The sequence below is a fragment of the Schistocerca nitens genome, chromosome 1 (assembly GCF_023898315.1).
Source record: "Schistocerca nitens isolate TAMUIC-IGC-003100 chromosome 1, iqSchNite1.1, whole genome shotgun sequence".
NCBI lineage: Eukaryota > Metazoa > Arthropoda > Insecta > Orthoptera > Acrididae > Schistocerca > Schistocerca nitens.
The window spans coordinates 1,028,820,592-1,029,095,379 of NC_064614.1; the positions used below are offsets into that span (position 1 = coordinate 1,028,820,592).

A 274,788-nucleotide genomic window follows, 5' to 3' on the forward strand; every position below is an offset into this window, starting at 1 on the left:
AAATGAGGGCTGAACCGGTCTTCCACTGATGAAGAACCAATTGGTCCATCTGCGAGCTCTTCAACTTGGGAGCAGGATGCCTGTGCTGCCACTCCTGGTAAGTACAAGTGCTGCCTTACCAACTGTGTGCCAAGACCACCTCTCAGGCTTTCCTTCATGTCACCTTGACAACCAACAACAGGGGCATGCAGATTTCTGGGGCGGAACTTAAATGCAGGGTCACTCAGTGAGAGCACTGAGAGTCTGACAGACAATGAGGTGCCACACCCCTTTTTATGTTATTTTTTTAAACTTATAATATCGGTAAATGTTATACTTAACATCCAGCTGGTGAAAACATTCAATCAGGTATGTATAGTAATTCAGCTGGACACTTTCAGATGTCTTTTCTACAAAGGTGTGCCACAATGAATTAGAATTATTTCAATGAAATAGACTAACTTTCTGCAGGCTTGGAAGAAGAGAGGGATAAAAATTTCAATCATTAGCATATCAGCAATTCCATAAAAGCTCAGTGGCTTCAATAAATAAACAACTAGAGCATTATCTTTGCTCTTGCTTCTACCTACCAACTGACAATTCACTTAAACTTCAATAACTCAAAAATCCTCCACAAGACCTTTTCATAAGCAAATAAATCTTCTCACGGTGAAATAAGATGCAAATTCCATCTACTATAGTTGAGTCACCATAAGTTGATCCTGGCAGTTGCAGTGGGCTGGGTGCAGTAGTTACGCGGGCCTGCCTTGACCAGTAACGTAATGTGATTTTGTAAATGTCTCTATGGCAACAACTTAGTGTTGTCACATCTCTGTAGACATCTGCTGTTTTTGCCTGTGACTGTTAATGGTTCAGAGTTGAAAGCTGGCAACAGCACTGCAAAATGTGAGGGACCTTCTTACTCTATATCAATTACATATCCACATAGTCATTCACATTAGAAGTGGACAAATAAACAATTTCTTACTTCCACTGATGTATTTTATTACACTGTAAGCTCTACATTAACATCAATGTTAACTGTATGTTGTCCAGACTAGAACTAACAGATTATCATTACATTTTTTTTTTATTTCCAACATTGATGGGCAATTTTTATGTTTGTTACAGACAATTAAAGCCATTATTTCCTTTGGAAATCAGAAGATGATGACAACACATGCCAACAGACTCTTCTTCTGCATGATGGCCTTGACCTGGAACATTACAACATCCACAGCCACGCTGGGCTGTAGTGACGCACCAGCCACCACATCCTCCTATCATGAGTCTACAGAGCTGGCCACAGACAATCCCAGAGCCTGCAACTGTATTTTCCTTGCTGGGAACTGATGTGCGAGTTTGTAAAACACGGGTTCAGCACGACCACTCATAGCCAGCACTGGAAACAAGAGAAACGATTGTAAAACTCTCAGAAATATATGTCTGTTGATTGAATGATGTATCATTAGTGCCCTGGTGCTCCACAGAACTTCCACCACTGTACCTTCACTCACCTATTTTAAACTCATATAGGAGGCTGTCATTGGTGGGCTCCTACAGACTGCAGAAGGAATCCCACTGTTAAACATAAAGAAGAGAGGGGCTAGATGGGGAAAAAATGGAAGTTGTTATGCAAGACATAGGGAATCCAGTATTACAGTCAGTGTTTCACAGAGATTTGGAAGACATGCAATCAAATGAGGCAAAGGAATAGATAACATTTCTTCAGAATTTCTAAAGTCATTGGAAAACTGCCAACTGAACAATTATTCATGTTGATTTGTAGAATCTGTGAGACTAGAAATCTACCATAAGACTTCTGGAAAAGTCTGCAGCTTGTGGTCCAGTAGCTAGTGTTGCTGCCTCTGGATCACATGTCCTGAGCTCGATTTCCAGCGGGGTTGGGGATTTTCTCTGCCCAGGGACTTTGTGTTTGTGTTGTCCTCATCATTTAATCATCATTAGTGGATGTGATGAGATTGGACTGTGTAAAGATTGAGACTTTTTATGGGCGCTGATGACCGCACAATTGATCACCCCACAAGCCAAACATGATCATCACTTTTGGAAAAATACCATTCACACAATTGCAATGACAGAAAGGGAAAAAAGTACAATCAGCTTAACAGCACATCCGTCAAAATTCCAGGCAAGAAAAATACCGTAAATGGGGGGTACTTTGCACCATTGAGGTAACTTTCCACCATTTTTAGAAAACTATTTTCACGACTCTAGTGGTGTCTGACGGAACTAAATCAATTTGTTTTCCCCTTTTGTCAATATATGTCATGCAAATGCATTCTGTCAACAATAATCACTGACAATGAGTATCTTTATGCACCTTCATTGTTAAAGTTAGTGAACACATGCATCTAGTGAGTGAAATAAAAGTGAAGTTAGTTATCTTCCATCACAAACAGCGTGCATAACAAGATGGCCCGCAGAAACCAGAGAGAATCTCTTCTGATCCATAGTGACACACGTCGTTAGTCCCGAGATGAGCCACCTCCTGCAGTTGGCTGCACCCTGTACCCTTCATGGCATCCGGAAGGACCCTTTTCACATCTTGGATGACTCCCTCCAGTATGCACACAGGTGGCACATTGGTTTTCCCATCCTTAGCTGCATATCCCTAAGGGGCTCCATCACCCGCCTAACATTGGAGCTTCCAATGACAAGCAATCCCAGCCTCTGCATTTTTCTGGATCTCTGAGGAAGACCGGCCACTGCCACAACAGGCGAGGCTGCCCTTGCTGGCTCAGAAGTACTTTCAGCAGCTGGCAGTGCCTCAAACCTGTTACGGAGGCTTAAGGGTACAGTCTTGCGGCCAATTCCAACTTTTGCCTTCCGCCCAGGGATTCGCGACCCCGCCACAGTTCGCCAATCACCGTCAGGCAAGTGACGACCAGCAGGGACGTCCGAATCCGTGGGCGCAGTGGCATCAGAGATCCCAGGCTATGCTGCATGTTCCAGAGGCGCCAACGCGCTCTGCTTGGGTGTCCCAATGTCGCCGTGGCCCAGGGCAACAGCCTGGAGCCTGTCGACCACGGCCAACACAGCTTCCAGCTGTTTACAGACGGTGGCCAATTCCCCCTGAATCCGTATACAACAGGCGCAGCCCCTATCCATCCCTAACAATGTTTTTTCCTCTCTTTTATCTCACAAGCCGTTCAAAACAAACAGATGACTGACGACTACGCGAATTTACGCTATACGGGTACTAAAACGCGATGCTACAACTCTCAAATACTATAATACGCCCGACATTTGTGAATTAAACTGTGCAAGTACCCAAAAGCACGCAAAGAAATGTTGAATTAAAATATACAAATAAGTGTGACTTGCTGCTGCTTATCCAAGGGCGGACGGAAAGCTCTTGTTCCCACCTGCCTCAGTATTCTAATTACAGACAAGAGTGATCAAAATTCGTAACTTAAACACAGGATAATATTTCTGAGTGAGCTATGTGTGATCCAAAAGTATACTGCACGGATTTCATCGTATTGTTAATACTGAAGTCACTACAGGTATGAAATACAGTCATCTGGTAATCTCTTAGCTCCTTCCTTATCCGAAACCGAGAAAATACATTTCAGTTCTGGAACTGTCATCTGCTATGTTGATACCGAGTTCATCAACAACAAAATCCACAAAGCCAACCAGGTGCCGCATTTTCTTCTTTTCTTTTACGACGTGCCGTTCTATATCTATATCCCGACAGCGTTTTTTTTAATATATAGTCTCATTTTGTTCGTTTTCGTTCTTTGTATCTGCTCTGTGCGGACGTCCCAATACACGCGTTTCAAATCGTCGTTGATCCATTGACAGAGGGTAGCTAACGAACACGCTGAGTTACCGTACCGGCATCTCATTTTTTTCGTTTTTGTTCGTTGTATCTGCTCGGGGCGGACGTCGCAAGACACCCGTTTCAGTTCGACGCTGATCCATTAACTCAGTTTTTTTATTACAGAGGGCTGCTAACCCTCTGACCGAACACGCTGAGTTACCGTGCCGGCAACGTTCGGCAGGTACATATGAGTGTGTCAGTTAGTGTACGTCTGACAGCTTAACAGTAGTGTTATTTTTAGGGATAAATCCTTTAAATTGGCTCCAGTTCAGTTCTTTTGGGTTCATATTGTAATGGTACAGTGGAAAATGGAAAAATTGTATGGTGTACTCGATGCTGTGAAAATGATTGTCGTGTTTCTACGACACTTACATACATCTGTGGTATAAAACAATGAACATAGTCCAAATAAAGAGTATTTGGTTTTTCATTTTTGCCTTAAAAATTAAATTATCATGTTTTCTTAATTTACGATTATCGATGTTTCATAAAATATCGATGATTAAGAATTTATATTTGAAATAAAAACAGGAATTTTGCGTGCAATATGTAATTACAAACAAGAAGACGTTTATTATTCGTAAAAATAATGATGCATTTTACAATTACGAGATGTTGGTATTTCAAACTGAACGAGAAAAAAAATACAGATGGGAGAATTGAAGCAGCGACCCATAATCTGCAATACATTCTCTATTTATAGCAGTACCGATTCGGCTACGCATTCTGTCTGCTTATTTCTTAACTATATCTTATACATTCCCTCGGAAAACTTCTAAGCCGATTATCTCTGTAGATTTATGAGAAATTTTAAGAACTACCTCTTTCCAGGCACTTATTAACCGCGTTCCATACGCGCGTTTGTTAACGGAACAGGATCAGCCTCAGCCATTTTCATACTGAATATTAACAGCGCGACAGTCAGATCACTTCAGCACAACAGTGCAGAGGCTGTGATTGTACGCGATTTTTTAAATAAAAACTACTTAGCTAAAGCGTGATTAACAGAAACGTTGATGATTGTTAACAGATTTGAAGATCTTAAAGTTTCATTTAACGTACCTTAGTAATAATATATCTAATACATAAGTAGGACCTACTTCCAAGAGCTTTCGTCACCGGTGTACGCGTGCTATGGCCTCTGACCAATCATCGCGTTTGTGTTTGTTTACATCAGGTTTACTGAACGGAGTAGTGATGTTCAAATGTTGGTTTGGTTGCAAACAGTCAAGGTTGCAGTAGCAAACATGCAATGAGTTAAAATTTGGACACCATAGCCACAGTGTTATGTTAGACTGTGCCATAGCTTTGATTTGAACGTGTATATAGTGCAATGCCTCTTACTGTGGAAACTTTATGAACAGAAGTAGTGTTTAATTAAGAGCGTAATATGGAGCTAAGCGAGGAAGACATCAATGTAGAAACGCTGAGAAAACATATTCAGTTACACCTGTATGAAGTATGTTACTTAGTATACAAATTATATACCATCATAGTGAGTCACCGAAGACACATCGATTTCTCTAAAATACGCCACTAAACACTGTAACAATTTTGCACAAAGAAATAATTACACCCGGGTTTGAAAATGAGCACCAAAAATTAACATTCACTAAATTATTCATTTAAAGCATTCTTTTCTTAATTCCGCATTTTAGTAGCCGAAATTCGGAAGAATCCATTTTCGTAAACGTTGGAACAGGCAAATATCGAATCATTTATTCCACACGATGTTAAGGGAGCGAAAAAAAAAAAATGAAGAGATTAAGAGCAATATATTTATATATCTGTGTACGCTGAGTCATGAGTCGGTCACTGAAGTCTGGTTGACAATTCTTGCCATGTTTAAACTTCGGATGTAGGAGCAACAGCTTCTATTTGTCAATTCCGAGAGTACAGGAGTTATCACGTTTACAGGTCGAAATCATACCCAGCGATACGGAGTTTTGTATAAATATGCATCGTGCTGTCGTTTCATGACTCTTATGCGTACGTTTTGCCCAGTATTGCTCATTAGGCAGTACTGAATGGCAAGCTTGGGAATTACAGCAGTCTGTAACAAGCAAACGAGCTTTTGGGCTCGTGATAACCAGTTAATCACAAATAACCAAGACTATCGAATTTAATTTTCCTGCAAAATAAAATACTAATCCACAAAACATGTTTCATTTGAAATGTAGCAATGCTAAGTAGGCGAGAAAAATATTCTTAGGTTTATGGCTCCAAGACGAACCAAAGTGGATTAAGTAGGCACATATGGTACTGAGTTTAATCATTGGTTATGTCTTAAAGAGTTCTGAAGCCTTGAACTAATAAGGAAAGCATAATTTGTGCCTACATTTAATCCCATCTCTAATATGATGTAATATTCTGGGGAAACTCATCAGTATCACTTGGTACTTTTAGAACGGTAAAGCTAACCATTATGTTTATGAATGGAAGCAAAATAAGGAGAAAATTTTGCGAACATGATTTCACAGTACTCAATACTTTTTCCCAGTCTTGTATTTCTGTCGGATAATTCATTGATGTGAATTTAGTTTCAAATGGCAAATAAACTGTCAAGTTCACAAACATAATCCTTGACTGAAGAAAAACCTCCTAGTAAATCACACCAGCACTGTGACAGTGCCTGAAGGGTACACTTCATATGGGTTTGATTTTGACTGATAGATTAATCTGATTTTTATTTGGTCCCATTTGATTAAATTATGTACAGAGTGTGTACTTGTAATATAGATCAGGTCAACTTACTTAATATCTTAAAATATTTACTCTACATTTTACAATATAGAACAACATACTAGGAGTTAGTTACATATATCATGCTACAGTATTTTCAAATGATTACAATACATATGTACAAGTAATAACAGCATTAACCTCATTCTCATCCTATATTGTTTGTACAAACTATGTACTAAATCATGATTTATGGGATGAATAAAAAAGTACGAATACATACTCCTCTACATTATAAAATTCTTTTCCATTAGCTAAGTAATCCTTTAGAAGTGTCTCACATCTTCTTTCACGTGTACCGCCCTGTGCAGTTGGGCTTATGTTTTATCAATTGTACACTTTAATATCAAGGTCGTTTTTCAGCAGCTTTCAGTCTGTGAAGTGTGCTTCTCAGCTAGCCTTTATTTCTTGTATCAGATGAATGAACATCTACATTTATTCTAGTAATGTGTTGCTTTTAATTAATGAAATTATTATTTTGTACACAGGGTGTTAGTACATCGATACAAAAGACAATAGCCTATTTTTAGATTATGGAAGGCAGTTCTGCATGAGTCTGTTTTATTTATTTATTTTTTAAATGGCCCTAAAAGCCTTTTTTGTGCAGTACAAAAATCCATTTTGTTGTATTGCTGTTGAAGTTTTCCCGAATGGAAATTCTTTACTGTAAGTTTGAAACTTTTTTACATACTCTCAAAGAACATAGTAACCAGAAAGGATATAAAGCTCCTTAAAACACTTGTTAGTTGTATTTGGGTCATTCCATGGTCGTGTGTGTGACTAGACAACAAATACACTTGCAAAAGCATCACAGATAGCACAACTTACTTGCTAAAAATTTGAAGTTCTTATGTTACAGTAGTCTGCATCTTGAGTGTCGAATGAGAAGGTATTTTCTAGATAAGTAGAGATTTTATTAAAAATGTGTTCTCTGGCTCTATAAATTTCTTTGAAATAATTTTTTGTTATAAATTAAATTTTCACTTTTAAAACAACAGAATAGAAATATCACTGGAGTGCATAGATCACATTTAAATTTTAGTTTACATGTGTGACTGTTGTGTGTGTTTAACACACGGAGACACAGTACGTTGGTGTGAAATGGGAGAAATTAAAGGGAGTTTACTGTTGAAATGAGTGTTAAAACGAATCATACATTTCAAAATATGCAGTGCAATATATGGGAAAAAATGGGCTGCAAATGTGCACAACTCGCCTGTGTTATAAATACAAATTAGGAGTTTGTGCTTTCTTCGCGATTTCTGATATGTCTCCTCAATACTTGTTTCATTTAGTGGCCAAATCCAACGCTTCACTGAGGTCCTTGTAGTTGGGTAAAACTTGATTAGTTTCTTCCTCATAGTCCTTCACTTCTACAGAATAGTCCTTCTTTCTGCAGGTTCATGCTGCAGTTAGAGAAATAAGTACAAAATTCTCTGGCTTGATGTTACTGTTTTCTTTGCTGAATGAGGCTGCTGCTTCTTATACTTGCTGATAAATTGGACCTGTCACTTATTCCTCTTGTTTAGAGTTTCCAGATATTATAAACATCCTTTCTTCAGTAGATGTAATTACATATTTAACCTTAGGAAAGGGTGAAATTGTTTGCACTTTTTTCCAGCAGCCATCCATAAATGATGATGAAGATTTAATTTCAGCAGTTGCAAAAAGCAGTGTGACATCTTTTAAATTATGTTTTGCATGTTTATAGAATTCATATGGTGAGTTTGCAATCTCTTGACATGCACCAAACACATCTTTTTAAATTTTTTCCTACACCATCAACTTTCAATTTGCCATGAGAAGTGACAGAAAAATTCCAGTCAGCAGAAATATTTAGAGTCGGACTGAAAATATGAAAAATTAGAGTGTGTAGTGATTGTTAACAGAATCTTCCGTCGGTTCTTGGTAGAACAACATTAAATGAAAAGCACGAGTTTGCTTTTGTTCTACAATATTACTTTTATTGTGTTAACTGGTTTTTGCTTTACAAGGCCATTCTCAGACATTTACTGAGTATTGTCACCAAGAAAAGAAGTTACAATGTTTACAAACAACATTGGAAGAAAAGTAACATGTCTAGACTGAAGCAGAAACATACGGTAAGTAACATCTTAGACAGTGTGAAGGGAAAAAAACAGTAAATAAATAACAGTGGAGTAGGCAGGAAAAACTTTAACACAAAATAGGAACAGCATGCCTAAGTAACAGTTTCCATTAATAAACAAAACTAATAAAATAAAATAAAATTAGTACTTGACAAGGCTACATCAGGAGGTATAAAACATGGAGAGTGATACACAAACCAATTAAAAGAAGAAACAGCTATTAATGTAACTGCAGAATATATAAGGAACTTAAGCATTATCAATAAGATAAAAAGAAATAAATAAATGCAGGAAAAGGGAGACGTTTGAGGGAACATACAGTACATGTAATCTTTAAAATGCATTACCATCGCACTCTCAAAGATTGCATTTACTCTATGTTCCTTCAAATGCCTCAATTTTCCTGCATTTATTTATTTCTGTTCATCTTATTGATATTTCTTAAGTTCCTTATGTATTCTGTATTTCCACTGATAACTGTTTCTTCTTTTAATTGGTTTGTGCATCACTCTCCATGTTTTATACCTCCTGATGTAGCCTTGTCAAGTATTAATTTTATTTTATTTTATTAGTTTTGTTTATTAATGGAAACTGTTACGTGGGCATGGTGTTCCTATTTTGTGTTAAAGTTTTTCCTTTCTACTACATTGTTATTTATTTACTGTTCAATTTTTTACTTTTTCGTTGCATTACCACCACACTGTCTAAGATGTTACTTACTGTATGTTTCTGCTTCAGTCTAGATGTGTTACTTTTCTTCCAATGTTGTTTGCTAACATTGTAACTTCTTTGGTGACTATACTCAGTAAATGTCTGAAGATGGCATTGTAAGCTGAAAACCAGTTATCATTGTGAAATGAAATGATCCCTGAAATGTGCAGGAAAGCCAGTTCCTTAATGTCTTGAGGAATGATTTTATGGAGTGTCCTGAGTGAACATTTGCTATGCAACAAACATCACTTATAAGGGCATAATTGTGGATAATACCACAATTAACCAACAACAGCATTGAAAATAGTAGTCTGTTACTGATGACAGTCAGTACTTTGAATTTCATCTTTGCCCACAGTGATCTAGTTTTCCACAAAATCCGCCTGAACAACTGCATCATGATTTACAGATGTCCTCTTTATATCTTCAAAGTGTTGAGACTGTTTTCTTTTCACATAACAATGAAGTTTGAATGCTGACAACGGCACCTATATTTTTTCACAGTTAGATAGAAATCCAGTTTTCATTACAGTTGGGGGATGTCCATCAATGTCTTTCCATTGAGGCTATTGCATTTGATTATGAATTGTTTCTTCCTCACTGATTTTGTACAAAGTTACATTTGCATCTTTCACACCTTTCTGACATGTAATCAAAGTTAACAGGGTCACATACAAGGAGTCTCGTATTCTGCATAGAAATACTCCTGTTTCTTTTCCTATATTTTCCACCAAAAACTGTATATTAGCATGGTATCTACATACACATGTGTTACGGAGCATGGAGGAAACAGGAAATACAAATGTTGGATGAACTCATAATGCTTGAATTTTTTGATCACATGGTCAGGATATTCCTTCACAAACATTGCACAGGCTTCAGCTGAAGACATCATCATTGTGCATTTCTCACCACTTCTTTTTTCCACTTTGACTAGCCTCTGTCCTTTTTACCTGATTCTGCCCTGTCAATGTCATTACGAAGATAAATCTGTATGACATTAGCTTTTATTTCTTCATTCTGAATTTTACCTCCCTTTTTTAATTTTTGAGCTAGATTCAGGTTTGTTGCAAGTTCTGGCACCTCACCGACAAACAGTTTGCCTATGACTGTTTTACGTTTACTGGTGCTCTTTGGGAAACCTCACTTCACCTTAGCAACTGCTTTCCCTACTGATTTGCTACTGCTGTGATGGCCCTTTTGTGAAGATGAAGATGCTTTGCCTGTCTTGTTGAATGATTTTATTTTTTCTCTGGGCCACTTCTGTTTAACTTGATCCCATTCAAGCTTGAGTTTTAATTTGTTTCTATCAGTTAGAAGTGCTTGTTTTTCTTTTGTCCTAAGTAATTTAAACCTTTCACATTCTTTTGATCAATGTTCTGCAAGCTTCATAGGATCCTAAGTTTTTGTATAAACACATACTTCACAGGTTCCTGTTGACGTTTTTCTGTAAACATGTGATCTCTCAGCAGAGGACATTTTTAAACTGAGGAATACTTTAGACACGTAGGAAGCAATGTGAGGCATTTAGGAAAATCCTGACACTTCTGTGGGGCTAAGGTGTTTGGAGGAAAGGTTCGTGACTGTATTTCGAGTCTGTCTTGATTCTGGACTCTGTATGGAGGTTGGGGGGGAGGGGGAGGGGAGACGAGACGTCAGGATGAGGATGAGGTAAATACAGTAGGTCCACGAGGCATGGTTTGTCAGCTATAAGGGAGTGTGGGGCAGGTTTGAAGGTTGTTATAGAGGTGGTGGATAACGATACTCCAAGGTAGGAGTAGGATGTGAACAGGGTGGAGAGTCTTCTGAGGTGCTCCTCCCATGTTCAATTCCTACTCCCGCCTCGGACTACCACCTTTTGCCCCACTCCCAAATTCAGTCATGCAGGACTTGTTCAAGACCTTCTCTCTTTCTCTCAGTCCATACAGTGGAAACACTTTATCGCTACTGACTGTACCAATCAGACTCGACCGAAGACCAATGTTGAACCCTGCCTGACTTAGTTCACACCTCCATCCAACTGTGATCCATCCCCACTGCCCCCACATCACCCTTGATAATTTTCCAGAATTTTTTAACCTCAAACCTTGCCTCACTATCATTCCCTAAATCTGTCCACGTGCAAACTAACCATACATCTGTGGAAAGAATGGCAATCCACCACTGAAAAACTGATGCCAACCTTATAACTCTACTTGCTGACAAACATTCCACCACTATTGTTTTGAACCACAATGATTATCTGGTGGAAGGACTCTGCCAGCTGTCAGATTGATCCACCTACAAATCCTGCCACAGCGACCCCATTCCAGAAATCCAACAGGATCTTCAGTTGCTCCTAAAATCCTTAGGCCCATCCTAGAACCACTCCCCATAGTCTATGTCTCTCCTCACTCCAACCTCTCCCCACACTCCTTCCTCCTACATGCTTCCAAAAGTTCATAACCTGACCACCCCATTGTGGCTGGTTGCTGTGCCCCCACTGAGAGAATATCTTCTGTTGTAGTCCCAACACCTTCAACCTATTGCACGCAACCTTTTTTTTTTTTTTTTTTTTTTTTTTTTTGCCAATGTCTTCCTAGTGGTTTGGTGCGAGGCCGACCACAAATTCCTCTCCAGTGCCAACCTCTTCATCTTAGAGTAGCACTTGCAGCCTACGTTCTCAATTATTTGCTGGATGTATTCCAATCTCTGTCTTCCTCTATAGTTTTTGCCCTCTTCAGACCCCACTAGTAGCATGGAAGTCATTCTCTGATGTCATAACAGATATCCCATCATCCTGTCCCTTCTTCTTGCCAGTGTTTTCTATGTATTACTTTCCTTCCTGATTCCTCGTAGAACCTCCTCATTGCTAACCCTATCAGTCCACCTAATTTTCAACATTCGTCTGTAGCACCACATCTCAAATGCTTCGATTCTCTTCTGTTTCGGTTTTCCCACACATGTTTCACTACCGTACAATGCTGTGCTCCAAACCTACATTCTCAGAAATTTCTCCCTCAAATCAAGTCCTATGTTTGATCCTAGTAGACTTCTCTTGGCCAGGAATGTCCTTTTTGTCAGTGCTAGTTGGCTTTTGATGTCCTCCTTGCTCCGTCGTCATTTGTTATTTTGATGCCTAGGTTGTAGAATTCCTTAACTTCATCTACTTCATCATCATCGATCCTGGTGTCCAGTTTCTCTCTGCTCTCATTTCTGCTGCTTCTCATTGCTTTCGTCTTTCTTCGACTTACTGTTAGTCCATATTCTGTACTCGTTAGACTGTTCATTCTGTTCAGCAGATTATGTAATTCTTCTTCACTTTCACTCAGGATAGCAATGTCATCAGCGAATCGTATCATTGTTATCCTTTCACTGTGAATTTTAATTCCACTCCTGAATCCTTAATTATTTCCATCAATGCTTCTTAGGTGTACAGATTAGATTAGATTAATACTAGTTCCATGGATCATGAATACGATATTTCGTAATGATGTGGAACGAGTCGAATTTTCCAGTACATGACATAATTAGGTTAATTTAACAACATACTTAAGTTAATATAACAACTTTATTTTATTGTGTTTTTTATTTTTCTTTATTTTTTATTTTTTTTATTTTTTATTTATTTTTTAATATTTTTTGTTTTTTTTTTCTTAATTTATATCTAAAAATTCCTCTATGGAGTAGAAGGAGTTGTCATTCAGAAAGTCTTTTAATTTCTTCTTAAATACTTGTTGGTTATCTGTCAGACTTTTGATACTATTTGGTAAGTGACCAAAGACTTTAGTGCCAGTATAATTCACCCCTTTCTGTGCCAAAGTTAGATTTAATCTTGAATAGTGAAGATCATCCTTTCTCCTAGTATTGTAGTTATGCACACTGCTATTACTTTTGAATTGGGTTTGGTTGTTAATAACAAATTTCATAAGAGAGTATATATACTGAGAAGCTACTGTGAATATCCCTAGATCCTTAAATAAATGTCTGCAGGATGATCTTGGGTGGACTCCAGCTATTATTCTGATTACACGCTTTTGTGCAATAAATACTTTATTCCTCAGTGATGAATTACCCCAAAATATGATGCCATATGAAAGCAATGAGTGAAAATAGGCGTAGTAAGCTAATTTACTAAGATGTTTATCACCAAAATTTGCAATGACCCTTATTGCATAAGTAGCTGAACTCAAACGTTTCAGCAGATCATCAATGTGTTTCTTCCAATTTAATCTCTCATCAATGGACACACCTAAAAATTTGCAATATTCTACCTTAGCTATATGCTTCTGATTAAGGTCTATATTTATTAATGGCGTCATACTATTCACTGTACGGAACTGTATGTACTGTGTCTTATCAAAATTCAGTGAGAGTCCGTTTACAAGGAACCACTTAGTAATTTTCTGAAAGACAGTATTGACAATTTCATCAGTTAATTCTTGTTTGTCAGGTGTGATTACTATACTTGTATCATCAGCAAGATTGAACAATGGGGTAAAAGACTACGTCCCTGTCGTACACCATTTTTAATCCAAGCACTTTGTTCTTGGTCATCCACTCTTATTATTATTATTATTATTATTCCCTCTTGGCTGTTTTACATATTGTATATTACCCATGTCTCCCTGTAGCTTATCCCTATTTTTATCAGAATTTCCAACATCTTTCACCATTTTACATTGTCGAACACTTTTTCCAGCTCGACAAATCCTATGAATGTGTCTTGATTTTACTTTAGTCTTGCTTCCATTATCAACTGCAATATCAGAATTGCCTCTATGGTACCTTTACCTTTTCTAAAGCCAAACTGATCGTCATTTAACACATACTCAATTTTCTTTTCCATTCTTCTGTGTATTATTCTTGTCAGCAACTTGGATTCATGAGCTGTTATGCTGATTGTGTGATTTGTCACACTTGTCAGCTCTTGTAGTACTCAGAATTGTGTGGATGATATTTTTCTGAAAGTCAGATGGTATTTCGCCCGACACACACATTCTGCACATCAACGTGAATAGTCATTTTGTTGCTACTCCCCTCAATGATTTTAGAAATTATGATGGAATGTTACCTATTCCTTGTGCCTTATTTTATTTCAAGTCCTCCAAAGCTCTCTTAAATTCTGATTCCTGTCTCTTCTAAATTGACACCTCTTTCTTTCTTCTTCTTCTATCATATCAGTCAAACCTGCCTCATAGAGGTCTTCAATGCATTCTTTCCACCTCTCTGTCCTCGTCTCTGCATTTAACAGGTAGAATTCCAGTTACGCTCTTAATGTTACCATCCTGGCTTTTAATTTCACCGAACATTATTTTGCCTTTCCTATATGTTGAGTTGACAAACTGAGGAGCTACTTGATTGAGACTTGGAAGCTGACATACGGCTGGAAGAGCGGTGTACTGACCACATGCCCTTCCATGTCCACATCCAGTGACGCCAATGGGCTGAAGATGACACAGCAGCTGGTCGGTACCGTTGGGCCATCATGGCCTGTTCCAGAGGAGTTTAGTTTAGTATGTGCTGAGTAAGTCTTTCTGACAATCTTTCCTTTTTTGATTTCTTCACATTTTTCATGTAGCCATTTCATCTTAGCTTCCCTGCACTTCCTGTTATTTCATTCCTCAGCGACTTGTATTTCTGTATTCCTGAATTTCCCTGACCATTTTTGTACTTCCTTCTTCCATCGATCGATTTAAGTATTTCTTCTATTACCCGTGGTTTCTTTGCAGTTACATTCTTTGTACCTAAGTTTTTCTTTCCAGCTTCTGTGCTTGTCCTTTTCAGAGATTCCCATTCCTCTTCAACTGTACTGCCTGCTGAACTATTTCTCATTGCTGTATCTATAGCTTTAGAGTATTTCAAAAGTATCTCGTCATTCCTTAGCACTTCTGTATCTCACTTCTTTGCATATTAATTCTTCCTGACTAATCTCTTAAACTTCAGCCTACTCTTCATCACTGCTGCATTGTGATCAGAGTCTATATCTGCTCCTGGGTAAGCCTTACAATCTAGTACCTGATTTCGGAAGCAATGTCTGACGATGATGTAATATTACTGAAATCTGTCCATATTATGTGGCCTTTTCCATGACTATTAGATTTTCATCTCCGTTTATGTACTGTATTACCCTTTCAGTATCCTCATATACTTCATCTTCGACTTGCGAAGTCGACATGTATACCTGAACTATCATTGTCAATTTTGGTTTAGTGTCAATTCTCATAAGAACAACTCTATCATGGAACTGTTCACATAACACACTCTCTGCACTACCTTCCTACTGATAATGAATCCTCGTCCAGTTATACCATTTTCTGCTGCTGTTGATGTTACCCTGTACTCATCTGACCAGAAATCCTTGTCTTCTTTCCATTTCACTTCACTGACCTCTACTATACCTAGACTGAGCCTTCGCATTCCCATTTTCAGATTTTTTAGCTTCCCTACCACATTCAAGCTTCTGACATTCCATGCCCCAACTCATAGATCATTATCCTTTGGTTGGGTATTAAGTCTTTTTTTTTTTTTTTTTTTTCAGTCACCTTCTCTGTGGCAGTCTCCTCCCGGGGATTCGAATGGGGGATTATTTCAGCATCTTTTGCCAATGGAGAGATCATCATGACACTTTCCCAATTATAGGTGACATGTCCCCCCCCCCCACCCTCCCCTCATGAACCATGGACCTTGCCGTTGGTGGGGAGGCAGCCACAACGGAGGGGTATCTATTGAGAGGCCAGACAAACGTGTGGTTCCTGAAGAGGGGCAGCAGCCTTTTCAGTAGTTGCAGGGGCAACAGTCTGGATGATTGACTGATCTGACCTTGTAACACTAACCAAAACGGCCTTGCTGTGCTGGTACTGCGAACGGCTGAAAGCATGGGGAAACTACAGCTGTAATTTTTCCTGAGGGCATGCAGCTTTGCTGTATGATTAAATGATGATGGCATCCTCTTGGGTAAAATATTCAGGAGGTAAAATAGTCCCCCATTCGGATCTCCGGGCCTGGACTACTCAGGGGGCTGTCGTTATCAGGAGAAAGAAAACTGGCGTTTTACTGATCGGAGCGTGGGATGTCAGATCCCTTAATCGGGCAGGTAGGTTAGAAAATTTAAAAAGGGAAATGGATAGGTTAAAGTTAGATATAGTGGGAATTAGCGAAGTTGGGTGGCAGGAGGAACAAGACTTTTGGTCAGGTGAATACAGGGTTATAAATACAAAATCAAGTAGGGGTAATGCAGGAGTAGGTTTAATAATGAATAAAAGAATAGGAGTGCGGGTAAGCTACTACAAACAGCATAGTGAACGCATTATTGTGGCCAAGATCGACATGAAGCCCACGCCTACTACAGTAGTACAAGTTTGTATGCCAACTAGCACTGTAGATGACGAAGAAATTGAAGAAATGTATGATGAGATAAAAGAAATCATTCAGATAGTGAAGGGAGATGAAAATTTAATAGTCATTGGTGACAGGAATTCGGTAGTAGGAAAAGGAAGAGAAGGAAACGTAGTAGGTGAATATGGAGTGGGGGTAAGAAATGAGGGAGGAAGCCGCCTGGTAGAATTTTGCACAGAGCATAACTTAATCATAGCTAACACTTGATTCAAGAATCATAAAAGAAGATTGTATACATGGAAGAAGCCTGGAGATACTGTCAAGTTTCAGATAGATTATATAATGGTAAGACAGAGATTTAGGAACCAGGTTTTAAATTGTAAGAGGTTTTCAGGGACAGATGTGGACTCTGACCACAATCTATTGGTTATGAACTCTAGATTAAAACTGAAGAAACTGCAAAAAGGTGGGAATTTAAGGAGAGGGGACCTGGATAAACTGACTAAACCAGAGGTTGTACAGAGTTTCACGGAGAGCATAAGGGAACAATTGACAGGAATGGGGAAAGAAATACACTAGAAGAAAAATGGGTAGCTTTGAGGGATGAAGTAGTGAAAGCAGTAGAGGATCAAGTAGGTAAAAACACAAAGGCTAGTAGAAAGCCTTGGGTAACAGAAGATATACAGGGTGTTACGAAAAGGTAGGGCCAAACTTTCAGGAAACATTCCTCACACACAAATAAAGAAAAGATGTTATGTAGACATGTGTCTGGAAATGCTTAATTTCCATGCTAGAGCTCATTTTAGCTTTGTCAGTATGTACTGTACTTCCTCGATTCACCGCCAGTTGGCCCAATTGAAGGAAGGTAATGTTGACTTCGGTGCTTGTGTTGACATGCGACTCATTGCTCTACAGTACTAGCCCCAAGCACATCAGTACGTAGCATCAACAGGTTAGTGTTCATCACGAACATGGTTTTGCGGTCAGTGCAATGTTTACAAATGCGGAGTTGGCAGATGCCCGTTTGATGCATGGATTAGCACGGGGCGATAGCCGTGGCGCGGTACGTTTGTATCGAGACAGATTTCTAGAACGAAGGAGTCCCAACAGGAAGACGTTCGAAGCAATTGATCGGCGTCTTATGGAGCACGGAATGTTCCAGCCTATGACTCGTGACTGGGCAAGACCTAGAACGACGAGGACACCTGCAATGGACGAGGCCATTCTTCGTGCAGTTCATGATAAACCTAATGTCAGTGTCAGAGAAGTTGCTGCTGTACAAGGTAACATTGACCATGTCACTGTATGGAGAGTGCTATGGGAGAACCAGTTGTTTCCGTACCATGTACAGCGTGTGCGGGCACTATCAGCAGCTGATTGGCCTCCACGGGTACACTTCTGCGAATGGTTCATCCAACAATGTGTGAATCCTCATTTCAGTGCAAATGTTCTCTTTATGGATCAGGCTTCATTCCAACGTGATCAAATTGTAAATTTTCACAATCAACATGTGTGGGCTGCCGAGAATCCGCATACAATTGTGCAATCACGTCATCAACACAGATTTTCTGTGAACGTTTGGGCAGGCATTGTTGGTGATGTCTTGATAGGGCCCCCTGTTCTTCCACCTACACTCAATGGAGCACGTTATCATGATTTCATACGGGATACTCTACCTGTGCTGCTGGAACATGTGCCTTTACAAGTACGACACAACATGTGGTTCATGCACGATGGAGCTCCTGCACATTTCAGTCGAAGTGTTCGTACGCTTGTCAACAACAGATTCGGTGACCGATGGATTGGTAGAGGCGGACCAATTCCATGGCCTCCACGCTCTCCTGACCTCAACCCTCTTTGACTTTCATTTATGGGGGCATTTGAAAGCTCTTGTCTACGCAACCCCGGTACCAAATGTAGAGACTCTTCGTGCTCATATTGTGGATGGCTGTGATACAATACGCCATTCTCCAGGGCTGCATCAGTGCATCAGGGATTCCATGCGACGGAGGGTGGATGCATGTATCCTTGCTAACGGAGGACATTTTGAACATTTCCTGTAACAAAGGGTTTGAAGTCACGCTGGTACGTTCTGTTGCTGTGTGTTTTCATTCCATGATTAATGTGATTTGAAGAGAAGTAATAAAATGAGCTCTAACATGGAAAGTAAGTGTTTCCGGACACATGTCCACATAACATATTTTCTTTCTTTGTGTGTGAGGAATGTTTCCTGAAAGTTTGGCCGTACCTTTTTGTAACACCCTGTATGGAATTTAATTGATGAAAGGAGAAAATATAAAAATGCAGTAAATGAAGCAGGCATAAATGAATACAAATGTCTCAAAAATGAGATCGACAGGAAGTGCAAAATGGGTAAGCAGGGATGGCTAGAGGACAAATGTAAAGATGTAAAGGCTTATCTCACTAGGGGTAAGATAGATACTGCCTACAGGAAAATTAGAGAGACCTTTGGAGAAAAGAGAACCACTTGTATGAATATCAAGAGCTCAGATGGAAACCCAGTTCTAAGCAAAGAAGGGAAAGCAGAAAGTTGGATGGAGTATATAGAGGGTCTATACAAGGGCGATGTACTTGAGGACAATATTATGGAAATGGAAGAGGATGTAGATGAAGATAAAATGGGAGATATGATACTGCGTGAAGAGTTTGACAGAGCACTGAAAGACCTGAGTCGAAACAAGGCCCCAGGAGTAGACAACATTCCATTAGAACTACTGACGGCCTTGGGAGAGCCAGTCCTGACAAAATTCTACCATCTGGTGAGCAAGATGTATGAGACACGCGAAATACCCTCAGACTTCAAGAAGAATGTAATAATTCCAATCTCAAAGAAAGCAGGTGTTGACAGATGTGGAATTTACCGAACTATCAGTTTAATAAGTCACAGCTGCAAAATACTAACGCGAATTCTTTACAGACGAATGGAAAATTGGTAGAAGCCGACCTCGGAGAAAATCAGTTTGGATTCTGTAGAAATATTGGAACACGTGAGGCAATATTGACCGTACGACTTATCTTAGAAGAAAGATTAAGGAAAGACAAACCTACATTCCTAGCATTTGTAGATTTAGAGAAAGCTTTTGACAATGTTGACTGGAATACTCTCAAATTCTAAAGGTGGCAGGGGCAAAATACAGGGAGCGAAAGGCTATTTACAATTTGTAGAGAAACCAGGTGGCAATTATAAGAGTCGAGGGGCATGAAAGGGAAGCAGTGTTTGGGAAGGGAGTGAGACAGGGTTGTAGCCTCTCCCCGATGTTATTCAATCTGTGTATTGAACAAGCAGTAAAGGAAACAAAAGAAAAATTTGGAGTAGGTATTAAAATCCGTGGAGAAGAAATAAAAACTTTGAGGTTCACTGATGACATTGTAATTCTGTTAGAGACAGCAAAGGACTTGGAAGATCAGTTGAATGGGATGGACAGTGTCTTGAAAGGAGGATATAACATGAACATCAGCAAAAGCAAAATGAGGATAATGGAATGTAGTCGAATTAAGTCGGGTGATGCTGAGGGAATTAGATTAGGAAATGAGACATTTAAAGTAGTAAAGGAGTTTTGCTATGTGGGGAGCAAAATAACTGATGATGGTCGGAGTAGAGAGGATATAAAATGTAGACTGGCAATGGCAAGGAAAGCGTTTCTGAAGAAGAGAAATTTGTTAACATTGAGTATAGATTTAAGTTTCAGGAAGTCATTTCTGAAAGTATTTGTATGGAGTGTAGCCATGTATGGAAGTGAAACCTGGCTGATAAATAGTTTGGACAAGATGAGAATAGAAGCTTTCAAAATGTGGTGCTACAGAAGAATGCTGAAAATTGGATGGGTAGATCACATAACTAATGAGGAGGTATTGAATAGAATTGGGGAGAAGAGGAGTTTGTGGCTCAACTTGATTAGAAGGAGGGATCGGTTGTTAGGACTTGTTCTGAGGCATCATGGGATCATCAATTTAGTATTGGAGGACAGCGTGGAGGGTAAAAATCATTGAGGGAGACCAAGATATGAATACACTAAGCAGATTCAGATGGATGTAGGTTGCAGTAGGTACTTGGAGATGAAGAAGTGTGCACAGGATAGATTAGCATGGAGAGCTGCATCAAACCAGTCTCAGGACTGAAGACCACAACAACAATAACAACAGGTGAGATGTCCTGTGGATACACATTATGTCTCATTAATTCAGTGGTTTCCATTGCTTCTGCATTCTCTTGCTGGTGACCATTGCTGATTATTCCACAATCTACCATCCTATATAAAAGGTACCATCCATTTCCTCCATCGACTCTCCAAGCTGCTGTTCCTTTAACACATAATACCCTGCTTGTTACTGCTGATGCAACCTCCCTTTGCACTAACATCCCTAATGCCCATGGCCTTACAGCTATTGAACACTACCTGTCCCAACACCCAACAGATTCCAAACCTACAACCTTCTTCCTAATCATCACCTACAATTATTTCTCCTTTTAAGGCATTACCTACAAACATATCCAGGGCACAGCTATGGGCACTTGGATGCCACCATCCTGTGCCATCCTAATCATGACCCATCTAGAGGAATTGTTTCTGAATGCTCAGAATCCAAACCCCTCACCCGGTTCAGATTCATTGATGCTCATCTTCTTGGTCTGCATCAAGGGCGAGGACACCCTATCCACATTCCTCCAGAACTTCAACACCTCCCCCATTCGCTTCACCTGGCCCTACTCAACCCAACAAGCCACCTCCCTTGATCTTGACCTTCACCACAAAGATGGGTACATCAGTATGTCCATCCATATCAAACCTACAAACCACCAGCAGTACCTCCACTTCAACAGCCCCCACTCATTCCATACCAAGAAGTCCCTTCCATACTGCCTAGCCACCCATGGCCGTCACATCTGTAGTGATGAGTGTCTCCTCTCGAAATATGCCGAGGACCTCACTGATGCCTGCACAGACCATAATTAAACTCCCAACCTTGAACAAAAACAGCCTCCTGTGCCTTATTTCTCCAATCATCACCACCTCCTTAAGTCCCACCGTCTGACTACAGAAGAGTGTTCCCCTCATGACTCTGTACCATCCAGGACTTGAGCAACTTAATAATGTTCTCTGCCAGGGTTTCAACTCCTCTCATCGTGCCCTGAAATGAGGAATGTCCTTCCCAGTATCATTCCCATCTCTCCTGCAGTGGTATTCCACCACCCACTGAACCTGCACAATACCCTCATCCATTCCTACACAACTCCTGCTCCCGACCCCTTGCCTCGTGGATCACACCCCTGTAACAGTCCTAGATGCAAGACCTGTCACATACATCCTCTAACTGCCACCTACTCCAGTCCGGTCAGAGGCATCACCTATCCCATCAAAGGCAGGGCTACCTACGAAACCAGCAGTGTGATCTACAAGCTAAGCCACAATGACTTTACTGTATTCTACATGGGAATGACAACCTACAAGCTTTCTATCTGCATGAATGACCGACAAACTGTGGCCAAGAAACAGCTGGAGCACCCCATTGCTTAGCATGCTGCCAAACACTACATTCTTCCTTTCAGTGACTGCTTCACAGCCTGTGCCATGTGGGATCCTTCCCACCAACACCAGGTTTTCTGAATTGCGTAGGTGGGAACTCTCCCTGCAGTATATCCTATATTCCCGTAAACCACCTGGTGTCGGCCTTTGTTCGTCTTTGTCCCTGCTCTCAAACCCCTTCCCTGTTCACATTACACCAACGCACCCACAGTCTTTTTATGTCTCTTCTTTTCCACTAATTCTCCCCCGCCCCTGTCTAACCTCCCGACTGCACCTAGCTGCCCTATCCTCTCTTCACCTCATCCCTGTATGCTCCCACAAGCAGCACTTCACCGTCCCCCATCCGTACCCTGCTGGCCTCAGTAGTCAGAGACTGCAGTCATGTGTGCATGAGTTGCAAATGTGTGAACGTGTATGTGTGTATGTTCTATCTCTGAAGAAGGCCTTGTTGACTAAAAGCTCATTTTCTGACAGTTTTTTTGTTTTACCTATCTGTGAGTCAGCATCTGCGCCATTTTGAGTACCAACTATCTTTCCAAAATATTGTTCATTCCATCCTAGATTTTCCATTGCTGTGACTTTTAGTTATAATAAATGTTTAATTCATGCAGCAATAGAAGGAATTACTTATGCAAATGATGGGAACCCTAAATTTTTCATTTTCAGTATCTGTAGCAATTAGTGCTACTATAGGTAAAGAGGACTAACAAATAAATATTAAAATACTGTAACTTCAAAATCGCACCACTCTGTGAAGGTACTCATAGCTAATTGACCATTATAACGGACCTCATTACTGTTTGCTTCCTCTTCCAGTCCTTTCCAGCAATGTAACTGTTACTGCATAGTGTATTGCAGAGGATACCTGGTACCACTACGTTCATTTCCTTTCCTGTTCCACTTCCAGATATAATGAGGGAAAAATGACTGTCCATATGCTTCTGTTCGAGCCCTAATTTCTCGTATTATATCTTCACGGCCCTTAAGCGAAATGTACATTGGCAGGAGTAGACTTGTTCTGCAGTCAGCTTAAAATGCCGGTTCTCTTAAATTTTCCAAATAGTGTTTCATGAAAAGAATGTTGTCTTTCTTCCACAGATTCCCATTTCAGTTCGCAAAGCACCTCCATAGTATTTGCATGCTGACTGAACCTACCGGTAACAAATCTAGCAGCCTGCCTCAGAATTGCTTCAATGTCTTCCTTTAACCCAACCTGTTTGGGATCCCAAACACACAAGCAGTACTCAAGAATGGGCCACGCGCCAGTGTTCTATGCGCAGTCTTTACAAATGCACTGCACTTCCCAAAAATTCACCCGGTATAGTGAAGTAGACCATTTGCCTTCCTATTACTGTATTTATGAAAGTGAATTTTATGACTTCGATCATACCTCGTAGTCAAAACCACCAATAAAATAAATAGACCTTCTGTGTAGAATTAGAAAAATTCACACTGGACATTAGGTCTACATGACTCAAGAGTTTTGTGTTCATTGTCTTTTATGTTACTAAACTTTTTCCCAAATATTTGTACCAAGTTATATATCCTACGTTTTATGCTGAGAAGTGTTCATGAAAAGAATGTTGTCTTTCTTCCACAGATTCCCATTTCAGTTCGCAAAGCACCTCCATAGTATTTGCATGCTGACTGAACCTACCGGTAACAAATCTAGCAGCCTGCCTCAGAATTGCTTCAATGTCTTCCTCTAACCCAACCTGTTTGGGATCCCAAACACACAAGCAGTACTCAAGAATGGGCCACGCGCCAGTGTTCTATGCGCAGTCTTTACAAATGCACTGCACTTCCCAAAAATTCACCCGGTATAGTGAAGTAGACCATTTGCCTTCCTATTACTGTATTTATGAAAGTGAATTTTATGACTTCGATCATACCTCGTAGTCAAAACCACCAATAAAATAAATAGACCTTCTGTGTAGAATTAGAAAAATTCACACTGGACATTAGGTCTACATGACTCAAGAGTTTTGTGTTCATTGTCTTTTATGTTACTAAACTTTTTCCCAAATATTTGTACCAAGTTATATATCCTACGTTTTATGCTGAGAAGTTGTGGTGTCTACTAATATGAATGTGAAACAAGCACTCACATTAAATAGTAAAGAACATATCAAAATTTGAAATATGTAAAATTATGCACAAGGAGGTATGTGAATTTGCTGCATCATTTTCATAAACTGGAATAAAATTTTTAATACTTTTTATTGTAAGGTAAGGAAGTGTGTGTAGCGCCCATGTTACAACAAAACACACTGGGATACACTGAGAAAACAGGAATGAATAATCCTTCTACCAACAGAAAAAATAATACTCCGGATACTGTATTGCTAATCCAAAGCTACCTTCAAAACACATAAAAAAAGTAAATTGTTGTTAACTGTTGACCGAATGGTTTGAAAAAGAGCAAAGTATTAACCTATGGAAATGTCAGAAGTTTTCATAAGCATTTAATCTTGCTCTAAGCTCAATGTGCATTTCAGCTAACATTTATTTAGCATATTAGTTAGTAAATTGCCAGCCCAGGAGACCAGCAGTTTGTTTCCAATAATTGTCGCTTAACAACACATTGGGTGTTGTCCAAAGATCCATTCTTAGTTGCTATTGATATTGTTTTCTGGTGATAGGCTAAAGTAAATATTTGGCATAAAAAGGGAATTTAATCTCATTCTTAGGTGAAGTTCGCTTCTCTCTTCGGTAAGCGATTGTTGTACTTGAGATTTTTATATCTTCTCAAAGAAATAAGATAGACCATTGTAATTCCTCACAATTTCATGGATGAATGTGTTGCTAAATTGTGCTGTGTGAGTAGCACCACTTGGGCAGTCTCAGCTGTGGCTGGCTTCACTTGTTGATTTAGTCTGTATTGTTGTCTATGTTCTGAGAGCCTGGTTTTAAAAGATCTTTTGGTCTTTTCATCAAGAATGTTTCCACAGATCCAATGGAAGCTATATTGTATTCAATGGCTGCTATATTTTGTGATACATATTCCATGTGCCACCCTGGCCTGCATGATTGTGTGTATTGTTTTTAAATTTTCTGTGGGTTAACTACATCACTTTCTTAAATTTTCTATGGGTTATCTACATCACTTTTGCGTTTCTGCCAGGCTGTAATGGTTGTGTGAGTTCCCAGCTTCTGTTTGACAGCTGTTTCATGTATATTATGACCACTAGAACACAACAGATCTCTTCAAACTTCAGCAAGAAGACAAAGCTGTGTGTCCCCAGGATAAATACGATATGTTTTTCCAGATTTCATTAGTTTAAGGCACTTCCTGCATTATTTTAAACTGGGACTGTTTTATTTAACATATATAAGATGTCCAAAGAAATACACAAAGTGCCAGTTTGATTTTATACATGTTAGTATTTTGAGTAGCATTATCATGTTAGGGACTTTTTCAGCAAACTGTTTCCTTCAGAACTTTTTCAGTACATTTACCTGATTCTACAAGTCATAATGCATGGAAATTGGTACAATTCAGATAAACAGTTAAGAAATTTCCTCTTATGCTCATGCTTCTAAACCTGATGGAAAATTTTAAAACCATTCTATTTTTGGATGACAAAAGCAATTATGTGAAAAATATGGAATGAAATGAAATGTAAATGATGCAGCAAATATGTTCGTGAGGCTTATTACTCAACTGCAGCAAAACATAGCACTTACAGTTTCTGATACAGAAGTCTCAGAAAAGCAAATTTCACTATCACAGTATAATTAAGTAATGAGTGCATTCTAACAATTTGAATTCTTTGGGCTGAAGACAGATTAAAATTTTCTTGATTATATCACACTCTGATTTGCAGGAAGTGAGTGCTACTGGCTTTACTGTGAGTATATTCTTCTTAGATGTGAGAACATAACGGCTTTCATGTGTGTCTAACATTACTTGAATTTTTCAGACAGAGGTGAGAATATGGCATTTCTCAAAGTGCCATCTTTCACACTTCACGGAAGATCAAATTATTGTCATGAGCAGTGTGAAAGTATCATACACACAGATCACACGTCCAGTTGGCTAAAATGCAGTGACTGCAGTATGAATGCTGATGTGATTGACTAAGGTCAACAATGCCCCAAAAAGAGTAGGCCTGGGTCCTGCCGGAAGGACTACATCACAAGAAGATTGTAAGATGGTTTGACTGGCTTTGACGAATAGACAGATATCAGTGGTGGGAATCCATTTTAGGGGTCGTTGTGCAGGGAGCTATTGGGTATGACAACAAGACTGGTTTCTTAATTGTTGATGGGAAGCTGAATGCTTACCATTTTGTAGCAAAAATGGTAAACCCTGTTATATCCTTTGTGACTACAGTACCAAATGTCATATTCCAACAGATTAATGCCAACCTCGCACTACACTTCACACCTCAAACACCTTAAGGAATGTTCTTTTCATGACTGGCCTGTCTGGATCTCTGATTTGTCACGCATAGATGGTATCTGGGATGTGATGGGGAGCTGTGTACTTCCATACCAGCCTTCAGCCAACAGTCTTCATTGACTGACACTGCATGAGATTCCTGAAGATGTCATTTGGAGGATGTTTACTTCTGTGCCATAACAAATACAAGTGTGTTTTCATGTCCATTGGGGTACAGCTCATACTGATTGTTTTGTCAGACTTCTGTTGCAAAAATTGAATGAATTTTTATTAATTTAATACCTCTTATGTAATGAACATCTCCACATAGTATGATAAATATTGGACTGGTACTTCATGGTGTAACACTTTTCATTTCATCTACATTTACATACATGTATACATACATACACACAAACATACATACATACATACTTCACAAGCCACCATATAGTGCTTTTATCACTACTAGTAATTGCCGGCCAGTGTGGCTGTGCGGTTTTAGGCGCTTCAGTTTGGAACCGCGTGACCGCTATGGTTGCAGGATCGAATCCCCCCTCGGGCATGGATGTGTGTGATGTCCTTAGGTTCGTTAGGTTTAACTAGTTCTAAGTTCTAGGGGACTGATGACCTCAGATGTTGAGTCCCATAGTAATTTCTTTTCCTGTTCCATTCACAAACAGTGTGAGGGAAAAACAATCGTCTATAGGCCTTCATACAAGCCCTAATTTCTCTTATCTTTACAATCCTTATGTGGAATGTATGTTGGCATCAATGGATCATTCTGCAGTCATCTTCAAATGCTAGTTCTCTAAATTTTCTCAGTAGTGTTTTGAGAAAAGAACGTCACCTTTGTGCCAGGGATTCCCATTTGAGTTCACAAACATCTCTGTAATACTTGCATGTTGATCAAACCTACCATTAACAAATTTAGCAGCATGTGTCTTAATTGCTTCGATGTCTTCCTTTAATCCAACCTGGTAGGAATCCCAAAGACTTGAGCAGTACTAAAAAATGGGTTGCACTAGTGTTTATATGTGTTCTCCTGTACAGATGAGCTACATCTCCTGTACAGATGAGCTACATTCTCCTAAAATTCTCCCAATAAACTGAAATCGTCCAGCCCTCTTCTCTACAACTGACAATACATACTTGTTTCATTTTAAATCGCTCTGCAGTGTCACACATGGATATTTGATCAACGAGACTATGTCAAGCAGCACACTACTAATGTTGTATTCAAACATTTTGGGATTGTTTTTCCTACTCATCGGCATTAACATACATTGTTCTACAATTAGAGCAAGCTGTCATTCATCATGCTGATCAGAAATATTGTCCATGTCATTGTGTATCCTTCCACAGTCACTCAACAATGACACCTTCCCATACACTATAGTGTCATCAGCAAACATTTGCAGATTGCTTCTCACCCTATCTGCCAGATCATTTATGTATATAGAGAACAAAAGCTGACCAATCATACTTCTCTGGGGCACTGTTGGTGATACCCCTGTCTTTGATGAACACTTGCAGTCGAGGACATTGTACTGGGTTCTATTACTTAAGAAGTCTATGAGCCACTCTCATATTTGGGGATCTAATCAGTATGCTCAAACCTTCATTAACAGCATGGAGTGGAGCACCGTGTCAAATGCTTTCTGGAAATGTAGGAATATGAAATCTGCCTGTTGCCATTCATCTACAGTTTGCAGGATATCGTGTAGATAAGGGAAAGTTAAGTTTCACATAAACGATGCTTTGTGGAGATAAGTTTTTCCATCTCAAGAAAATGTATTCCATGCTATGTTCATATGTTCAAGAGTTTTGCAGAAAATTGATGTTTAGGATGCTGGTCTGTAATTTTGTGGGTCTGTTATTTTACCCTTATGTACAGAAGTCATCTGCAGTTTCTTTCAGTCTGTTACAGCTTCTGCAGGGTGACTGATTCATGATAAATGCAAGCTATGTAAGGAGTCAGTGCCCCAGAGTACTCTATGTAAAAGTGTGCCACGGAGTACTCTTTGTAAAAGTGAGTTGGGATTCCATCCAGACCTAGTGACTTATTTGTTTTGACCTCTTTGAGTTGCTTCTCTACATTAGGTTTGCCTATTATTGTGCAGTGGTCAAACGACATCGTGTTTGCACATGATCTCCTACACGAACAATTTTTTAAAAATGAAATTTAAAATATCAGCCTTCTTTTTTCTGTCTTCTATTGGCATGCAAGACTGGCCAACAAATGACTGAACAGAAGCCTTTGACTGGCTTAGTGATTGTATGTAGGACCAGAATTTTCTGAGATTTTTTGGCAAGATCTTTTTCTAAGGAATGATGGTGGAAGTTGTTGTGTGGTTGGTGCATCAGTCTTTTTACAGACGCATGCATTTCTGCTAATTTTTGCCTGCTACGGTCTGCACCTTCAGTTCTAAATTGAGAGTGCAACATTCTCTGTTTCTGAGCATTTTCTGAATTTTGTTATTAAACGGCTGTGGGTTTTTTCTGTCATAATTCCAAATACTCTGCACATACTTCTCCACAGTGCAATTTACAATCAGTTTAAACTCTGCCCATAATTCTTTTATGTCCATTATACTGGAACTAAATTGTGTCTGTTCATCATCTAAGTGGGATGCTAACAACTTCTTATCTCCCATTTGTAGCAAAAATACTTTACTAGCCTTCTTTATGGATTTATTAACTTTAGTAATCATCACTGCTATGATGATTTGATCAGTAATACTTCTCTCTATACTGACAGGTTCTGTAGACACAATATTTTTATTGACTGCAATGAAAAATCCCCATGCTATGGTGCCTAATCTGTCTTTTATATATATGCTCCACAACTCGCAAAATATTTTGGAGCTTGCTACTTTGGATTTCAGCCAGCTCTTGATTCTGAAAATAGTTAAGAGTCGGATAACTTTCCTGGAGGGCAATAGATTCAGGAACTTTGTTATGAATACTTATTCTATTTACTGTTACAATTTTGATGGTCAAAGAGTCCTTGCTTCATACGTATTATGATTTTATGCGCTGCATGTCGACTGGCGAACACTCGTCAAGAGACATCAAACTATCACCTAGCCTAAAAAACTCCCCTGTGCACTGTATAAGTACTCTGCTATTCAAGTAGCTGTTTCCCTTGTGTAGTCCACCCCTGACCTATCAAGCTGAGTGTTATAATGTCAAGTTGAACACATATATTTCAAAAAAGACGCAACACATGTAAGTCACAGGGAAAGTTTACAAAGCAAGACATGTGAACACGGTAACATTCAAATCAACTCTGAGTCCAAGTCTGGCGGACGCTGTCCGGCTGGCCGCTTAGGTGGCACGGCTGCTGCATGGCTGGCAGACAGCACCGCATGTAGATGCGCGTAATTGCGCGGCGGTACTTTGAATGATCGGCGAGTCACAACACTTTTCCCCCCTTTGAAATTTTTGCACTGGTCTTGGTGGAGGTGGCCTGTAGATTGCTAACGTCCATAGGCGTTGTTTGACTGGCTGTAAAGTCTCGAGGAGGAGGCTTCCCGTATGGACGGAAGTGTCCCCGATGATAACGGGTCGAGATGACAGGAGACGTAGGGGTCGAATCTGCTGGGGCTCTGTGCACCAATCTGCCCGTTGCGGCAAGTCCGGTTGATATAACTGGAGACGTGGGTGATGTGTCGGCGTCCGTAGGAGGAGGAGGCAAGTAGAGTTGCTCCGACAGATGATGGTCATCCAGTTCCTGCATGGGCACGTCTCCTGGTGGCGTCCGTTCTTGTGCTGGCACCGAGATGACGGTGAGAGGGCTGCGTTGTGAGTAATGAGAGATGCCAAGATCCCAAGTGTCAGGTAGAGCCGAAGGTGGTGTAGCGGCATTCGGAACAGGCATTGCCGGCACATGCACTGCAACACCCTTGTCCGTCTGGATTTCATACAGGCGTTGGCCACGGCTTCGTAAGATGCGGCCTGGACTCCATTTTGGCCGCCTGCCATATCCCCGTACTCATACAAGGTCGCCGGCGGTGAACAGGCCAAGCGAAGGCACCCGCGGCCGGGAGGAGGAAGGCCGCAGAAGATAAAGTAGCATGCGGGGCTGTCGGCCATGTAAGAACTCAGTCGGGCTGTGGTCGCCCATGGGGATGAAACTGAAGAAGCCAGAAATTGGAGAAGCGCATCATCATCAGCAGCAGAAGAAGTCAGGAGTTTCCTCATCTGAGCCTTAAATGTGCGGACCAGTCGTTCAGCCTCACCGTTTGATTGTGGATGGAACGGAGGGGCCGTGACATGCATGACGCCTTGACGAGCACAAAAATCCACAAATTTGGAAGAGGCAAATTGCAGACCATTATCAGTAACAAGAGTAGAGGGAAGGAAAGTTAGAGTAGGTGTCAATAATGAGTAGCCAATAAGTACCTAAAAAAGGTCCTGCGAAGTCAGCATGAATGCGCTCCCAGGGCTTCTCAGGCGAAGGCCATGGTGACAAAGATGACTTCGGGGCGGCAGCCTGTGACGCACAAGGGCCGCAGGCAGCAACTATGTGTGCTATTTCAGAGTTGATGCCGGGCTAGTACACATGACGGCGCGCCAGAGATTTTGTGCGAGAGACACCCCAGTGCCCTTGGTGAAGGAGGGGCAAGACCGAAGCACGCAAAGACGCAGGTACCACGACACGCGGCGAAACATTGTCAGTGGAGAGGAGGATAAAAACCATCCCTAGCCGTGAGGCGGTAGCGCAAAGCATAGTAGTTCCGCAATGGATCAGAAGTCTTAGCGGACGGACGATCTGGTCAACTCTTCTGAATACAGCGTAAAACCCGGGAGAGGGTAGGGTCAGAACCCGTAGCAGCTGCCAGCTGGTCCCCGGTGATGGGGAATCCTTCCACAACCTGCTGCTCGGCAACATCCAGGTGGAAACACAAAAGTTCGTCCCTTTCGAATGCCAGATCAGGACCCGTGGGAAGGTGAGACAGTGCATCAGCATTCGCATGTTGAGCCGTCGGCCGGAAATGAATCTCATAATTGAACTGAGGCAAGTAAAGAGCCCAACGCTAGAGGCGGTGTGCAGCCTTGTCGGAAAGTGACGTTGATGGATGAAACAAGGAAACAAGTGGTTTGTGGTCCGTAACAAGATGAAATTTGGATCCACAAAGAAAAACACCAAACTTATGAGAGCATAAATAATGGACAAAGCTTCTTTTTCAATTTGAGAATATTGCCGTTGTGCATCCGTGAGTGTTTTGGAGGCATAAGCAATGGGTTGTTCAGAACCGTCAGAAAAACAGTGTGCAAGTACGGCACCAACCCCATATTGAGAGGCGTCCGTGGCAAGAATGAGATGTTGGCCAGGTCGATAAGTAGCCAGGCAAGGGGCCTGTTTCAGCATAGTCTTCAATTTCTGGAAAGCCGCATCGCATGACGTGGACCAGTGAAAAGACACATTTTTATGCAACAGACGAAGCAATGGCAGAGCCACCGAAACCGCAGACGGTGAAAACCTGTGATAGTATGCTATTTTCCCCAAGAAAGCCTGCAGTTCCTTAACAGACGTAGGGCGAGGAAGGGCATCGATCGCAGCGACAGTTTGCTGAACTGGACGAATACCATCCCGAGAGAGTTGGAACCCCAAGTACATGATAGACGCCTGAAAGAATTGTGATTCCTGAAGATTACACTTAAGACCGGCAGTCTGTAAGACTTGAAAAAGTGTGTGGAGAGTCTGAAGATGTTCTTCAGTGGTGGAGCCAGTGACAACAATGTCGTCCATGTAATTGATACACCCAGGGACAGGGAGCAATAATTGTTCCAAGAATCGCTGAAAGAGAGCAGGGGTGCTGGCAACCCTGAATGGCGATCGTTAGTGTTGATAGAGGCCGAAAGGCATGTTAAGGACCAGAAACTGCCGGGAAGCAGCGTCGAGAGGAAGTTGATGATAAGCTTCCGACAGGTCAATTTTAGAAAAATACTGGCCTCCCGCAAGTTTAGTGAACAATTCTTCAGGTCGGGGCATAGGGTAAGTGTCAATGAGGCATTGAGCATTTACAGTGGCTTTGAAATCGCCACAGAGAGGAATATCACCATTGGGCTTATCAACCACAATGACAGGAGAGGACCACTCACTGGAAGTGACAGGAAGCAAGACCCCTGAAGCAGTGAGACGATCCAGCTCCCGTTTGACCTGATCACAAAGAGCTACAGGAATGGGCCGAGCCCGAAAAAACTTGGGTTTGAGCGTTATATGAGCTTCAAAATTGTTTGCACGGCCTAACTCAGGATAAAAAAACGGATGAAAATGTCGTCGACAAGGAATCCAATTGAGCATAAGGAATGGCGTCAGAGACGATATTGACAGAGTCACCTATGGAGAACCCAAAAACGCGAAAGGCATCGAAACCAAAAAGATTTTCCGCATTACTACGGTCGACCACAAATATCGTAACAGTGCGAATGACGGATTTGTAAGATACCTCAGCATTAAATTGTCCCAAGAGAGAAATCTTCTGTTATTGTACGTCTGTAATTGCCGAGTGACAGGTGATAGGATTGGAGAACCCAACTGAAGATACGTTTGAGAGTTAATGATAGTGGCAGCAGAACCAGTATTCACCTGCATGTGAACATCCTGACCAAGGATTTGGACAATGAGGAATAACTTCCCTGAAAGGGAAGAAGTGCAATTGACAGACAACACAGAAGCAGAATCAGTGTCACGGTCATGAACATCATGTATGCGGTCGGATTTGCAAACGGAAGACACATGACCCTTCTTTTTGCAATTGTGACACACACCCCAACGTTGGGGACAATCCTCGCGTGAATGTTTCGTAAAACACCGCGGACATGAAGGCAGTTGCCGGGGGTTTTGCTGCAGTTTCTGGGAGGGTTGTTTACGGTTAGGCCGAGGCTGCGCGTGGGAGCGTACTGCGGCCACGTAGGCCGGTGGGGACACGACGCACGCATCGTCAACAGCGCACAGAGGTTGTATTTCCCCGACGTCACCCCACGCCTCTATTTGCGCTCCAGCGGCGCGAGAAATTTCAAAAGACTGCGCGATGGATAGGACTTCATCTGGTGTCGGATTTGCCAACTGAAGGGCACGTTGCCTCACTTCTTTGTTGGACGTCGACCGGATAATAGCATCCCGTACCACGGAATCCGCGTAGGATTCTTTTTGAACGTCATTAACAAATTGACACTTTCAACTGAGGCTGTGAAGCTCAGCAGCCCAAGCGTGATAGGACTGATTTGGCTGTTTTTGACAATGATAAAAGGCAACACGAGAGGCTACCACATGCGTTTGCTTATGAAAACATACCGACAGAAGTGAGCACATTTCAGCAAAGGACAAAGACGCAGGATCTTTCAAAGGAGCCAATTGCGACAACAACCGATACATATGAGGTGGAATCCATGAAAGGAACAGAGACTTACATGTTTGTTCGTCTGTGACATGAAATGCCAAGAAGTGCTGTCGAAGACGTTCTTCATAATCAGACCAGCCTTCCGCCGTCTCGTCGTAAGAAGGAAAAGGAGGTATACACAACAACGAGAAACGGCCCGCATTTGATGCAACAATGAAATCGCGAATCGCCGATGTGAGAAGCGTTTGCTGTTCTATTAGACCTTGCAATAGTTGCTCTAAAGTAGCCATGGAAACCTGCGGGTCAACTATGAAAAGGAAAAATCCACTACCTCAACACCAATTGTTATAACGTCAAGTTGAACACACACATTTCAAAAACGGCGCAACACATGTGAGTCACAGGGCAAGTTTACAAAGCAAGACATGTGAACACGGTAACATTCAAATCAACTCTGAGTCCAAGTCTGGCGGACGCTGCCCGACTGGCCGCTTAGGTGGCACGGCTGCTCCATGGCTGGCAGACAGCGCCGCATGTAGAGGATGCGCGTAATTGCGCGGCAGCACTTTGAATGATCGGCGTGTCACTGAGTCCTACAATTCTCCTTCTCATAATGCAGGTCCAGAAATCCACAGTCAAGACTGTCATGGAACCAATGGACTCTCCAATCAACTTCAAACCAAACGACCCTGAGCAACTGTGGGTATTAAGCTAAAAATTGTGAGCTGTGCTTGCAGCCTGTGAATGAGACCAGCAATCTTCACCACTTAGCCAGTCGCCTGTATGAACTGAGAGTGGCCTGAGAACCGTAGCAATAGGCGTCATTGGGCAAATGTTAGTCACAGCTTGTAGACGACCGCCCACTACACCCTCAAAAACTGCAGGCAAGGCCTTGTCCACATCTCCTTTTAGATTACGGAATGAATTGTTACTTTGCAGTGGAGTGTGCACTGATTTGTATCTTCTTTTCAGATTAAAACTGTGTTGCAGACTGGGACTCAGACCTGGAACATTTGTCTTGCCCTAGCAAGTGCTCTAATAACTGCTATCCAAGCACAACCCAGGGCCCATCCTCATAGTTTTACATTTGGCAGTACCTCATCTCTGTCTTGGATAGGTCAGTCAGTAGAGCACTTACCTTCCAGATTCAAGTCTCTATCCAGCACACAGCTTTAACCTGCTAGGCAGTTTCAAATCAGCACACCACCACCACCACCAACAACAACACAGAATTATGGAGCTCAAATTCTAATCTCTTCATAGTGATATAGAAATAATGCGGAAAAAAACAAAGTGAACGTACTTCACCACAAAGATAGTCTACTTTGAAAGATCTTGAGAAGGAAGATTATTGATTTCTATTGTAATTGCAATTTTATTTATTCTGTAGATCATACATTGTGTGCAGAGAAGCACATGATGATACAGGTCAAGTCAGAAATGGAGATGAGATGATACATGGTTAAAGTTATTATGACAGTGATCTTGTAATGATACAAATATTCGTATAATACATGTGTAATGCCAAGAAACAGAAAAGTGTATAGGTGGATATCTTTTGAAAAATTCAGAATTGCACATTATTTCAAAACAGGTTCACATTATTAAGGAAAAGAAACATACAAGCAAATAATATGGAAATTCAAAAGTAACGTATACATTTAAAAATCCATTACTAAAGTAAAATAGAACAAATGTTTATGTTTCAAGATATTCATCTATACCATAACAACACTTTTGCAATAAATATCTGTGGACAGCGGTTTAAAATTTTGAAGTGTCTTTCGTTGTTTTAATGTCATTACGTGGGTTATTGTACAGTCTGTTTCCTGTTTTCAGTTGTCCATTCTGTTTTACTGTTGTGTGTGCAAGTTCAACATGTATATCCTGCTTTTTCCTTGTGTTATACAGATGGATACTCTGGTTAGTTGATGCAAGACTGTTTCAATTTTCTAAGATTTTCCCAACAAATATTATTACTTGTAAGACAGTGGAAGGATGTGAAGTTTCTTAAATAAGGGCTTGCATGAGCTTCTTGCAGCAGATTTTCTATGCCTCCTACAATTCTCTTTTGGCAGATGCATTTCCCCAAAAGATTATGCTATATTGCAGTAAAGATTCTGCTTGGGCGAAGTATGCATTTTTTAGTGTCTCTTTCAATTTGCAACCAGAAAGAATTTTGATAGTATAACAAACGGTATTCAATTTATTTGTAATGTATTTTGCATGTGGGATCCATCTTAGATCCATATTCCAAGAAATTTTGTAGAGCTTACTTTTTCAAGGGTTCTGGTAAACAACTCTATGTCTGATATTAGTGGGCATTTATTTTGCACTGTGTGTAAGTGCATTTGGAACTGTTTTTTTCTGTGCTTATTACTAAATTGATTCCAGAAAACCAGTCTTAATGTGGGTGATATACTTTTTAATCTCATGCAGTAATTTTTCTCTGGCCCTTCCTTTTATTATCACATTTGTGTCATCTATGAATTTCATTTAATTATGGTTTAGACTGGTCGGTTCCAAGTCATTCACAAAGGGTAGGAAGAGAATTGGTCCTAGAATGGAGCCCTATGGTACACCATACTTAATGCTCTGCTTTTCTGAGCAGTAGGACTCTGTCTTGTTCACTTCTTGGATAGCAAGCTGAACTACTTGCTCTCTGTTTTGGAGATGTGATTTGATCCATTCATAGGCTTGGCTCCTAATACCTACAGATTCAAATTTCGTAACCAAGATGTGATTGATGACATCGAATGCTTTAGAGAAGTCTAGAAGCATGGCTGAGATATGCCCTTTGCTGCCTATTTCATCTAAGGTTTCATTTAGGAATGCAAAAATAGCAGTCTCAGTAGATTTAGATTTTTGGAATCCATGTTGTGTATTTGAAAAGTAATTATTATTTTTTTTCTATCAAATTGATTAGTCTCTTATAATAGAGTTTTTGAATTATTTTGGAAAAACCAGATAGTAGCAAAATAGGCCTGTAGTTTGGTACTTCTGTTTCTATCCCTTTTTTGAATAGAGATTTTACTTTTGCTATCTTTAATTTTTCTGGGAACATTCCTTCTGATAGAGAACAGTTACAAATATCGACAAGTGGCCTGGCTATGAGGGGAGCACATTTCTTTAAGATGTAGTCAGGGATATTGTCAGTACCAACAGAGAATTTGGGCTTCAGTTCTTTGATTATAGTAAGTATTTCCTTTTCATTGGTGGGGCATAGAAAAATAGATTTATTATTTATAGTACATCTGGATTGATTTTTGGGAGTACACTGTAAATTTTGATTTATAAGATGTTCAGCTATCTGTGTAAAGTAGGAATTAAATTTATTTGCAATTTTTGTAGATTCACTTATCACAGCTGATTTCTCCATTAGGCATTTAATGTTATGGAAATCTGTCTGTTCTGCTGCAGTTTTCTTCCTTACAATATTCCATATGGCTTTCATCTTATTGATGGAATTTTTTATGTATGTCATTTGCCATTATTTTTGCTTGTTTGACAACATTTTTGAAGATCTTTTTATAGGTTTTGTAATAAGTATCAAATTCTGGTGACGTGAGCTGTTTGGACAATCTGTGTAGTAATCTTTCTTTCTTTGAGGATACCAGAATCCCAGAAGTGATCCATTTATTTTTTTGTTTTCTCTGTGTATATTTTCCTCTGTGTTGAAGGGAAGCACAATTCAAAATAGTAGGAAAAATTACTGATAAAGTTATTATATTTTCCATCTGTGTGTTAGCAGTTATAAATCTCTTTCCAGTTTTATTTGCTCAGGTGATGGAGATAGTGATTTATATTTTCATTACTGCATTTTCTACTGGTGGTTGTTAGGCAGCTCGGTTTCTGTACTCAGTTTTTTTTAGCTGTGTGATACCCTAAGCCTATGTTTAGTGTTTCTATTGTATAGTTCATTTCTACATTTACAAATATCTGATTAATGGCGGTAGATGCAGATTTTGTTACACGAGTTGCTGTTTCTACAGTAGATTTCATGTTAAATGTTTGCAAGAGATCCAGTAATTCATTCTTTTCTTTGGTGTCCTTTGCAAAGTGAATATTAAAATCACTGTTCTGTTTCTTTGTGTTAGCGTGTTAAGTGAATATTCCAAACTCTTTAGGAAAGTATTTATGTCACCAGTTGGTGCTGTGTGTATAGAAATAATGCCTAGTTTAGTGTCCACCATCTCAAACTCCTGATAACACTACATCTTATCCTGTCATTATTTCAACAGGAAATTTTATATTTACAAAGTTTATATTATTTCTTTTGAATATACATCTGCCACCATGTTTAAGAATTTTTCTGCAGAAATAACCACGCAACACATAGTTAGGTAGGGACACAATTTGTACCTTGTCCTCACCAAGCCAATGTTCTGTGAGGCACAATAATGAGGTAGTTTTTAATTCATTTTCTAAGAGGATTTGTATTTCACTTATTTTACTTATTAGTGACGGCTCATTTTGATGAAAAAGAACCAAGTTCATATTTTTCTGTTTTACCTGTCAGTTTGAAATAAGATGTTACTGTGACTTTTCTGTAAGTTGACATGCTGATTTCTCACATTTTTATTTTTTTCCTGGCTTGAAACCATAAAAATCTGTCATTGAGTGACACAGATGTATTTTGCCTTTGGCTCCTTCTTAAGCTGTGCTGTACTGCTGCTCCAGTTGTTGTTGGTTCTGCTACTGCTACTGTTGTTGTTGTTGCTGCTACTGCTTATGATGATGGTGTTTCTGCTGTTTCACTTATTGCTGGTGTTTACTCTTCCACCACTACTGTGCTGTTCTGTGAGCTGCTTGCATTTGGGGTGTTCACTTGTGTTAACAAAATCTCACATTTGTCTTGGAGGGTTGTAGCTTTGCTGACAGCAGATTTCCCATTTGAGTCTTCAGGTAACACACCTGACTGATACAATCAGCTGAAAAAACTAATGTTTGCTGTTCTTTACTTATTTGGGTCTAGATATTCATACAAAGAATCATTTTCAAGCCTGAGCCTTATAAAGAGTAAATTTAAACAACATAAAACTGGACTTATCATACCCACACTTTCCAAGAGATTCAAGGCCATTATGATTTAATTTTGTGGATACTTAATAATTTAATTTTATCAATAAATAGTAGTGTTATTAAAATATCAAGTTTTATTCAATGTACTTGTACTTTAACTAAGACTTAATTTAATTTTATCAATAAATAGTAGTGTTATTAAAATATCAAGTTTTATTCAATGTACTTGTACTTTAACTAAGACTTAATTTAATTTTATCAATAAATAGTAGTGTTATTAAAATATCAAGTTTTATTCAATGTACTTGTACTTTAACTAAGACTTAAAACTTTCAGTTAAGTTTATTAAATTAATTTTAGAGAATATTATGGAGTGAAAAATGTTATGTTGCATGTCGAGAAATATATGTTGAGATGTTGTCGACATATAGAGAAAATGTGCGAAAATAGATAGATGAAACAAGAATATGTGCTTGAGGATGGGAAAGTTGGAAGGGGTCGACATCAGTGAACTTACACCAGGAAGGTCTGCCAAAGTAAATCTAATGCATCAGTACTGACTATTAGTAGCTGCAATGTTTGCTGTAACTGAGAGATAAGGTGACATTCTTTGTGACGAACACTATTGAGAAAATTTAGAGAACCAACATTTGAATCTGGCTTCAGAATGATTCTACTGCTGTCAATGTACATTTTACGTAAGGACCACAAAGATAAGAGAAATTAAGGCATGTATGGAGGCATATAAACAGTCATTTCCCTCGTTCTATTTGCAAATGGAACAGGAAAGGAAATGACTAGTAGTCATACAGGGTACTCTCCACCATGCATTGCAGATCGATGATAGGAGGTTCTTGCTTAAAGAAACTGAAGATCTGCCTGATGATCATGAATCTTCAATGTGAGGGACTACTTTGGACGCGCATCATAGTGAAGAGGATGTGAAACACGATCCGAAAGTGGGAATCCTCCAGCACTGCCTTACACAGGACCACTGATGAGATCTAGATTGTGGTTGCTGTAGCTTTCTCCAATGAGAACTTCTGAAACTGCAGGTCTATTTCTACAGGAGAGGGTGCAGTGCTGTGAGCTGTGATGAATGCAGTGTGGAGCAATGATTAGCATTGCTGGCGGCAATGCTGCAAGTTGCCAGCTCAAATCCACTCGCCAGCAAATATTTATTATTTATTACTTTTTATTTCTAGATGTTTCTCAGAATGTATTATATTTGTAATGGATGCATTTTCTGGAATATTCAGTGTTTGTATAAATAGAAGCATGCTTTTTCCAGGAGGCATTTTGGTTCTGTCTATACATTGATGTCCGTAATAAATGTGCTTTCATTGTTGAGTGTTGTACTTCATTGACAACACTGCTTTCAGATTTGGACTTGTCTGTGGTTGCAATATGTCAATATAAAACAATTGGCTTTTTAATTAAGAATAGTATGGCTTTGAAAAATGCAGCAAGAAATGCAATTTCATAATTAATAACAATATCCGAGAGGTTTATAGAGAACAGGGAAGCAGTTATTGAATACATTTGTTTGGAAAAGCATATGATATATTAAAACTGGATAAAATATTACAGTGTCTGTGAGATAAGGGAGAGGACTGAGAAGAAAGAAAGTTAGTCCGCAGTCTTTACGTAGAGGAGAAAGTCAAGGTACAGAATGGAGATACAGTAAAAAGTGAATGGTCTGCTGCAGTGGATAGTCAGACAAAAATGTTGTGTTTTTCTCTTACCCTTTTGAACATCCACTTAGATGAATTTATATAATAATTTTTTGGTGGGAATAGAGTAGTGCAAATCACTGAGAAAGATTAAAATGCATTAAATTTGTTAATGGTGTAATGACTTTAATTAAACAATAGCAGCATTCATAAATACAACTCTGGGAACAAATAAATAATCACTTTCCACAACTTAACCTTACTCTAGGACAGAAAGAATCAACTATAAAAATATTTTACACCTCTGTAATGAATCGAAGATGCTAGTAGATATTGAAAATTTTAAAAACAAATTGAATTCATTTCTGTTTGAAAGAAGCAGCTTCTACTTCATAAATGAATTTTTGAAAGGCTAACAACTGTATGCAGTTGGCTTAAATTTATTAAATTTTATTTTTGGCTAACACTGAACATCATGATAGAAGATCTGAATAAAACATATCAAGAGTATAGAATGAAAATTAAGAAATCAAAAGTACAACCACTGAGATAAAACAAAGGAAGGCAAATATAATAATAGGCCAGATCAAAACTTAAGAAGCAAATCAAGGCCAATAAGGAAGGAAGACAATGTTTGATCAGAGGCCTAGTATCTTGTGCCCGGGAGACAGAGCTCTACCTAATTCAGAAGACGAGTTGCAGTCAAAGAGCTGAAATTTCATTACCATCAGTCCTGTAAAATCCTCTGGCCTGTCATTAAAAATATCAAACATATTCACATCGATCATAGAAAAACCATTCAAAGAATAAACTTAAAAAAAAAAAGTTGGAAAGTTATTAGACAAGGAACAACAAAACAGTGTTGTAACTTAAATTGAACCCTTGGGGTGGGGGGTGGGGGGGTGGGGGGGGGGGGGAACTGAAGCACAAATGATGACACTGGGATGTCATTGGTCATGAGAACAAAAGATTACTTCCTCATAGCTACAGCAAACATTGCATCTACTAAAAGCCAAATCCTTATGCATTAGATCATTAGATTTACTTTGGCAGATACTGCAGGGCTCCCAACAGACATTGGTCTCAAAAATACAATCCTTAAAGAAAACTTTTCTGACAGAATAAAAATGTTTACCAGACCGGGACCTGAACATGGGACTTTTGTCTTCACTGCCAAGTGCTCTACTGGCTGCGTACACAGGGATGATGCGGACAACCTCTCTGCAATTTTGTGTTCATGACTGAAGGGTCATAATACTCAACTTTGTATGTGACGTCCAATGAGTGAAGAATGTGCCATGGCCCAAAGTGGTGTTGTAGTAACTTTTCAAATACTCTTACTTCTGCAACAGGTGCAAAAATCCACACCAAATCTTCCAGAATGTATCTCACTGACTGGTGCTTGCATTAGAGTGTTCTTGGTCCTTTTTGTTGTCATCCAGCCAGTTGCCTTGCTTCTTCGGTCCTGGTGGTGGGGTGTTTTATGTAATTATTTTGAGTATCATCCAGTTGATACAGGGAATGGTGTATCTGTTTTTTTTTTTTTTTTCACCCTTGTGATCATGAAATAGAAACGACAGTGTGAAGCCTGTAGTGTCTTACTTTGCAGTGTTATATGTGAGTGTCACAGTGGGTTGTATTGTATCCCCATCTCTTGTTTGACCTCAACATACATCTAAAGCATGCCTGCCAACATCTTATTAAAGCATTCTGTGACACCATTCTACTGTGGGTGATATGGTAATTGGAAGTTACCACTGAAACTCTTCTTGGCTGGAAAACGTTTTCAAAATCAGATATCATCACAGTGTGTGCCCTGAGCTTCAAGAATGATGTCTTCTACAAGGAAGCGGCAATTTCTAGAGCTTCAGCAGTTGGCACAACTTAAGTGCAGCGTAGCAGGTAAGGTAGTTAGTGCAGACTGTTATCCATCAATTTCTGTTTGTCAACATTGGGAACCTCTCCAAGAAGTTGATTCTGATCTGGTGGAATGGCGCTTCTACAAGCTGAATTTGTATGAGATATCTTGGAGGTAATTACGACTGGTGCTTCAGTCACTGGCATTCTGTACAGTGGCTTGTATGGTGTGTAACAGGTTGGTGGATACCTGACCAGTGGCACCTGAGTCGGAATCTGATTCTGTGAAGTCTTCACAAACCCCAGATGATCAGATGATGCATCATTCTGGAAATACTTCAAGATAGCTGGCCGTAGGTGAGCTGGGATGATGAACAACCGTTTGGCTCCCGTGGATTGTAGTTACTCTTATACAATGTTCCATTTATTACTTCAGACTGTCCTATGGTCAGTTACTCCTCTTTCAAGGCTTATGTGGTTTTCAGCAGTGACGAATTTTGCCTCTGTTCAGCCACAAATTTATTTAATGCACCAATGATTGAGAGTTCATCCATGCTACTGTATTCCACCAGAGGATTCCTTGAAAGGCATTCGTTGTCCTTGTGTTTGCATCCCCTTTAAAAAAAAAACTGTGATGTCGTACTCCTCGAGCCTCAGTGTCCATCTCACCAGCTGACTTGATAGATAGCCAGCATAGAGAATGGTGGTCCATCACAATAGTGCATGGTTTGCTAAATAAATAGACCCAGAACTTCTTAATGGCCCAAACAATTGCAAGCCACTCTTTCTTGGTTGTTGAGTATTTCATCTTGGACTTGAAGAGTACATTAGAAGCATAAACCAACACCTTTTCAGCAACTTCTCAATCTGCTCTGGAATTGCACTTATCCCATAACAGTTAGCCTTGATGTGATGTTCTGTATCAGCATTTTTGTAATACAGTGTACAACTGGAGATGAATATAGCACACCTTAAGGACAAGGGAAGATCTTTCTTGCAAGTTATTCAAGAAAAATTTGGCATCTTCCTACAGTAGTTACTGCTAAGGAGTTGTCTTGGTACAGAAGTCCTTTATAAATTGCCAGTAATGTGAGCACACTTCAAGAAAATGCATAACATCATGAATGTGTCAAGAAGTCAGAAACTCTATGTCTGCTCTCATTTTCTGTGGATTGTAATAGATTCCAGTGCCATTAATTAGGTGCCCAAAGACTTTTATTTCTTGGGTTACAAAGAGGCACTTCTTAAGATTAAGGTAGAAGCCTGAGGTCTAAACATGCTTTTTCAATGTTGTAAGGTTGCTTAGATGTACTTCAGATGCCTTCCAAAAATGATAGTGTCATCCAGATAGCAAAAACACATTGTCCATTTAGTGTCAAAGCAGGTTGTTTGTCATATGCCCAAAGGTGTTTGGAGAATTAAACACTCAAAATTACATAACTTTGAATTCATAGAGGCCATTAGGTGCTACGAAGGCAGTCTTTACCAGTCAACAATGATTTGCCAGTTGAGAAATAGTTTGCCCCTTAGTCTACAGTGTCATCAGTGCATGATGCTGGTTGGACACATTTTTTGTGGTTTTTTCCCCTGTCATTGTAAGTCTACCCAGAAATGTTATTTGCCATCCTCCTCCTTTACATGGTCCACAGGAAAAAACCAAGGACACTCTGAAGGTTCAGTGATGTCATCCTGCAGCATCATCTCCTCTTCCGCCCTAATTATGCATCATTCAGTTGGTGACCTCTGGCTTAATTGGTGGATGATCCCTAGTGCTGATACAAAGTTTTACTGTGGGTCAGTTGGTCAGTTATTTCTTCACTGTGAATTTGAAAGCATCTGAAAATTGTCGCAGAATGGCTAACTCTCACCAATGTTGTTCCTCAGTCAGGCCAGATTCTATTGGCCTTGTCCAATCCAAGCTTGTACTTCTTCTCAAATGACTCCATCGTTGATGAGAAGTTCAAACTTAATCTTCCTTCCTTCAGTAGCTAAGTCTGTTTGTGTTTGCTTTGTCTTGTTCAGCTCTTCAGCGTCCTATTTCTAACTGTCCACCATTTCTTCTTGGCCTCTTTAGTGTCAGTTACTATTCTGCTTATATTTCTTTTCTTGCTTTCAGTCACTCTCTCTCTAGGTTTCTTTGGCATAAATTTGTACTTTCCATTTTTTTTTGTAGTTTCTCTATTCCTTATCTAATTCCCATCCACTTTATTTTTCTTTTGTCTCTTTCCCTCCTAAGTTTATTGTGTAGTCTCTTTCCTTGATGTCAAGTATTCATCAGAGATAAGTGTAGTAACACTGTTCACGTTACGTCGCACTTCACTTAGCGTAGACCGGGACTGTGTCCTAGGCATGCCCGATCTTAACTGACTGGGCACGGCCCGTGCTGCCGGAGTTGTTGTTGTTGTTCTTGTTGTTACACCGGCAGAGGTCGCATCCGAATTCTCGCGTGCCCTCTGGTGGACGGGACTCTACTTGCGGCAACTACTGCCCGTGACGCGCCGTGCCAATGTGCGCCTCCCGCGATCTTTCTGGTGGCTACTACACTCTTCCTCCTTCGGGGGGTGAAGCCACTGTGATCCACTGCGTGGGAAGGTGGAGCATCGGGCAGGAGCGATGACCTCCACATCCATTGGATGGCCGGAGTCGAGGGGATCTGCCAACCCTCGAGCCGGAACCTTCGAATACGGCTGGAAGTGACCCACACGAAGAGGCCCCCGTCTTCCCACAACCAGAGCTCGGGACAGAACGGGTGACAAGCTGTCGAACTCCGGATCCTGTTCCACCTCGAGAGGGGCAAGACCCAGTGGCGGGGACGAAGGGGAAGCGACGACCACAGGTGAACTAGCCCCCCGAGAAACCGGGCCTGCTAGGGGGGCCGGCTCTCGCTGGGGCATCTCTAATGATGTCGATGCCGGTGCTGGAGCTACTGGAGGCTGCCAAGGCTGAGAACCATCGCAGTGCGGCAGAGTCACAGTGGGGAGAGGAGGTAACGTCCCCTGTGAAACCAATACAGGTGCCGGCAATGGGGAAGCCGGTGTCCGAGAGGTCGGAGGGTGGGTGTCCGAACGTGGACGTAGCTGATTTTGGTGACGACGTACCACCCGATCCCCCGCCTGCAAGGTATAGAGCCGGCGGCCATTTCGGCGCAGGACCACCGCCGGTATCCAACGTGGATTGCGACCAAACCGACAGGCCCAGACCGACATACCCAGTGGAAAGCCAGGTACTCCGTTTTGTGAAGACTGGCGAGGACCAGGCCGGAGGAGGTGCAGCAGAGTCCTAGGTTGACGCCCATGGAGGAACTCTGCGGGGCTGCGTTCGCCCATTGGTGTGGTCCGGTATGCCGTCAAGAAAAACGTCAAGGCTTCCTCTGCAGGAAATTCGTGCACATACTTTTTCATCTGTGTCTTAAATGTGCGCACCATGCGCTCGGCTTCCCCAGTCGATTGTGGATGGAAGGGGGGAGAGCAAACGTGCCGAATACCGAAGCGCCTACAAAAATCCTGGAAGGTCTGCGAAATAAACTGCGGTCCATTGTCTGAGACCAGGGTGATTGGCAGACCTTCCACAGAAAAGATTTTTGCTAGTGCCTGGATTGCAACTTCTGAAGTGGTTGAGGAGCAGCGAACCACATATGGGAATCGGGAATAAGCATCAATGGCCATTGAGAAACGGGCCCGCAAAATCGATGTGAACACGTTCCCATGCTTGGGTTGCTGGTGGCCATGAAGAGAACGCTGCCCTGGGAGATGCTTGTTGGCTCGCACACTGGGAACAGGCGGCCACTAAGTGCTCAATTTCTCTGTCAATACCGGGCCAGTACACATGTCTGCGAGCCAAGGTTTTAGTACGGGAAACACCCCAGTGCCCCGCATGTAATAACGTGAGGACCTCCCTTCGTAAACCTGCAGGAACAACCACGCGAGGAGATGTATCATCGGTAGCCAGAAGGAGAACTCCTTCCAAGACCAAGAGGCGGTCTCGTAGAAGAAAATAATTACGAAGAGGGTCCGAGGCCCGGCCTGGAGGGCGGGAGGACCACCCCTGCTGAATGAGGCGAACTACTTGCCGGAGAACCGGGTCAGCCGCCGTTTCCCTGGCGACTCGAGAACTAGTGATCGGGAAGCCATCAACTGCTTGGCGGGACGCCACATCCAAATGAAAACACATAATCTCCTCTCGATCGAACGTAGGATCCGGGCCCACCGGAAGACGGGAAAGAGCGTCGGCGTTGGCATGCTGTCCCGTAGGGCGAAAATGAATGTCATAATGGTACTTAGAGAGGAACAAGGCCCAGCGCTGTAGTCTGTGGGCCGCCCTATCCGGAATCTGAGAGGCGGGGCCAAATAATGATATTAACGGCTTATGGTCAGTGATTAACTGAAACTTCGTGCCATACAAGAAAGGGTGAAACTTGGTAACAGCGTAGACAATGGCCAAAGCCTCTTTTTCCACCTGGGAGTAATGGGCCTGTGCGGGACTAAGCGTTTTAGACGCAAACGCCAGTGGTTGCTCAGAACAATCTGCGTTGTGATGGGCCAGGACCGCCCCCACCCCATACTGCGAAGCATCTGTAGCCAGGACCAACGGCTTATGGGGATCAAAAGTAGCCAAACAAGGGGCTGAAGTGAGGAGGCCCTTCAACGAGGTGAACGCTCGCTCGCATGCAGGCGACCAATCAAAAGGAACACCCTTGTGCAGAAGGCAGTACAGGGGGTGGGCGATAGTGGAAGCCCTGGGAATGAACCGGTGGTAATAGGCTATCTTGCCTAAAAAAGCTTGTAACTCTTTCAGCGAAGTGGGCCGAGGAAGGTTGACGATACCTTGGACCAAACTTCCTAGTGGCTGGATGCCATGCCGAGATATGGTGTAGCCCACATACTCAATGGACGGTTGGAAGAAGGTTGACTTATGCAGGTTGCAACGCAAGCCCACAGACCTGAATTTGAGAAAGAGGGTGCGAAGGTTGTGCAAGTGTTCCTTCGTGCTGCGGCCTGTGACAATTATGTCATCCAGGTAATTAATACAATGAGGTATTGTCGACGTGACATGCTCAAGATAACGCTGGCATATCGCCGGGGCACTGGATATTCCAAAAGCCAACAGCTGGTATTGGTAAAGGCCAAACGGGGTGTTGACGACCGCCAGCTGTTTGGAGTCCTCATCAAGTGGTATCTGATGATAAGCCTCCGACAGATCGATTTTCAAAAAATATTGGCCTCCCGTCACGGCGGAGAACAATTCATCAGCACGAGGCAAAGGATAGGTGTCCACCACCAATTGGGAATTAATGGTGGCCTTGAAATCGCCACAAAGACGTAAGTTTCCCGAGGGCTTCTTGACAATAACGAGGGGCGAAGCCCACTCACTGGAAGAAACGGGAAGAACGACCCCTAGGGCTGTCAGCCGGTCTAGCTCTTCCTTTACCTGAGGGCGGAGAGCCAAGGGGATCTGTCTCGCGCGTAGAAAACGCGGGCGAGCCGACGCCTTCAATGTTAAGTGAGCTTCAAAATCGGAAACACGCCCCAGGCCCTCCTCAAAAATATCTGGAAAGTCTGAGATCAAAGATTCCAATGAGTGATAGGGAACGTCTTCGGAGACCAACTGTATGGTGTCAGCAATAGAAAAACCGAAAGCTTGAAAGGCATCCAGGCCAAAAAGGTTAGCGGAGCTCGCATCACTGACAACAATAAAAGTAATAGGCCGAGTGACTGATTTGTAAGTCACGTCGGTAGTGAATTGACCCAGTAGGGGAATGAACTGTTTACCATAACCGCGTAGACGCCGGTAAACTGGCGCCAACGGGGGCGATCCAAGGTCGGAATAAGTTTGTGCATTCAACAACGAAACTGCCGCACCCGTATCTACTTGCAGTTGTAACCGGCGCGACCGAACCGACACCTCAATAAAGAGTTTGCGTGCCGATGCGTCGGGAGCCTGGCCCGATGAAACTTCCTGAATGTCAACGTCCATGTCCTCTGTACTTGCTTCCTTCGATTCTTTCGAGGCTGAGCGGCAAACTTTAGCAATGTGACCTTTTTTATTACATTTGCGACAAACGGCCCAACGCCGGGGGCACGCTGACCGATCATGATGTATATAGCACGACGCACAGGACGGCAACAGGGGCCGGCGGCCGGAATTCTGTTTACGCGCCGTGCGGGAGCGGCCGTAACGGCCGGATTGTACCACTCGCACGTCGTCCACCCCGGACACAGTGGACGCGGCCGCGCCGCCCTGAACCTCCGCGACGTCGCACCACGCTTCCAGCTGTTGACCTGCTGCATGAGAGACTTCATACGATTGAGCAATGGACAGGACTTCCTCGAGGGAAGGGTCTTCTAACTGCAGGGCCCGTTGCCGGACCTCCCTATCAGGGGCCGAACGAACAATGACGTCGTGTACCATAACGTGGGCATACGACTCTCGCGACTGCTCCGTGACAAAATGACACTTGCGACTAAGACCGTGCAGGGTAGCGGCCCGCGCCCGGTAAGACTGATGGGGCTGTTTCTTGCATTGATAGAACTCGACCCTAGCCGCCACAACATGCGTGCGGCGGCGATAATACGAAGACAGCAATGAACACAATGCGTCAAAGACAAGGACGAGGGTTCCTGCAATGGCGCTAGCTGCCGCAAAACGTGATAGAGCGAGGGAGAAATCCAAGACAAGAAGAGAGCACGACATACCTCCGCATCGGCAACATGAAACGCCTGGAAATGCTGCCGAAGGCGATGTTCATATGCGTCCCAATCCTCCGCCGTCTCATCATACGGGGGAAAGGAAGGGGGGAACTGCGCCGGAGCAGACGGCGTGGAGAGCAACGCCGGAAGCACTTGTTTCATGGTGGCCATGAGCTCCGTCTGCTGCGCCACCAAAACCCGCACCAAATCCTCCATGCCGTGGAGAAGCTGCGAAACCGGAACAACAATGCAACACGCGAAAGAACGGCCCTACTCGTCGCCAATTGTGTAGTAACACTGTTCACGTTACGTCGCACTTCACTTAGCGTAGACCGGGACTGTGTCCTAGGCATGCCCGATGTTAACTGACTGGGCACGGCCCGTGCTGCCGGAGTTGTTGTTGTTGTTCTTGTTGTTACGCCGGCAGAGGTCGCGTCCGAATTCTCGCGTGCCCTCTGGTGGACGGGACTCTACTTGCGGCAACTACCGCCCATGATGCGCCGTGCCAATGTGCGCCTCCCGCGATCTTTCTGGTGGCTACTACAATAAGGGTATCATCAGGATTGCCCTGGGATGTGTGATAGGACTGCTCTTATTATCTGTATACATAAATGATCTGACAGACAGGGTGTGCAGAAATCTACAGCTGTTTGCTGATGATGTTGTGATGTATAGGAAGGTGTCATTATTGAGTGACTGTAGTGGACACAAGAGGACTTCGACAAAATTTCTGTTTGGAATGATAAGTGTCAGCTTGCTCTAAATGTAGAAAAATGTAAGTTAATGCAGTTGAGTAGGAAAAACAATCCCATAATGTTTGAACACAGCATAAGTAGTGTGCTGCTTGACAAAGTTGCATCAGTTATAAACCCAGGTGTAATGTTGCAAAGCAGTATGAAATGGAACAAGGACATAAGGGGGGTGATAGGGAAGGCGAATAGTCAACTTCAGTTTATTGAGAGAATTTTAGGAAAGTTGCTCTTTATAAAGTTAACAATGTATAAAACACTAGTGTGACCTATTATTGAGTACTGCTCAAGTGTTTTGGATCCACACCAGGTCAAACTGAAGGAAGACATCAAAGTAGTTCAAAGGTATGCTGCTAGATTTATTACTGGTAGGTTCAATCAGCATGCAAGTATTCTGGAGATGCTTTGTTTACTCGAATGGGAATCCGTGGAGGCAAGATGACGTTCTTATTGAGTAAGTTAAGAGAACTGCCATTTGAGGCTGATGGCAGAACAATTCTACTGCTACCAGTGTACATTTTGCACAAGGACCATAAGGATAAGATAAGGAAAATTAGGGTGTGTACAGGGGCACATAGAGAGTCGTTTTTAGTTCACTCCATTTGTGAGTGGAAAGGGTAACGAAATCACAGGTAGTGGTACAAGGTACTCTCCACCATGCACCATATGATGTCTTGATAAATGTATATGTTCTTCTTGTTATTTCATTTCCCTCACTATCATATTATGATCTGAATTTATATCTGATCTTGAATATATGATTTTTGAATTCTGTAGCCAACTTGAAGTGTGACATTAGTTTGTGACAACTTTTATTCAATAATTGTATTTCCTATAACTATGGAAGTGTTTTTGCAAACGTTAATTAAGCACCATAGTTTCTCCCCTATTCTCCCATTATTGATTCATACATTTTGAGTAACACCATACTACTTTTTGAACAACACAGGAAAAGAGAGATTGCTATTTGCCGTAAAGAAGACACGTTAAGCTGCAGACAAGCACAATTTAAAAGATACATAAAACTTTTGACCACACCGAAAGAGAAACCCACACAAGCAAGCACACCTCATGTGCACATGACTGCCAACTCCAGCATCTTGGGCTAGAATGATGATGGTGATGATGATTGGTTTCTGGGGTGCTCAACTGCGTGGTTATCAGTGCCCATACAAAGTCCCAATCTTTACACAGTCCATTCTACCCACTTTCATGAATGATGAGGAAATGGTGAGGGCAACACAAACACCCAGTCCCCAGGCAGACGGTAATTGGATCCGGCACACCATATCCAAAGGCAGCAATGCTAGCCACTGGACCATGAATTGCAGACTCAGGCTTGAATGCCAAACAACTTTTCGGATTTTCTAATTTTTCCTACTTGTAGCAATGTTAAGTCATTTCATGTTATTATTATAAGTCTTATTTTGTTGTCCTACCTCTTTTCTTAAAGTTTTCTTTCTTGCTTGATGAGAATTGTGGTTTGTATATTGTCTTTCTGGAGAGCCAACAGAGGGGATGGTCAAGATTGTTTTACAAGCAACTCCATCATTATGTAGGGGATAATAGTGTGGTATCTTTCTGTTGCTTTTCCCGTAGGCAGAAGGTGCCCAACTTCTATTAGCTATCTAGCATCTGCTGGAGTACAAATGAAGGAGTGAGTAAAAGGGGTGGGGGTACAGTGGGGGGGGGGGGGGTGGAAATTCTCTTCCTCCTTTGCCTTTAGAGCCATTGATCATCTATGCATGTGTTCCCAGGCTGTCAGGTGCGTCAACTGAAACTTTTCTCTATCTCATAAAATTGAGGTTGCTACTTTTCCCTTTTCCCATCTAGGCCTTGGTGTGTAGGTTGGAATTATGAATTTTGTGATAAGGTTTCCTAATTAGTCATGATTCAAGGTAGAGTGGATAGTACTATGTCATTTTATGAAGTCTGGATCATATTATTTGTGTTGTATGTGGAGTGAAGCCCTGATGGTACTGGTTAACTGCAGGTAACATTTCTCTGCAGTTATATATTAATAATGATGCTCACATTGAATCTGTCTTGGTTCAGGTTGTGGCAATTGAGTATTTGTGAAACTGAAAGTTGTGGTGTATCTAAAAAAAAGTTGTACTGTCAGTCTCTAGTGCAGAATGTGATGTGAGTTTGTCTTTTGTGATGATTTTAACATTTTTGGGTCAAATATATTTTCATTAAGAGAGAAACCTTGCTGTTTCATGGTAACTCTCCTATATCATGGATTTATTTGCAATTTCTGTTGGTGTTGAGTTTGTGGTTGGGTGGTTCTGTGATTCAACATCATGTTAAAAGTCCAGAGGTCGGGGATTTGTCACTGATTGGCCCTGAAATTTTCTTTTGGCAATATCTTCTGTAGACAGCAATTGTGAAATTGTAGAACAGTTCAGATTCAACATTAAACTGTGCCTGTCTGAAGTAGCTTGACTAACCCAATCCAGTGGTCAGCAGAAGGCAACCAAATGAAACATTCTTTGTAAACTGCTGCCATGTCCAAACCTACATTTGGATTAAAGATTTTAAGGAGAGAGGATAATAATATGAATATTTAGTGAGCAGAAGGTTGGTCAATATCAAACAGAATATATTAACAGTCTGGTGCATGTCTGCAGTCTATATAAGGGGATGCAACACTAGTAGATCTTCTCTTGTTTTTGCACCAGGGACATTTATTTCCACAGCCAAGCAGTTTTCCTGCGTAGCATGGACATTTTAAGTGCATCTTACATTGCCATGAGTTGAGGAAAGAACAGCCTCCTGCTGGACAGTTATCAAAAAAATGTCATAGTGAACACCGTGTTAAAAGAGTGTGTGTAAGGTCATGTGACAAGATCTGAAACTGTGTTTGTATGATCAACATAGTGTGAAAAACTGTAGCATGACTTGCTTTGAATATATGTCTTATAGACAAAATCACTGTTTGAGAACACACAATCCAGCTGCTTGTTGAGAATAGTTGCAAATCATTTGGAGATATGAATGATGACAAATTGCTGAGCATGCTGCTTCTCCATAAACAATATCTCATCAGGCAAATCTTGATAGATCTTAAATATTTTGCTGTTATTTTTCATGAATTGTGTTGAATAGTGTCACAAATCACCTGCTTCTGTTATGTAACTTACAATTTCTGAAGAGATTAAACACTTTAATAATTTGGCCAGAGATGTGGCAGTCTTTATGGACCATCCAGTGGAAACAAGAAGAAAGTAGTATTTTTTAATTTTCCTTTTACTGGTGTGATGTGATAGCATAAAATTTTTTTTATCTTGTTTACATAAAAGCTTTCAGTGTAAAAATTCTCTCTTCCTGCCTCACAAAAAGTCTTTCATTTTGCTTTATACTCTTTATATTCTGCTGAATGCTGTCTACTTTCCTGCCATTTGAGAACAAACAAATAATTTTAAATGATCTAACTGTAGAATTTATCTTTTTTGTGTAGGCTGGCATAAAAACTCATGTTCGAGAACTTATCAATAAATTAGGTGAGCAGTGTGTGGACTCAAACAGAGAATTAGTTGCTCAAAAAATTTTGAATGCTTTACAAGGGAAAGGTATTCTGGATGATGTCATCAAAGCATTCAGTAGTAAGAAACCTGAAAATTTTGCAGGTGGATCAAGGAAGAAGGAAACCAGAGAACATGATGTTAACGGTAAAATAACACCACAAGAGAATAGAAATCTAAGTTAAAAAAGGGAAAATACAAACTTACATATATTTATCCATTTCTAGGCACATTCGTCCTGGGTGTGAAACAGTATGCACTGCCAACAAGAAAATTTCATGAATCATCATCAAACAGGGAAGTCACAAGCAGCCCTGCAGACAATCCATCTGACAGACTGGGTCAGTTCAGAACACAGTTAGAAATTGAAGTTAGAAGTGGAAAAGCATTCATTGACTTCTTGTTGGAAGAACAGCTGTCCTTGAATGGCAGTGATTCTTGGCTCAACCTTTTCTTTTATTTCCGGGGTCAGAGGCGTTGGGTTAAGCCCACAATATGTGCTTGTGAACCCCAGTTCAGTGGAAATTTCACATTTGAACTTAATGTGCCACACATAGGACAACTCTTGGCAATTTCTGATCCAATCCATATTGTTCTTCAGAAGGTATCATCATCTGGTGAGAGACGTCTTCTGTCTTCTCACTTCATGGATTGGAGAGAGATCCTTGTTTGTTCTCAGTCACAGAAATGTTTCATGGTGGAGTTTCTGGGAGTTGGTGAGTTTTAAAACTTAATTTGCCATTCTATTTTATATAATTATGCTATTGGTGTGTTACTTTGGTTTAGTTGTTTTTCTGTGTTGCACATAGACTTCACACAGCATAAAATTGTCAACTTGCTTGTAGTTATTACTGATGTTCATTATTGAAGTTTACTGTGATTTCCATAGATATATTTCAAGAATGAGTGTCCATTTGAGGAGTTCCTGTTGTTTTCTTGTTAGTTAGAAACAATTGCAGAAAAAATTAACCTATTGGATTGTTATCAATAATATCTTAGTTTATTAGTAGTGAAACTAAACAGCATTGCATATCCTCCTAGCTAGTTAATTGTTTATTGTTAATTATTTATTCTTACTATAATCTTCTGTGATGTTGTTAGACATGTCAGCTTCATCTAAAAAAAATTAAATATTAATTAATTCGTGCATACAGGCATGTTTGCTTACAGGCCTAATTTTACTTGGATTTGTATATTGTGTACAATACTCATTTTTAAAACAAGTAAACTGATTATCCTGAAAATAATACTATGCCATATATTCTTACTTATTTATTAGCCATTACTAACACTGTACATTTTGCATACATCCATTGGACTGACATCAGGAATATGATAAAACTTCTGCCTTTCTATTAAACCATTGTTTTTTTTTTTTTTTTTTTTTTTGGAAAACTGAACCAGCATCCTCCATAATTAGGAAAATATTAAGCTCAGGAAGTTGGAAAGCAGGAATTTTTAAAGAATATAGTTGGATAACAGAGGTGTTTTGCTACAAGAGCTATTCAGTAAAAAAACAAGTTTTTTAAAAGAATTTATTGTTGTTGTTGTGGTCTTCAGTCCTGAGACTGGTTTGATGCAGCTCTCCATGCTACTCTATCCTGTGCAAGCTTCTTCATCTCCCAGTACCTATTGCAACCTACATCCTTCTGAATCTGCTTAGTGTATTCATCTCTTGGTCTCCCTCTACGATTTTTACCCTCCACACTGCCCTTCAATACTAAATTTGAGATCCCTTGATGCCTCAGAACATGTCCTACCAACCGATCCCTTCTTCTGGTCAAGCTTTGCCACAAACTTCTCTTCTCCCCAATCCTATTCAATACTTCCTCATTAGTTATGTGATCTACCCATCTAATCTTCAGCATTCTTCTGTAGCACCACATTTCGAAAGCTTCTATTCTCTTCTTGTCCAAACTATTTATCATCCACGTTTCACTTCCATACATGGCTACACTCCATACAAATACTTTCAGAAATGACTTCCTGACACTTAAATCTATACTCGATGTTAACAAATTTCTCTTCTTCAGAAACGCTTTCCTTGCCATTGCCAGTCTGCATTTTATATCCTCTCTACTCCGACCATCATCAGTTATTTTGCTCCCCAAATAGCAAAACTCCTTTACTACTTTAAGTGTCTCATTTCCTAATCTAATTCCCTCAGCATCACCCGACTTAATTCGACTACGTTCCATTATCCTCGTTTTGCTTTTGTTGATGTTCATCTTACATCCTCCTTTCCAGACACTATCCATTCCATTCAACTGCTCTTCCAAGTCCTTTGTTGTCTCTGACAGAATTACAATGTCATCGGCGAACCTCAAAGTTTTTATTTCTTCTCCACGGATTTTAATACCTACTCCGAATTTTTCTTTTGTTTCCTTTACTGCTTGCTCAATATACAGATTGAATAACATCAGGGAGAGGCTACAACCCTGTCTTACTCCCTTCCCAACCACTGCTTCCCTTTCATGTCCCTCGATTCTTATAACTGCCATCTGGTTTCTGTACAAATTGTAAATAGCCTTTCGCTCCTTGTATTTTACCCCTGCCACCTTCAGAATTTGAAAGAGGGTATTCCAGTTAACGTTGTCAAAAGCTTTCTCTAAGTCTACAAATGCTAGAAACGTAGGTTTGCCTTTTCTTAATCTTTCTTCTAAGATAAGTCGTAAGGTTAGTATTGCCTCACGTGTTCCAACATTTCTACGGAATCCAAACTGATCTTCCCCGAGGTCCGCTTCTACCAGTTTTTCCATTCGTCTGTAAAGAATTCGCGTTAGTATTTTGCAGCTGTGGCTTATTAAACTGATTGTTCGGTAATTTTCACATCTGTCAACACCTGCTTTCTTTGGGATTGGAATTATTATATTCTTCTTGAAGTCTGAGGGTATTTCGCCTGTTTCATACATCTTGCTCACCAGATGGTAGAATTTTGTCAGGACTGGCTCCCCCAAGGCCGTCAGTAGTTCCAATGGAATGTTATCTACTCCGGGGGCCTTGTTTCGACTCATGTCTTTCAGTGCTCTGTCAAACTCTTATTATGAGAATGTAATACAGCCATATTTATTTTTCAATGTAATACCCCTCAAGTTGTAAGCAGTTATGTCAGTGCTGGACAAGCTTCTCAGTTCCACATGCAAAGAACAACTGGGGCATGAGCGTAACTAGTTATGCACTGCTGCCTACGCTTCCTCATCGTCAGCAACTCTTGAGCCCCTGAGAGCTTCTTTCTTTTGATTAAAAATGCACCCAACTTTCATCTACAACTACAATATGAGAAAGAAATGTTTTCCCTTCAGCCTCATACTGTTGCAGAAACTCCCTGCATACATACAGGCAACTTTCTTTAATTTCTGGTGTCAAATGTTTTGGGGCCCACCTCACACACACACTTTCTTGGCCATCAGTAGGTCATGAACCATATAATGGGCTGATCTGACACTAATGTTCATCGTTTCTGCAATGTCACTCACCATAATATGCCTGTTTATATGTATCAGCTCATCAACTCTCACGATGTCATTCACTGTGACTACACAGACAGTGTGTCTTGATTGTGGTGAATCTTCAACAATTGTTACACCCAGTTTGAAGTTAGCTGTCCATCCATACACTTGTGATTGTCTGAAACAACTTGCACCGTATTGCACTACCATCCGATAGGAAATTTTGATTGGTTTTAACCCTTCAGCTAACAGAAACCTAATGATGGTCTGCTGTTCCACATTCCTGCAAACCTGCATGGCTGCCACCATCTTGTTGCATTGATTCCCAGCATCCAGTTCTTGAGGCAGGTGTGCCGAGCCCATAGTTCTAGGATACCACTGAAAAATAACAAAGGAAAACAAACTTTGTTAAAGTTTCGTATTTTTTATACAGCTTTTCCCGTTATTTATTGAATGGACCTTGTATATGTTGCTTTTTTATTAACCCCTGTTATGTGTAAGCAAGTAATCCTTAACTATATACTATGTTTTATTTCACACACATGTTTTAATGACCTTTTCAAATATGTTAATTTCAGATTGTCTTTCTAATCTTTAATTTATTGTAAAATTTTATATTTTGGAATTCATTATCTTCTTGTAATACAGGTTCACAGCCCCAATAAATTATTAAAATGAAGTGATATTCACTTTTAGCTCAAACTGTTTTATTATGCTGTTACAGTTATTTCTTTTGTGCCACTTTCAAGTATAAGGTATGACATCATATTGAGGATTAGAAATAGATAAAAAATATGTTCTTTTCAGGTTGGGGTTGCATCACTCCTGATGATGATGTAGGTAGTACCATCAAGAATGACACAACCCTTAAATATTTTTAATATATTTGTATGCCATAATACGACCTTAAATTTATTCTAAAAATGACACGAAAACCAAAATTGTAATAGTGCAATAAAATGGCTGCAGCTAATTTTCAGGAGCTGGTGCCACACAGCTCATGTTGTTGTGGTCTTCAGTCCAAAGACTGGTTTGTTGGAGCTCTCCGTGCTACTCTATCCTGTGCAAGTCTCTTCCTCTCTGAGTAACTACTGCAATCTAATTCATTCTGAACCTGCATAGTGTATTCATCTCTCGGTCTCCCTCTATGATTTTTACCCTCCATGCTTCCCTCCAATACTAAATTGGTGATCCCTTGATGCCTCAGAATGTGTCTTACCAACTGATCTCTTCTTCTAGTCAAGTTGTGACACAAATTCCTTTTCTCCCCAATTCTATCCAGTACCTCCTCATTAGATACATGATCTACCCCTCTAATCTTCAGCATTCTTCTGTAGCACCAAATTTCAAAAAGCTTTTATTCTCTTCTTGTCTAAACCATTTAGCATCCATGTTTCACTTCCATACATTGCTACACTCCATACAAGTACTTTCAGAAATGACTTCCTGACACTTAAATCTACACTCGATGTTAACAAATTTCTCTTCTTCAGGAACACTTTCCTTGCCATAGCTGGTCTGCATTTTATATTCTCTTTGTTTTGGCCGTCATCAGTTATTTTACTGCCCAAATACCAAAACTCGTCTACCACTTTAAGCATCTCATTTCTGAATCTAATTTCCAGAGCATCGCCTAATTTAAGTTGATTACATTCCAGTATCCTCATTTTGCTTTTGTTGATGTTCATTTTCTATCCTTCCTTCAAGACACTGTCCATTCTGTTCAACTGATCTTTCAAGTCATTTGCTGTCTCTGACAGAATTACATTGTCATCGGCAAACCTCAAGGTTTTTATTTCTTCTCCACAGATTTTAATTCCTACCCCAAATTTTTCTTTTGGTTCCTTTACTGCTTGCTGAATATACAGTTTGAATAACATCAGGTATAGGCTACAACCCTGTCTCTCTCCCTTCTCAACCACTGTTTCTGTTTTGTACCCCTTGCCTCTTATAACTGCCATTTTGGAACTGGAATTATTATATTCTTCTTGAAGCCTCGAGGGTATTTAGCTTGTCACATACATCTTGCTCACCATATGGAGAAGTTTTATCGTGGCTGGCTCTCCCAACGCTATCAGTAGCTCTAACGGAATGTTGCCTACTCCTAAGGCATTGTTTCAACTTAGGTCTTTCAGTGCTCTGTCAAATTCTTCACGCTGTGTCATATCTCCCATCTCATCTTCATCTACATCATCTTCCATTTCCGTAATATTGCTCTCAAGTACATCGCCCATGTGTAGACCCTCTGTATACTCATTCCAACTTTCTGCTTTCCCTTCTTGGCTTAGAACTGGTTTCCCAGCTGAGCTCTTGATATTCATGCAGGCAATTCTCTTTTCTCCAAACATCTCTTTAATTTTCCTGTAGTCTTACCCCTAGTTATATATACTTCTACATTTGTCGTCTAGCCATTCCTGCTTAGCCATTTTGCACTTCCTGTCGGTCTCATTTTTGAGACATTTGTATTTCTTTTTGCCTGCTTAATTTACTGCATTTTTATGTTTTCTCCTTTCGTCAATTAAATTCAATATCTCTGAGGTTACCCAAGGATTCCTTGTCTTTTTACCTGCTTGATCCTCTGCTGCCTTCACTATTTCTATCTGAAACATTCTGGTGCCCTCAGGCCTCTTCCATCTATACAACCTTCTTTTATGATTCTTAAACCAAGTGTTAGCTATGATTAAGTTATGCTCTTTGCACAATTCTCCCGGGCAGATTCCTCTTTCATTTCTTACCCCCATTCCACATTCACCTACTCCTTTTCTCTCTTCCTTTTCCTAGGGTCAAATTCCAGTCCCCCATGACTATTAAATTTTCGTTTCCCTTCACTATCTGAATAAGTTCTTTCATCTCATCATACATTTCTTCAATCTCTTCATCATCTGTGGAGCTAGTTGGTATATAAACTTGTACTATTGTGGTAGGCCTGGGCTACCATATTGCATTCACTATGCTGTTCATAGTAGCTTATTTGCATTTCTATTTTTTATTCATTGTTAAACCTACTCCTGCATTACCCATATTTGATTTTGTATTTATAATCTTCTATTCACCTAACCTCCTGCCTGTTCCTCCTGCCACCAAACTTCACTAATGGCAACTATATCTAACTTAAACCTATCCATTTCCCTTTTTAAATTTTCTAACCTACCTGGCCAATTAAGGGATCTGATATTCCATGCTCCGATCCGTAGAATGCCAGTTCTGTTTCTCCTGATAACAATGTCCTCCTGAGGAGTCCCTGCCTGGGGATCCAAATGGGGGCTATTTTACCTGTGGAATATTTTACCCAAGAGAGCACCATGATCATTTAACCATGCAGTAAAGCTGCATGCCCTCAGGAAAAATTACAGCTGTAGCTCCCTCTTGCTCTCAGCCATTCACAGTACCAGTTCAGCAATACTGTTTTGGTTGATGGGTTCTAAGGCCAATTCAGTCAGTCATCCAGATTGTTGCCCTTTCAACTACTAGATTGTTGCCCTTGCAACTACTGAAAAGGCTGCTGATCCTCTTCAGAAACTACATGTTTGTCTGGTCTCTCAACAGATACCGATCCATTGTGGTTCCATGTACAGTTAATTTTCGGGAGGTGGTGCCCTACAGCTCATATATATTTGAAAAATGTCATATTACTGTACTCAGTTGCTCATAAAATTCTTTATTTTCACAACCAAGTTCACAGAAATACTCACAGTTTGATTTTAGATGAAATCTAAAATCATTGTTGTCATACGACAAAACAGTGAATTAGACACTGTTATCACATCGTAACATAAACTACATCGTCAGTCTGTAAAAAATGTACTAGATAGTGTAGTCATTCATGTTATAACTGTAATTGGTGTTAACATTATGAACAGATCCGTTCCATATCTGAATGTGATCACATCATTAATGCCGATTATAGTTATAACATGAATGAGTACGCTGCGTAGCACAGTTTTTTACAAATTGATGATGTAATTTATACTACATTATGATAACGGAGTTTAATTCATGATTTTATCATTTGACAATAATGTTTTTCTATTTCTCCTAACATGAGGCTATGAATACTTTTATGAACCTGATGGTGCTCAGTTGACCTAAATTGGTTGTGTAAATGAAGTATTTTCCAGCACCTCAAGGTGGTAATATGACATTTTTCAGGCTATAATTTGTGTGAAAATGATGTCATTTATAAAGTATTTTTGAGTTGCTATGCATAAGTACCATGACAAGATTTTCATAATTCTGTGCTTATGAAATGAGATTAATTCTTTTATTTGTGAGGCATCTTTTAAATAAAAATTCTTATGAATGTTGTGTGTAAGCTGATGGAAGGATTGATATAGATTTTACTTTATTTAAGATGAATGATGATTATTTGACTGCCAGAAGATTAAAATAATGATTATTATTTTATTTAGTGGATGACTATGTTATTACCGTGTTATAACTATCATTACAACGAGAGCTTATAGCAAAATTTAATAAATGTTCAATATACCATGAAATGATCATATTTCAACAAACAAACATACTAATCTTGTAATAGTAGATGACCATAGTGAAAAGTAAAACAATGACAGTACATTTAAATAAACCTGCTTGTTAGTCTTAATATGCATAGGCATTGTACTGTACCAGGAGTTGCTAGTATGGAATCATATTATGGTCCAACAGACACTCATGAACAAATTTTTACTCAGGTGCTGTTCATTCACATTATGTCATTGTCATTCACTTATAACACAGATATCTGCTGCTTTCAGGGTCTGGTTTAATTTTATTAAACTGGTTTCAAAATTTTCTGTAAAGATCCATACCTTGAATAATCCAGTAGAATTGGTCTTGGGTGCTGATACATCCTGCAACTAATGTGTGTGCGCTGAGCATGGTGCCTCTGCACAAGTGTGTTTGAGTCCGCAGTTCGTGGTCTAGTGGCTAGCATTGCTGCCTTTGGCTGGGTTGGGAATTTTCTCTGCTCTGATATTGTCCTCATCATTTCATCATCATCATCATTCATAACACTGGATAGATTGGATTGTGTAAAAAATTGGAATGTGTAAGAAATTGAGACTTTTTACGGGTGCTGATGACCATGCTGTTCAGCTCCTCACAAACCATCATCATCATCATCATAAGTATATGTGTTTGAATCAGCTGCCAGTCTTATCAGTGCAGGCCATCTGCTGAAGGCTGCTTGTGAGAAATGTATGTGTGGCAAGGTCTCCACTGTGCTATCTACTGACGACTCGCACATACATATGGGCAGAACAGTGCTAATGGGCTCTTCTTGTGTGTCTTTCCAGTTTGCCTTTCACATCAGTGTACTGTGTCTTGTTACCTGGGTATTCACAGGAGTTTGTTTTCTGTTGCAGTTGAGTGCTTCATGAATAAAGCCATATTTGAGTTACTTTGAACCAGTCTCATGTATTATATAGTTACAGCACAATTGGCGACAAGGATTGAATGGTTTCCGCATGTGCAATCTTTATTTGTGGTTTCATCAGATATATTCATTATGGATGCTGTGACCACCTTGTCGGCTTCTATTAACAGAGGTGATACTGTTCCCTTGGTCCATCCACCCGTGTTCCCTCCACGTGATGACTCAACTGAGGACTGGGATGCTTATGAAAAAGACTCAGACAGTAGTTTTTGGCTTTCAGTGTGACAGACTCGAATTTGTGCAAGGCCTTCTTTCTCTCAAGGTTTCCACCTAAGCTGTATTACTTTGGCGTCAACTTTCCCCTTTACAAAAATTGGCAGCTCTTAGTTTTGATCACATGTGCAGTTTATTGCCCAACTACTATCACAAACGGAAGCATGTCATAGCAGTGTGAGTTGAATTCTACAATGCCACATGAAACCAAACCAGTCATTAAAGGCCTGGGCAGCCAAATTTCACAGCCTTAGCTGTAAGTGTCCATTCATTACTAATGCCCATAATGACTCTCATGCAGACTCTACAGTGCACTATGCAATTATCTACTTAGCTCCAGACAAAGAAATGCACCAGAAGGCTTTACTCAGTGAAAACCCCCCGTTGACTATAGATTTGCAAATAGCACAATCTGTGGAAGTTTCTTGGGCAGTGGGTGGCCAAATTAAAGCATGGGGTAATGCGCCAGTAGTGTCACAAAATATGCCCACTAGGATGACAGATAGCTTGCACGAGGAAACAGCAGTGGTGGAGGTATATACACAGGCCCAGTGCCGAGGTGAGCAAGGCAGGGCAAAGCAGCCATAACTGCAGCCGCCACAGCACCAGCATCAGCTTTCTCTGTTTCCGTCTTGTCCTTTCTGTTTTGTCCAGCACGAATGTTTGGCATGGCTTAAATGCTGGGCCAGAAGAAAGACCACTTCGCCTCCATGTGTCATACACTGACAGATGCTCAGGATATGGAGTGACTCCAGTGCTTGTGACTTCTCCCAAGTTGTGTATTGAGTTAAGTGTTTTTTGCCAAGTGATCTGGCTACTGGTCAACACATGTCTGTAGTGATGTTATTGACTTCTAAAACATAGTGAATTTAGGCTCTCTGCCATTGGCACCAGTCATGCGCAAGCTGGTCAGTTATAACAAACAGAATATTGCACTGCTGGGATTTACAGCATCTGCCTCTTACAAGTCAGTGGTTTGGTTGATTACATTTTTGGTGGTTGCTGATGATGGTGTTGAGAACTTGTTTGGGATGGATGCATTTAGGCATTTGGTTTTTCTATTCTGAAACAGTTCACTTTTTGTCCAATCATATAGCATATTCTCAGTTGGATACACTGCAAGGAATTTTTGGACCTGTTTTTGGAAGATATAATGTGTGATATGAATTTTACTACTCATATTTCTTTGAAATCCACAGCTCGGTCTCATTTTTGTCATGCAGCTCCTATTCCTGTCACCTTGAAAGATCAAGTGAAAGCAGAATTATACAGACTAGTATCTCTAGGGGTGGTGCAACCTGTCATGCCTTGTGAATGGTCGTCACTGCTGGTTGTAGTTTGGAAACCATTGCAGAAACTTCACCTTTGTGGTGACTTCAGTAGCACTGTCAACGTGCAGTCAATTGTGGATATGTATCTCTCCCACACCAGGAGTTACTGTTGGCAAAATTATGTGGTGGCCAGTACTTTTTAAAAATTGATTTGTCTGAAGCATATCTGCGGGTTCCTGTGGATAAAGAGTCTCAGTGAGTTCTGGTTTTGAATACTCCTTTTGGTCTCTATCAATATTTGCACCTTCCTTTTGGTGTGGCTACTGCCCCTGTTATTTTCCAATGATTTTTAGAGTAATTGACAATGCCTGTCCCAGGTTGCATTAATTATCTGCATGATATTGTTGTCACAGGCTCCTCCACAGCTGATCACTTGCAAAATTTGTGCACTTCGTTTTCTGTCTTACAGTCTGACGGCTTACAGTGTAACTTCACAAAATCTCAGTTTTTTTGGCCTTCTGTTGTTTATTTGGGGTTTGAGGTCTCGCAGGATGGGGTTCACCTACTGCTAGACCACATCTCTGCTGTGATGTCTATGCCTCACCCCTTGTCCATGAAGGAGCTTCAGGCCTTCCTAGGGAAGATAGCCTACTTCCATAATTTCCTTGGCCCACCCATTGCATGCCTTGTTATGCAAGAATGCACCGTTTTGCTGGAGCCTGGATTGTGAATGTACTTTTCAAGCATTGAAACCCAAACTACTCTTGGCCCCTTGTTTAGCTATATTCTCCCTGGACCAGCACATAGTTTTGCCAACTGATGCCTCACAGTATGACCTCAGTGTGGTCCTCGCACACATGTATCCCGATGACTCTGAACGACCTCTTACTTTCATCTCTGAATCTCTTGCTCTGGCCCAGCAGCATTACTCTCAGGTGGAAAAAGAGGCTTGTGCCATTGTTTATGCACTCAAGGAATTTCACGTTTTTTTTCGTATGGCTCCAAGTTTCACCTTGTTAGTGACATTAAACCCATGCTTTCCTTGTTTAACCCTCGCACTTCCTTACCTGACAAGGTAGCACATTGCCTCCAATGCTGGGCCCTATTCTTTTCTCGCTACAGTTATTAAATTCATTTTTGACCTATGCCTAAACATGTTGATGTGGACACCTTGTCCCTTCTTTCTGTGGGTTCTGATCCCGGCTTTGATCATGAAGAATTGCTTTGTTTCCATCTCGATAGTGAAATGTAGGCTACAGTCACAGGTTTCCAAATTACGAGCTCACACATAGCAGCTGCCACTGCTACCAACCCAGTTCTCCACCAGGTGATTCGATTTGTTCAACAGGGCTGGCCAGATAAACTGTTGGGTTGGGCTTTCTTTTTTTGACAGTGTTTTGCTTCTCTCCCAAAGTAGTTATACCCGGCACGATATGGTGCTAGGCTCCGTGCCTTCTCCACCAGGGCCATTGGGGCATTTCATACACCCATCTGTTAGCTAGGAGTGATTTCCTCAGGAGGTATAAGTAGGGGGAAGCAATATATTCGATACCTCATCCAGAAACGCACCCTCTCGAAACCTGGACAGCAAGCTACACTGCGATGCAGAGAGCCTCTCTTGCAGAGACTGCCTCTTGAGTTTGCTAAACATCTCCGTAATGCTATCACGCTTACCAAATAACCCTGTGATGAAACGCGCTGCTCTTCTTTGGCTCTTCTCTATCTCCTCCGTCAACCCGATCTGGTACGGATCCCACATTGATGAGCAATACTCAAGTATAGGTTGAACGAGTGTTTTGTAAGCCACCTCCTTTGTTGATGGACTACATTTTCTAAGGACTCTCCCAATGAATCTCAACCTGGTACCCGCCATACCAACAATTAATTTTATATGATCATTCCACTTCAAATCGTTCCGCACGCATACTCCCAGATATTTTACAGAAGTAACTGCTACCAGTGTTTGTTCCACTATCATATAATCATACAATAAAGGATCCTTCTTTCTATGTATTCGCAATACATTACATTTGTCTATGTTAAGTGCCAGTTGCCACTCCCTGCACCAAGTGCCTATCTGCTGCAGATCTTCCTGCATTTCGCTACAATTTTCTAATGCTGCAACTTCTCTGTATACTACAGCATCATCCATGAAAAGCCGCATGGAACTTTTGACACTATCTACTAGGTCATTTATATATATTGTGAAAAGCAATGGTCCCATAACACTCCCCTGTGGCACGCCAGAGGTTACTTTAACGTCTGTAGACGTCTCTCCATTGAGAACAACATGCTGTGTTCTGTTTGCTAAAAACTCTTCAATCCAGCCACACAGCTGGTCTGATATTCCGTAGGCTCTTACTTTGTTTATCAGGCGACAGTGCGGAACTGTATCGAACGCCTTCCAGAATTCTACAACAGATTGACGTCAGAGATATAGGTCTATAGTTTTGCGCATCTGCTTGACGACCCTTCTTGAAGACTGGGACTACCTGTGCTCTTTTCCAATCATTTGGAACCTTCAGTTCCTCTAGAGACTTGCGGTACAAGGCTGTTAGAAGGGAGGGGGGCAAGTTTTTTCGTGTACTCTGTGTAGAAACTAATTGGTATCCCGTCAGGTCCAGTGGACTTTCCTCTGTTGAGTGATTCCAGTTGCTTTTCTATTCCTTGGACACTTATTTCGATGTCAGCCTTTTTTTCATTTGTGCGAGGATTAAGAGAAGGAACTGCAACGCGGTCTTCCTCTGTGAAACAGCTTTGGAAAAAGGTGTTTAGTATTTCAGCTTTACACGTGTCATCCTCTGTTTCAATGCCATCATCATCCCGGAGTGTCTGGATATGCTGTTTCCAGCCACTTACTGATTTAACATAAGACCAGAACTTTGTAGGATTTTCTGTCAAGTCGGTACATAGAATTTTACTTTGCTGTCTTTGACAGAATTACAGTGGCATCAGAAAACCCCAAAGCTTTTATTTCTTCTCTCTCAACTTTAATTCCCTTTTCAGATTTCTCCTTGCTTTCCTTTACTGCTTGCTCAATGTACAGATTGAGTAGCATTGGGGGGTAGGCTACAACCCTGTCTCACTCCCTTCTCCATCACAGCTTCCCTTTTGTGTCCTTTGAATTTTATAACAGCAGTCTGATTTCACACAAGAGGTAAATATGGCCATGTGTTTACTTGTTTTCGCAGTTAGAACACAAGTCGCAATGTCAGTGGCGGAATTTTCATATGTTCTGGATCCTGTTGTTTTTCTGCCATTTGGCTCTTCCATGGAGCCTTTACCCCAGTGACTTTCGCAACAACAGCAGGCATGTATGGATGTGTTGGAACGATTGTTGGTTGCATTGAACAGGCTCAGCTGCTGGTTGTTCATCTGCCACCATTCCCTCCCTGTGGTGAATTGTGGAAGACTGGGATACTTATACGAGAAGTGGCTTTGTGAACATTTTACGGCATTCTGGGTGGTTGGTATGGAAATCTGTAAGGCTTTTTTCTTATCGGGGATACCCTCCTGTATGTATCACTTAGTGTGCCTGTCAGCTCGCCTACAAGAACAATGTTGGTCTTTTTGATGATATGTGTTGTTTCCTCTCCTATCAACACAAGCATACGCACGTGGTCACCGTGCACACTGAATTCTATCCGTGTTGCAAAACAGCCACAGCAGTCATATTGGAATAGGGTTGCTGAGCTTCATGGCCTCAATTGTGTCAGTTCATTGTGGCTAAGTCTCAGGAATCTTATGCAGACACCATGGTCAGAGATGCAATCTTTCATTTGGTCCCAGATAAGGGCATGTATTAACTTGTTTTTTAGTTTTAGGACTCTACATTAGAAGAATTTTTGAATATTGCACAATTGTTCAAGGTTTCCCACACCAAAGGCCTCAATTTGAGGCTTGGAGTAATGTCACCTTTGTTGGCGGGAAGCAATCCCAGCACATGGAGTCTAGCACAGTTGGGGAAGAGGACGTAGCTGCAGTACAAACAAGCTAATTGAACTGATGTGCACAAACATGTCATTGACAGCAGGAACAGTGAAGGCCAGTTCCTTCATGCATCTTTTGTTTTGTACAGCACAATCAGACAGCCTGCTCCAAGTGTTGGGCCTTTTGCCATGTATGTAATAATAATAAAAAAAAAAGAAAATAAAAAAAAAAAAAGAAAATACAGTTACATAGCAGTGATAAGTTGATATTTACAATCCCCTCCTCCAGGAGTCATTGCAAGACTCAATGGTTGTCAGTACTTGTACTGTTCCATTGTTGTGTTTGCTGTTGTCTGCAAGCCAGAACAAACTTTTCATTGAAGTGCAGGTAATGGGTAAGCCATTAAACCTACAGGTCAACAGGTGGGCTGCTGTGTCCCAACTCAACTCACAGGTGTGTGCCAGGCTAGGGTCCCCCCCCATTGGCATGCATTGAGCATCAATTGGTAAGTTGTAACAAGCAGCAGATTCCTATTCTTGGCCAATTCATATCTAACATAAGAAAAGGTCACTGTTAATACACAGGCAATCATAGACACTTACTTCCTTCCTCACCTGGAGGAACTGTTCACAGAATTGACGAGGGGTCAATTCTTTTCGAAAATTGAATTGGCTGAAGCCTACCTACAGATTCAACTGGATGAGGCAATTGCTTTTGGTTAAAATGCCTTTTGGCCTCTGTTAGTATCAGCAGCTAATGTTTGTGGTTGCTAGTCCACCTGCCATCTTCCAACATCTTTTAGAACATGTTATGATGGTTGTCCCTCATTGCCTTAACTATGTGATATTGTTGTGATAGGTGCTACTGCAGAGGATCATCTATGTAACCTCTGTTCTTTGATTACTGTTCTGTAGGCTGTGGGTCTCTAATGATGTCTCACTAAGTTTCACTTTTTCCAGCCTTTCATGATTTATTTCGGTCATGAAATTTTCTGGCAGGACATGTGCCCCTGGAACAACATGTGCCACCATTATGGCTTTGCCCTGTCCATCTAATCTATGAGAACTTCAGGCATTCCTCGTTACATGGCATACTATCCCAAGTTTATTCCCAGAGCAGCTACTATTGCCCACCCCTTTCATCTGTTGCTTTGGAAAAGTGCACCTTTTGTTTCATATGCAGCCTGTCAACATGTTCCTGTGCAGCTTCAATCCACACTGTGGCTTTCAACATTTTAACCTGGTAAGCATCTAGTTCTGGCTGGTCCTGCCCACAGATGCATCCCAGTACAGGTAGGGTGCGGTCCTGGCCCATCGCCATTCAGATGCCTCCAAACAGCATGTCACCTTGCATCGAAAACACTCAACTCTGCTCAACAGCATTATTCTCAGGTGGAAGAAGCTGCTGTTGGTATTGCTTATGCGTAAAAAAAAAAAAAAAATTCATGTGTTCTTGTGTGATGCAAAATTTTGTTTAATTACTGATCATATGCCCCTGTTTAGCCTGTTGGCATCATTACCAGACAAAGCCCCTCATCACTTTCAGCACTGGGCTCTGTTCTTGTCCTGGTACAATTACAAGATCTATTTTCATCCCACTTTGCAACTTGCAAATGGAGGTACTCTGTCCTGGCTCCCCATGGGCCCTGACTCCTCATTTAACCAGGAGGAACTGCTTTGCTTTCAACTATATATGGTGGCAAGGCACACGGTGGATGGCTTCCTCATCACCAGTTCATGTATTGCCACTGCTGTGGTGGTGGATCTGGTGCTCTGGCAAGTCGTACACTTGGTACAATGTGGATAGCCCCTCTGTCCACTGGACCGGTCATGGGACCCATTTTAAAATTCTTCTGCATTGTGCCATCACCTCTTCTGCTTGGATGCCATTATTCCCTTGTGAATGGAAGAGATTATTCCCCATGTTGTGGTTGTAGTGGCTCTGTGGTGGGAGGTCCTCTGGTTATTACATCAGGGTCACAGGCGGTCTTTCACATAAAACTGTTGGTGTGCCACCATGTGTTTCTGACAATGATTCTCAGTTTGTTGACATTCATGCCTGGCACGCCAGTCTGGGCCAGGAAGGCAACCTCATGGGATTCTGGCCATCATTCACTACCAGCACGGTTGCCATGTCTAAACGATATACATCAAAAATCACCTTGTGGCACGCCACCAGAATCGGTTGTGTCTCAAGATGGGAGCAATGTCCCCACCTTGGGAGTTGGGCCTGACATCTCATTCTTTATCAGTTCTGGCTGCTCTGGGGGTAGAGCAGACCTCGTCATGTCTGCATTTCCTGGCAGTTGGCACTTTGTCAGCACTGACAGCTGGTTTGCTTTTTGTGACCAGTGCCAGGCTCTCCAACTATGCTGGGCTGGTGCCACCATCTGTTGCAGAGCCTCTCCTTTCCAGTCAGCTATCGCCACTGCCTGTGCTGGCACCACTCATCATGGACTTTGCCATCCAGATTGCTCTCACCTCCCTGTCACTGGTCCTGTTGTCGCTACCTCTGGATCACGGGGTCCCAGGTTCGATTCCCAGTCAGGTTGGGGATTTTCTCTGCTGAGGAATGGGCTTTTGCACTGTCATCATCATTGTCATCATCATCATCATCATCATTTGTGAGAGTGGCTAGATTGGACTGTGTAAAAATTGGGACTTTGTATGGGTGCTGATGACAGTGCAGTTGAGCACTCACCGCAAACCAAACATCACAAACCAAACATCGCTGGTCCTGTTCACTGGGCACCTCAGGGTCCTCGGGTGCCATCACCGCCATTGGTCTGTACGTGCCAGTCTGGGCAGATTGGGCAACTTGGTTGCTGTCACCAACACTGGCACAGTTGCTGTGGATATCTCTTTTAGTCACACCATCAGGACCTGGTCATTCACCCTGCAAGGATGGAGCAGTATTGAACCCACAAGTCACTATGCATGTTGCCCACAGTGGACATAAGTTGTGCTACTATAGCACTGACTTTCAGATGGCATGCCCACTGTGGAGTCTGTGCAAAATACCATGGCCGGTAGATGTGCTGTTGGCAGGGCGTGTGTGGGAAGAGCAGTAGTAGTGAGTGTTATGGGCAGCTGCTGTAGCAGAAATGCTGAGTGCTGGAGGGGAAGTACCATTCTAAACTGATGCTATTGTTTTTTGTAAATATTAAATGGAGTCTCTCCACACTCACACTTGCATAGTGACCATTCAAAAAGACCTGTCATCTCTGCTTTGGTCAGTATTTGAAAAGAATTCCGCTGAAAATGCAGCAATTTATTTTTGATTGCTTTGTTAATCATTATAACTTCCACAGAGGTGCCTTGTGTCACAAATTTTGAGTAAAGCCTACATATTTCTCTTGCTACCATGTTAAAATTTGCTTCTTTTGCCAAAATGTCACATCATTAATATGTTGTGCAGACACAACTGTGAGAGAATTATGAAACAGGAAAAGTACGGCCAGTAGCTTATGGAAAAGCTCATCCTCGGAACAAAATAAATGTGTAATGTCTTCAGTTATGTTGTTTCCAAAGCCATAGTATTTCTCATTTCACCTTCTATTGATGTCCTTAAAAATTAAATTCTTTCATTAAAATAACACGGAAGATAATGAAGTTTTGCATAATAAACACATGGAAAAATGCTGTCCTCTTTAGTGTGGTATGATTTCCCAAAATCTCTTTGTGATTACTCAAATCATTTATGAAATGAGGAATATTGTAAATATTTTGCTCTGGTTTTATTGCTAGTGTGGTGCAATCACAAGTGAATGTGGTACATTAGATGAATTTTCTCGAGATTAGTGACAGACTGAGACCTCCACCCACATCTAAAGAAAAACTGAATGTTAGTTAAATTTCATAAGCAGCAACATATCATGTAATATACACCAAACACAAAATCATAGTGACCACTACTTTTCATTGCAAACTTTTTGAATTTTTTGCAGAGTCTTGCTTCCATGTAAATATCACAGTAATTATGGCATTACCGAAATGATGGTCACATCATGATGAACCTGCCTTATAAAGCTATAAGTAATTCAAAAATGAATTTTTTTTTACCAAATAGTGTCTGTAAAACCATTTGAGAAAGATTGCAGGGCTTGTGCCTCAATTTCGCCATCACTGACTGACCAGACAAAAGGCAGAAGACAGTGTCAGCTTCCCCTTCTGAATGAATGCACTTGCCCAGTGCTTTGGACAAAAATTAGTCACTGTGCATTGACCACCATATTCTGTATGAAATGTACTTGAGGCAGCCACAAGGGGCAGCCCAGTTATTAATCACCATCACCAGATCTGTCTTGCATGCACAGCACTACACCAATGACCTCTGATATGGATAGTGCCATTATAAGGGTGGCTCCTCAGTTGTTAAAAGTGTATGAGAATTATAAACTATTTTTATTGTATTCTTGTTGATGTCACTCCATTACCCAATAAATTGTATCTGTTTTACAGCCATGTGTGTCCCTGTGGTCCTGTTTAGAACACCTTTCACTCTTTATTTTTTATTCTGCTACCTTCAAAATTTCAAAGAATGTGTTCCAGGTAATACTGTCAAAAGCTAAAGCTATCTTTAAATCTATAAATGCTAAAAACATATGTTTGCCTTTCTTTAGTCTATCTTCTAAGATAACACATAGCATCAGTTTGGCCCCATATGTTCAAACAATTTTGTGGAACATAAACTGATCTTCCCCAAGGTCAGCTTCTACCAGTTTCTCCGCTTTTATGTAAATAATTAGTGTCAATATTTCGCAAACATTACTCTTGAAACTGATAATTTGGTAATGCATGTACCAGAATCTGCTTTATTTGAGATTTAAATTATTGGATTCCTCTTGTAGTCGGAGTGTATTTCACCTCTCATATATCAGTCACACCAGGAGGAATCTGAGGGAATGTTGTATACTCAAGTGGCCTTATTTCAACTTTGGTCTTTCAGTGTTCTGTCAAATTCTCCTCATAGTATCATATCTCCAATCTCATGCTCATGCTCATGTTCATCCTCATCCTCATCCACTTCCCATTCTGTAACGTTGTCTTCAATAAAATTCTTCTGGGCTGTTGACCGCACTGTCATTATGTAAAATTGCCTGATGTTTCGGCCACTGTTGCAAGTGGCTTTCCTCATGGCTTTGTGCTGATCTGACTGCTAAATGAAAGAGACATCAGATCTTAAATAATAGTGGAGGAAGCTGTTTCTGTAACTTGATAAGGTACTTGAGGATAGGAGGAGGGGTATTAGGTGTTCTCTATTGGTCTTCATAGTATTCCTTGTCATTGGTGGATACAGACATGCTTAATTGATATTTACATTATTTCTTGCTGTTGGTGGAAACAGGCGAATTAGAAATGGGTAGCAGCTGTGATGTAGTGCTGTTTACTTGTTGCCGGGTGCGGGCTGTGGCATGCCTGCATTGTGTGTATGCATGCCTGTGTGAGTTGCCTTGTGCGTGCTGTCCACCCTTAGTGTTGTCACTTCTGGCAGCCAGGACACCAGAAGCCTTTACTGTTCTCTCTATTCATGTTGGTGAGTCACTTAGCTATTTCTATCACCTCTCTAATCTTCCTCCTCAATGCAAATGAGTATTTTGCCAGTATGTGGCTATGCAGAATATTCTCTCTTTATTGCACTCATCCTGGTGTTCCACTACCACTGATCTGTTGCACTGACCCAAACATATATATCTTTTATGCTCTACAATTTGTGTGTTGATCGGCCGCCACGTCTTGTCTAGATATGCCAGTCCACATTTGCAACCAGTTTTGTAGACTCCTGTTGTGTTTAGCTTGTCGACTACATCTTTCATTGAATCTAGAATTCATTGAATCTGGTACAGAAGCAAATAACCAGAGCCACTTCCTCATCCCCTCGAACCCAGAATCCCCCACAGAAGAACCACAAAAGTGCCCCACTTGTGACAGGATACTTTCCGGGACTGGACCAGACTCTGAATGTGGCTCTCCAGCAGGGATATGACTTCCTCAAATCCTGCCCTGAAATGAGATCCATCCTACATGAAATCCTCCCCACTCCACCAAGAGTGTCTTTCCGCCGTCCACCTAACCTTCGTAACCTGTTAGTTCATCCCTATGAAATCCCCAAACCACCTTCCCTACCCTCTGGCTCCTATCCTTGTAACTGCCCCCGGTGTAAAACCTGTCCCATGCACCCTCCCACCACCACCTACTCTAGTCCTGTAACCCGGAAGGTGTACACGATCAAAGGCAGAGCCACATGTGAAAGCACCCACGTGATTTACTAACTGACCTGCCTACACTGTGATGCATTCTATGTGGGAATGACCAGCAACAAACTGTCCATTCGCATGAATGGACACAGGCAGACAGTGTTTGTTGGTAATGAGGATCACCCTGTGGCTAAACATGCCTTGGTGCACGGCCAGCACATCTTGGCACAGTGTTACACCGTCCGGGTTATCTGGATACTTCCCACCAACACCAACCTATCTGAACTCCGGAGATGGGAACTTGCTCTTCAATATATCCTCTCTTCCCGTTACCCACCAGGCCTCAATCTCCGCTAATTTCAAGTTGCCGCCACTCATACCTCACCTGTCATTCAACATCATCTTTGCCTCTTCACTTCCACCTCGACTGACATCTCTGCCCAAACTCTTTGTCTTTAAATATGTCTGCTTGTGAGATGTCTGCTTGTGTCTGTATATGTGTGGATGGATATGTGTGTGTGTGCGAGTGTATACCCGTCCTTTTTTCCCCCTAAGGTAAGTCTTTCCGCTCCCGGGATTGGAATGACTCCTTACCCTCTCCCTTAAAACCCACATCCTTTCGTCTTTCCCTCTCCTTCCCTCTTTCCTGATGAGGCAACAGTTTGTTGCGAAAGCTTGAATTTTGTGTGTGTGTTTGTGTTTGTTTGTGTGTCTATCGACCTGCCAGCACTTTCGTTCGGTAAGTCACATCATCTTTGTTTTTAGATATATATTTTACTTTGTTATTCCTCTGAAAGATTGGCTTGAGGCCAGCTTAGTGGAGAGTTTTGCCCACACATTCAGTGACCCATTGTACATAAGGTATTAGAGCAGTGTTCTGTGTGTCCTGCTGCTGCTCTTCCCTATTGCCTCCATACTTTGTCGTCATAGTTTTACCTGTCATATTCTTGCCATAACCATTGGCTCCAAAAATGAATCTGAGATTTTGTACGTGTCATCACTATTCTGTGGGCGCTTCTGGTTAAGGTGTGAAAGGCAGACTACATCTGCTAAGGATGATGGTGGGAGAAGGCGTGGAGGTACCTGCAATGCTGGTGGCCTTTCTGTATACTCTCTGTCCCAGTTTACCATCAGGCTTTTGGTTAACTTCCACTTTAAGGAAAGGCAACAACCCATTCTTTTCAATGTCCATAGTAATTTCTATCTTACTATGCTGTTGATTGAGATGTTGGTGGAACTTCTGTAGTTATTCCTTTCCACGTGATCAGAAGATGAAGGGATCATCAACATATCGGAGCCAGCAGTCAGGGCATGATGGATTGGACTGGAGAGCTGTTTCTTGCAATGCCTCCATGAATATGTTTGCTGCAATAGGGGAGAGAGGGGAAATCATAGCTGCACTGTCCATCTATTCATAAAATTCCACTATTCAACTAAAACAGGTGGTCATTGAACAGTGACGCACTAGTTTGCAGATGTCTGGTGCCATGCGTTCTTGTAAGTTGATCATCATGTCTGACACCGGTGCAATTGTGAATAGAGACTTCATGTCAAAACTACCCATCAGATCTGTAGCTAGGACATATTTTCCTTTTAAAAGTGTCACAAAATGGGTGGAGTCCTTGACATATGAATCAATGTGGCTCACTAGATGATGAAGCTTCAGTGCCAGTTCTTTTGTTGGTTTGTAGGTCCATGAATTATTACTATCCTCTATGGATCTTAAAGGAAAATGCTCTTTGTGGACCTTTGGTACCCCATACTTCCTTGGTGCCTGTAGAGCTTGCGGGATGAGTCTTTTGGCCATGTTGAAGTTCATTTGAGTTTGCTTCAACAGTGCTTGTGTTGATTTGATTATCTTGGCTGTCAGATCATCCTTAAGTTTCCTATAAATCAGTTCTTTAAGAAGATCCTCCATTTGTTTGTTGTAGTCTATTGTGTCCAGTACCACAGTGATGTTGCCCTTGTCTGTGAGTATCACTACTAAGTGAGGGTTCTTCTTCACATCCATGATAGCATGGCATCCCTCCCTGCTGATGTTTCATTTGGGTGGCTTTGCATGAGTCAGTACTTGTACCTTTTCTTGTTGGATGTTTTCCACTTCATCTTGTGATCGTTGATGTACCTAAGTCTCAATAGATTCTATGATATCCTCTTCCAGAACTCATTATGGTGTGATTGCAAAATTCATCTCCTTAGCCGGAATTTGTGTGGCTGCGTCAATTAAGGTGTGGGTGGAGATGTTGACCACTGTCCTTTGCGTGTCCAACATTGATTCTTCTTCTGTCAATGTTGACTGCAATTTGGTGAACTTCCTCTTCTGACAGTCAGAGATATTGTCACTTGATGTTGTGGGTTGTTGAAAGGTTATCCTGCTGACCTCCCAGTCTTCCATCTGCAACTTCCTTGTCAGGAAGAGATGCTGTTCACACAATTTCCTGTTGGTGTTGTCAAGGTTGATATGAATGTACCGGATCTTTTCCCACACTCACTTGTAAACTGATATTCTTAGCCTTGTTTGGTTTTATACGGGGCATCAGCCGTAAGAATTTTGGCACTGTGCTGGTGTTTCTACATCTCTTCAAGAAGACAAGATCATTCAGCAATTTACCTCATTTTAGCTGCAGCGGTTCAATCTGCCTAATGTTTCTGTATACTTCCTTCCCATACTGGTTGATTAAATGTAAGCAAAGGCTTGTGCAGCCTTTGTCACTGTCAATAAAATTCATCTGGGCTGTTGACCACATTGTCAGTATGTGAAATTGTCCAACATTTTGGCAACTATTGCAAGTGGCATTCCTCAGGGCTTTGGACTGAGCTGACTGCTGAAAGAGAGAGATTTTAGATCTTATATAATAGTGGAGAAGCTGTTTACATAATTTGATAGGGTACTCGAGAGTAGGAGGAGAGGTGTCAGGTGTTCTCTATTGGTCTTTATATTATTTGTTAGCATTGGTGGGTAAAGATTTACTTAATTGGTATTTACATTATTTCTTGCAGTTGGTGGAAACAGGCAAATTAGAAACAGCACTGCATCACAGCTAACAACAATTTCTAATTCACCTTTTCCACCAGTGGCAAGAAATAATGTAAACACCAGTCAAGCACATCTTTACCATTAGAAAACAGCATTACATCACTACTAACGTCTGTTTCTAATTTGTCTGTTTCTACCAATGGCAAGAAATAATGTAAACATCAATCAAGCACATCTTTATCCACCAATGAGAAGGAATAATGTGAAGACCAATAGAGAACTCCTAACATCCCTCCTCCTGTCCTCAAGTACCCTATCAAATTATGTAAACAGCTTCCTCCAATACTTTATATGATCTAAAGTCTCTCTCATTCAGCAGTCAGCCCAACACAAAGCCCTGAGAAAAACCACTTGCAGTAGTGGCCAAATCATTGGACAATTTTATTTATTGACAATGACGATGGCTGCGCAAGCCAGTGCTTATATTTAACTAACCTATGAAATTGAATTGCTGTGGCTGAAAAGAGGTAAAGTGCTGAATGATCTTGCCTTCTTGAAGAGATGTAGGAGCACTAACAGAGTGCCAAAATTCTTACAGCTGATGCGCCATATAAACAAAACTAAGAAATTCTGTTTACAAGGGAGTAGGGCTTTGCTGAGGGAAAAGATCCTGCACATTCTTATCAGCCTTGACAACAAAAACAGCAAATTGTGTGAATTGCACTTCTTCCTGACAGGGAAGCTGGAGATAGGAGACTGGGAAAAGGTCAACAGGTTAACCTTTCAACAACCCACATCATCAAGCAACAATATCACTGACCGTCGGATGAGGAAGTTTCCAGCCACTCCTTAATTGATGCAGCCACACAAATTCTGGTCAAGGGGATGAATTTTGCAATCACACCATAATGAGTTCCAAAAGAGGATATCATAGAATCTGTTGAGACTTAGGTACATTACCTATCATAAGATGAAGCAGAGAAGATCCAACAAGAAAGGGTATTGTTGTAACGTCAAGTTTAACACATATATTTCAGAACGACACAACACATATAAGTCACAGAGTAAGTTAACAAGCAAGACATGTGTACACATTAGCATTCAAATAAGCACTGACTCCCAGTCTAGCGGCCGCTGCTCGGATGGCCGCTTAGGTGGCGCAGCTGCTGCATGGCTGGCAGACAGCGCCGCATGTAGAGGACGCGCGTGATTGCGCAGCGGCACTTTGAATGATCGGCAAGTCACAACACTTTTCCCCCTTTGAAATTGTTGCACTGGTCTCGATGGAGGTGTCCTGGAGATGGCTAACATCCTTAGGCGTTGTTTGACTCGCTGTAAAGTCTCGAGGAGGAGGCTTCCTGTTCGGACGGAAGTGTCCCCGATGATAACGGGTCGAGATGACAGGAGACGTAGGGGTCGAATCTGCTGGGGCCCCCTGCACCAATCTGCCCATTGCGGCAAGTCCAGTTGATATGACAGGAGACATGGGCGATGTGTCGGCGCCCATTGGAGGAGGAGGCGAGTTAATTTGCTCTGACAGAGGATGGTCATCTGGTTCCTGCATGGGCACGTCTCCTGGTGGCGTCCGTTCTTGTGCTGGCATCGCGATGACGGTGAGAGGGCTGCATTGTGAGTAATGAGAGATACCAAGATCCCGAGCGTCAGGTAGGGCCAAAAGTGGTGTAGCGGCATTCAGAACAGGCATTGCTGGCACACGAGGCCGAAGCCGGTCCGAATGACGCACTGCAACACCCGTGTCCGTCTGGATTTCATACAGGCGTCTGCCACGGTGTCTTAAGATGCGGCCCGGGCTCCATTTTGGCCTCCTGCCTTATCCCTGTACCCAGACGAGGTCGTCGGCGGTGAACCGGCCAAGCGAAGGCACCCACGGCCGTGAGGTGGGAGGCCGCAGAAGATAAAGTAGCGTGCGGGGCTGTCGGCCATGTAAGAGCGCAGCCGGGCTGTGGTCGCCCATGGGGGTGAAACGGTAAGACGCCAGAAACTGGAGAAGCGCATCATCAGCAGCAGAAGAAGTCAGAAGTTTCCGCATCTGAGCCTTAAATGTGCGGACCAGTCGTTCAGCCTCACCGTTGGATTGTGGATGGAATGGCGGGGCCGTGACATGCATAATGCTGTGACGAGCACAAAAATCCGCAAATTCAGAAGAGGCAAATTGCGGACCATTATCAGTAACGAGAGTAGAGGGGAGGCCTTCCAAAGAAAAAATGCGGGCGAGAGCACTGGTGGTTGCCGCGGTGGTAGGCGACGTGCAACGGACAATGAAAGGAAAGTTAGAGTAGGCGTCAATTACGAGGAGCCAATAAGTACCTAAAAAGGGTCCCGCAAAGTCAGCATGAATGCGCTCCCAGGGCTTCTCAGGCGAAGGCCACGGTGACAAAGATGACTTCGGGGCAGAGGCCTGTGACGCACAAGGGCCGCAGGCGGCGACCATGTGTGCTATTTCAGAGTCGATGCCAGGCCAGTACACATGAAGGCGCGCCAGAGATTTTGTGCAAGACCCACCCCAGTGCCCTTGGTGAAGGAGGGGCAAGACCGAAGCACACAAAGGTGCAGGTACCACGACACACGGCGAAACATTGTCAGTGGAGAGGAGGATAAAAACCATCCCTAGCCGTGAGGCGGTAGCGCAAAGTGTAGTAGTTCCGCAACGGATCAGAAGTCTTAGCGGACGGACGATCTGGCCAACCCTTCTGAATACAGCGTAAAATCCGGGAGAGGGTAGGGTCAGAACTCGTAGCAGCCACCAGCCAGTCCCCAGTGATGGGGAACCCGTCCACAACCCGCTGCTCGGCAACATCCAGGTGGAAACACAAAAGTTCGTCCCTATCGAATGCCTGATCAGGAACCATGGGAAGGCGAGACAGAGCATCAGCATTTGCATGTTGAGCCGTTGGCCGGAAATGAATCTCATAATTGAAACGAGACAAGTAAAGAGCCCAACGCTAGAGGCAGTGTGCAGCCTTGTTGGGAAATGACGTTGATGGATGAAACAAGGAAACAAGTGGTTTGTGATCCGTAACAAGATGCAATTTCGAGCCATATAGAAAAACACCAAACTTATGAGAGCATAAATAATGGCCAAAACTTCTTTTTCAATTTGAGAATACTTTTATTGGGCATCCGTGAGCGTTTTGGAGGCATAAGCAATGGGTTGTTCTGAACCGTCAGAAAAACAGTGCGCAAGGACTGCACCGACCCCGTATTGAGAGGCGTCTGTGGCAAGAACAAGATGTTGGCCAGGTCGATAAGTAGCCAGGCACGGGGCCTGTTTCAGCATAGTATTCAATTTCTGGAAAGCCGCATCGCATGACGAGGACCATTGAAAAGGCAAGTTTTTATGCAACAGGCGATGCAAAGGCTGAGCCACCGAAGCCGCAGATGGTAAAAACTTGTGATAGTATGCTATTTTCCCCAAGAAGGCCTGCAGTTGCTTAACAGATGTAGGTCGAGGAAGGGCATCGATCGCAGCGACAGTTTGCTGAAGCAGACAAATACCATCCCGAGAGAGTTGAAACCCCAAGTACATGATAGATGCCTGAAAAAATTGTGATTTCTGAAGATTACACTTAAGACCGGCAGTCTGTAAGACATGAAAAAGGGTGCGGAGATTTTGAAGATGTTCTTCAGTGGTGGAGCCAGTGACAACAATGTTGTCCATGTAATTGATACAGCCAGGGACAGTGAGCAATAATTGTTGCAAGAATCACTGAAAGAGAGCAGGGGCGCTAGCAACCCCGAATGGCAAGCGTTAGTATTGATAGAGGCCGAAAGGCGTGTTAAGAACCAGAAACTGCCAGGAAGCAGTGTCGAGAGGAAGTTGATGATAAGCTTCTGACAGGTCAATTTTAGAAAAATACTGGCCTCCAGCAAGTTTATTGAACAGTTCTTCAGGACGGGGCATAGGGTAAGTGTCGATGAGGCATTGAGCATTTACAGTGGCTTTGAAATCGCCACAGAGACGAATATCACCATTTGGCTTAGCAACGACAACGACAGGAGAGGACCACTCACTGGAAGTGACAGGAAGCAAGCCCCTGAAGTAGTGAGACGATCCAACTCCCGTTTTGCCCGATCATGAAGGGCCACAGGAATGGGCCGAGCAGGGGGTTTGAGCGTGATATGAGCTTCAAAGTCGTTTGCACGGCCTAACCCAGGAGAAAAAAGGGACGAAAACGTCGTCGACAAGGAATCCAATTGAGCATAAGGAATAGCATCAGAGACAATATTGACAGAGTCATCTATGGAGAACCCAAAAACTCGAAAGGCATCGAAACCAAAAAGATTTTCTGCGTAGCTCTGGTCGACCACAAATATGGGAACAGTGCGAACGATGGATTTGTAAGATACCTCAGCATGAAACTGTCCCAAGAGAGAAATCTTCTGTTTATTGTACGTCCGTAATTGCCGAGTGATAGGTGACAGGAGTGGAGAACCCAACTGAAGATACGTCTGAGAATTAATTACAGTGGCAGCAGAACCGGTATCCACCTGCATGCGAACATCTCGACCAAAGATTTGGACAGTGAGGAATAACTTCCCTGAAAGGGAAGAAGTGCAATTGACAGACAACACAGAATCAGAATCAGCGTCACGTTCATGAACATCATGTATGCGGTCGGATTTGCAAACGGAAGACACATGACCTTTCTTTTTGCAATTGTGACACACAGCCCAACGTTGGGGATAATCCTCGCGTGAATGTTTCGTAAAACACCGCGGACATGAAGGAAGTTGCCGGGGGTTTTGCTGCAGTTTCTTAGCGGGTTGTTTACGGTTAGGCCGAGGCTGCGCGTGGGAGCGCACTGCGGCCACATCGGCTGGCGGGGCGCACCGCACGCGTCGTCAACAGCGCACAGCGGCTGTATTTCCCCGACATCACCCCACGCCTCTATTCGCGCCCCAGCGGCGCGAGAAATTTCAAAAGACTGCGCAATGGAGAGAACTTCATCTAGAGTCGGATTTGCCAACTGAAGGGCACGTTGCCGAACTTCTTTGTCGGGCACTGACCAGATAATAGCATCCCGTACCATGGAATCGGCATAGGATTCTTTGTGAATGTCAGTAACAAATTGACACTTTCGACTGAGGCCGTGAAGTTCAGCAGCCCATGCGCTATAGGATTGATTCGGTTGTTTTTGACAATGATAAAAGGTAACACGAGAGGCTACCATATGCGTTTGCTTTTGAAAATAGACAGACAGAAGTGAGCACATTTCAGCAAAGGACAAAGACGCAGGATCCTTCAAAGGAGCCAATTGCGACAACAACCAATACATTTGAGGTGAAATCCAGGAAAGGAACAGAGATTTACATGGTTGTTCATCCGTGACATGAAATGCCAAGAAGTGCTGTCGAAGATGTTTTTCATAATCAGCCCAGTCTTCTGCCATCTCGTCGTAAGGAGGAAAAGGAGGTACATCCAACGACGAGAAACGCCCCGCATTTGACGCCGCGATGAAATCGCGAATCGCCGATGTGAGAAGCGCTTGCTGTTCTATTAGACCTTGCAATAGTTGTTCTAAAGTAGCCATGGAAACCTGCGGGTCAGCTATGAAAAGGAAAAATCCACTACCTCGTCGCCAATTGTTATAACGTCAAGTTGAACACATATATTTCAAAAACGGCGCAACACATGTGAGTCACAGGGCAAGTTTACAAAGCAAGACATGTGAACACGGTAACATTCAAATCAACTCTGAGTCCAAGTCTGGCGGACGCTGACCGGCTGGCCGCTTAGGTGACGCGGCTGCTGCATGGCTGGCAGACAACGCCGCATGTAGAGGACGCGCGTAATTGCGCGGCGGCACTTTGAATGATCGGCATGTCACAACACTGAGTCCTAGAATTCTCCTTCTCATAATGCAGGTCCAGAAATCTGCAGTCAAGACTGTCGTGGAACCAATGGAGCCTTTGGACTCTCCACTCAACTTCAAACCAAACGACCCTGAGCAACTGTGGGTATGAAGCTACAAATTGTGAGCTGTGCTTGCAGCCTGTGAATGAGATCAGCAATCTTCACAATTTAGCCAGTCACCTGTATGAACTGAGAGTGGCCTGAGAACCGTAGCAATAGGCATCATTGGGCCAATGTTAGTCACAGCTTGGAGATGACCGCCCACTACACCCTCAAAAACTGCAGGCAAGGCCTTGTCCACATCTCCTTTTAGATTACAGAATGAATTGTTACTTTGCAGTGGAGTGTGCACTGATTTGTATCTTCTTGGCAGATTAAAACTGTGTTGCAGACTGGGACTCAGACCTGGAACATTTGTCTTTCCCTAGCAAGTGCTCTAATAACTGAGCTATCCAAGCACAACCCAGGGCCCATCCTCATAGTTTTACATCTGGCAGTACCTCATCTCTGTCTTGGATAGGTCAGTCAGTAGAGCACTAGGGGCTTAGTAGGACCCTTTTTCTTTGAAGCTACTGTCACTGGAGAAGTGTACCTGAAATGTTACGCACATCAATTTTTCCAGGTATACGTGCACTTATGGAGCTGATGATGAGGTCTTCTACCAACAGGATGGGGCGCCACCACACTGCCACCTAGCCCGCATCTCGTGGTCGTGCGGTAGCGTTCTTGCTTCCCACGCCCGGGTTCGTTTCCCGGCGGGGTCAGGGATTTTCTCTGCCTCGTGATGGCTGGGTGTTGTGTGCTGTCCTTAGGTTAGTTAGGTTTAAGTAGTTCTAAGTTCTAGGGGACTGATGACCATAGATGTTAAGTCCCATAGTGCTCAGAGCCATCACACTGCCACCTAGCTGTATGAGCCTTCCTGGATGACAATTTTCCAAGGCATTGGATTGGACGAAGAGGGACAATTGAGTTCCCTCCACGGTTGCCAGGTCTAGCACCTACAGACTTTTACTTGTGGGGAATTGTAAAAGATAACGTCTATCGACGTAAGCCACGCACGCTGGAGGAACTTCACCAAGAGATTACAGCGACATGTGCAGCGGTCTCCATTGTAACATTGACTGACATAGTTGTGGCGACCCCTCATTGTTTTTTTATGTGTATAGTCATCAGTGGTGAACATTCTGAACATTTAAAGTAACCATGTGTAAGCTAAATGTAAAATAAACACATAAGTAATACTTTTTGTTCCTTAAAGTATGTATACATTTTTCTGGCAGACTCTGTATATAAGATCTAAAGTCTCTCTCATTCAGCATTCAGTTTAGTGCAATGCCCTGAGGAAGGCTTTCAAATAGCGGCCAAAACTTCAGAGTATTTTATATATTGACAGTGCAGTCAACAGCCCAGAAGAATTTTATTGACATTGGCAATGGCTGCAGAAGCCTAAGTTTACATTGTCTTCAAGTTCATTTGCTTTTTTATAGTATTTCTTTATGTTCTGTCCATCTTTTAACTTTCTCTTCTTTGCTTGGGGTACTTGCTTTCCATGTGAGTTTCTGATATTCACAGAGCTGCTTCCCATTTTCTCCAAAGGTCTGTTTCATTTTCATATTGGCAGCATATATCTTTCTACATGTGCATGCTTCTACAGCCTCCCACTTGTTTGCTAGCAATTTGTGTGTAGCAATTTCATACTTTCTGTTAATCAGCTGTATTTCCTTTTGTCTGCTCCAGCTGTATTTCCTTTTGTCTGCTCCATTTGGTGCCCTTTTCATATCATCATCTATGTTAAATTCAAAATCTCTTTTTTTACACAAGAATTTCTGCTAAGCCTTGTCTATTTGATCCTGTGCTGTCTTCCCTATTTCATCTCTCAAAGCTACCTGTTTGTCTTCTTTTGTGTTCATTTCCTGTGGTTCCATCAGTTGTTGCTGAATATTCCCTCTGAAACTCTTAACACAACCTCTAGTTCTTTCAGTTTATCTAAGTCCCATCTTCTTAAATTCCTACTTTTTTGCAGTTTTAATCTGAAATCATAACCAATAAATTATGAGCAGAGTGTGTGTATCAACCCTTAAACATGTTTGACAGTTTAAAATATGGTTTCAAAATCTCTGTCTTAACATTATATAGTCAATCTGAAATGTTCGAGATTCTCCAGGTCTTTTCTATGTATACAGCCAAGTGTTGACACTGATTAAATTATACTCTGTGCAAAATTCTACCATGCAGCTTCTGATTTCTTCCTTTCTTCCAGTCCATATTCTCCTACTGTTTTTCACTCTCTCCCTATTCCTACTATTGACTTCTAGTTCCCCATAACAATTAAATTTTTGTCTCACTTAACTTGCTCAATAATTTTATTTCTCGCATTATAAATCCCTTTCATCTCTTTGTCATCTGTGGAACTAGTTGGCATACAAACTTGTGCTACTGTGGTGAGTGTTGGCTTTGTCTCTATCTTGGCTACAATTATGCACTCACTATGCTGTTCATACTTTGACCATACAGTAGAGCTACAAGCCCTCACAAAAAATAATGGATGTAGTTTCCTTTTGCTTTCAGCTGTTCACGGTAACAGCACAGCAAGGCCATGTTGGCTAATGTTAGAATCATCCAGGCTGTTTCTACTGCAACTATTGAAAAGCCTGCTGCCTCACTTCCAGAACCATATCTTTTACTGGTATCTCCACAGATATCAATGCATTGTGATTGGCCTTATGGTACGTCCATCACCATCGTTGATGCATGCAAGCCTCCCATCTTGGTAAGATTCATAAGAATTGCAGGTAACCAAGAGATACCGAATCAAATTACATTGAAAAGGGAGTTATGACACAATTTGACTAAAAGAAGGAATCACTTGATAAGAGACATCTTGAGGCTTCAAGGAACTGCCAGATTGGTAATGGAAGGGGAAGTGTGTGGAACAGAAATTGTAGAGGAGGACAAAGGCTTTACTACAGTAAGCAGGTTCAAATGGATTTAGTTTTCTCTAGTTATGGAGAAATGAAGAAGGTTGAACAGGATAGACTATCATGAAGAGCTGTATCAGACCATTCTTCAGACTGGAAACTACAACAATAACAGTAGGCTGAAGAAAGAGTGAATCAAATATATTAAAGTTTTGCATGCACAGTAATTTTTGTACTTCACCTATTTTACTTACCTGCAGTTTCTATCTAATTATAACAACCAAGACAGTGCAGCTGACGGAGAACATTTTGATTTAATTTGAGATTCTATACTGTCCAATCACATTGTCACCATCTGTCAAAAGCCTGAATAACCACCTTTTTCAGAAAGGATTGCTGTGAGATGTGTAGGAAGAGGTTATTGAGTACTGACTCCAGAGCCGTGCAAAAGCTTTCTCAGTTGAGGATCCATGGCGTGGGCATCCTGACCAAGGTGGTCTTGCAGATTCTTGACTGGATTGAGATTCAGGGAGTTAGGGGAATATGGTAAACCCATCCTGGTGCTCTTGGAACCACACACATGCACTGTGAACTGTGTGTTATGTTGTATTGTCTTGCTGGTGGAAGCCATCTAGCCAAAGAAAACCAAACCACATGTAGGAATGGACATATTGACTTGTTCTGATTGATTGTGCCTTTCATAATGACAAATTCACCCAGGGAATGCATAAAATCATTCCCCAGACCATAACACTCCCTCCTCTGGCCTGGACCCTTCTGATAAGTGTTGCAGGGTGTTTTCAGACATTTCATGTTGTACACAACAACAGCCATCTGTTGATGGAGCACAAAGTGTGATTCATCTGAAAAGGCCACTTGTCACTCAGTGGATGTCCAGTTGTGGTACTCACTTGCAAATTCCAGCCTCCATCACAAATGACAAGCAGTCAGCATGGCTGCATGAACAAGGGGCCTACTGCAGAGGCCCATACACAGCAACATTTGGTGAGCAGTCATTGAGGAGACACTGTTGGTAGCCCCTTGGTTTACCTGGGCAGTCAATTGCTCAACAGTTGTACATTCGTACACACTTCCACAATTCATTCCTGTCATCTACGGCCTATGGTGCACCACATTTGCCTTGGCACCAGTTATGGAAAGTGCCATTTAGAGATGCACAGTATACTTGACCACAGCAGCATGCAAATGGCTTACAGACATAGCAATTTTGGTAATGCTTCCACTGTTGGCCCCAAAGCCAATGATCATGTTGTTTTGAATGTCTGATAAATTGCTCTGTTTCTGCGTTATGATGACTGCATTGTTTTTCGCATCCCCTCAACAAGCTTCATATACCCTCCACTGCTAGTGCTGTGACCTACTGTCTCTGAGATGTTATTGCATGTTGAACATTGGTGGTGAATACATTAATTTGAATGGACCATGTATTTTGATACATACTTGATATTGTTCTAGATCTCGTGCAGAGCAAAATTACAAACTTAGTTTTCCTTTTAGGAGCTGAAAATACTATACCAGTTGGAACAGTGGAAGTTAAAGTGTCACTGGTGCCTGCTTTAAGCCAGCAACTATCACAGAATGTAATTACTGCCCAAAAGAATTTGGAGAAGTCAGTGAGAACAGAAAGGTGCAAAATATTTTTGCTGTATGCTAAAACATGGTGGAAGGATTATTTATCAGTTAGGTCAGAGCATTCCACAAGAACTGTCAAAATATATGCTCAAGATGAAAATTTGGAAACAAAGTAAGAATGGATATGTACTATATTTTGAAGATATTACAGTTAATTAATGTATTCTCATTGTTCCTAATTTCTTTTGTTGTGCTAGAACTTTATACTATTTAGTTTTGAACAGTCCCCCAGCACCATACAAGAATACCCCTTTATGAAATGATTCATCAAATGAGGTGTGCAGCAGTGAAAGTGCTAACACATGACAGCGTATTTTGAATTATAACATGCTGATACATAGCATGCTAGCTAATACATATGGTTAAATTAAAAAACAAGATCATAAATACAATAAGACAAAACAGTTTATATTGTAAACAGTACATCCTAGCAGCACATATGAAACTACTTGTTACCAGCAAGTGGTGCATTTGCAAACTTAACAGATAACATGATCTAACTAATCCATTGTAAATTGAGGGTTAGCACTTTCTTCTTTCATTTGTATGTTGATATTTTTCTTTGAGATGAGACTTCTTAGTATTATAACAAAACAGCAGCCTTACTCATGTCAGCTGGCAAGTTATAGTTTGACTTAATACTGATTGATGACTTTTTTGATTTGGGCTTGGGGTGAGAATGCTCTACACACTTCCTTCCAGTACCTTAGTACTTTCTCCCATATTCATTTCATTTGACCCAACAAGGCACTGTCCTGAATATCAACCTCCACTTCACTGGTGACTCAGTAAAAGCTTGGTTCACACCAAGCATACTACTAATCAACAAAGCCTGCAATCAGCAGTGCCACCTGTTCACGTAAAGAGATGTCTCTCCCATTCATTCTGCTCACCTGTGGACACATCATTTGCAGAGAGAAGCAATTTCTCTACCAGTATGCAGTGCCATATCTCCACATACGCACAACTCTGGTATCTGACTGTGCAAAAGTTGAAAGCCTGCTGGAAGAAATGGACCTAGTTAGCCGTTAGAGGGCATTGTATTGCCACAGTTCTGCATTTGCAGTGTGAGCTCACCACTTGTCATGCCATGTGAATATGCATGCCAATACAAATGCAACCACCCAGTGAACCATCAGTCCTATAATCACATCTGATATTTTTTGCTGTACTATGGACCATTCAATAACAACTGCAGTTGGCACTTGATCTTTCTCTCTGGTCACAAGTCACAATGTCTCTCTCTTTGCTGTTGATCAGTTGACACCGTTGTGGTGAGGATTTCAGCTTTGCATTTCATTTGTTATGTATGTTGCTTTGATTTGTCCTTGTCTGTGTCCTGTTTGCTGTCAGTCTCCTGTGTTTAGCTTGACTACCGCTTGGTGTCATGTTCTCTTCTGCAGTTTGAAGCTTCAGATGTTTCTCTTCTGGCTTCTGATGCATGTGCTGATATCTGGTTACTTGCGGATATAGCACTGGGAAAAAGGAAGTTATTCAATAGCATGGACATTAAATTGGTTTGTCTGTTGGAGCAACAACAGCAGCTAATGCAACAGCAGCAACTTCAGATGTAGGGTTCCTACAAAAGTTGCTACAGCTTCAAACGGACAAGCTTCGAGTGCACGAGGTCACTTTGCTCCAGGCCTCAGTGACCCCCTGCAGGCAATGGCTCCCATTTGTGCTCCATCATTTTCACCTTTCAGTGACACTATGGAGACTGGGACACATATGAGTATTGACTGAAACAACATTTGACAGCATTTCAAGTCATGAATGATTTGTTGCAGTGATTCTTATTTTTGTCTTGGATGTCACTGGACATGTTTTTTGTACTCCACAGATTCGCACCTCTGTCTGATGCTATCATGCTCTTCTTTCAGGAGATAAGCACTTTGTTGACTAATTAGTATTCCCAGAGATAACATGTGCTTGCCTCCGTGCTGGAGTTTCACCAATACCAAAGCAACCCAGACAATCATACCACTCTTGGATCATTGACTTGCGAAGTCTCAGCTGCAAATGTGACTTCACTTGTGTTAATCATGGCTGCAAGGCTTTTTACACAGACTCCATGATTCATGATGTCATGGTTGAGATGACATCCAATTCTGAGGTCCACACAGTGGCGCTGAAACTTGATAACCCATCCTTCGAGGACATCTTGCTCATCACACACTCATTCAAGATTGTGAAGGCTGCTAACGAATGACTCATTGTGATGCCACAAGTTGTGGTGGTTAACATGCCACAGCACAACATTGCAGGTGTAGGACAGTAGGATGACCCTCTGGTTGCAGCAGTGTTGTGGTTCATAGCTGGCCAACATCTCTGTAGTGTCTGAGACTCCCATCACATGTCATTGATGGGTAACAGCATCACTCCCTTCATGCCTGCCATGTTTTTCTGCTCTCTCCTGAGCACAATGTCTGGATTTCTGGGGGTCCACATGCACTGTGGTGAAGAGGGGCATCTCTGCTCATTGTGTCTAATAGGTGCATCTCTGCTCAGTGTGTCAAATTTGTGCAACCCACTCCATGAGTGCAGCAGAACTTTCTACAAGTGCTGCAGTCAGTGGTCCAAACCCCTCTCTGCCCAGGCAACCTATTCACGCAGAAGTCGTTTCTCACACTTTGCATTTCTCACCAGGATGTCTGTTTCTAGGTGAATATATGGGCCACTACTGCTTAGATAAATCAGACAACATGTTCCCAACTGTGGTCACCCATGTTCTCCCTACTCTCACTGCATTTGATGATTTACGGACATGGTTCTGTTCCTCCTTGTGGGTATTTATTTATTCTCATTTATTTATAACATTAACAGTACAGAGTAACTACTACCTTGAAATGTAAGGTGGGTTGAATGCTTCTAAATCTAACAGCAAAGACTTCTCATTGTTACAATATTATTGGTATACAGTTGTTAATGATTTTTTAAATAATATAAAGAACGTAATATTGAAAATTTGTCTAAAGTTACAGCGAATTGAATGCTTAACAATTGTTAAAATGTTTCTATACAATTTGTTTCTGTCTGGTTGATGAAAATATAATTTATATAATGCAAATGTCAAAGAAAAATTTTAAAAAGTAATACAGTGAGTGTGGTGAAAATAAGTTGCAATATGTAGATATACTGTATTTGGATGTGTAATATAATCTAAGTAGCATGTTGGTTGATAATGGCCCATTTCAGATGAGAAGGTCTTGGTGGAACCTCGAGCTATTCTCATCTGAAATGGTTTGTGCTTGTGTATGTTTATTGTGTTTGTGTATATTGATATATCACTGGTAGTGTCGCAACTCAGAACACTACATGATATTCAGCAGCTGTTTGTTTATCCTATTGGTAGTTGTGGTATATTCTATGTGATACCTTAGATAAATGCAGCTGGTATTACATGGATTAGGTAGGGTGTAGTTCCCGAACATTGAAGCCTGTGAAAGCTTCTGTGGCTCATCAGATTATTTGTCGCTGACTACCCACCTTCTACCAACATTGTTGGCTACCAACCACAGTTCCTTTCCAGGAACTGGATGATCTCAGCTCTTAAGTTTTCGTCTGCCTGATTTGAGGTGTGCCTCAGACTTTCACATGCACATCACCCCATGGCTGGATGCCACACCTAGTTTTTGCCAGACCAATTCCAGTGCTTTACAACCTGATATGAAGCAGAAGCTAGATCATTTCCAGGCTGCAGGGTTTATCAAGCCAGTGAAATCTAGCACATGGACCACTTCCCTAGTCATCACCAACAAGCCCAGTGGTTCACAAATTGTGCTGGGATTTTGAGGCTGCAATCAGTGCCCAGTTGCAGGTGGAAACGTATCCTATCCCCTGCCTGGAAAACTGTCTCACTGAGGTTGCTGGAGGGAAATACTACTCCAAGACTCACCTCACTAATGGTTAGCTCCAGTTACCCTTAGATGAGAAAATGCAGTACATCATTATTATTAATATACCTTTTGGTTTGTGTAAGTGCAAGCAGGTCCCATTTGGCATTGAACTGGTCCCCACAATTTTCCAAAGGTTTCTGGACCAGCTGACACAGCATATTCTTGCTTGCATGAATTACTTTGGTGATCTCATTGTCAAGGAACCCTCTCACCAGGAGCATTTGCAGAATCTCTGTATCCTTTACACAACCATGCAGGACACAGGCCAGCATTGTCGTTGAGAGAGGTGCAGGTTTTTTTCAGTCGGAAGTGTACTATTTGGGACACTGGCTCACCAAAGAAGGTATTAGGCCAACTAATCGGAATTTTGCTGCAATAGAATCTTTACCTTGTGTCACAAACTTAGCTGAATTACTGGTGTTTTTGGGCAAAATCAACTATTATTCCAAGTTCGTACCATGTGCGGGCCACATTGTGCAACCCCTCAGTGAGTTACAGGAAAAGGATATGCACTACATGTGGACCACTGTTTGCAACTGGGCTTTTACTCAATTGAAAATCATGCCGAAATCCGCCCCTTGCCTCACGGCAGTCTCTTCTGGTCAGTTTTTAGTTACTGCAGCTGATGCATATGCGTATGTCATTGGGGTGATGCTTGTGCACAGGAATGGGAATGCCTCTGAACAACCTTTTGCATATGCATCACTGATACTGACCCCTTCACAGTGCAGCTATTCCCAGACCAAAAAGGAGGCAATGATGATAGTGTTTGCCATTTAAAAAATTCATGTCTACCTTTGTGGGACACAGTTTGCCATAATTACTGATCACAAGTTGTTGGTGGCATTATTATAGCTTCATGGACTCAACAGCCTAACACCTCCAGCGCTGGGCATTGTTCCTGAGTGCACACTATTATAGTATCCGGAACAAGCCCATGGCATAGAATACCAATGGTGATGCATTGCCGCATCTACCCACTGGTTCAGACCCTGATTTCAGTCAACAGTAGGTCCTCCAATTCCACATCAGTATTAAGCAGTAACAAACACTGGATGGTTTTCTCATTATGGCTGCCCATGTCACTGCCACCATACACCAGGATCCCACCTTGTGGCAGGTCTTGTGTTACCTGATCCATGGCTGGCCATCTTACCTCATCTTCTGGTTGGCAGATGAGTTCAGTTCCTGGAAACATGTTTCTCGCAGAAGCCCAATTGTCGATAATGTCATCCTTTTGGACACTTGAGATGGGTGTGAATCATGTGGTCATCTTGGCTGATGTTCACCAATGGATGTTGAACTTGCTGCTCTGGGGATATTGAGGGATGTCCGACATGAAGGCCCTATTAATGAACGAACTGTGACAGAAGCCTGAAGGATAGGGGATTGACATACTAGGACATGCACTGATACTGTGAAATAGTGCATTGGTAATGGGTAGGCACTAGCCGAAATCTAGATTTGCCTAATAAAACCTGTAAGAAAAGGATGGCTGATTGTTGTACTCTGTGATTTGAAAGTCATCACAGTCATTGTGTGCACCCACATTCCTAATGGAAGGTACCTTGATGAAGGCACTATCTCACTGACATATGTACAGGCCAGGGATTAATGGCTGCATCAAAGCAATGGTCCATGGCTGCATGGCTTGTGCGTGGCATGAGACAATGCCCTCTCAGTCTTTAACCCCGTGGCCTACATTCTCCCCCTCCCACCTCTCCACTCTGCCTCCCTTGGGATTCAATCTGTGGTTTGCGTACTGTAAGACCTTCGGTACACACACCATCAGATTATTTGACTTATCGCTCTAACGAAGTAGGCGAGTGTCAGCAATATGTCTCGTGGTCTTATCGTAGCGTGTTTATCTTCTGCCGTTAGGTCAGACGATAGAAATGCCACTTGCACGCTTAGAGTAGCAGATTGACGGTGACCAACTTTAAACAGAACTTGGTTAATTTTCAAACAAATTTATTAAAATAATAAAAATCATAAACCTTACTTAACTTGATTCTGGATGCTATTTACAATTGACAATCTGAAGTTCCTTTGGTCTTGGTACGTTAATCTTATTCTCACATATCTCTGATACTTGGCAAAGTGTCTATACATTTCTCTTCATGGCTATGTACAGGAATATGATAATTTTATTAGGCGCAGACTGAAACTTGACTACAGACTAATGCAGACTGACTAATCTGAGGTCTGTACACTCATTATAATACCTCGAGCGTTCAGGTATCACTGGGCGAGTGTGATCCACGAGGAGAAAAGGTTCTACGTTAGCAGCAATCTCATTGGCTGCATTGCATATTAATACGCGGATCGGCGGAAGCAGAATTTGGTCCGTCTTTATGGTAGCGCCATCTCGTAGAGCAGAGACGGTCGAGCGCTGCGCCTGCGCTGTTGTGCTTAGCGGGGCGCGCTCTAGTGGGAAAGTTGTGTATGCGCTGCCTACACAGAACTATGTACACAAGAGAATCCATCTCAATTTTGTGCAGGCCCACTTTCAGGATCAATGTTGTTGCTCGTTGTGCACACTTATTCAAAGTACCCATAGTGTTGTAAGCATGGTGTCCACTATGACCAGCTGAGCCTTGGCTCAGGTTTTGACCATTAAAGGGTTGTGGTGCACACTGTTCTCTGATAATGATCTACATTTCATGGCATCTGCCTCCTCAGATTTCTCTGTATTTGCAGCCCTCCATTCCATTCTTCCTAGAATGGTGAAGGGGAATGTCACATATGGACTTTTTTTTTTTCTTTGGTCATCAGTCTTCTGACTGGTTTGATGCGGCCCGCCACGAATTCCTTTCCTGTGCTAACCTCTTCATCTCAGAGTAGCACTTGCAACCTACGTCCTCAATTATTTGCTTGACGTATTCCAATCTCTGTCTTCCTCTACAGTTTTTGCCATCTACAACTCCCTCTAGTACCATGGAAGTCATTCCCTCATGTCTTAGCAGATGTCCTATCATCCTGTCCCTTCTCCTTATCAGTGTTTTCCACATATTCCTTTCCTCTCTGATTCTGCGTAGAACCTTATCAGTCCACCTATTAGGCAGCAAATGAAAAATGTTTGCGATTCCTCTGCGACTACTTTAGCCCTCACCCTGTTTTCAAACACGTATTGAACCACACCGATTAATAATTGTAGCACACTGTGCTCCTCCAAGGGTGGCAACTGTGGACCCTGCTTCATCTTCTGATTCTGCTACCCTCAGAGCCCCACTCGTGTCCCTCCCAGTGTTACACTCGTGGTGTGGCTATGTGAGCCTGAACCTACAGGAGTACTGACGCTTGTATATTGGCAAAGCCCACAGGTGGCAGGTTATGTTTGTTGAAACACAGAGGGTGCCCCTGGCAGCAGCTTACGAGTCTGCACTATTGCACCAGAGATCCCTTCTACATCCACAAGGTGTCTTAGACCCCCAAGCACAGTGACGCCGAACACTCTCCCATTCCACAGCCAATGGCCGAAGGCACTAGGGGTTTGCCCATGCCTGCATTCCATGCTCCATGGCACCATCTGAGGCATTTTGGCCTGGATGTGGCTGTTTCAAATGGAAGGGACCTGATATTTGGCTCTGCAGATGCCCACCAGAGAAATGGATCTAGATGGCTGTTAGAGGGCACAGTCTCGTCGCAGTGCCACATTCGCAGAGTGAGCATGCCACTTATCTTGCCACTTGAGTACATTGATTGGCCAATAGTGTTCATCGTGGCTGAAAGAAATATGGCTGACCAGTGAAAAGTCAGTCAGTTCTGCACTCGCATCTGATATTGTCAATTACTATCATCGCTGTACTATAGATTATACAGTAACAACTTCACTTGGGACTTGGTCTTTCAACACTTGCTCACCAGCTACAAAGGACCACTTTATCACTCAGTGCCATCCCTGAGGAAAATAACTGGACCATATTCTTTGGCTCCTTCCCATAATACCCTAAAATGAGGGATGTTCCCCCTCAGTATTCTTTCCACAACTTCCAAAAGTGGTATACTTCTTCCTTCTAATTTGTGCAATATACTTGTTCATTTCTATGCTCCTATAGCTCCCAACACACTAACCTCTTGAGTCAGTTTTTTGTTTTGATCCAACTGCAAGATCAGCTCCATACATCAACTCACTACCTCCTGTTCTTGTCCTGACACAGACATTTCATACTTCTTAACATGGAGGGCCATCATTTACCAGCTTTGTTGTAGCAGTTTCACAGCATTCTACATTTTTTGCAATGATTGTTATCAAACTATCTACCCAGGTAAAAGGCCACTACCAGATATCCAGGTAGACAATTAGATCACCCTGTTACAGAACATCTTAGTCAACGAAGTGTGGTATTTTTAAATAAGGATTCAAAATCCATAGATTTTGATTACCCCAACTGCCTTGCCTTCACCTCCAAACAGTAGCAACTTTTCTGAATTGCACAAATGGATAAACAGCAACTTACCCTTGTTATGAAAGCCCCCTGGTCTCAATCTCCACTAGCATCTAAGAGTATGTATCCAGTGTGACATAAATTAGAATGACTGCCACAAAAGTGGTAACTTATACAGTCCTAATTCTTCTGATTCTTGAATATTTTTTGACAGTCTGGAACCCCTACAGGAGATAGAGGGAAGTGAAATAAGTTTGGAATGTTTTGTCACAAGTTTATACAGAAAATGTAAGAATGTGATGAGGATGGTCATAAAACCCTAGTGCTACAAGAAATGTATTACGCATCATAGAGGGGTCCACTATTAAAATTCTGACAGAGAAAAATTTCAGGAGGAGTTAGGCAACATTTGATATCTCCTGTATATGTATCAGAAATGAAGATGATGGGACAATAAGAGAAATTAGAGCTTATACAGAGCCTTACAGACAGTTGTGCTTAACATATACCATTAGTGAATGGAATAGAAGGGGACTCGGGGAAAATTAAAGTGATGCCAAATGTAGCTGACACAATTTGCTGGTGTAGTTGTTTATGTAGTTCCTGTTCTTCACCTGCTATCACCCACTCTCCTGTTCCCATTCATTTTGTCCACAAACCAGCCTCACATATTATCTATTACTTTCCTACTTAACTGTTGCTTACTCATTTTAAACTGCCTGTATCTATACTTTTGGTCCTTTGTATTCTCTGCTTTTCCCTTCTACTATTTTCATAATATTTCTACAAGTCTCTAAGCTGTGTTTTGCTTGTCACTGAAAAGAGACTTTGTGTCTTTAGATCAAGATTTGGATCAAAAGAGACTTTATTGTCCTTTCTTTGTCTGTTCACTGCTAAAAGATTCTTCTATTTGGTAGGCAGCATTAATCTGTACATATATGTTGAACTGTACTTGGAGTTACAGAAGAAACATGTTAATTCCCACTTCAGAGACTTCTGTTCGTTGATATTGGGATTAAAGTATCCACAATGAGATACAAGCAGATGATATGAGAGATAAATAAGGGACCATGAGAAGCAATTAAGGGATCATAAGGCGGTAATGAGAGAAGTGTATTGATAATTCTCCTTAGGAGAAACACACACAGGCTGCATAGTAGTTGAAAAGTTTTGTTGTACCATTGAAGTAGAATTGGTGATAATTCCATGTTTTGCAACACAAGGAAATAAATTCTTGTGTGTTGTAGAAAAAAGAAAATTGCATTTGCTGAAAATAAAAACTGTCTATTGCAGGAAACAGCAAGAAAGCTTGCAACAAAGTTCTAAATCTGCTGTTAATAAAAATATGGTAATGTGGTCAACCTCACCTACATCTATATCCTGTCAACCACTGTAAAGTGCACTGCAGAAGGCGCATCTCATTGTACTAGTTATAAGCGATTTTTACTATTCCGTTCATGCGTGGAGGACGGGAAGAATGATTGTTTAAATGTACTGTGCATGCTGTAATCAGTCTTGTCTTGTCATCATGATATCTGTGGGAGTGATACATGTTTCTTGACATGCAGTGATCTGCTCTAGATGAGTGATTGCCTTTTCTTATTTTCATTTATAACATTGAAAGAAAATGACTTCATGGTGTGAATTTTGGTAATTCCATTACACCTTTCAATTGATAAAAAACTTTATTTTGCAAAACAGTTTTCTACTTTCAGGCCAGTATTTACATTCTTGAAGGCCATGGAAGTGGGAAGACCATTTTTGGAAACACCAAGACAAGCAGCATGGTTTGTTTCACTGATACCTTTAGAAAATCCAGCCGCATCAAACACTTTACCCTTCAATGGCCATTGGAATAATCTTCATACGTTTTTATGCTGCAGGAAGGGTGTAAGGAAGTATAATTAATTATATCCACTTGTCTCACACTGATGTTTTCATTTAATTAGTATTTCCCTGGAATCTTGACTAATGGCACCATCTTTCAAAGCACCAATAGTAACCTCTCCTAAAGTTCTTGCAATATTACTTGGAAACATTCTTACATATATCTCAATCAGTTGTTATGTTTCAATATTTGTGTCACCTGATTGTCTAAAAAATTGTCATGGTCATAGTTTGAATTAGGTACAAACATTTTTTTGTTCATTAAAAGGTCTGAGATGGACGTGATTCAAATAATTACACTTTAGTTGGTTACGTGTTCCATTGTTCATATTCAAGTATTCATCTATGGAGTAGAAGAAGTTGTTAACGAGATATGATATTGATTTATTTTTGAGACGACTATTGCTCTCTGCCAGACATTTTATTTAACCTAATAATTTATCAAAAAGTTTTACTGCAGCATATTTTACCCCTTTCTGTGCCAAAGATAGGTTGAGTAGAGTATGGTGTAAGTCTTTCTTTATTCTGGTGTTCTAATCATGAATGTCACTGCTGTTTTTAAATTGGTCCATGTTGTTGAGAACAAATTTAATTACTGAGTAAATGTACTGTGAGGCTGTTGTATGATTCCTAACCTTTTAAATAGATGCCTACAAGATGTGTAACTATTATTCTAACCGCTTTCTTTCGAGCAGTGAATACTTTTTGCCTAAGGGTTGAGTTACCCCAAAATATTATTCTGTATGACATCAGAGAGTGAAAATATGCAAAGTATTTTACCTTACTAATTTCAGTATCCTCAAAATTCACAATTATTCTGATTGCAAAAGTTGCTGAATCTAGTCACTTTAGGAGATCCAAAATATGAATTTTCCAATTAAGATTCTCATCTACATGTACACACAAAAACTTAGTACATTCTACCCTGGCTACTGACATCCGTTGATGTGTTATATTTATGAAGTCAGGCAGCAGCAGCCAGCCGAGACAGACACAGCAACAGGGAAGTAACCGATTTTGTGACTTTTATGAGTTCTTAACCAGGAGAGAATTTTATAATATCATCTATGTGCTTTAATAGTTTAGTTTCGTGAGTTTCTACATATTAATTTAATATTTAATAGCCACAGTTCTCGTGTTTTTGTTTACATCAGAAAGTAAACTGATGTTGTAAAATATTACAAGTTCCTGATCAGGGGCGAATTATTTAGTTTCACCTGAGTGCTTTGGTTGTTAGGTTTTTGAATCTCTGCATAATAATCTAATTTATTAGACACAGTCCCTGCATTTTCATCAGTGTCTACAGCAGATTTCTGCAGCACATGCTGACAGTCAGTTTATCTGGGTAATTTAGCTTTCCACGGTCTTTAGTGTGTATAAGAATTGTGAGTTGTGTGTGTGGATGCGAGGCGAGTTGGTGACAGTTTGCTCTCAGCTCCAGGCTGCGATGACTTTGGTTACACAGCTTGAGGCTGCAGTGGATGGGCACCACTGTTGTGGGCCGGCCGTGGGGATAATCCTCCAATCGGTCCTCACTGGTGGCCAGCCCAGTTACGACTCGCACTGAGATTGGCCTCTCACCTGTCGTCGAGTTAGTCACCCCGGGGTGTAGCAGGTGGTGAAAGACTTCTCAGGGGGCCGCACGTAAGGCCTCCCCAGTTAGTCTGACAAAAAGGCTCTAGGTGCTCTCTGTGGCTGACACCGTCGCTGAGCCAGATGCCATCGCCTGTCCTGTTTTAGAGGAAACCTCTCAGCCTGCAAGATCTGCACAATCACAGAGGGTGGCATTATTGATAGTTGGGTGCTCCAACGTTAAGCGCGTTATGGGGCCCCTTTGGGACATGGCTGCCAAGAAGGGGAAAAAAACCAATGTGCACTCCATGTGCCTACTGGGTGGAGTCATTCCAGATGTGGAACAGGTCCTCCCAAATGCCGTGAAGAGCACAGGGTGCAGCCAGTTGCAGGTGGTGGCTCACGTTGTCACCAATGATGTGTGCCACTTTGGAACAGAAGAGATTCTCTGTGGTTTCAAGTGGCTAACAGAAGTGGTAAAGGCTGCCAGTCTTGCTTGCAAGATGAAAGCAGAGCTGACCATTTGTAGCATAGTCGACAAGATGGATTGCAGACCTCTGGTACAGAGCCGAGTAGAGGGTCTGAATCAGAGGCTCAGAAGGTTCTGTGACCATGTAGGCTGCAGATTCCTTGACTTTGTGCCAAAGAATGGTTGGGTTTTGGGTTCCACTGAATAGGTCTGGTGTCCACTATACACAGGAGGTGACTACACAGATAGCAAGGGTTGTGTGGCATGGACTGGGCAGTTTTTTAGGCTAGAGGGTCTCGGGAAAACACAAAAAGTGCTTCAGTCACAAAGGGTACTGGCCGAACACAGGAAGAATGTAGATACAGGAACCATCAGCACAACAGTTGTAAATTGTTGCAGCTGTGCTGGGAAAGTACCAGAGCTCCAAGTGCTAATATAAAGCACCGATGCTAAAATCATTACAGGCAATGAAAGCTGGCTAAAGCCAGGGATAAGATCAGCCTAAATTTTTGCGTAGGACCTAATGGTCTTGTGAAAGGATAGGCTAAACACGGTTGGCAGTGACGTGTTTGTTGCTGTTAGAAGTAATTTATCTTGTTGCAAAATTGAAGCAGATAGTTCCTGTGAGTTAGTATGGACAGAGGTCATTGTTGGCAACCGGAATAAAATAATAATTGTATCCTTTTACCAACCTCCCAATTCAGATGATAAAATTGCTGAAAGGTTCAAAGAAAACTTAAGTTTGCTTTCAGTCCTGTACCTGACTCATACGATTTTAGTTGGTGGTGACTTTAATTTACCTTCAATATGTTGGTGAAAATACATGTTTAATTCTTGAGGTATGCATGAAACAACATCCGAAATTGTGCTAAATGCATTCTCTGAAAAGTGTTTCGACAGTTAATTCATGGGCCCATGCGAATAGTAAACTGCTGTGAAAACACACTTGACCCCTTAGCAACAAATAATCCTGAGTTAATAACGAGCATCAAAACAGATATAGGGATTAGTGAGCACAGGGTTGTCATAGCGAGACTGAATATTGTAACCCCCAAATCCTCCAAAAATAAATGAAAAATATACCTATCCAAAAAAGCAGATAAAAATTCACTTGACACCTTCCTGAGAGACAATCTCCACTTCTTCCAAGTTAACAGTATAAGAGTAGACCAGATGTTGCTTTAATTTAAGGAAATAGTATTAGCAGCAAATGAGAGATTTATACCAAATAAATTAACAATTGACAGACCTGATCCTCTTTGGTACACAAAACGGGTCAGTACACTGTTGCAGGAGCGGGGGGAGGGGGGGGGGGGACATGCCAAATTTACACACATGCAAAATCCCCAAGATTGGTGATCTTTAACAGAAGCTCAAAATTTAGTGCGAGATGCTTATAGTGTTTTCCACAATGAAACTTTCTCTTGAAACCTGATAGAAAATCCAGAGAGATTCTGGACTTATGTAAAGTATGCTAGTGGCAAGACACACTCAATGCCTTCTCTGCCTGATAGCAATGGAGATAGTGTCGAAGGCAGTGCTGCCAAAGCAGAGTTACTAAACACAGCCTTCCGAAATGCCTTCACAAAAGAGGAGGAAGTAAATATTCCAGAATTCCAGTCAAGAAAAGCTGCAAACATGATCAATGTATAAGTAAATTTCCTCAGAGTAGTGAATCATAAATCACTTAATAAAAGCAAGTCTTTTGATCCAGACTGTATACCAATTAGGTTCCTTTCAGAGCAGGCTGATGCAATAGCTTCATATTTAACAATCATATACAACTATTCACTCAACGAAAGATCCTCAACCAAAGACTTTCCAAAGTTGCACAGGCCACACCAATATTCAAGAAAGGTAGTAGGAGTAATCCACTAAATTACAGGCCCATATCATTAACATCGATATGCAGCAGGATTTTGGAACATTTATTGTGTTCGAACATTATTAATTACCTTGAATAAAATTGTCCATTGACACAAAGTCAACGTGGATTTAGAAAACACCATTCTCGTGAATCACAACTAACTCTTTACTTGCATGAAGTACTGAGTGCTATTGACAAGGGATTTCAGATTGATTCTGTATTTGTTGATTTCTGGAAGGCTTTTGACACACAAGCGACTTGTTGTGAAATTGATTGCTTATGGAATATCGTCTCAGTTATGTGACTGTATCATGACTTCCTGTCAGAGAGTCACATTTTGTAATTATCATGACTTCCTGTCAGAGAGTCACATTTTGTAATAATTGACAGAAACTCATGGGAGTAAAACAGAAGTGATTTCTGGTGTTCCCCAATGTAGTGTTATAGGTCCTTTGCTGTTCCTTATCTATATAAATGATTTGGGAGACAATCTGAGTAGTCCTTGTAGGTTGTTTGCAGATGATGCTGTTGTTTATCTACTAATAAAGTCATCAGAAGAACAAAACAAATTGAAAAATGATTTAGAAAAGATACCTGTATGGAGTGAAAATTGACAGTTGACCCTGAACAGCGAAAAGTGTAAGTTAATCCACATGAGTGTGAAAAGAAATCTGTTAATCTTCAGTTACACAATAAATCCATCAAGTCTTGAGGCCATAAATTCAACTAAATACCTAGGAATTACAATTAAAAATAACTTTATTTGGAAGGAACACAGAAAATGTTGTGGGGAAGGCTAATAAAAGACTGTGTTTTATTGGCAGGAGAAATGGGGAGATAGTGCCACTGAAATGATACAGGATTTGGAGTGGACATCATTAAAACAAAGGTGGTTTTCGCTGTGGCAGAATCTTTTCACGAAATTCCAATCTCCAACTTTTTTCTCCGAATGCAAAAATATTTTGTTGACACTGACCTATGAAGCAAGAAAGATCACCATGATAAAATAAGGGAAATCAGAGCTTGTACGGAAAGATACAGGCGTTCCTGCTTTCTGTGTGCTGTACAAGATTTAAATGATAGAGAATTGTGGAGATGGTTCGATGAACCATCTGCTTAAATGTGATTTTCAGATTATTCATGTAGATGTAGATGATGTAGATGTACTCCTTGCAGCAGAAAATTGGATGTACTGTGTTTTTTCAAAGTTCAGAGCATGCCCATTCACAGAAAATCAATCAATAACTTTTCCAAAGACATTATTTGTATCATTTTCTATTGGAGTTTCTTTAACTGGATTAATAATGATTCTTGTATCAACAGTAACCAGTGTCAGTTTAGCTTCTTGTTTCAGATAAGAAGGGAGGTCATTCACATATATCAAGAACAGAAGGGGCCCCATGATCAAATCCTGTGGAATACCTAATGTAATTGCAAACTTTCTTAAATCACTTAAACCGTATAAAGAAAGTTTTTGCTCCCTGTTCTGCAGATATGACTTAAACCACTCGTATGCTGTACCATTTATACATATAATTGTAATTTCTGAAATATTATGTCATGGTTCACACATCAGATGCTTTGGATAAGTCGCAGAAAATTCCTGTCGGTGACATTTACTATTTAAAGACTCTAATATGTGGACAATGAAATTGTATATTGCTGTCTTAGTGGAATGGCATTTTTAAAATCCAATCTGTAATTTACTAAGTTTGCCATTGCTGTTGAGATGGCTAATGACACATGAGTACATTATTTTCTTGACAATTTTTGAAAATGCTGTAAGCAAGGATACTGGCTGTCAGTTATTTACATCTGTGGTGTACCATTTCTGTGGAGAGGCTTGACAGTGGCATATTTTAACCTGTCGGAGAAAATATCTTCGATTAGTGATGCATTATGTATGTGACTCAGAACATCAGCTGTAATTACTTCACATTGTTTTAATAGCTTGTTAGAGATGTAATGTTTATTTTTCAAATATTTACTGATTTTTCTTGTTTCATAAGGGATTGTAAGGTGAAAACTAATCTGACTAAGATTTCTCAAAACTGACTCTTCCACTCTTCCACTCTTGGCGTTTTCTTTTGAGCTATTGTCACCAATTTTTTCACCTACATTTAAGAAATGGTTGTTAAATACACTAGCTAATTGTGTACTGATGATCAAGACAGTCTTGTTCTCCTTAATAGTAATGCTACCTCCCCCAGTGGTTATTTTTCCTGTCTCCCTTCTAACAACATTCCATAGTGGTTTGATTTTATTGCCCAAGTTGTTACATACATACATATTTCTTGATTTTATGACAGCTTTTCTCAGTATGCTACAATAATTTTTATAGTGTAAAATTACTTCTTGGTCTTTACTAATTCTTGCTGCCTTGTACAGTTTTCTTTTTCTTTCTGAAGACACCTTAATACCTGTAGTAACCCAAGACTTCTTTGGAAATTTTTTGGTGTTACATTTAGGAACTTTTTGGGCAACAATATAAATTTATCAAGAAATATGTTATCATTAACATTTGGCTCATTATATACATCTCCCCAATTAACATTTCTTAAATTTTCTCTGAACTGCTCTATAGATACCATCTTGGAGCAACCTTACACTTTTACTTAATGGCTTCTGAGCTGTACACCCTGTTATGTTTTGTGTGTTAGTCTATTTTGCATCATGGTCTGATAATCCATTTGTCACAGGGAAACCATGTGTTAGTTTTACATCCTGTTGCTACACAAATAAATTATCTATTAGAGTGCTATTGTCTTGAACTATATGTGTAGGGAATTTGATCACTGACTATGTTATATGTCATTATGCTTAGAAAGTTTCATTAAAATCACCACAGATTAATAACTTGTTCTTTTCATCTGACAGGCTGCAAAATAGGGAGTCAAACATTTTTATGGATAGCTCCAAATCTCGTAAGGGGAAGCTGTACACTGTTGTTAATATCAACACTACATTATTTAGCTATAGTTCACATGCATAAACTTAAAAGTGCTGGTCAACATAAAATTGCTTAATTCTACAGTTTTGAATTTATACTCTTGTTTTGTGTAAATGGCAACTCCTCCTTTATCCATGCTAGATCTGTAAGTGTAAGATGCTAAATTATACCCATTTATACTGACACTGTCCATCCCCACAGTTACATGGTGTTCAGACAGACAAGGTGTGTTAATCTCATTCTTATTTTTGAGATCATCTTAACACACTAACAGCTCATCTACTTTATTTTTTATACTCCTCATGTTTTGACGAATTAAGTCAATACCATCCTTATCTTATCCCTATTTACTGCACATGAAGCTCCTTTTATTCTATTTTTCTAGATTTTAACTTTAATGTAAAAAGCCTGTCTGCATGGTCCCATTAACCAGATGGGTCATCCCTTGTGTGACTGTGGTCACCCTTACAGTATCTGCCAATAGAGAAGCTAACTTATCTTTCCCCTTCCTATTTAGGTGCAAGTCATGTGTAGTTCATCCCCACCTAACAATAGCATCAACTGGATTTTGCCACTGCCTTGAGCATCCTGTTCAGCTCAGTGTTACCATGCCTTACAGCAGTGTTTACCCAGGACCGATCATGGCACTGGAAAACTTCCGCAAACCCCAGCATTTGTGTGCCCAATTTCTGCTCCTATTTTGTCCTGGTCACTCCTAATACTATATCTTGGATTCATAGCCGGCTGTTTCCCGCTCCCCCGACTATAACGATTTGATGTTCCCTCTCAAACTCCTTGCATAGCTGATGTAAGTTTTCTGTCCCTGGTTAGGGCTAGCACTTGGTTTCACAAAACTTCTGACCTAGTACCCTGCACCTAATTTCTCCTGAAGGTGCTGGCCTACACCCCTCTCATGACTGCTACCTAGAAGCAGAATTCTTCTTTTCGTATTCTGACTTGTCTTTGCTAATGTTCTGTTCCAACCTACATTCAACTGCATCTGGATGTTATAGACTATTAAATGAAGATGGTGCCACACATTAAAGTATTTCAAAAAGAGAGAACAATTATATTTGGTGATTGATTGATTAACATTTGGTGCTCAGGTATGCTGAAAATCTGCTTCTTCAACAAAACAGATGTTATTAAGCACAAATCATTTAAAAATGATTAACATAACATAATAGTTCCTGACTCTTCTGGAAATGTACAAAGGGAAAAACTTCTGGCTTTGGTTATCTCTTGAACAATACAGTACTCTGGATGTTTGTTGAATAACTCACTGGCAAGAGCAAAAGAATAGTGTTTGTAGATTTGACTGGAAACCACTGTGTACGAACTATGCTCTCTGTCTGCACATATTCAGTCGGTTCTTTGACTGAACTCGAACAGTCAGTTGAGCAGTGGCCAAAATCAGTATCACACTAGACAGACAGTAAGTCCTTGTGTTATCCAGATGTCGACAGTAGGTGACAACAAAGTTAAAATCACAGTTCATATGAAAAAAAAAAAACATGTAGTGCAGGGCTGTCATCATTAGGTACCCCAGAAAGCTTGATGTAGGCATCAGCTTGTTACACCAAGTGAGGCTGTGGCAGTCTGCAACAGACATTAAACCTGCCACGAGCATTCTGTCATGTGGCCTGGTGTTGGCAGATGTAGAGGTGTCCTTTCACACCTCACCTAGTGATGTCATCGGATGTTTGCATAATTATATTGACTGATCCACATAAAAGGCCAGTGGGAATACGAGATCTCTTCCCTCTTGAGGAGCTGCTCCTGAGTCCAGTGCTGCAGGTAGGAGGTGAAGGTGGTTTCAACTCGTGGCTTGCTACGAGTGACAGTGACAGTGGAAGATGCTTCGAGTTGTGGGCACCGGTACGAGTTGGCAGCCTTGCTGAGCAATGACAGAGCCACATATCCAGCCAAGTGTGTATTGGAATGTGCACACCCAGGCAGGTATGCCCACTTTAAATGATGTGCCTGCTGCTTCTTCTTCTCCTCGTACTGACAGAGACTTCAACAGAAGTAACAAGGAACAGTGACAGCAGCCATGCAAGAGTTCCATCAGGGTTCGCTACATGTTGGTGTCACCCACTAAGAGGATAAAAAGGTAAACAAATAAAAATAGGTAGGTGTGGATGTCAACAGTTTTTTCCATCTGTGTTTTAAACATTTGCACAAAACATTTGACCATACTGTTAGAGGCAAAGTGAAATATAGGTGTGGTAATATACTTGATTCCATTCCGGGTGCAAAACCATTAAAAACCAGTGGATGCAAGCTGCAGTGCGCTATTGGTGATGAGATCATGGGGCACCTTCAACAGAAAAAAACGTTCACCAGGGCCCTAGTGGTATTCTCCATCAAGGTCTGTTGCATTTTAGTGACTTGTGGGAAATGAGACTATGCATTTATGAAATCAGCCAAGTGGCCTCTTGGAATAGGCCTGCAAAATCGACATGCTCTTGATCCTATGGCTGGGTGCGCATAGGCCATTGCTGGTAGGCTTTGGGTGGTGCTGTTTGTTGTGTCTGTTATGCTTGATGGTGTTGAACCATGTGTGCAATATCCTCTTTCACCCATGTCCAATATACCTGTCACAAGGGCAGGTCCATCATTCGGAAATGCCTCAGTGGGACTGCTGCACGAGTCACAATATACAGCAGTGTCAAATTTCTGGAATCACCATTCAACACTGATGGTCATATTGATTCACAATGGAACACCTTTGGAAAGATGAAAGACACAGAATTATGAAAAGAAACACCAGAAGTTCTGTGGAGGCTGTCAAAGGAAGGGCCTGTGGCCAGCCAGTTGATATGAATTACCCAGCCTGTCTCAAGAGTACATGTAGTTGTGGCTGCTGCCATCCCTGGAAGTGCTGAGAAACTCTTCCAATAACTGTACCATTTGTGACTCAATGTGAAAGCAAACAGTTTCTCGTGTATCAAATTCCTCATTGGGATCCATGATGATAGTACATCTGCATTCATGTGCTGGCTGATGTATGATAATAAATTGAATAGTGGTAATTGGATAACAAAAGAATCCAGCATTGCAACGTCTGAGATGTCCGCCCATATAGGCAACTTTGACTTGGGGCCAAATACAGGCAGCAGCAGCTTATGGTCTATGATCAGATGAAATTGATTGCCATACAGAAGTATGGGGACCTCCTGGACAGCAAAGATAAGTGCCAATGCTTCCTCCTCTATCTGGGAATGATTTTCTTGTGCCATTCTGAACCATTTGGGTACTTATGCAATAGAATGACCCTAATCTGTATAGTGAGGCATCTGTGGCCAACACTGGAGATATAAGAGACTGACAAAAGGTCAGGCAAAGAGCAGTTTGGAGACACTGCTTCAACATAAGAAATGCGTGGCAAAGTCCTTGGACCACTGGAAAGAGACCTGGGACCCTTTTTCTATGCAGTCGATTTCAATGGCTGCTCCATTGTTGCAATTTGCTGGATAAATTGGGCATAATGTGCAACCTTGCCAATGAAAAGTTGCAGGTTGTTTATATTCTTTGGTGTAGGAATATGGGAAACCACTGTTACAGTCTCTGACTTCAGTTTAAGGCCACTCTGGCTAAAGATATATCCTAGAAACTTAATGGAATGCTAAATAAAAGAAGGAGCGTTTGGATGGAAAATACTCACCAGAGACTTGACATGTGCTCCTCTTGAGTCCATCCAGTGAGCACTGTATCATCCAGCTGCTTAATGCGTTATGCAATATTGGCCAAAACGTAACCTGTTATATCGTTGGGAGCCGTAAGGAGTATTTCATACTAGAATGGCTTTGGAAGCTTTGTCTAAATAAACTTGAAAATAAGCTTCCAAAAGATCAGTCTTAGAGAATACTGACCCTCTGCCAATTCTGAAAATAATTCTTTGGTATGCAGAAGGGTATATGAGTCCACAATCAACCGACAGTTTAGCATATTTCTGAAGTCTCCACGAAGGTGTAACGAACCACATGGTTTGTGAAAGAGTTCAGGTGATGTCCATATATTTTAAGGAATCAGGGACAGCACTGTTTACTCCTCCAAGCAATCCAGTTCTACTTTTACTTCAGTGAGCAAGGGGGAGGCTCTGAAAAATCTGCAAACTTTTTTAATGTCATATGGAAAAAAAAGTCTCTCTCAAGCCTGGAGAAATTAAGTGAACATACTGAAGACACACAGAATCCCTTCTGCATGTGGAATGATATTCTGAATTTCTTGGACAGAAAGGTGTATAGAAAATCCAAAGGCTATATACACATCCAGGCCAAAAAATATTTTTCACTGAGGGTTTTGTTGCTACAAAGGCCTAGTGTCAGAATTTCATAATGGCCATTACCCCGCAGCTGAGCTGGTACTGATTTTAAGGGTGGAGACCCCAATCAGAGATATTTAGGCTGATTAGAATTGAAATCAGTGCCCCTGTATTATAAAAGGAATAAAATATGAATAGGTTGGTTGGTTGATTTTGGGGAGGGGCCCAAACAGTGAGGTCATTGATCCCATCGGATTAGGGAAGGATAGGGAAGAAGGCTGGCATGCCCTTTTGAAAGAACCATCCTGCCATTTGCCTGAAGCAATTTAGGGAAATCATGGAAAATGGCCAGATGCGGTTTCCAACCATCATCCTCCGGAATGCGAGTCCAGTGTGCTAACCACTGTGCCACATCGGTTGGTAAAATATGGACCTTGAAACACTGCTTGCAGTGTAAGATAATGTTTTGCTATCTTTAAATCTGTGGTTTCATTTATTTGGATCAGCTCACTCAACTGCTGATAGTGTGGCCATGTCTGACAAATATCTGTTGTATGACCATGGCATAAACACTGTTGACAGACATAACTATAATGTGGAAACTATGTCTAACACTTAAAGAAATACAATGAAAACAACTGGGTAGTCTGCAAAACTTTCACACATGTCCGCCCTTTTCTGGAGTATTGATGTGCGGTGTGGGATCTGTATCAGGTGGGACTGACGGATGACATCAAAAAAGTACAAAGAAGGGCAGCTCATTTTGTATTATCGTGAAATAGGAGAGATAGTGTCACAGACATGATACGTGAATTGGAGTGGCAATCATGAAAACAAAGGCGTTTTTCGTTGCAACGGTATCTTCTCATGAAACTTCGATCACCAGTTTTCTCCTCCAATTGCAAAAACATTCTGTTGGTTCCCACCTTCATAGGGAGAGGTGATCATCACAATAAAATAAGAGAAATCAGGGCTCGCACAGAAAAATTTAAGTGCTGATTTTTCCCGTGTGCCGTTCGATAGTGGAATGGTAGAGAGACAGGTTCATTGAACCCTCTGCCAGGCACTTTATTGTGAATAGCAGACTAATCACGTAGATGTAGATGAGAGAGGGAGAATTATACAAATAGAGCAACAGGGGTAAGCAGAAGATGGGTTTTAGAACTAACGAAGTAACTGCAGCAGCAATGATAACTTCATTTCAAACAAACAGAGGCCTATGTGAATGAATTAATGTTTATGCATAGCACTTGCTTTCAAAGTTAACACATCAGACTGACAAAACGAAAATGGCTTAAATACTTTGAGCTCTCTGAGACATGACTTACTACAGGTAAAGGTGAAAAAAATTAGAGAAGTGTTCCGTGTAAAAAGCCTGTCATTTGCGTCTTCATCTTGGTAACCTGTAAAACTTGGAGACATGTAGTAAAGACTAGAGTCATTAGATTTATGGGTAATACAATAAAGTTCTTTAAGAAACAGTGACAGCTTCGTGTGTAAATAATGTGCACAGTGGAACATTTAGGAATTTTTGATCAGATAACAGTAGTATTTTATGATTTGCAGTAAGTGTGCCTCTGAGTGTAAAAGAAACGTGTTTTTAAAATGTGTTTACTTGTATTCCTTCTTTAGGGCCCTGCAGATCATGCTCTTCTCTTATGCAGCCTGCTGCTTGGGTTTGGCCTAAATGCTTTTGTCTGTATTGGCACAAAAGCTGATGGCAGTCCATGGGCATGGGTTCTTACACAAGGAAACAAGAAATATGTCACATTTTGGGAAAGTATGACTGGTATGTTTGTCATTTTTAAGTTTTTTGTTCATTCCTGGGAAACAATGGAAAAATCCTGTTTCGCATGGTTGTCTATCAATGATGCTTTTATAATACTTAAAACAAACAAAAATAAAAGTGGCAGTTTCAATCTTTGATGTTTCATGTCAATAAATCTTCTACTGAAGACTAGCTTGAGGAAAAGAATTTGTATTTGAAGCTAATGTTAGGGGTGGTAACATTATGTATTAATGTTGGATCATGTCGCTGAAAACATATTTTACGTTCTTGTTTTGTGTAACATAAATCTGCACAGGTCTAAACATGTGATAATTGATTCACTATGAAATGGGCTGTATTGCTAGGCAATACTTTGTGGCATAATGTGAAGTTTAAGTGCTTATTATATAACAAATTTTAATTTGCTCTGTTGCCTGTCTCACGAACTTTTTTCTCATTTCGTTCAGTGTAACATTACACTGCAGAATTCTCCTCCTGTTCTTCACTCAGTTCTCTTTAGTTATTATGATCAGTTTTGTTGATTGTATAGTGTTACTTCACTGACTTGTGTTGATTCCTATTCTGGCCTTCTGTCTTTTTGTCATTATTTTTCCAGAATGAATCTTCCACTCCCACCAGAGTGTACACTGTAGTAGAACTACCTGAACTTAAAGATGGATCTTTTCCTTTTTGCGTGGAACTCTGTTAGTGACTGAGCTATCCAAGCATTCTGTGAGTCCTGACCCAAAATTCAATTAGCTAGTACATCTCTCCTGTTCTTGGCACTTCATGAGGCTTTTGCATATACTTTGTTATATAGGATTCCTAGGAGAATATACAGGGTGGTCCATCTGAAGTTTCAGATGAGATTATCTCGAAAACTATACATTGGATAAAAATAGTGGGTAAGACAAGTTCGTAAGCTCAAAGGGGGACATCAAATAATACCACACATGACCCCCAGCCCCCGCCCTCTTGGGTGGGGTGGGGGGTCAAGTTTTAAATCTTAAATGGAACCCCCCATTTTTTATTGCAGATTCGGATTCTCCATAAAAAGTAATCAAGTTTTATGTGAAACATTTTTTTAAACCATTGACAGATGGCGCAGCAATCGAGAAAAATTTTAATTTGGGGAAGAACTCCAATTTATTTAGAATGATCCGAGAAGGACACATCAAATCAATACAAAATGTACACCAGTTCTCTCATTATGCCAAATTAAGGTATATTGTATCAAAATGTATCCTACCCACCACAGTTTTTGTTGGAGGGAGGCAGAACGGTATTAAAGTCTCACTAGGGAACTCTTCACAACTGCATTACTAACCAGACTGTGACACTACTGTGGCCAAACTGCGAACTATGGCTCAGTATAAAGGTCAGTGCAATATGATTAGACGTCACTTCACTTTCAGATTGTGAACCGTAAACATCAGCTAACAAAAGTAAATTATTCTTTAGCGAAACATGGCTCACTATCCTACAGAGAGTGTTGATATAATGTTAATTTTAGGTAAATGCCATAACAATTATACTGCAGCTGCACAGTCGTATGCGGATCATTTCCCAAACAGACGACATCCAAGCAAAAACATTATTTGAAGTTGCACTCAACGAGCTCGAAATGGATACATGCACCATCCACCTCATCATCGCAAATACAATGAAAATGATGCTCATAGCCTTACCGTTCTCTCCTGTGTTCAACTGGATCCCAAAATTAATAGTCATGCTATTCAGAGACAACTGGAATAGCGAAATCAACTGTTTTGAAAATTTTGAAGGCACATATCTATCATGCATATCATATCACACTGACACAGGCATTAACGCCGAAAGATATGCAAGTACTTGTGCATTTCTGCCAATGGGCCTTGAAAATGGTAAGAGGTGGCAATGATTTTAGATACGTTATGTTCACCAATGAAGCCACATTCAAAAACAATGGTGAATTAAATAGTCATGATTGTCATTATTGGTTCCCTGTCAGTCCACACTGGAACAGATCCGTTGACGATCAACACAAATGGTCATTAATGGTCTGGTGTGGAATTTTAAATGGCTTCTTGATAGGACCGTATTTTTTTGACCAAAACGCTACTGGGGAATCTTATTTACAACTTCTCTGCGAGGATTTGTTGGAGCTAATGGAAGATGCTGATTTAGAAACTAGGCAATGAAAGTAGGTAGGTTGGGGCACAGTGAAGTGCTGCTGGGGAACACACAGGGTGGAGAGAGGGCAGGGCAGCTATGTGCAGTCTGGAGGTTAGACAGTGGGCAAGGGTGAAGTGTGTGGTGGTGGTGGTGGTGGTGGTGGGGGGGGGGGGGGGTAGCGGAAAAGGGGAGAAGTAAAAAGACTGGATGCAATGGTGGAATGAGGGCTGTGTAGTGCTGGAATGAACAAGAAGGGGTGGATGGGTGAGGATAATGACTAACGAAGAGGCCTGGAGGGTTATGGGAATGTAGGGTATATTGCAGAGAAAGTTCCCTCCTGTGCAATTCAGAAAAGCTGATATTGGTGGGAAGGATCCACATGGCACAGGCTGTGTAGCAGTCACTGACATGAAGGATGTCACATTGAGCAGCTTGCTCTGCAACAGGGTGGTCCACTTGTTTCTTGGCTACAGTTTGTCGATGGCTATTCATGAGGACAGACTGCTTGTTGGTTGTCATGCCCACATAGAATGCAGTACAGTGGTTGCAGCTTAGCTTGTAGATCGCATGATTGATTTCACAGGTAGTCCTGCCTTTGATGGGATAGGTGCTGCTTGTAACTGGACTGGAGTAGGTGGTGGTGGGAAGATGTATTGGACAGGTCTTGCATCTAGGTCTATTATAGGGATATGAGCCATGAGGAAGGGGGTTGCGAGCAGAGGTTGTGTAGGGATGGACAAGTAAATTGTGTAAGATAGCTGGACAGTGGAATACCATTGTGGGATGGGTGGGAAGGATAGAGGGGAGAACATTTCTCATATATATAGTCTGCTATTCCCCTTCATCTTTTTGCAGCTGTTTCATGCATTGTGTTGTGTGATATGCTGTCTGTTGGTTGGTTGGTTTGGGGAAGGAGACCAGACAGCGTGGTCATCGGTCTCATCGGATTAGGGAAGGATTGGGAAGGAAGTCGGCCGTGCCCTTTCAGAGGAACCATCCCGGCATTTGCCTGGAGTGATTTAGGGAAATCACGGAAAACCTAAATCAGGATGGCCGGACGCGGGATTGAACCGTCGTCCTCCCGAATGCGAGTCCAGTGTCTAACCACTGCGCCACCCCGCTCGGTATATGCTGTCTGTGTTCCACCTAAATAGAGAAACAAAGCTTCTGCTCTGTTATTCCCTCTTTCAAGGGTCTGACAAAAGAATACACAATCCAAAACATATTCTGTGATCATTTGCATGACCATAAAGTTATAGAAAAGTGTATGTCATTGTCAACCGTATGAAATGGAAAAATATCTCAAGAAAACTACAAAATTATGACAGAATTTCTGGCCCTTATGTACCTTCAGGAGATGAAATATCAATATGCGACAAGTAGGTCCCCTTCATCTTGTGGTCTGAGAATCTGCCCTTCCTTTATAATCTTTCCGAACCCATCTGCCCCTCCTCCCCAAGGAACGAATTGATAGTTCTGGACGCTAGAATAATGTGCGTACTTTTGTATGTGTCAATCGACAGGACTGATATTTCACCTCTCATAAAGGAGCAAGAAAAAAGAGAAGTAGAAAATATGCTCCAAATTAGAATGTGGTAACCCTATCACTGTACGAGAAATATTAAATTACAGATTCTGACACTGAAAAATGAATACCTTAATTGAGTGAAGAAAGAAGTCAGGAGTAAATAGAGATTCCATTCTAGTGAAACCTTATCCATTCCAGTACAAGGCTGAATTTCCACCTGTTTTCATTTCTCAGGATCTGCTCCAGATTGAGTCAGCATAGTATCCACAACAAAGTTCAACGTGGACAATGTGACTGTGATACATGAAACTGGTCTCAGAAATGAACAAAGCCATTCTGAAAAACTACTGTCTTTACTAGTCATATCATATCTGGTTTACAGAAGAAACTGTAAATATTAAGAGGAATATATTGCCACTACACTTACATATTAGGAACCAAATAAACAAAAATTGAGGAACTTACACTTTTATTTACTAAATACAAGATCTGTTAAAGATTCAATATCAGTTTGTTGTATTTCTGTTAACTTTTGACTTAAATTGCTCTTCTTTGACAAGGGTTTTACTGTAGCTGGCATTGAACTTTGTTTCGTATGTTCTAAGTTTTAGATGTGATGGAGGTAATGTAGACAGTAATACTGACCATGCAAGAAAGCTTTCTGTAGCTCACTCCATGATTTAGGTGAAAGTGATCAGACCTCAGGTGCACAGTCCAGTCTTGGTAAAAGTTCAAGGACCTTTTGGGACATAATGAATTCTGATTCATAACTGATGGTCATATTGAGAATTTTATTTTATCCTCTGTTTCTTTTAAATTTATGTACACATTTTACTTTGTTGCTTGTGCCATTCCATTTTTATATTCCTCTGTTCCCTTAATCTAGTTTTCTGTTCAGCACCTGTTGTTTTTTGAACCATGCTACAAAATAAATAATATTGTAAGTAAAATAAATAATATTGAAATTAGAATAAATAAATGCCAGCAGCAGTCAACAATTGTATTCATTTCTATGTGATAGTTTTACAGTCAGCAAGTGCCTTGAATATATTAGCTGTCCTTTTGAATGTTCATGAAATAATTATGGTTCCACATTGCTACAAAACTTTGTATATTTAATGAAAATTTGTGTGGACAAATGACCATTCATTTTATTCTATATGTGGTGCTCACCCATGAGTGTCGCGTAGACAGTTGTTTCAGGATTATGTATTTTACATAGAGGATGACATTAGATAGTGTCTTTCATAATTTTTTGTTGTAAATAATTCATTAGAGAGATCTCCATAATTGCAATACCAGATATATAAATGACCTCCCTGCCGCCGTTGGATAAGCAGCTGCCAGCAGAAAGTCGTATACTCCTAGGTCACTTATTTGTTACATAGTTTAAGTCTTAATTTCTTCGCGTGTTTTTGGTACTTGCATTGTTTAATTCATAAATTTCAGGTGTATTATAGTATTTGATAGTTGTAGCATCACGTTTTAGTCCCTGAATAGTGTAAATTCGCGTAGTCGTCTGTCTTCTGTTTTTGTTTTGAACGGCCAATGTTGGTTGGTCACAGCCAGTGTGCTCCCTGCCGCCGTTGGATAACCAGCTGCCAGCAGAAAGTCGTATACTCCTAGCTCACTTATTTGTTACATAGTTTAATTCTTAATTTCTTTGCGTGTTTTTGGTACTTGCATTGTTTAATTAATAAATTTTGGGTGCACTATAGTATTTGAGAGTTGTAGCATCGTGTGTTAGTACCTGAATAGTGTAAAATCGTGTAGTCTCCTTCCGCCGCCGAGCAGTGTGTCAGCAGTGCGCAGGTAGCAGCATTACTGCATTTACTAGGCAATCTTGTATTTTAATAACCGTTTAAATTTTGTGTCGATTTGTTTGTGCTCTCTGTAGATTAGTTGAGACGTTCTTTGCACAACAGTTTTTAGCATGGATAGGGACTGCAACTGCTGTGTTCGGATGCAAGCTGAGTTGGCATCCCTTCGCTCCCAGCTTCAGGCAGTGTTGGCTTCGGTCACACAGCTTGAGGCTGTTGCCAGTGGGCATCACTGTGGAGGTCCGGATGGTGGGGGTTTTTCGGGGATGGCCAGCTCATCCCACGCATCCCCCGATTGGACTGCGACTGTGGCTGCCCGGGATACTGCCCACATTGAGGCTGATCCCTCACCTGTGGTGACTGTGGCTGCCCGGGATACTGCCCACATTGAGGCTGATCCCTCACCTGTGGTAGAGTGGGAGGTCGTCTCGAGGTGTGGCAGGGGGCGAAAGACATTCCGGAGGGCTGAACGGAAGGCCTCTCCAGTTTGTCTGACGAACCGGTTTCAGGCTCTGTCTCAGGATGATACTGATCTTCGGCCGGACATGGCTGCTTGTCCTGTTCCAGAGGTTGCCCCTCAGTCTGCAAGATCCGGGCGGTCGCAGAGGGTGGGCTTACTGGTAGTTGGGAGCTCCAACGTCAGGCGCGTAATGGGGCCTCTTAGGGATATGGCAGCAAGAGAGGGGAAGAAAACCAATGTGCACTCCATGTGCATACCGGGGGGAGTCATTCCAGATGTGGAAAGGGTCCTTCCGGATGCCATGAAGGGTACAGGGTGCACCCATCTCCAGGTGGTCGCTCATGTCAGCACCAATGATGTGTATCGCTATGGATCGGAGGAAATCCTCTCTGGCTTCCGGCGGCTATCTGATTTGGTGAAGACTGCCAGTCTCGCTAGCAGGATGAAAGCAGAGCTCACCATATGCAGCATCGTCGACAGGACTGATTGCGGACCTTTGGTACAGAGCCGAGTGGAGGATCTGAATCAGAGGCTGAGACGGTTCTGCGACCGTGTGGGCTGCAGATTCCTCGACTTGCGCCATTGGGTGGTGGGGTTTCAGGTTTCGCTGGATAGGTCAGAAGTCCACAACATGCAGCAAGCAGCTACACGGGTAGCAGGGGTTGTGTGGCATGGACCGGGCAGTTTTTTAGGTTAGATGGCCTTGGGCAAGTACAGAAAGGGCAACAGCCTCAAAGGGTGCGGGGCAAAGTCAGGACATGCGGGGACCAAGCAGCAATCGGTATTGTAATTGTAAACTGTCGAAGCTGCGTTGGTATAGTACCGGAACTTCAAGCGCTGATAGAAAGCACTGAAGCTGAAATTGTTATAGGTACAGAAAGCTGGCTGAAGCCAGAGATAAATTCTGCCAAAATTTTTACAAAGGCACAGACGGTGTTTAAAAAGGATAGATTGCATGCAACCAGTGGTGGCGTGTTTGTCGCTGTTAGTAGTAGTTTATCCTGTAGTGAAGTAGAAGTGGATAGTTCCTGTGAATTATTATGGGTGGAGGTTACACTCAACAACCGAGCTAGGTTAATAATTGGCTCCTTTTACCGACCTCCGGACTCAGCAGCATTAGTGGCAGAACAACTGAGAGAAAATTTGGAATACATTTCACATAAATTTTCTCAGCATGTTATAGTCTTAGGTGGAGATTTCAATTTACCAAATATAGACTGGGACACTCAGATGTTTAGGACGGGTGGTAGGGACAGAGCATCGAGTGACATTATACTGAGTGCACTATCTGTAAATTACCTCGAGCAATTAAACAGAGAGCCGACTCATGGAGATAACATCTTGGACCTACTGATAACAAACAGACCCGAACTTTTCAACTCTGTAAGTGCAGAACAGGAAATCAGTGATCATAAGGCCATTGCATCATCCCTGAATATGGAAGTTAATTGGAATATAAAAAAAGGGAGGAAGGTTTATCTGTTTAGCAAGAGTAATAGGAGGCAGATTTCAGACTACCTAACAGATCAAAACGAAAATTTCTGTTCCGACACTGACAATGTTGAGTGTTTATGGAAAAAGTTTAAGGCAATTGTAAAATGCGTTTTAGACAGGTACGTGCCGAGTAAAACTGTGAGGGACGGGAAAAACCCACCGTGGTTCAACAACAAAGTTAGGAAACTACTGCGAAAGCAAAGAGAGCTTCACTCCAAGTTTAAATGCAGCCAAAACCTCTCAGACAAACAGAAGCTAAACAATGTCAAAGTTAGCGTAAGTAGGGCTATGCGTGAAGCGTTCATTGAATTCGAAAGTAAAATTCTATGTACCGACTTGACAGAAAATCCTACAAAGTTCTGGTCTTACGTTAAGTCAGTAAGTGGCTCGAAACAGCATATCCAGACACTCTGTGATGATGATGGCATTGAAACAAAGGATGACACGCGTAAAGCTGAAATACTAAACACCTTTTTCCAAAGCTGTTTCACAGAGGAAGACCGCACTGCAGTTCCTTCTCTAAATCCTCGCACAAACGAAAAAATGGCTGACATCGAAATAAGTGTCCAAGGAATAGAAAAGCAACTGGAATCACTCAACAGAGGAAAGTCCACTGGACCTGACGGGATACCAATTCGATTCTATACAGAGTACGCGAAAGAACTTGCCCCCCTTCTAACAGCCGTGTACCACAAGTCTCTAGAGGAACGGAAGGTTCCAAATGATTGGAAAAGAGCACAGGTAGTCCCAGTCTTCAAGAAGGGTCGTCAAGCAGATGCGCAAAATTATAGACCGATATCTCTGACGTCGATCTGTTGTAGAATTTTAGAACATGTTTTTTGCTCACGTATCATGTCGTTTCTGGAAACCCAGAATCTACTCTGTAGGAATCAACATGGATTCCGGAAACAGCGATCGTGTGAGACCCAACTCGCTTTATTTGTTCATGAGACCCAGAAAATATTAGATACAGGCTCCCAGGTAGATGCTATTTTCCTTGACTTCCGGAAGGCGTTCGATACAGTTCCGCACTGTTGCCCGATAAACAAAGTAAGAGCCTACGGAATATCAGACCAGCTGTGTGGCTGGATTGAAGAGTTTTTAGCAAACAGAACACAGCATGTTGTTATCAATGGAGAGACGTCTACAGACGTTAAAGTAACCTCTGGCGTGCCACAGGGGAGTGTTATGGCACCATTGCTTTTCACAATATATATAAATGACCTAGTAGATAGTGTCGGAAGTTCCATGCGGCTTTTCGCGGATGATGCTGTAGTATACAGAGAAGTTGCAGCATTAGAAAATTGTAGCGAAATACAGGAAGATCTGCAGCAGATAGGCACTTGGTGCAGGGAGTGGCAACTGGCACTTAACATAGACAAATGTAATGTTGAGATTCATTGGGAGAGTCCTTAGAAAATGTAGTCCATCAACAAAGGAGGTGGCTTACAAAACACTCGTTCGACCTATACTTGAGTATTGCTCATCAGTGTGGGATCCGTACCAGATCGGGTTGATGGAGGAGATAGAGAAGATCCAAAGAAGAGCGGTGCGTTTCGTCACAGGGTTATTTGGTAACCATGATAGCATTACGGAGATGTTTAGCAAACTCAAGTGGCAGACTCTGCAAGAGAGGCGCTCTGCATCGTGGTGTAGCTTGATCGCCAGGTTTCGAGAGGGTGCGTTTCTGGATGAGGTATCAAATATATTGCTTCCCCCTACTTATACCTCCCGAGAAGATCACGAATGTTAAATTAGAGAGATTCGAGTGCGCATGGAGGCTTTCAGAGAGTCGTTCTTCCCGCGAACCATACGCGACTGGAACAGAAAAGGGAGGTAATGACAGTGGCGCGTAAAGTGCCCCCCACCCCACACCGTTGGGTGGCTTGCAGAGTATAAATGTAGATGAAGATGTAGATGCAGAAAACTGAGTTTAGCTGAGAAAGTTGTGAATAATGCTGCTACCAAAATGTTTGAACTTACCCAACATTATTAAGTGGCTGATAAATAGCACAGCTAAATTGAAAAATAAGATAAAACAGTTTCTTCTGGGCTACTTCTTTAATTCCAAAGAAGTATTTTTATTTAGAATCTTGTAGCTCAATTTTTTTTAATTATTAAAGTGGATATTCTTTCCTGTAATGTGAGCATCTCTGTAAATGGTCAGCATGCAGCAACAATATTTAAAGACACATGAAGTTGATAACCTGTAAATTAACATCTTGGTGTATATTCTAAAGTTTCCATTGGAACATGTAACTAATTTTTCTTTTTTTAGGAACTCGCTATAGACATGAAAATCCTTGTGGTGGCAAAGTACAACCCAATAAAAAAGCTGATCATAACTACAAGACAATTGGAAGTGTCTTTAACAACAGGCAATTTTATGCATCAGTACAGGTAACAAAAAAACAACGAATTGAAATTGTGTTGTTTGTTTAATAGATTGACCACTTGTAAATGGAATGAGAAGATTTCCATTGCTGTATTAATTGAATTTTTTACTGATTTTGAATTTTAATCCCAACACAATTTCTGGCTAAAATTATACGAGTGTATATTATTTTTATGTACAGTTTATTGTCATTGTACTCAAAACTGCCTTAAAGAAATGTGCTCACTGGCAACTGCAGCGTACGAGGTTAGCTAAGAGTGAGAAGACCAGGTATTTTGAAGTCAAATAGTTCATAGATGGCAAGAGGATGATTAGATTTGAATACATTTCCTACTAACCCACCAGCAGTTTAAGAATAACCTGTAGGTATCTTCAATCGTGTTTACTCTACTTGCACTCATTCCATGTTTATTTTCTCGGGGTTGTATTATCATAGCCTTCAACAATCTCCTCTTCCTCCTCCTCATGTTATACAGAGGCCTTTGAGGACAATGTTAGCAGTCCTTTTCTCTCTCTACCACAATGCTCAATTTGCCTTTGTGCGAGCTGGGAGGCGTTAGTGCATCTGGCCGTGGTAGTTAAGTGGTTCGAGAGTATTTGTAGTTTTGTATAGTATTATAAGAGCACCTGTAAATAGTATTGTTACCATAGTTGTATAAGCGTATTGTAATTAATGTAAGGATGATTGCCTTTGTATGTGCTGAACGAGTAAATAAATCTATCACGATGGAAGTAGCTTAATAAATTTCCTATAAATGTTGATGAAGTTTTTGAGTTATGAATTTTCCTGATGCTTTAAAGATTTTCTGACAAGTTTTCCCCATGCATGATGTGTACGTTATCAGAACAAATCACAGAAATGTTAGAAATTTTATGATGATTATTGACAGTTTTTTCTACTTAATGCAGGAGTTTCTGACTTTATAAGCACAGACAACATTATATCTGTACATCTGCATTTTAAATAGTGTAGTTTTCTTTATTTATTTTTGTGTTCAGAGTAATCTCTCTGCATCCATATAACAAGGTTGGAAAGATATATTATTTAAGATGTTTGATTCTTAATGTGAAGTTTACAATATTGAGGCAGACAGTCTTCACTTTGTTTTATGTTTTTGTTTTTATTTCTCCTGTTACATCTAAGTTTTTTCTTTGATTGTATCAAGTTCATATGTCTTTATCCTCTTAAGTTTTCTGATGGTATGCTGCTTGCTGTAGCATCTTGTGGTCTGATTATTTGTAGTAATGACTGCTGTTTCTCTTGTACCTGATTTGTGCCAAATGGCAACACTTTATGGAGCTCAGCCAATCATGGTCGGTTTTGGGGAACCCAGGTTCCTGATATGTGAATGTTAAGCATTGTCAGTTCTCTGTTTCTTTTAACCTTGGGCATACTTTCATGAATACTGATTGGGGTGACAGTGGAATATTTTGTGGAATGAGAATCTTGGTTTAACTATGTAGACTGAAGGAATGGAGGAAGCCTGTATATAAAAAACCCTTATCTTTTAAGGGGGCTAAGTATCAAAGGAATGAGTGAATACTGATGTGAAGTACTGCAAGAAGAACTATATGAGAGGCATCTGCTGCACTCCGTTTGCATTAAATTTGGTCAGGCATTCAAGATTCTGTCCCAGTTGACTCCACTCTCATATCTTTTTATAGGACCTGTGAATGTTTGCTGGAGATACATATATTAAGTAAAGCTGTCATCAGTCCAAATGTTGTTTTGGACACCACATTGGTTTTACTAGGCATGGCTCTCCTGAAGGCAGTACACTGTTGTCTTCCTCCTTCCTTTGAACTGATTTACCCAGCTAGTTTTAGGGGACCTGCAGCTGAACATGGTTTTTGGACCATGGTGTAACTCAATATTTTTCACATCAACAAACACTGCCAAAGGTGAAATAAATGATAAATGACAGACAGAAATCATAGTAATGAACAGGAATCCTTTGAATATGCAGTCTCACACTTTACCACTAAGCCTTGTAATCTTTCCCTCCCACACATCACCATTAAATTTTTCAGTTTCTTCAAAAAGGTTAATTACATTGTTTCAAATGCTTCTAGAGGAGTAAGATGCACAAAATACATTTTTTTTACCTTCATTTTCTTGTTTGCTGCAGTATGTCTAGGGGTAGATTCTTGAGGCTGAAACTTTTTAACTTCATGGGTGCCAGGTGGCTAGATAAATATTAGGAATGCCTGTTGCGTGATTTCTGATTGCACCTGCCTTTTTTTTTAATTTTATTTTTATTATGTCACATTCTTCTATATCACACTGACTTTACAGAACTGAAAACACATTCGATTCCCTCATAGCCATGCCCACTACTCAACACATTCTGTGGTACTAACAATATTCCAAAGAGTTTACAAAACAAAAGAGTTTACAAACTTTCTTGACAAAAGAAGGCTCATCACTAAGTCATATCATTATTTTGTAAATGAATGCAGAAATAAATTTAATAAATATCATCAGATTGTGCAAATTAATAATAGAAATTTTAAGTATGCCAGATATTTCACAATTTAAAATGTTTCTAAAGGAAGAGTAATTCCAACTGCACACACAAGGCCAGCACATATCGATTTTAACAAATTAATATTTTTATACATTTTAGCCTGAAATATAATACATTGTATATAAAATGAAATGAAATTCATTTAGTTAAACAGCTGAGATAATGTTCAAAATTATTAATGGAAAATCTCATATAAAGATGTGAAACAAATACTAACAAAGAGATAGAGGGGCTGGCCAGTACTTACCTCAGCTCAGTACAGCCGATAGATACACATAAAACAGAACTGAAATTTTAAGTTCCTAGCTTTCAGAACAAATGTTCCTTCATCGGGGAGGAGAGAGGGGAAAGAAAGGGAAGAAGGGAAAGGAGATTCAGTTACTCACAACCCAGGTTATGAAGCAACAGGGAAAGGAAAATAGGGAGGGTAGCAAGGATGGAGGCATGGTTGTCAGAGGGAAGCCAAAGATATTCTACTCTAAGTACTGTGCCAGCTTCAAACCAAAGAGGATGCATACAGAAGTAAAGAGATATATAGTATAAAGATAAACACAACTATGTAGGATGAAAAGATGCGTGAATAGCTAAAGAGGAAAGGGAAAGAGGAGAAGACTGAAGAGTGAATGGGAGTGAGGTTGTTTAACGTAGGTTCAGTCCAGGGGGATGGCGGGATGAAAGGATGTGTTGGAGTGCAAGTTCCCATCTCCGCAGTTCAGAGGGACTGGTGTTGGGTGGGAGAAGCCAAATGGCACGTATGGTGTAGCAGGTTCCTAGGTCCCTAGAATTATGCTGGAGGGCATGCTCCGCTACTGGGTATTGGGCATCTCCTAGGCGGACAGTTCGTCTGTGTCCGTTCATGCGCTCAGCCAGTTTAGTTGTTGTCATGCCGATGTAAAAGGCTGTGCAGTGCAGGCATGTCAGTTGATAAATGACATGTGTAGTTTCACACGTAGCCCTGCCTTGAATTGTGTATGTTTTGCCAGTAGCGGGGCTGTTGTTGAAAATTGTAACTACTGTAATTTCGAAAGTTTGTCTGCCTGAAAATGTACTGTTGTCCCAAGCATATTGCATCGCTGCTCGTTTAGTTTTTATTGCCGTTTCAAATATACCGGTCATTTTTGAAACACCCTGTATGTGGAATATACTGTTACAAGACAAAAAATACAAAGTCAAAACACTAAACAATAGAAAGAAATACAGAGACAATGTAAAATACTAGAGTTACAAATTGTAAGTTTACATCCATGAAATCACTCATTCAGAATCTTGAAAAGAGAAGAGAAAATTTTCAGAGCCTAAGTGTACGAAGAGTGAGCTGACTCGAAAAACTCACGATGATGGGTAAAGACCAGAAGAATATACTCAATCATGAGTAGGAATTAATCAGCCACATAAACCATAGTATTTAAGGGTATGTTGATTCATTAAAGGACAAAATAATGAAAAAATATTAGGGCATAAGTTTACAATGTGTGGACTGACCCATGAATCCAGACCACATTGGGTACAAACCAGCAAAATATGTTTTGACGCAACAAAATGAATAAAGCTCATAATCACATCAATAAGTTCAATTATATGCAAAGAGTAATTATAAGAAGAATCTACCCTCAATCAATAGTTGTACGCGCTCCTTGAGTACACACACACACAGTCGCGATAACCAGGGGTACCCAAAACAGAGCTAAGCACGAGTATGTCCACAACTCAAGTCCCAATCAGATACAATATTGCAATACTCAGGATAAATACAGGTAAACAGAATTAGCTTTGAATGATGACACAGTTGTGTAGGTTGAGGACCAAAATCTGTGTATGAAAGCAAACATGTATGCATCCTGTTATGACTATACTAGTAAATGTCTTCCATACTATTTGCTGAATGTCCATATAAACTAACCTACAAACATAAAGACCTAGAAGATTCATCACTAGAAAAAACATGCATTTATGCAGAATAACACTGTCTTTAGCAGTCTTGGCTAACAATTCACAAATATCAGTCACACCACTAATGTAGTTGACAGACGCTCGAGTACATTACCCAGCTCCTATGATCTCTTGTAAGTTGACTGGTGCAGCAGGATACAGCCATACAGCAGTGTGGGGAGAGGATCTTCACACATCTTTCAGTTTACTTCCTAGAGTTCTCATCACATGCTTCAGTGGGCAGCTAACTTCCTGTCTAGCATTCACATCAAATCCTGAAACACTGTTTTGTGTATGAAATATGCTGTTCAATACCTTCTTCACATCACACAAGATATGTTCTCCCTATTCATTTGCAAAGTCAGTTACGTGGGATTTATGTCAGTTGAAATTAAAAAGTGTTCACGTGTGAAACATTAATGAACAGAGTTAAATGCAATGATAAAAATGAACTAATAAGGTGTTACACACAGATATGCTAAGATACTAACCCTAGCTTTTACAGTACATATTATGAACATTGTCCCACATAAAAATTGCAAAGGGATATACTAATTTAGTCTATGGAACATATCTAGCGAATTCTAATGCACATGTCTATTGCAGAACGTAAGTATATAGTGTATCATAGATTTTAACTCTTTCAATAGATAAGACACAACTCCAGAAATCACATCATCTTACATACTAAATTCCAGACAAACAAAACACAATTATATAGTTTTCTGAATCTACAAACAGATTTAAACTCAGTCAATAGAGAAGACAGAACGTTAAAAATCACATCATCTTACACACTAAATTCATGAAAAACAAAACACAATTACATAGTCTCATAAATCTGCAGACATAGTGTATTTTTTCTTCTAGACTAGGGATCATTATGCATTCATCTTCAAAGGTTTTGTCCTCTACATCGAATGTTAACAGTACTTGTCATTTTATAAACTTGCTTTGCTTACCAGTAACTCCACTTATCTTTACACGTGCAATGGACATTTCCACAAAATTCTTACTATACTTAATCTTGTCTCTAAATTGTCCAGATATACAACAAATTGGACTACCTGTATCAATCAAATAGTTCCCTTTCCACTGATCAATCTTAATCTTAATGTAAGGACATACAGAATCTGAATCATCATCTCTGTTATTAGACACTTCATTTATAAGATCACTTTCTATTTCATCAAATGCTACATCCATGCTCTTTTTGCAGGGTTTTTATGAACTTTACTGATGTCATTGCATTACTTTGGCTACTCATGTTCTCAGGTGGAGATTGAACACAATGAATGGATTCCATAGCATGAGTAACATCACTTATTACCGAAGGAACACAAAATATATTACTGTCAAAATTACACTTCCCACTTAGATCCTCTCTCACTTCATTCAACCAATTTGGATACAAATTTTGACTAACCATAGCTAACTATTTGATATACCATGCCTTCACTTACATCATCACATACATCACTCATCGTATCTGTATTCACAAATAACTCTGAAACTTCATTATTCTTAAACTCCACAAATACTTGATATTCATCATCATCATTATCATCACCATATTCTTCCAAAACTACTTCATCAACAACATCATTAACAACACAAGTCTCATCACCATCAAAGTCACACACCTCACCTACATTCATTTGCAATAAGCTACCAGTCTCATACTTCCCAACCTCAGTTACTACACAGCTCTCATTCACATCGACATCAAAAATACCACCTACTTCAGACCCACTACAGTCATCACCTGTTTTACATACACCAATAACACTGTTTTCTGACCAAGAGAAGAAATCATTAGTGCCCACAACATCAAAATTGTCATTAGTCTCATATTCTTGTTTGTGATTATTACCTACATCATTATAATTAAAAATAGTATTGCAAAACTTTTGATAAAAAAATAAAAGAGAAATCTGATGTTGCTTCCGTTGAACTTCAGATACCTGTGCCACATTATTAATGCTGTTGTTATTGTCTAATACTAAGTGTAAATTGAGGGGTCCTGCACTTATTGTGTTTCCTCGCCCCAAAACTGTGGATCTTGGTTGAGGTGGACTATTGTTTCCTGAATAGTTGCCTCTATGATTGTTTTTCCTATATTGTTATACCCATTGTTCCTATTCTGGTGATCTTCTGTTACCATTTTGACTGTGATTGAAGTTACCCCCATCTCTGTTTCTGTAGTTGTTACCATTGTAATCTGTGTCATTATGATTGGTATGGTACATGTTTCTTTCTGTTGCCCTATCCAGCCTGTCAACATATTGTAAAAATTGTTCAAGACAATCATCAGGTCCATGTACTAAATCCCACTTCAGCCCTCTGGTAATCTCCGTTTGAGTGTATCAATCAAAGTCATTTTGTCAAATGGCCTGTCAAGATGTGCTAATTTCTTAAGCTGATTCTTACAGAACTCTTTCAGGGTACCGTCCCTATTCCCATGGTTTGGACCATTCAGAATTTCACTTTTAATTCTCCCTTGTTCAGCTCCCAACCAAAATTGGTTTTAAAAAGTTTTTTCGTAGCTTTGATATGTCTCCCACTGACTTAAATTTAGATTTACTCAAGACAGAGCTTTGCCTTCAAGACATCTTTTAACAAATCTAATTTTTTAATTGTCGCTCATGCCTGACACAAAACCATCCTTACAATGATGTAGAAAATCCACTGGATGTAAATTGTCTGATGGGAAACTTTTGATTGGAATGCTGGGCCACGCAATACCCTTGTTTGAATACAGATTGTTGTGAACGCAATTTTCCTGAGCTACTGAGATTTTTTGATCTAAAACATTTACATTAGTTGCCATACTGTTTTCAACATTTAAATTTTTTTGATCTAAACTACTAAAGTTATGTTCCATTTTTTCTGCTACAGCCTTCTGTTCAACTCTGATGTCATCACCATTCTTTGTTTGTTGTCAGATTGGGCAACTAACTCATTTTCCAAAACAATCAGTTTATTTTTTGACATCAGTTTTTTCATTCACACTTCTTAATCCCTCTGGGAATGTATTTTTTAGCTCCAAACTCTAATTACTAAGTTTTTCTATTTGGTATTGTACCCTGTCCATTTTACTATTGTGTTCAGTTTTTAGGTCCTTTAATTTTCCTTGTAATGAAGTAAATTTGCTATCATTGTCCATCCTTCCAGTTAACTGCTCATTAACTTTACTAATTTTTCCAAAACCAACTGCAATATAGCAGTTTTTACTGTTTCTTTGCTGACTACAATTTCAATTGGTTCAAACATGTCATGGCTGTGTCCTACAGCTTTCACATCTACATCGCTACTACCCTCATCTCTATTAATTTTCCTTGCAATCACGTGAGACCAAAAAAAAAAAAAAAAAAAAAAAGGATAATTTCACAAATAGTTTGTACTTATATTTTCTTTTTGATGTCCCTCATTGTGGTTGTAAAGCCCTCTTTCATTTCATCCACTACGTCATTGTTGACAGTATCTCATCACTGTTGATATGACTTTGTTGAGCAGCTCTCTGTCTTCTTTCTTCGTGTGGCCAGGAATCCGTATATACAGGGTGGAGAAAAATTGTATCATGAAATTTTAACCCTGGATAGTTGATGCCAGTAGGAGCCAAAATTACTCTGTTATGGACCCTGGCGGATTCGTCCCTAGGCCCCCAGAGTGGAAGGTTGGTGCGCTACCACCGAGCATGTGGGCTGCCTTGGATACATTGCAACCCCCCGGCAGGCAAAGCATTCACAGTCATATGTTGTCCAGAGCATCCAGCATGGCGCCATGTTTCTGTAGTTTCAAAATTCTGTCTTGCCGATGTACACAACATTAGTAATTTTGGTTCCTACTGGCATCAGCTATCCAGGGTTAAAATTTCACGATACAGTTTTTGTCCATCCTGTATGTAAATACTGCAAATGACACAAATCACTGTCCTTTCTTCTTCTGCAACAGACAAAACTTCGTTATCAGTCAACTGATCCCAGATGATGCCCACAATTGTAATTGTACCCTCCCACATATCTCCATTGAATTTTTCAATCTCTTCAAAAAGCTTAATTACTTTGTTTCAAACGCTTTGAGAGGAGTAAGATGTACAAAATACATTTTTTTACTTATCTTCATTTTCTAATTGTTGGCTGCAGTACGTGCAGAGGTAGATTCTTGTGGCTGTTTTTTAACTTCGTGGGTTCCAGATGACTAGATAAAGACTAAGAATGACTGTTGCATGATTTTGGATTTCACTGTTTTTCTTTTAATACGTCACATTCTTCTATATCACACTGACTTTACAGTCTCCATTTACATACAACTAGCAGTTAATTTGTTATTGCCAAAATTAAAAAGACGTCCAATTCCATCAGAGGCGTACCCACTACTCTACACATTCTGCGGTACTAACAATATTCCAGAGAGTTTACAAAACAAAAGAGTTTACAAACTTTCTTGAGGAAAGAAGAATCATCACCAATTTATATCATTATTTTGTAAACGAATCCAGAAATAAATTTAATAAATATCATCACACTGTGCAAATTAATAATAGAAATTTTAAGTATGCCAGATATTTTGTAATTTCAAATATATATAAAAGAAGAGCAATTCCAACTGCACACACAAGGTCAGCACATATCGATTTTAACAAATTAATTTTTTTTATTCATTTTAGCCTGAAATGTAATACATCGTATACAAAATCAAATGAAATTTATTTAGTTTAACAGCTGAGATAATGTTCACCTATACCAGATTCAAAAATATTCCTAGTATCGGCTATTTCTCCAAACCACATGATACATATTAACACCACATGTGCAACATTAATTACTTTGAAAATCTCATTTGTGATGACTATCTGTATTCAGCCATCTTTCTCAACATTTCTTTCCACAGTTCACAACAAAATGTAAATTATGCGTATTTCTACCTGTTGTGTCTCTTGGCTGGCATTTCTGTTTGCTATCTGTACAGTGCTCTATGTGGTAAAAAACAGAAATTAGTCTCCAGTTTTTTTGCATGGATACTAGAAAATTAAATAATTAAATAGACCACCAAACAGTCAAGCACAGTGCCCAGTATAAACTGAGTGACTTCAATAACTATTTGTAGTCTCCCTTCCCCTCTCCACAGTTTTCGTGGTGCCAATCTCTGCTCATTTCTGTTGTTCATCTACTTCTACTCTCTCTTCTTCTTATACACTCTTCCACTCTACAGGTCCCAAAACCAGCAGTACACGTCCCCGATCACTTTTCTGCTAAATGCTAGGTCACACAAATATTCATTTTCACATCTTATTCTCCTACGCCCCTTCTCCATGCCCCTAGTATATGTATATATTTTTGGATCAAAGGAGACCAATCACCAAAAGGCAGAAGCTTTGAGTTGTTGATGGACACATACAGAAGAAAGAGAACTTGCTAGCTTTCAGTGTAATCCTTCCCAAACACACACGCACACACACACACACACACACACACACACACCCCTACCTTTGCCTGTACATGGTGCCTGCTGGACGAACAGTTTCAGTGCTGCGTTTCAGAAGGTGGAACAGGTTGTTTTGGGGTTTGTGATGGGTGGGGTCATTATGGTTTTCTAAGTGTTTCATCTAGCTGTTGCTTACTGGCTCCTTTGCCTCCCTGTTTCTTTGTCAGTTAAATGCTCAACTGTTCCTAATCAACTCTGCTGCTATACTCCTCACTATCCTCTCAATGTCTCTTCCATGTTTTACCACCCACCTCAGCCAAGATTGTTATTTTTTCCAGTCAGACTTCAGCACCAGAAGAGAACAGTCTTTAAAACAATTCTTTATGCATAACAGACCCACAACAAATGTAAATGAAAGTGTGTACTCTAAGGTGGTATATTATCATTTAAATTAGTTTTTCTATTTTGTAGAATGAAATGGATAAAGAAATGTCCATAGCCTTGGTTGTGGCTATTTATGGTAATACAATGTTATATATGATGATTTTGTTCCATTATGAAGAAATTTTTTATGTTCTAACTTAAATACTGCTTCAAAGCAATGAGAAATTTCAGTATTCTGTTTATGTACATGGTCTGATAAAATACAAACATAGTCTGTTTGCACAAGTATGTAGAAGAGAGATGCAGGTCATCTGTTAAATTACTTAAAATATAAGTTTGGTATTGAAACAGTTCTGCACCAGAATTTTATAGCTTCTCCAAACAAACAATTTTTGTTTATTTTTTTCAGGAATCTGATGCAGTAGAACACTGTAACTTCAACTTTAAAAATGAATCTGAATGGAAGAGCATGTCAGAAGCAGCAATAAATTCTGTACTTGAAAAAGAACCACATGTTCCTTTAGTTGGAGGATATCTAGATGCATTACAAATAAGCAGGAACACACAAAATGAACTGAAGAAAAATATAACAGAAAAGAGAATGGTAGTTACGTACTTTGGTATATGTTTCTTAGCTTTTATCATGGCTGTTGTCAGAATACTGATAGTAATACCTAAGCTGTGTTTTGACATGTACTGAAACCATACTCAAGCATTATCCTACCAACAGTTACTGTTTCCACATGTGAGGACTATAATTTCTATTGGCACCAGTTTCTATCACCAACTCTTTTCAGACTTGCCCTTCTTTTTTATGTCTAGAGCCCTATTCAAAATGTAGTTCAACTGTGAAGTAGTATATAAGCTAAATTATTATATTGATCTATACATGGTCTACTCACATTAATGTGATCACCACCTGTGTTAGATGTCAGTGCGAAATAACCACTCACAAATGGCAGACAGCATCACTAGCAGTGGTGGTTGAGGAGGAAGGGGGGGGGGGGGAGGTGGAGCATGGAAAAAATGCTGTCATCATAATGCAGAAATGAAGTGATTTACCTGGGGGGGCTTGGAAAACAGTGCAGTCATTGTAATGCAGAAATGAAGCAATTTATATGATGTCAAAAGGGCAAGGTCATTGGCTTTAGGACCGAAGCTAGAAGGATTTCTGAAATTGCTATGTTTGTAAACTGTTCACATGCTGTCATAGTCAAGGTATAGTGTGCATGAATGGTGCTATCCAAAACCAATGCTGTGGTGCATCATGTGTCATAGGTGACAGGGGTGAAAAATGACTGTGGAGACACGTACAGAGGGATAGATGTGCAGCTGTTACGCAACTGACAGTCCAGACAAACCAAGGAGCTACCAGCTGTGTCACCTCAATAATAGTTCATCGAATGTTGCAGTTTATGGGCGTCCACAGCAGGCACCTATGCTATCTGCTGTCCGTTGGTGACGAGTGCTTGAATTTGTGCACCAGTATCACAACCGGATATCCACTGAGTGGTGACAGATGGACTTTTCAGATGATACACTTTTATGCTCTATCTGACTGATGGAAATTGGCATTTATGGTGTGAATTGTCTGGAAGCGAACATTCTGCAACAGTCGATGAAGCATTATGGTCTGGGGAATGTTTTAATGGCATTCCCTTGATAATTTTAACATTCCGGAAGGCACAATGGATCAATGTAAGTATGCACCTTTACTTGGGGCTGTGTCCTCCCTTACATGCAGTTTGTTTTTTCTCACCATGATGGCATCTACCAGCCCATGTACCAGCCCTTCCAGCGGATACCACCGTATCGTAAGCACCTTTAGTAGCATAGCTACTGGCAGGGTCACCCAAGCCAGAGTGGTCTCAACTGAGGTGCCAAACGAAATGTGTCTCACACCATAGGATAGGGGGGCCTCTAAAGGCTAGGTCATTGACGACTCTAGGGATGTTAACCCCGACATGAAAACCCAGTCCTCCAGAGTTGATACCCCTGCCTTGTAAAAAATCTATTATTGTGAATAACTCATCAAGGAATGCTGGACTCCTCTATGAAGATAAACTGTGCTAAGACAGGAATATAGATTTGTCGAGGCTTAAATTAGGAACATGGAATGTGCGTACGTCATTGCAAACAGGACCAATGAATAGTATTGCAGAGAAGGTGCTGAAGTATGGAGTGGTAGTTGTTGCACTGCAGGCAATCGGGTGGAACAGGAGAGGAGAGATTTATAAGCAGAAATTTTTCCTATTCTCCTGGGAAAAGACGAAAGACAATGGGAGTATGGAGCCAGGTTTATAGTCTCCAAGGATGTGTGTAGATCTGTTATTGCTTTCATCCCACATAATGCCAGAACATGTACTCTGCATATGAAAGGCAAATTTCACAATGTGACCTTGTGATTGTACATGCACCTATGGAAGAATTAGATGAAGATACTGTGGACAACCTCTATGATTAACAACAGGAGGTTTGTGACAGAATACCCAGATACAATTTGAAAATAGTTATTGGTGACTATAATGCAAAAGTGGGAAAAGAAGAGGCATTCAGAAGCGTGTTTGGTAAAGAAAGCCTGCATGATGAAACTAATAATAGTGGTATGAGGGTTGCACAGTTTGCTTCTGCAAACAAGTTGAGCTGTGGGGACGGGGCGTGAGTCGTGCTTGGGTAGCTCAGTTGGTAGAGCACTTGCCCGCGAAAGGCAAAGGTCCCTAGCTCGAGTCTCGGTCCGGCACACAGTTTTAATCTGCCAGGAAGTTTCATATCAGCGCACACTCTGCTGCAGAGTGAAAATCTCATTCTGGAAGTTGAAGGCAGTAAGTACCTGTTTTCCAATGAAAAGTATCTCCAAATGGACATGGAAAATACCAGGAACAAATGAAGCAAACCAAGTAGACCATATATTGACATCAAAGAGGTGGGCATCCGATATGGAAAATTTGTGCAATTTCTGAGGAGCTGTTCTGATTCTGACCATGACCTAGTAGGAGCCAAAATGAGACAGAAACTTGCCACGGCTGCCAAAGGAAGAAGTACCCAAGTAAAGAAATGGAATATAGAACAACTGAAAGATATTAGCTTACGGGAATCCAGCCAGGTAATACTTACAGCGTCCGCCAATATTTCGGTGGGAGTACACCCTGCCATTTCCAAGGCACAAACTGCAATGAACAGGCAATGTACTAGCAATTTTAAAACCTCAGTACTTGGCGTAATTCAAGAAAGATAACACACACACACACACACACACACACACACACACACACACACACACACACACACACACACACTGAACACTAGCACCACCAAAGATGACCAAAGTCAGAAGTATTGATAGTGAAACAAACCGGATTATGGACAAAAGATGCAATGTTTATTATCTGACTCAGTGTATCGCAAGATCGATGCTGACCCCCACTAAAAGTGTTGAGAGAAAGACCAACAGCCTCCTGAAGAAAAGTGGTTTGTCGCAGGACACTAACAAGAGTCTTAACACATGTAGTGCCCCCCCCCCCTCCCCCCCGCCCCCTATGTTGTATGGTCTTCTGAAGGTACACAAGGAATAGGTTCCTTTCTGCCTTATAATGAACAATATCGGCGATCCGCCATATCGTGTAGCCAAGCATCTTGCAACTCTGTTAAGAATACAAGGTACTTATAAATGGTGAAAAAATCCAAATTTTTATGACTTTATTAAATTCTATAGTCTTTCCTGATTATATTGATGTATACACTGTAGAGTTTCAAATGAAAAATGACCTTTATATATACCAAATATTAAAGTTACAGTCATGTTTGCTGCCATGCCTCCTTTATTCCGTTACAGAAACCAGTTTTATTTCAAAAAGAACTCTGAACTTTCTGTTTCCAGCGATTATACATATGATACATTGTATATGTTGTTAACAGTGCAGGTTTCTAGTGTCTGTAAATGATTATCTTTGCTAGTATTTACTTTTATTTTGCTGAAGCAGTTTGTTCACATATTACTGAATGTTTGTTGGCCAAGTGCTACACATATTTGTGGAAGGACATATCCTTTAGTGTGCAATAAAAATGAATTATGCCATGCATCAAGAAATTCAATAAAAGGAAATTCCGTGATAACCAGTTCACAAACAAAGCAAGCCACACTATTGATAGTAACCTACGTATCAGTTCTTCAGGGAAGAAACAGGGAAGAAACAAAGCAAGCCACACTATTGATAGTAACCTACGTATCAGTTCTTCAGGGAAGAAACTCTCACAAAGCATGCCTCCTGGTGATTCAGATTTTTGTCTTAATAATGACAGTTTGTAGTGGATTTGTTGTTGTTAATGTGGGCATCTTATATTCTTTGATTAAGGAAGTGGCAAAAAGGTAAGCAATGTGATGGTGTAGGCTATCTGGAAATAACTAAACAACAAAGTAGCAGGAAGGATTTAGCGTCAAAATTAGTTGTTCTGTGTAGATGCTGCAATAAAGCTCCAACAAAAACACTGTTACACATTTAGCTTTTAATGAAAGCTTTCTTCAGAAAACAAAAATAAACACACACACACACACACACACACACACACACACACACACACAGAGGCAAGTGCACATTATTGTCAAATGATCTTTCACAGAACCCAAAGAAATTCTGGTCATATGTAAAGGCTGTTAGTGTCACCATATTTAGTGTTCAGTCCATTGCGAATGAGACAGGAACTGAAACTGAGGATAGCAAAGCAAAAGCTATAATCTTAACTCTGTTTTCAGATGTTCCTTTACAAATGAATGCACAGGATAATTATCCCAATTTAATCCTTGTACCACTGAAAATATTAATGAAGTAAGTACAGGGTGATTATAATTAAAGTTAAACTTTCAAACTGCTGTAGAAATAACACCACTGATCAGAATGATATCAAACTGCAATGGAATATTATCAGAGAAGGGGGGAAAAAGTATGGCAGAAGAAAATATATAGTAACAAAATGTAGCAATAGATGGTGCTGTAAGCAACATAATTTAATAGTTGTCAACTACAAATGACAAATGAATCATACAACAATGCCTAAGGCATACGTTTGATGTTAAACAAACTGTACTATTCAGTGTGCATGGGTGTACAGGTGTGATACTATTAGTTATGTAAGCCCATCCACCACGGCAAGGTCATATCACATCGGATGGGAAAAATCAGTTTTTAATAGTCCTGAGGCCAAAAACAGCATAAAAAGCATCAGTTACATTGGTTTTTAATTGGTCTGAGGCCAAAAACCACATAAAAAGCATAAATCACATTGGTTTTTAATTGTCCTGAGGCCAAAAACCGCATAAAAACATCAATCAAAATCAAATCAAACTATTAATTACCATGTGACTGCCGCAAAAAATGTTCAGTATGCTGTCCACTATTTTGCGCAACAAGTTGAAATCAAGAAACAGCATGTTCCACAATTGATCAAAATGTTTCTGGGGTCACATTCAGAAATTGGTGCTCAGTGCGTGCCTTCAGTGCAGCTAAGTTTGCAATCTGAACACTGAACACAACATCTTTCAGATAGCCCCACAGCCAGAAGTCACATGGATTAAGATCAGATGGTCAGAACAGCCAGGCTGTAGGGAAATGGTGGCTGATAATTCTGGTATTTCCAAAATGGCGCTTTAGCAGCTGCTTAACTGGATTTGCAATGTGTGGAGGTGTGCCATTTTGCTTAAAAAAGATCCCATCCACACATCCACGCTGTTGGAGAGCTGGAGTGACGTGGTTGCACAAAAGACACTCATAGCGCTTACCAGTGATGGTACAGGCAACAGGACCATAATCACCTGTCTCTTCAAAAAAATATAGCCCTATGATAAATTATGCCATAAACCCGCACAACACAGTGATCTTTTCAGGGTGAAGTGGTACTGGTTGATTTGCGTATGGATCTTCCATTGCTCATATTCGACAATTCTGTGTAGTGATATATCCTGTCAGATGGAAGTGGGCTTTGTCTATCCACAAAATTTTCCACAGCCAATCATTGTCCAATTCCATGTGAGCAAGAAATCCTAAAGCACAGATCTCAGTTGCTGGCAGGTCAACAGGAAACAACTTGTGCACATGGCTAATTTTGAATGTATAGCAGAGAAGAATGTTTCATAGGATTTTACGCACCCTGCTCAGGGGTATGTCCAATGTTCAAGCAATTGTCCATGCACTAGACGTTTTCACGCCACCACTCATCTCCTCCTGCATTGCTGTGGCCACTGCTTCCACTGACGTCGAATCAATTTGTTTCGTCCCTATTCCAGGTTGCACACCAAAAGAACTTGTCTTTTTAAATTTCCGAGTCATTTTCTCTACACCCACAGCAGTCATCAGACAAACGCCTTTTTTATTACACTTCTGTGTCTGGAACTTCTGCAGAGTGACATGTGTACAGTCATCATTCTTGTACAACAGTTTTACAAGCAGAGCGTGGTCCTGCTTTGAGACAGTTATGAAAAACATCGCAGATGGGAAAGGAGGAAAAGCCGTGTACCTGGCGTGTTTATACCAACTTCAATGGGTCATGCACATGACAGGTGTTTTCATTTATCTATTCTGACATATACAGCACTATCTATTGGCCAATTTTCACACTATTTTTTTCTTCTGTCATACATTTTCCCCCTTCTCCAATAATATTCCATTACAATTGATGTTATTCTGACCAGTGATGTTATTTCTACAGCGTTTTAAAAGTTTAACTTTAATTGTAATCACCCTGTATTAGTCTCAGTGATGTTGAGAAACAGCTGAAATCATTAAAACTGAACAAAGCTCCAGGGCCAAACCAATCCCTGTCAGATTCTTTACAGAATTTGTGGTTTAGTTATCCCCTCTTCTAACTACAACCTATTGTAGATCCCTTGGACAAAAAGCCATGCCCAGTTCTTGGAAACAAACACAGATCATGCCCATCTACAAGAAGGGTAGTAGAAATGATCCACAAAGCTACTGTCCAATATACTTGACATCAATTTGTTGTAGATCTTAGAACATATTCTGAGCTCAAATGTAATGAGATATCTTGAACAGAATGACCTCCTCAATGTCAACCAGCATGGAATCTGAAAACATCAATCATGCGAAACCCAACTGATGCTTTCCTCACATGATGCACTGAAAGCTTTGGATCGAGGTAGTCAGGTAGCTGCAGTATTTCTCGATTTCTGAAAAGCATTTGACTAAGTACCACACCTATGCTTATTGTCAAAAGTTTAATAATATGGGGTATCAAGTGAAATTTGTGACTGGGCTCAGGATCTTTTGTTAGGGAGGACACAGTGTTATCTTGGATGGAGAGTCATCATCAGATGTACAAGTAACTTCAAGTGTACAGAAGGGAAATGTGCTGGGACCCTTGCTGTTCATGTTGTGCATTAATGATCTTACAGACAATATTAATAGTGACATCGGGCTTTTTGCAGGTAATGCAGTTATCTGAAAGAAGCTTGATAATTGTTGAATCAGATCTTGGAAACATTTCAAAGTAGTGCAAAGATTGGCAACTTGATTTAAATATTCAGAAATGCAAATTGGTGCATTAAAAAAAAAATGAAAAGAACATGAGTCACTTTCAGAATCGGCCAACTCATACAAGTGCCTGGGTGCAACACTCATTAGGGATATGAAATGGAATGATCACATAGGTTCAGCTGTGGGTAAAGGAGGTGATAGACTTTGTTTCATGTTAGAATACTGGGGAAGTGCAATCAGTCTACAAAGGAGATTGCTTACAGATCACATGTGTCCCATCCTAGAATGTTGCTCAAGTGTGTGGGACCTGTACCACATAGGACTAACAGAGAATATACAGAGAAGGGCAGAATAAATGGTGACATGTTTGTTTAATTGGTGGGAGAATGTCACAGAGATACAGTAGGAACTGAACTGGAAGCCTCTTAAAGATAGATGTAAACTATCCCTACAAAGTCTGTCAACAAAGTTTCAAGAGCTGGCTTTAAATGATGACTCCAGGAATGTACTGAAATCCCCTACATATCACTCACAGAGGGATCATGAGAACAAGATTAGAACAATTTCTGCATGCACAGAGACATTCAAACACTCATTCTTCCCCTGCTCCTTGTGTGAATGTAAGAGGAAGAAACCTTAATAACTGGTACAATGGGATGTGCCATGTGCCATGCACCTTACGCAGGTTTGCACAGTATAGAGGTAGATGTGCATAGGACAGAGGGGGCAGAAACTGTTGAGTACAGGTTGTGGGGGACAGTAAGTTACCATGAATTAAGGCTGAGACAATTTTGGGAGGGGAGAATGTGTTGTAAGAATAACTCCCATTTGTGCAATTCAGCTAGGCTGGGGGTGTAGGGGAGGATCCAGATAGCCCTATGTTTACAAGCAGCCATTGGAATGAACCATGTTATGTTCAGCTACACATTCTGCTACAGTTTGGCAGTGGCTCTTCATTGAGGGGGGTAGCTAGTTGCTAGTCATACCAATATAAAAAGCTGTCCAATGATTGCAGCAGAGTTTGTATATGACATGGCTGCTGTCACAGATAGGCTTCTGACAGCACTGAAATAGGAAGTACTGGGTGGGTGGATTGGGCAGGTCTTACACTTGTGTCTTCCACAGGGTATGATTCCTCTGGCAAGGGGTTGGGATAAGGAGTGGCATAGGAATGGACTAGGATGTTGTGAACATTGGATTGATGATGGAATGCCACTTTAAGAGGGCTGGGAAGGATCTTAGCTAGGAGATCCCACATTTCAGGACATGGTGATTACCTGTCAAAGCCCTTATGAAGGATGCGGTTCAGTTGTTTCAGTCTGAGGTGGTATTGGGTATCAAAAGGGGCACACATTTTTAGCTGGTTCTTGGGAGTGGTGGGAGGATTGACAGTGTGTGGGAATATGGCATGGGACATCTGTTAGAGGACTAGGTTTGGGTGTTAGTGCCTGTCTGTGAGGGCCTTTGTGAGACCCTCAGCATATTGGGCAAGAGAGTTCTTGTCACTGCAGATATGTTATCCTTGGGTGGACAGGCTGTGTGGAAGGGATTTTTTGGCATAGAAGGGATGTTAGCTGTTGAAATGCCAGTACTGTTGGTGGTTGATGGGTTTAAATGTGGACTGAGATGTGGATGGAGCCATCAGAGAGGAGGTGGTCAACATCCAGGTATGTGGCACACTGGATTGAGGAGGACCAGGTGAAGTGGATGAGGGAGGAGGTATTGAGATTGTGAGGGAATGCAGAAAGGGAGAATTGACCCTGAGTCAAGATCGTGAATATGTCATCAGTGAACCTGACCAGACCAGGGGTTTGGGGTTTTTGGAGACTGGGAAGGTTTCCTCTAGATGGTCCATAAATAGGTTGGCATAGGAGAGTGCCATGCTGGCATAGGAGGGTGCCATGCTGGTGTGGGTTTGTTTGTATACCTTACCTGCAAAGTATAAGTAGCTGTACATTGGGATAAAGTTAGCAGAGTGTATGAGGAAGGAGCCTGAAGGACACTGGGAAAGGTATTGTTAAGTAGCAGCCAGACTATGGGCATGAGGAATGGTGGTGTTTATGGAAGTGATGTCAACAGTGGCGAGAAGGGATACAGAAGGTAATTGGTTGAGGATGGTGAAGAGTTGGTGAAGGAAATTGTTGGTATGTTTGACCTGGGAGGCTAGATTTTCAGCAGTTGGTAGGAGATGTTGGCAATGAGGACTGAAATTCTTTCGATGAAGGCACAGTAACCAGCTACAAAGGGCCATCCAATATTGTTGGGTTTATGGATTTTGGGGAGCACATAAAAGGTGGGTGTGCAGGTTTTCATTGGGATGAGGAGGGAAATGGATTCAGGGGAGAGGTTCTGGGAAGGGCCGAAGGCTTTCAGCAGGGGCTGGAGATTATGTTTCACTTCTGGGAGGGAATCACTCTGGCAGAGTTTACAGATTGAAGAGCCAGATAAATAGCAGAGGCCTTCCGGTAGATAGTCGCTGTGATTCAGAATGGCAGTGGTGGAACCTTTGTCTACTGGTAGGCTTATTAAATTACGATTTGTCCTGAGATTTTGTATGCCTGTCCTCTCTTTTACTGAAGATTAGTGGTCTTAAGAAAGGACCTGGGGAAGGATGGTGAGGCCACGTTGGAGCTAAGGAATTCCTGGAAGGTGACCAGGAGATGGTTAGTGGGAGAGAGGGGGGGAGGGTCATGGGTTGATGGCAGTGTGAACTGGGAGAGGAAGGGTTCAATGTTGGGATTAGGTTGGTTTTGGATGGAGGGATTGGTGGCAAAGAAGTGTTTCTAGTTTGAAGATTGGGTGAAGGAGAGTAGGCCTTTAATAAGTCCAACATCACTACATTTGGATGTAGGGCTAAAGGTGAAGCCCTTGGATGGGATTGGAACTTCTGTGTGGCAGAGTATTTTGGTGGAAATGTAACAACACTGTCCCAGGTATATGTTGGGTATGGATTTAATGGTGTGTTGGCAGGGAGTTTTGGGGCTGTGGCAGGTTGAAAAGGTCAACTAGGCAGGGTCTGGTTGCTGTGGGGGGTGGGGTTTGACAAGAAGGAGGAATACGATAGAGGTTGGATGGTGGTGCCTCAAGGTGGCACTGGGATATCAGCAGGTTGGATAACTTTTATGGAATTGGCGTCTGGAATGCTTCTCCAGGTTTTGAAGAGCAAGGGTCTCATTGAATTGCCCAGTATCCTGAGGGTCTCATCAAGGCCTAGGTCTCCCAGACCTAGTCCATAAACAGAGGTCCTGTGCCATATCTCCAACCGTCTGCAATCCTTCCACCACCCCCAGAACCAGCTACAAATGAGTACCCCTTTCATCACCCAATACCACCCCAGACTGGTACAATGGAACCACATCCTTCATCAGGACTTTGACTATCATCATGTCCTGCAATGTGGGACCTCGTATCTAAGATACTTCCCACCCCTCTTAAAGTGGCACTCCATTACCCATCCAATCTCCACAATATCATAGTCCATTCCTATGACACTTCTGATCCCAGCCCCTTGCCACAGGGCTCATGCCCCTGTGGGGGACCCCAGGTGCAAGACATGCCCAACCCATCCACCCAGCACTTCCTGTTCCAGTCCTGTCACAGGCTTATCCTACCCCATCAGAGGCCGGGCTACCTGTGAGAGCAGCCATGTCATATACCAGCTTTTCTGCAAGCATTGGACAGCCTTTTTATATTGATATGATTACCATTCAGCTGTCCACCTGGATGAACGGCCACTGCCGGACTGTGGTCAAGAGCATTGTAGACCATCCTGTGGCATAACATGCTGCTGAACATGACATGCTTGATTCCAGTGGCTGCTTCACAACCTGGACTATCTGGATCCTCCCCTCCACCACCAGCTTATCTGAATTGTGCAGATGGGAGTTATCCTTACAATGCATTCTCCACTCCCAAAATTATCCCGACCTCAACCTGTGGTAACTTATTGCCCCTACATCCTCTACCCAACAGTTTCTGCCCCCTCTGTCCTATCACACTCTTCTCTCCCCTCACCCATAACCTGATAACCTGCTATCCACCCCCCCCCCCCCCCCCCCCAAGTTGCCAGAATGAGCCATGTGTGCATGACGTGTGCTTGCTCATGTGAAGGTGTGCTTTTCTTTCCTTAAGAAGGCTTTGACGGAAAGCTAAATGTGCAACAGTCTTTTTGTTCTGCCTGAACATTACTTGATTACCATTTATTTCCTCTTACGAACTTTTTGTGGTCATCCACATCTGTAGACTCATACTTAATGACTGCTGCACTGGTGAGTGCTCAAAAACAAGCAAATGCAAAATTCAGCCCAGAGATGCTTAACCACATATTGTCATACCTCTTGTAGGTTATATTTATTCTTGTATTGACTGAAATGTAGCAACAGTGATCTCACATGGTTCAGTGTTTGTCTTTTTTTTTCTACTCTGGGAGCTACACCACACTTAAGACTTTGGTCACGTTTTAAGCAGATACCAAGTGTGTTACCAAAACTGTGAGTTGCAAACCACAAAATAATGTCAATGACTGTGTAATTATATCTGTTCTCACAACAAGTGTCACGCAGTTGCCATGTAGTTTACATAGTAGAAACACAAAGCCTACAGATAAATGCATTTATAGCTTCAAGGATACTACTCTTGGCATTAATCAGTTCATTCATTCATTCATTCATTGTGTTCTGCAGATTTCATTATAAACCAAAACATTCAGGAATATGGAATGAATCAAAACATTTGTTGACAAGAAAGAGGCACTGTATTGTCGTACACTGTCATTACATTGTACGCAACTTGTGATTATGCAAACTAAATTTAAGGTGGAATTATAACTTTAAGATGTTACAAACTGAATGAAAACTACTACTTTGAGGAATACTGCCACTTGCCCAGATGTATTAAGGAGCTGCTATTTATCTCTTGTTAGCTTAATACCTTCAGGACCATATTGATGTGTCTGTATTGTGGAAATAATGAATTAATGAGTGCAAAGTCTAAACATAATTTTCAAAAAATGAAAAAAGAGTTATTTAAAAACAATACTAATTTTGACAATATGCTCTGCTATTCTGATGGTAACAAGATCATACCAATGTAACATGTCATTGTGAGAATTTTTGAAATATGTATTTGTGGTGCTTTGAAAGGAGAAAAGGTTTCCCAAATGGTATTGGTATATCCACTAATGAAAACCCACTAATGAAAACCCAGTAAAACTTATTGTACAACCTGCTTCTGATATTTCTCAAAACTATTTATGTAGAATCATAGGTATTACTTTGAGTGAAGTAGCATAAACTCAGTGATATACAGTGAAAAATTGAAAACAATATTTTAAAAATCCAAAAGAAAACCGTTAATACTTCTTCAGGGTGAGCCACAATGCCCAGGAGGGATCTGCGTGTTGTGCGACATAGCCACAGGCTGCCGCCACCACTTCTGCAGGTCGCTTCCACGACTGACTCTCGGACATTGATCTGCCAGTAGTCAGCTGAGCACATGCTTCCTCTAAGCACAAACAACGTTCCCACCTGATTAACTTAAGCTTACCTTTATTTGCAGTAGCTGCTCAAAATGATGATCCTCTGTGGTAAGATCAGCCTGACATCTGAACATCTTAGCAAACACTCTACGAATTTCAGCTTCCGAAATCTGTGAAATGACTAGCCAAACCCTGTCTTCCAACTCTTTGAGCATGATTGGTTGCTTACACCTTGTCTTTTAACATTCCCCAGAGATAAAAATCACACATATTTAGATCTGGAGAACGAGGAGGCCAGGCAACGATCACATCATCAAAAATATTTTGTATTGCTGTCATAGGAACATTGGTGATGTGTGGTCTTGCATTGTCCTGCATGAAATAAGTGTACATCTTTTTGTTAGGTGTTAGTTCTCATAAAAAAAGGATGCAGTATATTGTTTACATGCCTGTCAGAACGTATTGTTTTCTGGAAATAGACTGGTTCAATAATTGTCTTGCACTAATTGCACACCACACCACTGTTTTCACATCTCGAAGAGGTTGTTGATATAATTCATGAGGATTTCTGCAGCCTCAACATCAATTGTTCTGAGAATTTACATACCCTGACAAATGCAGCCACACTTAAACAGAAAAAAAGCATCACAGGATCAACTTTCCCATCCTGCACAGACTGTAAAGGCCAGTTGCAATAAAGACATCAAGCAATAGTATCTGAGTTCCTCAGTTGATGCACTATCTGTATTTTGTATGGTTTCAATTTAAGTTTGTGCACAGGTCTGTGAGCAAATGCTCTTGACACACTAGTCTGAAGTGTCAAATGGTGCAGAGATTTTCTCAGACTTCCTTCCAGAGCCTCCCCTATCTTACTAATTTATTTTCAGTTAAAACACTAGGTTCTTTAGGCCTTCGTTTGTGTAACACAGATCCAGTCTCCTGAAATTTCTTAGGTAATCTGCATATCATCGAATCACTGTGAACATGCACATCGGGAAATTTTTCTATGAATTCAAGTTGACATTCCACATATGATTCTGCCTTCACATAGTTCAACACATAAAGCACTCACTGATCCTTTGTGTATACCACGCTGAAGAAAATACCCAAACACTTAGTCGCACAGCATAGAAGACATGCGCACAGTGTTTCTGTCTGAGGACTGGCCCAGTGACGTACAGGCAGGAAAAGCCCGGGACTTGACACAGTTGCAATAATGACATCTAGCAGCAATATTTGAAACAATTAAACTTGACAAAAAAACTCAAAATAAAACACCATTACACTTGTAGCACAGTGTAGGGTGTATGTGAAAAGTATTGGCATCCGAGAATTACGCCTAGTGACAACTGGCAGACATAGTGGCAACAACTGCCAAACGTGCCTTGCGACAGGCGGACCACTCACAGGTGTCTTTCGTAAGACACCCTACACGTCGATGGAAAATTCTTGGCAGAATATAAATAATGGAAGGAGCAGCAGTTACAACTCAACATATAACTGAGGCATTGTGTTGTTGACAGACTTGTAAACAACAATAATAATGTTACTAGCTTTTGGATGACTGCTTCTTCAGAGCTAATTGATACTCATATGCACACATGCACCTGCATGCCTGAATTCTGTTGGCTGATTACATTGTGCCATTACCAAAGCTCAGACAGGGTGAGGGGTTGTCTCGGGTGGAATAGGTTAAGGGATAAATGAGGTGGGAGCAGGATGGAAGGTTGCAGATGGGTAGTTGACAGCTAGAATAGGGTGTGGGGGGGGGGGGGGGGCAGCAGGCACATTGCATAGAAATGCGACAATGGTGTGTTCATTCTTGCCATAGGCAAGGGGGATTGTTTTCCATGCACAATGCCGTGTGGGTGCATGATGAGTGAAGTAAGGGACATGGGTCATGGATCATAACCCTTTGGAAGGCCCAGATTTGTGGACTATCCAATGTACTCATCTAGCACATCTTACTCCTGTCCCATCATGCAAGGACATGTGTAGAAGCAGTCATTCATGGACTAGCTTTAATGTAACTTCAGCACAGCATTTTATGTGAGCGTGACCACCAACCAACTTTTTCACCTGAATGAATGATCACCACCAAACTGTGGCTAATATTAGAGTTGCCCACCCAGTGGCAGAACACAGTGCTGAGCTGAGCAGAACATGCTTGAATTCAGTGGTCAGTTCATGTCCTGTGCCATCTAAGACATTTGCCCCAACACCAGTTTTTCTGAATTATGTAGATACGAATTGTCTCTGCAACACATCTTTCAATCTTATAATCCTGCTGGCCTCAATGACTGCTAGGCCCTGTTTTACTCTCAGCTCCACCCCTGCCCGATGTCCTACACTTCACTTTTCTGGTCTTCAAACCCTCCTCTCTGCAGTCTCCATCTTCTCTGTAACTATATTCTCCTCCCAATCCACTCCTCCATGTCACAGTATGATTCCCACTGCCTGTGACTAAAACAAACTCACTGGTGTCACTTTTCTACTCCATGCACCAGCTACCTCTCATTTGCAACCATCATCACCCTTCTCCCAACCCTCTCTGGCACACCCCAGTTCCTTTCCTTCCTCACCCACTCAACACCTTACTCCTTCCCTTATTTATCATTAAAACCTCTGTATGGCAAGCAACCTAAAACTTTTACACATCTTAAACTTTTTTCGGCATATATGTCAGAATAATTCCTTCTAAGTTTTCACCTTGTTCCTTGTACTCTCAGATTTCATTGCATAATTACCCTTTACAGTAATTATTTACAACAGAAAAAGTTCCTTAGTATGAAGTGCCAGTTCCGTATTCATGTTCAGTTTCAGTCCATTGTCATCTATCTTTCCACCAGTCAACAACAACTACAATTAGTTATATGGAAATACAAACTGTACCATTGAAGTGTACCACAGAAATTATTATTAATAGGGAGGAAGCTAAAGACTGATACATTATGAACAATAGAATTGCAAGAATTATTCTCCTCAGGACTGAAATGAACCCAACTTTACAATCCTGTGTGGAAACCAATGAAGGTGTATGTGAAATTTTGTTGGGAAAAAAATTGAAATTGCAGAGCATCATCAGTATTAGAATTCTCCACTGCATTTTTAAGTAATAGGTGCTGTTAAATAATGCTTATAGTTCTTATTTGCAGGATTTTAATCTACTGACGCGCTGGGACCGAAACCTGGAGCAATATTTACTGCAGCTCTTAACATCATATGAAACAGCACGTCAGACTGGTACAGCTTTGGTTACAGAAGATTTTGAAGAAATTATTGATAGTAATATCCCAGAAGATTTTACATTTAGAGCACTGCCTTTGCATGTTAGTGACATTCCAGTGAGGCGCATTTTTGGACATTGCATGAGGTAAAAAACAAAAGATTATGTTCTTTTTGTTTATAGTTTATGTTTTGCTAGTATGGAAGATTACCTTTACAAACACATTTGCTGTTATGCATGAGTAAATATTATAAAATAAATCTTAATTTAAATGTTAGCATTATAGCTTAATGTTATATATTTTGTTCTTCCTTTGGAAGTTTCACATGTGTGGTAACACAAGAAGAGACTAAAATTTGGTACCATTCTCAATTTTCACAGCTGATACAATAAATTTTATTTTACACACCTTAGTAAATCACACACTCAAAATAAGATAAAAATTGTAAGTCCAGGACCAGAACCATATGTTTTATTTATCTCTGTTCAAATTTTTACAGCTATTCCTCCAATTCTATGCTCACAAATGACATTAGATCTTTATATCGCTACAGCACTTAATTTTTTAAAGAAAGTTTTACAACACATTGTAGCTATTCTGTGTTCTATGTACTCAGCAACTGCTGAACAAATAGATGGAGGTGAGCTTATAGATGCACAAATTTGGAAAAACAAAAATTTGTTTTGAATGGTAGTTTCAGAACTATTAAACAACACCTCTGTCATATGAAAGAAAGAGACAGGAAGTAGGAAACAAACATTTGCTGAATAGACATTTCTTTTCCCAAACATTGTTAACTATCATTTTTGACAATTTTCAATTGGGATCGTAAAGATGTATTTTTGTAGTGGCTGATTGTTTACACAACCTGTTTGTGTTGATTTATCTTTAAGTTCCTGAAGAAATTTTATTTTGTTTCAGGCATCCTCTAATACGGGATATAATTCTCTGCAAGGAGCCAGATGTGAAATTAGCATTAAGCGTCTCTGCATATGTTTATCCCGAAAATATTCTTTCACTGTGGCTACTAGTTGCCTGTAAATACAGAATAACTAAACATAAAAATTTGAGTTAGTTGAGATCTTTGTTTACATAAAATATCTGATTTTATGGAGCACAATTACACCTGTGTGTTATTAGGACTCATGACACAAATGTATTTGAGTGTGAAGGTTTTCTAGCATTTCCAGTCTTCCTTTGTAGAGGACCGATTTGACTTTCTTTGTTGAGAAATGATGTGAGTCAATTTGTGCAGCAATGCATGTCCACATCATGTTACTGAAGTTGTACTATTGTATACTGTATACTGAAAGAATGAAAATAAAGGTAGTTTTACGGTATTTATAAGCTGCGTCAATTGACACCAGCTATAAACTACAAAACATGGAAACATTTTTATGTAGAGTAAATTTCTTTCACAATCAATAGATGCTGATCTTTAACCTCTTGCGATATGTGTGGAAGAAATATATATCTACATTTACAGCTACATCCATACTCTAAAAACCACTGTGAAGTGTATGTCATAGAATGCTTCTCACGGTACCAAATATTAGGGTAACTTCTCATCCCACTCATATATAGAGGGTATACTGTCCCTCCACTGTTAAATGTCTGTCTTGTTTTACTGTTTAAAATAAATCATGAAGTGTTGCATTAATGCATATACATGAGATAGAGAAGTATAAGCAATAGCAAAAAATGGAACAATTATTTAATTATTCCCTAAATTAACTGAGATCATCATCTCTGAATTTAAATTTTTGCTGTCCCATTTCTATTGCTTTATGGTCTTGAATAAGTTTAATAAGGTTAATGGATAAAATTCTTATTGAAAATATTTCTATCATTATGTATTATGCATTGATATGCATCCCTCAGATCTCCTCACAGATCTCCTCTGTATGTAGGCAGCCCAAAGATCAGTTTCTATTCAAAGAGTACATTACTCTCCTCCTCAAGAATAATGAAAGAAGGTTGCATATATGCATGAGACCTGGAGATAACAATAAATTTCAGACATGCTATTCAGTGGTGAGACATATTTTTTTAACCAGTTTCTAAACAGCAAATATTCCAAGTTGAGGTGTGGACACTGACCATAATTTATTGCTTATGAACTGAAGATTAAAATTAAAAAATTTGCTGAAAGGTAGGAAATTAGTAGTAGTAGTAGTAGTAGTAGTAGCAGTAGCAGCAGCAGCAGCAGCTGCTGCTTTATTCATCTGTAGATAATTTTATTATGAGGATATAGGACATGTCAAAGTATTTACAAGTTTAGACCAATTTAAAATAAGCTAATTCGTACATGCATACATTTACAGATTTCTAGTTTGACTACAATCATTAGATTTACTCCTGATATACAATAGTTTTTTTTACAAATAAATTATTAAATAATGTAATGCTACACTGTTCACTCATATCTCACTATCAGTCACTGCACACACTATACACACATTGTTTTATAACACTTCACTCACTACACACACACACACACACACACACACACACACACACACACACACTGGTGATCTCTGGGCCATTTTCTGTACCAAAACTTCCCATTTGCTATCCTGAAAACCTGAGTCACCATCACTCTGTAATGAGTGCAATGTTGAGCTCAGAAAGAGGAAGAGGTGTTAGTATTGTGCTATGCATAGCTTTGGAGTAAGTTCTTCTAGAAAAGAAAAAGAAAAAAGAAGGGAAAAAACATAGTAAGAAGGTGTTATATGTAATGTTGGATGTTTTATAATCATTATTATTATTTATTTGTATAACTTTTTTTTACCAAATGCCTACTCTGTTTTATCTAAGTAGTCCTTCAATGTATAAAATGTATTGCACAACAGGTACTTTTTAGCTGCCTTTTTAAGTAAGTGTGTTTTTGCAATTTTTTTAATCTCTTTTGGTACTGTCTTGTAACAGTTTTATTCCTTGGTAGAAATGGCTGTTTTGAGTTTTATGTTTATTTTCTCTTGGTAAATGTAAGTTGAGTCTAGCTCTTGCTCCGTGGTCATGGACCAAACTGTTTGTGCAGTAATTACCAATGTTATTTTTGATGCGTACAACTGACTGGTAAATGGAGCAGTTAAAATCCCCAGTGTTTTGAACAGATGTTTACAATGAGCTCGACTACTATTTTTGGTTATTATTCGTAATGCTTTTTTCTGGAGTTTGAAAATTGTGTTCATATTTTGTGCATTTGTTACCCAAAAAAGAATGCCATAGCTAAGAATTGAGTGTACAACTGAATAGTATGTAACTAAAAGACACTGCATGTTACACACCGATGATAGGATTCTAAGAGCATAACATGCTGATGACATTCTGTTTGCAAGTGCCTTTTTGTGTTCACACCACTTAACTGACAATCAATATTCATTCCTAGGAATTTTGCATTTGTTACACATTTGTAGAGATGCCATCTACATTTAATTTAACATTGTCACTTTCCCTCTTCAAACTGAAATTAATGGCATTAGTTTCCTTTATGTTCAATCTACTCTTTGTGCCCTACATGCGAGGTATGATCGATACCAGTCATTAGCTACCCCTCTTATTCCTAACGCTTCTGATTTATTTAATAGAATCTTGTGGTCGACTGTATTAAAGGCCTTAGAAAGATCCAAAAATATGTCTGTGACATACTCATCTTTGTCAAGAGCATCAAGTATAACTTTTGTGAATTCTACTATGGCTGACTCCGTATTTTTGCCACTTTGGAAACCAAACTGTGATTGACTTAAAAGATTGTATTTATTTGCGTAACTTAAAAGATTGTATTTATTTGCGTAATTCATTAATCTGTCTTTCATAATTGTTTCAATTATTTTTGAGAATGGTGACAGCAGGAAAATGGGACAGTAATTTTCTATGTGTTCTGCATTACCTTTCTTAAGCAAAGGTACAACTCTTGCCTGTTTTAACAGCTCTGGAAATGTCCCTGATGTGAAGGGTTCATTTATTATATTTGTTAAGGGACCTTGCATAATATCTATGCATTGTTTCAGTTCACACATTGGTATTTCATCTAAGCCTACTGACTTCTTATTTTTTGGTTTGTGAACAGTTTTATTGATTTCATTCTCTGTTGTTGGAAGTAACAGCATTATATTTAGTGCAACATTATTTAGAGGTGTTATATTTGTTTTGAGGGATTCTTGCTGTAACTTCTCTGCAATATTTAAAAAATGCTCGTTTACATAGTTTGCTAAGTGTTGTGGATCATTTATTATCTTACCCTCTCCCTTAGCAGTATATTATTCTGCGTTTGGTTGACTCTCCCAGACTGCTTTGCTTTTATTTATTCTCTGCGTTGTATATTATTTTGTCATTAAATGACTTTTTTGCAGCAATCGACACCTTCCTATAGATATTTCTGTATCTATGATAGAAATTCAAGAATTCTGGATCATTGTGACTATTTTTCATGGAACAGAGGTATTTAAGTGTTTGGGAGGACTTCTTAATACATGTCGTTATCCATCTGTTTTGTGAGATGTTGATACAGACATGCATACTTTTGGAAACGCCTTTTCAAAGTTCAGTTTAAATAATGTGGAGAATTTAGAGAATTACAGCTACATCACATTTTTCCCTGTCCACATTTGTGGCCACATGGTCAATTACTGATGCAGTCATTGTTGTAACCCTTGTTGCACTATTGACCGATAGGTACATGCCAAAACTTTGAAGGATATTTATGAGGGTGCTGCTGGATTCATTTATGAAATTAGTGTTGGTGTTAATCTACCCACACAGAATTATGTTGACCTTTTTACTTGAGGCTTTATGTAGAACTTCTGTTAATTTATTGAAAAAAGTGTCCACACTACCACATGGAGATCTATAGACACACAAAATTGTTAATTTATTGGTGATATCAAACCCTGTTAATTCAATAGCTCATATTTCAAAGTGTTTGTCTTCACTTACTGTACTGAGGTCTTGTCTTGATTTGAACTGTGTTCCTTTTCTGATATAAATGCATGATCCTCCACCCCTTGAAGCAGTTCTGCAGTAAGACTTTGCCCTTTCATGCAATGACAATACTACATGTTGGATTTCTTTGTCTCTACACCTGTGCTCACAAGGGAACCTCCCCATCGCACCCCCCTCAGATTTAGTTATAAGTTGGCACAGTGGATAGGCCTTGAAAAACTGAACACAGATCAATCGAGAAAACAGGAAGAAGTTTTGTCGAACTATGAAAAAAATAAGCAAAATATACAAATTGAGTAGTCGATGTGTAACATAAGCCACATCAAGGACAATGTGATCTGAGGAGCGCCGTGGTCTCGTGGTTAGCGTAAGCAACTGCGGTACGAGAGGACCTCGATTCAAGTAAAAATTTTTTATTTTCTAGCAATTGACGTGTGTCAATTATCAAAGTTCAGGCACTCACGCAATCAACTTCGCTCTCAAAAATTCCAGGACATGTTCAGATTTACTTGGACATATGCAGGATTAGACGGTCTACACACGGAAAAAATTTGAAAACGTTAAAAACATATGTTTTGACAGAGCACAGGGATAACTGTGTGACTGTGAAACTGTTGCATTCATTTGTTGCAGTTTATGTGACAAACTCTTTTGTTTTCATCACTTTTTTGGGAGTTATTATCACACCCACAAGAAAACCTAAATCGGGCAAGGTAGAAGAATCTTTTTACCCATTCGCCAAGTGTACAAGTTAGGTGGGTCGACAACATATTCCTGTCATGTGACGCACATGCCATCACCAGTGTCGTATAGAATATATCAGACGTGTTTTCCTGTGGAGGAATCGGTTGACCTATGACCTTGCGATCAAATGTTTTCGGTTCCCATTGGAGAGGAACGTACTTTCGTCTACTAATCTCACAGTTTTGCGGTGCGGTCGCAAAACACAGACACTAAACTTATTACAGTGAACAGAGACGTCAATGAACGAACTGACAGATCATAACTTTGCGAAAGTAAATAAAGTAAAATTTTCACCCGAGGGAAGACTTGAACCAAGGACCTCTCGTTCTGCAGTTGTTCACGCTAACCACGGGACCACGGCGCTCCTGAACTGACACTATGCTTGATGTTGCTTATCTTGCACATGGACTACTCAGTTTGTATATTTTACTTATTTTTTCCATAGTTCCACACAACTTCTTCCTGTTTTCTCAATTGATCTGTGTTCAGTTTTTCTAGGCCTGTCCACTGTGCCAACTTATAACTAAATCTGAGGGGGTGCGATGGGGAGCTTCCCTTGTCAGAAACACAAACTACTGTGCAGTTCAAAGATTGGAGCTCAACTTCTAATAGTTGTACTTTATTTTTTATTGATTGCATGTTTTAATGGAGGATTGTTAACTCTGTGAAATGCCCCATGTTACTCTTTCCAATGGTCTGTTTTTCTTTGTGACATTTGGTATGTGTGATATTTGGAGTGTTAAAATGTCTTTTGAATGATTGCTTCAGTATTTTTTAAATTGCTGGAGATACTCTTTAGGCAGGGGAACCTGTTGTCTGGATGGAGATGGGACTCAGATAAATTGAAAGAAACATGGTTTCTTGAGAGTTTCAAAGAGAATATTAGGCAATCACTGACTAAAGCGGAGGAATGGAATACAACATAAGATTAATGCACAGTTTTGAGAAATGAATAAGTGAAGCCTGAAGAGGATCAAGTAGACAGAAAAACAAGGCCTAGGAGAAATCCTTGGATAACATTCTGAAATTAATTGATGAAATGAGAAAATACAAAAAAGCTGCAAAAGAATCAGACAAAAAGGAGTACAGAAGTTTAAAAAATGAGATCACCAGAAAGTGGAAAACGCTGAATCTTATGTGGATCAAAGACAAATTCAGTGCTCTAAAAGCATGCATTAAAATGGCAAAACTAAGTCCTGACTAGAGGAAAGTTAGAGAGACCTTTAGAAAAAAGACAAACAATTGCATAAATATCAAGAGCTCAGAAAGCAAGCCAGTGATAAGTATAAGAGAGAAAGCTGAAAGTTGTAAGGGATATGTCCAGTGTCTTTAGAAGGAAAATGAACCTGAAGACAATATTATAGAAAGAGGAATGGCAGTTAACAAAGAGATGGGAGAGATGAAACCATGAGAAAAATTTGACATATTGTTGAAAGACCATAGTTGAGTTAAACAAAATTCCCTCAATATTATTTAGAACCTTGAGAGAGCCACCCATAACAAAGCCAATGTAACTGTTTTGCACTACACAGAGTGCAATGGATATAAGTGCAGATATTTTTTTGGTGTCTGAGGACAGTGTACTGAACAAAACATTATTGATTCAATCAAGAAAGAAAATCGGGATCCACGATCGAAGCCAACACCAAGTGAAGTGATGCAAATCATAAGTAGTAAAACATCTGAGTGGGAAAAGTGTTGTATAAAGAGTGTTTTCCAACAACAAAAAGAACAACAAACTCTGCTAAAACTGTTATATTTTCTGATAAAAACATATATGATGTTTAAGCAACTGTGATAATGTCTCTCCAAATGATTGTGAACTTGTAAAAGTCAGAGCTGAAAATGAACAGTGTTTTTGCAAAAAATGTCACAACAGACATAGATCATCAAAGGAAAAGAGTAATGTACTATTACTAACAGACAGTGACGGCAGAAATCTATCCAACATGTTCTGTGAGAAAAATCATGACATATCAGTGACTAGTGTTGTGAAACCAGGGGAGGGATGTCAAAATGTTGTAGACACTAACTCTCTGACGAAATTAATGCAGGAAAATGATGTTATTGTCTGAATAATGGGATCATATGATGTTGCAATAAATGAAGCAAAGGTTTATGTGAAAATGCTGCAGAATTTTTTACTAGCTAACAAATGCAGAAACACATAGTTGCCACACTGTGTCATAGGCGTGATCTAATTTATAGTTTGTGTTTAAACAAAGAAATTCAGAAAACAAACATTAAAATGAGGAAACTGTGTTCATGATATGCTAAGTGAGATATGATGGTTATAAGCAAGCTGCATCAAAATCTGCACACAAAGCATGGAATGCATTTGAACTATGAAGGAAAAGATTTGTTTGTGATCCTGTTAGTGAAATAATTTTAAAAAAGACTTTTAAGGAATGAACAATCTATCAGCTTCTTGTACATCCTTCCGACAACAGTGAGGAAAACAAAATGAATAAGAAAGAAGAACGAAAATACAGTACTACTGAGCATCCTAATTTAAACTAAAGGTATGTGATGCTGTAAATATGACTCCCAATTGTCAATATATAAATATGTCTGCTCGAATAATTTATCAATGTAATGTGCAGTCCCTGCATAATAAGATCAATGAAATTAATGTACTGTTAACAGATAAACTTGAAGATATCTGAGTGTTACGCATTTCTGAGCACTTGCTTCACCCAGAATTAATCCGGAATATGAAAATAAACAAATTCATTTTGGCTTCTTACTACTTCAGGGAAAATAGCAAGCAGGCTGCGGTAGCAACCTACACAAAGGAAAATGTATATTTTATTACCCTACCTTGCTTAACTGGAACACATGTCAAATTCAACCTGGTTATTGCTACAGTTCACTGATCACCATCTGGAAATTTTGAACTGTTCTTAAACAAAATTGAATCATTGCTAAATAAAGTAAATAAAATGGATTGCGAGTTGATAACCTGTGGTGATTTTCTCACAATAGTGGAAATAGGGAGATCCTTTTGAACCTTTCAACATTCTATAATTTAGAGGCTGAAGTAAAAGCTGCTACCTGAGTAACAGAAACTTGCCAAACAGCTTGACATCAATTTCTAGTCAAGAAGAGTTTACACAACACTTCACTAAAAATTTTAAGTGCAGGTTTTAGTGACCATCTTGCTCAAATATTAACTATAAAAGTAAAAGGTAGTATTATTAACAATATGTCTTTAGGAACCTCATGTAGAAGATATAATCAGCATCATGGAAACTATTTCAACAGCTTATTACAGAAAGAAAAATGCTCAGAAGTATACAAAAGTAATGATACAAATGAAAAATTCTACACTTTCATTGATACATTAACCCATATTCCCATGCATAACTGTACAGTATAACCAAGCTAAACACCACATGACTAAAAGCAGTTTTGTTACACGACTGTGATTGCTCCTTAAACCTTAAATTAAAAGAGCCATTTGGCATCTATAATATAAAATCAAATTTACTGATGTTCATGGCAATGTGGTTCTAAAAACTATATACAATCATATAATATGAGGTATCCATGCAAACATAAGTTTAGTGTACGTTATTTGGTAGGTATCTCAAAGTATAAGTTTAGTGTACGTTATTTGGTAGGTATCTCAAAGTATAATATGGTGTTAGAGAAATCTTACTTTCTGAACTACACAACAGAAATATTTGAAGTTTCCACAGTGCAGAAAACAAACCATGGAACTCACATTTGAAAAGGTGGTGAAGAGGAAGTTATTACTGAGAGTTTACACAAAGAATAATTACAGATAATCTCTGGACCAAATGTATTTCTTATAGAGTGTATCATAAGACAACAAGGGAGCAGGGCTTCAGTTATATAGTTTGGTTTCTCATCACTGCACAACCGTTAGGTGAACACACATGATTTGATACATAACAGGGTGCATGAACCTCACACCATGTAGCAGAGCGGTAGGGGGCACATGAGTGGCAGTAGTGGTATTTTCGATAAGCTGCCAATGCTATTGCATATGGCTTCATAATTACAACTACTGTGGACTGGCAGCAAAGCTTGAACTTGAAAAATGAACAGTGCACAGTAATCAGAGGATTAATCTATTGGATGAGGTGCACAAGCAACACAGTATTGCATATGCTGCAAGTAAGGCTTGGCAGAACATCACATTGCCATTGAATTTTAGCTGATGAAGTTAAACATATAGGCAGAAAAAGAGACATCAGTATAGGGTGTCAGACTGCATCATTTGCAATCAGTAAAACAATGAGACCATGCCTGGATTTGATTTGGGAGTAATGTCAAAGAAGATATAAATGCTACTTGTCATATGCTGAAGATGACAAAGAAAAAAAACCTATAGAATGTTTAAAAGTTGCATCCAATCAGTGCTGTCAGCAGCTAAAAGTGCACTGAAACAGAAAGGAGGAGGAAACAGTAGGATAAGGAGAAGAAGAAACAAAAGATGAAGTGGATCAATTAAAATGGCTAGGGCTCTACCTATACCTAAGAAATTTGGTAGAATTATCCCATCTGTAATTCCTGTGCTTGTGGATATTTCAGCAATTGGATCTTTAGCTGAAGGGATGGTAGCTATTGCAAGGACAGTGAAAAATGCCTAGGAACTGGAAGATGTGGCAAAAATATGTAACCAGTTTATGGTATCAGTAGTTATTCGTAAATATAGCTACTCAAACTGGTGGCACTAATGTGCATTTAGTGCAACTTTCAACGTCATGATTGGCCTCATCTTAACACATCTGTTAGGTGCATTAACAAGGGGCTGGAGAGGGCACTGATGGCAGAGGGCATGGGTCACACTTCAGTGGTGCCAGTTGGGTCTCTCAGTGGACCGGGTTACACCAGGCATGAAAATTAGTCTACTTTGCTTATTTTCATTCACTTTGGTCATATGGAATTATATTTTGGGGTAACTCTTCCCATTCTAAAAGGATATTTTTGGCTCAGAAATGGGTGGTTTGGGCAATATGTGGTGTAAGTTCACGAAACTCTTGTTGACTCCTGTTCACGAGTCTGGGTATTTTGAGATAGATTGGCCTCTTAATATATATATTCCTTACTGTCATTTCTTATTAATAGTACTAGCTTAGTCCCAAGAATAAGCAGCTTTCACTCAGTTAATACCCGGCAGAAATTAAACCTGCTTTTAGATCAGAATTCTTTAAATATTGTGCAGAAAAGTGTGCAGTATTTCGATAAACTACCACTCGATTTCAGAAATCTTAGCAATAATCCACATGCTTTCAAATCAAAACTGAAGAGTTTCCTCATGTGCCACGCCTTCTATTCTGTCAAGGAATTCCTTGAAATATTAAGCTGATTCTTGTTGTATCGTTGATTGCGTTTGTTTATGGACTGACTTTTTTCGGGTTCATAAATATTTTATTTCTATCTGTTATTACTTTTATGTTGTAATTTCATGTACTGTCATGTTCCATGACCTTGGAGTTTTGCTCCTCAATTTTTTCCAACAGAACTCAAAGTATAACTAAATAATAAAATAAATAAATATGAAACTGCACAGGAAATGGCTTGGTCTATTCATTAAAAAAAAAAAAAAAAAAAAAAAAAAAAAAAAAAAAAAAAAAAACCACTCATACCCATACTGACCAATAGGCCACTCACAAATACCAGCCTGCTTAAATTCACAAGTAATTCAAAATTCCATGATTCTGAAGAGTGTTTATGTGGAATAAGTTGCCCAAGACAATGTGGAAATACAAAGAATGCAAGATTGTAAATTTAGGCATTGCAGGAGTTGGATCCGAAACTTACGAGGTTGCATATGTTAAAAAAACAGAATAACATATATAATTTTGTCTTCTTTTGTGGTTTGCAGTCACCTGAAGAAATACGCCTTCACTTCACCAACCATTGTGTTTTCTACAATTCTCATCTTGCATCACACCCTTCTTGACAAATGCATAAAAACAGGCAAAAAGCACATTACTGCAGCAGCTGCAGTTCAGATGCGATGTTGTGTACTCTGACTCTAAAAGACCTATCATCAGCTCTTTACTCGAGCTACTTTCCACCAGTCGATTTAATCAAAGAGCAATGGAGTATTCATTTGTTGGACTGGAGATGTATAGCAGCTTTGCTAATATCACCAAGGCAAATAATGAACTACATGTAGAAGCTAATGGTAAAAATAACATTGTGGATATACCACCTGGTGCATATGTTATTGATGATTTAAAGGCGATTTTTTAACAGAAAGTAACAGAGGTTTTGCTATATGCAAACATCAATATGCTTAAAGTGGAAATAAAGACAACACAGTCAACAATACATATACCCTGGAAGGGTCAATAGGGCAACTACCAGGTTTCTCAAAAAGTCAAGATTTGAGGAAGGTATAAAGGCACATTTGCATGCCGTGGGTGAGTTTCCTCGGAAACGCGAAATATTAATTAAATAATTAATCTGTGACAAATAAATAAAGCCTATGGCACAGAACTGCAGCGCTGTGTCGCTGATAAAACAAAAACACAATTACGATACTCTTATGTTTGATTAGGAAGGGGAGGTCTTGCAGAACAATTGGTGGGGAAGCACGTATATTTTATTAACTGGCACACCGCCATATTTGATGTTATATAAGGACACTGCGAATTGCAATCTTACTAGGCACTCGATTCTGTAAAGAATTTATATTTATGAAAGTAAGTAGAATTATTTAACTGTAGGCTTATTCGTTGAATATATCTGATTTAACTAACTGTGTAAACTTTTTATGTTTAGTAGACAGTCACCTCTGTACGACGTATTGACATGGCTGGCAAATTATTCTAATATTGAGATTTAGATTTGAGTCCGCACCTACCGCAGCAGTCTTTGGAAACGATTTAAATACGAAGTCCGATTATTTGAATCTTATTTCACGGTCAACTACGAATAACATTACATTTACGAAAAAGCCATTGTCAAGCGTCTGATACCGAATAATTAAACGTCCACGTTCCAGATAAGCAAATATTAATTACAACCAATCACTATCATACATATACAATAAATAATTAATGTTTTATTTTATTTTATTTATTTTATATTGGCGACTGCGTGTCGGACTTGTTATTTTGTCATTTGTTACATTGTTCTCTTTGTTTCATGTGAAAAATCAACTTTCTGGACCTGGACGTGAATGTATGAGAAATAACAAAAATCTGAAGATATTTTCTAATTCTAAAATTTTGCGGGAAGACGCAATGAAGCTTCCAGCAAAATAAGGTAAGACGCAGCATCTTTGCATTGGCAGGCTTGACCAGGCGCATAATTCAGTGTATTAGCTCTTCAGTAGATTCTGTAGTATTTCTTTCGCGCGTAGCAGTTTTCAGTGATAAATTTCATTCTCAGTGCTTTTCCTTAAACAATAACTTCTGCAACAATACCAATACACGAGTGTACAATATGGCCGACTTCTGTACGATACGTTCAACGTTGTAACATGGCCAGCAGCCATTAAGAATAATCCGGTATTCAGTTTACATTTTTAAATTAACAAACAGCCATTGTTGATACGAGCGATTCATGTTCAACTGCATTTTATTTTAAAACCAGTGTCAAACTTTATTTTCTTGAAGCATACCATACCTGTGGCATGGTCATAACTAGAAAACAATACGCAAAGATGGAACAGCAAAGACACTATTCAGACGCAATCCGACTCGGACGAGAGACAAATGTTAGAAAATGACTTTACGACAGCAACCGGTAGTGACGATTCATCAAATATTGACGCAAGTGTTAACGGAAATTTTGACAATAGGCCGTCCACCACAAAAATTTCAAAGTCTCAGTCAGAGCCCATGTTAATACATGACGTCACGTCTAATGACGCGGCGGGGGCAGAGACCTTGCAAATAGTAAACATTGCCAACATGTTACAAATGCTAATGAAACAAAACGCAGAAAATATGGCAACCTTAAGGATGCAGAACGCGGAAAACATGGCAACCTTAAAGACACAAAATGAACAGTTAAAGACACAAAATGACGAAATTAAATCTGATCTCATAGCAATCAAGACAGGTAGTGACACTTTATGTAAACGTGTGGAACTTATAGACGCCACACTGACCAAACAGATGACTGAGCTCAGTACGAAATTTTCCAAGCTTAATACGATACAAGAAAAGACTACAAATGACGTAGCACTTTTACAGACACAAGTAAAAAACCTTAATGTCACGTGTGAAGCTCTTACTGAACAAATTCAAACATATCCTTCAGTACATGACAACCTTGAAAAACGAATTACTGACGTGCAGAATAAATTTGGCGACGTTGAACAACAACTGACTGACAGATTACAATCTGATGCCACAGCTCATTTTCAAAATAATAATAAAGAATTTCATGATTGGGTAGAGAGCAAAGACAAACATTTTGATAGATGCATACGTGACGATTTACCAACAATTGTGCACGACTCCGTAGCGGAATACATCACTAATAACAAACAGCTGATTAGTGACAGTACAATCCGTCACTGCACCCATGAGACAATTCACCGATCAACCACAGTCTGAATGTAACGAAAATATCAGTCAAAATGTACAGTTCAGAAACCAATATACATTCGAGTATGACGCACACATACCGCACACGACAAACACACAAGAACAAAACACACCACGACTACAACACATACCACGACGTGCAAACACAAACACAAGCTATTATCATGGTAAACCACAGCAACATTATCGTAATTACTCGCCAGCTGAACATTGCAGTAATTACAGTGGAACAAATCCATATCATAATGCAAAGGAAGAAGAAAGCTTAATAAAACACAGGCAATTTCAGACTTTTATCTCAGAAAAACGAACCATTCATCCGGTGATTTTTCTTAAATCTTTTAGTAACGCATTTCCACGCACTTGGAGTGACCGGAAAAAGATTTCATATATTGTCGGTTACATCCAAGGCGATGCAGCTGTCTGGGCATACAGTCAAGCTGACGTATGTACCACGTACAGTGAGTTTGAGCGTGCCTTTCTGAACAAATTCTGGTCGCAATCCGTCCAGGGCGACTCAGAAGACAAATTTTAGAACCTGAAACTTTTAACAGTAAAAATGGTAACTTACACAGATATTTTGAAAAATACTTGAACATGGGACATTTTTTGGACGAACCAGTTGCAACACGTGATATACTCCGTGCGTTGAAGGCCAAATTGCCTTTCTACATTAAAGAAAAACTCTTACATACTCCGGATGACGATCCAGATTATTTTTTAACAGCTTTAGATTCGGTTGACATGTTACTAGAAGATCAGCGCTTCGCGCGGCAAAACAGCAGCCACAATGTTTATACTAGTGGTATGCAAAACATGCAGGCTTGCCAACTCAATTCTGGCGCGCCCACAGTTGGATACGCGGTACTGCAAAAACAGCAAACTCACATGCCGTCTCAATACGGAAATCAAAATCAACACGTATTCCAATACAAACAACAGTTACAACAGTAATAACACTCCATGCGGCAATCCATACAAAAGGCACCGCGGTAATAACAACAATGGTAACAACGGATACAAATGTAACAACAAAAACACAAACAGAAATAGAAATAATAATAACTACGAGCCAAGACAGCATCAAGGCTGGACTCGTAGCGATCAATACTTTCATTCAAACACTGCTTTACCACAGCAGCCACCAGGACAAAATTGGAGCATACCTTACGACCGACAGGTAAGTTATAATGCGCAACAGCAACAACAACCGCAAAAGTTTGGAGATCACAACAGGCAATATCCGAATGTGAATATAATAGAAATGACACCTGATACACAACCTCAATCTGTGTCAGTACCTAATACAAATGCTAATCCAACAAACTAGAAACAGTCACTTCTATGCCCCGGGTCGTGGCTGAAGAATTCTTGGGGGGCGACTTCAATGTTAATCAGTTATTTGACACCACAATTGAACAACAAAATATTGATATGCCTAATAATTCTAAACAAAAACTACCTGTTTTATTTATAAGATACAACTACAATGACAATATATCAGATGAACTTTTGCAAGACAGTACACAATGTCGTTCAAACACAAATGAAATTGTTTTAGCATCTACTACTGGTGTAGTAGTTGGGATTCCAACTACTATTATCTTAGATACAGGTGCAGCTGTGAGCGTTTTGTCTTTTAATTTCTATAGAAAGATGTGTGAATTGGAGCCTGTGCCTGAGTTTCCCGCCCAAAACTGTAAAATAACTACTGCTCTAAGTAATAAGTCATGTAGGGTTACGAAGCAAGTTTTTGTAAACATTAAAATAGGTAATGGAACCGTACAATGGCCATTCCTGGTTGTACAAAACCTTGTGACAAATTGCATATTAGGAATAGATATTATGAGCGAGAAGGACTGCATTATAGACTTCTCCAAAGGTAAATGTATTTTGAATGATAAAGGCAGTGTAATTATTATTGATTTGGACAGGAGAACTCTAAAGCATGACAAACACTGTACAGGGTACAAGGTTCAGTTAGTACTTGACAATGACATTCAAGACATGCAAACACACTCATCTGACACAGAGCTTATGGACTTGAAAACATTGCTTGGTCATAAGATAAATGAAGCTACAGCTCTCAGTGTACATGAACGTATAAAACTACAGGAAGTGTTATCCAAATATTTACAAGTTTTTACCAAACGATTAGGTGTTATGAACACGTATGTCTACAAGATTGAAGTTAAGCCTCACAAGGTCTTCTACCACAAGACATATAACGTGACGTTATCTCAACGACCTGCTGTGTGGCAAGAACTAAAACAAATTACAACATAGATTATAAGTAGTATAGAAATTTTCATTTCAGCTGTACCAGTAACGCAGTTGAAGACAGAAGAACTTTTCTTTCAACGCCGCGGCACCACCGAGAAGACTGAATATTAAAGTGAAATTTATGATTACGTAGCAGTGAATGATATATTAATTTTTCACGGAACATTTGTGACTGTAGGTACCACTGACTTGGTATGACACCTGACGAACCGACAGAGGTCATCTGTGAAGCGATCTTTTACTTCGAGAAATAGATTAGACGCACATCTCTCAGCAAGAAAAGCATCTACCAGTAGCCAAGGCCACACAGACACTATACACACACGCACAAAACGCGAGGAATCGAACAGTTTTCCGTCTCTTATTATTTTGAATATTTATTGAGTAGTGAAAACGCCTGGTCTTGCCTACTGATGTAATGAATGTTGTGTCTAACCTATCTTAATTTCAGATGACATCACAAAAAACATCGATAAAATCCCAGCAAAACCGTTAAAGAGGACGTAAATATCTGCAATTCATGTAATCAAATGTCACACAATGTAATAATTTATAGCTATGTAATGATGACGTAAACATGTTTATGTGTAACTGTATTATGTTTATGCTAAGAAAATATGTGACGTGTATATGTATGATTACTTATGTTTTTTTTTAAACTGATGTATAATGTAACTGTTACTATGTGAAAATTTGAACGATAACGAGTGCCAAAATGTAAAAAAACTTTAAAAAAAATTGCGTAGTGAACCACTGTTCACGGACATTAACGAACATTACTAAGTTTGCAACTACGCAGAAACCTATGTGAAAGAAACTGTTAATGACATTCATCATGCATCGTACCTTTGTAAACGCGATGAACGATTTCTTTGATAAGTAACTACGAACATTTAGGTGAGCTATATTTAGCAAAAAACTGAAAATGTGAAGTGCGTAATTGGTGCATCGTCTAGTGACATTACTACAGTATCTAACTTCAAGATTTTAACTGGATTAAATGGTCACAACGTGCCTGTCCAGAAAACAACACGACGAGTGGAAGAATTTTGGTTGGAACTTCAGGGAATGGAATGTTCTCGAAATGTGTCGGACACACTTACCTGGACAGTCCAAGGATCGACGCCAGCTATGTGCCGTCTGCAACCAAGCTTCCACGGAATATCGAAAACGAACTGCATATGGACCAATTACTCGACGGGTCACGTCTGATCTGTAATAAACAATGCTTTTTGTCACAATGAACTGCATCACAACGACTATAATGGAAATAGGAAATGGACATGCTTATGTATCAATCACGTTGTTATACAGCGATGTTACTGTGATTAAAAAAAAAAACTTTACCACGACTACACTAACCTGTGAAAAATTATTGTGCAGCAGATGAATATAAGCTGTAATAACGACACGATGTGTATAGGTCAACGCACCTGAAACAAAAAGACATTTTTCTTTGAAGCATTTCAATGCAATACTATGTAACTAAGAACATTCAACAATCTAAAGTTGTATTATAACAAATATTGTAATTTTAAAACTAAGTTACCTGTCATAGAATGTAGTCTTCATATGTAATCTTGGTGGAATATTTTCTTTGTGCAACGACTAAGAAATGCGCGCGCACACGAACAATATGAACTGCAATGCTGTGCCGCGTGATCTAAATTTACGATATGACAGCAGTGCCGGAGTCACACAGACGCTTCTGCGCATGCGCGCACTGTATTTTGCCAACATAAGAACTTTTATGGCTCACGCGCGTCGTTCAAATTTTGTACATAATATACTGTATAATGTATGTCATGTAAATAGTTGTAGATAACTTAGATTTTCTTGTGCCTTTAGGTGAATTGCTCGCCTGCAGGTGTGTCCTTTCGCCTCGCAATTCAGGGGGCAATATAAAGGCACATTTGCATGCCGTGGGTGAGTTTCCTCGGAAACGCGAAATATTAATTAAATAATTAATCTGTGACAAATAAATAAAGCCTATGGCACAGAACTGCAGCGCTGTGTCGCTGATAAAACAAAAACACAATTACGATACTCTTATGTTTGATTAGGAAGGGGAGGTCTTGCAGAACAACTGGTGGGGAAGCACGTATATTTTATTAACTGGCACACTGCCATATTTGATGTTATATAAGGACACTGCGAATTGCAATCTTACTAGGCACTCGATTCTGTAAAGAATTTATATTTATGAAAGTAAGTAGAATTATTTAACTGTAGGCTTATTCGTTGAATATATCTGATTTAACTAACTGTGTAAACTTTTTATGTTTAGTAGACAGTCACCTCTGTACGACGTATTGACATGGCTGGCAAATTATTCTAATATTGAGATTTAGATTTGAGTCCGCACCTACCGCAGCAGTCTTTGGAAACGATTTAAATACGAAGTCCGATTATTTGAATCTTATTTCACGGTCAACTACGAATAACATTACATTTACGAAAAAGCCATTGTCAAGCGTCTGATACCGAATAATTAAACGTCCACGTTCCAGATAAGCAAATATTAATTACAACCAATCACTATCATACATATACAATAATTAATAATGTTTTATTTATTTTATAAAGGGTCCCAGTAAATTTTACAAGTCAGCTCAGCAAGTAGGTACATTACCACTCAGTACAATTCTCATTGAGTGCAATATTGCAACAAATGCATATCTCAACAATGAAATGATTCATATAGTTTATGGGTTCTTCCTACCAGTCAGTACAGGCTATGTGACTGTCAAGATGCCAATCAAACTTATATATCTTCCCGTGACTGTCCAGACATTACACAATCTCAAGCTGCATATTGTGGATCAAGACAGGTGCCTGGTCAACATTCATGATGAGGAAATTGTAATAAGCCTTCACCTAAGGCATGAGCATAGGTGTAAAGCATAAAATAGGTGCTCACAGTCATCAGTACACAATTTCTAATTGAAGATACTGGACCTGAAACCTCATGATGTCCTAATTCAGTACAACAGCCCTTGTAGAATATCACAAGTGAACTGTACATCCACAATACTTCTAATATAAACCATATATGATAGCATTTTTTTAAAAAAAATTTATGAAATTCGTGCCAGTTAACTGTTAGTTGTTCAATATTTTAGAAAATCATGATTTCGGCTATAAAGCCAATCTCAAGTACATGTTGAAATTTCAAAATATGATTGACCTGTCTGTGACATATCATCATTTTAAAAACATATTTCTGGTCTTATAGACTAGTAGCCATATTGCAGGATACAAGTACATATCAAAGATACATCATATAGCTTACATTGCACACAGCAAAAAAGCAGTATCAAGTATTTACCAGCTAATATAGTCCTGTCACCTGCATTCATCACTTCCTTTCATCAACTACTACTCTATATGACCAGAAATATGTTTTGTTGTTCATGACACATCACGGTCAGCTCAGAAATATTTTAACATATAAACATGCACTTGAGGATGGATACAAAGTCAAAATTGTGGTTGTCTAAAATAAATGAATAATTAACAGTGAAACGATGGAAATTTCTTTAAAAAACTTTATATGACTGTAGTCCCCTATATTACTCGCACACACACACAAATCCATCCGCACATCGTATGTGCGGATGGATATGTGTGTGTATGCGAGTGTATACCTGTCCTTTTTTCCCCCTAAGGTAAGTCTTTCCGCTCCTGGGATTGGAATGACTCCTTACCCTCTCCCTTAAAACCCACATCCTTTCGTCTTTCCCTCTCCTTCCCTCGTTCCTGATGAGGCAACAGTTTGTTGCGAAAGCTTGAATTTTGTGTGTATGTTTATGTTTGTTTGTGTGTCTATCGACCTGCCAGCACTATATATATATATATACAAATTAGAACAGCATGCCACCCTCCACCTCAAAAACTATCCAATCTCCTGGTTTCTCATCTCCGGAAAGGCAACTCACTCACCCTTCACAACCTTTCCAGTAAACCTCAACCTCCTCTCATTGCACACAGACCCAGTCTCTCCCAGCTACTCAATCTCCCACTTCCAGCTCCACTCCCCCCAAAACCTCAAAATTCCAATCAACACAATCTGGAACCACAACACCCTAATTCAGTAGTTAACCTTTCCTCCAAACCTCTCTCCCAATCCGAAACCTCTGTCCTATCCAAAGGCCTCACCTTCAGCCCCACTCCCAGATTCAACCAAACAGCCCTTGTCAAAGATTTACTGTCCTACTCCCATACTCTCTGCTGGAAATATCACTTTGCCACGAAGAAAAATGATCCTAATCCTACTCCTAATGGTCCAACTCCCCAAGACACTATCCAAATTGAACCCTGCCTGGAACAGTTCCGTCCTCCGTTGCAGCGGGACCCACCTCCTGTTCCTCAAAATCACCCTCTCCAAACTTTCCAGGAATTTCTGACTTCCAGCCTTGCCTCTCAATCCTTCTCAAAAAATCTTAATCCTACTCCAAACATCACCACTGCTGAATCCCAGGCTATCCGTGATCTGAAGGCTGACCGATCCACCGTCATTCTTCCGGCGGACAAGGGTTCCACAACCGTGGTACTTGATCGTCGGGAGTATGTGGCTGAGGGACTGCGTCAGCTTTCAGACAACACTACATACAAGGTTTGCCAAGGTAATCCCATTCCTGATGTCCAGGCGGAGCTTCAAGGAATCCTCAGAACCTTAGGCCCCCTACAAAACCTTTCAGTTGACTCCATCAACCTCCTGACCCCACCAACACCCCGCACCCCTACCTTCTTCCTAAAATTCACAAACCCAATCATCCTGGCCGTCCCATTGTAGCTGGCTACCAAGCCCCCACAGAACGTATCTCTGCCTACGTAGATCAACCTTCAACCCATTACATGCAGTCTCCCATCCTTCATCAAAGACACCAACCACTTTCTCAAATGCCTGGAATCCCTACCCAGTCTGTTACCACCAGAAACCATCCTTGTAACCATTGATACCACTTCCTTATACACAAATATTCCGCACGTCCAGGGCCTCGCTGCGATGGAGCACTTCCTTTCACGCCGATCACCTGCCACCCTACCGAAAACCTCTTTCCTCATTACCTTAGCTAGCTTCATCCTGACCCAAAACTTCTTCACTTTCGAAGGCCAGACATACCAACAATTAAAGGGAACAGCTATGGGTACCAGGATGGCCCCCTCGTACGCCAACCTATTCATGGGTCGCTTAGAGGAAGCCTTCTTGGTTACCCAGGCCTGCCAACCCAAAGTTTGGTACAGATTTATTGATGACATCTTCATGATCTGGACTCACAGTGAAGAAGAACTCCAGAATTTCCTCTCCAACCTCAACTCCTGGGGTTCCATCAGATTCACCTGGTCCTACTCCAAATCCCATGCCACTTTCCTTGACATTGACCTCCACCTGTCCAATGGCCAGCTCCACACGTCCATCCACATCAAACCCACCAACAAGCAACAGTACTTCCATTATGACAGCTGCCACCCATTCCACATCAAACGGTCCCTTCCCTACAGCTTAGGTCTTCGTGGCGAACGAATCTGCTCCAGTCCGGAATCCCTGAACCATTACACCAACAACCTGACAACAGCTTTCGCATCCCGCAACTACCCTCCCGACCTGGTACAGAAGCAAATAACCAGAGCCACTTCCTCATCTCCTCAAACCCAGAACCTCCCACAGAAGAACACCAAAAGTGCCCCACTTGTGACAGGATGCTTTCCGGGACTGGATCAGACTCTGAATGTGGCTCTCCAGCAGGGATACGACTTCCTCAAATCCTGCCCTGAAATGAGATCCATCCTTCATGAAATCCTCCCCAGTCCACCAAGAGTGTCTTTCCGCCATCCACCTAACCTTCGTAACCTCTTAGTTCATCCCTATGGAATCCCCAAACCACCTTCCCTACCCTCTGGCTCCTACCCTTGTAACCGCCCCCGGTGTAAAACCTGTCCCATGCATCCTCCCACCACCACCTGCTCCAGTCCCGTAACCCGGAAGGTGTACACGATCAAAGGCAGAGCCACGTGTGAAAGCACCCACGTGATTTACCAACTGACCTGCCTACACTGTGAAGCTTTCTATGTGGGAATGACCAGCAACAAACTGTCCATTCGCATGAATGGACACAGGCAGACAGTGTTTGTTGGTAATGACGATCACCCTGTGGCTAAACATGCCTTGGTGCACGGCCAGCACATCTTGGCACAGTGTTACACCGTCCGGGTTATCTGGATACTTCCCACTAACACCAACCTGTCAGAACTCCGGAGATGGGAACTTGCCCTTCAGTATATCCTCTCTTCTCGTTATCCGCCAGGCCTCAATCTCCGCTAATTTCAAGTTGCCGCTGCTCATACCTCACCTGTCTTTCAATAACATCTTTGCCTCTGTACTTCCGCCTCGACTGACGTCTCTGCCCAAACTCTTTGCCTTTACAAATGTCTGCTTGTGTCTGTGTATGTGCGGATGGATATGTGTGTGTGTGCGCGAGTGTATACCTGTCCTTTTTTCCCCCTAAGGTAAGTCTTTCCGCTCCCGGGATTGGAATGACTCCTTACCCTCTCCCTTAAAACCCACATCCTTTCGTCTTTCCCTCTCCTTCCCTCTTTCCTGATGAGGCAACAGTTTGTTGCGAAAGCTTGAATTTTGTGTGTATGTTTGTGTTTGTTTGTGCGTCTGTCGACCTGCCAGCACTTTCATTTGGTAAGTCACATCAACTTACCGAACGAAAGCACTGGCAGGTCGATAGCTGCCAGCACTTTCGTTCGGTAAGTCACATCATCTTTGTATATATATATATATATACATTTGAGAGGCCAATATCAAAATAACACAGACTTGTGAACAGGGGTCGACAAGAGGTTGCCGAACGTACACCATGTATTGCCCAAACCACCCATTTCTGCGCCAAAAATATCCTTTTAGAATGGGAAGAGTTACCCCAAAATATAATTCCAAATGACATAAGTGAATGAAAATAAGCAAAGTAGACTAATTTTCATGCCTAGTGAAACCCGATCTACTGAGAGACCCGTCTGGCAGCACTGAAATGTGACCCATGCCCTCTGCCATCAGTGCCCTCTGCAGCCCTATGTTAATGCACGTAACCGCTGCATTAAGATGAGGCCAATCATGACACTGAAACAGTTGCACTGAATGCACATTAGTGCCACCAGTTTGAGTACTATCTTTACAAATAACTACTGGTACCATAACCTGGTTACATATTTTTCACATCTTTCAGTTCCCAGGCATTTTTCACTGTCCTGGCAATAGCTATCATCTGTCCAGCTAAAGATCCAATTGCTGAAATATCCACAAATGCAGGAATTACAAATGGGATAATTCCACCAAATGTCTTAGGTAGTTTCGGGGCGTGTGCCTAGCCTACTGGCGTTAGTTTGTATGGCTGGCTGGCCCCAGAATGCAGCGTTTCAGTGAAATTGCTGTAGGATGGGAATTACGTACTCAAATGTTACGAAAATTTCAGGAATTGGTATCAATATATATTTATTACGATTAATCAAACATTGTCACTTAAAATGAATTTTGAGTGTGGTAAATTTTGAAACAATCTTTGAAACAAAGTCCTACACCACAGTCCTTGCACTACACAATGTTTCCTTACATTTCCCCATCTTCTTGCAGCAGACTGCACATCTCTTTGTAGGCTTTCTCTTCTTCTCTGTGGGTAGGATCTTCTCAATAAAATGCCTTACTGTGAGCTATTCAGGCACAGGAGTTTTTGAAGGTCGCCCACATTGATGTGAAGTTTCATTCTTCCCGTGAATTTCCAGCAATTGTGTTATGAGCAAAAGCCTGAAATTTATATGCGTTTCTTCTGTTTTTTTCCCTAGCTTTGTAAACATTAAAAGCATTGTGCACTGCAACATTCATCAGCCTTCTAAACATTTTCATATACCACTTTACACCTTTCTTCCTTTCCATGAGAAAAGGTTGTAGTTTCTGATCCTTCAAATCTACACCACCCATAAAACTATAGTACCCTTTTATGTGGGGACTGATGACCACAGATGTTAAATCCCATAGTGCTCAGAGCCATTTGAACTCTTTTATGCGCTGAGGATTTCTTACCTCGTTGCCCCTTTTGGTTGCCGTAACAACATCATCATTATGAAATGTAGAAATAAAGGATACCTGCTTTTTATCCATCCGTTTCAGTACCATTATGCTGCGTGAATGATATGCTAAGAGTTCACCTTTCTTTAGTTTTGCACGTCTCAAGGCATCAGCTACATTCTTCCTATTCAGTCGAAGTGTGCCAGCTACATTCATACCTCTTTGCTTCAAAAAGTGGCACAAAAGGAGGCTGTTACAATAGTTGTCCATCCAGAGTGTATGGCATAAGTTGGAAAGTGGCTCAACAAGCTTCACTACAATCTGACTGGTTTTCAGGGTATCTACAGAAAGAAATTTCGTTTCTATATCTGTGGAACTTCCTGCATAAATAATAAATGCCATAAATAACCTGTGGAAGATTCGCAGATCTCAGAGTAGGCTACTTTATACCAAACTTTCCTGATTTTAGAGGTAGATAGGTTCTTATTGCCAGCCGTCCTTTCCATAACGTAAGAGATTCATCAACAGAAATGTTTTCTCCCATGTTGCATGTATTTCTAAATGTATCATTCAAGTGCTGAATGACGGAACTCAACTTGAACAATCTCTTATTGCTTTCAAATGTATTCAGTTCTTCATTGTTTACAAAATGAAGGAATCTGCAAAGTAGCTCAAACCTGTCTTGTTGTATACTCTGGTAAAAAATCCGGATGCTTACTGAAATACGACTTTATGGGTGGCTTCTGAATAATTCCCATCAACACCTGCAGTGCGAAAAACACATAAAGCTCATCTTTGTCAGTAGCTACCCAGTTACATAGCTTAGGAGGAGGTTGTAGAACAGTTTGTTTTTGTATATAATCTGCAACACAACGGTTAGTTTCACACATGATTGTTTCTACAATGGTTTCACCGAAATACAGCTTGAACGCTTCAGCTGCAGAATTTACCTGTATCACAAGTCCACATTTACCAACGAATGGTGTTTTCAAAGAGACATAAGAGCTGTCAACTTCTTGTCATTTCCAGTCTTCTTCATTCTGTGTGTGTTTCACTGTTGCACCTTGTTCGATGACATCGTCACTGTCCGCCGTTTCTTCTTCACTTCTTTCGGGTGTTTCTTCCAAACAGTCAAAATCACTTTCATCGTCAACATCTAGATCACTCCTGCTGTAGTTTATAGCATCTAATCCATTCGTCGGTTCATTGAGAATTGCGAGAATTTGCTCTGACGAAGTAGCATTGGCTGTCGTCAACAGATGGTACAGCAATACTGTTTTACCTCCAAGGCTGCAACTGGTGAGTACGTGGTCGGGATGCTGCCAATGCGGACATTCGCAGCGTGTGATAAGTACTCGGGCTCCCGGCTTGAGGGGCTAATTGATCTACTTCATCTTTTGTTTCTTCTTCTCCTTATCCTTCTGTTTCCTCCTCCTTTTGTGCACTTTTAACTGCTGACAGCACTGATTGGTTGCAACTTTTAAACATTCTATAGGTTTTTTTCTTTGTCATCTTCAGCATATGACAAGCAGCATTCATATCTTCTTGGAAATTACTCCCAAATCAAATCCAAGCCTGGTCTCATTGTTTTACTGATTGCAAATGATGCAGTCTGATGCGCTACTCTGATGTCTCTTTTTCTGCCTATTTGTCTAACTTCATCAGCTAAAATTCAATGGCAATGTGATGTTCCGCAAAGCCTTACTTGCAGCATATGCAATACTGTGTTGCTTGTACACCTCATCCAATAGATTAATCCTCTGATCACTATACACTGTTCATTTTTCAAGCTTTGCTCCCAGTCCACAATAGTTGTAATTATGAAGCCATATGCAATAGCACTGGCAGCATATCGAAAATACCAATACCGCCTCTAATGTGCCTCCTACCACTCTGCTGCATGGTGTGAGGTTCGTGCACCCTGTTATGTATCAAATCATGTGTGTTCACCTAACGGTTGTGCAGTGATGAGAAACCAAATTATATAACTGAAGCCCTGTTCCCTCGATGTCGTATGATACACTCTATGAGAAATACATTTGGTCCAGAGATTATCTGTAATTATTCTGTGTGTAAACTCTCAGTAATTCCTTCCTCTTCACTGCCTCTTCAAATGTGAGTTCCATGGTTTGTTCTCTGCACTGTGGAAACTTCAAATATTTCTGTTGTGTAGTTCAGAAAGGAAGATTTCTCTAACACCATATTATACTTTGAGATACCTACCAAATAACCTACATTAAACTTCTGTTTGCATGGATACCTCATACTAATATGATTGTATAGGGTGGTGCACGAAATGTGTTACGATTTTGTTTTTGAATATAAACTTTATTGTCAATACAATCTGAAAGGAACATATACTACAATACAGAGCCGTCCATGGAGATTTGTTCTAACTCAGCACATGTTCAATATGTCCACCATTTCGTTTCCTAACTTCCTTCAAACGAACACTGAAGTTAGTGATTACCCTAAGGCACATGTATTCCGTAATTTCACTGCAAGCTTGAAGAATATGTCTTCTGAGCTCCATTAAATCACGTGGACGTTTCGGGAAATTTTTTTCCTTTAGGTACCCCCAAATTTGTCCATCATTGAAGCGACCTGGAAACCTGAGTGAAATGATCCGCATGTCGAAATGCTCGTGTAAAAACTCCAACACAGTGTTTGCAGTATGTGGCCTTGCTCCATCTTGCATGAACCACTGCGTGTTGAAGGGCAAGAAGCTGTGGAATGAAGCTATTGCGAAGCATGCTCAAATAGCGCTCGCTGTTCACAGTTTCTTCAAAGAAAAAGGGTCCAGTGACTCCGTGACTGGAAACTGATGCCCACGCTGTAATCATCGGATCATAATGTTGTCGTTTATGAAGCACTTGTGGGTTTTCAGTGGCCCAAAAGCGTATATTTTGTTTGTTAACCACACTGTCTAAATGAAAATGCGCCTCGTCTGAAAACCAAACATTGTTGAGAGTTTCTTCCCTATCCTCCGCCCACTGAGCAAACAGCAGTCTCTGCTGCTTGTGTTCTTCAGTGAGCTTCTGTGCACAGGTCATCTTGTATGGGTACATATGGAGGTCACTTAAGAATGCGTTGAACGGAGCGTCTGGATATTCCCAGTTGCACTGCTGCCTTTCTTCACGATTTCCCGGGACTTCCCTGTACAGCAACTCGTACCGCTTTGATGTTCTCCGGCGAACAAACAGGCTTAGGCAGAGGCCGCTTCGCTTCCAGTACTGTTCCTTCTTGTACAAATTTATCGTACAACCTGTGGATGGTCTTCTTGCAAGGGACCCATCTTGTGTTAAACTGTTGTCGAAAACGCCTCTGAGTCACAACAAGGCTTTTCGTTTCATGAAAAAGTAACACAATTGCCGATCGTTGCTGTGTCGTCAGTCTTCCATTGTCAGCCATTGCTACTTACTAGTCTCCTAGCAGCAGAATTGTGAATTACACGTCATTTCCTAACTTTTTTGTTTTTCCAAGCTCTGCTGGTACTGCTGTAGAGATCCCAACGGGCTATCTAATGTGCGTCGTAAATTGTTAAAGAACCTCATTACCGTGAACATCAGTACATTTCATTTTATATTATAAATGCCAAACTGTTGTTTTAATTTAAGGCTTAAGGAGCAATCACAGCCACGTAACAAAACTGCTTTTAGTCACATGGTGTTTAGTTTGGTTATACTGTGCAGTTATTCGTGGGAAAATATGTAGCTGTTTGTATGAACCAGGAGGATTCATATAAGGCTTTTTATCACTCTCTTTAAATGTTCCATGATACTTGCTTTCATGTGGGTGTATGTTGTGCCGTGTCACTGCATTAGAACTTTGAAATACCTATTATAAAATTCGCTATAGTGATCATTTTGAAGGTTACCAGGGCACCAGTTAACCCCCCATCCGCAGCAATTGTTCAGTTGGTCATGGCTGCAGGCAGCCAGACAGGGCACAGTTATGTGCACACAGGCAGACAAACCCATGTGTGCCTGGGCAGGACAAAATCGTACACACATGACTGGTATAAACCATAAGTGTTGTGTTCAACTTCTTGGACACTGAGGTGGCTAGTAATAATACAGTGAATCAGAACACTATGAATAAGTAATACCTTGTTAATCACAACGAAACTTATTTTTACTTGCCATCCTTGGCTGCAGCTATGAAACTGCACATGTGGACTTGCGGTTCAGAACACACTAAATAACCCACAATTACTAAGTGACAAATTGATACAAATTGAGAATGACCACCCAGTGGCTTCACTACCGTCACTAAAAAACACAATTTCATAGCAACTTGTTGACAAAGTTCCGATCTTAAACGAGGAGACGCTTAGGCACAAAACCAGATGCAGTCCCATCAAGCAAGACAATAATTCTTGCGCCCATTTCCACCGGAACAGCAGAGCTTCCACATATGCTTTGATCTGTCCAGGTTTCATCGAGCCACATAATGTCTTCAAACGGCACTTCAACGATATTTCTTAAAAATCGACAAAGCGACGCTGCGATGACAACTATCTCCATTATAATTTCCCTTCCTTTAACTTTCTTCTACCGAAAAACAAAGACGTCTTGCTGCCACTAAGTAACTCCACCTCACACGGTTTTTATATAGTTCGATGTTCTTTTCCTCGCAATATCCGTGTATGTGGCGTATTGATGAGAAAAGTCCAAGTTTGTTACGCCTGGTTCTGTCCTCTTTTCACAGGGTGACCGCAGTTAAGATGAACCAGGTCCTTTCCCTTGTGCAAATATTACTCCTTACAAATTCTGACGACAGTATTTTTATGTATCTTTATTAGAGGCAATAGAGTTGCACCATTGGCTCTCATAAAAGTATTCCGTATGAAGCACACAAACTCAAATGTCTGACAACACAAAACGTGAACAGATCGCTGAACTTTCTGTTTAGCAGCCACATTTTTTGCACACTTCTACAAACTTCAGAAATTCTGTGACGCAAAATAAACTCACCACACAGAGAAGTAAAGAACACAACAAAGCGCACAACAGCTGTTTGCGCTACCGGCCGCGGTCGTCGTCTGCAAGTCGCTACAGTAGACGCCAGCTTCAGTAGCAGAGAGATTTGACAACGGTAAACGGAACAGGAGGTGAGACCAAGCGCGTTCTCTGAGTGGCTGTTGCTATGGTAGCAGCCCTGTAAACTTTGTTATTCTGATTCAGGTACAGAGTAGCTTCTGCTGTCAATTATTTCGATGTCCGATTGCGGCTGGCGTCGGTATTTGCATCGAAATTTGATATTTACGCCTGCTGTATGAGCCAACAGTGTGGTATCTGTTCTGTTGGGCATATCAGACAGAACAGACTTTTCTGTCCTACATGGCGTATGTAGAAACTCTTTGTTGTTTCTTGCTTCGGTGGGTACACCAAACCACAGGGAAAGAAACACATGTTCCTGTAAGTCAGCAAGTGACTGAGTTAATGAAATGAACTAAGCATTCACAATTCTGGGATGTAGCAAAGTCAGCGTAACAATACAAATTTACAAATCGTTAACCACTCGAGACTGGAAAGAAACTAAGTCAATTTGGCTATGCAGTGGAACAAAGTGAACAGTTAAATACAGCAATGGCCGAGCCACTCCAGAAGCTAGGTCCACAGACTCAGCAGCGAAGAGTCACCACTGGGTGGCACCACATGATGCATGCGTCTCGAATCACTTTTGGATACAAAACTCCTCCCCCCTTTAATCGGCACATTGGGCAAGAAATGGCTAGACCTATGCTGACTGTGTTGAGGATGGGGAATGGTGAAACTGGCATCCCTGCCAACGGCTTGAGCAGCACATCCAGAGTGGAAAGTGATATTTTCTGCATGAACTGAGATCCAGTAATAACCTCTGGGGCGCAACTTCGATTAGCCAGCGTGGAAGTGGCTATCACATGTGACGGAGTTGTCACGAACAGGTCAATCTCCATCAACACCTGACCTGGAAGCACGTGCGGTCCCATGATCATTCGAAGTGGGCAGCACTGGTGGTAGGGATAAGAGCTGTGCACTGTGCTATTACGATTTCTGCACCACTTGTTAGCAGCAGACACAGTGGCTGCCCCAAAGACTGAGAACGGCATGGAGTTTTACAATTATTTATTGAACTTTCTTTACAATTTCTCCCTCGTCGTCGCTGCCCAGCCCTGCAGATCCCTCCGCCTGGCTGCTGCTGTGTAGATTTTCCAACAATGCACGCAACGCGCGGCGCTGATCGCACTCAGGAGCCTCAGGCCACCAGTGCTCCGCTGAATCCAGGATGCCCTGTGGTTCAGATTAACTCGTCGCCGCTCAGCGCCCCAGTACGGGCACGCCCACGGAGCCTCGTCGCCGTGAGGTCAGCTGCTGACACCTGCTGCACCGGCGGCTTGGAAGTCGTCAGTCGCGATGTCCGCGAGGTCCCGTCATGGATGGACCACACGCCGTGGGGCCAGCTGCCAACACCTGCTGCACCGGTGGCTGGGACGCTGTCAGTCACAATGTTTGAGGGGTCCCATCATGGATGGACCATGCGCCATGGGGCTGGGTTGCCGTGAAGTCCGGGTGTCAGCCCATGCCGGCGCCTGTGACCAAGACTGCACTGCGGCTGGTCCTGCTGGAAGTTCTCGCTGTAGTTAGTCAGCCAGGGTGCCGACCGAACTCTGGCCGACCTCCAGAGCTGAAATTGACATCTGGCGGTGAATGGATGACTCCTGCGAGCTGGAACAGACTTCCGGAATCTTCACCTACAAAGATTAAACATTCGGACATGGACCACGTCCGTCCTCAGATCCGAACTGCTTCCTAATGGCTTCTGTCTGTTGCTGCCTGCTCTCCTCTATTTATATCTGGCAGGAGGACGTATTTTACTCTCGGTGGTAGCTTTTTATTATTACTCCCGCTGTATATTGCAGTATAACTTAGCGTGCTGGCCTCACTTCCCCTTACTCAGCACTCTCCAGGCGTACCTCAGCGCTCGGTCTGTGTGCGTCCTTGCGTCAGCCTGTTGGTAGACTGCTGCTGTCAGCAAGGCTATCTGTGCCTGCCTACTTTGCAATGTCTCGGTCGCCGGCGTGTCTCTGTTTTGCCATTCTCCACTGCGTGAAGCAACACTTACCACATGTGGCCGCAACACTACCTCCTCCTAAAAATTAAATTCGTCCTCGAATTTACCCTATACGTTAACTCTAGTTCTATCCTATATTCTACTTCTTCCCTATATACATCCAGGCTGCCCTGACTCATGCCCTACTGGTAATCCATTCTACAGAAATCTCATGGAGCGGTCTTGCATTAACATGCTGAAAACTCCGTTTTAATAAGATATATACCACTCTGATAAATACAACAAACAGTAATAGTACTGGTTGAAATACCAATGGTCACTATGCTATGTTTCCGCCTGGTATCATACTCCTCCACATGCCTTAATAATTGCTACATTGAAATTTGACCTTTCTCTGAATCTACTAGTTTATCTATCGTTTGCAATAGTGTAGCATCCAACGTGTTGTTAATATACGTCAAATTTTCTCCTGGAGCGATGCTGAATGATGCATCTGGCCAGTACAATGTCAGATGAGTATCTGTAACCTTGGTGACTCCCACGACTGTCGCTGGTAAGCTGAAACGATCCCCTACTATTTCACAATTTGTCAACATTCAGGTGATATCCTCTCCGTAGCGAATACTGAATACAACCAATGCCTCCCAACTTGCTGAAGATGTGGTGTAGGCTTCAGTAGTATTCTCCAATACTCCAAAGCTTCTGCTTCTGCCCTAAATAACTGGATCTCACACGACCCCTTGCCCATGAAAACAACCCGTGATGGACAAATGGAAACTGACTCCGTTAGACACCTACTCAACTCTAAACTCGACATAGTAGCATGAGTATCCCCCTCCTTAGAAGTTAATAAAACCTCCTGTGTTCTGAACTGTACGCCCTTCCCCATGTGCTCCCATCTGACCGGATAGGGATGCACTGTGTAACAGTGATACTGTCTCCCCACACTAGTTACTGGAAATCGAACCTCTATATAAATCTTAACTAGATCGATTGTTACCTTAATCCTAGACATATGATAAAAAAGTGACACTCGCTTCAATTATCGGCACTACGTGCTCAACCCCCTCTGGAAATTCTCTCTCTGCCTGCTTCAGACTCCGTCTGAATTTTTCTGGTGACATCAACGTCACACTCACCAGCCTGTGCAATGCGTGATGTAGTGCCTCTTGCAATTCATCCATCCTCACTCGTGCATCACCAATGCTGTTAACCAGTTCCCGCAGCAATTTAGCCATTTCCAGCTTCCTTTCCACTATATCCAATCGTGTTTGTACCTGTTCTAGATCTGTATACAGTAATTTCTGTGTTTGTTTTGTATATGCTCGTAACCCTGTAGTCATCCCACGCACCACACGTGTCACAATTAACAACTCTGTACCTAATCCCCGCCGGCCGCGGTGGTCTAGCGGTTCTAGGCGCTCAGTCAGGAACCGCGCGACTGCTACGGTCGCAGGTTCGAATCCTGCCTCGGGCATGGATGTGTGTGATGTCCTTAGGTTAGTTAGGTTTAAGTAGTTCTAAGTTCTAGGGGACTTATGACCACAGATGTTGAGTCCCATAGTGCTCAGAGCCATTTGAACCATTTTGTACCTAATCCCCGTATCTCTGTTGTGTGTATATCCACTAACTTCCCTATGCTTTCCTCCCTGTCACGAATAACTGTTAAAGAATTGTTCAAACCCTCAATATTGTCTCTATACGTTGTTACAAAAATTGTTTTCAGTAACTTCCCACCTGCATTCATCCAACCCCGCTTTACTCTCTTTCGCCTCCTTGGAATCAAGCTCACGACTTGGCGCAGTTGTTCCCTTATTTCCTCACATGACCTATCCAAAGCCTCGTACTCATCTTGCACATCCCGTAATATTCCGTTCTTAGATGCAACCGTTTCTACACTCGATACCACCTCCTGTAGCTGCTGTATCTCGTTCCTTACCTGCAGGATGTTGAGTGCCAGCCGAAGCATCCATTCATGACTCGTGAGGACCACATCTGGTTGTTTCCCGAACAACACCCCACTTCGCAACGGAATATCCTGTACCTGGCCAGCTTGTGTCAGCTGCCAGAGGACTACGCCCCATGCTATCCACTTGTACCCCATCCTGCGTCACCTACAGAATGGAGAGAGAAGGAAAAAACTCCCATCACTACCCCTTAATACCAATAAAATTACCCTAGTCCGTGCACAAAAATAATACACACATGATAATTACTGCTAACTACACATCCCTCGAGCGCAACTTATACTTAATACCCAGTTTACTGTCTGCTTCTGACGCTTCTTTTCGCTTCCTGCCAGAAGGAGAAGTACATATACACGGATCTACCACCCCCTGGAACGGCTTAACTCTACTAACGTGAACCACCATTGTCTTGGTAGGCAATTGTAATTTTACATTGATAGGTGATGTCATTTCCACTACCTGGCATGGTCCATGGAACTTGTTTGTGAAGTTCTTGGTTCTCCCTTTTGGAACATATGGATTAGCTAGTAGCACTCGTTGGCCTACTCTGCACTGTGGCAACTTCCTCGTTGTACCTCCCATCCATTCTTGTCGTTCCAACGCTTTCGTGTTAGCTCGTCTAACTCTCTGCCATACTTCCGTAATTGATTTCGCAAATTGCCTTACATGCTCGCCCTCCGCTCCCAGCCTTGGACGAAGCACGTCAAAAGGTGATGGCATCTTCCGCCCATACACCACTTCATACGATGACAATCCTGTCAACGTATGTACCTTACTGTTATGTGCACTGGTTACGAATTGCAAGTACACATCCCAGTCAGTGTGTTGACTATTTACATAGTGACTCAACATCTTAGCAATTGTGCGATGTACTCTCTCCGTTCATCCATTTGCTTGCGGATGGAATGGACTAGTCCGTAGTTTCTTTGCCTTCAGCAACTTACACAGTTGCTTCATCAGATCAGACGTGAAATTAGTACCTTGAACCGAGATTAAGGACTGAGGTATCCCATACCTGAGTAATCAATTATTAACTAAAGCTTGTGCCACTGTACTTGCTTTCTGATCTGGTAATGCGACCATGACTAAATACCGAGAAAAGTGGTCAATCACTGTTAACACATACCTATTCTCTGCTGCACTCCTATTAAATGGGCCTAATACATCAATTCCGACTTGTTGGAAAGGTCTGTCTGCCTGTGGTAATCTTTGAAGCTGAATCTTTTGATCGCTCAATTCCACACGCTGTGTGCATGGCACACAATTCCTGATGTACTCGTCCACATCTTGACGTCGTGTCCTCCACCAAAAACTCCTCCGCTATCCGCCTATCTGTAGCTCTTCTCCCGCCATGTCCTGAAAGAAAATAGTCATGCGCCTGTTGCAAAACTTCAGATCTTAACGCTGCTGGTATGACGACGCACGGACCGCATTTCGTCGACCTGCAAAGTACCTCGTCCTGTAATAGGAACTGCGGTTGCTTTCTGAACAATTGGCAATCACTATCCACGGCTTGTGCCCTTTTCCACTCATCTTCAGTCACCCCTGTTACTTGTAATACTGCCACTTTCCTGCTCAATTCGTCAGCATTGGCATGTTTCACACTTGGCTTGTGTATCACCTCATAATCGAACTCACTGAGTTTCAGCGCCCATCTCACTAGTCTACTCGCTGGGTCATTCAGACCTAATATCCATTTCAGAGCTCAATGATCCGTCACATCCTTAAACCTTCTACCGTACAGATAACATCGAAAGTATGAAATCCCGTATATTACCGCTAACAATTCCTTCTCCATCGTGGAGTAATTTTGTTCTGCCTTGTTAAGGTGATGAGACGCGAACGCTATCGGATGTTCTTTGCTATCAATTTCTTGCCCAAGTACAACTCCAAGAGCGTGATTAGACGCGTCACATTGTAGTATAAACTCCTTCGAAAAGTCTGGAAACTTCAAAACTGGATCTGATGTCAGTATCCATTTCAACTCTTGAAATGCTTTCTCGCACTCTGACGTCCACTGGAAGGTAACACCTTTTCTTAGCAACTTAGTAAGTGGCCTCGCTATTTCTGTGAACCCCTGTACGAATTTTCGATAATAGCTCGCAAGACCAATATACGATTGCAGTTGTTTAACCGTTTGCGGAACCGGGAAATCTCATACTGCAGAAGTGAGACTAGGATGTGTCTGTACCCTGTCCTGACTGATAACATGCCTGAGATAATTTACTTGTGCTTGTGCAAAATGGCATTTGTTCAAACTGAATGTTAGCCGTGTTGCCTCTAATCTTTTAAACACCTCCTCTAACCGTTCGACATGCTGCTCTATATCTCTTGAAAAAACTATAATGTCATCCAGATACACCATGCATTTTTTCGGGTTCAACCCGCGAAGGACTCCATCCAACAACCTCTGAAATGTTGCTGGAGAGTTTTTTAGTCCAAACGGCATTCTTTTATACTCGAAGTGACCACAATGCGTCGTAAATGCTATTTTTGGCCTGTCCTCCAGACATACTTCAATCTGGTGATAACCGCTTCGCAAATCCATAGTGGAGAAAAATTTACACTGCCCTAGGTTGTCCAACGTTTCTGTGATATTCGGAATCAGATATACGTCCGCCACTGTCCGTTCATTCAAATGTCTGTAATCGCAACAAAAGCGAAATTTTTTCGACCCGTCCGGTGTCTTCTTTGGAACCAGGACCACACTACTAGACCAAGGACTATTACTGTGCTGGATTGCCCATCTTCCATTGTTGCTCTATTAATTGCTCTACTACTGGTTGTAATTGTTTCGGTAGTCTGTATGGCTTACGATACAGTGGAGCGTGATTCCCTGTCGGAATACGATGCTGTGTTATCGGTGCAGCAGGTAACGTACCCTGTGCTTCAAACAATGCTTCATACTTCAGTAATAATGTTTCCATACCCGAACCATCATTTCCTCTCAAATGATTTACCTTGTCACAAAGTGCAGACGTGCTGACGGTTTGCTTTACATCATAGCCTAGCCTCGAACTATCGATGTCCTCTTCATCCATTAACTCTACTGTGGCTATTACTAATCCCTTCGGCAGATCGACATCATCCCGCCCCAAAGTTATCTAAACTCACCGGAACCATAAACTGCCCGTTTATGTCCGTTACCCATGATACAATCCTACGAATAAAGTAATGCTTTTCGTCTAAACTCTCATTACTCGGTAGTGGCTCTACCAAGAATAACCCCAGCTGTAGCACATCGACATCCACCGGTACCCAAATCAACTTCCCTGTATCTGTTCATACTTCGTCACACGAAATCACCTTTAATGCACTTGTACGCAGTTTAATTGGTATCACCTTAGCTATCAGTCCACCATGCGACTCTGAAACATTTGCAATGGCTGTACCCATTGAGAACAAGTTCCCATCGAGTTCCAGCGTATGTTGCGAAAGGTAAATTTTGGCTTGATGTTTAATCAGAAAGTCCAACCCAAGTATCGCTGAAAATCCCTGTCCCACAGTTGACAACATCTCCATTTGCTCCCGGAACCACACATTCCCTATCTTAAACTTGAGTTGTGCTGTCCCTAGTGCATCGAATTTTTTATCACCTACTGCGTGCAATCTGTATCTCGGAGCTTCCAATCCTTTCGTGCCCACGAGGTCCACGCTGGCAACTAATACATGCGCTCCAGTATCCACTAAAACTCTTCGACACTTATCTTTTATCCAAACCATCAAACTACAATCCGCCTCTTCGTGCACTCTCTGAGTACCTCTTTTTACTGGGAATGCCTCCCGACGGCAGGAACACTCCCTTTTTCGTTTAACAGTTTTTTAACTGCTGTATCATTAACCCGTTTTTTGACTTTACACTGCCATGCCTTATGCCCTATTTTTTGACAATTGAAACATTGTGGTTCCCGACATTGTACCTTAAAACGACCTTGCTTCCCACAACGGTAACACTCTTTGGAAGCCGAAAAAATTTTCTTGTCATTGCGACTTCTAGTGGCGCTATCCACTTCCTGCAAATGTGTAGCTACGTGCAATGCTGCTGCTAAGTCACTTTGATTTTCCATTCGTATCCGGCGTGAAAAATCCGGCGAGACGCCTCGCAAAAATGCGTCTAAAGCTCTATTCTCTGCTTCTTTCAATAGAACTTCATTTGCACTCGCATCTTGCATTAAATAATACGTGTGCGCATTCGCTCTCCTAATTCTGTCTGAAAATTCTTCTACCGTTTTACCCGTTTTTTGCATCATCCTCCCCAATTTTTCTCTAAAAAATCTGGCACTGTTTTGTTTCCTAAACCTTTGCAATAATCCCTCAGCCAACTCTGTGAACGTAGTAGCATCCTTTAACCCTTCGTGGTATGCCGCAGAAGTCTTTGCGTCACCTACTAACCGTAACCTCGCCATTTGCAAACACATTTCATCCGACCAGCCACACAGTCTAGCTGTATTACGTACGTCACCAATGAAAACATTCACATCCTCTGATGTTTTACCCGAGAAGGAAGGTATCAAATTAGCTGCTGAACAATCTGCCACACCACAAAAGACAGTACCCTTGCATTCTACACTATCGCTTCCCGAGCCTGAATGGGTATTTTTTTGCAACAACTGTTGCTCCATCCTCTGCATGTGCTGCTTTTGCAACTTATTTTGTTCAATCAGTTTCTTAACTTGCTCTGTCACTGCGACTACGGCGTCACTTTTCCCGGTTGCAGGTGTCTCTGGCATTTTCTGTGTGGTATACCTCACCTCACAAAAATAAAATTGTATTATCTAGAAGCAAGTTAATTCCTAGCACGTCTAATGGCAAGCCATCTAGACTTACCACATTGCCCCGTTACATGATCATAGAAGCCACACACATCACAAGTGCTTGGTACAAATTTATGGCAAGGAGCGACGTGACCTGTTAATCCACACACTACACATTTAGATGGTTCTAAGTTAACGTGACTATCATTCCCACGAAACTGCGATAAGTCCACAGGGCTGCTAGGCCTTTCAAATGACACTCACACATCCCTTAACGTTATCCTCGACATGTCTAGCTACACAGAAAACATAGAGAGAAGGCAGTTGCTGGACTCACCCTATTCGCACCGTGCTAGCCAAAGTCGTGGCGTGGGTGCGCCTGACACCACTTGTTACGACTTCTGCACCACTTGTTAGCAGCAGACACAGTGACTGCGCCAAAGACTGAGACGGCGTGGAGTTTTACAATTATTTATTGAACTTTCTTTACAATTTCTCCCTCGTCGTCGCTGCCTGGCCCCGCGGATCCCTCCGCCTGGCTGCTGCTGTATAGATTCTCCGACAATGCGCACCACACGCGCCGCTGATCGCACTCGGGAGCCTCAGGCCATCAGTGCTTCGCTGGAGCCAGGATGCCCTGTGGTTCAGATTAACTCGTCGCCGCTCAGCGCCCCAGTACGGGCACGCCCATTCAGGCTCGGGAAGCGATAGTGTAGTATGGTTTTGTGATGAGCCCAATGGTGCTGCACTATCAGTGCCCAAGGAGGATTTAGGGGTGGCACAAATGCTGTGGGAGCAGTTGATAGCGGTGATGGAGCGGCTACTCCTGTCTGACAGCCACCTCGAGCATTTGTTGCCATCTGTTGCCAACCACAATTCCATTGTTCCACCCACGATTTTGGTAGAATGTGCAGACCTACAGATGAGAGCCGACGCGATAATGTAGCGGGTTGTGGGGGCGTGGAGCCCACGTCGCTGGATGTAGGAGGTCAAACAGGGTACACAGTCGACGTCCATTGGCAGGGGTATAATGGTAAATGGCCAGGAAGTTGGTGAGTGCATCCATTCAGTTGGTTCACATCAAGAGTTCTTTTACCTGCAACTCAAACGTCATGACTAACTGCTCGTCTTTCGAATTGGATGCCAGGTGAAACAGGGTGGCAGTCAGGTGTTTGATACCATTACGTCTACAAAAATACTGAAACGCCGAAGTCGTAAATTGTGGGCCATTGTCGGAAATCAGTGTAGCTGGGGCTCCTCCTAAAGCAAAGATAATTGATAAGGCTTAGACACATATGGGAAAATTGAATGGGTATCAATTACCAACAACCACACCGCTCCCTGGAAAAGGCTGGTGAAATCGACATGTACTCTACACCATGAGTGGTGAGGGCAGGGCCACGAGATAAAACGCCGTGCTGTGAATGACTCGTTGTGTGCACAGGCATAGCAGATGTGGGCGGTATGTTCAATGGCGTCGTCTGTGCCCGAACAATACAGATGACGCCGCGCCACTGCTTTCATTTGGCACATACCCCAGTGTGCAACATTAAGTCTGTTCCTGAGGGGAAAGCAACTGCGTCACTCTGAATCTGCATCTTTAGTAAAATGTTCAGGTCAGTCTCTCCGCACCTTGGACAACATCCAGCAAAGGATTGGGTCCTGGTTCGTCTCGGCCACTCTGTCGCCCATCATAATACGAAACTCGTTATGGGTGTGCTACGAGTTCGTGCCCAAAGCAAAACGCAGCCTTTCATATCCGTCAAAATCGGCATCAGAGCTACATGGCAAACAAGACAGGGCACTGGCTTTAGAGTGCTGGGTGGTAGTTCTGTGACAGATGTCATAAGTATAGTTAATAAGAGACAACGCCCTCCGCTGCAGCCATTGTGTCGCTTTGTCGGGAAGTTTTGCATGAGGACCAAAGAGCAACAGCAGGGCTTGTAGTCCATAATCAGATGAATCTTGGTACCATAGAAGTACACACGGAACTTCTGGACACCACACATGCTGGCCAACGCCTCTTTTTCAATCTCTGAATGCCGGCCAGAATGGCCGAGCGGTTCTAGGCGCTACAGTCTAGAACCGCGAGACCGCTACGGTCGCAGGTTCGAATCCTGCCTCGGGCATGGATGTCTGTGATGTCCTTAGGTTATTTAGGTTTAAGTAGTTCTAAGTTCTAAGGGACTGATGACCTCAGAAGTATATCCCATAGTGCTCAGTGCCATTTGAACCATCAATCTGTGAATATTTTCGATTTGCTGAGTTTAACGTCGTAGATGAAAACCCGCTAGGCTGTTCCATGTCGTCGGCAAATTTATGCGACAGGACAGTACCAGCACCACAATCTGTGGCCATCTGTGGCCAGAGTTAACAGCTGGTACGGCTGGAATGTCACCAGACCAGGGACCAACCTAAGAAGCTTTTTAAATTGCACAAACGCCTAATGACACGCCACTGACCACACAAATTAAGCACCCTTTTTACGTAACTGGTTAAGGGGGTGGGAAATATGAGCAGCATTTGGAATGAACATGGCATAATAACTGACTCTGCCCAGAAAAGGTTGCATTTATTTAAGATTCTCAGGCACTGGTAAATTAATAACGTCGGTCACATAGTCTTGTATCCGTGTAAGCCCATCTCTACTTAAAACGTGGCCCAAATAGTTGACTTTGCTGGAACAATCAATTTCAACACCAGAGACCATTGGCTTGCAGCAGCTCAAATGACAGTCGTGGACTGCGCAAGTGCTACTTCCGCATGGCCGCCGGAACTAAAAATCATCTAAATAATAAGCAATTTGATAGCCCTGGCTGAGCTGATCTAGGTACATCTGAAAACCTGCAGGAACACTAGCGATCTCAGATGGCAATCTGTTATACCTGTACACGCCGAATGGCGTATTAATCACTAAAAACTGATTTATGGGCTAATCAAGAGAGAACTGAAAATATGTATCAGTGAGATCAACTTCTGAAAAATACTGATCTCCAGCCAATTTAGCTAACAGTTTCTCTTGCCTAGGAATTGGGTGCAAGTCAACATTTCTTGGGCATTAATGGTAATATAGTGTCCTGCGGTCAGCAGGAAAGAACAAACGATCAAGTTTGAACACACTTTATTATAATTAAAGCGCCTTCTTGGCGTGCACTAATTTCCAAACGCAAAAACAATAAGAAATACAACAATTCTTGTGGTGGAAAAACCAGATAAGAGTACAAGACAATGAAAACAAAATAATAACCAAAATACTACTCTATACAATTATAAAGATTCAACTTTCTACTGAAGGCTACGATGAGTAGCTAGAGCTGATGTAGGTATTGGCTGGGGCTGCCGGATGACTCTGCTGGCATGCTTATAACGCCAGTTCGGTGGAGTGCTACACGTAGTCCCATTAGCATCGTGGTCCACATTAGTTCCAATTGATGGATCTCTCTCACACGGATTTTCACAAAGTAGTTCCTTCCGTGTTTATGTGGAGAGTCTGTTGTTGTTTACATCCACAGGCGATGTTTCGAACTGAGCTCTTGAAGGGAGATTGGCAGCCCACTTCGCTTATCTGTTGTGCGGGCTCTCTAACTGATAAGGGGCCGCTACGACATTTCTCCCCCTGAAAAAAAGAATGCACAGCACCACAAACATCCATAGGAACAGGGGTATACTGGTTGGCATCCATAGGTTCGTGGCTGGCACAGGCTGGAATTGCTGATGCAGCAGGGGCAGCTGGTGGCAGAGGCAGCAACTGAGGTGGAGGTGGAAGGGAGGGTCCGCCACAGGGCGGCTGGCAACAGGCACTGCCATCTCCCTGGGGCATCATGGTCTACCAGGCGGGGGTAGAGCGGGTTGAGGTGCCAGCAGGCAGTGGAACCATTCTCCCACCAGAGAGACGCCATCACCCGGCCACAGAGCTTGGTGATGATGGCAGGTGAGCAGTGCACTCATGGATGAGAGAAGATCCGCGCCCAGACCTCCTGCCCAATGCAGGAGTGCACCGGAGTGTGGACTGGAGGGTTAGAAGTCTCAGGAACAAGGACAGATATGTGAGAGTGGAATGGTTGACCGTGAAGGATATCCACTGGAGTTTTACCAGCATGGGTGGCGGCGTGGTATGTAGTCTAAAAAAGAAGCATGGCCTCCTCCAGCAGCTGATAGCTCAGCAGCTTATTGAGCTTGGTCTTGAACATCTGCAAAAACCATTCTGCCCATCCGTTTGACGTAGAGTGAAATGGGACGGCATGGACAAAGGAAATCCCATTGGCAGAACAGAATTGTATAATATCGGGTGAAGTAAACTGTGGCCCGTTATCCATAACGATCGTTTTCGGGAGTCCCTCCATGGTAAAGAGGCGCCAGAGAATTCTGATAGCCTCAGCAGAAGTGGTGTTCATCATTCGGGATATGTAAAGGTTTTCCGACCTGAAGTTTATCATGGTGAGCCACTGGGAACCATGAAAGACCCAGCGGAATCTAAGTGGAGACGTTCCCACTGGCACAGAGGTGCTGCCTGACATGTTTGGAATGTGGTGCAGGCGGACACAAGGGGCTACGCGGGGTAGCCACGCAGTCTGAGGCGCCTTGTCACGGCCCGTGTGGCTCCCCCCGTCGGAGGTTCGAGTGTTCTCTTGGGCCTGGGTGTGTGTGTGTTGTCCTTGTGTAAGTTAGTTTAAGTTAGATTAAGTAGTGCGTAAGCTTATGGACTGATGACCTCAGCAATTTGTTCCTATAAGACCTTACCACAAATTTACAATTTTTTACGACATGAGGGAGGCAATGTCTTTATCCAAACCGAGCCAGTAAACGTGTCTGTGTGCCAGCTGTCTGGTGAGGACTAGTCCCCAATGGCCAGCGTGGAGGAGTTCGAGGACACAGCAGCACAATGCATGTAGTATGACCACCCGGGGAACATCTGAATCACTATGTAAAAGGATGACGCCATTGCGGAAAAAGGGACTGTGCTGATGATCCCCAAAACGCTGCACCTCCGCATCGCGGATGTTACGATGGATGGTCGGCCAACCTGCAGCGATTTGGTGGCGGAGAGCTTGCAGTGTCTGATCCTGAGCAGTGGTCCTCCGGACTGCATCAGCATCCAACGGAAGCGCGTTCAGAGCTGCGTCCACGCCCAGTTCCACATGGAAACAAACCAAGGGGGAGGCGTCAAACTCACGGTCTGCCCTGGCAGGTAGCCAGGACAGAAAATCGGCGTTTGCGTGCCGTTTAGAGGTGCGATAGACAATATCAAAGTAGAACGTCGCCAGGAAGAGCGCCCAACGTTGGAGGCGGCACGCTGTCCAGGTGGGCACTGCGGCACCCAGGTGAAACAAAGAAACGAAAGGTTTCTGATCAGTCTGCAGTGTGAAATGACGAACATAGACATAGTCGTAGAATATCTTCAGGGCGAAAACCAGCGCCAAAGCTTCCTTTTCAATTTGACTATATTTGGTTTAAGGATTAGTCAATTTTTTGAATGTGAAAGGCACCGGCGTCCCAACGCCGTCGACCACTTGGCGAAAGGACTGCACGCAGGCCACAGTCCTATGCGTCGGCGTGACGATTTGGGGCAGGGAAGGATCGTAAGCGGCCAGACAAGATGGGTGGGAGAGAGACGACTTGAGATGTGTGAAAGCCTGCTCACATGCTGTGTTCCAAACCCAATGCACACCCTTGCGCAATAACCCGGTCAGGGGCGCCGAAATCTCAGTGGCGGGGGATATAAAACGCCAATAATAGTTGATTTGACCGAGGAGGGATTGCAGTTGCTTCACGTTGGTGGAAGGAGGTAGGTTTTGAATCAACTCGACATACTCCTTAGAGGCGTATAGGCCACGGCCACCAATCGTGAACACGAGATAACTGACCTCGCGCACAAAAAAGTTACACTTTTCTTTCCGGCAACGCAGGTTAGCCTCGGAAAAAATCTGAAACAGCCTATCCAGCTTGTTCGCAAGGTCCACTGTGGACGAGCCACCGACGATGACATCTTCCAGATAATTTGCCGCATCGGAGACCTGACTTGTGAGGTGTTCCAAATAACTTTGGAAAATGGCGAAAGACTTTCTGTCACGGGATGTACCAAAGGACCGACGAGACTCCCGTTCGGCACTAGGCAACTGGCGAACCGCGAAAAGAGCCGGATCAAGATGCGGTGATTGTAGCCGATGAGACTGTTCAAACGCACGAATGATCGGCAGACAGGTGTCGAGGGAGGGGTCCTGTAACTTCAAAATATCAGCCTGAAGACCCTCGTTTGGTGCGTGAAACATCACACATCGCGAATCAACAAACAGGCATTAGACTGCTTGCAGGCAACGTTGGATCACCGGAATTTTCAATCGCGGGTACCGTGGAGCGTCGTAATCCATTCCCGATATGTTTGAGCTGAATACTTTCCACAAGAAAATAAAGTCTGACGGACGGAGGTGACGTGTATTTGTACGTCAAAGTACTCAGGAAGGCAGCCCTTAATGTGGGTAAACGAGAAATTGCGAGCAGACTGCTCAGGATTCAATTGTTGAATTGGGTCAAATGGCTCTGAGCACTATGGGACTTAACATCTCAGGTCTTCAGTCCCATAGAACTTATAACTACTTAAACCAAGCTAACCTATGGACATCACACACATCCACGCCCAAGGCAGGATTCGAACCTGCGACCGTAGTAGCCGCGCGGTTCCGGACTGAAGCGCCTAGAAGCGCTCGGCCACCGCGACCGGCAATTGTTGAATTAAACGATACACCTGTGGACCGACTGTCGCTAAAAAAAAGCCCGACTTCGATTTTCGTCGTGGATCCCATGTGTCTGTAAATGTTGTTCCGTTCGACATAATTTGACCATGGTTCGGCAGACCTATCAAAAGCCGGAAACGTCGGTGGAGCCATGTGCAAAGTGTTCAATTAACTCTATGAGCTACCTCTTGCAACGCTGAGGAGTGAGAGCGATGTTCTGACGTTGTGAGCGCCTCCTGCACCTGTTGCAGAGTTTCCACCATGGACTTGAAAAGTTACTCTGAGGAGGTCATTCTGTTCGAAAATGAAATTTTTATCCTCGTCTCCAATAACTGTAGTGTCCTGCGGTCGTCAGGAAAGAACAAACGATCAAGTTTGAACACATAATAAAATAACTAAGCCGTCTTCTTGGCGTGCGCTAATTTCCAAACGCAAAAACAAGAAGCACAACAATTCTTGTGGTGACAGAACCAGATAAGAGTACAAGACAGTGAAGAGAAAATAATAACCAAAATACTACTCTAGCACAGTTACATAGATACAACTTTCTAGTGAAGACTACGACGAGTGTCTACTGTGCTAGAGCCGCCGTAGGTATTGGCCGGAGCTGTCCTAGCTGTAGGTACACACTGCCGGTCTGTGCTGGCGTGCTTATAACGCCGATTCGGCGGAGTGCTACACATAGTCGCATTAGTTCCCGTTGGTGGATCTCTGTCATATGGCTTTCCACGAAGTAGTTCCTCGTTTATGCGGAGAGCCTGTTGTTGTTTACATCCATTGGCTGTGTTTGGACCTGATCTCTTGAAGGGAGGTCGGCAGCCCACCTTGCTTGTCTGTTATGCGGCCCTGTAACTGATAAGGGGCCGCTACGACAGGTAGACTTAAAATCACCACAGAGCTGAAGTGACCCATTAGGCTTCTGTACAATGAATATAGGGGTACTCTAGTGACTAGGTAAGACTGGGGAGATAACACCCAGATTCCACAATCTGTCTAGTTCTGCCTTAACTTGTTCGTGCATGGTGAACAGTGTAGGACGGGCTCTGCAGAACTTAAGCACTGCTGAATGCTTCAAAGAGAAGTGTGCCTGAAAATTCGTAGCACAACCGAAGGTAGGTTCAAAGAACTCTTTGAAATTTCCACACAATGCATAATAGTTACGCGAACAGGATGACGATCACGTTAGAAATTACACTACTGGTCATTTAAATTGCTACACCACAAAGATGACGTGCTACAGACGCGAAATTTAACAGACAGGAAGAAGATGCTGTGATATGCAAATGATTAGCTTTTCAGAGCATTCACACAAGGTTGGCGCCGGTGGCAAAACCTACAATGTGCAGACATGAGGAAAGTTTCCAACCGATTTCTCATACACAAACAGCAGTCGACGGCGTTGCCTGGTGAAACGTTGTTGTGATGCCTCGTGTAAGGAGGAGAAATGCGTACCATCACGTTTCCAACTTTGATAAATATCGGATTGTAGCCTATCGCGATTGCAGTTTATCGTATCGCGATATTGCTGCTCGCGTTGGTCGAGATCCAATGACTGTTAGCAGGATATGGAATCGGTGGGTTCAGGAGGGTAATACGTAACGCCGTGCTTGATCCCAACGGCCTCGTATCACTAGCGGTCGAGATGACAGACATCTTATCCGCATGGCTGTAACGGATCGTCCATCCACGTCTCGATCCCTGGGTCAACAGATGGGGACGTTTGCAAGACAACAACCATCTGCACGAACAGTTCGACGACGTTTGCAGCAGCATGGACTATCAGCTCGGAGACCATGGCTGCGGTTACCCTTGACGCTGCATCACAGACAGGAGCGCCTGCGAAGTGAACTCAACGATGAACCTGGGTACACGAATGGCATTACGTCATTTTTTCAGACGAATCCAGGTTCTGTTTACAGCATCATGATCGTCGCATCCGTGTTTGGCGACATCGCGGCGAACGCACATTGGGAGCGTGTATTCATCATCGCCATACTGGCGTATCACCTGGCGTGATGGTACGGGGTGCCATTGTTTACAGGTCTCGGCCACCTCTTGTTCGCATTGATGGCACTTTGAACAGTGAACATTTCAGTTGTGTTACGACCCGTGGCTCTACCCTTCATTCGATCCCTGCGAAACCCTACATTTCAGCAGGATAATGCACGACCGCATGTTGCAGGTCCTGTACGGGCCTTTCTGGATACAAAAAATGTTCCACTGCTGTCCTGGCCAGATCTCTCACCAATTAGAAACGTCTGGTCATTGGTGGCCGAGCAACTGGGTCGTCACAATACACCAGTCACTACTCTTGATGAACTGTGGTATCATGTTGAAGCTGAATGGGCAGCTGTACCTATACACGCCATCCAAGCTCTGTTTGACTCAATACCCAGGCGTATCAAGACCGTTATTACGGCCAGAGGTGGTTGTTCTGGGTACTGAATTCTCAGGTTCTATGCACCCAAATTGCGTGAAAATGTAATCACATGTCAGTTCTAGTATAATGTATTTGTCCAATGAACAACCGTTTATCATCTGCATTTCTTCTTGGGGTAGCAATTTTAATGGCCAGTAGTGTAGATTCATGTGATCCTGGATTTGGAACACGAAAGACGTGAAAGTTTAGAGACCAAAAATGTTAGTAGTTGACCAGTAATTAACTACAAGCAAGGTTAGTTGTCGAGTAACCTTTTTTGTACTTAGCTTGCACCATGACCTGACCCTGCAGTAGGATCGACTGGGCGTTGTACGTCACCACTCTGCGCCGCGGTGCACGCAGCGGCGGAGAGCCAATGCGCCAGTATGAATCCCCATTAATCAGGCATGGCCGCGCCAGTGTCCAACATGAAGTCTGTCGTAACTCCGTCGACGTCAGTTACAGCGTGATATACGCTGCATCCCATCTGCTGTTGTCCCTAGCAGCGGCAGGATAGGGTGCAGCGTGCTAGCTGTCGAAGCTGCCTCTACGGGTCGAGGTAGAAACTCGCGGGACGTCCTGGTTTGCGGCAAGGAAAACAGATGACGTCACGGTATGGGCAATGAGGGTCGTGATGATAAGGGCTACACTCTGGATGTGTATCATGGCAGGACTTGTGCTGGCGTTCTCATACATCGACGGAGAGGAAAATTCTTCTGGAGCAGCGGTTCGGAACACGTCGACGGCGAGCTTAGCGCTTTCGTCTTTGAGCGTCTACCATTCGGAGGATGATAAAGCGCTAACTACTGAATCCCATGGTGCCGTATTACTGGACGCACGAGAGCTCGCTACATCTGATGATGACCTTGGCTGGGAAATGAAATGAAAACGTGTGGCACTGATGGCCGGGAGGCCCCGTTCGGGGAAGCTCGGCCGCCGAGTTGCAAGTCTTATTTCAGGTGACGTCACGTTGTGCGGCTTGCGTGTCGGTGATGATGAAGTGATGATCAGGGCAACGCAACACCCAGTCCACGAGCGGTGAAAATTCCAATCCGGCCGGGAACGAACCAGGGCCCGCTGCATGGTAGGCAAACACGTTACCACTCAGCTAAGCTGGCGGACTTGACTGGGAGCCGTCAGTTCATTGAAGAGTACGACGATGATTAATACTACTGACAACGTGGAAACTAGTAGAACCACCGAGCAGAGCTTATGCTCAGGCAACCACTTTTTATTCTTTAGTAACTTTTAACATCACACAAATCAGGATCCGAATATTCTAAAGCGTTTGCACTAACCTCACGATCTGAAGCCAGGTGGACTCTGATGTCCCGAATTAAAGAATCTGCATAAGGCACGCCGCACGTTTGACAGACAAAATCACACTTGCGAGTTAAGTATTGTAAATTAGCAGCACTCGCTGCACAGGGCACTACTGCATCAAATCTCGCATCTTCAGCCTCTTTCCTTCGTGTTCAGTTGACTGCCTCAAGTGGCAGCTTCTTAATGAGTCATGTACTGTGTTGCATTATTGTACTGCGTCGCCATTGTAACACTGCACACACAGAACGGTTATAGGGGGTGGGGCTTGCTCTCAACTGTAGCGCCGTTGTCGCGGACGCAGAGTTATTCGAATCTCGATGGTTAAAAACAAATCTGAGCCGAAGCCCGGGCTCAAGCCAAGAACTTTCACATCTTCAGTCTAACGCTCCCCAACCGAGCTATTTCGGCTGACATGAAGAACTGCTCTTCTGTGTCATCGTTTCTTTTCGTCACAATGGAAATTTCAGAGTCTGCTTCATCTGACAAGACATAGGACACTGACAGCTGTACATCCGACGCAGTGAAACACCTCACACATTTCATCTGCTTCCATCGTCGTATCTCGTAATAAGCAACACGTTAAGTCACTTGATGTGGATTTCGCTGACTTTACACTAAGCCACTCTGAAGCTACAAAGTATTAAGGGCAACTCGGCTACAGAGAATGAGACTCAAGAAAGAATCATCCTGCCAATAGCAAAAGGGGCAGTATCCAGCAAATACACACAGTAATGCGTTCAATTTGTGTTGGCTCCTGTATTGTTGGCTGTCATTGCCTGAACGCTAAAACGGACTCAACTGCAGTGTCTGGTGAGGCCAAGCAACAGCTAGAATGCTATGTGTCCTCGGAGTCTTTCGCGACGGTATACATGAATAAAACGTTCTCAGTTTTCCAGCCGCGTCAGTTCGAATAAAATCCTCGAGCTTTCGATTGCCATTTCCGCCATCGTCGTCAGGAGTTCACTGACTGCCGGGCCTGTTATGGTCTCTCGATTATATAGTCATGATGACATCATCAGCAGCCAATCAGATCGATCCAATGTGGCGCGCGCGCATGACGTCGACCCTGGCAGCAAGCGGAGCTATTGCCCGCGGCAGCACCGGATACGTCAGATGGCGCCAGGGGCAGGCGCCACGTTTGAAAGATGCGCGACGCGGGAGCGGCAGTTTCAAACGTGGCGCCTGCCCCTGGCGCCATCTGACGTCACCGGTGCTGCCGCGGGCAATAGCTCCGCTAGCTGCCCGGGTCGACTTATGCGCGCGCGCCACATTGCATCGATCTGATTGGCTGCTGATGATGTCATCATGCCTATATAAGCGAGAGACCGTGATAGCCCCGGCAGTCTGATGGATCAAATGGTTCAAATGGCTCTGAGCACTATGGGACTTAATTTCTGAGGTCATCAGTCCCCTAGAACTAAAGACTACTTAAACCTAACTAACCTAAGGACATCACACACACCCATGACCGAGGCAGGATTCGAACCTGCGACCGTAGCGGTCGCGCGGTTCCAGACTGAAGCTCCTAGAACCGCTCGGTCACTCCGGCCGGCTCTGACGGATCGCCCAGAAGACTAACATACCACGAAGTCCTTATCTCTTACCAACTAACTCAGACTCGGGAGGAGAAGCCGCAAGGTTGGACACTCCATACACACAAGGGTTGAAGTTCACCCCACTGAAGATCCGTGGCGAACCCCCGCAGACAGAGAACTCCTGACGACGATGACGGAGATGGCCATCGAAAGCTCGAGGATGTTCTTCGAATTGACGCGGCTGGAAAACCGAGAACGTTTTATTCAGCTAGAATGCTGCAGAATGTTCGTCATTTAAGAAAAAGAAAATTTTCGTGGTCGACAAAATTCGAACATAGGCTCCGAAATAAAAACTGATTTCAAGTCAGATGCTTTAATCACTGCTTTCATTGCTTTTACAGATTTAGAGCTACGTAATTCACTGGTGTCGGGTTCTTGCCGTGTCCACTGGGCCATTTATGAGCGTAGTCCTTGACGCGTGTGTATGTGTCAGCCACCAATTCCACATTTCTATGCAGACCTGCAAACGCGGGTGAGCTCCACCTACCGCACCAAGCTTCTTTACCGCGATCAGAACGGTTGGACTGTCCGGGATTTGTACCTGAAACCTCCTGCACCCAAAGTAGGAACCATAACTCCTCTTTTATTTATTTTTTCTATTTTTCGTATTTTATATAATGCCTCCTTACCTCCCATTCAGCTTCTCCTTTTACTCTCCATAAATGCCTTCTTTGACCTGGCTTCTCCTTCATTAAAATAATAACACGAAATATTCACTTACAGATGCAGGAAAAGTCCGGTTACAATGTGAAATATAATTCGTCCGTCAAATATTAACAAATGTGTAATGTTAGAGTCTTGCTCCTTATTAAACTCGATATTTATTAGCTTCATAAACTTAAAAATACCTCCTTTGCAACAAAAACATAACGAGAACGTACGAATCTTCCGTGACAGTCAATGAATCTCAAAACTTCCTTCTTCGGTCTAGCGTCCACGTCCTGCCAAAATAACTTCAATAAACGTGTTGGTACGCAGAGGCACAAACATACATACACATGTATCCAATACACGTAGATATGTAGGCAGCTTCATGATACTCGATCAATTATTCTTGTCTTTTTTTACGTAACATCCACGTTGTCTTTCTGAACTAAATGGTATAACCCACCAATTCTATAACAGAAAGAAAATATCAAAATCACTTATGTTGGCCTTTCCGAGCTGTTGTATCAGGTCGGCTTAGCTATTTCTCACTGTTCGTTTCTACGATAGTTTAAAAAAATTATCGTTTTATTTAAGAAATTTGTGAAGTTGTTCTTATAGTTTGTTTTTCCTCCTTAGTGTCTGATGCTATATCATTAAGTACATAAGAAAGTCTTCTTGACTGGATTTAGGTCTGACAGGGAGACCTCGTTAAACGGCTGAGCAATTACGCTATGCAGAGAGTTTTTCCATAACTTGCACGTACTGCTCAGATAGAGACCTTGTGCCTTTTTATAAAAGTCCGTGAGCTTTAACCCACCGTTCCGTCTGAGGAGTGTCAGCGTATCACATTTAACGTTGAAGACATAGCCTCTGCTCACAGATTGCCTGAGCTCTGATTATACCCATTGTGCAGTACCGCTGGGAATAAGCAACACTTTTGCGACATAGTATGTTCTGGTTACGAAATGATTATGTATTCATCTTTTTGTAAGCTATTAAATTTCCTCGCACTATGCATTTGCGTGCATACTCTAACTTTATTCAGTACGTCTCTACAATTATTGGCAATAGGATTCTGACTCTTCCTCCTAAACTTTATTCCTTAACACTTCATAATTGCGGATTTCATTAACTAGCTTGTTTAATGCATTGATCATACTCAGAAGAGTATGGTAATACGTCTCTAGCTCTCTGTACGTACCTCCATCTTGATGCACTATAGCCTGAATTTTTTGCATCCATGTACAAGCGATTGTTCTGTCTGTGTACGCCCATTCTCTCGGGTTGAGAGCTAGACATGAGCGCAAATTTGTTCATGGTGCAGTGCATAGTGATGTACTCACCTTTCTTACCAGGCTATGTATGCAGAAACTCATGAAAGTTCCGCCTGCACTCTCCATCATTCAGTTTTCGTGTTTTATCAATAACGAGAAACCCATACTGTGAATGTGAATTCCAACAATCAGCACATATCTTTACAAAATCATTGAACGACATGTCGGCTCCTACATGTGCCTGGTAAATGTGTTTTAAATTCAGATCGTCTTGTTTGAAAGCTATAATGAGGTTTGCATTATCCCTAACCAACGATTTCGGGATTCTGGAATAAGTTTGGTTTAGATAAAATACATCAGCACCCATACGACGACCTAAACAGAAATATTTTCGAATTTGGTCTTGGTTTTCCACAGCAACATCGTCAAGTATGAAGACAGTGTTTGGCATTGCTTTTTCAGGTGGGGGGATATCACAGCTTTCACTGCATGTCGTGTATGTAACACCTTCTTCACCGCTCAGTATCTCCTGTAATAGCTGAAACAGTGTTTTTGAGAATACACAAACATGTTAAAATCGGACTCCATCTACACGTGTTAGCAGCATCATGAGGACATTAGTCTTGCCACAACTGGATGGACCTACAGTAATTGCTCGTTATTATCAGGAGGGAGAATTCCGTTCTTCTTCTTCTTCTTCAGGTCTTGTTTTGCATCTTCACCGACGAAGCCCTTGTGGTGAGGATGTTTCACCCACCATGCCAGGTACTGACAAGTAGTTGGCGTATATAGAAATATATACGTGAAGGAACATTAATAGTATGTGTAGCCACCGTAGCTCCATGACTTAACCAACTGAGCTGTATTGGCTACACAGAGAAATCAGGCATTTATATTTTACCCATGTAGAGTAACTTCAGCATTCACTTGGTCAATGACTGGTGAGGAGATCTTTGGGGCAATTGTCTGCTGCTGCTGCTGCATCATTATAGGTGTAGCATTGAAAAATAACGACGATATTAATAAGTGTAATACTTGAACTATAATGAGAGAGGTATGAAATAAAACACAAACGCAGTTTGAGATTATACACACACACACACACACACACACACACACACATATATATATATATATATATATATATATATATATATATATATATATATATATATATTCCTGGAAATGGAAAAAAGAACACATTGACACCGGTGTGTCAGACCCACCATACTTGCTCCGGACACTGCGAGAGGGCTGTACAAGCAATGATCACACGCACGGCACAGCGGACACACCAGGAACCGCGATGTTGGCCGTCGAATGGCGCTAGCTGCGCAGCATATCTGCACCGCCGCCGTCAGTGTCAGCCAGTTTGCCGTGGCATACGGAGCTCCATCGCAGTCTTTAACACTGGTAGCATGCCGCGACAGCGTGGACGTGAACCGTATGTGCAGTTGACGGACTTCGAGCGAGGGCGTATAGTGGGCATGCGGGAGGCCGGGTGGACGTACCGCCGAATTGCTCAACACGTGGGGCGTGAGGTCTCCACAGTACATCGATGTTGTCGCCAGTGGTCGGCGGAAGGTGCACGTGCCCGTCGACCTGGGACCGGACCGCAGCGACGCACGGATGCACGCCAAGACCGTAGGATCCTACGCAGTGCCGTAGGGGACCGCACCGCCACTTCCCAGCAAATTAGGGACACTGTTGCTCCTGGGGTATCGGCGAGGACCATTCGCAACCGTCTCCATGAAGCTGGGCTACGGTCCCGCACACCGTTAGGCCGTCTTCCGCTCACGCCCCAACATCGTGCAGCCCGCCTCCAGTGGTGTCGCGACAGGCGTGAATGGAGGGACGAATGGAGACGTGTCGTCTTCAGCGATGAGAGTCGCTTCTGCCTTGGTGCCAATGATGGTCGTATGCGTGTTTGGCGCCGTGCAGGTGAGCGCCACAGCAGGTGAGCGCCACAATCAGGACTGCATACGACCGAGGCACACAGGGCCAACACCCGGCATCATGGTGTGGGGAGCGATCTCCTACACTGGCCGTGATCGTCGAGGGGACACTGAATAGTGCACGGTACATCCAAACCGTCATCGAACCCATCGTTCTACCATTCCTAGACCGGCAAGGGAACTTGCTGTTCCAACAGGACAATGCACGTCCGCATGTATCCCGTGCCACCCAACGTGCTCTAGAAGGTGTAAGTCAACTACCCTGGCCAGCAAGATCTCCGGATCTGTCCCCCATTGAGCATGTTTGGGACTGGATGAAGCGTCGTCTCACGCGGTCTGCACGTCCAGCACGAACGCTGGTCCAACTGAGGCGCCAGGTGGAAATGGCATGGCAAGCCGTTCCACAGGACTACATCCAGCATCTCTACTATCGTCTCCATGGGAGAATAGCAGCCTGCATTGCTGCGAAAGGTGGATATACACTGTACTAGTGCCGACATTGTGCATGCTCTGTTGCCTGTGTCTATGTGCCTGTGGTTCTGTCGGTGTGATGTATCTGACCCCAGGAATGTGTCAATAAAGTTTCCCCTTCCTGGGACAATGAATTCACGGTGTTCTTATTTCAATTTCCAGGAGTATATATATATATATATATATATATATATATATATATATATATATATATTATTTACATTTTATACATCAGCTGCAGTATTTCAAGAAATAAATCATTAGATACTTTCTTTATCTTCCTGTACAGTATTTCCCAAAAAAAGTCTTTTGATATTCAATAAATTCCCTCAAGCCAATGGCTGCCTCACAGTACTCGGATTTTTCACATGCGTATGTTTCTCTTTTGGTTCTGCGTTCGTTTGCAAGCAAAGATACTGCTCCAAATCATCGACATGCACATTATGTACACGCAGGAAGTTTACAACATCACTGAATGAGGAGTCTACACTCAGTAACCAACGACTCAATCTCTCCAATGCAAGGCATACTGCAGTATCCAGATCGTATAAGTTCATAACTAAAGCATGCCATAGATAAACATATCTGTCACCCGATTTCACACATAGCCCAGAGTCATCATACACTTTTGTAATAGATAGTGTAACACCAGTAAAACGATTGACTGGGAGGGGGGGGGTGTTGGTGGTACGAGTTCGATAATACTGTTGTCACTTAAACACCCTTTGATGCATTTTCAGTTTCTATTCTCGCATGCAAGCCCCAGTCATGATGTGCTTCTATGCCTATGTTTACACATTTCATTCCACTGGGAGTTACATTATATGTAGAACTGAATAGCACAGATACACTTAACGCCTTCTTATCCACTGCAACTACACTCTACACCTGCACTAACACAGGGATGTTTTGCTGGTATGAGTAGTATGTTGGTGACCATACTGTCCTCCATCTTGCTGTTGTTTAGGACCGCCAGCAGCATTTGATGTGTTGGGAGCAGACTGCGTGTCCTCATCACACAAATCGATGAGGGGGAGAGACAACATCAGCTCCTTGTCCTGCTCCAGCAAGTGGACAGTGTGTGCTGAAGGATCCCACGTGGTCGCTACATCTTCAGACATGCTGGAGGTTGTTGCTGCTGCAGGTCTCGACAAGATGGCAGCTGAGGTTGCTGCAGGTCCTGAGGAGGCAGAGGTCGACATATTGGTGCTCGCCCGTGCAGGCTTGGATGTGTCGAGGGTTGCTGCTGAACAAAGAGGAGGAAGCATTACATGTGGACCAAGACGCAAAACATATAGTAATAGTAATAAAGCTAACCACGGCCAAAGAGGTGATATGGGATACTTACTTTTCCATTTCTTCCTGTTCAGCAGGGCTATGCTGGATCGTGACTGTTGTTGATGCTTAATGATTCTTCTTCTTCTTCTTCTTCTGTTGCTGCTACTGTTGTTGGCTGACTGAGCGAAACTGAGGTCACAGAGCTGTTGAGCCTGCGCTGTACCCCTTCAATGATGTTACCAGATACCACCATCCCACTGTCTGAAGTCTAACATGTGGCCAGGTTTAGTGCTCCTGTTGGTTCCCGCCATTTTTCCCCAGACTGTCATCTTGGATTACAGCAAGGGAGGGATGACAGCGCCCACTGTACTAGGTCAGTTGGACTCTGGACATCATGGTGAACACACTGAATGAAGCTGCTGCCTATTACAACTCAAACTGTTTAAATAAACACTGCATGCAAAATAAAGACTTACCTCCATCCTATCCAGCAGCCCAGCACAGACTGAGTCCTTTCCCGCCAATTCCAAGGAAGAGGTGGTGGTTGGATGACTTAGGTTTGTAGAGGTAGCCCAATTGACCTACTTTCCCGCAAAAATTTGAACTTCCCGCCATGAGTCATTGTGATGTTTTCACATCTATCGCCGCCATCTTGGGTCCGCCATTTTGAATAAATTTGGCAACAAAACAACGTGGGGCAGTGCTCTTGTAGCCCTATTACTGTTTGTTACGGAAAAGCCTTTCCACTGGAGGCCAAGCAGTGGTATGGTAGGCAGGTGTGTGCTGACAGTGTTTTGTATGCCTGGTGCACTGTAAGTAACCAATGCCTGATGGGTAGTGGTGATTCACCAGCTGCTGCACAGAGGCCTCGAATGGAGCTTCTTATGAACGACCCAGTGGCCAGCCAAATCCCTTCATGGTGCACCACATCCAACATCTTTAGGTAAGGTCTCACAGACCCTCAACCACAATTCAGAAAAGTTTAAAATGGAACGAGAATGGTTAAAAAGAACATGCACCCATAATCTAGCAGAGATCACACAATTGCTCTCTAAAGTTGGAGCAGAAATGTCCTGTCTGCTCCCCATGTACTGTGTCTGAGGCATTTTAAAATACTTAGAGCCTTAAGCGACCGCTTTTTCATGTCCTTAAGATGTGGCAACCATGTAAGTTTCCAGTCAGATATGAGACCCAGAAATCTCATTGTGTCTTTAAAATTAAGAACAGTGTCCCTCAACCACAATTCAGGAAAGTGTAAAATAGAACGAGAATGGTTAAAAGGAACATGCACAGACTTCATGGTTTACAACTTAAAACTGCTCTTCTGCGCTCATTCATCCAAACGTTGAAGAGTTAGTTGCAACTGAAATGTTGTTGTCACAAGGCTTGAAGAAGAGCCAAACACAGAGAAGTCATCCACAAACAAAGAACACTGGACAAGATTTTTCACTACTGATGTAATGCTGTCAATAGCTATCGCAACGACAGTCACACTTAAAACACTTCCTTGACGGACACCATTCTCCTGCTCAATGCAATCATACAGGACATCACCGACTCAGTATCGAAAAGACTGTGGCCAGAGAAAGGATCGAATAAAAAAGAGAACCACGAAAATCCCATTTGTGAAGCTGCTCGAGGATAAGATGCTTCCAAGTACTATCGTAGGCCTTCTCAGTGACAAAAATTATCTAGAAGGTGATGCTGGCGCAGGAAAGCCTGTTGCAAAGCTGCCTCCAGGAGGGCCAGATTATCAAAGGTGGAGCAATACCTACTGAACCCACACTGAAAGTGACTAAGGAGTTGCCTGGATTCTAAGATCCAGACAAGGCGGCGGTTGACCATCTGCTCCAAGGTCTTTCTCATGCAGCTAGTGAGGGCAACACTACGATAACTACTTGTGCATGTACAGTCTTCCCCAGATTTTAAAAGAGGAACTGAAATTGCCTCACGCCACGAGTCAGGAAAGTGATATGACGCCCCAATTGCATTAAAATGTGTGGGGAGGATATCTTTGTTTCGCATTGTGAGGTGCCACGACGTACTGTAATGGCTTCTGTCATGACCAGGGGATGTGTCACAAGCTGCACACAATGCAGAATCCAGTTCTTACATGGAAAATGTAATCTTCATCAGAGGTGGACCAGAAGTCCAAACTGCTCCTCTCAGCAACTGTTCTACGGCGCTGGAAACCTGGATCCTGACTGGCAGTTGCAGTAACTGTGCCAAAATAAGACTCCACTGTCTGGGCAATGTTTTCAGGATTTGTTTAGACAGTGCTGTTCCCCACTACAGCACCCATGGGGCACCTCCATCCTCTCCTAGAAATTCTCCTGATAGTCTCCCATACAACAGAGCTCTTTGTGGAACAATTAATGGTGTTCAGGAACCGTTGCCATGACCTCTTCTTGCTCTCTATAATAATCTGGCGACGTTTCGCCCTCGACACCCAAAAGGCTGCAAGAGTCTCTGCAGCTGGCCGGCACTTGAACCTATTCAGAGCTGCACCCACACTTGATTGCAGAGCACCATTCATCACTCCATCACGGGACAGGCTACCTCTTCAATTGTCCCATTTACTGTGGAATGGATGCCGACAATGGATAATTTTAATAATATGATCCACCAATTCCCCAACATTGACACGATGTTCAAACTGGGCTAGCTGCCTGCAAAGCATCCAGTCTGCTCTACTGAGCACCCATAGCAGTGGTTTCTTATCGGGTTCAACTCTCTTTGGCAGATGAATCCAGATCAGGAAGTGATCATTTCCATGCAAGTTGTCAACCACTTCACATTCAGCCATGTGAGCAAGGACCCGAGAGCAAAGCAAGATATCGGTGGCAGATAACGACCCAGCTGCAGTGCAGAAATGCATGCACTATCCTGTATTTAGCAAAAGAGCACACATTGACATGAGAAATCTCTAAATTGCTCTACCCCTGGCACAGGTATCTGCAGAGCCCCAAAGCACATTGTAGTAGGGGAGAAGTGTAAGAAGGTCGTTTAGAGCCTCTTTGCGAAGTGCATCATGTGGTGTTAGGTAAAGGGAACATATTGTCAACAGATGACACACGAGCACTGATATGGCAACTGCTTGTAAATTCGGAAGTGAGAGTGGCCAGGAGTGGTAGCTGGCACTGACGAAAATACTACCCCGCTTCTAGCTCTCTCTCCACTCAGGTCGTCATTTTTGTGGAGTACATAGCCTCGTAGCTCAGGATCGTACGATTGACTGAAACTGGTCTCCTGGAGATACAGACACAGTGGTCTAACGTGAGGTAGTAGACGAAGTTCCTCTACATGTGTCTGGACCCCTGCAAGTTCCACTGAAGTATGGCAGCCATCTATCATGGGGGTAGCGCTTCTCTCTCCATCAGGGTGGGAAGACTGCAGCAGGTGGAAGTTCAGTGATAGGGAGAGATGCTTGCCCCACACATACCTCATACTCTGTCAGCTCTGGGAAAGATTCAGATAAAGCACCAGTTGGAATCACATCGACATGGTCCGATGGTTTACTACTTTATTTTACCTGCTGTTGCTGTTTTACAGTAGCTTTTTACTGTTTTGAGGGTTTCGCTGGAGCTGGAGTAGTAGTTGCCACGCTGGGCTTCTGAACGGCCTCAGCCGTTGGAGTTGTCTGGGGCTCGCTCATGCTGGCTGTTGTACCTTTGCTATTCTAGGAGGCTACAGGCTCTGAAATATTTGCTGCCTTGCAAGTGCACTGACATATGCAAGTGTTAGTGCTGACACTCCCCACCTCTGTTTGTGTAGAGGCATCAGCTTTTGGAGTAGGCTTCTGAAGCATTGATGCAAAAGATATAGCAAACGTGGGAGGCTGCATAGACTTGTACATTTTTTGGCCACACCATAGGAGATACACTTTGTTGTTTTTATTTCCCGTACTTTGCGTTTCTTTAGAAGGATTCTGTAGTCCCCATGCCAGTTGGGGTGGTATCTAGAGCAGCTGATACATTTGGCAGGAGATGAGCAACCAATTCCATCATGAGCAGCCTTACCACAGTTGCCACATGTCGCTCTCCGTTACACCCAAGGGTTTGAAACCCAAAGAAAAGGCATTTAAAACAGTGCATTTGGTTTGCGACATATGGCCATTCGTTTAGACGAAGAAAACCTGCCTTGATGTGTTCTAGGAGTTTGGGGGTATTGAAAGAAAGAATGAAGGAGTCAGATTACATTAGGTTTCCGTCTATCTTTTGCATAACGTTCTGAACATCAACAATTCCATCCAGAGCCCACTCACTCTTCAATTAGTATAAAAACTAGGTCATTTGCTGAAGTTCAAAGTGCTGTGTAGCTCTGTGTGGATGACATATTCCCCCAGGCACTTAGCACTCTGTAGGTTAACAGCTTGTTGGGAACCGGATGTTTCAACCAACAACGTCCCATTTCACAACCACTTTATAGATTTTAGAATCCCAGCAATTCCTTCTAAGCCCTTCTGGATGTAGAAAGTCGAGACTTTCTTGGAACTTCCTTCTTTCTTTTTTATCACTAAAAACACATTCTGATTTCTGGCCTGTGTTCTATTACTCTCTATCTCTGTGTACTGCTTTATGCTCGCATATGGAGGGCTGCTACCTGAGACCTCTTACTAACTTGGGTGTTAGTACCTTCCAGCGGCCCACTCTTTCCACTGGGACGAGGAAAAGAAAATTTCGGAGGATCCATTTCGGTCCCTCGAGCACCTAGGGAAAAAAGATCCACTCATGCAGAGCCCCACGTGCCTGAGTAAACCTTATACAATTGAGGTGCGGCAGGTTCCCTAGAGTTGGCCCTCCGTTACACCGCAACAGCCATGGATCTCATCAGCGCGTAGACTGACGGTTTTCTTGTAGAGGTTTTTACCATCCTTGCGATCTGAACAGTCAATCCAATATTCCCGTGCCCTGTGACACACAACGTCCCACCGCCGCCGCACCACATGGTGGTGACTGAAGCATGCCCAGAGATTAAGGCGACAGAGGGTTGGCAGCGCTTACCAGTCCCGAGATCAGGAACCCGGGGGTCGCCAAGTCCGTACCCAGCAAACGAATGCTGAACCCCTAAAGGCAAACTCCTACGAGAGGACATGCCATCTATTTTTAAGAGCAGACATGATAATAGTCTGAACGTAGAATATATTATCTACAGTAAGAAGATAACTTATTTATTTAAAACATGAAATGGTATCGATAAAAACTTTGGAGGAATGGAGTGAGTAACAGGACCAGCTGTGTAAAATTAATACTCATCTTTTGTCTGACATGTTTCACCTGTCCCTTACTCCTTCACCTTTCCTCCTCCTGCAGTTATACTGTTAAGATGTACGTCTTAATGTAAATGTGTTTGAGGAATAATAGTCACAAAACTGATTTAGCACACTGTATAATGCCTTATTATCTTGTACTTTGTACGTTATTAGCAAGTTTTTCTTTTAGTGCAAAGATGGACGAGTCTTATATTGTACAAACTGAAATAACCGGCTTGGGTTAAGTTTGGTTGGCCGACATTTCCACAAACACTTAATATTTAGTGCAAGCTTAGAACTTTTAATTAGTCGTCAATTTAACTTTCACGCTTTGGAGAGTTAGAAGAAGTATTCGAATAATGCGAGGGCTTGCCTGAAAGCAACTTCAGATTTTTTTTTTGTGAGAACTCTTACAACTGTTTGAATAAAACGAACTTCATTAACATTCTACATCTTTGTTCTTCATGTCTGCATATTTATTTCTCAATAGGGTCACCCTAAGGTACACATTTCTTCGAGAGACCAGTTTTTTAATACCGTTACTGTAGAATATTTGACCTGTGCTCTCACCGCTTCATTACTAGCAAAGTGAAGCTCTCGCAGGTGTTCTGTAAGATCTGTAAATAGTTGAAAATCGGAAGCGGCCATGTCGGAACTATATGGAGGATGATCGATGACAGCGAACCCAAGGACTCGGATTGTAGCTGATGACACAGCGCTCATGTGTGGCCTGGCATTGTCACCCTGACGTAGAGGATGCTCCGTATGTGGACGAACTCTTCAAATTACTGGATTACGGCACGCCGGTTTTCATGAACCAGCATAGGTACATTACACACCTCTATGTTCAACGTGACAGTTCGGAGTCCTCTACCGGAAGAGAGCTGCAAATACACTCCTGGAAATTGAAAGAAGAACACCGTGAATTCATTGTCCCAGGAAGGGGAAACTTTATTGACACATTCCTGGGGTCAGATACATCACATGATCACACTGACAGAACCACAGGCACATAGACACAGGCAACAGAGCATGCACAATGTCGGCACTAGTACAGTGTATATCCACCTTTCGCAGCAATGCAGGCTGCTATTCTTCCATGGATACGATCGTAGAGATGCTGGATGTAGTCCTGTGGAACGGCTTGCCATGCCATTTCCACCTGGCGCCTCAGTTGGACCAGCGTTCGTGCTGGACGTGCAGACCGCGTGAGACGACGCTTCATCCAGTCCCAAACATGCTCAATGGGGGACAGATCCGGAGATCTTGCTGGCCAGGGTAGTTGACTTACACCTTCTAGAGCACGTTGGGTGGCACGGGATACATGCGGACGTGCATTGTCCTGTTGGAACAGCAAGTTCCCTTGCCGGTCTAGGAATGGTAGAACGATGGGTTCGATGACGGTTTGGATGTACCGTGCACTATTCAGTGTCCCCTCGACGATCACGGCCAGTGTAGGAGATCGCTCCCCACACCATGATGCCGGGTGTTGGCCCTGTGTGCCTCGGTCGTATGCAGTCCTGATTGTGGCGCTCACCTGCACGGCGCCAAACACGCATACGACCATCATTGGCACCAAGGCAGAAGCGACTCTCATCGCTGAAGACGACACGTCTCCATTCGTCCCTCCATTCACGCCTGTCGCGACACCACTGGAGGCGGGCTGCACGATGTTGGGGCGTGAGCGGAAGACGGCCTAACGGTGTGCGGGACCGTAGCCCAGCTTCATGGAGACGGTTGCGAATGGTCCTCGCCGATACCCCAGGAGCAACAGTGTCCCTAATTTGCTGGGAAGTGGCGGTGTGGTCCCCTACGGCACTGCGTAGGATCCTACGGTCTTGGCGTGCATCCGTGCGTCGCTGCGGTCCGGTCCCATGTCGACGGGCACGTGCACCTTCCGACGACCACTGGCGACAACATCGATGTACTGTGGAGACCTCACGCCCCACGTGTTGAGCAATTCGGCGGTACGTCCACCCGGCCTCCCGCATGCCCACTATACGCCCTCGCTCAAAGTCCGTCAACTGCACATACGGTTCACGTCCACGCTGTCGCGGCATGCTACCAGTAGTAAAGACTGCGATGGAGCTCCGTATGCCACGGCAAACTGGCTGACACTGACGGCGGCGGTGCACAAATGCTGCGCAGCTAGCGCCATTCGACGGCCAACACCGCGGTTCCTGGTGTGTCCGCTGTGCTGTGCGTGTGATCATTGCTTGTACAGCCCTCTCGCAGTGTCCAGAGCAAGTATGGTGGGTCTGACACACCGGTGTCAATGTGTTCTTTTTTCCATTTCCAGGAGTGTATGTAGGAGGAAGGAAGACTGGATTGAACGTCCCGTCGACATCAACGTCATCAGAGATGGAGCATAAGCTCGGATTGTGTCAAGGATGGGAAAGGAAATCGACTGTACCATTTCGAAGGAACTATCCCGGCATTTGCCTGTAGAAAAGTAGGGAAATCACGGAAAACCTAGATCTGGATGGCTGGATGCGGGTTTGAACCGCCGTCCTTCCGAATGCGAGTCCAATGTGCCAAGCACTGCGCTACCTCGCTCGGTTGCAAATATATAGACATTAAGAATAAAGATGTAAAATGTTATTAACTTTTGTTTTATTTAAAAAGCTTTAAGAGTCCCCCCCCCCCCCCCCCCATGAACCATGGACCTTGCCGTTGGTGGGGAGGCTTGCGTGCCTCGACGACACAGATAGCCGTACCGTAGGTGCAACCACAACGGAGGGGTATCTGTTGAGAGGCCAGACAAGCGTGTGGTTCCTGAAGGGAGGCAGCATCCATTTCAGTAGTTGCAGGGGCAACAGTCTGGATGATTGACTAATCTGGCCTTATAACACTAACCAAAACGGCCTTGCTGTTGTGGTACTGCGCACGGCTGAAAGCAAGGGAAAACTGTCCGCATCTCGTGGTCGTGCGGTAGCGTTCTCGCTTCCCACGCCCGGGTTCGATTCCCGGCGGGGTGAGGGATTTTCTCTGCCTCGTGATGACTGGGTATTGTGAGCTGTCCTTAGGTTAGTTAGGTTTCAGTAGTTCTAAGTTCTAGGGGACTGACGACCATAGATGTTAAGTCCCATAGTGCTCAGATCCAAGGGAAAACTACAGCCGTAATTTCTCCCGAGGGCATGCAGCTTTACTGTACGATTAAATGATGATGGCATCCTCTTGGGTAAAATATTCCGGAGGTAAAATAGTCCCTCATTCGGATCTCCGGGCGGGGACTATTCAGAAGGACGTCGTTAACAGGAGAAAAAAAACTGGCGTTCTACGGATCGGAGCGTGGAATGTCAGATCCCTTAATCGGGCAGGTAGGTTAGAACATTTAAAAAGGGAAATGGATAGGTTAAAGTTAGATATAGTGGGAATTAGCGAAGTTCGGTGGCAGGAGGAACAAGACTTTTGGTCAGGTGAATACAGGGTTATAAATACAAAATCAAATAGGGGTAATGCAGGAGTAGGTTTAATAATGAATAAAAAATAGGAGTGCGGGTTAGCTACTACAAACAGCATAGTGAACGCATTATTGTGGCCAAGGTAGACACGAAGCCCACGCCTACTACAGTAGTACAAGTTTATATGCCAACTAGCTCTGCAGATGATGAAGAAATTGATGAAATGTATGATGAGATAAAAGAAATTATTCAGGTAGTGAAGGGAGACGAAAATTTAACTCATGGGTGACTGGAATTCGACAGTAGGAAAAGGAAGAGAAGGAGACGTAGTAGTGAATATGGATTGGGGTTAAGAAATGAAAGAGGAAGCCGCCTGGTAGAATTCTGCACACAGCATAACTTAATCATAGCTAACACTTGGTTCAAGAATCATGAAAGAAGGTTGTATACATGGAAGAACCCTGGAGGTACTAGAAGGTTTCAGGTAGATTATATAATGGTAAGACAGAGATTTAGGAACCAGGTTTTAAATTGTAAGACATTTCCAGGGGCAGATGTGGACTCTGACCACAATCTATTGGTTATGAACTGTAGATTAAAACTGAAGAAACTGCAAAATGGTGGGAATTTAAGGAGATGGGACCTGGATAAACTGAAGAACCAGAGGTTGTACAGAGTTTCAGGGAGAGCATAAGGGAACAATTGAGCGGAATGGGGGAAAGAAATACAGTAGAAGAAGAACGGGTAGCTTTGAGGGATGAAATAGTGAAGGCAGCAGAGGATCAAGTAGGTAAAAAGACGAGGGCTAGTAGAAATCCTTGGCTAACAGAAGAGATACTGAATTTGATTGATGAAAGGAGAAAATACAAAAATGCAGTATATGAGGCAGGCAAAAAGGAATACAAACGTCTCAAAAATGAGATCGACAGGAAGTGCAAAATGGCTAAGCAGGGATGGCTAGAGGACAAATGTAAGGATGTAGAGGCTTATCTCACGAGGGGTAAGATAGATACTGCCTACAGGAAAATTCGAGAGACCTTTGGAGAAAAGAGAACCGCTTGCATGAATATCAAGAGCTCAGATGGAAACCCAGTTCTAAGCAAAGAAGGGAAAGCAGAAAGGTGGAAGGAGTATATAGAGGGTCTATACAGGGGCGATGTTCTTGAGGACAATATTATGGAAATGGAAGAGGATGTAGATGAAGATGAAATGGGAGATATGATACTTTGTCATGAGTTTGACAGAGCACTGAAAGACCTAAGTCGAAACAAGACCCCGGGAGTAGACAAAATTCCATTAGAACTACTGACAGCCTTGGGAGAGCCAGTCCTGACAAAACTCTACCATCTGGTGAGCAAGATGTATGAGACAGGCGAAATACCCTCAGACTTTAAGAAGGATATAATAATAATAATTCCAATCCGAAAGAAAGCAAGTGTTGACAGATGTGAAAATTACCGAACTATCAGTTTAATAAGTCACAGCTGCAAAATACTAACGCGAATTCTGTACAGACGAATGGAAAAACTGGTAGAAGCCGACCTCGGAGAAGATCCGTTTGGATTCCGTAGAAATGTTGGAACACGTGAGGCAATACTGACCCTACGACTTACCTTAGAAGAAAGATTAAGGAAAGGCAAACCTACGTTTCTAGCATTTGTAGACTTAGAGAAAGCTTTTGACAATGTTGACTGGAATACTCTCTTTCAAATTCTGAAGGTGGCAGGGGTAAAATACAGCGAGCGAAAGGCTATTTACAGTTTGTACAGAAAGCAGATGGCAGTTATAAGAGTCGAGGGACATGAAAGGGAAGCAGTGGTTGGGAAGGGCGTGAGACAAGGTTGTAGCCTCTCCCCGATGCTATTCAATCTGTATACTGAGCAAGCAGTAAAAGAAACAAAAGAAAAGTTCGGAGTAGGTATTAAAATCAATGGAGAAGAAATAAAAACTTTGAGGTTCGTCGATGACATTGTAATTCTGTCAGAGACAGCAAAGGACTTGGAAGAACAGTTGAACGGAATGGACAGTCTCTTGAAAGGAGGATATAAGATGAACATCAACAAAAGCAAAACGAGGATAATGGAATGTAGTCGAATTAAGTCGGGTGATGCCTAGGGAATTAGATTAGGAAATGAGACACTTAAAGTAGTAAAGGAGTTTTGCTATTTGGGGAACAAAATAACTGATGATGGTCGAAGTAGAGAGGATATAAAATGTAGACTGACAATGGTAAGGAAAGCGTTTCTGAAGTAGAGAAATTTGTTAACATCGAGTATTGATTTAAGTGTAAGGAAGTCGTTTCTGAGAGTATTTGTATGGAGTGTAGCCATGTATGGAAGTGAAACATGGACGATAAATAGTTTGGACAAGAAGAGTATAGGAGCTTTCGAAATGTCGTGCTACAGAAGAATGCTGAAGATTAGATGGGTAGATCACATAACTAATGAGGAGGTATTGAATAGAATTGGGGAGAAGAGGAGTTTGTGGCACAACTTGACGAGAAGAAGGGACCGCTTGGTAGGACATGTTCTGAGGCATCAAGGGATCACAAATCTAGCATTGGAGGGCAGCGTGGAGGGTAAAAATCGTAGAGGGAGACCAAGAGATGAATACACTAAGCAGATTCAGAAGGATGTAGACTGCAGTAGGTACTGGGAAATGAAGAAGCTTGCACAGGACAGAGTGGCATGGAGAGCTGCATCAAACCAGTCTCAGGACTGAAGACCACAACAACAACAACAACATTGGTTTTCCAACAAACAATTCGGTGGCATTACTTTTCAGCACACCCTCTTATAGTACAACAAACTGAAAACATGTTTGTACTTTTACAAGTAATTGAGTAGGCGTGACCCATTACATCACTTGTTTTACAGTTCTACTCATTAATAACCAAAGAAATTGGTCGTGTACTCGTTGACGGACCCTCTTCACGTGACACTTGACAAACTCTTCCAATTCGGGTGTGCGGCATCTCCTTGGCGTACAAGAGTCACGCCTGTTGACGGTGAAAGTAAGCATTCTCGAAGTCGTTGCGTAATTGTGGCGAGATAGATACGCGATGGAGTCGGACGTTGTGGAAAACGATCTTGATAAAGGCGACGAGCAGCACTTTCATTACCGGGAGCTCCGCCATTCAGAAGGATCACGTCGATGCAAACGTGTTCTCAACCTTGTTGTTCTAACACTCAGCCACATGAATGAGTGCAAACTACGTCAGAGAAGATAGACGTCAAATATCAGCCGATCAGACATAACCACTCCCCCCTCTCTCCCATAATGACTACTCTTTTCCATACCTACCTAACAAACATATTTTTAAACGGCTGTAGCACGGAAACGGTGCGTTTCCCGACATGAGCCCCTGCTCAAAATATGACGCACTCACTCCTCTCTACAAACCCTAGAAGTTTGTAATGCGAACTGCTGAACACCCTGTATAGACTTTACCATTGTGAGTCTCAGAAACAATATCATAATTCACGTATTTATCACAGAATCTATCTGGTGTTTATACTGCGGTCCCACTTGTAGTACAATGAAAGTTTTCGGACGTATCCAGACGAGTAGAGGCATGCGATTGAATGCATGCTGTATGTCATTCCACACAACCGCTGTATTCATATGTGAATCGTAGTTGTGATGTACTCTTAAGCGTTCAGAAATGAAATGGGGCAAACAGGTAGGGAGACAACGGTGACAGAGAGGAATGTAATGCTGTAACAACTGCACAAAACCCTCCCCAAAACTGCCAATGCAATCAACAGAAGAAAAACTATGGTCTTCTCCATCATTCAGCGCTTCAAACGCACTGATAGGGTTACGAATAAGCCGGTACGTGCCATTCAAAACTTACTACTAGAGACAGAATGTAAATAATAAAAATGCTGAAGCACAATCCAAACGTGACTGCAGTGGAGATTAGAGGAAGCCTTTGACAGTATTCTGGCACTGTGATTCAGACAAGCATAGTCGAACTGTTATAAATAGTGCAGTTACAATGCCGTTGTTCCCAAGAGGAAACCATAATTAAGTCTTGTGAATCAGTAAAAACGTCAAGAATCGGCTAGCCAGTGTATGGTGATACCAACACGATTCGGGAATCACGTTTTCTAGTCGGACGAGACCAAATTCTGCTTGTACAAGGGTGATGGACGCATTATAGTGTGGAGGCTACCAAGAACAGAATGGGAACCTAAGAAAATGGTAGAGCCAGTGAAACATGGAAGCAGCATTGTGATGGTGTGGGGCTGTACGGTTTCATCTGGCATTTGGGAACTGGTGTTCATAGATTGGATATATCGACAAGTTTGAATACAAGAGGACTCTCGAAAACACTCTTAAGAAGAATGCAGAGAGGCTGGGATCAGCAAATGGCTATTACTTCCAGCGGACCATTGATGCAAAGACTACTGCTGAATCTGTCAAGCTTTGGAATGTTTACAACACTCCCCACACTTTGAAGACCCCCCCCCCCCCCCACAATCGCTAGATTTAAATTCTATAGAGAACATCTGGAATCAACTCGAAGACTGTCAGAAAACATCACATCAGAACGAAGGACCATCTGAAATATCTTCTTCAAATAGAGTGGAGAAATATGGACTCTGCCGTCACCAAATAACGCCTACAGTCAAGGTGCAAAAGACTTACGCCAGTAATGCATAGAAGATGATAACTAGATACTACTTGTTCAAAAAAATGGCTCTGAGCACTATGGGACTCAACTGCTGAGGTCATTAGTCCCCTAGAACTTAGAACTAGTTAAACCTAACTAACCTAAGGACAACACAAACATCCATGCCCGAGGCAGGATTCGAACCTGCGACCGTAGCGGTCTTGCGGTTCCAGACTGCAGCGCCTTTAACCGCACGGCCACTTCGGCCGGCTACTACTTGTTCTCTGTTCGTATAATTTTCTCCAGATGTAAACAAACTTTTTTCTTTCTTTCTGGTAGTGGAAACTTGTTTCAGTTGCTTTTCATTAGTTTATGTGTTTAGTTAAAGACTCAGCTTTATTGTGTACAAGTTGTATTTATGTCTACTTTCTTTGTATAACTATAAAGATCATACATCTAGAAAATAAGATTGTGGTGGAATACTTGCAAAACCGTTTGTTAATAATGAACTGCCTCGACAACGGAACTGCCGTAATGAACGTGCGCATCTCGCATTGCCTCACTGGTGCCTGATATCATGACATGTGCTTTTTTGTGGCCGTTATTGAAAGACTCCGTCTATGGCCTGCCCTTGCAAAAACTTCCGGTGAACTGTGGCACCGCATGGAAAGACCAGAGGGGGAAGCAACTCCAGATATGCTCAGTAAATTATGGGATGAGTTTGACTATCGACTGAATGTATATTATTCCTCCTGTGAAGGGCACATTGAACGTTTGTGATGGTACATGGAAACGTTGATTCTAAACGAAAAAAAGTACTCCAAGGAAATCAAATGGTTCTTGTGAGTCTAGTACTACACATAAGTGGCGATCAGAAAGTTTCCGTTAGAAGGCCGTACAGCCCAGAATCGGTATGTCAGTCAGGCCAAATCGGTGTGAGCATGCAGACAATCATTCCACCACACATCAGATTGAAGGTACCCGTTTAGTAAAACACCCAATCCTGCTGCAGGAAAAAGTTCGTAATTGCCTGCTGCACATCCTCGTCTGACAGGAATCGTCGACCCTTCAAGGCCTTCTTTAAGAGACCGAAGGGACGATGATCACATGGGCAGACATCAGGATTATAGGGCTGGTGCTCGAGTATCTCCTACTGGGTGCTCGGCTGTCTCCAAATTGGGTTGGCGTAACTTCTGCGTTACAGGGATGAGGGTTATCACGAATCAGCAACACCCTTTGGCGCACTACTCCACAACGGTGACATCTCACAGACATGCTGACCCATACACTTTCTTCATTCTCCAGTGGATATCTATCAGTGTTCGTCATTCGTCCGCCAAGAAAAGGGTGACAGCAATTTTTTCCTGTTTGGACGCATTTGCCTATGACGTCTCCATAGTTTACGTTTCCGCATTTACCGCACGCACCTCGGAAAGACACGAATGCCACTCTAATCGCTTGAATGTCGATGCTTATATACCCGCAACCGAGTGGCGCTACCTTGCATATACTCTGCAGCAAAGACATCAAACCGAAACTTTTTGATCGTCCCTTAAATACACTCTGCCTGCCCCCATACGGTGTATAGCGGAGGGTTTCCTGTACCACTGTTATGGGGCCTCGTACAATCAGTATTTATTGCGTATTAATACTGTGTCGATATAGTGCGCTAGAGTGCGAGCCCAAGAACGGCACAATATTATTGCGCAATATTTATTCCCAGGACGCGTCAGTTAGAACTTTGCCTGCGCACGACACACATCGACGCTCGGTGACGCGAAACTCGCTTGTATCAGCCTAGTGTTGCACGTTACGTCCTGCAAAAAGAGAAGCAAGAGGAAGCGGCGATGAGCGAAAAAGTGGCTTGGAAGGCGTTCTACACACAGCTATACTAACATGCTGATACAACTTACAGCTGAGCCAGACGACTACGACAAATTTTTTAAAGATGAACAAGGACTCTTTCAGTGGATTGTTGAAAGTCGTTATGCCTTACGCACACAGCAAAAATGTTGTTCATATACTCGCCGGATTTCACTTTCCGCAACGCTGGAAACGATCTATAAATTTGAGAAGAATAACATACATTATTGCAGAGAATCGATAGATACTTTTGTTATGTATTCATGCAATAATAATTGAAGTTTCTGAAACCAACAATTACAGTGTTATTTCCCTGCACTTAAACACTTTCGTCGACTGTTTGTACAGCTAACTACTGAATGCGTATAAAATGTGTAGCCAAACTACTCCCCTGAATGAACTTCAAGAGATGATACGTTTCATCTGTCATTCGTGATCTATTCGCTTGGTGTTGCTGTATCAGTTGTTTGCTCATCCACAAATCATGAAGTCTCGGCAGGAACTGCTGTGTATTGGTCAATATCAGCCTTGCACATACAATATATTGCGCAGTAATTTCAAAAGAGTGTCAAAAATTTTAAAGCTCTGAAGTCATCTTCAATGTGTTGCACATACTGTCATACTGTTCTCATACGGCCAGTACCACTGTGCACTACTCAGTGTTATGCTCCAAGTATTGAGAGTGTGACGACCTCTTCAGTCATTCTCTTTCCTATTGTACTCGCAAATGGAGCGAGGAGAACATGACTGTCTATAAGCCTCCAAGCATCGCCGATACTCAAAAACGCTTGCAGTATGACGTGACAGTGAACAAAAGCACGGTGAGTCGTCGTACAAGGCGTCTGTCATCATCGTGACAAGGTCGCACAAACCTGTGCCAGCCGGGGGACACAGCCGTGACTCCCGCAATACTGGAATGTGTGGATACTCTCTTGCAAGAGAAACACCTCGCTGCTCAACTAGACGTCTCTGCTGGTAGTGCTGGGACACTCATCTATCTGTTGGGGCACCAAATGTGTGTTCCCGCTGATTTCCTCACCGACTAACAGAACACCAAAAAGGGCAATGAAGGACCATCTGTGCGGAATTGTTTGCGCGTTACCAGCCTGATCGTGACAATTTTTTGTCAAATACCATCACAGGCGATGAAACATTGGTTCATGACTTCGAACTGGAAACAAAATTACAATCGAAGGAGTGGCGCCACACCAACTCACCTCCAATAAAAAAGTTCACATCCGCACCCTCAGGCAGTAAATTCGTAGCGACGGTCTTAAGGCACTCTGAAAGGTTTATTCTGCTCATGGTGGAACGATCAAGTCTGAAGTGTCTTTTGGTTCCCTCAGAAAATTGAAGAAACAGCTTCAGCACCTTAGTGGCAACAAAAATGCAAACCAACTTCTCCAAGACACTGCAAGACCTCACACAAGTCTGTGCATACAAGTGGGACTCACAAAACAACATTGGACTGTTCTTCTCATCCATCCTACAGTCCGCATCTCGCACATTTCGACTTCGGTCTGTTTGGTACACTGAAGGATGCACTCCACAGGATAAGTGATGGCCGTTATTGATGCAGCAGGACGCTCCAGCGTCTACCATTAAAGTGCTACTATGCTGCCACACACGCAGTCCCAGTAAGTTGAACGGAAATTATGTTGAAAAATTTGATTTCGTAGCCAAAAGAATAGGGAACAATATGGTGTATCGAAATCCTGATAAACCAAACTGCGTTCATAAAAAGTTGTTGCATTACTTATTGAACGTGTCTCGTATCTTGTTCTCGCGGTATTGTCGCGAGATGTACAGTCGTGCTCAAAAGTATCCGAATGAGCTGAAGTGCATAGCTACAACAGCTCCAGAAGTCAACAAAAATTCCTCCAGAACGTCCGCATTCCACAGTGCTATGAGATAATGCAAATGGCCAGATCTAGACTTTTGAGAGACAGACAGTTACAGCTTTTCGTTTGCACTGCACGACGTTTTCAACAAACAGATAGCGCAATGGAGTAGCTCAAGTGGAAAGAAACACTTCCTATTTAAATTTCTGCATCATACACTGTTATCAGTTCTGTGTAGGTGGCAGTAAACGGATATAAGGACTGTGATGTAATGAACCTATATAATAAACTAAAGTCAAAAACATGCGACAAGAAGGAGCAATAGAACCAGAGGGCAAGAAGTTTATTGCTATGTCGTACAATGGGGCATTTTCAGATAGAATTGCGCAGGCTTTCAGAAAAACGAAAGTAAAAATTGGATTTCAAACGAAAAGTACAATTAGTTGCAGGCTACGACCTACGACATAAAGTTGGCAACAACAAGAACAAATATTTGGAATCTGGTGTTTATAGGATCAACTGCCAAGACTGTGATAAGTTTTGTGTCTGTCAGACGGGAAGGAATTTCAAGACTCGTTTTGGGGAGAACACGTATAACCACAGTAGGAGCGCTTTCGGTACACATTTGGACAGAGAGAAACATTCGTCAGGGAACATAGAGAATAATATGAAAGTGTTGCATAGGGCGCCAAAGGAGCAGTTACTGAACCTACTCGAGGCAATGGAGATTTATGTACACAGGAAACGGCAACCAGAATTATTGCTGAATGAACAGAATGACTTTAACCTGATTGCTTATTCTGATGTGCCGGCCGAGGTGGCACTGCGGTTCTAGGCGCTTCAGTCCGGAACCGCGAGACTGCTATGGTCGCAGGTTCGAATTCTGCCTCGGGCATGGATGTGTGTGATGTCCTTAGGTTAGTTAGGTTTAAGTAGTTCTAAGTTCTAGGGGACTGATGACCTCAGATGTTAAGTCCCATAGCGCTCAGAGCCATTTGAGCCTTATTCTGATGTATTCAGAAACCTACTAGTTTGAGCAGCGTCAAGCGCCTCAGCTTGCGGTGCGGTCGTGTGCGCCGACCGCCAGCGACGTGGAGACTGGACCTTCCTCCGGAAGTTCCGACGCAGGTTAACAGGAGCGTTGTACAGGGAAGCCACGACGGGCCGCCATTGATACCCACTCCGGATGTATTATCGAATATCGATTTTTATGTTTTAATTAATAGTCACCGTTTCATTAGTTACCTTACACTTTCGGTTACAATAATTGTCGTGCTGGAAGATTTCGCTTTATAGGTGTGATTTAATTCTTAAACTTTTTATGCTGGCTTTTACACAATTGTATGTTTTACTTTGGCAGTCAAGGAGCTTCACATTATTAGTATTTGCACTTTTTATTTGGATTTTAAGTATGGATCTAATTACACGTATGTTTTATTGTCAGATGCTCGTTTGCCATGGAAAGTAATTATAATTAACGACTACGCATACTGTATTTTCACCATTACATTTGCTACACTGAATATTGTGCCCTCTGCTGAGCTCGGTTTTTTTGTATAAAAACCAGGCGCATTCTGATCACCACCAGCACTTTACAAGTTTAGTCTGACGTCCATGCGACATCAGAATATTTTATGGTATGTATGGCTAGGCTGGTGTACACGGCTGTTAATCACAGAAACACTTTTTAACTTTCTTATTTAGCACCAGGCCTTTTATAGGTTTAGCGTCAGCTAACTGGACTTAGTTGGTTACACTCTGTTTTCGTTTGTAACAGATATGAAGATGGCAGTAGGGCAAACGGTAATAGTGAAGCGCAAAAGTTTGTTTGATCAAGATCAATCTGTAAAATAACTAACATACTGTAAGCTCGGGAAAAGTCGGCAGACTACATCGAGGCAGAGGCGTGACGCATAGGTACAGCAGTCAAGGGAGGGGAGGGGGGGGGGAGGGGAAGAACGTAGAAGCACAATTGATTAGGTGTTTCTTGCTGACCAATGTCAACTAAAAGGAGTGAGTTACAGATCAACTGTGATGGCATCAATTTCAAATGTACGTAGATTTGTAAATTTCCATTGTGGAGCCAATCACATTAAAGTATGGTTGTCTGTTGTACCGAAGAATGTTAAATTAATTTAACCTTTTACCTATCATCGGGTCTCAGAGGCCCGTCTTTTATATTTAGTGTCTTCTCTATTAGTAACTGTACATTTTACTTTAATGAAATTTTATGACTTTTTCTAATTTGTCAAGTTAGTCATAATTTTGGAAAAAAAATTATAAAAATTTCCCTATGGCTTTGTGTTAGAGTGTTGGTGACGTTTCCTCCGGTACGGGCCTCGCAGATCCGTGTGGTGAAAAGCAATTTTTCAACAACCAGATATCTGTCTGCGCAGCGTGTGTTACGTCATTTGCCATTGTTGACTCTTGCTGTTATTCCTGTAATGTTTCACAGTTCTCCTTGTGACATGCAAATATTTATTTTGGTGGAATACTTCATAACAGTTGCCTGTTCTACAAAGTGAAAATGTTAAGCAGAAGGGGACTCTCTCATGAGGAGATAAGGGAATAGTTGGAGCAATCTTTTGATTCTGAAAAGCCATCTAGTGAATGTGAATCTTCCAGTGACAATGATAATGAGAAAATGTCGCAGAAATCTTAGAAATACACGAAGACGATGACCATGAAGAATACTTTTACGAAGAAGGAGAAGAACAATGTAGCGCAAATTCTGTTAAGTGTGACTTATTGTTTTCTCGTAATGGGGATCAAATATGGGCTACAGCTCCTCAAACTGGAATTTTTGGTAAGAGCAGCAAAAACTATGTATTGAAAGAAAATCAGGAAACTACAATTTATTCGATTAGGAACTGTGATAATGAAGAATCTTGTTTTACGTTGTTCCGTCGTGGACCGCTTGTTGACAAAGTGTGTATGTGGACCAGCAAGGAGAATGAATCGTTTCCGAGAACTGGGTGGATATAGATCTGCATGAAAAGAAAATGTTTCTTGGTGCTCTGATCCTGACTGGAGTTTACAGCTCAAGAAATAAACATATCAGTCAGCTTTGGAGAATGGACTACCACTGTTCAATGAAATTATGTCTCGTAACAGCTTCCATGCTAGTCTGAGGCTGTTGCTTTGACAATGCAGCAGCCCGGCGTGCATATGGGTCAAGTGGCAAACTGAAACCAATCAGAGAAGTTTTTGAGTTGTGGGAAATTACCCTTAGGTATGCCTGCATTCCAGGATGGTTCATGACCGTGGATGAAGAGTTGATCACATTTCGAGGCCGCCGTCCATTTCGATAATACATCCTGTCAAAACCTGGTAGATACGCAATTAAGTCCGTGGCAATTTCTGACAGTGCAATAAGCTACTGCTGTGATATGAAACTGTAGTTGGGGAAGGAGGAAGAAACCAGAGCCGTGCGACTTTCAGAGAATGTTGTGAAAACCCTGGTGACTGAACTTGATAAGTCTGAACGTGACATCACCTGCGATAATTTTCTTTACATCTCTCGATTAAGCTTATTATTTGTTGTCAGAAGATCTGACACCAGTCGGTACTATCCGAAAAAACCAAGATGTGCTGCCTTCTGATTTTATTACACCTGAAGGACGTGAACTATACATTATTTGGTTTTCAACCAGATGTGATGATAGCCTCTTCTGTTCCAAAGAAAAACAAAGTAGTTACCGTCCTTAGCTCTTTTCGTGACCAACCAATGGTGTTATCATCACAAGTAAAGAAGCCTGAAGTTATAATGACATACAATGTCACAAAGAGCGGCGCTGACACCATGGACCAGAAGATGCGATGCTGAGAAGAGAAAAACAAGGCGCCTGCCGTTGGTGGTTTTCTTCAATATGATCGATGTAAGTGTAATGAATGGGTACATAATTTGGATGTTGCTGGCTACCAATAAAAAAAACGAGACGTCGGACTTCCATCATCAGTTTGGGAAAGCAATTAGCAGGGGTACAAAAGTCAATGAATTCATTAATAACTCCGAACGCAGGAAGAGCAGTGAAACCACTAGCTAATAAAAAGAGAAGATGTGGACGTTGAGCAGAGAAGAAAGAGTCAAATTACATGTTATAAGGACACCAAACCTGTATTCTCAGAACCTTCTGCTGTTGTCTGTAGACCCTGTGAAAATGTGCAATAATAATAAAAGCCGCCAGTAAAAGTATAAAAATATGTGTTTCTTGAAATGCAAATATTGAATAAATAAAAGTATTCATACCTCATAAGTCGTTCGCATCATAAATAGTCAAAATAGTGTCAGTTTACGTCAATTTAAACAAGGGCCTGAGAGGCCGGACCGATAGGCGACTCTATACACATTTTCTGGTAAACAGAGAGAAAAGAGGTCGGTAACACTGCCGCAAATGGGGCCGACATGCAAAGTCGTTTCTAGGGGATTTTTCAGCCCCCTGTGATAATTTCTAGCGCCCTTCCCTCCCCCCCCCCCCTCCTATACACACAGACACAACTCTATAGTATCTTATTCGCATTGTAACTCCCCAAAGATGTCTCACTTTCACATATACCATTGCCTTACACCGGTGTTTTCTTTTTTTAATATGAACACTCCCCAGTACAAAAAACGGGAGTGAAATGTATCTAGTGTAATGCATTTCGAGTTATCCAAGATTATTATGTGCTCCAAGATAAAGCCATATCGCGCGAGAACTATGTACTGACACGACACTGAAATAATACACCCAACAATAGATTTGTATAGGGAAATGGGCGACGCATCGTCTAGCTTGATTCTTGATACATCTGAAAAAGAGCCTCGAGACCGTTTAAAATTATTTTCTTAATTTACTTCACAAAAGTTTCCACTGATATATTAAATAAGGAACTGAGCTTGCTGAAATCTGTAATGGATGCTGTAGCACAAATGTCCGACAACATCATTATTATAACAACTGTAGCAGATCTTCCATTTATGTCTAAAGAAATACACAGGAAACCTCTTTGCACTAGTGCAAAGATGTAACTGCTATGCAGAACGCTTATTTTCAAATATGAGTTTTAAATGCTATGATGTGACAGATGCTCTGAATTATATGGTAGTAAAATTGCTAATCCGATTCAATTTAGAGCTCTCTTCAAAATTTTGTAACAACATTAAAGATACTCGTCATTGTGATTATCGTACTTGAAATGTATTTATGTAAATACTGTTGGTAAGGGGTGAGACTTTTACGAGGAAAAATGGTCCAGCTATTGTATCAGGCCGTCTGAGTGTGGAAACTTGAAAAGGATAAGAATGTGTCCAAGGCTACTACGTGTGTTTTGTGGGTCTCCCATACAATGATGTCATTAGGCGCAGTGGACCAATAACGTTTTGTGAAAGTGCTTAATGGTTCGTTCTTATTCAGGTGTATTGCTTACATGCTATCGACTTATTTCTCAATTGACATACATACAACACAACAAGACTTCACCATTCTGCCATAACGCCACAACTGTCAGATCCCTGAAATTGCTAGCAATTGCAATTAGAAGACAGTATACTGCTTTCTACAAGCATGAGCCTATCAAAACTAGGAGGCTGAAGCTCATATTCCCCTAGACAAGCAATCAATCTGTGCGTGTTACCACAAAACTATGCTATTAATTAGTAAGTAACCAACCAATCACACACGACTTACAATAACACGCTAGTAAGAACTATGTATTTTCACTGTTTCCTATAGGTAAAAAGAGGTGTCGTCAGCCCCAAACACGTAATGAAACAATAAAACATACTTGTTTCAATTTTCAATTTTGTAAGATCACTCCAGAGACGCCTTATAACATCAACAGAAGGCAAATCGTTGGTTTTTGGACTTTTTATCTTTGTGCTTGTTCACGCAGACACCACAAGAAAACTATTCAACCAAAACTAAACAAGGCATTGCTTCGATACTGACTTAGAAACTGTGGTGTCACCGCCAGACACCACACTTGTTAGGTGGTAGACTTTAAATCGGCCGCGGTCCGTTAGTATACGTCGGAACCGCGTGTCGCCACTATCAGTGATTGTATGTAGACCGAGCGCCGCCACACGGCAGGTCTAGAGAGCCTTCCTAGCACTCGCCCCAGTTGTACAGCCGACTTTGCTAGCGATGGTTCACTGACAAATTACGCTCTCATTTGCCGAGATGATAGTTAGCATAGCCTTCAGCTACGTCATTTGCTACGACCTACCAAGGCGCCATGTTCAGTTACTATTGATATTGTAAGTAATGTACAGACAAGAGCTACGTTCAACATTAATGGATTAAAGTTAAGTATTCCACCATCTGCGTCCGTTTTTCTAAGTTATAAAGTCCTTGTCCTGTTCCAGACCTCACGCCAGCCTGCGTGAGCTAAAACGCGTGCCTTTCGGCTTCCTCTAAAAATTCCTGTGGGCTCTCCGGCCATCCCACAACAGAAACAGTGTTTGTTTAATCAATCAAAAAAAAAAAAATGGTTCAAATGGCTCTGAGCACTATGGGACTTAACAGCTATGGTCATCAGTCCCCTAGAACTTAGAACTACTTAAACCTAACTAACCTAAGGACATCACACAACACCCAGCCATCACGAGGCAGAGAAAATCCCTGACCCCGCCGGGAATCGAACCCGGGAACCCGGGCGTGGGAAGCGAGAACGCTACCGCACGACCACGAGATGCGGGCGTTTAATCAATCACATTTCGAGTGTTGCAAGCTGAAATCTAAAACGAGGAGCACATGTGAAATGCGTTCAACTGAAAGTGGTTTCCATATACTAATATCTCGTGAGTTAAGACACACACACACACAAAGCACCAAAACCTTTGTTATTTTGAAGAAGATAGTCAAAACGATATATATCGATCGCGGTATAGCGAGTTACGTTTCCGCGATTTTCACATAGGTTGGGAATTTTTTGGTTTAAAATGAAAAACCTGATAGCTGAACTACTGTTCACACCTAACTTCCCATAATCCAGGTACATTTTTTAATATAAAACCAAAACACTACTTAACCTAAGTGAATCTCGTTTATACGAAACTCGCCATATTGCTTTGATCGCCTTCTTTAAAATTACCAATAACAATAAAGGACAATTAAAAATATAATCCAAAAAATGGTTCAAATGGCTCTGAGCACTATGGGACTTAACATCTGAGGTCAACAGTCCCCTAGATCTTAGAACTAGTTAAACCTAACTGACTTTAGAACATCACACACATCCACGCCCGAGGGAGGATTCGTACCTGCGACCGTAGCAGTCGCGCGGTTCCAGACTGAAGCGCCTAGGCTAGAATCGCTCGGTCGCCAGTGCCGGCAAAAATATAATCCCTTAACGTTACAAGAACAGTACGAGACCAGTCTACACATTTTGCTCGTACTTGCACTTGGTTAGTTGAGAGAGTTGGAGACAGATCCCACCAAAGTTTGGTGACTGTGATTAAAGCTAAACAGTCCTGCCAGAGTTTCATGAAACGGTCGAACACTTACCACTGGTTTATTATTCCGAAAAATCAAGAAAATTATTTGGATATAGATGGTAATGTTTTTAATAATTACTAATTTTTATTGAACTCCTGTTTCGTTCTACTCGTTGTTTTTCTTTTGCTTATACGATTTTGATGGCCTACTATTTTCTTTTTCTTATCTTCATCACACATTTTCAGTGATCAACAACAAAGCACAATTCAGTTACACTTAATTCAGGTTTAGTCAATCCGGCGTTGACTATTTACACAGAGGATGTCTGGTGCAACTTCACCATCTACTTTTTACTGAATAATACTATCTGATTGTTATTGCTGGCTGTCAAAGCAGTATTTATAGTAAACAAGCGAAAGAGGCGACCAGCGACTCCATTCGAGCCGACTGCTCTGTAACTCACTATACTGTCAGTTTTTATTCTACTCATTGCATTAGGGCCTACATTACAAGAGCTTTCATTTAATTTCATATTCCTTGTTACAGAGAAACTCACCTGAGGGTGACTGTCTCAACTCATCTTTCATCCACAGAACATGTAGCTCATTGGGTCTACAGTGCATGATCGCAAATTAATCAAGGCGCGTAAACCTGTGATTTATCATCACTGGAAGACAAGTAAGAAAGCATTCTCAACAAATAGATGATCATCTTCTCCTGTCGCCCACTAAAAGAAATGGGGGATGAATTCTCGTCTCAGTCGCCAGCTCCTGCCGATTTCAGTACCCTCTTGGTCACCCAACTAAATCATAGCGACAACAATGGAGCGTTTTTCTGGTGATACTTAAGGGAACATGCTCGTGAAAATGACCAAAAATTTGAAAAAAAATTTCTTGGTCTACAGAAAAGAGCAAGTCATTCTGATTTCAAAAATGTGTAGTTTATGGGCATTATCATTTTCCGTTCATTCTAAAATTGAGGTTGAACTTGATGTTGCACAGGGGCCACTCCCATCTGTCCGTATGAAGTGGGTCAGAATACGTGATGCAGTATTTTGTTCTTCCGTTTTTTTCCGTCGTTAGTTACGGATCATTAACACAGGTGTATTCAAGAACGCACTGACTCCCAGAACCAAAGTACAGGCATGTCTAGAAGGCTATGGTTCGAATGTAAACAAAGACCTGAAAATATATGATTTCGGAATTTCATATGCGTGTGGTTTTGTAGTTATTGTGTGTTGTTTTGTTTCTGTGTGTCTGTTTCCTGTGCTACAAATGCCGACAGTAAAGAAATTTAGACCCAAACGAAAGTTTCGTGGCAACCGGTTCCTAACACAACCGAATAATACAAATCAGTTGCTTCAAAAGTCGCCCGTTGAAACTGTGTCTACAGGCAGTGTTTATAGACGTAAGCTTTCGCTTTCTGAATGTAATAAGAACAAGCCAAGTAGTATTGTGAGCAGCAATAACGACGGAAATGTTATTGTGAACCTAAAAGTGCTGTCAAGACGTTTGAAGAGTACTGTGAAATGTAAGTCTTGCAATTGTGAAGATAGTATTGATGATTCTGAGGACATTTCAGCAAGGAAGGGTCTTTCAAGTCGGTTAGTGATTGCCTGTAACTCTTGCAAGATGCACAGTCATACTATATCGCCAGTAGCTGATAGTCGACATTACAGTGTAAATATTCAGCTAGCTAATGCAATGCAATGTATTGGAAGGGGAAGAGGGGTCATAGTTCTCTGAATGGGATTGTAACTGCCACATTTATTAAAACTGCTAAGATATTAGATTATGAACGTCTAACAAAGCACTGACAGTGTTGTACAAGTAAATTTATAGGCACCCATGTTCGTGTTGAGAACTTTGATGGCCCAAATGGAAACATGGAAACGAAAGGAGTTCTAAACATTTTTAGAAGATCAGAGGTCAGTCGTGGTGTGAGGTATGTAGGCTACCGTGGGGATGGAGACTGTAAAGGACATACTTCTGTTGTTAATGACAGACCATATGGGGACAGTCTGACAGAAAAGATTGAATGACTTGGGCATGTACAAAAACGACTGGGAGCTCAGCTGGGAAAATTATGTAAGGACTTCAGTGGAAAAAACTGTCAGACGGAAAACACATAGGTGGGCCAGGTCGTCTTACAGAAAGTGAAACTGTTCTTTGACTTAATATTATGGACTAACAATAAGGAAACATGTAGGAGATTTGGAGAACATGTGACGAGCTGTTTGGGCAACATTGTTTCACAGAGTGTCAACAGATGAAACCCCACGGCATGGTTTGTGTCCAAAAGGGGAAGATTCGTGGCGCAAGTACTGGTTGAGAAATGCTACAGGCATACAATATACCCACAAGAATTCCTTACCACTTGCTGTAATTGAGGCAGTTAGGCCTATATATAGGGATCAGTAGGAGACGAGGTACTGGCAGAAGTAAAGCTGTGAGGAGGGGACTTGAGTCGTGCTTGGGTAGCTCAGGTGGTAGAGCACTTGCCTGCGAAAGGCAAAGGTCCCGAGTGCGAGTCTCAGTCCGGCACACAGTTTTAATCTGCCAGGAAGTTTCAATACATACCTTAGTTCGTGTAATTTTGCCATGGCGCCGGCACATGTGTGCAGGCGCGCATTGTCTTGATGGAAGATGACTTTCTTCTTCGCTAAACCTGGCCTTTTTTGGCGTATCTTCTGTTGCATTTTGTTCAGGAGGTTGGCATAGTATTCTCAAATAATTGTTCGCCCAGTGGGGAGATATCTACAAACAGAATCCCCTTCACATCCCAGAACACTGATGCCATGACCTTTCCCGCGGAAGGAATTGTCTTTGCGTTCTTTGGTGGCGGAGAAGCAGCATGTTTCCACTGTTTTGACTGTTGATTTATCTCTGGGGTATAGTGGTGCACCTAAGTTTCATCTGTGGTCACAAACCGGCACAAATATCTTATTCGTTTCTCCTAAAACGAGCCAGAATTGTTCCGATATGTCCATTTTGGTCCGTTTTTGATCCAGCTTGCAGATAATTTTTTCATTTCTAATTTTTCAGTTAAAATGTGGTATAACCCTTCATGTGACATCTGGCAAGCGTGAGCAATTTCACGCACTTTCAATCGGCGATCCTCCATGACCATTTTGTGCACTTTTGCAATGATTTCTGGAGTAGTGACATATCTTGGCCGATCACTGCGCAACCATATTTAAATTCATTTGTCCACTTGGAAACAGTTGAATATGGAGGAGCAGAGTCCCCCAGTGTATTCTGGAAATCGGCATGAATGTCCTTTGTTTTCACACCTTTCTTTACGAAGTACTTCATCACTGCTCGAATCTCGTATTTTTCCATCTTTGAAATTCACTACGCGGGAACAACAACAGAGCCACGTCACCGCCACAGCTCTCTTCCAACAAATATCACGCGAACAACTCGTTGCGCTAGCGCTGACCTCTCGTGGTGATTCCGATGAGTTTTCAAACCAGCCTCGTCTATTATTTTTTTGAAATCAAAATTGTTAAATTCCATAAAAAAGTTAAATATACATAATCCAGGGAACTTAACAATAAATTTCATTGCCGTATCTTCAAAATAGTGGATTTGGTGTATCTTTTAAATAGTGTACGTTTTTCATAAACAGCCTCCCCTTATAGCGCAAGTGATACAAGCCGCCTCTTGGGATGCCAAAGGCGTCACAATTGCACTTTCATGAGGTCACAATTAGAAGCGATTTGTATACAGTGCGTATCACAATCTGCAGCCGAAACTAACACGGGTGAAGATGTACACAGAAAAGGGGGAGGGGGGGGGGGGCAAATGAAAAGTCGCTTGTGTGGAAAAATATTCTCGAACCGGTCCTGTAGTAGAAACTGTTTGGACAGACACGAACACTTGACTGAAACAAACTTAACTGTTAAAAGTAGTGCACACTCTTTGCACACAGAATATAAAATATAAACAACTCCATAAAATGTGTCGACTGAATAGGTCGAAATCTTTCTCGTAATATTAGAACTGTATTAATATAATACTTCATAACGTAAAGTATTTTCAGTGGTTTATATGTAAATAAACAACGCTCGTAACTTCCTTCCAAACACGACACGTCCCTTTCTATAAATTAGTGCACTGTGACCACCGTAATGCGAAGTAAACTACTGGCCATTAAAATTACTACACCAAGAAGAAATGCAGATGATAAACGGATATTAATTGGACAAATATATTATACCAGAACTGACATGTCATTACATTTTCACGCAGTTTGGGTGCAGAAATCCTGAGAAATCAGTACCCAGAACAACCACCTCTGGCCGTAATAACGGCCTTGATACGCCTGGGCAGTGAGTCAAACAGAGCTTGTATGGGGTGTTCAGGTACAGCTGCCCATGCAGCTTCAACACAATACCACAGTTCATCAAGAGTAGTGACTGGCGTATTGTGACGAGCCAGTTGCTCGGCCATAATTGACCAGACGTTTTCAATTGGTGAGAGATCTGGAGAATGTGCTGGCCAGGCCAGCAGTCGAACATTTTCTGTGTCCAGAAAGGCCTGTACAGGACCTGCAACATGCGGTCGTGCATTATCCTGATGAAAGTAGGGTTTCGCAGGGATCGAATGAAGAGTAGAGCCACGGGTCGTAACACATCTGAAATGTAACGTCCACTGTTCAAAGTGCCGTCAATGCGAACAAGAGGTGACCGAGACGTGTAACCAATGGCACCCAATACCATCACGCCGGGTGATACGCCAGTATGGCGATGACGAATACACGCTTCCAATGTGCGTTCAGCGCGATGTCGCCAAACACGGATGCGACCATCATTATGCTGTAAACAGAACCTGCATTCATCCGAAAAAATGACGTTCTGCCATTCGTGCACCGAAGTTCGTCGTTGAGTACACCATCGCAGGCGCTCCTGTCTGTGATGCAGCGTCAAGGGTAACCGCAGCCATGGTCTCCGAGCTGATAGTGCGTGCTGCTGCAAACGTCGTCGAACTGTTCGTGCAGATGGTTGTTGTCTTGCAAACGTCCCCATCTGTTGACTCAGGGATCGAGACGTGGCTGCACGATCCGTTACAGCCATGCGGATAAGATGCCTGTCATCTCGACTGCTAGTGATACGAGGCCGTTGGGATCCAGTACGGCGTTCCGTATTACCCTCCTGAACCCACCGATTCCATATTCTGCTAGCAGTCATTGGATCTCGACCAACGCGAGCAGCAATGTCACGATACGATAAACCGCAATCGGGATAGGCTACAAGCCGACCTTTATCAAATTCGGAAACGTGATGGTACGCGTTTCTGCTCCTTACACGAGGCATCACAACAACGTTTCACCAGGCAAAGACGGTCAACTGCTGTTTGTGTATCACTAGGAAACTTTCCTCATGTCAGCACGTTGTAGGTGTCACTACCGGCGCCAACCTTGTGTGAATGCTCTGAAAAGCTAATCATTTGCATATCACAGCATCTTCTTCCTGTCGGATAAATTTTGCGTCTGTAGCACGTCATCTTCGTGGTGTAGCAGTTTTAATGGCCAGTAGTGTAAAGTCTTCAGCTGACCAGATACGTCGTGTAAAGCGTGAAAACCTTCAGTGAGACTGTGCTGTTCATTCATACGAATGCAGATTGAGAACAGTACACTTGCAGTCGCCGACAGCGTGGAAACCGTCCTTGGCAGGCAGGTCGTCTTTCCCCTCCCCCCCCCCCCCCCACAATACACCTCGCTCGTTAGGAAGCTGGACTGTGGCTTAAACGCGAGCCAGCCGGCACCCGAGCACACTGGCCGCTCTCCGCGAAGTTGTCCGACGTCACCAGAGCGGCAGCGGCAGCGGCAGCAGAGCACCACGCACCGCCAGTTGTTGCCGTCGACACGTCGCGAGGAGGCGGACCGAGTGAGTAGTAGTATACAGCTCAGCAGAGGCGCCAAAAATAACTTAACTGGATTAAACAGCCGGTTACTGAGTAATCAAATAACAGGTTATCAATATCAGGTAGTTATTTCAATAAAAAAAAATGAATTCGCAATTGCGAATACGATTAAACTTCAGCTGTACTAATTGTTAGAGACATGAAAATTTGTGCCGAGCCGGGACTCGAACCTGGATTTTTCTCATAACGCGTGTGGTCGCCCTAACCACTTCGACTGTTCGAGTGCACCTCCCAGACTGACTCAAATCTCCATGTGTCACCGTGTGTACACGCCATGCAGTCGCACACTTACTGTGTTCCCCGCGCGTGGAGAAATGTGTTATTTTCGCTGTGCGTCTAGGCATATAATGCAATAATAAAAAGCAAGGATGTCTTAAGAAAATTGCATGGTACTCCGTAAAACACAGACTCTGAAAAACAGAGTCATTTCAATAACTGCCAATATCGCTCGCGCATCATTGCCAACACGCATCAGTCGTATTTCCCTACTTACGCTCCCGTCTCGCTCTTTCTTCCCACGAATAATGAATACGCTAACCACGTGATGTTCGTGAGGACCATCTGTTTAACTAATAATGCACTTCTAATTCGGTGTCGTTCTATCTGGCCATGAATAAATCACAGTGACATTAACGATATTCTTATGTCCATGGAAATAGCTAATGGAATAACCGATTATTTCCGAGGTTACTGATAATCCGGATACTGGATAATTGAAGTCAATTCCTGATTCATTTGTCGAAGACGCTACAAGGATGCACTTTTCTTACCGACGGCACGCTGAGATGATAATCCAGAACCAGCCAAGTGTGGAAATACTTCACTATTTTAGCCGAGTTCACGTAAACCTTGCGCAGGAATAAACGTCTCTACCGTCTTTATTAGCACTATTACTTGTGCAGTTCTTCATTACGCCAAACAGCAGAAATTAAGCTTCGAATTTTCTCTACATAACATATTCATCAAACTTTAAACAGCGCTTATTAAGAATTTCACTTCTAATATCGGAGTCAAATTTCTCGTGGACTGTACTTTTGAAACTAACTTCGTGAAGCTCCTTACATGATTACACTTAACATTAGATCACGATCCCCATCTTGTATGAAACACCGATAACTTTTGGAACATCCTTAACTGAGAAGTTCTGTCGGCCGGTGTGGCCGAGCGGTTCTAGGCGCTTCAGTCTGGAACCGCCCGACCGCTACGGTCGCAGGTTCGAATCCTGCCTCGGGCATGGATGTGTGTGATGTCCTTAGGTTAGTTAGGTTTAAGTAGTTCTAAGTTCTAGGGGACTGATGACCTCAGATGTTAAGTCCCATAGTGCTCAGAGCCATTTGAATCATTTTGAAAAGATCGCTACATGTACGTAGGCAGCACAACTTGACACTATGGCACAGTTTAGCAGGTATTTCTCCTAGTTACTAATAACCGCAGTAACTGCTATTTGTTCTGTGACTGCTACACTGATAAATGAAAGTATCAGCAACGACTTACACCTGATGGGGTGGTATGCTATTGGTAGATTTGGTAATACAAAAAAGTTATTTTTGTCAGTTATTTATAACTGTTATAAAATCGTTACCGAAAAATAACTGCGATAATTGATATCTGTCACTAACTGTTGAGCCCATCTCTGCAATTGAGTCGGCGAAGAAGATCCCTGACAGCTCCCATCGCTGCTAGCTTTTAATTGCTAAGCGCAAATGGCTTCAGGCAAAGCAGTAGTCTTCTATAGAGCTGCGACAATACTGCAATTTTGCTGCAGTGATTGGTTGAGATAGGCCCGCGAAAAATGGTTCAAATGGCTCTGAGCACTAAGGAACTGAACTTCTGAGGTCGTCAGTCCCCTAGAACTTAGAACTAATTAAACCTAACTAACCTAACGACATCACACACATCCATGCCCGAGGCAGGATTCGAACCTGCGACCTTAGCGGTCGCGCGGTTCCAGACTGTAGCGCCTAGAACCCCTCAGCCAACACGGCCAGCAGGCCCGCGAAAGGACGGCGCCTAGACCACTTGTAGCAGGCTCCAATAAAAATGTAATTAGACTCTAAAAAAATGAGTAGTAAAGAGATGGTACTTAATTCCGTAAATGATTGTATATTTCTGTATTTAAATGTGTTGAACTGGATGTTGTGATACCTATGGATACAGTTCTACAATGCCATCATTTAGTCCCCAATTGCAGCGTGATTAAACAGGCTACCTACAGAGTATTTTTTAATACTGAACTGTTCTCTATTGTTATTATTTTTGTTAATCAGTTATGACAGTACCTTGTATTTCTTAGTTTGTCTAAGAGGCGATGACTTTTGAATTCTTCGTCAGATCCAGCGCAGAAATTTTGTCGCCTTGCAATTACATATACTTTATTTCCCCGTTGCGGAATTCTTTTTCTCTAAGGCTCTTCTGGACACAACTTGAAATAATTTTTGATACGCATTTTCTCTTCCGTAACTCACTTATTATATCACTTCATGGAAGTTCAAACTTCAGAACAGAGTGCACAATTGTAATTGTATATAACACGATCGACATTACCTTACATCGCCATAGTGCTCCTCTAAAGGCCCCAACACGGGCTTCTGCATGCTTGACAATCACACATTCCTCGCGCCTCCACACGACTCAAGCACGCACGTGCAAGCATCAGTTTGTTTACCACTGAACAGGTCCGTAAACTTCGTCTGCTGCAGCCCCTGATTTGTAGGTGCTGTCACGTTTCCTTGTTTCTCGTCTGCAATTCATTCGTAATGTATTTAATTTTTTAATAACAGTATCTTTAGTTGCTGATCCCTCTATTTCTTTGTACTTTGTGAGAAGCACCTCATATGCCGCGTCTCTTTTCATTTTATCGCGATATTCTTTACTTTTAATATTCCATAAACGTGGGTGTCTTTCGTAGCACCTAATAAATTCCTCCAACACCGGTCCTTCATCAGAACGAAGAAGGAAACGACACAAAATCTAAATAAACGCGCGCTCTTCACGGTTTGTGTCCGAATGACAGATGGGTACTTCTTCAAGCCTCCCTACTCTAGGCACACACGAGCAAGGATGGACACGTTTAGAGGCTTGCACAAGCACGCATAATCGAAATTCGGTTAAGCGTCAAGCTGCCTGTGCAAGCCTGATGCTTGCGCCAATTTACCCTACACACGGTCAAGCCAGCTTGAACAAGCACGCTTGCGCAAGCGTGATTGTCAAGCATGCAGTAGCATGTGTGGGGGCCTTAACTGGCAGCTAGTGACTGCAAGTCCGTCACGTCTGCCTGGGCTCAACAGCCACAACAAGAGCTCAGCTCAGAGATATACCTACCTTATTCAAAGACTGCTTGTAACTCGTTCTTAAACCGTGACAGCACGGTTTTCTCTGGCGTTCTCACGCTCAAGTTGAATGTATCTATATACTATTTCGGATTATTTAATAGTATTTCAATGAGAAAATAAAATAATTAAAGGAAGAATTGCGTAGATAATTTGTCCTTCAGGTCCAGATGATTATTTCTTGGCATTGCGACCTAAAGTCCCACTTCACATTGCCACTATCAGGGACCTTTTTTCGCCGATTGTATTGCTAGCTGCAACACTACCCACGACACCAACCGTTTCACTTGGTTGTATATCAGGAACTTCACCTTTCTTCTCTTTGCGATGGTCAATTGGAGAGTTTAGTGTCTATGTCAATAGACTGAATTTACAACATCAATATGCACGCAATAACACGTCAGAGCACTAAAAAGTTCTGCTTGAGCCGAAAGACTGTTTATCATTCTAAAAACATTATTCAAGAAATAACAACGACTGGTTATAAAAAACTCATCTTAAAACACAACAGCTCACACAGTTGTTGATAAGTTTTTCGCTTTTACGAAGATCTTCGTACTTGTTTCCATTAAAAAAGAATAAAATGGAAATAGGAATTTGTGCTGTTACGTCTAGAGTTGAAATGAGAGAGTGCCTTACGAAAGTGTGTGTGTGTGTGTGTGTGTGTGTGTGAGTTAGTACCTTTGTCACCCATTCACACTGAAACTCCAGGACAGATTTGGATGAAATTGACCCTGAACTAACACAAAGGCTATCTTATGATAGGTAGGTCAGGACGCGAGAATACCCACACTTTATTCATCCACTATTTGAGAATGACAGCACATTGTGACTTGCAGCAAACTGCACACAATACAAAGCTTTATGAAACTTATTCTCGCTGACAACCCCCACAAAATGATGAAAGGAAAACAGTTTATCGCTTACTACATTTTCGATGTCCACGCGTGAAGGATGACATTTTAATTTGTTAGTTCTTTGCTACTAACTGTATTCTAGAGACATTTTGCAGACAGCATTCACAATACCCCTGAAAGTACAAGCAAAATTATATTGTACGACACGTAGTTATGGAGATATGAGGCCAAATACTGAGATGGGTGGAAAACTGTCGTATCGCTTATGACGTTTTAATTTATTCTTCTTTACTACCAACTCTATTCAGAACACATTTCACAGACAGTAGGCACATTTATATCTTTGTACGACTGGTACTTCATGAGATACGAAATCACAGACACTGAGTTGCGTGAAAGTGATACTGCAGGGCGAAATTGTTAGTAATACAAGTGAAATACGTGCACGAATACGTGATAAATGTTCAAATGTGTGTTAAATCTTATGGGACTTAACTGATAAGGTCATCAGTCCCTAAGGTTTTTTTTTTTTTTTTTTTTTTTTTTTTTTTTTTTTTTTTGTCATCAGTCTACTGACTGGTTTGGTGCGGCCCGCCACGAATTCCTTTCCTGTGCTAACCTCTTCATCTCAGAGTAGCACTTACAACCTACGTCCTTAATTATTTGCTTGACGTATTCCAATCTCTGTCTTCCTCTAAAGTTTTTGCCCTCTACAGCTCCCTCTAGTACCATGGAAGTCATTCCCTCATGTCTTAGCAGATGTCCTATCATCCTGTCCCTTCTCCTTATCAGTGTTTTCCACATATTCCTTTCCTCTCCGATTCTGCGCAGAACCACCTCATTACTTACCTTATCAGTCCACCTAATTTTCAACATTTGTCTGTAGAACCACATCTGAAATGCTGCTATTGTCTTCTGTTCCGGTTTTCCCACAGTCCGTGTTTCACTACCATACAGTGCGGTATTCCGGACGCCCATTCTCAGGAATTTCATCCTCAAATTAAGGCCGGTATTTGATATTAGTAGACTTCTCTTGGCCAGAAATGCCTTTTTTGCCATAGCGAGTCTGCTTTTGATGTCCTCCTTGCTCCGTCCGTCATTGGTTATTTTACTGCCTAGGTAGCAGAATTCCTTAACTTCATTGACTTCGTGACCATCAATCCTGATGTTAAGTTTCTCGCTGTTCTCATTTCTACTACTTCTCATTACCATCGTCTTTCTCCGATTTACTCTCAAACCATACTGTGTACTCATTAGACTGTTCATTCCGTTCAGCAGATCATTTAATTCTTCTTCACTTTCACTCAGGATAGCAATGTCATCAGCGAATCGTATCATTGATATCCTTTCACCTTGTATTTTAATTCCACTCCTGAACTTTTCTTTTATTTCTATCATTGCTTCCTCGATGTACAGATTGAAGAGTAGGAGCGAAAGGCTACAGCCTTGTCTTACACCCTTCTTAATACGAGCACTTCGTTCTTGATCGTCCACTCTTATTATTCCCTCTTGGTTTTTGTACATATTGTATATGACCCGTCTCTCCCTATAGCTTACCCCTACTTTTTTTCAGAATCTCGAACAGCTTGCACCATTTTATATTGTCGAACGCTTTTTCCAGGTCGACAAATCCTATGAAAGTGTCTTGATTTTTCTTTAGCCTTGTTTCCATTATTAGCCGTAACATCAGGATTGCCTCTCTCGTCCCTTTACTTTTCCTAAAGCCAAACTGATCGTCACCTAGCGCATTCTCAATTTTCTTTTCCATTCTTCTGTATATTATTCTTGTAAGCAGTTTCGATGCATGAGCTGGTAAGCTGATTGTGCGATAATTCCCGCACTTGTCAGCTCTTGCCGTCTTCGGAATTGTGTGGATGATGCTTTTCCGAAAGTCAGATGGTATGTCGCCAGACTCATATATTCTACACACCAACGTGAATAGTCGTTTTGTTGCCACTTCCCGCAATGATTTTAGAAATTCTGATGGAATGTTATCTATCCCTTCTGCCTTATTTGACCGTAAGTCCTCCAATGCTCTTTTAAATTCCGATTCTAATACTGGATCCCCTATTTCTAAATCGATTCCTGTTTCTTCTTCTATCACATCAGACAAATCTTCACCCTCATAGAGGCTTTCAATGTATTCTTTCCACCTATCTGCTCTCTCCTCTGCATTTAACAGTGGAATTCCCGTTGCACTCTTAATGTTACCACCGTTGCTTTTAATGTCACCAAAGGTTGTTTTGACTTTCCTGTATGCTGAGTCTGTCCTTCCGACAATCATATCTTTTTCGATGTCTTCACATTTTGCCTGCAGCCATTTCGTCTTAGCTTCCCTGCACTTCCTATTTATTTCATTCCTCAGCGACTTGTATTTCTGTATTCCTGATTTTCCCGGAACATGTTTGTACTTCCTCCTTTCATCAATCAACTGAAGTACTTCTTCTGTTACCCGTGGTTTCTTCGCAGCTACCTTCTTTGTACCTATGTTTTCCTTCCCAACTTCTGTGATGGCCCTTTTTAGAGATGTCCATTCCTCTTCAACTGTACTGCCTACTGCGCTATTCCTTATTGCTGTATCTATAGCGTTAGAGAACTTCAAACGTATCTCGTCATTCCTTAGTACTTCCGTATCCCACTTCTTTGCGTATTGATTCTTCCTGACTAATGTCTTGAACTTCAGCCTACTCTTCATCACTACTACATTGTGATCTGAGTCTATATCTGCTCCTGGGTACGCTTTACAATCCAGTATCTGATTTCGGAATCTCTGTCTGATCATGATTTAATCTAACTGAAATCTTCCCGTATCTCCCGGCCTTTTCCAAGTATACCTCCTCCTCTTGTGATTCTTGAACAGGGTATTCGCTATAACTAGCTGACACTTTTTACAGAACTCAATTAGTCTTTCTCCTCTTTGATTCCTTGTCCCAAGCCCATATCCTCCTGTAACCTTTTCTTCTACTCCTTCGCCTACAACTGCATTCCAGTCGCCCATGACTATTAGATTTTCGTCCCCCTTTACATACTGCATTACCCTTTCAATATCCTCATACACTTTCTCTATCTGTTCATCTTCAGCTTGCGACGTCGGCATGTATACCTGAACTATCGTTGTCGGTGTTGGTCTGCTGTCGATTCTGATTAGAACAACCCGGTCACTGAACTGTTCACAGTAACACACCCTCTGCCCTACCTTCCTATTCATAACGAATCCTACACCTATTATACCATTTTCTGCTGCTGTTAATATTACCCGATACTCATCTGACCAGAAATCCTTGTCTTCCTTCCACTTCACTTCACTGACCCCTACTATATCTAGATTGAGCCTTTGCATTTCCCTTTTCAGATTTTCTAGTTTCCCTACCACGTTCAAGCTTCTGACATTCCACGCCCCGACTCGTATAACGTTATCCTTTCGTTGATTATTCAATTTTTTTCTCATGGTAACCTCCCTCTTGGCAGTCCCCTCCCGGAGATCCGAATGGGGGACTATTCCGGAATCTTTTGCCAATGGAGAGATAATCATGACACTTCTTCAATTACAGTCCTGTGGATACACGTTACGTGTCTTTAATGCAGTGGTTTCCATTGCCTTCTGCATCCTCATTTCGTTGATCATTGCCGATTCTTCCGCCTTTAGGGGCAATTTCCCACCCCTAGGACAAGAGAGTGCCCTGAACCTCTATCCGCTCCTCCGCCCTCCTTGACAAGGCCGTTGGCAGAATGAGGCTGACTTCTTATGCCGAGAGTCTTCGGCCGCCAATGCTGATTATTTATCAAAATTTAGGCAGTGGTGGAGATCGAACCCGGGACCAAAGACGTTTTGATTATGAATCAAAGACGCTACCCCTCGACCACGGGTCCTTCCGCCTTCCCCCGTCGGAGGTTCGAGTCCTCCCTCAGGCATGGGTATGTGTGTTGTCCATAGCGTAAGTTAGTTTAAGTTAGCTTAAGTAGTGTGTAGGCTTAGGGAACGATGACCTAAGTAGTTTGGCCCCATAAGACCTTATCACAAATTTCCAATTTCGTCAGTACTGGCGCTTCAAGAGCTATTACAGTCGGCTCTCGGAAACGGATGTCAGCTCACAGCACCCCTTGTGCCGACTGCTATCGACCTCTGTACACCAACGATGTCGGAAACATTCGTCCTCGAATCTTTTTGATCGGAATAGAATAGTCTTCAGTGATGAGTTTCACTTCGAACACAGTCCCCGTGCCGAGCGAAGACGTGTCTGGAAACACCGAGGACAACTGTGGGTCCTGATTGTCGCCCTCTACACGGCCCAACAACCGGGAGTGATGGTTGGGGTACCATTGCATTTCATAGCAGGACCCCTTCGGTTGTGATCCGCAGCACACTCGAGCACAGCGGTACGTCTACGATATTCTACGTCTCGTTTTGTTGTCCTCGGGATTTTGATGACATAGCGAGCCAGTTGGACATAATTTGACATGACAATGCTCAGGAGGACATCCAATAACGGTGTCAATCAATGGCAAGTCAAATAATAGCGTGCATAAGGGCCAGAGGTGGACCAGTGCGTTGTTGGCTTGCTCAGTTTGTGAAGCTCTGCTGGCCGCTGTGGCCGAGCGGTTCTAGGTGCTTCAGTCCGGAACCGCGCTGCAGCTACGGTCGCTGGTTCCAATCCAGCCTCGGGCACGGATGTGTGTAATGTCCTTAGGTTAGTTAGGTTTAAGTAGCTCAAAGTCTACGAAACTGATGACCTCAAGTGTTAAGTTCCATAGTGCTCAGAGCCATTTGAACCATTTGTGAAGCTCTTTCTTTTGAATAAGTCATTCAATTTTTCTGAAATTGTAATAATTTTTTTGACTGTACATACACATCTCGTTTACCGATTCCCGTCCCATTCGGTTAATTCCTTCACTATGCATAGCTTTTTTCTTTTTTGTCTTGGGGTATACATAAAATTTGGTTGTCACGTCGTTCAGTCCATGTTGGATAATGACGATAAGAGATACATTTCAGTGCGATGATATAAATAGAACTGTCCACACCAAACATATACTAAATACAAAGCTCGAAACTCAGTAAATGGACAGCAGTTGTCAAACATTTAAAAACGTCTTTTGTTCAGTACTCCCTAAGTTACTCTCACATCACAAAGGAGTAATCACCCTCCCCCCTCCCGTTGACCGCGTCGGGTCTCTCACGTCGACCGTTTGTCACGGGTAAAGATACGGACGACACGGATTTGCTTGTAAAGACTCCCGATCTGAATCCTATAAAGCAGGGCCGTTCAAACCAGTGCTTCTTATACCAATTTCGACGCCGCTTAATTCTCTTACTGAAACTTCATCACAAAATTACTTTAATTTCGGAATTACACTACTGGCCATTAAAATTACTGCACCAAGAAGAAATGCAGACGATAAACGGGTATTAATTGGACAAATATATTATACTAGAACTGACATGTGATTACATTTTTACGCAATTTGGGTGCATAGATCCTGAGAAATCAGTACCCAGAACAACCACCTCTGGCCGTAATAACGGCCTTCATACGCCTGGGCATTGAGTCAAACAGAGCTTGGATCGTGTGTACAGGTACAGCTGCCCATGCAGCTTCAACACGATATCACAGTTCATGAAGAGTAGTGACTGGCGTATTGTGACGAGGCAGTTGCTCGGCCACCATTGATCAGACGTTTTGAGTTGGTGAGAGATCTGGAGAATGTGCTGGCCAGGGCAGCAGTCTAACATTTCCTGTATCCAGAAAGGCCTGTACAGGACGTGCTGCATGCGGTCGTGCATTATCCTGCTGAAATGTAGGGTTTGGCAGGAATCGAATGAAGGGTAGAGCCAGGGGGTCGTAACACATCTGAAATGTAACGTCCACTGTTCAAAGTGCCGTCAATGCGAACAAGAGGTGACCGAGACGTGTAACCAATTGCACCCCATACCATCACGCCGGGTGACCGCTAGTATGGCGATGACGAATACACGCTACCAATGTGCGTTCACCGCGATGTCGCCAAACACGGATACGACCGTCATGATGCTGTAAACAGAACCTGGATTCATCCGAAAAAATCACGTTTTGCCATTCGTGCACCAAGGTTCGTCGTTGAGTACACCATTGCAGGCGCTCCTGTCTGTGACGCAGCGTCAAGGGTAACCGCAGCCATGGTCTCCGAGCTGATAGTGCGTGCTGCTGCAAACGTGGTCGAACTGTTCGTCCAGATGGTTGTTGTCTTGCAAACGTCCCCATCTGTTGGCTCAGGGATCGAGACGTGGCTGCACGATCCGTTACAGCCATGCGGATAAGATGCCTGGCAACTCGATTGCTAGTGATACGAGGCCGTTGGGATCCAGCACGGCGTTCCGTATTACCCTCCTGAACCCACCGATTCCATATTCTGCTAACAGTCATTCGATCTCGACCAACGCTAGCAGCAATGTCGCGATACGATAAACCACAATCGCGATAGGCCACAATCTGACCTTTATCAAAGTCGGAAACGTGATGGTACGCGTTTCTCCTCCTTATACGAGGCATCACAACAACGTTTCACCAGGCAACGCCGGTCAGCTGTTGTTTGTGTATGAGAAATCGGTTGGAAACTTTCCTCATGTCAGCACGTTGTAGGTGTCGCCACCGGCGCCATCCTTGTGTGAATGCTCTGTAATGCTAATAATTTGCATATCACAACATCTTCTTCCTGTGGGTTAATTTTCGTGTCTGTAGCAGTAATCTTCGTGGTGTAGCAATTTAAAGGCCAGTAGTGTATATCTCTGAATTGCAACCACATGCCGTAACGACACAGGCATTTCGAGTGCATCGCTGGTGCTAATACGTGCCATGCGGATGTTTTAACTTCATTATTCAGTCGCATGGATGATCTAAGGAGCGCGGTAGGAATTCTGGTTTCTACTCCTGAAACTGGTATTTTATTGCATGAACGATATCATAGACGGCTGTTACAATTAAGCTTTCGATATTGGAGCCAGTGTAGACGGAAAATTGTTTACTGTATGGGTACGCAACTTCATAGGAATGATGTTCAGGCGGGATTTGCGTTGTTAGTAGTGTTACTTGCCGTTAGGCGCCGGACTGGTACGTTGACGTAGGGTTGAAACACAACCGTCAGTGTACATTCCAGTTGCAGACAGTCAACATCGGTCTGAAGAGAGCCAGCAGGGCTTTACTCGTAAGACTGCTTTATCAAATCAACAACAACAGTGCTGGTGCTCTTCGCGAGTATCGATGTATTAAAGGAATGCAGAGAGCTCCTCTTTCCGCAACACGGTTGAAGAGCATGGAGGAGGAGGAGATTAGTGTTTAACGTCCCGTCGACAACGAGGTCATTAGAGACGGAGCACAAGCTCGGATTATGGAAGGATGGGAAAGGAAATCGGCCGTGCCCTTTCAAAGGAACCATCCCAGCATTTGCCTGAAGTGATCTAGGGAAATCACGGAAAACCTAAATCAGGATGGCAGGACGCGGGATTGAACCGTCGTCCTCCCGAATGCGAGTCCAGTGTGCGAACCACTGCGCCACCTCGCTCGGTTTGAAGAGCATGGTTTGGAGGTCTGAATGAACTGGTGATTTTGGAATTTCTCCCGAGAGAGACCGACGACCAATTGCACTACAAATTGTTGAAGAACTTAACTCTTGCCATGGCTGAGAATCCAGGACACAATGTATGTTCTACAAGCCGTGCACGAGCTGTGGAACGACAGCTGAAGGTTCGATGGTCTACCGTTCGGAAAAGTTATGAACTATTGTGGAATGGTATCTCTAGTGCGGTTCGAGGCAGTCGTGGATACTTATGGTCGTCACAATGAGCAGCATTTCTAACCTGTAACGCAAACATGATTCGCAGTTAACCAACATCATCCTGTCGCGTGGATATTAATATGTGTTTCTTTCAATGGTTTATACGTTATTTCTCTTCCACATGTTTTAACAAATGTTTCCACAGATTTTCATTGTCCTTCGATCATTCATTTTCCTTGGAGGCCCTCTATAGTAACGAAAGTTTAACAACCCTGTAAATTGGATCGTTGACTCAGTACGTGTCGTTAATTTATTGTTCAGTCAATCGTGTTCTGTGTTTTAGAGCTTACGATGTCTTCACATTAAGCGAAGAGGCCGCTACTGCTGCAGCGAGAGAAGTATTACGTATTCATCCTCGCGTGCAAACAAACAGATTGCGGATCTGCCTCAGTACTAGAGGAATGACGTCGTAAGAGAATTCAGAGACAACGCATATGATCTGTTCATTTCTTGTTGCGCTTCTAGTTCCACTTAATGTATTGTTGTTGTTGTGGTCTTCAGTCCTGAGACTGGTTTGATGCAGCTCTCCATGCTACTCTATCCTGTGCAAGCTTCTTTATCTCCCAGTACCTACTGCAGCCTACAGCCTTCTGAATCTGCTTAGTGTATTCATCTCTTGGTCTCCCTCTACGATTTTTACCCTCCACGCTGCCCTCCAATACTAAATTGGTGATCCCTCGATGTCTCAGAACATGTCCTGCCAACCGATCCCTTCTTCTAGTCAAGTTGTGCCACAAGCTCCTCTTCTCCCCAATTCTATTCAATACCCCCTCATTAGTTATGTGATCTACCCATCTAATCTTCAGTATTCTTCTGTAGCACCACATTTCTAATGCTTCTATTCTCTTCTTGACTAAACTATTTATCGTCCACGTTTCGCTTCCATACATGGCTACACCCCATACAAATACTTTCAGAAACGGCTTCCTGACATTTAAATCCAAACTCGATGTTAACAAATTTTTCTTCTTCAAAAACACTTTCCTTGCCATTGCCAGTCAACTTTTTATATCCTCTCTACTTCGACCATCATCAGTTATTTTGCTCCCCAAATAGAAAAACTCCTTTACTACTTTAAGTGTCTCATTTACTAATCTAATTCCCTCAGCATCACCCGATTTAATTCAACTACATTCCATTATCCTCATTTTGCTTTTGTTGATGTTCATCTTATACGCTTCTTTCAAGACACTGTCCATTCCTTTCAACTGCTCTTCCAAGTCCTTTGCTGTCTCTGACAGAATTACAATGTCATCGACGAACCTCAAAGTTTTTATTTCTTCTCCATGGATTTTAATACCTACTCCGAACTTTTCTTTTGTTTCCTTTATTGCTTGCTCAATATACAGATTGAATAACATCGGGGATAGGCTACAATCCTGTCTCACTCCCTTCCCAACCACTGCTTCCCTTTCATACCCCTCGACTCGTATGACTGCCATCTGCTTTCTGTACAAATTGTAAATAGCCTTTCGCTCCCTGTATTTACCCCTGCCACCTTCAGAATTTGAAAGAGAGTATTCCAATCAACATTGTCAAAAGCTTTCTCTGAGTCTACAAATGCTAGAAACGTAGGTTTGCCTTTTTTATTTAATTTTTTTTAAATTTAAATTTAAATTTAATTTATTAGCATGTCTATTTTCATTGCAGAGGTCACATAATCTATAGAAACATGCAGACATGCGTGTACGCACACAAAGACATGCGTTTAGTTTTTGTCTGGCAAGGTAACATCAGCAACTTGACGTCATATTTTACGGAGAAAAAAGCACACTAACAAGTTATCTGGAGAATAAATCGATCCCGAGGGAAAATTTGGGCCATCATTCTGATACTGTCTTCCCAGGCCTTCAACATCCCGCGGTTGTGAGGGCTCTGGTTGTCACTCCACAGGGGCATTCGGCTGCAGAAGCGGGACGGAGCGACTGATAAATGACTGGTGCGTGCCAAAGTTTAAATGCTGTAGTTTCAGACGATCAGAACTACGTGGTATCAGAATTATGGGGCAAATTTTCCCGCGGGATCGATTGTTGGTGCTGATAACTTGTTACTCTGCTGTTTTCCTCCTTGAAATATGGGGTCAAATTGGTGATGTTTCTTTGACAGGCAACATTGTGTCAGCTACCAATTTTCAACAGGCTGCTTAAAAAAGCTACATGCCACCTGCATATCTGCGAACGTCTGTGGAATTAGGTTCAAGAGGAACAGTGAATAAACGAAAAAACCCTTGTGAAAACAAAAACGTAACTTTACAGTAAAATCAAAATCAGAATAACAACCAAAATAAAGGCAGTATTTTATGAGAAAGTGTACACGTGTGAAAGAAAATATCCTGCTGAGGGACATTCAACAACGCGTTGCTCCACCCCTTGTAACACGCTCGAATCCTCATTGGCACGTTGTTGAGGCCTGTTCTGCTCTTCGACGGCGTCTGTCCAGGGGTTATGCAACGTTCGAGCAGCCTTCACGCGATGACACATTGCGAGTTTCAAGTAGTCTCAAGTATTCTCAACAGAGATTATGTTAACGGACGCTGTAGAATTTGATCTGTGCCTACTGAAGGATGGTGATCACGAGGTTGACCGTAGAGCTGTCTACGTAGGCCATAGATCCAGACATTTCTAAACGAGACATTCTGAATACCTCAGACCCTTAAAAAGAGACAGTACAGACTCCGCTTTTGTTGACCATCTTATACAAGAAAACCACCATCCAAGCAACACTGATAATGAGACTGACCTTAAGATCATCAGAGAAAGTACTTGTCTCTATAAAAAATTCACAATAGATGAGAACTATTAATTACTATAAGCAATGATATAAGGAAATAAAGTATTAAATGAAAATACAACACTGTGCAGCAGAACACTGGAACACTCAATGATCTATAAAGAGACACTTCCCTCGTAAAACATAATAATCAAATAGGTGTGTCTCCAGTGGTCACAACAGTAATTCGTAGACTAGGAAGCAGGAGACATATCAGATAATGAAATAGGTGTATCTCCAGTGGTCACAACAGTAATTCGTAGACTAGGAAGCAGGAGACATATCAGAGTATCATGACACTAGAGAATATCTATAGACGGTGCTATAATTGACTAATCAAACACATTTACTTATATTTTGAGAAGCAGTCATGTAGAGCATAACAAGCATTTTCAATCTCTGAATAAAGTCTTTCGTCAGCTCAACAGCAAACTATATTCCTAGCTGCGCTGGTTCTCGCTGTTGTAACTACTATGTCGCAGTTAGCTGGTGCCCCGTGGAGCTGCGCTGTCGAACTGAGGGGACGATCTGCGCTGTCGAACTGGCCCCCGAGCGCTGTCGTCGGCGTCCCTTAACGCCAGCGTCGGAGACGGCGCTGGTTTCATGTAGTCTTCCCACCCCTCGGGGTCCAAAGATGCTGACTTTCGCGATGGCGAATTTTTAGACGGCCAGCGCACGAGTGGTGTCTTTGACAGCACATTAAAACCCCCAAATACTCAAAAACTTATCTTTCCTCAATCCCCTCTCTCCCCTCAACAACCCTCTTGCCACGCCTCTCTCTCTCTCTCTCTCTTTCTCTTTCTCTTTCTTTCTCTCTCCCACATTTCACACACACATACATACAAAGTCACATCTCATTACATAATGTAAGCTCTCCCACAGCAGAGACGCCACAATACTTCTCACGAAACATTCAAAATTTTCGCCACACTAAACGTAAGGCATACGATGAACAAGTGAGCAGCGACAATAACATAGCACGAGTGTGGAAACGTAACTGTCTGCTCAAATTGTATTCTACGTAAAATAAGAGTGAAATAAAAGTGAGAGTGAAATTATATTAAAAAGCGGTGCGAAAACAGCAGTAGGAAGAGATGTCCACACTAGCAGTAGGAAGAGATATCCAACAGAGAAGCACAACAGGACAAAAAATGTAAGTACTCTAACATACATAACGACTACCCACGGAAAAGTTCTGGAAAAATAAACAAATTTTCTTCATGTATACTGTGCAAATGAAATGCTGTCAGAACGAAAAAATAGGGCACAAAAACCGAACAGTAAAATGCATTTTCACCAGCGATGTAATTTTCAGCAATCGAAACAAACCAAACAAAATGCCCAACTTATAATTTTTAGGCTTGCGGTAGATGATCATTAAATTAGTATCATACTTTACAGAAATAAAACTGAGCCATAGAATAAGACACAGAGGTGTCGAAACATGTCTCAGTGAATAGAAAGAAATAGTGTTTTGTATAATGCGGTGTTAATAAAAGGAAACAAATATTAAACCGCTAACACGGAAAAATCTGAAAAGGAGCTTCCAAACTGAGCAACTTGATTCTGGACAATAGATTCGATGAGTCTGTCCTGATGCTGCACGGACCTCAGACTACCCTCGACAGCGACGAGGGGCACCCACCGTCCATAGACAATACCGGCCCGAAATGTGACTGACCCATCTCCCCGCTAAACCCGTGACAGTGTACACGAGAGACACGCACTGGTACCTGTGGCGCCTGCACACTCGTCTGCGACAATCATCAGACACCAGACAAATACCGCACTCGTCGGTGCCGAGATACCAACATCACTGAACCTACAGCCGAAATGTTGACTATGGGTCTAGTTAATAAGTTAAACTAGTCTACCCCATGCTGCAAAGTCTTCAAATTACCCCTCTATTGTGAGGAAGCCGTTCGACATCCGTTGATGATACCAGCCCAAAACATGACTCAGCCATCTCGGAATTACATTTCGCTGCCGCGTTTCATCTCTCATCCATGATTAGCCGTTGAACTTTGCCTGATATCCTTCACAACGTTGTCAGTTTCCGACCGCATTTTGAGAATCTGTTTCTGAGAGAGAGTAACCCGCTCTCAGAACAATGCTTATCCGCCCCCTGTTAATGTGTGATTAATGTAATCTTATCTTCGCGCGAGATAATGAGAGCCCTCCTTAGAGTATCTGCCAGTTAACCTTGTTGTATTTCTTGACACCATCACGAGCGGTAAACACGTATGTCTACCTGTGTTGTTCTTCCCATTGGCTTGGTATCATCTGTTAATCTAGTCTGATATTGATGCCACAAACTTTAGTTTGTCGGTTTCTTGGTATAAAATGTTCATTGGTAGTCTCTTCCATATACGGTATCTCACATTTCCAAGAACTGTTTTAAACAGACACTGCATGAAGGTAATTAATTTACATCGAGAAATACCTGGCAGTTATTGACGGACAAAACTACACTCCTGGAAATGGAAAAAAGAACACATTGACACCGGTGTGTCAGACCCACCATACTTGCTCCGGACACTGCGAGAGGGCTGTACAAGCAATGATCACACGCACGGCACAGCGGACACACCAGGAACCGCGGTGTTGGCCGTCGAATGGCGCTAGCTGCGCAGCATTTGTGCACCGCCGCCGTCAGTGTCAGCCAGTTTGCCGTGGCATACGGAGCTCCATCGCAGTCTTTAACACTGGTAGCATGCCGCGACAGCGTGGACGTGAACCGTATGTGCAGTTGACGGACTTTGAGCGAGGGCGTATAGTGGGCATGCGGGAGGCCGGGTGGACGTACCGCCGAATTGCTCAACAGGTGGGGCGTGAGGTCTCCACAGTACATCGATGTTGTCGCCAGTGGTCGGCGGAAGGTGCACGTGCCCGTCGACCTGGGACCGGACCGCAGCGACGCACGGATGCACGCCAAGACCGTAGGATCCTACGCAGTGCCGTAGGGGACCGCACCGCCACTTCCCAGCAAATTAGGGACACTGTTGCTCCTGGGGTATCGGCGAGGACCATTCGCAACCGTCTCCATGAAGCTGGGCTACGGTCCCGCACACCGTTAGGCCGTCTTCCGCTCACGCCCCAACATCGTGCAGCCCGCCTCCAGTGGTGTCGCGACAGGCGTGAATGGAGGGACGAATGGAGACGTGTCGTCTTCAGCGATGAGAGTCGCTTCTGCCTTGGTGCCAATGATGGTCGTATGCGTGTTTGGCGCCGTGCAGGTGAGCGCCACAATCAGGACTGCATACGACCGAGGCACACAGGGCCAACACCCGGCATCATGGTGTGGGGAGCGATCTCCTACACTGGCCGTACACCACTGGTGATCGTCGAGGGGACACTGAATAGTGCACGGTACATCCAAACCGTCATCGAACCCATCGTTCTACCATTCCTAGACCGGCAAGGGAACTTGCTGTTCCAACAGGACAATGCACGTCCGCATGTATCCCGTGCCACCCAACGTGCTCTAGAAGGTGTAAGTCAACTACCCTGGCCAGCAAGATCTCCGGATCTGTCCCCCATTGAGCATGTTTGGGACTGGATGAAGCGTCGTCTCACGCGGTCTGCACGTCCAGCACCAACGCTGGTCCAACTGAGGCGCCAGGTGGAAATGGCATGGCAAGCCGTTCCACAGGACTACATCCAGCATCTCTACGATCGTCTCCATGGGAGAATAGCAGCCTGCATTGCTGCGAAAGGTGGATCTACACTGTACTAGTGCCGACATTGTGCATGCTCTGTTGCCTGTGTCTATGTGCCTGTGGTTCTGTCAGTGTGATCATGTGATGTATCTGACCCCAGGAATGTGTCAATAAAGTTTCCCCTTCCTGGGACAATGAATTCACGGTGTTCTTATTTCAATTTCCAGGAGTGTATTTTCCGATGAAGCAGTAAACTATTTGTCAAAACTTGCGTTTGTGGCATCACTATTGCACAGTTCCAGCTTTTCGAGCCATTTTCAGTTAGTACGTAATATCATGCTCAAAAGTATCCGAACTCCCAGAATTGCGTTCCGCCTGATTTTCGTACAGCCCACATAAGGTAACTGCCTTGCAGATCCTGTAATCACTTTTCGGTACAGTCGCTTGACTAAACAAAATAGTTACCACAAGTGACCACTACAGAACAATGTTCTGTATGGCAATAACGTCTGATGTAAACGAATAACATAACACTACAAATATCAGGAAGCTTCTTATTAGAGATGAGACAGTTGGTAATGCTTGTAAACTTAAATTTTAACAATAAATGACGTTTCTAACATGTATTACTCTCAGTAGTATTAAAGACAACTAATGCCATTAACCCTACCGCATAAATCGTTCCGTAACCCATACTCAACACTAATTTCATTTGCGAATAACACATTTTTTTAAGAAGAACAAAAATTCTATGAATGTTCAAAGTATTCTTCCTCTCTAAAAGGTTTTCAAAATAACTATCAACCGTCATTAACGTCGTGAATGGTTTTCTATAGGCAAGTTAATAAACATACCAGTTAGAAAAAAAATCAAGGTTAATAACGTCAAGCGATCGATCATCAACATCAATAACATATCACTTGTAATGTCACTGTATTCACGATGGCACGTGGATCTATGTGGAGTTCAAAAGATCCATCACCCTTGTTATCTAACATTAAATCACATAAACAATCTAAGTTATTCGTGAGGGACTATGTTCTGGATAGGGATTCAAACTCTGCACCTGTAAGCAATGCAACTAACCCAAACTACTGACCTGACGGAGACGTAGCACAGGATTGATTTTCATTGCTGACTAGGCATAAAGAGACGTGACATACCTCATTTTTAAATAGTAACAATTAGTAAATATGATCTTAAAATTACATGCCGCAAATCTTGGTACTAGAGTAGGACTCCTATCCACCAACTATTGTCCTTCTTAACTAGCCACGAAAGATGTTAAATATGGTTTCACTCACAAGTAACAAATTTGAAATGACATGACGTAAAGTTTTGTGTGGACGGGATTTGAACCCAGAACCTAATAGAATTATTAAATAAGCACAATTAAACGTCAGGTATCGAGTTTTCTCACCAGTAGCGAGAAGTTTGAAAGTGACATGACGAAAAAAATTAATAATTTATGTTTTACCAGGCACCTATCGCCGTTATTTCCTAGCCACGGATGGAAATTAAATATAGGTTTACTTCACCAGTCGCGAGATTGGCGCTTGTTTGAACCGGAAATGACGTGACACAGTACAGTGCTGTCTGGGAATCGAACTTTTGTCTCCGACTACACGTGAAGAGACATTAACTATCGAATTCTTTTTAATCGATGTTTCGAACTGAAATTATTGAAACTGAAACGGTGTGAAGAAAAGTTCTGTGTCTCATTGGATGTCGTAACCGTCACATATCGTAATTGCTGACAAAGAATGGAGAGAAGTTAAAAATCAATATTATTTTCCACCAGTAGTTTGGTGTGCTAATGCCAGACCTTGAAAAGACGTGATGAAAACTTTTGTGTCGGACCAGAACACGAACACACACACACACACACACTCAATATAAGCGGTGACGTTGAGGATTTTGAAATCTTGGTTGGTTGGTTGGTTTGGGGAAGGAGACCAGACAGCGAGGTCATCGGTCTCATCAGATTAGGGAAGGACGGGGAAGGAAGTCGGCCGTGCCCTTTGAAAGGAACCATCCCAGCATTTGCCTGGAGCGATTTAGGGAAATCACGGAAAACCTAAATCAGGATGGCCGGACGCGGGATTGAACCGTCGTCCTCCCGAATGCGAGTCCAGTGTCTAACCACTGCGCCACCTCGCTCGGTTTTGAAATCTTGAGCTGTATTGTCACGAAGATATCATTTCCCGCGAATGGGAATATCAGTGTTCGAATTCCAGTCCAAACCATTACATTCAACATGTCAATCTCAAATACAAGATGAAACAAGTATGCTTCATTCATTAAAGCAAAGTTACTGGGGTACGAGAGGTTGCATGCGACGGACCTTAGACATGCCGTCACCTAACTTCTAGTCAGTAGCGAATGGAGATCATGTTTATGTGAATTTGGAACCAAGGTGAAGTTGTACGTTCTGCACTTTCAGAAAAGAAGTAAATAGGATTTATTTGCGCCTATTAAAAACCGTCGTCTAAAGTCCGAACGAACCCAGACCACACGTGTATCAACCTAGCATCAATCAAACAGACTACCGAAATCCACAAGGAGCTAGGTCATGATTTTGTCGTAAAGCAGGTATGGCACACATAATTAGAATTCTTACACTCAGATTCCCTGGAGTGGATTACAGCCTATTCCCTGCATGAATTTGCTTGTTCGAATGAATCGCCATTAACCAACTGCCTTGACTATGCAATATGTACACTCGACTTGAGTTTGCAATGACTGACATAAAATCACGTAACGGCCATCTACACAGGCCGTAAGATGCGGAAGTATGCACATGAAGTGTTATATTTCTTTTGAACTACTCTGCTGCGCTCGTTGATCATGGTAAACGTCCTGCATTGCAAAAGGAAAGCTGAGTTACTGAACGTGACTTTATTGTAATTTAATAAATCACACCTCGTCTGCCAGCTAACAGTGTCAGTCCGTTGGAAGTACAGAGCTAATTTACTTCATTTTCTAACCTGCAAGTAATAAAAAAAACTTAAGAAAACTTGAGTGTGAAAGAGCTCATCCTGATTTTCTGTTCGAATAGCTTACGACCACTTGACGCTAGGCGGCATCAACCCAAGTGATCGCGACACTTTGCGCATTGAGCCTATTATACGCAATGAATGTTTATGTACTCACAATGACAAACGTAAGATTATTTACTATTGTCGTTTGATTTTCAGTATGAAATACTATCGGTAAACTGAGTGTACGATGCAGTAACAACCACCTTGTAACCACTGCTCACGCAGTATCTGACGTGGGGAATACTAAGTGGCGATTTTGTTTGGCGTATTGGTACACAGGTTGATGGCGAGTAACAAGAGGGCTGAAAACTCATAAAGACCTCTGCTGATTCGGGTCACGTTCAAATTTCGTCGAACGATTTTGTTCGATCCCTAGTAGTTCCATCCTGTACACCAAAGCAAAAAATGCGATCGCACTTTACTCCAAAGGGGTGCGCTCACGTCCAATGGGGATGAAAACCCACGATGTTCTTAGAAAACCACAGAATCTTTCGGGGGTGTCTCCGGTGTCAAATGTTGTGAAGAACGTCGTCCTGTTGGACATCGAACTGCGAACTTTCGATTTCGACAGCGAAATGTCTGGCAAGCACCGCCCTAAGGAAAGGGATGGTTTCATTGACGCCCTTCATGCCACACCTGAATCCTTTTCGTGTCGATGCAGAGCGGTGGTTGTCTTCGAAATATTTTCCTCTACCACCAGTAACGAACCCGCTTGCTTTGATCGCTAGGCGTCATGGTTCTCACCTCCATCGCAGAGGCGTCAAAAGGAGTGAAATGTGGGTACAAGAGGGCGTGAAGGCCCTCAGACCGCGTGACACGCGCACAGTGGCGCCGGACAGAATTGTGATGAGCTCTGGTGCACATGTGACACTATTAACCCACCTCACATCTCATATGAACCTCTGAATCTGGCCTTTTTTTCGCATCACTCTACTTATGCTCGTTACTAGTATAACATTTAAGTTTTGTATCTACGTGCTACATGATGTTTCAGGATATCCGATGATGGAAACGTCCAAAACACATAATACTGAAATAATGAAGTCAGTTTGCATCCAGCCAAAGACATTTTCCTCAACGACCTATTCAGCATTTTACAGACCGCACATATTTTTCGACATGGTCGCATACCTCCTTCGTGACTTCATGTGGAAGCTATGAAACCTTGCTGTTTGAAGCGTTTCCGAGCCCGAAGGTGACGTCACAGAGCGCCAAGCTTTTACGCCATTCCAGGGTGAGGTGATAGGCCCCTTTGACCTAAATGTCAAACATCTGAGTCGTTGAAATTACGGGGTTTCGAAATAGTAGTCCTGCTCATTGTAAACATATTGGTTAGGATTCTCATCCTACATTGTAGTACCAGAGAAAATAAAGCTAAGAAAGATAAAATTAACTTTCCAATTAAATTTAGTTCTTTGCTGGAACTAGAAAAAAATATCCCCGTTGATATTTATCAACGGCTGTAAGCAACTAATGGTCTGGATTTCATTGTAATTTCAAAACTGAAGTTAGCGATCCATGAGAACTAGAGCCCAATTTGATGAAACGTGTGACGTATACGTACTGCAGGTAGCACAGGATAAGAAACGAAAAGCTATTAGAAGGGGGATAATTCTCGTCATAGTTGGGCAAAGGGCTTACCTACACAATTTTCTACACAGAATTATTCTACAAGATCTGGCAGGCGGCATTCACTTGAAAAATATAGAGTTATGATAAGTATTTCCTTTGAGATACAAAATTTGAGGTGTTTCTAGTACATAAAGATACCTACAGAGGCATCAACTGTAAAAGATTAGATTCCAAATCAAGGGGAGTTGAAAAATTTCATATTTACAGAAAAAATGCTTAAACCGTATAGCCTATAATTAATAATCATGGAATACGAGAGTTAAAAAATATACGAATTTCTTTCAACGATAAGTAATGCTGGATTACAGTATATAGGTATAGAGACTAGCACCCATACTTATCACAAAAGCTGTGGTCAATTATATCTGTCGGTCTCTTTATTCCCAAGCTTCTGGCAACAGTACCTTGTTTTTCATCATAATCGATGTTCATTAAGACGGCCTTACGCCACCTTACGTGGTGCCACTCTGCCGGTCGACGTCTGAGCCAACGCTTTGCTGCGCCAGTGACCTCCCCATCATCCACATACTGGTTCACGCAGAGTGCATCCTTCACTGGGCCAAACAGAGGGAAGTCGGAAGGTGCGAGGATCCAGGCTGCAGGGGGTTGATGGGAAAGAACAGTCCAATGCGGTTTTGCGAGCTCTTCTCGGGTGTCCGGACTTGTGTGAGGCCTTGCGTTGTCACGGAGAAGGGGAAGTTTGTATACATTTTTGTGGCGACGAACACGCTGAATCCGTTTTTCCAGTTTCCTAAGAGCCGGCAGGCACTCTGGAGATCGGACGGGTCTGCGCGACCTTGTGGCGATGATGCCAGTCTCCTCGCCCAACGACTCACCGTGCTTTTTTCACTGCTAGGTTTCTGTAAACATTCTGCAAGTGCCCATGAATGTCTATGATACTCTGTTTTCCCGCCAAAAGAATAAAATGACACCTTTCTGCCTGGAGCACACCAACTTCTTGAAAATATAGAGGCTGATGAGGGAATATTGCATCAAGTCCCTCAACAGATTCCGCATTTTTTTCAATTGAAATCGGGCGAGAAAAAATGTGTTGCATTATTTACTGGAGAACCCTCGCACTTTTTCACGATCATTTCTACGGTACTCTTAATTCTGAAGATAGCCACAGTCATGAACCTTTTCTCCAAAAGCCTTAGCCCCACAGAAGCATCAGTCGTTTCAAAAAGCCTTACCTTTTGCCCCATTCCCAAATTCAACCATGCTGCACTTGCTGGAGACTTTCTCTCCTTCAACCGCTCCCTACTAAGGAAACACTTTCTCGCCATCAACTCTACCAATCAGACTCAACCTAAGGTCAATGTTGAATCCTGATTGACTGAGTTCACTCCTTCTTCCAACCGTGATCCATTCCAAAGCCGCCCCTCCCTCCCCTCCCTCCCTATTCAAATCACCCCCTGTTAACTTTCCAGTATTTATTAACCAGGAACAGCAACGAATTGTATTGTAGTTGTTCAGAGGGCATTGTAATGTCCCTTTCTGAAACGTTTATTTTACATAGGTGTGTATCAATTTTTGTATCGATAGAAATGTCAACAATTTTGTATGTACATACCTCAGCAATAACATAAGGCGGAGCCTTCAATTTTTTTTAGAGAGCAGCTAGGAGAAGCCTGGCTGTTTGCACTTGTCTTTCTGCATTCATTCGCTACAATCTAAGCATCACGGTTAGAAGCTGTAAAAGATTTCATAATATTTTAAATTATTTGAGCTATTACTCTGTTGCTTATTTTATTAATACAAGATATCACACGTTTAAATGAATATTCGTTGTATTTTGAATTGCATTTTCAGTATTTCTAGCAAGAAAGACGCAACGCTTCGATCTGAACCGACCCGCCATTGGATGATTTCATTAGTGACTTACAATGTTCATTTTTACGTACTGTGTGGCGGAGGTTGCAGTCACATAGAGAATAAGTCGAAGTTTTTCAAATCTAACAACAACGTAGAGCGATTACCAAATCGCAATATCCGGAGAACATTTTTTAAAAATTCAGTCGGTCCAAATCCTTCGTTGTGCCATTCCCAACAACAATGTGGGATTACAATCTTCATTCTGGTAAGTACTTCCTGAAAAACTTGATTTGGTGGAGATGGAAGTCAATTCACATCATAGACCTGCATGTTCCAACATGACATTTTTGTAGCCAGTCTCTAAGCTTAGTACCTCAGTGAGAGTCAACTCAGTGACAGACCATGAAAAGAGCAATAAAGGATCAGTGCACTGGAAATGATTCTGCAATTAGAGGGACCTGTGAAAAATTCCTGGGAATAGCAATACAGGATACATTTCTCTCTTGCAAGCACATTGGCTGAAGCTGTATTTGTAATAAATTCACTCAATAAATAGTGCAATGATGCTGATGTACAACAGTCCATTTATCATGCATTGGTGTCGTGTAATATAAACTATGGAATCAAAGTGTGGGAGCTGCCCAAACGAGACGGGAAACTAAGATCAGTTTCATCACGTAAGCCATAGAAAACATATAAACCAACCTTAAACAGGACAGATGCTGAATATTACACTGCCAAGTTCAATCACATCTCTTCCCACTGCAAAATTTTAAGCCAGAAAGACTACTGATTACCAGCCGACAGTAACATTTCATATAGGCTACATATGTGTGCAGTAGAGTTACTTACTGTAACTACTTAACATTCAGTTTGGTTCTCAATCACTTTTAAAATTAATAATCTTGAATGTCTCAGTTGTAAAAGGGAAATGTTTATCCTTTCAAATCGAGTCTCTCATATGAGAAGTTAATAAAATAACGATTTCAGAAAAATTAGCTTTGTATCATCCGATGTTGCGTTAATTTAACAACGGGTTCGTTTACAAAATAACTTTCTACTGCCCCTCTCGATTTGCTCATTATTACAGGGAAATGAGTCCCTTCTTGTGATTTTTTATCGTGTGTGCCATTTATTTGAGATGGTGTGTATGTGTGAGCTGCTGCATCATTCAGTTGCTTTTACTATAATATATAAACTGGTTAAATAAATAAATTGGCGGATTACAATGGAATTTGGCATTACCTATCTAAAGAGCTATCATTAATTACAATATACCATGTTTATAGGTCACAGAAAAAATAACAAAACAATGCGGCACCTCACATGGAAAACATAACTAATAAATATCACAATATACAAAAAAGCACTTAAAAATCCCGGAAACCGACGTAAAAATTACATAGAAAAATGAAATCGCAGTTGGCAGCATAAAAAAAGTTTAACTTAAGTTATTTTTATTCGCTTGCTAACAGAGCACCAAGTTTGATACATGGATAATATGGACACAGAGAAGTCAAGAAGATGGCAACCAACTTCTACCTAACTCGATTCGACCACGAAACTCGACAGCAGTTGACAAGAGTGCTAGGTTAACATGGCCGACTTGTATAAGTCATTTTGACATTACTTCCGAGGATACGGGCGTGTGAGTGAAGCTAGTATTACGCGACACACATAACTCGTACAAGTCTGGTGTAGATGACTTGCCGTCCAGCGGCAGAGAGGGTGAAGCTGCAGTCAGCAGACGGTTCATCCGATGGGGAGAAATAGGAACAGTTCTATTCTGCCGTGGATCCAGGCACGTGCAGTAGACGATGTATATGCGTGCATCCGCAGAACGTTGCATTTGGAGACGGCTTTCTGCTTCTTGTTTTCACGAGTGGTCTGTAGAGGAGAAATACGTGAACTCTTGAGAACGTCTCTGGCTATTGAGCGAGATATTTTACACATTTTTTCAATGAGTAATTTTTTTACAAATATAGTAATAAAACAATTGAAAATTCTGTTTTGTTTGTATTACCGTTAAGAAAATCTGTATACCGTATCTAATAATATCTTCTTACCGTAGAAATGGAATGAAACAAAGTATAAGCACACTTGTCGAGGCATACAGCGAGGAAAGGTGCCAATCAGCCTCTTAACATGAGACTTCTGAAACCGGATTTGCAGGCCGCAGTGGCCGTGCGGTTCTAGGCGCTTCAGTTTGGAACCGCGTTACCGCTACGGTCGCAGGTTCGAATCCTGCCTCGGGCATGGATATGTGTGATGTCCTTAGGTTAGTTAGGTTTAAGTAGTTCAAAGTTCTAGGGGCTGATGACCTCAGAAGTTAAGTCCCATAGTGCTCAGAGACATTTGAACAATTTTTGAAACCGGATTTCGTCACAGATTTCCCAATTGCGCTTGTGGTTGGCCTTGTAAACACTCCGAAATCGGTTCTGGAAATCCGGTTCTAGCTGCTGGTTTTCCACTTCCACAAGCGATTTTTGCTCTCATGTAAATCCACAACTGGTATTGAAACCTGCATGGGTTGTAATGTTACGTCTTGTTAAAAATATTCGTCTAATATGGACGGAGTGACCTTTTGAACAGTGAAGGAGAAATAGGAATATTGGACTGTGCGTGAAGCTGTCTACCTCTTCAGGCCCCACTCGTCATAGTCGTAAAATCGCTATACACGGATCCAGTTATATGGCTCCTCCGTATATAGCGATTTTACGACTAAGACGGGTGGGGCCTGAAGATGGCATTAATGTAATGCCGAAACTGGTAGCAGCACATAGAAGTTCATAAAATAAAATAAACTCCTACAAATCATACGGCTGTTGGTAAATTATTGCATCAAGAAGTTCATGCTAGCCGTCGTCCCACGATGCATAACGGATCAACGAAGATCAGTGCAGCTGTGTCGGCCGCGACCAGTGAGGACTGTAAAAGCCGTTTTGCATCTTGGCGGTCGCACTATTGTCAAATAGAGCTTCCGTCATTACTGTGTCACTTGCTCGAACCATGTCATGTACGATCGACAAGTCATATCCAGTCCAACAAAGTTCATAAATTCCTGTGGATCTTTGGGCCTCCGTTCCTTCATTACAGGAACACTTAGTATATGTCCCTGCCTTCGCCCCTAGTCCCCGCTCCTGGCAATACGTCGTCGTCCTGCTCTTCTCCTAACTACTCAAGCGGATACTGTCACGGCAAATTCTACACACATAATTGCGTCCTCCGTCTCTAAAATGCACTGAAACCTAAACATAGACAATTATTATTTGCTTGTACCAGCACCTCATAAAACAATTTGGTCCATGATTCATCTACATCTACATTTATACTCCGCAAGCCACCCAACGGTGTGTGGCAGAGGGCACTTATTGTGCCACTCTCATTACCTCCCTTTCTTGTTCCAGTCGCGTATGGTTCGCGGGAAGAACGACTGCCGGAAAGCCTCCGTGCGCGCTCGAATCTCTCTAATTTTACATTCGTGATCTCCTCGGGAGGTATAAGTAGGGGGAAGCAATATATTCGATACCTCATCCAGAAACGCACCCTCTCGAAACCTGGCGAGCAAGCTACACCGCGATGCAGAGCGCCTCTCTTGCAGAGTCTGCCACTTGAGTGTATTAAACATCTCCGTAACGCTATCACGGTTACCAAATAACCCTGTGACGAAACGCGCCGCTCTTCTTTGGATCTTCTCTATCTCCTCCGTCAACCCGATCTGGTACGGATCCCACACTGATGAGCAATACTCAAGTATAGGTCAAACGAGTGTTTTGTAAGCCACCTCCTTTGTTGATCGACTACATTTTCTAAGGACTCTCCCAATGAATCTCAATCTGGTACCCGCCTTACCAACAATTAATTTTATATTATCATTCCACTTCAAATCGTTCCGCACGCATACTCCCAGATATTTTACAGAAGTAACGGCTACCAGTGTTTGTTCCACTATCATATAATCATACAATAAAGGATCCTTCTTTCTATGTATTCGCAATACATTACATTTGTCTATGTTAAGGGTCAGTTGCCACTCCCTGCACCAAGTGCCTATCCGCTGCAGATCTTCCTGCATTTCGCTACAATTTTCTAATGCTGCAACTTCTCTGTATACTACAGCATCATCCGCGAAAAACCGCATGGAACGTCCGACACAATCTACTAGTTCATTTATATATATTGTGAAAAGCAATGGTCCCATAACACTTCCCTGTGGCACACCAGAGGTTACTTTATCGTCTGTAGACGTCTCTCCATTGAGAACAACATGCTGTGTTCTGTTTGCTAAAAACTCTTCAATCCAGCCACACAGCTGGTCTGATATTCCGTAGGCTCTTACTTAGTTTATCAGGCGACAGTGCGGAACTGTATCAAACGCCTTCCGGAAGTGAAGGAAAGTAGCATCTGCCTGAGAGCCTGTATCTAATATTTTCTGGGTCTCATAAACAAATAAAGCGAGTTGGGTCTCACACGATCACTGTTTCCGGAATCCATGTTCATTCCTACAGAGTAGATTCTGGGTTTCCAGAAACGACATGATAAGCGAGCAAAAAGCATGTTCTAAAATTCTACAACAGATCGACGTCAGAGATATAGATCTATACTTCTGCGCATCTGCTCGACGACCCTTCTTGAAGACTGGGACTACCTGTGCTCTTTTCCAATCATTTGGAACCTTCCGTTCCTCTAGAGACTTGCGATACACGGCTGTTAGAAGGGGGGCAAGTTCTTTCGCGTACTCTGTGTGGAATCGAATTGGTATCCCGTCAGGTCCAGTGGACTTTCCTCTGCTGAGTGATTCCAGTTGCTTTTCTATTCCTTGGACACTTATTTCGATGTCAGCCATTTTTTCGTTTGTGCGAGGATTTAGAGAAGGAACTGCTGTGCGGTCTTCCTCTGTGAAACAGCTTTGGAAAAACGTGTTTAGTATTTCAGCTTTACGCGTCTCATCCTCTTTTTCAGTGCCATCATCATCCCGGAGTGTCTGAATACGCCGTTTCGAGCCACTTACTGATTTAACGTAAGACCAGAACTTCCTAGGATTTTCTGTATAATAAAAACGTAATTTCATTATAGTTGCACAAGATAACAATATGTAATTGCTTTACAAATACGAAGGTAAAACCCTCAGAAGTTTCAATATGAATAAATACCACATTTACAAAAGTATCAAATTTCACACGCCACGACGTAACTGACGTAAACAGGCCTGTGGTTGAGAAGATGCACTATTGAGGCACTGACTCAGACTTAGCGTGTTATGTGTGTTGTGTAATAGGGCCAACAAAAAAGATACCAGTTCGGACTTGTTCGCCTAGTGCTGGTGCAGACTTGTGTACGATAGGTGTGTGGTGTAAAATCGGCTTAGCGCTACACGTGGCTAGGTCGTGATCACTGTTTATCTAACTTGTTATACAATCATATCTCCTCTCGCCTTGCTGAGAGATTTGGGTCACCTCTTTGTCAATAGAACATTGGTTCAGAATACACGGTGACTTTAAGGTAATATGTCTGTATGATTATATGAAATTTGTCTCTTATTGTTGTGTGGGGTAACAGATTTCTTATTAATCTGTAAGTTATTACCGCTGTGTTCTTCGCTACTGATAAGGTTAATTGTTCTATATAGCTCTATTTCGATGTCAGGTAATTCTTGTAATCTTCGAATGCTGTTCTGTTCTTTAGAAAGCACTTCTTCTTTATGCCCTTAGACTCCCTGTTTCCTTCACAGTCGACACTGCCTACAGAGATATCTCTGCCCGTAATTTTGTGAATACCGTCATCACTTTACTCGGGCATGTTTCATTATCTGTAGTACTCTCTGAAGGCACTTATACAGAATCTTTGAACCATATCTTTCACACTTTTGTAGATGTAGAATGTTCATAATGATCTGTGTAGTTAATACACTCCTGGAAATTGAAATAAGAACACCGTGAATTCATTGTCCCAGGAAGGGGAAACTTTATTGACACATTCCTGGGGTCAGATACATCACATGATCTCACTGACAGAACCACAGGCACATAGACACAGGCAACAGAGCATGCACAATGTCGGCACTAGTACAGTGTAGATCCACCTTTCGCAGCAATGCAGGCTGCTATTCTCCCATGGAGACGATCGTAGAGATGCTGGATGTAGTCCTGTGGAACGGCTTGCCATGCCATTTCCACCTGGCGCCACAGTTGGACCAGCGTTCGTGCTGGACGTGCAGACCGCGTGAGACGACGCTTCATCCAGTCCCAAACATGCTCAATGGGGGACAGATCCGGAGATCTTGCTGGCCAGGGTAGTTGACTTACACCTTCTAGAGCACGTTGGGTGGCACGGGATACATGCGGACGTGCATTGTCCTGTTGGAACAGCAAGTTCTCTTGCCGGTCTAGGAATGGTAGAACGATGGGTTCGATGACGGTTTGGATGTACCGTGCACTATTCAGTGTCCCCTCGACGATCACCAGTGGTGTACGGCCAGTGTAGGAGATCGCTCCCCACACCATGATGCCGGGTGTTGGCCCTGTGTGCCTCGGTCGTATGCAGTCCTGATTGTGGCGCTCACCTGCACGGCGCCAAACACGCATACGACCATCATTGGCACCAAGGCAGAAGCGACTCTCATCGCTGAAGACGACACGTCTCCATTCGTCCCTCCATTCACGCCTGTCGCGACACCACTGGAGGCGGGCTGCACGATGTTGGGGCGTGAGCGGAAGACGGCCTAACGGTGTGCGGGACCGTAGCCCAGCTTCATGGAGACGGTTGCGAATGGTCCTCGCCGATACCCCAGGAGCAACAGTGTCCCTAATTTGCTGGGAAGTGGCGGTGCGGTCCCCTACGGCACTGCGTAGGATCCTACGGTCTTGGCGTGCATCCGTGCGTCGCTGCGGTCCGGTCCCAGGTCGACGGGCACGTGCACCTTCCGCCGACCACTGGCGACAACATCGATGTACTGTGGAGGCCTCACGCCCCACGTGTTGAGCAATTCGGCGGTACGTCCACCCGGCCTCCCGCATGCCCACTATACGCCCTCGCTCAAAGTCCGTCAACTGCACATACGGTTCACGTCCACGCTGTCGCGGCATGCTACCAGTGTTAAAGACTGCGATGGAGCTCCGTATGCCACGGCAAACTGGCTGACACTGACGGCGGCGGTGCACAAATGCTGCGCAGCTAGCGCCATTCGACGGCCAACACCGCGGTTCCTGGTGTGTCCGCTGTGCCGTGCGTGTGATCATTGCTTGTACAGCCCTCTCGCAGTGTCCGGAGCAAGTATGGTGGGTCTGACACACCGGTGTCAATGTGTTCTTTTTTCCATTTCCAGGAGTGTATATTTGTGCACAGATCACTTGTTGTTGTTGTCGTTATGGCTGGTTTGATGATGCTCTCCACGCTAATCGCCTACTGCACGCCTTTTCATCTCTGCATAGCTGCAGTAACTTGGACTAAGGTGATAAGTCGCGGGATACCTCCCAATGCAGTGCCGGACCTTCTTTTGTCCGGCGTAGTGCAGGAGCTCGATGTGACGTGGACTCAACAAATCGTTGGAAGTCCCCTGCAGAAATATTGAACCACGCTGCCTCCGTAGCCGTTCAGGATTGCAAAAGAGTTGCCGGTGCAGTATTTTGTGCACGAACTGTTCTCTCGATTATGTCCCATAAATGTTCGATGTAATTCATGTAGGACCATCTAGGTGGCCATATCATTTAGATCGAATCGTCCAAAATGTTCTTCAGACCAATCGCGAACAACTGTTGCCCGATTACATGGTGCATTGTCATCCGTAAAAATTCCATCGTGGTTAGTGACGTGAAGTCCACGAATGGACATAACCGTTTCCAGTTAAAGATCTATTCAGTTTAACAAACCAGTCCATTCCATGTAAACACAGTCCACACCGTTAAGGAGCCACCACCAGCTTGGACAGTGCGTTGTTGACGGGTCCATGGCTTCATGGCGTCTGCGCCACACTCCAGCACTACCATCAGCTCTTAACAACTAAAATCTGGCTCATCTGACCAGGAGACTCGTATAGGGTCCAATAGGTATGGTCATGAGTCCAGGAGAAGCGCTGAGGCGATCTCGTGCTGTTAGCAAAGGCACTCGCGTCCGTCTTCTGCTGCCCCCATTAACGCCAAATTTCGCCTCACTGTTTCAGCGGATATCTTCATCGTACTTCCCATATTCATTTCTGCGCTTATTTCAAGCAGTGTTGCTTGTCTGTTAGCACTGACAACTTTACGCAGACGCCTTTGCTCCCAGTCGTTAAGTGAAGGCCATCGGCCACTACGTTGTCCATAGTGACAGGTATTGCTTGACATTCGGTATTCTTGACATTGTGGATCTCAGAATATAGAATTTACCAACAATATACGAAATGCAATGTCTTGCTCCAACTACCGTTATGCGTTCAAGATCTGTTAACCTTCGTCGTGCGGCCACAACAACGTCTAATAACGTCGGAACTTCAGGCAGCAGTAGCCGGCCGAGAGACAAGTAGTAACAGGCAAGTAACCGATATTGCGACTTTTACGAGTTCCTAATCAGGAGCGACTTTTATAATATCATCTGATGTGCTTTAATAGTTTAGTTTCTTGAGTTTCTGCGTGTTAATGAAATATCTTATAGCCACAGTTTTCGTTTGCGTCGGAAAGCAAACTGATTTTTTGACATATTACAAGTTCCTAATCAACGTGAGTTGCTTACAACAGTTGCCACAGCGAAACTTTGTCTCGAAACCTGGTAGAAAATCCAAAGGGATTCCTGTCGTATGTGAAGTACGTTAGCGGCAAGAAACAATCAATGCCTTCTCTGCGCGATAGAAATGGAGATACTATCGAAGACAGTTGTGCCAAAGCAGAGTTACTAAACACAGCCTTCCGAAATGCCTTCACAAAAGAAGACGAAGTAAATATTCCAGAATTCGAATCAAGAACAGCTCCCAACATGAATAACGTAGAAGTAAATACCCTCGGAGTAGTGAAGCAACTTAAATCACTTAATAAAAGCAAGTCTTCTAGTCCAAACTATACCAATTAGGTTTCTTTCAGAGTATGCTGATGCATTAGCTCCATACCTAACAATCATATGCAACCGTTCGCTCGACGAAAGATCCATACCCAAAGACTGGAAAGTTTCACAGGTCTACCGATATTCAAGAACGGTAGTAGGAGTAATCCACTAAAGAAAGGTAGTAGGAGTAATCCACTAAATTACAGGCCCATATCATTAACGTCGACATGCAGCAGGATTTTGGAACATATATTGCGTTCGAACACTATGAATTAGCTCGAAGAAAACCGTCTATTGACACACAGTCAACATGGGTTTAGAAAACATCGTTCTTGTGAAACACAACCAGCTCTTTATTCGCAAGAAGTGTTGAGTGCTATTGACAAGGGATTTCAGATCGATTCCGTACATCTGGATTTCCGGAATGCTTTTGACGCTATACCACAGAAGCGGCTTGTAGTGAAACTGCGTGCTTATAGAATATCGTCTCATTTATGTGACTGGATTTATGATTTCCTGTCAGAGAGGTCACAATTCGTAGTAATCGACGGAAAGTAATTGAGTAAAACAGAAGTGATTTCTAACGTTCCCCAAGGTAGTGTTATAGGCCCTTTGGTGTTCCTTATCTATATAAACGATTTGGGAGACAATCTGAGCAACCGTCTTAGGTTGTTTGCAGATGACGCTGTTTAGTTTATCGACTAATAAAGTCATCAGAAGATTACAACAAATTGCAAAATGATTTATAAAAGATCACGAAAAGTGTGAGGTCATCCACATGAGTGCTGAAAGGAACTCGTTAAACTTCGGTTACACGATAAATCAGTCTAATCTAAAAGCCGTAAATTCAACTAAATACCTAGGTATTACAATTACGCTCAACTTAAATTGGAAGGAACACATAGAAAATGTTATGGGGAAGGCTAACCAAAGACTGCGTTTTATTGGCAGGACACTTAGAGTATGTAACAGATCTACTAAGGAGACTACCTACACTACGCTTGTCCGTACTCTTTTAGAATACTGCTGTGCGGTGTGGGATCCTTAACAGATAGGACTGACGGAGTGCACCGAAAAAGTTCAAAGAAGGGCAGCACGTTTTGTATTATCGCGAAATATGGGAGAGAGTGTCATTGAAATGATACAGGATTTGGGCTGGACATCATTAAAGCAAAGGCGTTTTTCGTTGCGGCGGAATCTTCTCACGAAATTCCCATCACCAACTTTCTCCTCTGAATTCGAAAATACTTTGTTAACACAAACCTACATAGCGAGAAACGATCACCACGATAAAATAAGGGAAATCAGAGCTAGTACGGCAAGATATAGGTGTTCGTTCTTTCCGCGCGTTATACGAGATTGGAATAATAGAGAATTGTGAAGGTGGTTCGATGAACCCTCTGACAGGCACTTAAATGTGATTTGCAGAGTATCCATGTGGATGTAGATGTAGATGTAGATATAAATTCTCTGAGTTCAAACGACTGCTCCGCCAATGCACTGCCCTTGTATACCTCGTGTGCGCGCTGCTACCGCCATCTGTATATGTGCAGTCCCATGTCTTTTGTCACCTCAGAGTACATCCATGTGAACCTACTAACGGTAATCAGGCCTAGGTCTCCCTCTAAAAATTTTAGACAGCAGACTTCCTTCCATTAACAAACTGACGATTGCGTGGTGCCTCAGGATTTGTCCTATCAAGTGATCTCTTCTCTTAGTCAAGTGATGCCATAATTTGTTTTCCCTCTCAGTTAGATTTCTCCTTGTAGGTGGTCAGAGTTCAGACAAAAATATCTAGAAAAGGCATCCTAATCTCAAGTTTATGTTCGGTGTTAGCAAATTTCTCTGTTTCAGTAATGTTTTTGACCCTTATTGGCCCTCTGCATTTCGTTTTCTCTCTACTTCGGCCATCGTCACTTACTGTGCTATCCAAACAACGAAATTTATCTACTATTTTTACTGTCTTCTTTCCTATTGTGGTTCCCTCAGCAAAGCTTGATTTATTTGAGGCATTCCATTACCGTTGTTTTATCTTTGTTCTTGCTCATTTCACTATCCATTGCGTTCGACTGCTCTTCCAAGCCTTTGCCATCTCTGACAGGATTATAATGTCAACTTCAAACGATAAAGCTCTAATTTCTTTCCCCGACCTTTAATCCTAGTGTAAATATATCCTTGATTTCCTTCACAGACTCTTCAAGGTACAGACTGAATAACATTTGGTGTAGGCTACAACACTCACTCATTTCTCAATTACAGTATCCCTTTCACGCCCTTCGATTCTCGTAACTGCAGTCTGGTTTCTATATAAGTTACAGATAACTTTTTGCTCCATATATTCCACCTTCGATACCTTCAAAATTACGAAGAGTCTATCCCCACCAGCATCGTTAGAAACGTTCTCTAAATTTGCAGATACGATGAGCGGTCAATAAATAATGTCTACGGAGACCTGACAGTGAACAAAAGCACGGTGAGTCGGGCGAGGGGTGTGCCATCATTGCAACGAGGTCGCGGGAACCTCTCCGGTCTACCGTATGCCGGCCGGTCGTACACAGCTGTGACTCTTGCAATGTTGGAATGTGCCACGAAAACGCAAACAAACTTCTCCTTCTACATGACAACGCAAGGCCTCACACTAGTCTGCGCACCCGATAGGTACTCAAAAAACTTCACTGGACGGCTCTTCCTCATCCATCCTACAGCCCGATCTCGTACCTACCGCCTTCCATCTGTTTGGCACAATGAAGGATACACTCCGCGGGAAGCAGTACGTGGTTAATGGGGAGGTTATTGATGCAGCGGCACGTTGGCTCCGACGTCGACCAGCAGAGTGGTATCATGAGGGCATAACAGCTCCTCGGCCCCCCCTCCCCCTCCCCCCTCAGTAAGGTGGCGTAAGGCCGTCGCATGGGACGGAGATTACGTTGAAATTGGGGTTTCGTAGCCAAAAGAGTGGGGAATAGTGTGGTGTTATTGTAATACTGAATAAAACCAATCTGCTTTCAGAAAAAGAAGTGTTACACCATTTATTGAACGCCTCTTGTTCTACAAACGTAGGTTATCCTTTCTTCGACAAATCTAATATAAGTCACAGGCTAAGTTTTGCTTCGCGTGTTCCCACACTTCTTCCGAGCCCAAACTGTTCCTCCCTGTTGTCAGCTTCTACAAGTTTTTCAATTCTTCTGCAAATAACTCGAGTCAATATTTTGCAGCCACAGCTTATCAAGTAACAGCTCGGTTATATTCACACATATGAGCACCTACCCTGTTTGCAATCGGAATTATTACATTCCTCTTGAATTGTAAGGGCATTTCGCCTGTCTTACATATATATAGCGCACCGTGTGGAGAACGTTTGTCACGGCTCGCTTTCCAAAGAGTCTCAATATTTCTGAAGAAATATCGTCTATTCCAGGGGTCTGATTCCAGCTTTTGTCTTTCAACACTTTTCACACTAATTGCAGTGTCATATCTCTTATCTCGTCTTCATTTATTTCCTCTTTTCTTTCTATGAAATTGTCTATAAGTTCATTTCCCTTCTACAGCTCTTGGTATTCATACCTATGTGTCTCTTTTCTCTAAACGTCTTTAATAGTCCTATAAGCGAAATCTATGATCCCCTGTCACTCTCGCCCCCCCCCTCCCTCCCCCCAAAAAGTAAGAAAGATTAGGGTTAAATCTCGATGAGAGCGAGGTCATTAGAGACAGGGCACAAGGACAGGTAAAGGATGTGGGAGGACTTCGGCCACGTTGTCTTTCAAAGAACCATCCCAGCATTTGCCTGGAGCGATTTTGGGGAATCACGGAAAACCGAAATCTCGATCGTCGGTCGCGGATTCTAACCGTAGTCCTACCAAATGCGAATCCAGTGTGCTAAACAGTGTGCCAACTCGCTCAGTCTATCATTGCTATAGCCATACATTCTTCTTTAGCTTTGCATATAGCCATTTCAGTTCTGTCATTTTGTACTTCCCATTAATATAGGTTTTCAGACACCTATATTTCCTTTTGCCTGTATTTCCTTTTCTGTTATCAAAGAATATCTAATGAAACTTGCCTTTTGACTACTGGCATCTGTGCTACCTTCACATTTTCATGTCTGAAAGCTATCTAGTCACCCTGTATTGTATTCCTTTCTCCTGTTTCAGTTAATCGTAAGTTACTACTCCCTTTGAAACCTGTAACAGCTTTTTTCAACAACAAGGTCTTCTTAATTTTCTTTCTTTTTAATCATGAGTTCATAACCAATAACTTAGGGTAAAACTACATCCGCACCTGGAAAAGTTTTGTAGTTTGAAATCTGGTTTTTAATCTGTGTTTTACCATTCTACAATCTATTTGCAACCTTCCAATGTCTCTATGCCACTTCCACGTAGACTTCCTTCTTTCATGGTTCTTTAACTAAGTATTTGCTATGATTAAGTTGTGCTCATTCCAAAATTTTATCAGGCAGCTTCTCCTTTGATTCCTTTTCCCCACTTCACGTTCTCCCACCAGTTCTGCTTCAATTAAAAGTCCATCTCCCATAACTATACGACTCATTTCTTTTTCTCTTAATCACCTTCCCATCTGCGGAGCCAGTACTCCTAAGTTTACCAACTTACACTGCTGTGCGTACATAGGATGTTTCCATAAAAGTGTGAAAAAATGTAACAGGACATGCAGAATGCTCCATGGAACAATCTGAGGTGGGAAGCCTGGGTTCTGAGAAGCCAGCTAAAGGATATATGGAAGTAAGTTTTGCCTACTGCTTTGTCTAGCATTACTGTTTTCCAGCTTATTTATAACTAACATGTGTAAAAATTTACACGTATTGTGCCGTTTATTTACGTGTCATTCTTTGTTTCCTGCAAGGAAAGAAAGAAGACGAACCTAAGTACTAGGAAGTCATGATCCAGGTTTTGTTTACTTTACTTGTCTGTAAGGTGGCTTTGTTGTATCGTATTTACATTGTCCTATGACAGAACGTGTTGTGAATCAACGACAGATCCATTCATTACTCAGAGCTGTTCAGAGACGTACAGTACAGTACGATGGAGCAGTACCAGTACAGTTTCGGAGAACTCACTTGTGTATGGGGAAATATGAGGTTGCATTGCTCACGCTGCCGAAAAGTTATAGAGGGAGCGATTTCCTAATAGGAACCATCCCTCACGACGAGTGTATTTCTCTCGATCAACGAATGCAGGAGCTGATTCATTGGAAAGGAGAAACGAGGGACCCGGTTTAGAAGAGGAGGTGATAGAATGTGTTACAGCGGACACCACTACAAGTACTCCTCGTATTGAACGTGAACTCCACGAACAACAATTACATCCATATCACCCACAACGAGTCCATGCAATGCTTGTGACTGACTTTGCACCAAGGATCGCATTGTGTCAGTGGTTGCTTCAACAATGGATTGATCGACCAGATTTCCCTTGATCGTGCTGTGTACTGACGAGGCCTCATTTGATCTTGATGGTATTTGGAACAGTAGGAATGGCCATGTGAGGGATGAGGAAAACCCTCACGTTGTAGTAGTCAAACCATCTAGCACCTTTTTCTGTGAATATCTGGGCCAGCATTGTAGGCGACAAACTCATTGGGCCGCATCTTCTATCTGGCCGTCTGAATGTCCACCTGTACTTGAGGTTCGTGCAAAGAGTTCTACTTCAGTTGTTGGAGAACTACCCTTCACCGTTCGTGAGAAGATAGGGATACAACATGACGGTGCAGCGCCTCACTTCAGTGTGGATGACCGCAACCATTCCAGTGCTGTATTTCCCGATCGCTGGATTGGAAGGAGAGGTCCTACTCCATGGCCTGCAAGGTCCCCTGACCCGAATCCTCTTGATTATTCCCTATGGGGATATGTAAAGTCGTTGGCATATAAGGGCCCAGTGGATATGGAGATGGAATTAGTTACTAGAGCTGTAGCTGCCTGTGATATTATTCGAAACACACCAGGGGTATTTCTCAGGACGCTTCAGAATCTTATTCGCCGATGTCATGCTTGCGTTGAGGTTGATGGCCGTCAGTTTCAGCACATTTCGTAAGATACAGTACAAATGCTACGTTCATAGTGTCAGTGATGGTATTTCCAGGTAACTTTAACTAATGTAAATAAAAAAGTACACTGTAATATCATTTTATTCCTATTATCTCTTTAAGCTGGCTTCTCCGACCCCAAGTTCCCTCCCTCAAATTATTCTGTGGAGGGTCCTTTATGTTCTGTTAAATTTTTGCACTCTCTTACGGAAACAACCTGTATATCTTGGCCAAAATCTGATCCCGTACATTTCATAGCAGCTTACTCACTTTGCTATTTTCTTATTCATTACTGCATCTACAACTGCATAACCAATATTTTGTGTTGACAACTCCATAGTCCGCAGCTCGTGGTCGTGCGGTAGCGTTCTCGCTTCCCGCGCCCGGGTTCCCGGGTTCGATTCCCGGCGGGGTCAGGGATTTTCTCTGCCTCGTGATGACTGGGTGTTGTGTGATGTCCTTAGGTTAGTTAGGTTTAAGTAGTTGTAAGTTCTGGGGGACTGATGACCATAGATGTTAAGTCCCATAGTGCTCAGAGCCATTTGAACCATTTTGAACAACTCCATACTTATATGCTCAGTAGTTCCAGTCTTTCTGTCACCGAACTACACTAATTCCCACAACATCTAAATTCAACCTATCCACATCTCTTTTTATGCTTTCTAATCTACGTACCCGATGAAGTAATGTAACATCGCACGACCCGACCGGTAGAATCCCAGTTTTCTTTTTTCTGATGACGACGTGTTTCTAGGTAGTCATCACCATGGGATACGAATGGGGGACTATTTCACATCCAGAACATATTACCCACGAGGATGTCGTCGTCATTAACCCACACCGTAAAACTGGAAGACCTCAGGAAATATAACGGCTGTAGTTTCATATAGTTGACATTGCGTCAGTTTAGTGAGACCTATACATATTTAGTCAGCAATTTGACCCAGTTCGCCGAAGAAAAAGGAAAGATCTGGAAGTTTCGTCAATAGTATGTCGTACTTACGGACAAGGTCTCAATGTATATGTGTGTCTATGTTTTCGTTGACTTCTCACTGGTGACAGTTAAGTATATAATATATAAATTAACTATCGACATGCCACCATTTAACGATTGATTGACCTTTCCTGTTATATGTAATCTTTCTTGGTCGTCTTGAATGCTTCGACAGGGGTTTGTTTTGAATTTCCACGCTTGGCTTTCACATACGCGTAGGGAACCCAAGGTCGAAATTTTGTGCCTCTTTCGTTAGGAGAACAAATATAGGCTCTGTGAGCAGTGACAGTGTGTGACTAAACATTTCCAACTACAACAACGAGATATGTTGCTCGTTTAGGCGCGCAGCGCGGCAGTTGTGGTTGTAGTTGAGAGTCAGCCGGTCGTTAAGATAAACTGAGGTGACAGAAGTAATGGGATACGATATGCACATATACAGATGGCGGTAGTATATCGTACACTAAGTACTTTGGTGGAGCTGTCATTTGTACACATGTGATTCGTGTGAAAAGATTTCTAACTTGATTATGGACGCATGACGGGAATTAACTTATTTTGAACGCGGAAAGGTAGTTGTAGGTAGACGCATGGGACACTCCCTTGCGGAAATCGTTGGGAATTCAGTGTTTCGAGATCCACAGTGTCAAGACGGTGCCGAGAACATAAAATTT

At 42.0% G+C, this 274,788-nt stretch overlaps 1 protein-coding gene, 1 long non-coding RNA gene and 1 pseudogene across 3 annotated transcripts; 1 reads left to right on the forward strand and 2 right to left on the reverse strand.

Moving 5' to 3' along the window:
• Positions 1–976: 976 nt before the first annotated feature.
• On the reverse strand, positions 977–4,981 carry LOC126196766 (uncharacterized). 2 transcript variants are annotated; one of them, XR_007539215.1, is made up of 3 exons: positions 4,930–4,981; positions 1,497–1,560; positions 977–1,381 (listed from the first exon to the last, which is right to left on the reverse strand). It is a non-coding gene; the product is annotated as an uncharacterized LOC126196766 (long non-coding RNA). The 2 variants fall into 2 exon arrangements; XR_007539221.1 differs by having other exon boundaries at positions 4,892–4,966.
• Positions 4,773–148,088, forward strand: LOC126196750 (centrosomal protein of 76 kDa-like). Its single transcript, XM_049934589.1, has 10 exons — positions 4,773–5,288; positions 53,437–53,647; positions 53,728–54,216; positions 87,282–87,528; positions 97,416–97,590; positions 110,345–110,501; positions 120,215–120,336; positions 131,009–131,203; positions 146,718–146,935; positions 147,711–148,088. The coding sequence occupies exons 1-10, from the start codon at positions 5,220–5,222 to the stop codon at positions 147,862–147,864; spliced, it is 2,037 nt and encodes a 678-aa protein (XP_049790546.1). The 5' UTR covers positions 4,773–5,219; the 3' UTR covers positions 147,865–148,088.
• A 23,256-nt stretch (positions 148,089–171,344) lies between these two features.
• Positions 171,345–171,915, reverse strand: LOC126223252 (piggyBac transposable element-derived protein 4-like; annotated as a pseudogene).
• Positions 171,916–274,788: the final 102,873 nt, after the last annotated feature.

What these genes read in the sequence shown, in the direction of transcription:
- LOC126196750 (XM_049934589.1), top strand. Translation starts at nt 5,220, where the DNA reads ATGGAGCTAAGCGAGGAAGACATCAATGTAGAAACGCTGAGAAAACAT. An exon ending in AATTTTATGCATCAGTACAG is followed by an intron (nt 120,337 to 131,008) that starts GTAACAAAAAAA and finishes TATTTTTTTCAG; the next exon opens with GAATCTGATGCAGTAGAACA. An exon ending in ATTTTTGGACATTGCATGAG is followed by an intron (nt 146,936 to 147,710) that starts GTAAAAAACAAA and finishes ATTTTGTTTCAG; the next exon opens with GCATCCTCTAATACGGGATA.